The sequence below is a fragment of the Aptenodytes patagonicus genome, chromosome 5, assembly GCF_965638725.1.
Source record: "Aptenodytes patagonicus chromosome 5, bAptPat1.pri.cur, whole genome shotgun sequence".
In the NCBI taxonomy this organism is placed as follows: Eukaryota; Metazoa; Chordata; class Aves; order Sphenisciformes; family Spheniscidae; genus Aptenodytes; species Aptenodytes patagonicus.
This window is the reverse complement of record NC_134953.1, coordinates 59,828,996-60,062,937: the sequence shown is the minus strand read 5'-3', so window position 1 is coordinate 60,062,937 and position 233,942 is coordinate 59,828,996. Positions and strand designations below refer to the sequence as shown.

At 42.7% G+C, this 233,942-nt stretch overlaps 5 protein-coding genes across 21 annotated transcripts; 3 read left to right on the top strand and 2 right to left on the bottom strand.

The window, feature by feature from the left end:
* Positions 1-8,653: 8,653 nt before the first annotated feature.
* KANK4 (KN motif and ankyrin repeat domains 4) lies at positions 8,654-32,989 on the bottom strand. 2 transcript variants are annotated; one of them, XM_076340038.1, is made up of 10 exons: positions 32,941-32,989; positions 21,480-21,562; positions 18,093-20,045; positions 17,021-17,132; positions 15,391-15,621; positions 14,712-14,799; positions 14,086-14,305; positions 12,374-12,516; positions 11,241-11,441; positions 8,654-10,362 (listed from the first exon to the last, which is right to left on the bottom strand). In XM_076340038.1, the coding sequence occupies exons 2-10, from the start codon at positions 21,493-21,495 to the stop codon at positions 10,261-10,263; spliced, it is 3,066 nt and encodes a 1,021-aa protein (XP_076196153.1). In that variant the 5' UTR covers positions 21,496-21,562; positions 32,941-32,989; the 3' UTR covers positions 8,654-10,260. The 2 variants fall into 2 exon arrangements, with proteins under 2 accessions (XP_076196153.1, XP_076196154.1); XM_076340039.1 differs by lacking the exon at positions 32,941-32,989 and adding an exon at positions 24,289-24,349.
* Positions 32,990-46,598: 13,609 nt separating this feature from the next.
* On the top strand, positions 46,599-60,143 carry USP1 (ubiquitin specific peptidase 1). 2 transcript variants are annotated; one of them, XM_076340036.1, is made up of 9 exons: positions 46,599-46,725; positions 47,024-47,262; positions 48,424-48,547; positions 48,907-49,014; positions 49,548-49,708; positions 50,189-50,907; positions 52,032-52,202; positions 53,336-53,537; positions 58,547-60,143. In XM_076340036.1, exons 2-9 carry the CDS (start codon positions 47,093-47,095, stop codon positions 59,277-59,279), a joined length of 2,388 nt encoding a protein of 795 aa, XP_076196151.1. In that variant the 5' UTR covers positions 46,599-46,725; positions 47,024-47,092; the 3' UTR covers positions 59,280-60,143. The 2 variants fall into 2 exon arrangements, with proteins under 2 accessions (XP_076196151.1, XP_076196152.1); XM_076340037.1 differs by lacking the exon at positions 46,599-46,725 and having other exon boundaries at positions 46,963-47,262.
* A 3,317-nt stretch (positions 60,144-63,460) lies between these two features.
* On the bottom strand, positions 63,461-170,282 carry DOCK7 (dedicator of cytokinesis 7). Of its 12 annotated transcripts, XM_076340023.1 has the most exons (51): positions 170,204-170,282; positions 159,660-159,765; positions 144,816-144,991; positions 144,551-144,619; positions 141,764-141,893; positions 141,445-141,657; positions 140,944-141,029; positions 138,703-138,769; positions 137,333-137,482; positions 135,258-135,338; positions 132,838-133,003; positions 132,028-132,170; positions 131,057-131,150; positions 129,329-129,491; positions 109,358-109,475; positions 108,710-108,780; positions 107,746-107,884; positions 107,446-107,547; positions 107,085-107,171; positions 106,089-106,320; positions 104,605-104,769; positions 103,507-103,676; positions 99,534-99,626; positions 98,215-98,304; positions 97,108-97,203; positions 96,864-97,004; positions 96,598-96,711; positions 95,407-95,577; positions 94,483-94,622; positions 90,709-90,878; positions 89,900-90,054; positions 88,800-88,982; positions 88,182-88,317; positions 86,917-87,013; positions 86,457-86,474; positions 84,462-84,558; positions 83,437-83,571; positions 82,583-82,735; positions 81,228-81,386; positions 80,864-80,964; positions 79,729-79,921; positions 79,021-79,164; positions 77,924-78,055; positions 76,886-76,900; positions 71,350-71,475; positions 69,861-69,950; positions 68,892-69,128; positions 67,768-67,911; positions 66,777-66,883; positions 65,562-65,729; positions 63,461-63,962 (listed from the first exon to the last, which is right to left on the bottom strand). In XM_076340023.1, the coding sequence occupies exons 1-51, from the start codon at positions 170,239-170,241 to the stop codon at positions 63,920-63,922; spliced, it is 6,414 nt and encodes a 2,137-aa protein (XP_076196138.1). In that variant the 5' UTR covers positions 170,242-170,282; the 3' UTR covers positions 63,461-63,919. The 12 variants fall into 12 exon arrangements, with proteins under 12 accessions (XP_076196138.1, XP_076196139.1, XP_076196141.1 ...); XM_076340024.1 differs by lacking the exon at positions 76,886-76,900 and having other exon boundaries at positions 71,350-71,484; XM_076340026.1 differs by lacking the exon at positions 86,457-86,474.
* ANGPTL3 (angiopoietin like 3) lies at positions 118,305-128,568 on the top strand. Its single transcript, XM_076338215.1, has 7 exons — positions 118,305-118,817; positions 119,871-119,981; positions 120,833-120,950; positions 121,725-121,838; positions 123,378-123,473; positions 125,355-125,627; positions 126,986-128,568. Exons 1-7 carry the CDS (start codon positions 118,320-118,322, stop codon positions 127,165-127,167), a joined length of 1,392 nt encoding a protein of 463 aa, XP_076194330.1. The 5' UTR covers positions 118,305-118,319; the 3' UTR covers positions 127,168-128,568.
* A 10,468-nt stretch (positions 170,283-180,750) lies between the features above and the next one.
* ATG4C (autophagy related 4C cysteine peptidase) lies at positions 180,751-208,560 on the top strand. 4 transcript variants are annotated; one of them, XM_076340021.1, is made up of 12 exons: positions 180,906-181,054; positions 183,067-183,262; positions 184,658-184,788; positions 186,097-186,180; positions 186,854-187,087; positions 190,399-190,729; positions 192,727-192,797; positions 194,283-194,419; positions 198,073-198,151; positions 198,814-198,890; positions 203,210-203,329; positions 207,290-208,560. In XM_076340021.1, exons 3-12 carry the CDS (start codon positions 184,713-184,715, stop codon positions 207,458-207,460), a joined length of 1,380 nt encoding a protein of 459 aa, XP_076196136.1. In that variant the 5' UTR covers positions 180,906-181,054; positions 183,067-183,262; positions 184,658-184,712; the 3' UTR covers positions 207,461-208,560. The 4 variants fall into 4 exon arrangements, with proteins under 4 accessions (XP_076196137.1, XP_076196134.1, XP_076196136.1 ...); XM_076340022.1 differs by lacking the exons at positions 180,906-181,054; positions 183,067-183,262; positions 207,290-208,560 and adding exons at positions 180,751-180,885; positions 203,467-204,673; XM_076340019.1 differs by lacking the exons at positions 180,906-181,054; positions 183,067-183,262 and adding an exon at positions 180,755-180,885.
* Positions 208,561-233,942: the final 25,382 nt, after the last annotated feature.

The window sequence follows — 233,942 nt, the reverse complement described above, 5'->3', positions numbered from 1 at the left end:
AGCGCTACAGGCTTGGGGAAGAGTGGCTGGAAAGCTGCCTGGCAGAAAAGGACCTGGGGGTGTTGGTCGACAGCCGGCTGAACATGAGCCAGCAGTGTGCCCAGGTGGCCAAGAAGGCCAATGGCATCCTGGCCTGTATCAGAAATAGCGTGACCAGCAGGAGTAGGGAAGTGATCGTCCCCCTGTACTCAGCACTGGTGAGGCCGCACCTCGAATACTGTGTTCAGTTTTGGGCCCCTCACCACAAGAAGGACATTGAGGTGCTGGAGCGCGTCCAGAGAAGGGCAACGAAGCTGGTGAGGGGTCTGGAGAACAAGTCTTATGAGGAGCGGCTGAGGGAACTGGGGTTGTTTAGCCTGGAGAAAAGGAGGCTCGGGGGAGACCTTATCGCTCTCTACAACTACCTGAAAGGAGGTTGTAGCAAGGTGGGTGTCAGTCTCTTTTCCCAAGTAACAAGCGATAGGACGAGAGGAAATGGCCTCAAGTTGCGCCAGGGGAGGTTTAGATTGGACATGAGGAAAAATTTCTTTACTGGAAGAGTGGTTAAACATTGGAACAGGCTGCCCAGGGAAGTGGTTGAGTCCCCATCCCTGGAGGTATTTAAAAGACGTGTAGATGAGGCGCTTAGGGACATGGTTTAGTGGGCATGGTGGTGTTGGGTTGACAGTTGGACTTGATGATCTTAGAGGTCTTTTCCAACCTTAATGATTCTATGATTCTATGATTCTAAGTAGGACTCATGATTGCCCTTCTCAGGGAGCAGAAGCGGCGGTCGCTGTAGGAGTGATGGAAGGCTGAGGAAAGGAAAGGAAAGCTGTGATGATGACAGCCGGCTGAGGCTCTGCGCCCAGGTAGCGGGATTGCTCCCGAGTGAGACTGTCACAGGGAGCCATCCCATGCACACCTGCCCTCCATCAGAAAGCTGTAGCTGCCAACCTAGGTGGCTTTAGCCTGGTAAGTAGATTTTAATCAGGGGAACGCCAACAAAAATGGCTCGGTTGAGAAACCAAGGATCTGGTGCGCAGACAGCAAAACCGGGGGAGAGAAAAAAGGGGATGAAGGCGAAGGCACCAAGTGACCGCTATTGTTGTACCAGGAGTAATCAAAGTCAACACGAAGCGTGCTTGCAGGAGGAGCATCTATGCCATAGGCATCTCACAACCCTTCAGAGGTGCCACTCACCACTGTTGCAACTCATATGTACCAGTGGGAAGGGTTCTCCTGCCTTGGTTTGAGGACTCAGCTGTCAGAGCTTTTTTTTTTTTTTGAAGGGCCATGTGCTGTTCACAGTCTCTCCATCAGCTTCCTCACCTGGAGAAACCTGGAATAACCTGCAGTTTGCAGTGACGCTGTCAAGGACATCCTTAACATCACCAGCAGCTCTTTGCATTTCTTGGCTAACTCTGCCAAGAAAAGGGCCAGTTATGCCAATGTTTACACTTCTTCCAAAGGCTGGGATTGAGGTGCTGTAAGTTGTTGTGTTGTCCCTGCCGTGTGAGCTTGCCAGGGAACAAAGTCTGTCCAGGCATGATCCCCGCTGCCAAGCACTGAGCTTCAGAAGCGCTTGCTGGGTGCAGCCTGAAATGGTGCTTGGGCAGTGACATGAACTGTGGCGGCGGAGGGTGGGCCAGTGCGGACAGCAGGCCACCCTGGAGGGATAAGGGGACTCTTGTCACATTGCACTGCTGCATCAGGAGTCACTGTAATGCCTCTAAATTCCCCGTAATTAATCAAATGGCGATTACCACCCTGGAAGTATGACATATATAGAGCCTGTTGAGGTAATATGATTATGCCGAGATGGAGCAGTTAATGTACCTTCGCCTGAAAGAACTGGAATGAATTAATTTAACGTTACACATGTTTAAAACATTAGTTTTTACAGTTGTGCTGAGCATTGATATATAATTCCATTATCATTGTTCTCCACGGCTTCACACTTCTACGTCCATAATTTAGCTGTATTTACATTCTGGTTAAACACTGTCACGGTCATTGTTTTTTCCTCTTAGCAGCAATGGACATTTTGTTCTCTAACACACGCAATCCTGTGATAGCTGGACCTTTTAGGATGGCAACAAATCAGAGATCCATGTTCTGCAGCATCCCAAATGGAAAAAGAACAAGGATCACCTTGACTTTGCCTCCAGCCTTGTCCAGGCAGGCTCCAAGGTCTCTGCCGCTTTCGCAAGTCTGGTGGGGTCGAAGCAGAGTTTATTCCTGATTCCTGCACAAAAGGGAAAATATGCAGTGGCAGCATAAAAACTCTTCATTCCTGATAGCACAGCCCCTGCTGTAGGTGTTACGCCTCTGTAACTGCTTGGTTAAAATTTAAAATCACATCCTAATCAAAGTAATTGTACCAATTAAAACCGCATTGACATGGGGTTACTCTGCTGTGCTTCCCATCTGGGATGCCCTGGGCAGGATGCAGACCTGCTGAGCTCTGCTTTTACTTTCCATCACGCCCTAGGAAACAGGTTTTCTCTCCAGAAATGGCACAACGCTGCAGTTGCTTTTACAAACTCACCAGCGAGCCACAAGGAGGAGGTAAACCAAAAAAGAAGAGGTCCTCGAAGGTCTCATTTTTCCTGAAGAAAATGTACTTTTCAGGAGGGTTTCTTGTTTGCATTTTGAATGGGAACAGTCTCTTCTGTCTCATAAAGCCCTTTCTTGGCTTTTTTTTTCTTTTTTTTCTTTTTTAACACTTTGATGTGCAGGTATGATGGGACATCTGTTGAAAAGAAACTTAAGTGTAGAAGATGGGTTTCTCCTTTCTCACTCCGGGAACTTGTTTGCTGCAGGTTCTGGTTTATTTGTGTGCAGCAGAAAAGGAGCTGCAAATAAATTCCCTTAAAAAGCAACACACTATCCTTCCCTCCTTTCCCCTCTGCCAGGTGGGCTTTTTTACAGACTTGTTTCCATTCAAGGAGAAAGAAGACTCTGGACGCTTGTGTGCAACGGTGCTCCTAAAGTGCAAACTCAGCACAAATCTCACTGTGGACGGGAGATAGCGAGAGCATCACGCCACACCTGGGGACTCCCATGAGACAACTGCAAGGACCGACAGCCTGATGCGCTTGCTGAAAACTGTATGCAGAACCCCGGAGCCGAGCTGGGCCCCAGCGGTATCCCCCTGTCCTCCCATCGCAGCTCACAGGGCTGAACCCTGCGCAAGAGCTCGATGCCTCTTTGTGTGGCTTGTCACAGAGTTTGGGGGGCTCATGCATCCCCCAGCAGTGATGCTGCTCTGCAGAGCCCTTCGGTAGTGCTCACCTTATGAGATGGGGAGGATTTGTGCACTGCAGATGGTGTTTTGCAGCACGATTGTGCGAAAAATCACTTCTCACAGGGATGTTGTTTGCTCCAAGCTGCATTCAGGCTTGAAGAAGCCCCCATTACAGGTGACCGCCTTGCTGGTGTTGCCAGCAGTCCCTGCCCCAGTTTCTCTGCAGGATTTCTACTTAAGGATATACTGGAGTCCTGGTTTTGGCTGGGATAGAGTTAATCTTCTTCCTAGTACCTGGCATAGTGCTGTGTTTTGGATTTAGCATGAGAATAACGTGATGATAACACACTGATCTTTTAGTTGTTGCTAAGCAGTGTCTATACGAAGTCAGGGACTTTTCATCTTCCCATGCTCTACCGACTGAGAAGGCTGGAGGTGCACAAGAAGCCGGGAGGGGGCACAGCCAGGACAGCTGACCCAAACTGGCCAAAGGGACATTCCATACCATGTGACGTCATGCTCAGTACATAAACTGGGGAAAGCTGGCTGGGGGGGCCGCTGCTCGGGGACTGGCTGGGCATCGGTCGGCAGGTGGTGAGCAATTGCATTGTGCATCACTTGCTTTGTATATTCTTCTATTATTATTGTTGTTGTTTTTATTATTATTACTATTTTATTTCAGTTATTAAATTATTATCATCTCAACCCATGAGTTTTCTCACTTTTACTCTTCTGATTCTCTCCCCCATCCCACCGGGGAGGGAGTGAACGAGTGGCTGTGGGGTGCTCAGTTGCTGGCTGAGGTTAAACCACGACAACTGGCCTGGTGTCTGCAGCTGCTCGCTAGAAAGCAACTTTAGCCAGTGAAAAGTACATGTGGGACTGTGCCTGTCAGAGACAGGTTTATTTCTTAGTTGGGTGTTTTACTGCTCCTGCCAGAGAAGCAGGAGTCAGTGTGCAACCCCTGATGCTCACAAAAACCTGTTAACTTGCTGCATTGAGGGGGAGCAGATAAAACTGGATGAATTATTATTATGCAGGCAAACCTTTTAAAATATTGCTGTTTTTTAAATTGGGGAGTGGGGTAGCAAATGTGGGCAGTTGCTGTCTATGTTGGTGTTACCCTGTGCAGGGTAAAGCGTGAGCTGTTGCTGGCCGCGTGTTGTTTAATCCCCCCCACCTCAGATTTTCCCCTCACAGATCGCACGTGCTGGAGGTACGTGGTCCCTGGTCTTTGAGTGACGCCTAGGTTTTGGTGGCGTGTCGGCTGCTGGTCCTCATTTCCTCGACGGCTTGAGCCCACCCTACCAGAGTTTTGAAATCTGCTCTTACCTTGCAGACCCAGGGCCAAGAGCCTTTGCTTTATTTATCATATTTCTCTCATCTTTCTCAAAATGGGACTACAAACTCTTACAGGAAATTATCTGCCCTTGAAAACATAATATTCCCTATGAGCATTTTCAAATATTAAGAAATCACTTAGTACTTTTTTTACCCTTCTTTTCATCCCACCTAGCAGCGTACGCGGGAGGCTCAGCATGTTCCTGAGCCCCTTGTGCACGGCTGCCATCAGCTGATGGACATCACCAGCGCTGGACCAGGGCAGGGACCTGGCGCATCCTCACCGAACGGCTACAGCCACCAGCCGGGGAAAGCTGCGCAGGCCCCAGCTGCCGCGGCTGCACTGGCTCCTGGTGTTGCACTCCCGTATCTTTTTCTGCTGAAACGGCACTAGATGGAGCAATTGACAAAATATTGTATTTCTGCTGCCTTCAGCACGGGCCTGGTAGCCCTGGCGGAGGGGCTGCCCTGAGGATGCTCTGTCCTCGCAGTCCAGACCAGGAGAGACAAATTCCCAAATCTCTGAGCTGGCTTTTTCCCCTGCAAATAGGTATGTGCTGCAAAAAGGAGGAGGCACCTAGGTACCATGATGAGAGATTTCTAGGAAATGAAATCACGGCCCATCTCACCCCTGCTGATAACTGCCCATCTCCCTGGCAAAAGCAGGGCTGGGTGGCCCCTCCACACCAGGCCGTGTGGACGGGATGGGGCGCCGTGAGGCAGCTTGGCCCCACAGACCCCAAAGCAGAGGTGCTGTCCGACATGCTGCCCCTGTGGCAGCTCATTCTTCTGCAGCAAATAAATCTGCCTTTGCCACCAAGATGTTAGTCTCTTAGAAGAGTATTAAATTCTGCTGATAGTCACTGAGCTGACACCATCTAAGCTGCTGATGGGGCAGTTTCTGGGCAATAAACCAAGAGGTGCTGATTTTCTCTGCCACCCGCATGGGTGAGACTGGGGGAGGAAAGGGAAAGAATTTATTGTATTTTGTACCCCGTACTTTGACTCAGACCCGAGAAAGCTGCCGGTCATCGGTTTTGCCTCTTCCCCAGTGTTAAGCCTCAAGAGGCTCGTCCCAGCACCCAGTCCTCACCCCACTTCGGGAGGCAGCAGGCAGGAGCTGCCCGCAGATGTCAAAGGAGCGGAGCCAAGGCACGTCCCCACCGCCTGGGAACAGCCTGCTAATTTAATTAACTGCGGAGGTTGTGTTCACCAGTTGCATGGGGCTCTGTGTGCACATTGGGCTCGAGGTGGTCTGCTCTCTCCTTGTGCTTTGAATGTGGCCACGGCCCCGTTTCGGAGGCCGAGGGACATTTCTTGTCCTGCTCTCCCTGTGCCTGTGTCCCCCTGGGGCTCCCAGCCCCACTCCTGCCCTGCCAGAGGGAGCAGGGTCCTCCTCTGTGCCACGGGCTGAGGATACCTGATACTTACAGCACAAGAAATGAGTTAACCTTTAGAAAAGCTAGCTGCAACATTTGAAGTAGCCTGGACAATGTTAGCAAATTACTGCAATTATTTCATCCCCTTTTCTGCTTTATATGGTCTCAAGCTGGTGCCAAGGAACTGTCTGCATCCCTGCAGCAGGGATGGCGCCCGCTTTGCCGTTTCTTTTCCCAGCCGGAGGCCCGCCACCCCTCACACAAGACCCGTGATGTTTTTACCACCCCACAGACGCAGGCGCTGAGCAAAAGGCAGCCTTTTGTCCGGATCACAGGGACCGCACAGTTCGCCACGGACCCGATGTTTTCATTCCTCGCATATCTTGCAGCTGATGTCAGGACGGCGCAGGGGCGGCTGCGGGGGCTGTCATGCTCTGGGGGGGCACAGCTTGGCCACGTCTCCATGTGCCCCCCACTAAAATTTCTGGATATTGTCTTCCAACCCTGGTGCCCCCAGGGAGGCATCACTCCCCCGCCTTGGCAACTCGCAAGCGGTGGGAGGAACAATTTGAGATCATCTGGTTTTTGGCAAGGAGGGGCGAGGCCGCCAGCTGTTTCTTTTGTGTGTTGTATCTGGCGTGGGTATCGACTCCAAACCATGCACAGAAGGTGGCTGGCTGGGGTGAGAGGGTCTCACGTGGCTTTGGCCTGGTCCAGCGCCAGTGAGGTCGGCTGGGGCACAGAGGAGAGCTGGGGGCAAAGCAGGGACAGACACAGCCCCGGGGGGGCCAGGGGCTCCGCTGCCCCAGGGGTCCGCACCCCAGTGCAGCCCCTGCACGGTCACGCGCCACGTGGTTGTATGGTTGCTTCAAAACCAGCATTTGCCGTGGAGCTGGAGCCTGCCAGCCATGGATGAGGTCTCCAGGCACGGGGCATAGAATCGTAGAATGGTTTGGGTTGGAAGGGGCCTTTAAAGGTCATCTGCTCCAACCCCCTTGCAATGAGCAGGGACACCTTCAATTAGATCAGGTTGCTCAGAGCCCCGTCCAACCTGACCTTGAACGTTTCCAGGCATCCAGGGTCCCCTTCTCCCCAGGATGGACCTTGGGTGGAGCTGGCTGTTGTTACTCTGGCATATCCCCTTTAGCACCACCATTCCATCTTCCCATCCCCGTTCTGCCACTAAAGCACTCGGTGTCCAGCATCCCGCTCAGGCAATCCCAGCATCCCTGGGGACACCCGATGGGCTCACATGCACGTGGGTCGGGCGACAACGTCTGGGTGGCAGAGAGCTTTCTCTAAAAGTTATCAGTAAACTAGAGGGAAAAACAGAGAATTGCTGGAAGTCATCCCGTTTTCAGTCCCAGTATGGATGCTAAGGGCTACACAGAGTGACATGGTTCTCCTTGACCATGGAGGTGCTTTGGATGAGACTGTCAAGTCCCTGCTCCCCTCCTTGCAGCAAAAGAAAGGTGCACACAAGAAATGGCCATAAGGAGAGTGGAAAAATCATGTTCAGCTGAGTTTTCTTGTCGTTCTTCCCCTTCATAGCTAATCAGCTCCTAGATGGTGAGCCCGTAACAATTGTTAGATTAATTTCTTTCCTTGCTGCGACTTAATTGTCTCCATTTGTATTGTACAGTGCTTGCACTGGGGATGTATTTTTGCTTGCCTATATTTAGTTTGATCTCTACCATGATATCAAAATGTATAAATTAAGCTCTTGGGTGCTTTGTGGCACTGAGATCCTGCAGATGATTTTCTATCGGTTTTGTGCCATCCGGTACTTCAACAGAGTGATGCTGGGCACTGGGAGATGCCGAAGGCAGCGTCGACAGGGTCCGTGTGAGCAGAGGAGCTGCTCCAGGGGGTCACCCTGTGGGAGCTGCTCCTCCCGAGGAGACGGTTTGAGGGGAAAAGAGGAAATATGAGGCAAAGGAAAGAAAATAAATATTCTGGGGTTGTATGCGTTAACCAGTCTGGGCTGCAGGGACGGGATCGTGAGGGAAAGGGGGACCCAGAGGGAGGCAGGGTGAAGGCAGCAAAGTCCATGCTTCCTTGCTGCAGAGCTGCAGCATGCCCTCAAAATAACATGTCCTGTCCCTGAATCACATGATGGTGAGCTCGATATCCCAAGGGATCCCGCAGGCAGGAGGAGGCAGGCGCTTCCCAAAGCAACCCTGATCCTTAGCAGAAAATCTCCCACATTTATTATGTTGAAGCCAGAATGTTCCCCTCCCTCTGGGAAGCAGCAAGAGTCAGAGTGAAACTCCTCTCCGCAAGCATGACTCCAGAGCTGGCGGGGAAAAAAACCTCAGTGAAAATTGTCACAAAATGGTATTATGGCTCTTTTTATTTGCAGCTGGGGCCTGGCGGCAACGCAATGGGTGCTCATGCTGGCGCTGGGTGCTCAGCATCCAGGAATGCAAGTCGGGGTGATTCCTGCAAAAAAAAATCCACCTTGCCATGTCTGTGTGGTGACCTGGGGCCTGGGACCTCCCGGGAGGAGTCATTGATCTGAAGAAACACCTCAAAAATGACTGATTTAATGACATGCATGTATGTACAGTCACCACAGGCCAAGGGCTTTCCTTCCCCGCTCCTTTGCTTTTAGGGGTCGGCCTGTCTGTCAGAGCAACCCTGCTGCCTCACGCCAGGAGAGCACCACAGCGATGGGGACAGGCACGGGAGCAAATGCAGGTAAAGGTTTAACTCGAGTTTATTTATACATAAAGGAGGTAACTGCATTTTGAGTTAAAAAAAAAGGCAGATACATAGACATTCGAGATGATGAATGCTTCTGACTGAAACCATGAAGAAAGGAAAGAAACGAAGCAGACGGCAAATTTCAATGGAAAACAGAGGGCAGGGTCTGTCCTCCCCTCCCCGCAAGGCAGTGGGAGCATTACCGGCACGAGGACAGGGACTCGGCAATGGCTTTGCTGCGTATTGCACATACGAGGGAAGGGAAAAGGCAGCTCAAGAGAGACTTCATCATGATGTGAATTGACTTACAAGCAACCAAAGTAGTCTAGGATTAACTTCTGCTTATTAACAAAAAAAGAAAAGTAATTAGCTAACTAGGGAGATTTGCTTTTAGTGGTGACAAGTAGCTCTGGGTTTACGGTGGTGTACTACGCACCAGCTCAACTGGTGATGGCATCCAGGTCCACCAAAGCCTACAGAGATACAGCACAGCCTCATGAAATGGCAGTTCCCAGTACACAGCGACTTAATGACAGTGTAAAGATGTTTGGAAAAGTAGGGTCTGAGCCCTGCCTCTCTCTTTGTCAGCGGCAGAGGGATTTAAGAAAAAAACCCTGCCCTATGTATGATTTGAGGTGATGCTGGACTGACCCTGTGGGTATCCATGGTGGGGGAGGCCCTGGCACCAGCTGACTCCAGCAGCTAAATCACAGCATGGCTTTACATGGAGTGGTTTGGGCATCTGAACATTGAGCACGAGGGAAAGCAGAAAGTAGACTTTTGCCCAAAAGGCATCTGTCAGCAGAGTCCCTCCATGAAACTCTTGGACAACATTAACGCATCCTGGGACGGGAATCTGTTGTGATCTTCTCATGCCGTGCTCAGGATAACCTGATCCGCCCTGCTGTGCCTGAGCATCGCACGTGCTGATGCACGGTGCATGTCAATGGGCTACGCTTCCCTGTTAGCTCAAACTTAATTAGGAAAAAAAAGAGCCATATGGTAATTCCGAATACAGGCAAAACAATGTCTGTGTGTTTGGGTCTAGTATACTCAAATATTTTCCTAGAGTGTTAATTTTTAATTCTTACATCAGACCCACATAAGCAAACATAAATAGGATTTTATACTTTACATAATCCATCCAGCTTGTGTTTGTTGTTACATATACTGAATAATCACTGCCTGCCACTACGTACAGAAGCGCTAATAATAAATATTAGGACACAAACTTACAAGTTAAATGAGATACAGTTAAGTAGTCGATTAAAAGGACAACCATAATGTAAGGTTACAAAAGACTAAGTATTGCTTTTCTAATGTGCTTTTCTCCTTCATTTCAGTCGCTGCCAAATCTATAACGGGAGGAGTGTATAGGAGAACTTGGAGTCATGTGTGGCAATGTGCATAGATTAGGGGGGTGTAAGCAGGCTTAATGAGGAGAATTAGACACAGGGAACGTTTGTAGATAACTGACAGGGTTCATCCCCCTGTACGTATGGAAACCTGCGATATTGGCCCTAGCCGCCAAGGCAGGCAGTGGGGCCGTTACAAGAAGGAGCTGTTTGCTCCCTGCTCCGCGTCCCGGTTTCTTCTTCCACTCGGTCACGCAGAGAGGGACGGGCTCTGCTCAGCGTGGGCTCGCAGGAGCGCTGCGATGTCCCCACGGGCAGCGTGCTGGGCCAGCGACAGGGCCGAGTTACCGCCCTGTGGGGAGGGAGCAGGCAAAGACATTACTGCCCGAATCCCTGCATCTCGCCCCGGCCACCCCCATAATCCACTCCACTCCACCCTCAACAGCCCCCACTTCTTGGCCCCATCACTGCTAAGGGAGGCTGTTTGCAGTCTGCTGATGAGTGTTTCTCAGCTCTCCAGCGAGTGGTTGGCCAGGGCAGCTTCGCACCCAGCCATCTACCCCCAAAACCTTCCCTACGGTTCCTCCCTCGTTTAAAATGAGTCACCGTCCTGCAAACCTCCCCGTGGTGTTTTGGGGTTAACCTCAACCGCATAACACGCATCCTGGCCGTACCATCTCCTGGTCCCTGTGCCGACCCGCATGTCTTAGACAAAATTGTTGTTTATTTAGAAAATAGTGCATAACTATAAATGCAGCCATGTGGCCCGTTGCCGTGAACCTGTGCAGGAGGAGGATTTCCACCGGCCAGCCATGCTGCTCCCAGCCCAGCCCCATCCCACGTGTCCCCCCAGAGAGGCATCCATTCTCAGGGGAGAGTTAATTGCTGCTAATTTCTTGGAGCTGAAGCTCTTCTAATTCCACATGTTGAGGATTTCATCTTCTTTTTTAGGTTTATACCAGGTTGGGCTCTTCCCCCCAGTGCTCTTGCCCAGGCTACGGCTGGGATGCAGAATGCTGCACAGCCACCCCATCCACTGCACAACAAGCATCAAAATCGGGGTACTCTCCTAAGAGGTCCCCTGATTAGAAAGTGGACCGAAATTGTACTTCTTCACTTAAAAACCACCACTCGGGGATTGCTGCCTGTAAAGCATGATCCCATGTGAGCTTTCCCTGCCTGGTGGATGTGAGGCTGTGTACAGGATCGAGTGCGGCACCAGCGCCTCACCTTGTCCGTCAGTGCAACCTGGCAGCCGGGCTGGGCCAAGAGGAGCCTGACAATGTCAGCGTTGCCCTGCCGGCAGGCCACCATCAGGGCTGTCGTCCCCTCCTCATCCTGCAGGTTGACATCGGCCTGGCAGGAGAGGAGGGCTCGCACCATGTCGTCCCGCTCGTGGCTGACCCCCAGCATCAGGGCGGTCTGGCCTCCCTGCAACCACAGAGTGAAAGGCTGAACACCCTTTAACCAACTATAGTCCTGCCCATTCAGACTGTTAGATATTATAATAATAATGAATGTCATTATTGCATATATATCATAAGATTGCATATTATTATTGCACATTACTGCATATTATTGCATAGTACTGCATATTATTAAGTAAACTGGGGCTCTTCAGCAGGTATTGCAAGAGATATCTGCTCACTTGCACCACGGCCACGCGGAGGGTCTTTGCATGGCCAAACCGCCCGGCCCCCAGTTGCCCCCAAAGCCAGGTCCCCCTAACCCTCCTGGGCAGTTTAACTTAGGCCTAGACTAACTTTTACAGCTGTTCGGAAGAAGAGCTGCATGAGGGCACTGCCACCTCTGAGACTGAAATGTGTGACTGATGAAACGACTGCTCACCAGCAAACCTGGGGATCCTGTACCCTGGGGCCACCCCGCACCACTCCTCCCTGGTATCACTTTTAACTTTTTAGCTCAGAAAAATTGTTTTGCAAAATTTTCAGCCTTCCTTTTGCCTCTTCATTTTACCCAGCTCTCGCGTCCCTTCACAGGGAGCTGTTGGGTGGCCATGCTGCAATTTGGCTGAGGTTGCTTTTCTAACTTTTGGGAAACAGCAACTCCAATCCGACGTCTACGGCTGAGTCTCAGCCTGGCACTGCACATGCAGTGTAAGGAACTTGAATTATATCCGCCCCCCCAACCCGAGACCTCTATGGGGACATGATGATGCCACAGCCTGAATTGACATCACACAGCGAAGGCCGTAAATAGGAGGCTACGAGCTCAGCAGGAGTCACTTTGCAGATGCCTTTGCCAAATAAATGGGCTGGCCACCCTCTGCCCGCAGCCACGGCATGATCCCGTGCAGGGCCACACTCAGTTTTCAAAGAAACAGCAGAACTACGGGGACGCACCTGGGCAGCTCGCAGGTTGACGTCCCCCTCCTTCAGGAGCTTCATCACCACGTCCATGTCCTCACCCGTCTCGGCAGCTGCCAGCGGGGTGAGCATCACTGCCGTGTAGCCGGCGTGGTTCTGCAGGTCCAGGCGGCACACGCCTGGCGGGCGACGCAGGGAAGGATTCAGCCCCACAATGAATCAGATGGAGAGAGATGAGCAAACGGGAAGCAAAGAGGGAATTATAAAACATGCAGCATCTAATATTCCCAGAAACAGGAGGTTCCATAATTATACAGGATTGAGATTTATCCGTGTTAAATATCTAGTCTTGTGAGCACAGCATTAAAGGATATTTGGTGCTATGCATTGCTACAGTTAATTACAATTGCTGAGGTCAACTCAATTAACCAAAGTTAAAGTCAACTCAATTAACCAAAGACCATAACCAAAAAAAAAAGGGGGGGGGGGGATAATTAATGCCTTGGGCACACGCCAGTTGTGGAGCTGTGGCCTGTTTGCTTCGACTCCTGCAGCAAGGGCACAGCAGAAAGACGACCGTCACCCAACAGGCAGTGTAAATCCATCCTGGCCCCGTTTCACTCACTTTTCACCTCAAAGAGCCTATTTCCAACTCCACCACAAGGAACGAGCCATGTCTGACAGGCTCGGGCATGGGTCCAGCCTTGCCCTGGGGACCCGGCCGCCTCGGGCACTCAGCGGCAGGAGGGGACAAACCGTCATGGCTCCCTGTGCATCTGTGGCAACAATCGGGTTATAGATGTGTATGATAATCTGCCATTTCCCTAACATTTAACAGATTGTCTGGCCCATGAGAAAAGGCCAAAGTGCCTTTATTCTTGCTGAGCATGCGTGCATTTTTCCCCCGTACAAGCTCAGCTGAGATTTTTCTTTCTTTGCAACGTGAGCTGAAAGTTCAGTAGTTTAAAATGGAGTTTTTCTGCAGCACTGTGAGGTTTGTTATGCTCTCAGGGATCTGATCCTCCAGCTCTGAGCCATGATGTGGCATTTGCTGCTACAAGAAGCTGGGGGAGCCACCCCATCCCACCTGGACTGGGGCCATGAGAGATACCCCTTGGCCACGGGGACCCTGAGCCCTCTACAAAGTCAGATTGCAAAGCCCTCAAGATATGTCACGCCCTGAGGGCACTAATGAGCCTTAATGTCCCTGAGGAGCCTCAGCTGGGACTCCTGCCCACACCCACGGGACCAGGGCCAAGCCATGGGCGAGGATGCTGGTCTTCAGATCAACCATGTCTCCTGGGTGGACCTTGGCCCTACACTTGTCTCTTGGATGGACCTTGGCCCCATGCTTTTATCTGGGATAGACCTTGGCCCCATGCTTGTATCTTGGGTGGACCTTGACACTACAATTGTCCCTTGGATGGACCTTGGCCCCACATTTGTCTCTTGGATGGACCTTGGCCCCATGCTTGTCTACTAGATGGCTCCCTCGCATGTAGGTTGTAGTTGGTCCCCAGCCCCATCTCTGTCCCATCTCCTTTTGCTCCTGACTGAACTCCCTAGGACAACCCTGGTCCTCATTCACTGTTTGCCATGTCTGAGACTGTTGACGGATCCCTGTTACCTGGCTCTGCTGGCCATGGTCATCCCCTATGGGATCATGCCCCATTGACAAGAGCGACATAAAGTAACTTCCACACCCATACCCAACAAAAGCCATGGCTGAGCAGAGTGGCTGTTCCTACCTGTGTCTAGCAGGAGCTTTGCAATTGGGAAGTTGGAGTGGGAAACACTGTAGTGAAGAGCCGTGTTGCCATTCCTGTCGGCCAGGTTCACCACCATTGCTAGGAGCTGGGGCTGGATGGCCCCCAATGCCTTGAGATATGCTGTGACTGCCTCCGGGCTGGAAGACTTGTGGCTCGACACCCGGAACCACTCCTGGCAGACGGTGCTCAGGACATGCCGCTGAAAACACCAAGGTCTCACCATTACTCCTGGGGTAGTCATCCTGCAAACTGGTCGCTGCCCCAGCTCCTCGCCCCACGCCACTTTGTCCTGTGCTCTGGCATCGCCCAGCCGGTATTTAGCTTGTGGTTTTGGGATTACTGCTATAACTTAAGGGGGAAAGGAATTTCCTGTGGTAACTTGAATGAATAAGCACAGAAAGCCTTAATCTTCTTTTTTTTCCCCTTTTCCTTTCTTTTTGGCTATTCTAAAACTGACTCAGAGGTCATCTTGTCCCCCTCTCCTCACAAAGCTATCCATGGCATGGTAGGGCACAGCCTGCAACACGTCATCAGGATAATGTTATCCATTAAACGTAACAGAGAGCGGGAACCGCGTCTGAAATGGGATTGAAAATTATCTGTACCAGATGCTTGTCGCTTGTGGTCCTGATTTCTGAGAGGTGCTTGCTGAGTAGCTGGCAGTCATCAAGGAAACCTTCAGACGGTTTGTACCTAAAGGGAAAATACTTCTGTAAATCCACCATGAGACAGAACCTGCAGGAGGTATTGAAGCAGGAAGGAGAACCTGCAGTTTAGGTCAGAATACATTCAACACTTACTCAAGTGCTTAACTTTATGGACGCAAGTTGTCCCATTGACTTGACACAGGTTTTAGGTACAAAGTTAAGCACTTAAATAGCTGTTTAAGTCCAGAGTTCCAGATCTGTATGGTCAACTTCATCTGTTACAAGAAGCCTTAAAGTGTGTGTGGGAATCTTATTCCTGAATCTGCAAAGAACTTTACTTAGAAACTCTACTTGCGAGGCGAGAAATGAGCTAATTCTAACCAGATATGACTCACTCTGTGTTTTCCACAGTCAAGCATAGGATCTGAATCAATCCCCATTAGATTCTGTAGTAACTCAAAAAATATTTAGCTCTTTAAAGCCTTCTCCCATGGCTACAGAGGTCAGTGGCTGTATTTCCACCGAGCAGATGAAGCACCGACCCCAGCCCTGTAGGAGCGACTGAATGCAGTGCCATGTGTCCTGTGGCTGCAGAAACGTGATGGAAAGCGTGATCACTGTCTGGTTTTCTGGTTACCTGTCAGCCTTGTGCTGAGTGCAAGGCACTGCTTCTGCCGATGGCTCCTGCAGGTCCTCGTCCTCACGTCTCCCCTGCAAGGAGGTCCCCGACAAAGACCCCTCGCTTTCATGTCCAGCTTTTGCCTGCATGGGCTCCAAATCATCAGCTCTTCTCTCTGTCTCGCTCTCCGCATCCCCGTCCGATGGGCTATCTTCGCAACTTGTGTCTTCGCTTGAAGTCGTTTCATAGCTATTTGAGGACACCACATGTTATTCACTCCTTCCCCAACTGCAACCACAGGGGCTGACCAAGACTTATTGAAGACACCCACTGACTCCAATGGGCCTTGGATGAAGCCCGGAGTGATACACAAGTTAAAAGGTTAGAGCCACAGCCAAATTTGGGGTTAGTCTTTTTTTTTGGCTTATTAAGCCAGCAGGAGTGTGATAGAAGCAGTTAATTAGCAGCAGCCAAGGTTACTTCAGGGACTACTTGGTTGGTTTGGAGGGAGGTCCATCACACAAGCCCCAGTGTGGCCAGGCAAGCGCTGCATGCCACCTCCCTGCTGGGAGCTGCTGGCACACTGATGGGAAGCCGTGAGAAACACGGACCCTGTGGCAAGATGGGACAGGTGGCATGTCGGCAACCTTGAGGACCGCTAGACAAAAACTGTGTTTGCAGCTCCAGCACAGGCCTGAGTCCACCATTTGAGCAGCCCTGCTAGAGAGACCTCTCTGGTTGTCCAAAAGTATTAATAACAATAACATCTTCCATGAGACAGAACATTTCACTCTGAGGCATCCCAAAACTTTTCTCAAACTAGTCGAGATTCCTCTACTTGCTACAAGTTGTACTCATTTGAGCGACTGTTGGTAGAAGCAGCTCTACACAACAAGAGTAAGTAACACCTGATGAACCCAACAGCAGTAGCCATCGAGCTGGGAAGTCAGAAGTGTATGTCAGCAGAAACCAGCATCCAAACTTGCACACATAGCTGTTTGCACAGCGAAGGGACAGTGAAATGCATCCTGCCCTCTTCATGCCAGCACACGTACTCCTCAGTAGAAGATGTGCCAGTGCTGCTCTTAGAGATGCATCTACAGCAGACGTTGTATCTAGTTAGCTCAAAAGCCAAAGAGTGTTAGATATTGGATACACAGGGAACTGGGTGTTGGAGCACAACCTAAAATACGGGTCTCCTTCACCCCAAGGTAATTTCTTATTTATTGAAATAGTCTTTTCTCAGTCCCTGAACCAACTTTTGTTGGCTGTCGCTGGAGTGGAGGCAGGTTAGTGGCAGCGTGCCCACCCAGGCAATGCTGACCTCCTCCAAAACCCACCAAAGTTAGTGGGAATCTTCCCATGGACCCAGCTGGGTTTTGGATGAAGCCCCAAAAGATCGGTGTGCAGAGAGTGTCAGTCCCCAGGGTGTCCCTCGCTGCACTGAAAACACCAACATTTTCTACAAGGTTACTTACAGGTTATCAGTGCTGGATTAAAGAAGGGAGAAAAGAGGCTCCATTTCAAATGGCCTTTTAATCAAGAGGTTTGGAGGGGAAAAGAGGGAAAAAAAAAAGAATGACTTCTTCAGCGATACAGAGGACAACACATGTCAAAAGGCAGTTTTCTCTTCTGAACGGATGCTTACCCACCATTTACCCCAACAAACTGAAGATTCTTTTTGGTCCCATTGCCTCCTGCATGGAAACCATAACCCTTCTTTTTCATGATAGATTTAAGACTTGTGGTTGGAGAGATTTCTAGCAAAATACAAAATAATAGATTAATTAAGCAGATGTGCCATAATTATCAATGATTATTCCCAACCTCTAGCAACAAACTACAAATCATAACCATAAGCATCTTAGTTTATCTTAGGAGATGCTTTTTATGTCTTGCAAAACTACTGATGCACCTGGCCACAATCTGAACCTGCCCTGCCACCTTTAAAATACGGGTCTCAAACATCTCCAAGTGACTGGGGATATAAAGGAAGTGACTGGGAATTATATACATGTCCTATGAATATAAGTAGGTTTTACTTTTGTAATAATGTTTTCTTTTTTATTTTTTTCAATACTAATGTATTGGAAATCTCCTGTGTAAATCTCCCGTAATACTACATGGATGAGTCTTTCCATCGGAGTTTGAATAGTCTCACGTGTATTGCTTACAAGTAATAGGTCACTTATCTATTTGCAAGCCCCCCCAACAGTGCACAGGCAGCCTTCGGTTTTGGATTCTTATCTTCATATAAGCTAAAATTATTTTAGATGAACAGCTGTGAGTGGGGACAGGTCTTTTCCCAGCATAGTTGCTCAGTTAGGTTGAATTGGTTTTGGTTCTGGTGAACTTCATGCTGATTTACCCCAGGTGAGCATGAGTCCCATATCCTTGCAAATTGAGGTGTCCAATGCAATTAAGAAAAATGGTTATTTGATGGAATAGCCACAAATGCAGCCACTTTTGGAAGCTGATCCTGCATATAACTGAGGCACAGCTTTATCAGGTCCTACATGGTTTTGTCTGCTTTTTTTATTTAAGATCACATAGCTTACGATATGCAGAGATTTGCCTTTCTCATACATGTTTAGGAGGGCTATTTCTGACTGACTGATACGAATACCACCAAGCTCCACTGCATCACCCCTGCTCAACACTTGAATAAATGGGAAGAGATTTGGCCCGGACACGTTGAAACCTATGCCAATATTATTTACCCAACTGTTGATAGTGTGTGTTCGAATTCTCCTTATCCACGGGCCCTTGGTTAGAGTAGGCAGACAGCAATGAGTTTAAGGAATTAACTAATTGGTTCTGAATGGAGCTGAGCTTGGAGGCCGGCTGTTTAATAGCGCTCGCTAACTCGGGGTAGCCGTGCTCCAAACACAGCCACTGCTCCTGCAAAAGCTCCTGGATTTTTTTTACGTATTGGCCGATGGGGTCAACAGCAGGGAGATCCTCATGGTCTGGGGGACCTTCCTCTTCCAGCTCATCTCGAGGTTTATCTTCGCCAAAGCCTGCCTTGTTTCCTCCTGTGTTTGAGCCAATTCTTGTTCCTTGATAGCTTCCTGCCGTCACCACGTGAGCAGTGAGACTCCGGGTACCGTAGTTATTCCTGTGATTTTGATTGTCATCGCTGAGGTGCTCATCAATCTTCACATGGGTGAAGCACGGTGCATGAAGGTCAGCCTCGATGTCAGCTTCACCAAAATGTCGGGGTCCCTCTCCACCGACACCAGTGCAAGAGTCTGCCAGTCCCTGATCTCTCTGAGCACCCAGCTCCATCACCTGCACGTTCATGTTGTCTGCTCTGTGGACGCTGCATCCTATGGATTTGGTGGACACTGGGATATTTACATTGATGCCTTTATCATGGGCTTGCTTGGCCCCGGTTACCTGTGAGAGGTCAGTGTTCACTGCAGCATCGTAGCACTGCAAAGCCCCGCTGCTCTGCCTGGACGGCAGCTTGGCCTCTTTGGTGTTTTCCCGGCACAGCTTCTCTTCCAGCTGAGCTTTGGAGCTGGCCAGTAACTTAATGCTTTTCTCCTTCTCCTTGATCTCATGATCTTGCTGCTCCAGCACTGCCCTGATCTGCTCAAGCTCTTCCTTCTTCTTGCTCAGCTGCTCCTCCAGAGCAGCAATCTGCTGCTTCAGCACGGCAACCCGCCCGGGCTCTCCTGCATCACGAGACTGAGGACCACAGCTCTCCTTGTTCTCTCCAGCCCGGACACTCCCCTCCTCAGCTTTCTTCAGCACGTTTGGAGTGATTGCACTTACACTTAACTCCCTTTCCCCAGGGTTCTCCTCTGCGAGCTGGAGGGCACCCAGTGAGGCTGGTATACCCCCGGCCGAGGCAGAGCAACTGCTGGTGTCAGCGGCATTGCCCTCCTCGCCTCTGCTCTCCATCACCACCTGCAGCTGCGGCGCCGCGGGATGCTGGCTCTGCCACGGGGCCTGCATCTGCACCAGCCCTGGGCTGCCTCCACCCGGATGCTCCTTCTGCCCCAAGGAGACATCTTGCCCCAAGCTCATCTCTCGGGGGAGATTTAACACGATACCGTCGGAGCCAGGCGAACGCGGCACGGGGCAAAATGTGCTTTCGGAGCCGCTCTGGTCATGGCAGGGCTGGGGAGGTGGCTGGAGGGGCAAGGGCACCCTCCCATCCCCCAGCGGGGGATGGCCAGGCGGCAGCGCATCGGGCAGGCTGGAGGCTCGCAGCAGCTGTGGCCGCCCCCTGAGCTCGCCTTCCTGCCGCCCCAGCTCCGCCTGCCGCCACGTCTCCGCCAAAAGGGCTTTTCTCCGGTAACTCGGCTCGTCGGCCACGGGAAGGGGTGCCTCGTTGTGCAGGAGGGGACCAGGGGTCTCCTCAGCCCCCAGCGATGCCTTTCGCTGGGGGAAAGAGCAGGTTGCCGTCCAGCTCTTGCTGGGAGCAGACGTGCATCCACAGGAGCTGTTCTCGGGCAGACTGAAGTTTCGGGGCAGGGTGCTGAATTTCGGCTGCTTGGCTTTCCGGTGGATGTGAACCCTTCTGATGGTGTTCCCTTTCTCGATGTCATCCACGTACTTCAGGAAGTCCAGGTCCAAGTGAAAGCCATATGGTGTCTCCACGGAGTAGGGGAGGCTGCGGGGCTGCTCCCTCTCCCCATCGGGTTTGGGTGGCTGGCCATTTGCTGAAACAACCCAAAGAAAAGAGATGACTGAATTTTGAAGACAACAAAAAAATTAACAAAAAATATGTTTAGAGCAGGGGAAAAATGTTACTGCTTTTTTCATCTCAGTTTCAGGCAGGCAGGGGGCTGCAGTTCGTCATTGCAGAGGCTCGTGGTAAAACTGCGCAGAGATGCAGCAACACGTGCAAAGGTCCGATCCAGTTTTCCGGAGGTGGATCAGGTAATTGTTGCACTGAGGAAGCCAAAAATTTGCTGAAATCACGGCTCTAATTGGCAATTAAGCAAACAGCCGGTTTTGCAGGCAGAGCTACGTGTCTGTATAGGTATAAAAAGCTGCCTGATGTATAATAAATCCAGCTCAAAAAACAAAGGTGGAACCAATCTGTGACAATTACATTTTTCAAGGCTTTTGGTTTGGTTTTAACTTTTCAGTGGCATAAGTAGTGCTGTGCACGCCAAGCAGGAAAATCATTGCATCATTTCATCAGCAAACACCAGGTCACAAATTATTCCTTGAAAATGATGAATACAGCACCGGGCAGAGGCCGGACCCAGACAGTGCCAGCTGGGGCTGCTTTACACAGCCGCATCCATGCAAAACACGTGCCGCCCAAGGTGACCGGCTGCACAGCACCAAGCATGGCTTTTAATTGAGGAAAATTGTCACGGAATGTGTGACAGTGCTTGCCCACCCAGCCGTCGCAGGCAAACGGCACGGCTCCAGCAGCGCAGGCTGAGGCTCCTGGTTTAATACAACTTAATACAGTCAGATCCAGCCTGCAAAAATTCACAGCCCCCAAATTTCAGCCTTGAGGGTCTAAATAGTTAAACCCCTGCATCATTGCTTGTTTTTCTTTATGCGGCAAGTCCCTGAAATCACCGTGGTTTGGGCTGCTTTGCATCTCTGAGCAAACAAGCCGTGCTCTATAAGGATGAGGAGGAGCAGCTCGACCAGGAGAAACCAGGTTTCATGGCTGCTCCCTCTGTCTCCATCCTGGTGCAGCAGCTGTGTGGGGACCAGCAGAATTTGGCACAGCTTTCGGTGCTGCTCGTCACAGAGCACCACCGAGATGCAGCCGCCTTTCTGATGGGAAGCAGCACGTGAAAGTCAGAGGAACGATAGAGGGAAAACGTCATGCAGCGTAATATGGCACAAGAGCAAAGCCCGGCTGGTGGGAGCAGAGGAGATCTGTCCTGTCTGCAAAGGACAGGAGGACAAATACGTGCTGAACTGAGAGCTGTGACCATGTTTTTGCTGTGGTTTAGGAAGTCTGCATAATACATGAATGATGCATTTTTCACCTCCTGGCCCTAGCCGTATCTATAGAAAACAGGTTATTTACAGTATTTCTGGTAAGGCAATTACTTCAGGGCTTGGTTGGGTTTTTTTTTCAAGAAACAAATGAGCAAACAAACATCCCGTAGCCTCCATACCATCTGTCTTCTCCATGGTGTGGTCTAATCGGGCTGTCAGTTAAACATCCTCTGACAAGCTAGGGCAGATGAGTCGTTTCACCCTTGAAAAAAAGAAACAGATACTTCTAATTTTAAAAAAAGCTCAATCATCTGAACTTAATCTCTCCTTACAGCCTTACACCTCTTCACAGGCCACCCCCCTCTTATTTCCCATGTTCTGCAGCCCGACTGTGTCTGCTGAGCACTTTCAAGCTGCTTAAATCAATAGCTCCTTTTCCAGTGGCCACAGCTCATGCTTCATAGACACATCCCAGTTAGCTGGTTCTTATAAAATATCCCCTGCATTACAGATGGTTTTGACTGCAAACAAGGAAAGACAGACATTTAGGATAATTTCTACTGGGCTTGAGATAGATCACACAAGGACTCTTCATTGACTCCTGTAAACTGGATATATGCAACATAATATAACATCTCTGCAAACAGCAACGGATATAAACTATACACAGAAATGACTGGTTTGTCACTTTTTTTTTTAATGCATAACAACCAAGATTCAAAATTTATGTTAAATCTTGTTCAAATGAAACCCATTATTTCAGAGCATGTCCACACTGTTATAAAAAACCTTTACCAAATTGCACTAAAATACAGAAAAATCGCTTTCATATCAGGAAAGATCTTCAGGTGGAGATCTACCACAGTCTACATCGTGAACCTCATATCCAGCCTGGTCTATATTGCCCTCCAGCTCTCTCCCATCATGTGGACATGGGTGAGATCCTCCTGGAGCGTGAGAGGAGATTAAGGCTGGGAACAACCAAGAAAAGCCCTGAGTGAAGCTTCTCTCCTCTATGCCCTTTAGAAAGACACAGGGAGGAGGCTGGCAAGGGCAAAAGAGGTTGAGGCAGTTGGACATCACTGTAGGAGGCTTCCTGACTTGCATGAGAAGGGCAACATTGCTCAGAGTGAGAAGGTCTGTCTTTTAATTCCTGCTACGGGGGAAATGAGGGGGTTTCTTGGAGAGTAGGTTGCTTGTTTAGGATTTTCCTTCAAGCATCTAATTTCATTCCTGGCCAGAGATGGTCCCACAGCACCTTATCTGGCACGATAACTGGATATGCAGTACAGATTAGGATATATAAAGTATAGAGGTACTGCTGTTACTCTCTTCTAGAAGCACTGACATGACATGGTTTAACTACAACAAAGACCAGCAGGAAAACGAAGCCAAATCCTGCTGTATTGTTATCATGGGATGGATACTTTGAAAGATCCAAACCATTTAAAGAAACAATTAGTTCTGTCATTCAAGTAGACACGTTTACTGTCAATGTATAGCCCTGATGGAAAGTTGGGAGGGTCCCAACCCAAAGAGAACATGAAAACTCTCAAAAGCTCCTCCAGGGTTGGAACCTCCTCAATGCTCATGCGGCCAGACGGCAACGCTGACGCCTGCCCAATGCTATGCGAGCTTCTGAAACACCTTGACCAGCGGCCTCCTGACATGCTCTCCAATTAACTGCACTTATTCTATAAAGGGCAATTTCTTCTCTCCTCCTACCAATAAACAGCACGTGCCAAAACGAATGCTAATGTCTTTCTCAAATTTTTTTTTAATTTTCCAATTACAGTCAATTATGGAGCACTTACAGATCCCAGCTACAGTCCAACCAGCTACATTGCGCTCTTCTAGGTCGTTTATTTAGAGGGGTGAGGGGGAAAGCCAGTGAATAGGATACTTTTTAATATCTAGATAATTACATCTAATCAGTTCATTTATGAGCTGACTGGGTCCCAACTCTGCAGCCCAAATCGATACTATGACTTTTCTCTTTTGACCAATCTACGTCAAAATAGCCTCGTAAAAGGATGTTGAATGTACCCTACCAGCTTGCTGATGTTCTCCCATCCCCCCTGGGGCAGCTCAGGCATGGGGCAGATGGCTTTGAGCCAAAACCACAGCTCCTTGGACCCCATGGGTGCTCTCCAATGCCTGTCCTTAATAAAAATGAGACAAAAAAATGAAGTAATTTGCTGGAAGAAGCGTACCCGTACACCCAGGGTCCGGCCCACAGTTCGGGGCAGGGCAGTGCTTTTAGGTGGGTCTCCGTCCTGCTAATACCTGTTACGCTGACCCTCTGTCGGGTTTTGTATTTGTTGAGTTTTCCCCTATTGCATAAAACTGAAGAATACTTATTTTCCTCTCCAGGCAGGCAACATCACCACATGCACAGCATTGCTGATTTTCACCTTGAATGAAATTACATTGCTTTTCTCAAGGCAGGAATAAATATATACAGAAATGGAAATCAAGAAGGCAAATATATGAGAAGGCAACAGCACAGAGTGAACTGGTTTTATTCCCTGGGGCAGCCCATTTGCAGGGACTGTCTTTTTAAATAGCCCTGTCTCAAACACTGGCTCTTTATAGTCACATTTAACCCCTCTTTTACTCTGTCCCACTTGCCAGGCAATGTAAGCACCCGCCCGCTCCCCCATCCACACCAGCCAGCAGAAAGGAGAGCAGCATTACACCCCAGAAGATTTAAAGAACAAATTAACTGAACCACAAAGACAAATACATACGAATTTCATTCTCCAAGAGCATCTTGCTAGTAATTTTAAATTGGAAACATTTAACCCTGTACCTATAAATAAGAAGATAATTCATCCCTGCTGAGCAGCACGTTAGCACAGTCTTATTAGCTATAACACAACATTTTTTCGAGCTCTGCCTGTCGTGTTCTCCTGCACTGCAGCAATGGCTTTAACACTTCACGGTGAAAGGAAAAACTATCATTAGAAAAGCATCTTGTCGTGTTACCTTCTCATGCTCCCACCTACAAACCCATTGGGGAGCAGAAGCGCTTGCCGCCCTCTGAGGCATCTTTTCCCGTGCCGAGAGCCGGCAGTGAAGGGTTCGGAGCAGCAAACATGCCTTTTCCAGTTGTTAAAAAGTTGTTCAGCTGAGCAGTGACCTTGCTCGGAAAGCAAATACAAGTTTAAAACTAGAAGCACAAAAGAGGGATTAATTTTCTAATAAAGTAGCCCACTGATCTCATATGACCTTTCTGAGGACAGCTGAAGCCCACTGTATAAAATGATTTACTTCCCATAGCATAGATAACTTTTCCATAAAACACGAAACGCTAAGCGCTGCTTAGGCTGTCACCCGGGCTGCCTCCCTTATCAGGAAAGATTATTGAAAAGACAGTCAATTATTAACAATACGGTTCTTATTATACCTGATGCTGCAGGCTGCAGCCGGAGCTCGCTCTCTGCATGCTGCACCCTCCCAGGCTGAATGCATTAGTTATTCTGCTGAGCACCTCTCCCAAGGAAACGCAAGCGGCTGCCGCGATTAAAAGGCGGCATCTTTAGTAGAAGCCGCAGAAGGTCTCAACATCCATAATTAATCCTGCTGAAACCCCATTCCCATATGTGGAGCAGAAACGGCCCCTTGGCCCTTTACCCTTCTCCCCGCAGCTCCGGTCCCTCATGTCACCTCCATCCATCCACTGTCCCCAGGAGATGCTGAACAGGACGGGGTGACAGCAGGAACGCAGCCGCGTGTAACCGCGGCGAAGGCTGAGGATGCCTGACCCACCGTGCTGTGCCATGCCCCGGCCGCTGCGAGAAGGGACAGGCAGCCCCCGGGCTCCTGTGGGTGCCGGTGGGACTCTCCAAATAAAATGCTCCAGCCTTTTGCAGCAGGGTTATCAATGCAAACTTCAAACTGCAGGCAGGCGAGCCAGGGGGCAGCTCGCAGAGCAGGCATGGTGTAATTTTGGGCAAGGTATTCGTGGCATGTGGCTCGGTGATGGGCAGAGCGCCTGTGCTGGCGTTCCTGTTGGGCATCCTGGATTGCTGCACCCCCAGGCTGGCAACAGGGGAAAAAACCCTCAGTCTCTGCACTGAACTTGCAACAACTTCACGCTTGCAAATGCAGAGGGGTTCAGACACTGCCCGGCTCCCCGCAGCCCTGCAGCCGGGCTGTGAACCTCTTCCAGGGCCAGGAAAGAAAATCCTGAAAAGCGGAGGCATCCCACCAGGACCTGGGGGCTCTGTCGGGGGCTTTCACCAAGGAACTCGCATCACGGAGCGGCGCCAGCACCTTTCCCATCGCTTAACAAGCAGCGCAACCAAAACGCTCATGTTAGCAAGGAAAAACACATTTTGTCACTGTCTGCAGAACAGAGCTGCTGGCACTCCTGCAGGCTCACTGCGCTCGTACGACCACTAAATGTAACTTTAACACGTTAAGTTTGAAAAAAAACAGAAAAGTTTTGGCTTCGCAGGAAGGGAAATAACCTGGACATGTAGAGAAACAGCAGCAGTTTGTCCTCGCTAGTGCTCCCCAAGGCACGGATGGGTTAACTTCTTACCCAAGGAATGAAAAATAACCCCCCCATTTCAGCAGCCAGTTAAATGCCGCCTTTCCCACACAGCTCCAGCATCGCACACAACGCGGGGCCGTGACTCCATGTTGACAGCTTTCTGCTTTCACAGGCAATTACTGTGCTCAGGGTTCAAAACGAACTTAAGAGCATGTTGGCTTATTTTCTGTCCAATTCTTTTGGTTTAGTTACGCTTGTGCATCTTTTCTGAGTGTATTCTGTTCCTTATGTTCTCTAGACAAAGCAGCACGATGAAAAAATATACTTATTTCTATATGGCGCTGATTTTAAAGTAAACCTAAAAGAATTGTTTCATTTTCCCACAGAAAGACCTAGCAGGAAGCTTTTATTTGGAGCATTTCCTTATTGCAATTATACACATAAGACCTACAGTTTTTCCCAGATGTAATCCCTGTGGGCCTGAAGAAGGTCTTCAAGTCTGTGTCCCCCTAAATAAACTTTTAATCAGGAACTATGAATGGATGGAGTCAAAGCATGCAAACTAATTAAATATGGGCTGGTGCTTGATGGAGCTACGACTGGCTTCTGATAGATTCGCCCAACGGGGCTGGCACAGGGTAGGAAATGGGGAAGGGTTTCACCTGGGCACGGCCCGAGATCATCCCGCAAGCGTGAGGACTGAGGTCATGGCCTAAAATTGCTGCTGCTTTACATTACGCACTACAGCTGTCAGGGGGGGATTTTGCTTTGCAGGCTGCTCCCATGGATGATAGGAAACAGACGGCCACGAAATGGCTCAAAAGCCATCCCGTCGGTCCCTGCCTGTCCCCACCATGGCCACCGCTGCCTTCTTGGATGCTCGCAGGGCTGATGGGCAAAGCGGCTGCCTTCCTTCCTCTCCCCAAGCAGAAATGCTGCAGGAGGGCAGGTTTGGGCTTCACCTGCTGTCCCCCGCTCCCCTCCACCGCACGGACCCGAGGACAGAGCTCACCCTCAGTACCCAAAGGGTTACACCCAAACCTGCTCCATCCAGGCAGTCTGCTTGATTGCAAAACAACCAGCTGAGCTATTACTGCAAGTGGACATACCAGGAATAAATATAGCCTCTCGGGGAATATTTGTTGTACGGATTTTTCAATTCTGCTTTCACTGCAAAGGAAGAAAAATAACTCATTTCCAGTCTGCTGGGGACATCCACACGGGTGGGATCTCCATTGTGTGGTGGTGGGCTGTGATCGGCTGCCGGCTGGCACAGGCACAGGAAGGAGTTTCCTTCCAGGAGGAAAAAAGAAGTTTCAAAACTTTGTGGGATTAAATAAATAAATAAATACGTAAATAAAAGCAGTTTAAAGTCCTGGTTTGCATTGCAAGAGGTTGTCATGAGGTTCTCCAAAGTGGGAGCAAACAGGGTTTCTGCTGTAAGAGATCTGCATCCCGGGAGCCCATCAGCCACCTTCCTGGGTGCATTCGGCATCGTGCAACCATCGCTGCCAGCGGCCCCGTGCCCCACGGCATCCCTTGGAAATGGCAGCTGGGACCGGAGTGGGTGTGGGCACACACTGGGCTGGCTGCCTGTAGGGGGGCAGAAGACAGCTGAGCAGACCAAAATTAAAGTGGGGAGACCAGATGATGCCTGAGCCCCAGGAAGCCCACTGCTATAAACCCATCAGCATCCAGAAAGGCGAGCTGGCAAGCTGGATCTGTCCCAGCCCGGCGTGCACCCTGCAGCCACGAACGGCTCGGCGCTGCGCTTGCTGGGCAGGCTTCCCTCTGTGCTGGTGTTACCTGACTGCACATGCCAAAGTGGAGCAGGACTAGATTTGGGGATGCAAAACCAGTCGCTGTATGGGAAGAGTGGAGGTGGCGGAGGCAGCAGGTAAAAAGGTATGACAAGAAAAGGGATGTAAATCTTTAAACCCCTCTGAAAGCGAAACGCCGCATAGTCCAGATGCCTGCTTAAAATTCACCCTCCGTCCTGGGGCCAGGAGACAGCTTCAGCACGTGGCTTATAGCAACGGGTACCCTGCCACGCTGGCCCCAGCATTTTATCGCACCCCAGGCTGAAGCTCCCTCGGCTGCTGCCTGCCCAGGGCTTCTCGAGAGGAGAGCTGGGAGCTGGAAGCAGTTTGTGAGTGCTCGAGAGGGACGAGCTCCCTCTGCAACCCATCAGCTCGTGGTTGCACCGATGGAGGGGTTCAGGCTGGCCCCCCACCCTCCAACAGCTATCACCCTCTCCGCAAAATTATGTACACGAGGCAGCGGAGGGGGTTGGATGGGGCTGGAGCCGGGGGCTGCTTGCATGGAAAACATCCTGGAGGCGTGCGGAGCCTCACTGGTGTTTGAGAGAGTGGCGGGCTTGCAAGAAATCTGAATAATTAACCCAGCGCCACTTAATAAAGAAGACGATCGCTTTCAGAATAAAGACAACGATCGCTTTCAGTGTAAGTGTGCAACCCTCGGCGGCTGGCGGTACTTAAACAGCCATTTCAGGCATCTTTTGAAATGGCAGTAATAAAGTTGTGCAGATACTGATTTTATTAAAGCTGCTTATTGCTGTTTAATAAATGTCGTGAGCTTCCTGCCAGCATTTCCATTAGAGACGGGTCAGGATGAGACCTGGAGGTATCAGATATCCAAACTCTCCCCTCTTTTATGGCTCACCGGGAGGGGAAAACGATCACATTCATCCCTTCTTCTGATAACCTCTTTTCCAACTGACCTTCAGCTCGTTCCAGCCACAGTCTTACAAAAGCCTTCATCGATTCTCATGATTTTATCCCGTGCCTTGAAAACTGTGGCCTTTTCTCCTTTCCCAGAGCCAGGCGATCAGAAAAACCACCTGAAGCCATGAATCGAAAGCGCACCACTGTCAGAAGGCAGACAAAAATCTGAAGTGCCTCATTTCTAATGGTTACTCTTTTTGCCTCAACCCCACAAGTTTGCGGGGGGAAACCAATGAAGCCCTCCTTTGGCTTCTGATCTCTTCCAAGCTGCTGTTTTCCATCTCCTTGACCTTGGGACAGGTCAAGCTTTGCTGCCATGATACTGAATAACTTCCATGTGGTCAAAGAAGCTGGTAGCAACTTTATGACAACAGGGCTGTCCTTGGCTTGGCCAGGGCTTGGTGCATCCTTGGGGCTCCTGTGCTCATCCCACTCAAGAGCCTGAGCTTTGGCCCAAGCTGGGCTGGAAATGTCTCTGTTTCCTAAGGAAAAACAGGATCCTTTGGGTGTTTTTGGAAGCTGGGTGTGGAAGGGAACCATCAAACCAAGGTGCTTCTGCTTGCTGGGAAAGGCTTTTCCACCTTGTTCTTGCTCGGCTGCTTGCTGAGACATGAGATGGATGGGGCAGCGCAGGGAAAGAAGAGTGTTGCGCCGTGTCCGATCGAACCCCTTGGTGCTTACTGAGAGATGAAACACCGGAGTTTGTGGAACTGGAAAAACCCACCCCGACACACAAACAGGGCTTCTTAAACCCACCAGCCTGAGAAATCTCCAAAAAGTGCATCTGTGGTTGTGAAAGCTGACTAGCGATCCGGTGATTGTCCTGTCTCACCCCGGTAAAGATCCCGTCATCAACACAGGTCCTCTCCCACTGAAAGCGGGACTTTCAGGTGTTTTTAGGAAAGCCCTATTCTCTGCATGCCTATTTTTCTCCTCTTCCCTGGGCAACCACTGCAGTCCCCCATGGAGACATGGGGCCATTTTATATCAATTTCTGGCCTGAGCCAACAAGACTCAAATTGATCACACTCATGACAGGTTTAAAAACCTCTTCAAACAGGAATATTTATTTTTCAGGCCACCTGAAACCACTCTCCATGTTTACTGGGACCACAGAGGGGATGGACGTGCCGCCTTCCTCCTCTGACGGTGATTTCCACGTGGATGCCAGGAGCGCTGCAGCCAGCAGCCGCATTTCCCACCCGCGCACCTGGGTTATGGGGAGGGTTTAGGAAATGGTGGCTTTCCTCCAGTTTTTTGCCCAAGCTCAGGCTGCACATTGCTGGTGTATTTTCGGCTTTCTCGCTTGCGCCAAGACTCGCATTCATCCCTGATGGACAGAGGAACTGGCTGCAATGATGAATTGAAGATAATCACGTTTGGAAGGTGGGAGCCACTCTGTGTGTGGGGGGGTTTCACCATATTTCACGTTTCTCACTCCACCAAATTGTCCACTTTGGAAGTATATTATCATAATAATGACAATAACTGCTTTTTCATGTGCTGTTTAAGCCCTGGGATGTGCAGGACTTGAGGCTTCCCAAGGCACAGTGCCGGAAACGTGAATTCCACCGAGGTCTAAAATAAACAAGGCTGAAGAAGGAGCTCTCTGCAGCCTGTTCCTCCCCACTGCTCTCCCCTAGCGCCGGCAGCATGTGAATGTGCGCAGCTGGGGATTTCTGCCCTGAGCCACGGGCTCCTTTGCACCCCTGAGCTGGGGTCAGGGCTTTATTGACTGAAATCTGCATCTCGCTGCTCCTGAGCAAAGCAGAGTCGCATAACCCCCATCATACAGGCCACCGAATGGAAAATACATTCGTATTTACTTTTTTCTCTAACATGGGGGGCCACGTTCATCCCTGGTGCTGCTCCCAAAGCTTCCTCAAAAAGACCCAAGATTTGATGCGTAACACTTGGTGATAAAAATGCGACTTTCAAAATATTTGGCGGCTGTAAAACCGCAGACGGAGGGACCCAAATCGGCAACAAGCTTGTGAATGAGCTTGTATTCCTCTAACACCGGCCATCTCACAGAATCTCAAAACTGCTCCTGATGTGAAGGATGTTTTGAGACCAAACCTCTCCCTCCCAAAATGCACCACGCCAAGGGACGCAGAGGCTGTTTGACGGGAAGCAACGTTGCACTCCTGCTGGGCGGCAAATAAATATGTGGGGGGTTATTTCAGTTAGCTGAGGACCAAGGGAGACTGTGACACCGAATTCGATGGCTCCTGCGGGAACGGGACAGCCCCAGCACTGCACGAGGGGGATGATTTCTGCACCTGGGAGACAAACCTTCTCCATAACCGGACTTTCTGGAAAGGAGCCGAACATGGTCCTGGTTTTCCTACTCACAAGTGGTTTGGAAACTGCACCGAGAGAATGACAGCGCCCACAGCAGCAACAGGCTCCCCCCTCTTATCTTTCAGTTTCAGTATTCTTTTAACGAATCAACGAATCCATTAACTGATCCCTCCTCAACCACAGATTCCCTGGCCAGGTCGCTGTTCATCAGGCTGGCTGTCATTTCAGCAGATATATTATTTTCTACATATTACAGTCAAAGCGACAAATAATTAATCATAAACCTGAGGTTATGGGCTCCTTCCTCTCATTTACCATTTCAGGAATCATTTAAGAGATCAGCTTTTTCCATTTAGTCCATCCCAAATCAAATGCAAAACACCGGGAAGACTGCAAAACAGGTATGAAGGCAAATGCTGATGTGTTTTACCCTTCTCTCTGCCCTTCGCTGTGGCCACTATCCTCACCCTGCACATGCCATGTTTTCAGGTGCTCGCTGCCTTCATTTGGGCCACGCAGCTAAAATAATTAATTTCTGGTTTAGCCTCTGGACAAAGGAAACCCTTCTCGGCAGTGTCACATCCCATAGCTGTGAGGAAAATGAGATAACCCTGTATAGTACAGTCCCGCTTCCATCTCTGGGTGGTGAACATCATACCCAGAGCACCCAGACCACGACTGCCTCCATCCTGAACTTACTTGGACTTGCATTTGAGATTATTTAACCCACTTTCTGCCATCACCGATATTCTCATGGACTATCCAGCCTCTTCTACACATATCTCAGGTGATGGTCTACCCTGGTGCAGCAGCTCCCTGTTCACATTCACTCTGATTTCTCCCAGAGCAGAGTCAGAGCCCGGCACGTCTTTGCCTTAGGCCCGTGAGAAATCACAAGCCGAACACCGGGAGCTGACGAAAGTGCTTGCACGGGGCACGCCTGGTCCCAGCAGAGTTAGGCTGCTCAGAAACGCCCTGGCAGTGGCCACTGCTGAGGAAAGGCGATGCTGCTTACGAGAGAGAGGCACTGCCTGTCCCTCCGCTTGCTGCCAAACGCACTGCTGGAGTGGGTCCGCTCTTGGCCCCCCTGAGGATGCAGAAACCCGGAGCTCAGCCTGGCCCGGCTCTGCAGCCAGACCAGACCTGTGGCCGAGCCCCACGGGACACACGGCTCAGGGAACCGGAGCATGAACCTCGCTAGAGACAGAAATAAGTTACAGCGCCAAGAATTTCTGTGTCCGGATGGCTGGAAAGCCGGCAAGGAAACAGGGAGACGCTGGCGGTTGGCGCCGGCGACCGTGCTCGGCTGTGGAGGCTGGGCTCGGGCTTGTCTGAACCACATCTTCACGGCTGGGGAGGGTTTTACGGTTGGGCTTTGAGGCTAAATGCAACTCTGGCTGCTCTGGGGTCCTGGTGACTTCCACCACATTGCCCGGGGCCTGGGGGCCCTTCTCAGCCCTCACACGGTGACATCTGGGGGTCCTGTCAGGGCTCAGAGCCTTCCTGCCCTCTCCCCGCTGCCCAGCCACGTTCTGTGCCTCCGTCCCACACCCAGAGGTGCACTGGAAACGCTCCCGTCCTGGGTGAGTCAGGGCTGCTGCTGCCCCCAGGCAGCAACTCGGGGGGACAGGCACTCCTGAGCACCCCCAGAGCACCCCCAGAGCACACTATGGAGCACCCCCAGGAGCACCCTTCAGAGTGCTCCCAGGTATCCCCTGAGCATCCCCGGAGCACACTCTGGAGCATCCCTGAGCACTTTTAAAGCATCCCCCTGAGCATCCTCCAGCACAACCCCGGAGCACCCTTTCAGACACCCCCAGAGCATCCTCCAGCGCACTCCCGGAGCACCCGCAAGCACCTCCGAGCACTTCTGAAGCACCCCCAAGCATCCACTGGCGCACCCCCCAAGTATTCCCGGCGCATCCCGCGAGCATCTCCTTGGAGCGCCCCTCCGGAGCAACCCCCGACGGGGGGGCGGTGGTCCACCGCCCCCCCCGCTTGCTGGGATCCGCTGCCCCCTCCGCGGGCCGGCCCCCTCCCCGGCTCCCCCTTCCCCGGCCCCGGCGCCCCCCCCCCGCAGCGCGGCCGTACCTGGGAGCGGCGGAGCGCGGCGGGCGCAGCGCGGCGCTGCCGGCGGCCCCGCTGCCTCCTGCGGGCGGCGCCCGGGGACGCGCCGCGGCGGGGCGGGGCGGGGCGGGGCGGGGCACGGCGCCCTCCCCGGGCAGCGGGGCCGGGCGGGGGCCGGGGAAGCGGGGATGGGCTGCGGGAGCGGGAGCGGGAGCCAAAAGGAGCGGCTGCCGTGGGAGGCCAGAAATCCACTTTTTTGGGTGTTTTTTTCTTTTCTTATGACTGCGGTATTGTGCCCGGGTCCTTCTTTTCAGTGCTTTATTTATACTTTTCTAGCTCATCCTGTTTGCACAGATGCAGATCAAGAGCGGCGGGAAGGGGAAATCTGTGGGGACGGGCCGTGGCTGCCGAACTTCCACTGCATTTGCGCCAGCTGTTCTCCAGCTCAGCCATTCAACACGGTCCGGTTTACATCGGTCCCTCGTACCTTAATGTGATCGCGTGGAAAACGTAAAGAAAATGCAATCTGAGTTTTAGGTTTTGAGCCTCCTCGTGTGCCTTACCCCATGTGATTTACATGCTCGTCACCTACCCAGTTGCAGCAAGTGGCTGTAATGACAGTTCTTTCCCAGGCTCTGGGGCCAGGCAGAAATCAGTAGTTTAGTGACCTGCAATAATACCTTCAGCTTCAGGTGAAGCTTTTGATTTCGCTTGTCTTGAGACATAGAGGCAAACCCCAGCTCTGCCCCCAGCTGTTCTGGAGCATGGGAGGGCAGTGGCTCCAGCAACGCTGGGGGTGCCTCCGTCTGGGCTATGAACTCGGCATCCACCGGGGACGAATGAGGCCTGCTGTGATTCCCCCTTCCTTTGAGAGGAGCCCAAATACCTTTCAGCTCTGAGTGGGAAATGCTGTAAATCAGAGCAGAGCCTTCAGGTCCCACCGACACTGCAGTTTGCACCTCTTGGGTTTTCTTCTCCAGGCTGAAAAACGTGGGGGGCTGTGAGTGGAGCAGCACGGTTGCCAGAGCCCGGCTTAGACGGGTCTGTGGGTGGCCGGGGCGAGGGGGCTCCAACTGTGGGAATGTGCAGGTCTGGAGCGGGCGCCCCGAGGCACGGCTTGGTGCGGGATCACGCCTGGGCTCAGCCCCGGAGGATCCCACATTGTTGGAGGGTACCTGAGGGTTGGGGTCCGGCCGCTGGGCGATACCAGAGCCCTGCTCGCAGTGTCCAGGCTCCTGGTAAAACAGGGAGGGGTAAAATCTCCTTTACCCAGCTCAGGAGTGACTGGGGCTCTGCACAGACCCAGCTCGGTCTGCCCTCACTCCCATGTGAGGGTCTCGGGTGCTGAACGAGAGGAAGACATTTCCTGACAATTCTAACAGCGCATCAGAGTCAAGGGAAAAGTGTGAGCTTAGGGGAGCCTTCGGGCTTCGCGCCATGAGGACAACCCCTGCCCCTGCTGCTCAGGTTATTTTTTGGCAGGGCCCAAAAGAGAGGAACCATTATATCAGAAAGATTTTTTTTTTTCTGGCATTGCTGGCTGGTGGAGGTGGGAGATGACTCCTACATTATTTTCTTCTCCCGTTTCTGAACAGCAAACCTACTTTGATGTGCAGTTGTGGCCTTCAAGGCACAGCACCTCTCCTGCTGCTCCTGGGATGGTGCAGCTAAACAATTACCCGTCCCTTAGGCTCATCCCCAAAGCCATGACAATCCCCGAGCCTTCATGACAACGACAAAGCTTTTGCAACAGAAATTCAGGCACTTACAGGAAGCTCTTGTGGTTGCAGACATTCAGCTGAACTTGTGTTTTGTTCTGTTTTCCTTGGGGTTAGATTAAAGCACTAAAACGTGTGTGTGCGGGGGTAAGAAGTAAAGCGCTAGCAGCTCACAGCACACACTTCTGCAAGCACGCCCCAGAAAAGCAAGCAACAACTACCAAAAAAACCACTTTTGAGCAAACAGAATAAAAATCAGTTCTCCTTTTCAGTCACTGAGGTTTTAATTGCCCGATAACTTGAAGACAAAGAATCTCTCTTCTGTGAAATGTTAGGCATTCAGAAGTGTAACATGTATATGCATAAAACTTCTGTGACCCTTCTTTAATCCAAGAGAAGAACAGGGCTTTCAAACAAACAGGATAAACGAGGAGTACTTTGCTGTGCATATAAATGAAACATGATAAATTGTTTAAAAACAGATTAGGTGAATTTGTGGAGGAGAGTTCTGAGGCAGCTATTGCACACCATGGTTGAAGAAGCCTCCAAGATGCAGCTTGCCAGGAGCCGGGAGGGGACGGCAGGAATGCAGCCACGGTGCAGGCACAGCCTCTCCCTCCCCTTCTCCCACTGCGTCCTTCAGCTCCACGCTCGGGCAGTGTCAGAGGCCATATTCTCCACTATGTATTTCAGTCTTACAAAATTCAGCTATTCTTAGGCGAGGTTGTGGGTCGTTAAGCGCTTTCAGAATATTTATTTGTCAAGCCACAGGCACTTAAATTTACTTCTGAAGCCAGACAACCCACTCAGAGGATTTCTTTCTGCCGCAGAAATCATTAGGTGAAATTCCACAGCAAGAGGTCAGCCCTGCCACCTGAAACGCTTCGAGTCGGATCCTGCCCAAGGGCTGCCACCAGTTTGGGTTTCATTTTCAACGGTCAATATAAAAGGGGAAAAGAACAACAAGAAAAATGTGGTTTCCTACAGTCTTTCACCACCTGATTTAGCTTTTCTATGTGTGTTTTTTAAGACAGGGACTGGACCTTCCTAGTTGGCTGTAACCCCTCTGGGGGTGTATGGCGGTTTGGATGGTGAAGGGACTCCCTGGGGAAGCAGGTTTCCCTCCGGTGGTGGGATTAATTCCTTCCCGAGATACTGCCCTCGCCTGCTCTGCAGTGGGGTTTCTCCCTGCAGCTCCGGAGAACAGACACACAGGAGCGGGGTGAGGCTCCTGCCCCGTGCTGGGAGGAAGACAAAGTTGATGTAGTGTTCAGAGCCTGTAGTGACGGGGCCAGGGGCTGATGTGATCGAGTCCTTTTGGAAACGCAGTACAAAATCACTATTGTTCTATACGATGTTACGCTTGTGCCAACAGCCATTTTTGTAGACTCTCTGCAAACTGCTCCCCCTTTGCTGTGCTCACAGGAGCTGCCTTGTATGGTCTACGAATGCTAAAATCCTGCCCCATCCACCCACACATGGCCGGCATGGCTATGGCCTCCCACGGTCACTTTGTGGTTGGTAGCGTGAATGGGGCAAAATGCTTCTGCAAGTATCTGGGTGCTGCAGGAATACAAATATCAACCTAATGAAGTAGCTCAATTTGGGAAGATTTTATGGACCATGCCATGATTATCATAGTATTTAAAAACACCTGAGATGTTTCCCTAACTGCGCACCCCCTTTCACACGCCAAACCAAGCATTTGTGCTTCCCTACGCAGCCCAGCCAGCTGGATGCAGGTGGGAAAAAATGTGGAGGGTAGATGTGACCTCTGTGTCCGGGAGGAGAAGATACAGCCTCCAGGAACCAACCTTGTGCTCATTCAAAAGCCGCCAGCCCTGTGCTGTTCTGGGCTGTGCACATCCAGTGATCCCCAAATAGGTATGGAAAATGCTTCATTTGCTTATGACACATGGATCACTCTTGCAATGTTCACATCAAACCATGTGAGCTTGTCTGTCAAATCAATTTGCTACAGTTGTGTTGTCTAAAAGAAATTGCTGTGTCTGCAGGCATAAACAAGAAACGCCGTTGCTTATAGTGCAGTCAGCACTGGTGCAGCCATAGCTGGAATTCAGACATTTGTTTGTAGACCCCAAATCCACTTAGAGAAAGGGAAATTCTTATCTCAGTTAAACATGTATCTTTGTGAAGTACAATTATCATTTTTCCATAAATCTACGTTCACTGCTGTATTTTCTGTTCCTGTTTTCTATCAGTCATCCCAGACTCCGACTACTGCTTATCTGTTAGGGTGTGATTGCATTTCATATGTTTCTGCACTAAAAAGAGGGTAGAAGAAATATACTACGCAGAACATGGATTTAGCTAGCACAGGGCTTGTGCAGGAACTGTGTCACGACAAAGGGTATGTCTGCAGGGCAGTTTGGTGAGAGACAGAGCAAAGTGGCCTGCACAGAGCTCCATGCCCATGTACCAACAGGTCGCCCAAACGAGAGGGTTACTGAGAGAGGACGAGAGCTCCGTTCGGCACAGCACTGCAACACGCACGGGGCATATATCCCTCCGTGCTGTATGTATTGCCGACTGGCTGCTCTTTAGGTGTCTCTTAAAGAGCAGCTGTTTTCTTGCTATACTTACTGAAAGCAACCCAAGGTCACAATAAAGATGAGTGACTTTGTTCAGCACCTTGGCTCTGTGTCTAGGGCGCTGGCTTTTACTGCATGCCAGGAACATGGAGTATTTTGATTTTAGAGGAAAGCAATAAAGGACTGAAGGGTGATGAGCTGCAGCTCTGATTTCTGGGCAAAGGAAGCGGCGGGCGCTCCGGTGGGCTTCGGCACTGCGGCACAGGCCAGACCCGCTCTGCCTGCACATCCTCACCCAGCCTGGCGGCAGCACAGGCTGATGTGCCCGTGCCAGTGACGGCAGCTGAGTGCAACAGCTACCCAGGGAGTGGGCATGTGTGTGTTCATGACCCTGGGCTTACTGCGATGAAGCTCTTCATAGGAGAAAGAAAACATACACAAGTAACAGAGAGATGCTCAGCTGTTCTCTGCCTTAGCTTTGGTTTTCTGGATCTTTAGTCACATGGGATTTGTCACTCTGGTCCAAGCGATGGTCTGCCTAATTCACACTGATCCACCATGCTACAAGTGTCTGTGCTTTAATAGTGGTTCAGTGCCTGATGGCTCAGGGGACAACTTATCTGTAATACTCCTGATGAGCTGCACCTAGAGAAGACCATTTCCCCAGACTCCTGCGGTTCCATCCTCCAGGCTGAAGGGTGAAATGTGACCCGTCAGCTTCACAGGGCTCCCATGGACAAAGATGGTACTTATAAAACTGCCAACCCTCTTTAAAAGCCAAGCAAGGGCATTTAATGTTGTGTCTTCTTGGAGCTGTGAACTCAGAAGACTGACTGCAGCCTGCATGAGGAGGCATTTGTTTTCTTTGACACCACCCTCCTGTGACCCACTTACAGCCCCTTCTTGTACTAAGGGATGGGGCAGAAAGGAGGAACCGATCTATTCCCACACACCTTCACACCACAAACGCTTTAATAAAGTTTCGCTTTTAGTGGAGTGATTCATTCACTTCACTCACATTATGATGTCTTTGACAGTAACAAAGCGCTGTGTTTAGTTTTAATATATATTAAGCCTCTGGGATGGGCAAGGAACCTGACAGGCATCACTGGATCCCATTCTTCAGCTGAGAGTTTCCAGGAGGGAGTTCAGCAGTTTTGGAGGGAATGGCTCTGTGACGGGGACAAGACCCGGCCCAGCGCCGCTACGGGGCTGGCACAGACCCGTTCGCACCAAAGGCTTTGCCCCGAGGGCGATGAGACACTTGACCACAACCATCTGCAGGCAGCAGGCTATGGAGCCGGAGAGGCTAGACCTCTTCTTCGGGTGCTCTGGCTCCTGCTGACTGCAACAGCAGCTGGTGGAGGCTGGTGTGTCCTGCCCTGCAGGGACACAAAAGGCTCTGCAGTTCCCTTCTTGATGTGGCTATGCTGAGGTCATGGAGGCCTTGCTATGTAATTCCTTAAAAACCTTGCAGAAATGGCTCTGCTACGGAAACCTGACTGTGGTTTGATTTAAAAAAAAAAATCCTCACCTGAATCTTGAATCTTTATAATGGTGGTCTCATGTCTCTAAATGTGGACGTATCCATCCAGGTTTGAGAGGAATTATAAAATCTGTTCTAGGTGTGTCTGTCGATAGAGATGCTACCAGCAGATGGTGCAAGAATGTGCAGGTTGTGTTTCCTCCTGTCTCTGCTTCCAGAAGTGAGTTACAGCTTTGTGAGATGTTATTCCGACCGAAGAACAGAGATGGGGAGAGATTTTATTTTTATTTTATTTTAATTGTGGCTTGCAATATAGCACCTGGCTTCTCATTTGAGTTCCAGCCCATAATGCAAAACTGCACTGCCTCTGCTACCGGCGAAGCTGTGGATCCATATGTTATATTAAACTGAGCAGCAGGCTGTGAGTTGTGAAAGAAAATATGCATAGACAGACAAAATATGCGGAAAACACCCCTAAACAGTGCAATGAGACCACTTACACAACATCACTTTTTTCTGCACAGAACTTAGCTTTCAAAGAGATTTGAGGAGAAATGTTCTGTTTCAGACCTGGTCACAGAACCATCTTGCCTTTGGCAGAATTTCAGTGTACAGAACCACACTTTTATATTGTTACGAACTAATCTGCTTTATCTCTACATTATGGGTGTAATTATTGTTATTTTCTTAGGTATAATAGAGGCATGTGTAGCTCTAGAAGTTCACAGATCACAGTCAACTGTGTTTTCTCCTAACTTAAGAGATAAATGAGAGCTAAGGCTGCATACTGCCTGCAGTGTCAGGAGCTATACAGCTCGATCTCAAAACCAATAAACTCTCCAGCATGGAGGAGCACATCATGGTTTGTGCATTGACAAGCTCATGGTTTGTGGCTCAGACCTCCAAGCTGACGTTTGCCTTTTGGAAGCTGAAACGAAAAGGAGCTCATCGCAGGCTTTACCATGGAGTTTACAGAACCGTAGTAATTTCCAACTTATTATTTCCTGCTTTTCCTAAAGTCTGCATCTTTAAGGATGCCTAATCTAAAGCTTTTTAGACAAAACCCGGCCACACAGGCCAAGCCTTTGGGCTACGTTTTACATGGGAGAGACTGGAGCTGGAGTAACTCCCCGACTCCCTCCCGGGCACCCTTCTCCTCGGGGTTGTTCCATGAAGTTGCTCTGCTATCCATGTTAGCATGATCCCATGAAGAAGATCCCACCCCTGATATGAGACAGTAGCTCTGCTGCTGTCCCCCTCGGTCTGACGTCAAATCGTACAAACTTGTCCTCTTGAGTTGCTAGAAACCAGGCAAAGCCCTGGAGAGGTACCTCTCTCAAAGGGACTGTGTTTCTACAGTGGCCAAACTGTTCCCATGTGCACCAACGTAACAGTATTGAAGTTAAATAATGGGTTATGAAATGATTTGAGATCCTCTGAAAGCAGATGTAGCTCGTCAAGTAGGAATCGTTTAGGGTTCGTGAAGGTCCCAGGCTGTTTGCTGTGGGAAGAGTCAGATTCCCTTTCCAGTGTAGTAAAGTGAGTCAGACAATTTGTTCCTGTGTTTCTGGTTGTGAAAGGGGGCAGAGCTTGCACAAACTGTGGATCACCAAGCAGTAAGAGCCCTAAATACTCATTTCTATTCCTTCTACCTGAAGCCAGTCCTGTCTTGACATTTTATAATCAGTATTCTCATTTTTGTGAATGGTTTCTTACCTTTCCTGCTGTAGGGCGTTTGACCGAGAATTGTATTCTTCAAGAACGAAATAGGTTTTGCTGATGTGAACCATGGAGTGCCCAGCGTAGGGTACAGACCTTCCCTGGGTGATCCCTGCGACTGGGGTGGGAAGGCTGCTGAAAAAGCACATTGTCTGCGTACAATTTGCACAATGTTCACAAAATTTACAGAGTAATTCTGACAATATGGGAACCCCGACAGATTTATAGGCCTATCCCTGATATGGCTGCAGGGTTTGGAAGTTGCTATAATTTATGTAATTCAGCAACAGCTAGAGATCGTGGAGGTTTTTTCCCGCAGGGGATAGTGCTCTGTACTGGAGACTTCCTCCAAGAGTGCAGAAGCCCCACCTCTAGGGAATCTGCTCTTTCCAGGCATTTCATATGGTTATTTTTAGCTATGTCTGTGGAGATTTCTAGTTTCCCAGTGCAGCTATTTTCATAACATATGGCTGCGAAGTCTGTAGTATTAGACATAATTTAATCTTGCATGTTTGAGTGTCTCAGGACCGTACGCATGCAATTACTGCCTCTTGCACCTGCTCCCTCTTTGGCCTGTATTTGAAACACTCCTTTACTGTAAGAAGTCGAAGCTTCGGAGGCTTCTAGACAACAGTTCCTTTATTGAGTGTGCTAAGCTGCCATAAATATTTGATTAGGTGTTGCTCTATTTTTGGAGAGATACAGAAAAAAAAAAATCCCCATTTCCTTACATTTAAACAGAACATTTTCCTGCTGGAAAAATTTGCCTGCATTAACTAGTGACAGGGAGCCGTATTTTAAGAGGGTGCATAAAAATTTGAGAGGGTGAAAGGCTGGTAAAGAGGAGATTTCACTAAGCTGAGGTTCTCTCCTGTAGTTCTAGGTGGGAAGGGAGGCTGTCGGATGGCTGGTTTTGAGACGGAGCTGTGCGGGTGCCTTTCAGACAGCACGGCACCATGTCAGGCTGGTGGGCGCAGCCACTTCCCAATGAGGGGAGCTTCTGCTTCTCCTGTGTTTGCTGTCTAAAAATAAATCATGGCTTCACTGGTATTTTTTAATGCTGAGTCATAAATCGGCTAACCAAGCTGCCCCGGGTATGCCGTGTGGTGACATTGCCTGGAGAGCTTCGTGTGCTGTAAACCTTCAGATACAATGATTACCTGGACTGTAATTGCAGTTGATGTATGCATGTATATCTATGTAAGAAAGCGAAGGCAGGGGTGTGATTGTACTGCCAAATTTAAAAAAACAACCAGTTGATGGAATTGCAGCTAAGATTTCACCCCACCCATTAACAAAACAGGTCCCCTAGGAAGGTTTGTTAAAATTAGCTAACTACAAGGCCTCATTTCATGCTCCAAACATTACCTCGTGTCATTTGACTTGAAATCACCTCCAGGAATGCACAGTAAATACCGAGAATGAATCCTGACTTCTACTGTAGTTCTTACACTCCAAAGGCAGTTCGAGTCTTGCTGCCACCTGTATTAGAAAACCAGTCTGATTACTTGGTGTGGGCAGCCCATCTCTGCCGTGTCCTCCATTTCTTGTCCTGTGGCTTCACACCCAAACAACATCTCCTTGACCTCACCTCTCTTCATCTTGCTGATTTCTACTCAAGAACCATCTGAAAATTCCCCCGTCCTTTTCAATGGTTAAAAAATAATTCGGACAAGATTAAAGGACCAAATTCTAAAATGCTGTAACTGCACTGATCTCAAAATCACCATTGGATGGCACAGAATTAAGTACACTAAAATGAACAGCAACTAATGCTTTAATGAATATAAAATTTAGTTAAAACAATACCGTGTTCTGTATATTGCGAACAGTTTTCCATACAGATGACAGAGGGCAAACTTAAAGATCACTCAACCAGAATGTCTCTTATAATTATATTGACTTTGTCTTTAGAAGCCAGAGAGAACTAACTTACAAGTAAAGATAAAAAATGAAGTATGTATGCTTTGGTCAGAATAACGATGATGGGGAATTAGGAAGCAATTTGTCAGTACGTTAAGGGAGAGAAATTATTTAGAGCAGGATAAGGGTTATACATAATCAGATGAAATTACCAGTAGAAAAAGTAAAACACATCCAGGAAGAAGACCCGACACCGAGATCTACTGGGCTGCACAACAAACTCATCACAGGATGACACAGAAGCCTCTGTGAAGGGAAGCATTTGGAAACAGACCCCACACTGCGGAAAAAAGGGCAGGTAAAGTTTGTTCCAAACGTGTGCTGACTAAGTATTCTGAGAGGTACTTTACTGTTTTGTACTTACTTGATGTATTGCTTGTGTGGCAGATGCATTTGTTGATTAAAATAATCATTATAGCTATTAAAATTGAGTTGACTACTTCATTAGCCAAATAAAATGCAATACACACAACAAAGTCCCGTAACTACTAAGTGAAAAGCTGCATATGCTTCCAGACTCTGCAAAAATACTCTCTGCTAACGTCTTCCTTCCCTCTTTCATTCAGTTACTGCACCTGAAAGTTAAACCATGAGCCTGTAAATGTTCACAAGCCTAACTTTAAATCCAAAGCTAGGCCTTCCGAAGTCACTGATGGTGTTCCTAGGCACAGGAATACCTGAAGCTTACCTGACACTTGTACATGTGGAACTAGATTTTCAGACTGTAAAATCCTTGGACATAAATAGCCTTTTATCACGTTTGTTAAAGCAGATTGCAAACCACGCATGTGACAGGGTAGACTTTTATTGAAATACAATACCAATAAGTAATAAACGGCCTTAGTCATGCCATTTGACTTGAGATCTGTCAGGATGCGCTGCCACATCGAACACAAGCCTACCTGGAGCAACTGGACTCCTGCCCTTGGAGTTTATTCCAGTCTGTTATTGATTCAAGGTCCAAACACTTAGGGATTTCATCCTCCTCATTACAACACTCTGTTGCTACCATGGTCTTGATTGCTCAGCACCTTCCAGCTCTCGGTGAAGCGACTCCTCAGCTGGCCACTCAAACTGGCAGCATAAAGTAGGTTTAATGAAACACATGCAGTTACATGACCTCTGAGCAGCACCCACCTGGATAAGACTTCCTTACACACGCCTGTTGTGTCACACAAAAGAACCTCTGTAGTCCTGTCTATTAACGGCAGTGATCTTAAGGCAACGTTCGCAAAGTGGAGCTAAATGTCATACTGCAGAACTCAGGTCAGGAAATCCAGCGACTTTCAATGGGAGCTCAGTATCTAGCCAACTTCGGAGCTCTGTAAATCCCACTAGCCAAGTAAATAAATCTTTAGGTCAATATATACCTTGAGAATCTGAACCTTGGCTCCCTGGGTGATGGGCCTGTCTGTGTGCAGGCATACAAGGATATTTTACCCTGTAAGAGAAAGCAAAATATGTGTAGTAAGCATGTATATGACTGCCAGAGTATATATAATTTCTGCCATAATTCAAATTTATATTTTGGGATATTGATCTACAGTAATAACTAATTCATGTAGCAATCTAAAAAAACATCCAAAAAGATTGCAAAGAACTTTTCAAAATAAAATTGCTTTAAAAACGCTGTTTAAACTAAGCGCTAGGCTTCTGACTTTGTTCTAGCACTAACATATTTTACTCAGCAAACTGCAAAGTTATACATTGCTGTACAGGAAATAAATACGAAAAAAAAGCGTACATGAGTCATGAGTGCCTGGAGGGAGGGGAGTAAAATACCCACAAACGTGGAGAGGACACTATCAGTGCTAATACCTTTTGAAAAATGGTGTGGATCTGTGCGATGATTTGGTGGCCATCTGTTTGCCTTAGTATTTAGCAGACAGCACAGTGCCACGCTCAGGGGAGGCAGCAGGAGTTTGTCCTCGGGTCCTTCAGCTCTGGACTGAGTGCTCAAATTTGGGGTAACTCCACCCAAGGTGAAGGAATGCTAAGGCCTAGGTCTGGGCATGGCTTAAAGTCGGTTATGAAACTAATCCTATAAAATATCTTACTGAGTAACTTAGAAAACTTTTACAAAAGTTTTCCAGTGGAGTCACGGATGTAATTGCAATAAACAACTGTGTTTTGGCCTAACGGGCTTTTCTTTTAATATAACTGTTAACATCAGTGCCTAAAAATTGTGACTGCCACAGAGTTCCTTAGTTCTCAAGATAAAAGATGAATCTTTAAAAGATTTCTGACATTTTGGGGCAATATTAAATTACATAGCATCACAGTATATAGACGTAATGTAGCTGATCCATGTTTCATAAGAAATGTTTACTACAGCAACGCCTCCATCATATTTCTCCCATCTCACACTGTCCAAGTCCTGCCAGAGGAGAGCTGTGAAAAATATAAGACCTTATATGGAGTAAATAAAGAGCAATTTTCAGAGCCAGATGAATTTGTGAAATATGGAAGCCATCGTATATGTAAAGACAAGACCTCGTAATTCACAGCAAGTGAAGCCACAAACGAATTATTGAGGCCTTTCATCATAAACAGAATGAGTCTGTGTTCCGCAGATGTTCGCTTTGTTGCAAGACTGACATTAGATTTAAAATATTTAATTCTTTTTATTAAAAACTGAAAGTGCGCTCCTCTTTAGGTTAAGCAGGACTGTTTCTGTTCAGAGAGCATCTACTTATGGAGTCACAGGGGGCTAAAATTTACTTTGCTACATTTCCAGAGGTAAGAAGATGTATTTTACAATCTCTCATTAGTTTGTCAAAGATTTTAAGACAAAAACGTATCATTAGCCTGGGGGGAAAAAAGAAGTCTTAGCTTTTCTGGAGAAAGGGGCCTTTGTAAACAGCGTGATGAATCTATAGCTGCCACATACACATGACAGACAATAAACGTATTTACTCCCAACCATTGTCAGACTTAGTCACTCACACATTGTTTATACATAAAGGTTTCTGCAGACCTTCTGGTACAGCCACGTCAGCAAACCATCTCTGCGGGGGCCAGTTTAAAGAGTAGAACGGAAGAACCTACATTTTTTTCCCAAATACCATCTTCCGCGAGTATACTGATCGCTGTAGCAGGATTTTTTGCAGCCTTGACAGCCTCAATGAAAACCACGATTTATTGCATTCTTCATAGCCTGATGATCTTTTAGCACAGATCTCACAGGAGTTACTGAGTGGGGGAGGAAAAAAAGGCAGAGAGCTCGCGATACAGCTACGTTACGTATTTAGAGAACGGGGCTGAATCCTGAAACGTATCATCCCCAGTGCATCTTGATGCAACACCGTGTCGGCTGGGCAAGCTCCGGACGGCCCCGTAGCCGCCTGCCCGCGGTCTCTGCGCACACCCAGAGGCGGAGGGAAGCTCTGAAGGCCGGAACGGCAGGCCTTCCCCGCTTCCCCTCCCACCTCGGGCGAGCGATGTCCCTTCCGCAGCGACACACACCGCCAGGCGGGGTCACGAGCGCCAAAACCAAGCGGGCTTTCGAGGGACAGCCAGAAACACACTCGCACGCCCCGCCCACGGGCCTCGGTCGCGAACGGGCGGCGCCGAAACTGGCGAGGGCCGCGGGGCGGGAGAAGGGGCTGCGGCCTGAGGGACGGCGCGGCTCCGCCTCCGGCCCCGCAGCGCGCACCAGCCCCCTTTGCCGCTCGCTTTCCGCCGTCAGGCGCCGGGCTCTGGTTGGCTCTGGTTGGCTGTGTCGGGCCGCCGAGGCCCGCCGGCCCGGGGCGGCGCTGCGGAGCGGAGGGACCGGGCGGCGCCGGCGGGAAGGGACGGGGGGGGGCGAGGGGGGGGGCCGAGACCCCGCCCCGGCCGTTACTTCAGACCCGCTCGAACGGCGCCGCCGTGGGCCGCGTGCTTCTCGCTGTGATTGGCGGAGGCGGGGAGGGGCGGGGCCAGAGCGGGACCAATCCACCGTCGCTGGAGGGGGGCGTCTCGGCGGAATGGTTCAGCCCAGCCGCCTCCCCTCCCCCCTCGCGAGCCCGAGCCCTTTGGCCGGGCCGTTACCAGCGCCCGCGCGCGCCCAGGCAGGACCCCGCGGGCTGCCCGCCGCACTGCCTGACGGCGGCGGCGGCGGAGGCGCAGCGCCGGCGCTGCCGGCGGGCCGGGCGGAGGTGTCGCTCGGCCGCCGCCAGCCGGCGGGAGACAGACCGCCGGCGGTGACCATGGTCCTTCGGTCTTGGCGGGCGCCGGCGGCGGCTTCCGCTCCGGCGTTTGAGCGGGGCGGCCGCGAGCGCCTGGGCGCGAGGAGGGGTGAGGGCGCGGGTCCTGGCGGCGCGGAAAACGCGCCAAGTTTCCCGTGGTGGGGAGAGCGGCGCCGGGGCGCCCCGCGGTCTCCATAGCAACCGGCGGGCGACGGCGGCGGCCCGCGCCGCGCCAACATGTAGCGGTGAGGAGAGGCGGCTCCGCCGCGGCCCCGATCCGCTCCCTCGGGCCCCGGGCCCGCTCCCGCGCCGTCTCCGCCGGCGGGCGAGCGGCCTCCCGGGCGGGCGGGACCGCGAGGGCGGGCGGCGCGGGGCAGCGTCCCGCGGGTGCGGCGGGAGGCGCGGGCGGTGCCGCCGAGGCGGCGGCTGTCGGAGCCCGGGGCGGGGGGCTCCGGGGCCGCGCTCTGTTCCAGCGCCCGTCGCTGCTTCCCGCTCTGAAAGTAAATGGCGACGCGTGTCTGTGTGTGTCTGTGTGCGCCCCAGGTGTGAGCGCCGAGCGCAGCTTCCCGGCCGGGCTGGCCGCCTCCCCCGCTCACCTGTCCGCCAGGAAAGATGCCCGGGGTCTTGCCGAGTGACAGCACCGGGCCTGCGAGAGGGAGCCCCTCGAAGAAGAACAGGCTTTCGCTGAAGCTTTTCCAAAAAAAGGAAGCGAAAAGAGCACTGGATTTTACAGAGTCCCAGGAAAATGAACAAAAGAGTTCAGAATTCAGAGGCTCTGAGATGTATGTAAGAGTTTCGCTCTGAATAAGCGTTTCTGGTTATATTGTGAAAGTAGTCCAGTCGCTGAACAAGACTTATGTCTGATGTAATGGATAAGCAACGCTGCTCCATCCGCTCATTTAAGTTGTATATTCTTGCATAAGTATGCGCTTCAACGTGTACTAAATAAAGCCTTAAGCCAAGTTAATCAAACTGAACTATTCGCTGTAATGAATTTCTAGAACTATTTACTTTTAAGAAAACAAATTTGCCATACTATGGATCTTTAGCTGGCTGGCATAAACTGTTCAATAACTTGAAGAAGTTAGCTTATTTGAAGTTAATATAAGGTAGTTATTCTGATGCTGAATTCATTAACGTATATTAAAATGTAGGGTTTTGCAAAATGAGTTTTAATAAAAAAATACTGGTTTTTAAAGGTTATTTCTGCTGCAAGTAAAAGAATCGATTGCGCTGCTTACTTGTCGTTCATTAGGGTGTTTCAAGCCCTGAGCAAATCTGTCGGCTCGTTTCATTGCAGCTAGTGAGGAAATTTAAATGGGAAAAATTGCTTAATCATGGTCAATTACAAATGTGTTGGAGACTTTAAAATTTGGTTCTGTTGTGTCAGTATGGTGCATTATCACTGCATATAACGTGCCAGGTTCATTAGTTCTTTTTTTTTTTTTTTTTTTTTTTCTTCCCTGTTCTTATCCTTTTGGTTTGCATCCAGAAATGAAGTGATGTGAATTTGGAGCAGGGGATAGTAATAGAAAATATGTGCTGGACACGTTTTCCTTAGCACTGCCTTAGGAATGAGCAAAGACCATATAAAAGTATTTTAAAGAAAACTTTTTTGATTCCTTAAATCGGTCTCTTGATATTTTTTGAAAAATACGTATTGGAACTAACGGCATATTTGCCTGCTTCTTGTAAACCTGTCTGGTTTTGTGTAGGTTGCTGAAAAGAAGTGTTACAGTTGAGCAGTCTGTGTTTGAGTGCCCAGAGTAGCCATACGGACACTCTCAGAAACACTTTGACGTGATTTTGATCTGTATATATTAGTTGTTAATTCTGTAAGCGAGCTCTGAGATGGTGGATGGCCACGAGAGAGATGTGTATGCATACCAGAAGGAGTAATTTTCAAAAATTTTCTCTTACGCACTGTTTTCTCTATTCAATAGTGATCAAGTTGTTCCTGCAGCACAGCCTCCCTCGCTTGTTAGCTGTGAGAAAAAAGACAACATGTTGCCTTTTGTGGGCTTGAACAACCTGGGTAACACTTGTTACCTTAACAGCGTACTTCAGGTAAGATCATGTTCAGGGGCCTCAGAAAGATGATTTTGTTTTGGTTAAGCACAAGTGGATGAGATTCGCAGTTTGATACTACACAGAAGGTGTCTGGATGTAGTATGAAGGGAATCTAATTACAGTGGGGAAAAAAAGATGATACTGCAGGAAATGTGTGCACTGTAGGTTGCCTTGATCGGGTAATTTTTCAGTTCACATACTCTGGGCACCTCTCTGCTATGAATAATCCTGCATCTTTGCGTGCTGTGCAGCAACCTTGGGAGATGCAAAGCTAGTTTGATCGTAAACGTGGATATGTACGTTGAGTTACTTCTTCCTTTACCAATTAATCTCTCATTTTAAACTGTTGATTTCAGGTATTATATTTTTGTCCTGGTTTTAAAACTGGAGTAAAACATTTATATAATATAATTTCAAAGAAGAAAGAATCTTTGAAGGATGAAGGAGAGCAAAAAGCAGAAAAGGTAACGTATCTCACTACACGTTCTTGTAATTTTGCAAGTGAGGCTGCATGCCAGGAGTATAATGAGAATTTAACTGTGATTTCTTCTGTTCATAAGAGGTTTTGCAGTATTGTTTTCTACAGTGCTATTTCAGGTAAAGATACATTTGAGTTGTTTTGAACTTGTGTTCAAACTTGAGTGTTCAGAGTGTCTGTAAACTTGCGAGCACCAGTCTTAAGTTTAACAGAAGAAATTCGAGAAGATATCTCACCATGTTTCTGACGTTAAGATAATTATGATACAGTACTTTGAGTGGATGGAAACTGGAGTTTGGGCAAAGATAGTTTGGGTTTTTAAAATAATGGATAGTCTGGTTTTATATTTGTTTTCTACTGGCAAAAGAGCAATATATTGTTTCCCATAGCAGACAAAAAATCTGTCAAATCTGTCAAATGTCTGTTAGAAAACTAAGCAAGGGTAGGAGAGAAAAAGTTTAACTTGTTGTTACAGACAAAACTGCAAGTATTTTTATTCTTTTTGTATTGTTATTGCAGGGAAATTGTAAAGAAGATCCACTGGCAAGTTATGAACTGATCTGCAGTTTGCACTCATTGATTCTTTCAGTTGAGCAGCTTCAAGCCAGCTTTCTCTTAAATCCAGAAAAATACACAGATGAACTTGCTACTCAGCCACGAAGGCTGCTAAATACCCTTAGGTACAAATTGTCTTAAACATATTGTCAGAATTTTCACCTGAAGTTTTGATGTCATTGTACAGTACAGCATTAAAGACTTGTGGGAGGTAGATAGTCTTAAATTTGGGGCATCATTACAGGAAGTTTTTTGTGCTTATTGTTACCCCTATGATATCATAAATTTGAAAGTAAATTTTCATTTTGTAAGAATATAATTTAAATCCAGCAGCAGATTTAAAACAGTACTTAGCCTTAAGTATGTAAGTATTCCCATTGACCCGAGAAGGACCACTACTGGGTTGCAAATGAATGTGTATTTAAATGCATAAGGCTGTAGCTGCCTTCCCATGGCTATCTGTGACAGAGGGGGCTTCTCTCTAGGCCCGGAGAGGATCCTTCCCTGCTTTTATATCTAAACTCCCTAATTGACATCTCAAATCATGTTAGCTAGTCAGTAAAGAATAACTAGTCTTCATTGCCTTGCTCATTTGCTTTTAATAGAGAGCTCAACCCTATGTATGAAGGCTACTTGCAGCATGATGCCCAGGAAGTTCTGCAGTGTATCCTGGGTAACATTCAAGAAACATGTCAGCTACTGAAGAAGGAAGAATTGAACAAACTGCCCTTGGAAGAGCCTACAGCTAAACTGGAGGAAAAACTTCATCAAAATACTGAGAGCAATGGAACTGGCAACCCTGCTGAGGAGGAGGATAACGTACCAAGTAGCCACGTTGGAGAGGTAGCTGAAGACAAGCTACTCAAAGGAAATGGGAAAAGAAAAAGTGATGCTGAGGGTGGCAACGCAAAGAAAAAATCCAAAGTATCGAAAGAGCAAATTGCAGCAGAAGAAAATCAAAGACAAACCAGGTCAAAGAGGAAAGCAACAGGAGAAAAGCTAGAAAATCAAACTGATGCCATTGCCAAGTGTTCCAGTGAAAATGAGAGTGCAAAGCCAACACAGAAGAAGTCACGGCTTAGATTAAACTGGTTAAAATCTTCATGCAAACAGCCTAGTATTCTGTCTAAATTTTATAGTCTAGGAAAGTTAACTACAAACTTGGGATCTAAAGACCCAGGGAAAGAATATGATGACTGTGAGCTTGAAGAGTCATCTGTAAAGTGCGAAAATGGCAACAATATTAAAGAAGAGTATTGTGAACCAGCATCTCCTGTGGAAAGCCATAATGAAAAAGGAACTGAAAAAGAACCAAAAAAGGAAGGTTGGTGAACAAGTGTATGGGCTTATAATTAGTATGATTAAGAAATTACTATGTGTGGGAAGTCAGCCTTCAGACTGTGTAGCCAGCAGAGCTCTCTAAATACAAAATTACGTTTTCAGGAATCGAAAAAGATTTTTATGAAAGAGAATTTATTTTTATATAGGTTTCTTGATTTTTTTTTTTTAATAACTTGACCTGTTTTGCTTAGATCTTAAGAGGTATTTCTCTAACATTATGTAATCATTGTACAATATAAAAAAAAAAAGAATATTACCAGGTTTATATTATCACTAATTTTTGTCATCTATAGAAATAGCAAGTGGATTCAAGATGTAAAGGAAGATTACTGTCAGGAGCAAACAGAATCAAACCCCATTGGCTATGGCTTTGTGTCCCAAGTCTTTACAAATAATATCCTCTCCTTCCCTCCTTATTCTTCAGTCCTTCCATATTTTCAACCTTCCCAAGAACTAGGAAAGACACCGGATGTATTATATATGCTAATTGGCTGGCAGATATGGATTTTGTTCGTGTCAATGAGACAAGATACCTCTGAGGGAAGGGCCTTGATATGAACTCAGTAGTTAGTAATTTGGAACTTTCTTTCTGATCCAACCACCAATTTTAATAAAAATTTGAAGGAATGCAGAATCTTTCAAGATCTCCATTTCTTCAGCAGATTTGACTAAAATTGGCCAACAAGTTGAAAAGGTATTGGAGGAGAGGACTGAGAATAAATGGAGACCAGGCAAAAATACAAGTGTGATGTTCCCTGAGAAGACTGAAGGTCCATAGTAAGAAGGCAGTGCATTGATGACAAACACAAATTTTCCAGAATGTGACACCATCACACTTCAAGTATAAAACAAGAACCTAATCTTAAAACAGAAATTGAAGTTTGAGGGCCAAGAGAAAGGGGCTTCCTATTCAGTAACAAGTAGATGATACTGTGAAAATTGCATGTGAGAAGCAGCTGCTGCTTTTTTTTTTTTTTAATTCCTATCTGGAATCCCTAAAAGGCCATGTCTGTAACACAGTGATTTTAGAAAAAGAATAGTCAGGTTCTGAAGTGTCTTTTGAATAAAATGCACCTTGATAAGCGATCTGGCATATACTTTCTCTAGGTACGGAGCTGGCTGTTTTTGAACTAGTGGAGAAACTGTTCCAGGGCCAGTTAGTACTGAGAACAAGATGCTTGGAGTGCGAGTGCTTTACTGAAAGAAGAGAAGATTTTCAGGACATCAGTGTTCCAGTGCAAGAAGATGAACTTTCTAAAACTGAAGAGAGTTCTGAAAGTAAGTAATTACTGAGAAGGTTTGTGGATGTATGTTTCTGCTTCAGCCAGCCATTGAGGAAGGATAGTGCCATAGTTATCGAGGAACACTGCTCCTGTTTGTGCTGGTTAAAATTAGAGGCTGTTCTGTTATCTCTTGTCCTGATTAACTTTAGACTTTGGAAACACAACACTGATAATGTAGACATATCCGGACAGTACTAAATTGTTTCAGGTCATAACACAGACTGCTTATAATCCTTCACTTATGTACATGTTTTCCTGCTTATAAGTAGGTATTTTCTTTGATTTGGGTCTTCCCTTTCTTCCCAGATAAGAAATTCTGCTTTTTCTTCATTTTATAAGAAATATCTGCATTTCCCCTCAAAAGTAAAATAAATGAGAAACCAGCTTTTTGTTAATTTATTGTTTAAAAAAAAAAAAAAAAAATCAGTATTTTAGACTGTCATTACCTTAATAGCATTTGTTTTATATTGGTAAATGTTAGTCCTCTGGTATCTTTCGAAAATTTTAGTGATCTATACTGAGTTTTTAGCTATTTTCAAAAGTAAGCATGGCAACAATACATTTTGAAATTCAGAATTTTAAAGAAACTAATTTTAGTTCTCATGGACTTAATTTGGAGCAGCTTTTACTATTTTTGACCTCCCCATTTTGCTGAAGGACTTCAGAGTTAAGTGTGTGTGTGGTGGTGTTTGTATGTAAAATGCTACTGACAGTGTAGGCGATCTTGTCATCAGCAGCATGAAGCTGTCAGGGGAGGCAAAATGTAAAAAGTGAAAGGGGATTCTCTGGTTATTTTGGAAGTTTGCCTTCATGAGCGAAATGCTGGTCTCAAGTACATGCACCCAATTTCTAGACATGGCAACAGAATTAGTACGTGCGATCTGAAGACAAGCTTTGGGAAAACCGTAGATTTTAACATCCATTAAGTGATATTTTCATCACTTCCTGAAATGATTCTAAGATTTGAATACATTTTCTATCTCATACATATTGAGTGTTCTTTACAGTGTTGATAGTAGGTTTTGAACATGTCTTAACTTGACATATTTTGGTTTGTTGTTATTCTGGTGGGATGCATTGGAAATGTGAATAATAGCGTATCTGTGAAGTAATGATTCTCTTTTGTAGTTTCTCCAGAGCCAAAAACAGAAATGAAGACTCTTAAATGGGCAATTTCACAGTTTGCGTCAGTGGAAAGGATTGTGGGAGAGGATAAATATTTCTGCGAAAACTGCCATCATTACACAGAAGCAGAACGCAGCCTTTTATTTGATAAAATGCCTGAAGTTGTAACAATTCATTTGAAGTGCTTTGCTGCTAGTGGCTTAGAGTGAGTATGCAGATTGACTATATTATGAAACAGTGTGCTGTTGGAAGGAAAATCTTATCAGAAGAGATGAAAATGTTTTGTAACTTTTCCAAAAGCAAAAGCAGATTTCTAGATTGAAATTAACTTAAGTCAGTGGGAGACAGCCCCTAATTTCATAAAGGCTTTCTATTGTTACAAGCAATGGCAGAAATTACCTCCAGGAAAATATACTTTCAGAAGACTTCTTAACTGTGCTTTATCTGTATTCTTACAACAGCCTGATATCCTGATGTTTCTTAAAACTTTGTTTACTTTTAATATCACCTGTCTGTATGAGTTTAGAGGCAGGTTTAAGTACTTTAGCAGAACAAGTAATGAGAACAAAACTGAGTTTTATGGTTGCAGCTAGTAGTACACTTTCGTCTCTAACTGAACGTGAGTACTAAAATTTGGAAAAAAAAAATCAGGAGATGTTTTAAAGAGCTAACACAGTACAGAAAAATTGATCAAATCCTTTAAAAATACAGTGATATCAGTGTCATTGATGTTCAACTGCTGAGCAATCAGTTTGATGTTATATACTGTAGAAATCCTTATTTTTTGAAAGAGATTATTCTTACGAGAGTGTTCTTTACCTTTTTTCATACTTAGGAATTTAGGGATTTCTTTTGAGAAGGGAGGGGAGAAAAAAACCCAACCAACTGCTCCCCTTGTCCCTACAATACTGTACACAAATGAAACAATGCCATGACACTTTATGCACAGCATTTTGCAGTAAACTATTTCTTCACTGAGATTCAAATAACAAAAAATAACAGAAGGCTTCATCAAGAAAGACTTCTTAAAACTGTAAAATATTCCCCCAGATCCTTTAGAAAATTCTTACAACGTTAATTGCGTTTTTGAGAGTGACTATACAATTTTAGTAACATTTGCAGACCTGGCCTGTATTTTCAACTTTTCCTGGTATTCACTAAAACATAACTTTTGCTATCTGCATCAGTGTTGCCAGATGCAGCAGCAGAAGACAAACTTGTGTTGGTTTCTGCATCCCCCTAGTTGGCATCTGTTCTGGAGAGCCAAGCGCACTTCTCTGCTGCAGCCTGTGTTTTATAACCTGATGGCTAGGCGTAGTTCTGAGACTTAATGCTGAGCTGCTTTGTGATGTACAGTAAGTTATTTAGGGACAAATTAGTTTGGTCTTTTATCCACCCGGTTCCCTGTGGTTTGCATTTCCCTGTTGTTTGGCTTTAGACCTTCAGAGCCACCTTGCCAGCAGGAAGTCTAATGCATGAAGTCTTCCACGGAATTTAGTTTATAATATTTGTGTTGCCAATGTTTTAGAACTTGAAGTGTACAGGACCTTTGGCACTATACAGATACAAAATAGAAGTTGACAGATGATTTGTCAGAAGACATTCTATAAGCAAGTGCTGATAACTGGTCAATATAAGTAAGATTTGTAAAATAACTATTGTCAAGGATTCTATTACGATAGTTTTGCAGGTAGCTTGCTAAGATTGTTAAAACTAGAATTTTCACTCTGCCTGTTTTTAGGAGTATCTAGGTTTCTGACAAAGTAGAAAGGAAACTTCCTCTGTCTCTGTAATGTCTGCTAAGATCTCTTCATACAAGTGTAGGATCGTAACATACAAAATTGTCTTTTCATTGTTCTACGTAATATTTGACTGTCACAACAAGGCAGAGAACAGTAATGCTATTATTGAGTAGCCCTTGATGTGAGATGGTATCCTGGTAGGATTATAGGCTATTAAAAAAAAAATACAACCCGAGATGTCCACCTGAAAGGAAACCTGAATATTATCTTCAGTTTGTTCCTACGTTTGCTACTTTTTTGTTTCTATGAGGAAGTACTTGCAGGTTAACCAGGCATCTCCTGAATCACTTACCTCTTCCTCTGTCCTGGCAATCTTCGGGTCCTTCCTCCAAAATACTCAGACCTATATCTGGGTCAGACTGAATCCAATCTCTTGTGGTGTTCCTCATGTGTCCTTTGAATCATGTCATACATTTTCTGCCACGTGCTAGCAGCCAGAGATTAAGGAAGTAAAGAGTGGAAAAATCAGATGTAGAACTAGAGTCAGTGATGAAGCTGAAACTGTTTATAAGATTGTTTCCCCGTTTTTGGCTTGGACGTTTTATCTTGGACAAAACCATGTCATTTCTAAACATCTTGACTTGGAGTAATAAAGCACAGATGCAAATCAAGTGGGGAAGAGCCAAGACTAGTAAACCAAAGCACTGGCTTACTCCATAGTATCCAGAGTCACTCTTACGGTGTTTTTTGAACAATGAGCTTTGATGAAGCTTCCCCCAATTGACTTATGTAAACTTGTAATATTTATTGTAAAACTACTACTCTCTTCATAGATGAGATGGCAATGGTTTGCCCTAGAAGTAATAACAGACTGTTTTGCTGGCCTTAAACTAAGATTTTTAAACTAAGAATCTTCATACAACTTCTCTGAGCTCCCATAAAAATTTTGAAATCTTGTCTGTTTCTCAGTTGTGCTCTACTGAGTTTTCTGATGACTGAGTTTTAAATAAATGAAGAGAAATGAAGCAGAGGGGAATGGTAATGTACATATTTGCAGTTAGTAGGGATTTGCTTCATCTTCTAGATGCTGGCTTGCAAAGTGTTTGGTTTTTTTAAATAAAGTAGCCAGGGTGAAAATCTACTTGCCTGGGGATGAGTAATTCTCTTTAGCAAGTGTGTGTGTAGGGAAAAAAAAAATGCTAGGCCATGTGTGGCTCAGACTGGGAAGCTATTAAGAAGAAATGTGTAACTGGTAACATCTAATTAAGCATTTCCACTATATAAATTTAACAATTGGTGAGTGTTAATTAACAATTAACAAATTAACAATTGCTCAGTTGCCCACTGAGGTTAAACCACGACAGTGAGAAAAACAGATTTTTGTCTTGTGAAATGGTATCAGCTAAGAGCAGGTGTTTTGTTTGGTTTTTTTTTTTTTAAAGGCTTACTTTAGGTTTTGTTACAGTCACATTTCCTAATTAGTGACAGCAGTGCTTATGCCACTGGCAATCTTTATTTGGAGTATTTCACATCCTTATGTGTTAACAGCATTGCAGTAAAACAGCTTAAGTCTTTAAGGGTCTACAATAACTTGAGGTATTAATTCAGTATAGTGGGTAAAGTTCCACTAATTTATGGCCTCAAAAGATGTAGTTGCAGAAATCAAGTTTTGTTGTGTATGAACTACTGTGCATCAGTCAGAGGAGGCAGAGTACTTGGCATGCAATTTTTCTGTCTTCAGATTCTTATCATTAAGAAGAACAAAAAGCTAATAGGAAAAGATTTCCTCTCTTATTTCCTCCTCTCCAAATCTTTCTGATGCTGGATCTCATTCAGAAGAAAGGTAGAGCCTGTTTTTTAATGTTTTATGTTAATATGATTGTCATAGTGTGCTTGAGTGGAACTGGATTTCTGATCTAGAGTATCAGCAAGCAGTTTCTCTGTTTCTTGACGCTCTTCTGAATATCTCTATTCCTGGCTACTAATAATAGGGATTTTCAGAAGATTTATTATTTCTGATTATGTGCTTTTTTGTGTTTCTTTTGGTGTAGTCAAATGTTTATGGTAAGCCTAGGTCTAAAATGAGATTTCAGTTAATTAGCCTTGAGTGACTGAGGACATCTGTGTGTGTGTAAATGTATTTGTTTGTAAGGGTTTATGGCTGTGAACATTAGCGAAATGTTTAGAAGCACAGCAGAATCAAAACTAAACCCAGTAAAAAAAAAAAAGTAGTATTCTGTTACTGCAATTATGCTTATACTGTTATGCCATATCTACAATTCCCTTGGATTAAAGATAGTTATTCTTTCTTACGATAAAATGCAATTTGAACAATAGTAGTTAGCTCTTTGGAACCTAAGTTTTACAGGGTTTGTCTATATTCCCCTATATTTTTCCGTACAACACCCTAACAGTTGAGCAAGACTGAGTCATCACTGAAATCTATTAGGACATCATAACATATCGTTAAATAAAGGGGTTAATTAAGTTGGGCTGATGCAATATGTAAATCATGTAAGATCAGAATCATTCAAGGAGGCTAATACACAATGTAAAAGTCCCAACGCTTATTTTCTTTTCAAACTCTAGAAGATCCTTACTGCAATGAAAGGACTTAAACTTTTCTCATTTTAAATTTGTGCACTATAAAGAAAGTGCTAAATATTTCTGGAATACTAGATGCTTTTTCTGGAATACTAGATGCTTTTTCAAAGTAAATCGGCTAGATAATTGTTTAAAAAAACCTCAATAACATAGGACAGTTAATGAAGAATCCCTAGTAATAAGAAAGTGATAATAACTTTTTCATCCTTAGATAATCATTGCATTACCATTGGCAGTATACTACAGTGCACTAAGATGATCTGAGAAAAACTACTTACTCAGTTTTTCTGAGTGACATTAAACCTACTTGAAAGTAAAATATATTTATATTCCTTTATTTAGTAAATGACTCTTTCAAAGGTTTGGGGTGGGGGAACCAACAACCTTGCTTACTTCAACGTTGGATGTTGAAGAGTGTTTTGGTTGTGGGGTTTTTTGTTGTGTTTTTTTTTTTTTTTTAATCTGGAAAGCAGGATGATGTCTGGGAAGTGGAAGTATTCGTGCATAGAAGCACGAATGGTAACTAAACAATTAGGTGAACTCCTTTTATCGTCACTATTTAAAAATTAACTTTAGTTGATACTTCAGAAAAAGGGAATCTCTTAAATAGTTAAAATACATAGTTACTAGGCTGTAAGATTTAACATTATACATACGTGTAAAAATGTCTTTACTGAACAGGGGTGCCTGGGACAGATGCTCATGATAAGCAAGTTGAAAAGTGAGCAGTTTCTCACATTCAGATCACCCATGTCTTTTTAATAGAAGGAAAAGAATATAGATACAATATATGGGCCACTTAAAGCAGTATTTATTGTTTAGAAGCACAGCAGAGGCGGGAGGTCTTAACTTTGTCTTTCTTCTAAAGGTTTGATTGCTATGGTGGACTATCCAAGATAAACACTCCCTTATTGACACCTCTCAAACTGTCACTAGAAGAATGGAGCACAAAGCCGACCAATGACACCTACGGATTATTTGCAGTGGTAATGCACAGCGGCATTACAATTAGCAGTGGACACTACACAGCTTCTGTCAAAATTACAGATCTTAATAGCCTAGAGTTAGATAAGGGAAATTTCATCACTGACCAAATGTATGAAATGATTAAACCAGAACCACTGAATGAGGAGGAGGCAAGAACTGTTGCTGAAGACTACGACGATGGTGAAGTCTCTTTTAGAGTCAATGGAAACGCACAGCCGGGTAAAGTTCTGAACAAAAAGAATATGGAAGCTATCGGACTTCTTGGGGGGCAGAAGAGCAAGTCTGACTGTGACCTGTACAACAACAAACCAGCTAACCCTGAGAAGTTTCTTAACGTAGTTACTGAAAACAGAAACCCCGAGTCTAGCAGTAGTAATGGAAGTGCGGAGTGCAGCACAGAACACAGTGAGCAAAATGGTGTTGTTTCCAGTGGACTAGAAAACAAAGCTCTGTATGTACTGCAGAGCCTGAAAGAGTATGAAGGAAAGTGGTTGCTTTTTGATGACTCTGAAGTGAAGGTTACAGAAGAAAAGGACTTTCTGAATTCTCTTTCTCCGACATCGTCATCTACATCAACTCCTTACCTACTGTTTTATAAGAAAATTGTAGAGTGATACTGTATTTTGACTGTAAATATTAGGGATTTGCATACACCTGTTGGTCTGATTTGCATCAAAACTACCTGGAAGAAACAGCTGTTTGTTTTTGAAGCTACTGGATCATAATGTTTCTGGTCTTTTTGTTCGGTGTAAGTGGCTCAACTTGAATTAACAAACCATGACATAGAACTTAACTCACATAATAACTTTTATGCTGGAGAGTAGTGATATTACCTTTTAGAAATACCAATTTGTATAGTTCCTAAATGATGCCTACAGTACACAGTAGTGGTTTTAACACAGCTCTAGGTCTCAGACATGCCTATTGTATTATTAGCTTTTTTTTTTAATAAAAGTTATTTGTATTCATATTCTGGAGTAAATGTATATTAACTAGCCAATTTCATCAGAAGTTGTGTATTTTTGTAACTTGGGAAGTAATACTTCATATTTAGTTTTTGGGTAATCGACGTGGTTTATTCTCCTTATCCAGTTCTATACTGCTCGGTGCAACTCGAAGCCCAAGAAAAGGGTCTTGTAACCTTGTATAGTGTATGGGAGGGAACTGAACTTAATAGAAATGTTTGAATGGTCTAATTTGCATCTTGTTGCATAGGTGTTAAATGGGCAAAGTGTAAATAGGTGTGATTAATACTTCAAAACAGGGGGAGCGTGTAGTGTAATTGAAATAACTTTGTACTTCTAAGAGTAAATCCCTCTAATATGCATATCTGTTTGGGTGGATTTGGAACTTAGTGGTGATCTTATAACAGTTAATTTGTACTTGGAGCTCACTGAAATGTGGGAAAACGAAAGCAATTTGGCTTTGATGCTTTAAGAATGTATATATGAAATAAAAAATTTATGATATGCATCTGAGATGACTAGATCAGACTTTTGTGTTTGCAGAGCGAAAAGCAGAAAGTGAAAGTGGTTGGGCACTGTTACAAAAAGGTTGAGAAGCTATCTATCTTAGAGAAATGGAAGGTTTAAAGTGCTTTAAAAAATAACATTCTCTGGTTTTTAACTGATTCTTGTACAGCGTATCCTAATTTGAGGGTATTTCATGACTAGAGGTAAGGTTCAGAGGCAAGGGGAAAGGCAAACAGATTATTGTAAAAACAAGTGAAGTGTTTGGCGCTAAATACTAGAGATTAAAATCCCAAATCATCTATTAGATGCTAAAATGTTAAGGTGAATCCTATAAACTGCAGACAATTAAAATCTTAAAAATATGAGACAAAATAGGATGAGTGTTTACTTCTGCTCTCATAAGATGGATGGAATGACATGAAGTGCTGCTGCAGAGAGAGACAAGGAAAGATACACAAGATGTGAGTATGTGCCCTAGTTTTCTGGATATATTTAAACTTTTTCAAATACAAATTAATTTATTTACAGGAAAAGCCCTAGAAACCTCTACCTAGTTTATTCTGCAATACTTAGTTTTTTTACAGTCTTCTATTATTATGTAAACACAGAGGTAACTCATGAAAAATATCTTTAGTGTATTTTCCATGTTATGGTGGACCTCTGATTTTTGCAGTATATCCTAGATGATGATGTATTACTAAAATATGTTTCAGTCTAGAAAGCTTGTACTGTCAGTAGAAAACAGTGTAAGAAAGGCTGGATTAAATTTAGAGTTGCTTGTAAGCTCATGCTGAATACATAGTCTGTAGTAATTATCTTCTGCAGAGGAGAAAAATCTGGAATTACAAAGACACTAAGATCTCTTTCCCTTTTCCAAAGCATTGTCACCATAATAAATAATGTCATAGTCTAAACCAAGAAATAGCTACGTTAAAAAAAACCCAACAAACTGTAATCTTACCTTGCAAGGGTAGCCAAATCACATTACAGAATGCTATTTTTTTACTGCCTGCAGTGTGGGGTTTGCTGAATTTCAGCCTGCAAATGAAAGTTTATTTTTCCATACTTGACCCAAGACTTATCTTTTTCATTCAACTGCAGGAACAGGCAATGTTCCAAGGAAACAAAATACTGTTATATTCAACAAAATATTGGCTACAGTGTAATTGAAGGAAGACCCAGCTGTTTTCCATTATACTACACAGCTTGAGAGAAACATTCTTTGTAGGCAGCTGAACAGAAAACACAATCAGCTGGAATATGCTGAATGAAAAAATACTCCTCTGGCATATGGATAGGTAGTACGGGGTGGTTTTTTTGAGACTTACTCAAATAAAGCACTTGCCACCCTTCCTGAACTAGTCACTTGCCACAGTAACAAATGTCCTGTATTGCACATGGCCTGTAGTTAGCTGTAATGGAAAACAAAACGTGGCTGCCCAATCTTAGCTTACCATGATACTACACTTGAGTTCTACACGATTGTCTAGCTATATCTACTGATAAGCCAGTCAGATTTATGCTGACATGGGGCCATCCAGTAAAATCAAAGGATATTTATATAAGATTTCGATTAAAATAGATGCTTTCCTAGCTGAAGAAACAATATACAAGGACTACTGTAAATTAAGGTTTCATTCTTTCATGGCTATTGGGATTTGTTTCCCCTTTTTCACTTTGTAAATATTTTGCATGCCTCTTCATATAAATCTCTTGCAAAGCTGCCCCCTCCTTCCTTAATATTTTCCATTATGAGAGTCCCCGACTTCCATACAGCTTCCAAAGCCTTGTCAACATCCCTGGGCTTTGCAATATGCCTTTGAAATGTCTCGGGGGGGGGGGGGGGGAAGGCTTAGGTTAGAGGAGTAGTTTTTCTTTATGCAAGAAACTCCATGCAGGCTTTTCTGTGTTACAACCCGTAACACAGAACTAGTTCAGGATAACCTGTGTTCAAGGGAAACAGTCAGAGACTGGCAGACTGAGAAGAGCACCGCGCTTACGCTACCAAAAAAGCACCACCACTATGAAGCTGCAGGAACAAAAAGGCACAGGAGAAGGGGCAAAAATTGGCAGTACTGCTGTCCCTTCCCCAGCACATCCCTTGGCCGCAGCCAGCGTGCCCTGCAGCGCCTTGCCCTGCGCCATCCTGCTGGGTACTATCCTGCTGGGTACCATCCTGCTGGGGCAGGCCATGCACCTACAGCCCATGGTAGCTCTAAGACACGGTGCCTTTCCAGCCCTGCTCAGCAGGAAGAGTACAATCATCCTGCTATGAGCACACTGACAGGCAGCCACTAATAACTTGAAATAAGTATCAAGAATAAAAAACCCCTCACCACCCTAAAGCCTCCCTGCTCATGCAGAAGGGTGGGCACTCGCTGCAGCTACAGGTGCTAAAGCAGAAGGGGGTGAACCCCAAACATCCCCAGCACCTTCTAACATACCAGAACATGTATGTTAGAAGTGAAGGTAAAAACTATTTAGGTTTCAAAAATCAAATGCTCACAAATTGGAAGTGATGATGTACAGTTGTTTGCTATCTTAAAAGCTCATGTATAAAACCCATTTTTTTCCTTATATTTTTATATATATAAAAAAAGCACATTTATCAAATTTGGGGTTTTTTTTATATATATGTATACGCGTGCATATTTAGGTATTTATAGAGAGAGAGTGAGCTTCTGTTTAATCACATACCACCTCTTCCAAGGGACCCTGTTCAATACAGAGAGGAAAAATATAAAGGACTAGATTTAGGAGTTGTGTACTCGGCTCCAGTTCTGATGTTTCCTCCAAGTGCTGTGTTAGCCGCCAAAAAAACTGCGGTAAAACAGATGTTTTTCTTCACATAAATAACAATGCAAAGAATATTTTCTATGTAAACTTTTAACTTAAACTGTGATATCATTTTTTGTTCTTCTTCCCCATGAAATTAGTTTTTAAATTGAAAAAGGGACACAAAAAAGCAGTCTAGTTGCATGTACACTGCTAAGCTGAATTGTACATTTAAAGTCATGATGAGATTACTGTGCTGTTTGGACTTTCTAGCTGGTGGAAATGACCATGTACACACAGCAGTCATTCTGAAACTCCCCTTCACTGGTACTGAAGGAGGTAAAGTAGTAACAAGATGTGCCTCGATTCTTCTGATGGCTACTTATTTTTCTTTGCAGCAATTCGTATTCAGAGTTACAAAGGAAAAAGGATAGGGATAGTAAAAAATTCACCACTTGGTTAAGAAGTGTTACTGTAAGACTTACCTTACTCTGAACCTTTTTCCCAAGGATGGCGAGCTCTGAAGTCCAATGCACAGGGAATGAAAGTGTAAACATTCACATATTTAATAGTACCATCAAAATAACCATCATCACTACATTAAAAACTTCAAAAATGCATCTGCGTATGGTCCTAATATAAATTAAATATATGAACTAAAAGTAAATAAATTTAACATTAGGTAATGCTATAAATAAAGGTAAATGCGTTTAGTGTACCTTTGAGTCATAAAAATGCCTTAAAAAACAGGTAAGTTTACAGCTTATCACCAATACTCTGGATACCACTGTCATTTTTTTCAAACATTGATAAGTCTACATTTGACAATTCAGAATGATTTTTGGCCACTGAACACTTTGATGGAGGAGGAGGTGTGTGGGATGTCCAGGATGAAGTCCAAGTTTTATTTCACAATAAAACTTCTTTGATTCCCAGCGCTGATAACAAGGCTCTTTCTTTTCAAAACCTTAATTTTAAGTGCTTTTTTATTTTGGTTTTTAACTCGTTTAGATATCCATTTTGCGAAGGCTCATCCTGCTGAAGGAGTCTCTGAGGGAGAGAAAATACAATGATGAGCTCATATTTTCCACGATGGAATAAGAAGCCTTGTCAGATGAATGATTCTGTACTTGATTTCCAGTATTTTCTACAGCTGGCTACTACAAAAATTACGTCCACTGACATTAAGTCATTGCTTTTCAAATGAATTGGTTTTGGGTCTGTATCTGGGATCATTTAACTGCCCAAGGTTTACCGACATGAAAGCTGACAGGAAGTTTAATTCATGCGTACATAGAGAAGTAGCACAAACCACCTGCACTACTGAAATCTTATTTAAGTCTTCCAAATAAATCTCTAAGTGGAATTTGCCTGGAATACTTGTTTTAGACTCCCTGCACAGGCTGAATTTCACAAGATTAGAAAATAATTACCATGACAAAAGTGCTTGTGAGGTTCCTACCTGGGTGGGGAGGGAAGCACTGTTTCTTCCACCCATCCCCAGCCAGTGAAAACTGACCCCAGCAGAGAACAGCTAGGACATGGTATGTGATCTGGGGAGAGCTTAAGAAGTCATGAACCTGAGTAATGAGAAAGGCCACCTTTCTGCAGTACTCAGCAGACAGAAAAATACATCAAATTCAGCTACAGAAACATTGTTAAGCACTGCCGTGTGAGCTAGGAACACTCATTTCCTCCTTCATCCAGCACTAAGTCTTGCTCTTTTTATAATGTAATTTTGCCAAGTTTCTCTTTTCACAACATTTTTTAATGTTCCCCATTGCTCTTTACCTCTGAACAACACTTACATGAGGAGAGGTTCAAAACCAGCGCTGTATTCTCCTAAACCAACAGCATGGACATGAGCTGAAGTCCACATTCACACAAATCTCCCAAAGGGTCTGTCATTAAAAGCACCGTCACTGTCCTGCTCAGTGCTAACAATGCTCCTTCCAAAAAATAACCCCCACCCCACTCACTGGTGTGAGACCACGATGCCAGGGCAGCCTTGCTGGATTGCGTTAGCCTACCTTGCTGACAGGGGACACAACAGGGGTTGTCAAGCCAAAGATTACGTGAAGGGTACCTGCTGGGAAACACTTCTGCCCCTATTCTGGGAGCCAGGGTCTTGTTAGAAACTTTATGCACCCAAACTCCTGCTCAGTCACAGCTGGTGCCAGCAGATTACAGTGCTACAGGCTCTGACCTGCTTCATTCCCAGTGGGGCTTTTATGTTCAGTTTTATTGCACGAACAAAAAGCCCAGACTCCAGCTGACCGGCCTTCCAGCATGGAAGACACCAACTGCTTTTCCACCCTGCCTGCCCCTGGAGCTCCTCATCCCAGTTCCACTGGGAACAAACAAGTGTCAAAGTCCTGCCACACTGACGGTGGTTTTGAATCTAAAAAGAATGGGATGCAGGATGAAAAAAAAATTGTCAGGAACAAAAGGGACCATTGCAAACTCTACCTACCATAACTGCTGGGAAGGGGATGTGCTCTGAAGTCAGGACAGAAGGGGAAAGGGATGGACTCAGCCAAAAGAGCCACAATTGAAAACAAATAGATGTCACAGGTTCACCAGGAAGATCAGACACCCCAGTATTACACCCTCCTTATCTCTGCTGAAAGCATAAAATCAAATATCCACCTGTGGCAAGTGACCGGCAGCACTGCCTTATACAACTGTGGGATCTTTCTATTTATCAAAGGTTGGAGAGCTTCCTTTAACCGGTGATAATTCCTTTCAAGTTCTCGCTGATACTCCTTTTGGTCTGGACCAATCAGGCTCTTGTTCTTGCGCAGAGCATCTTCGCATCTAGAAAACAAAAGCCTGTGAAACTTGGGCACATAAAAATGGACCTGCTTGCTAGAGACTTGTTAATCTAATAGTACAAAAAAAAATCATTCTGTTCCTCTGGGATGACACATAATATCCTTCTCTATCTTGTCTTTTGGGTAGTAAAGACTCAGCTAAACCACTCGGTGTCCATAGGGAAAGGAGGGTGTCATATTTCCAATTTCCATTTCACTTCCAGAGTGACAACTCCTTTTTTATTTTAATTTACTCTCCAGTTACATTTATCCTCTCTGAAGAGAGATGAAAAGCTGATCTCCACATAGCCAATTCCAGTCCAAGAGGATTTAAAGATGTATAGATCTACTGCTCTCCCAGGAAAGATTAATAAATAGCAGACTATGAGATGTTCATCAGGAACTCTTGTACTTGCAAAGATATAATTTAAACAAAGGGTATGAAAAGAACTGTATCATCAATGCCATTTATTACATATGGGAAAACTACATTGCCACTGGATCTATTTGCTTGGAACATTTTTATTTCAATTACACTTTCTTTTTAATTCCTTGGTGCTTGCAGAAGATGAGACTGCAGTCTGCATTACTCAAGAGGAAAGCAGAGCAGCCAGCACATTTCTTGAGAGAATTCTGCCAGCATGCTTCCACTCCGTTTGGAGACATTCACTTCAGAAAGAAATTAAGTCTCCTGGCCAATTCAGCAGTTTCTCCTAACCCTGCCAAGCTGTGAGTTCATTTGTGCCAGTGTGGCTAGTTGTGTTTTCTGAAACAGGAACACTTGTTCACAACTGAACTGTGATCACTAATTCATTCCTGATAAACAGCAAAGCAAAACAACTACAGCCCCTTAAGTCACTGACCAGCAGCACCGGAGAAACAGGGAACCAACTGGGCAGCTGAGGAATACAGCTGCATATGGAAACTGGACAGATGGAGTTACAACATGAATACTCCTCTCTCCCGATACGCCCTGTGTTATTGTACATTCCTGTGTGGTGTGGTAGTAATAACTGCATCTGTCAGGCAGTTTGAAGACAATACTCCATACCTTTTCGTGAAGTCTTTGAAACAGAGCCGTAGTTTGTTATGATGTCTGAAGAGCTTTGGATCATTGGGTATTTCAGACAAGAAAACTTGTGCAACTTCTAATGGTCCCTTTAGAAGCAGAAGAGGAAAAGTAAGTTTCTTGGAACCATCTGTCATATCCAATCACTGGAGAAACTTCTTGCACATAGAAACATTTGTAAAATGCAACATTTCCTTACAGAATGCATCTTGAAGAATAGCAGCTGGTAAATCTGGCATAAATCACCAAACATCATGACAACTGAATCTCTTACAGGCTTTTTTTTTTAAATAAAACTCTGCTTTTAGAAAACAGTGTGAGAAAATGCACAGATTCTACATTTGTTTTCTCTTATAAGGACTCTTGACAAAGTTTGCTCAACTCACAACTGAGACAAAGTTTAAACAATGCAGATGGAACCAGGGAAGTGTTTGCCAGCACTGCAAACTCAACCCAGAACTTAAAATTCCAGCTGATTTTTTTCCGGCTTGTGCATTAGTAGAGGTTTACTCCTATTCCCTCAATTTTTCCTCAATTTTTCTCCATTCACTAGTTTTGCTTTCCATTTTGTTCAAAAACCACAGCAGGACACAATCCTACTTCCACCCACCAGCGCCTGGCTAAGCAAAGGGAAAGTAATACAACTGTTTTGTTTTTTTTTTTAAGGGAGAAGGAGAAGCAGGCAGAAACAACTGTGAATGCCAGGAAGGAGCAGATAACTGAGGGAGGAGGGCTGTCTCTACTCAGCCACTTTCCAGATCTAACCACATTTTCAGGACTCAAATTGCAGAGACAATTCTCAGAGACACTGAGAGCAGCTGGTCTAGACCCAACAGTGACCTTAACCACAGCCAACAGACTGAACGGGGAAAAAAAACCAAGATAATTTAGAAATAAGGCCCAAAGCAGAGCATCCACTGCACTGAGTGATAGGCTCTACCCCAGTGTCTCCAGTTCAGACAGCGATCCTCACCTGATTTACTGTGGTACCTACTGATCCTTGCAGCACCATCTGCAGCATCTTTGGGTCCGCAGGGTCTTGGTGGGTTGCAAAAGCTAATTCCTGTGTTTTCTTCTGCATGTCCTCTATGGCAACTTCAATGGGCGTCAAAATGATCTAAGCAAGTAGCCAGAATACAGGTTGCTTGTTATGGCTGAGATTGACAACCAGACACAGACTTTCAGAAACACCAAGGTCACTTTGGGGTGGCACACTGAAGTGGTGGAGGACACCAATAGGAGTGACAGTCTGGACAATAGCACTTTAGAAATGCATCCTCTCAGTCTTGGTTTAGGAACATCAAGAAAAAGTTTGAATTTTAGATGTGTTTCTACATCGGGATACTCAAGAGCTTTCTGAGACTGCTTCTGAGCGGGCAGGCTCGTGCCCCTTTGTGGTCACTGCAACCAACAGGGTTACAGCACTATGTCAGTGCCTAAGCATTTTTCATTGTGTCCCAGGGATCACATCAGTTTCTACCTACTCTTGAAAAATTGACATAGCTATGGGATAAATCTCTCTATAAAGCCTCAGGACCCCACTGGCCTAGGGCCGTTAAGGCCATGCAAGAGAGCTGCAACACAGAGCAAAGGACACGCTGTTCAAGGAGAATGGAAGGGAGCAACCTGCATTACTACAAAGCTCACCAAGGGCCCCCTGCGTATACCAGCTGCTGTGATCTGGATACACTGGTGAAAGAGGTGGCAGGACATACTGCATTACTAGATTGGTCTGGTTTTACTTTAGGTTGAATAGGAACAGGGGAAAGTTCAATAGAAATGAGGCATTCTTAAAATCAAAATGAAGGAGCCTCATGCACAGTCCCTGCAGTGAACAGCCAGAGCAGCTCACGATGGTGCTGTTTGCTCTTGCTCTCTGCCAAATTGCTGCATCTTTAACAGAGAGGGGAAAGGTAGACTAGTGACAGCCAGGAGGGTGCATCTGTGTTAACGTGACAGCGTGAAGGGACACGGCCATGGTATTAAACTACATGTACAATAGTACATTATGCATGAGTTTCAGCAACATCCACTTCCCTTAGTCTTGTATAATAGTTTCCTTCAAACACAGGAAGCCCCTGAGAGCACAGGCCTCACCTCCTCTTTGTGAATGACATTTATCCTGGTTTTAATGTAAGGGAAAGCGTGAGACGTCGTCAGGATTGTTTTGCGCTTGAACTGCTCATGCAGCTCCCCGTGAGCTCGGCCGTCCAGCGTGAAGGGTGTGCAGTACATGAATCGCCGCAAGTTGTAGTTTTTGTCGAAGTAAGTTATCCTGTCCTTCATCTCATACGTGTCAAAGTACGGCTCCACGTAGGTTATCTGAATGTAGGCCTGCAGGAAGGAACCCAGGTGTGCACGGTGAGGTACAGTGCCAGAGGAGAAGAGCTGACTCCTACCCCTGCTTTTTAGCAGTGCAATAACCCAGCTTGCTTTCCTTCCTCTTGAAGCCACCTCTGGAAGAACTAGGATTGTTTTTTGCCTTTACTCAGAAAAATCACGCTCACATTGACAGGGACTAGGGGTGCTGGTAGCTGCTCAGCAGTTTTGGGACTGGATAAAAAACAGCTCACTGCCCCTCTCCTCTCATGCTATTCATGTGAAGTGTTTCCATCCTTTCCTTGCAGATGATGCCCTGCCCTAAGCTACAGTCTTGTTTCCTCGGCATGCTCCTGTTATTTCTGCTATGCTTAAAGGACATGGCACAAGAATGACAAAATGCTGCAGCTGCAAAAATGCCAGAGGCCAGAGAATGGCAAACTCCCTTCCTCGCACTCAGCGGAGACTACAGAGAAAGGCAAATGCAGCCTGGGCCTCTGCTGTCCTTTCGACTTCTCCCTTCCCACCAACCACTACAATGGCAGGGCCTGGGGCAGGGAACAAAATGGCTGATTCTGCATTCCTTTGCTGGGATGATTTTCTCCAACTCTCATCCCAAGCAGTCACAAGATGCTCTGTATGTGGATTTCATTGCCTACTTGGTGAAATTCAGGTCAGGATTTGTTCCATTGCGTTTGCATACATTCAGGACCATTTCTACTTCTAAACCTGTACTTGTGTTCTTACCTTGTTAGGATCTAGTTTACATTTGTCCACAGGGTTTGAGTCCTTAATCACTTCAAGCACATCTTCACCAAACCGTTCTCCGTAAAATCCCTACAATCAAGAGCAAATGCATTGAAAGAAACCATCAAATGCAGCCCTGAGAGATGGGGGTTGGAGAGACAAAGGCATATTCAGGGGAGGTAAAGCTCCAAATGCCTTCAACAGTAGCTGTGCCGGGGCTGAATGTGATCTGCTGAACCTAGGAGAATTAAATCAGTCGCATTCCAGGGGCAACAGGAAAAAACAAGCCTAACACCCTGGAAGGCAGGAGAACTCGGGAGCCTTCCAACCGCACGCACACACGCTGTGTGGTTCTGAACAAGCCATTTGAGCTTGCTGTGTGTCTGTGAGCTCAACTGAAAACTGGGGTCAATACAGGATCTGCCTGGAAATCAGATGCTGCATCAGAGCGCAGCTTTGCTGGGCTGGGTGAATGGGTGAACTCAGTTTCATGCGCTTAAACCTCAAACAACGCTGCTGCTTTCAGCGCAATGTGACAGCAGCTGAATTGTTGTGAGCAACAACGTGACATCAGATCTATTCTAGCAAATAAAATAGGGCCAGGTCTGGCCTCTGGCCCTACGAACAAGTAGCATGGCACGGCCCAGAGCCATGCTGCTAAATGCTCTTCCTCTCCCACTGGGGATGGCCTCATCTGTCCACAGCGCTTACTGGGAACAGTCTCTGATCCATGCTGTCCCACAAACTGTGCTAAGACATTATCTAGACGCAGGTTAGTTGGCACAAAACCAGGCCAGACTAACCATTACATGGTACAGATGATCACTGGGTGGTACCTGGAGCTGCACCCAAGCCCCGGTTTGATTAATCAGAGCTGCCTTTGCTTGTTCACGGCTGAAACAAACTTCAGACCTGTGATGTCTCACTTCAGGGGCTCTGAAATTCAGGCTCCTTAGAGGGTTCAATCTCTAGGAGTAGAGGAACATGACGTGAAGGCAACAAAATGACAGCAAAATGCAATACTTTCTGAAAGTCAGATCCTGAAAGGCATTTCAGGCTTTTTTCAAGCCCAGGTCATCCCATTTACATCAGGTGGCAGAACAGAAATGCAAACACAGTATGATATGCCACAAACTCTTGAATAATCATAGCAGGTCTGCAGCTCTCACTGCAAGATCAGGGAAAACCTGTGGGACTCCTCTCCCTGCATTCTCCCCGCCTCCTGCAGAGGTGGCACCAGGAAGAGGACAAGAGACACCAGGCCCAGCTCTGGGTCACTGCACAGGGCTCTGCAAACTGTTTTGCCAAGTGACTGTTTCTCTGAGATCAGCCTTGCATCAGGATCCAAGAGGCACAGCTCTGGTTTTGCCCAACGATTTTCATTTCCGCCACTTCCTGTAATTTGGCAATGCAGGTCTTAAATAACTGATGCAGAATAGTTAAACTGCAACTCACAGACAGAATTTGAGGTTAGCCACAATCATCTCACCTCGAGCCTATGGGAAATTTCAGCTAACTTTGTTATCGCAGGTTCCTTGTAAACAAACTCTTGCTCATCAAGGTCTCCAAATTTAGTTCCATAAAAACCAACCCGGAAGTAGGTGCCAAACATCCTCTTTCCATCCTAGGTTTGGAGAAACAAAAGGTTATTTCAGTGTGGAGACATGCACACCCCCAAGCATGACTGCAGGCCGGCTCCTGAATTTATGCAAAATAAAAAAGAAATTAAAATACAAGGAAAAAATAGAAAGAAGGGAAAGAAAAACACACCTGGAACTCAGCATGAATGCATTTAGCAGCAAACACCGCAATGAAATTATAAACTAACATGAAATTATATGGATCAGTTATGACCATTAGCCCAACCCTGCAATGACTTTCCCCACCCCAGGAGGAGTCTGGGGGTGTTGGATGTCTCTGAGGAACAGTCAAAGGCAAGTCCCTTTGTTTGGGTAATTATTTCAGGCTCTCCAAATCCTATGCAGACACCCCTTAGCCTGGTCCGTAGCCTGCAGGCACAGGCACAGGGAACTCCAGTTGCTGACAGTCTGCAGCACGCAGGGAGGATATTGCACACAGACACCCCTGAAAATTACCCACACCAGCGCCCCCATAATCCACTCTCAAGTAATTGCAGGATTGGGCCAAAGTCAACGTCCAGTTCACTCACACACACACGCAAGTGCTTTTTAAATAGCATGTCAACTGGAAGGTGTTATGTTCTCTTCTAGTAACTAATGTCTAGTACAGAGGGCCAAAGTCACTCCTGGTGAAAGCAGATGCAATCCACTGTATCATGTACCTGCTTCCATTTGAGCCAGTAGTGAATTTGGCCCAGAAATGCAACAAAAGTAGAGAAACAAGGAAGATTTTTGCTGGAAAAGTAACAAAGAAAATCTGATTAAGAGAGAGAGAAGAAAAACGCTTTAAAAATAAATCACACCTTTGGTTTTGTTAAAAAAACTCAGGCTGCATGCACAAACCAGAAATGCCTTTCAGCAAGAAACTCTAAAATGTTCACCTTTACTCTCGTGAGAAAGTGTGATGTAGTACATAACACTCAATGTTTCTGAATCTGGGCTAGTGTTTGGTTTCAAACAGCACTTACAGATGTCCTGGCTGCCATGTATGATTTTTTTTTAGTATTTTGCTATGGCAAAACTGATCTCTTGTGGTGATGGTGAACATGATCTATGGAAGGCAAAGAGGATAAATAAGCCAAACTAAAATAAAAAAAACCCTCAGGCAAACTCCAGAGACTGAAAAAAGCACTGTCACAGCAAGCCACTGCCTGCTCCTGGCCTGGAGGAAACTGGGGCGTCATGCCGGAGCTGCCCAGGCATGGCTCAGCTCTTCTTGCCCGAGGCACAGCCAGGAGGATGCAGCATTGACTTTTTGGGGCGAGGGTTGCTGCCCACCCCAAGCGCCTTCGGGAGGGTAAAGCTCACTGATGCCCAGCTCAGAAGTGAAAGTGAAGCCTGAAATGACCAGGGCCAGCGGCAGCTTTGCTTAATACATGCAGGCCACATCTTGGCTTTACTATGGGACATCGACAGATACAAATTCATCAGCTCTGCTCTGGCAAGAGTATAGACACATGCTCCAATTTAAGAAAACAAGGACTCGCACTGAAAGTTGCTCATATGCTTAATGTGGTGTGGGCGGCTCCTTGGACACCTGCTCCAGCCCATCCCTCTGAGCATCGCTCCTCCAGAGAGGGGCTTTTATCCAGCTCCACCTGCCAGCGTAGACTACAGGGTTTTGTCACACCACAGCCATCCCCTGAAGCACCTCCCAGGGTGTGACCCCCAGCTGCAAAGCTATTGCTGTTTTATTGGAAGTACCATCTGGCAACATCTGGGAGCTATTTCCCTGGGCTCCCTGTCTCTCCAATGCCTGTCCCTCTGGACCCATACAGGAATGAGCAGCCTACTGAACCCTTAATTTACTCATCACTACCTTTTCAAAGCCACAGTTTTGGACAATATTACCCATGCTAAAATCCCTCAACATCCAGCATTTCCAGCTTCCTGTGCTATTTTTTTTCAATTCAATCTCGATGTTACAGGCACAAGACTGTGATTCCTGGGCTCCTTTCTCAAAGCACTTCCCAAGGTAGCACCATGTCTGCCCAAGGGGAACTGCCACATGAAACATCTCCCCAAACCTTACACAGGGCCTGGGCATGCTCCTCATGGAAGTTGGTGGGATTCTGCCCCAACCCATGGGCACAAGGCAGGCCCCAGCGATGGAGGACACACTGCTGCTCTTCTAGTTCATGTGCTTTTTTCCCACCTATGTGGTGAGTGACTTTCAGGGTATGAAGCATTTGCAGAACCTGCTCCCTATAAGGTATCATCTGCTGCGTGGACATCTGCCCAGACAGCTATTTGTGGCAGGCAGTGTACATTTATGTTGCTGTAAAAATAACAGTGAGTGAGGAAGAAAATGCTGTCTGTTGGTCAGCATCAGTTAATAAGGAGTTCCGGTGGCATTTACTAAATGCATAAAATAAGAGTAATGGGGCACTGATAAGTCCCAGGAGTGGTAGCAGCAGGGAAGCCCAGTGAGATTCAGTGCCCCCGTGTGAAGGCAGCTCTCAACTTATGTACTCCTTTCATTGTCATGAAGATCAGCTGCACTGGCTTTTCCTGATAAATCTAGTTGCTGAAACTCAGTTATGATAAGGATCCCAGGGAGAAAAGGCAGCAGTGAGGAGCACTGGTTAGCCCCTGATGCGACAGAAGCATCTCCCCACAAAGCCCTGGATCCATCAGCCACGAAATGCATGTGACATGTTGGGGGATCTGTACCTGGAAGCAAGGGGCTGGAAACACACTCCTCCAGGAGAGCAAACACCTACGGGCTATTCCTTACCTCACATAGACATTCAGTAGCTGCCAGCCCCCTGAGATTAGGAGAGCTCAATTTCTTGCCTGGCATGAAGAATAGAGGATGGCTCTGTACTAGGATCTTTTAATTGAAATTTAGCCAATACCAAAGTCTATCTAATCACAGTACTGAAAACAAAACACAAAACTTAAAAATACTCCATGGTCTTGTTTCTGAAAAGAGCTAAAAATGCAGATATGAGGGAGAAATTATTAAAAGCATTTTATCTCCTATTATTTTTTGAAAAATAATAGGTCTTTGGGAGGAGAAGAGAATGAAGGTGAACACTGAATAGCCATTACAGAACTGGCAGAGCAGATCACAGCCACCATGATTTATGAAGGTTCATGATTTGTTATTATGCATGGTAAATACCTTTCAAAATTGCTGGAAATAAAGTTTTAGAGTTATCTCTTGCACGCACACAAAAAGCTTTGCCAACAAGATTTGAAAAATCAGATGCAAGAGTGACCATCTGCTTTCTTCACCAAGACCAACACAGCAGCAGCTGCCTGAAGGCAGAGTCAGCTCGAAGTATGTAGGAATAAAAGTAACTCCTTCATACACACTGTGCGGAATGCAAAATCCAACCTTCTTTACCAAACTGAGCATTGTTATTTTCTTGCTCAATTTTAACCCAAGGTCCTTTGCAGTGTTGCCAACTATTACAAGTCTTCCAACATTGATTTTTTGAAAGTACTAGCTCCTGGAGTCCTGCTATTTGAGGGCAACCTCACCCTGCATACTTTAAAAAGCATTTTTGAATTCTCATGGCATAGCATGAAAAGATTTTTCCTAACAACTTTCCTAACTGGAAAGTAAACAAAAAGAATTAATTCAACATTTATTCAATGAACAAACACACAAGCAGAAAAACCCACCACTTGGTATGTTTAAGCAGGTCTCAGAAATGCATTGGTGCCAGACTCAGGATACTTCAGTGCTTGTAGTTGGCAATACTACTTTCCTTGTGACATGAGGGGAGGTCCTGCTGTTGGCATAGCTCTTTGGTAAAATGAAACTGGGGTTTCCACAGTGTAAAACAAAAAACAAAAAGGGGGGAAAAAAGAGAAAGGAGGGAGGGGAAAAATTCCACAAGTAGGAACTTACCACAACAGACAATAGTAAGAGTGGGGAGGAGGGTCAGCAACCAGGGCGATAGAGGAGAAAACAGAAAGTATTTAATTAGGGAAATTCCAAAAAACAAACAAGCAGCAAATTGGCAGCAAATAAACTTTAAAATAAAAAAGGGTGAGCATCAATTAAAGTATTTAAAATAAGGAAAAAGGGCAAAACATGCAACAAATCTGAAAGCTACAAAGCACAAAGATCAGAAAAAGTGTGGCAATGAAGGAGCACAATGACAGACGAGAACAGAAACCATGGGTGTCTTTTACCATGCAGTAAACATGACTGAGTGATGTTAGAATCATAACCAATGACAGGATTTTCTTCAGGGGTCGATTTAGGGGCAGACTAATCAAATTAGATGCTCACAGGCCTTCATGTTTGTTGGCTATTGAACACAGATCATTTACACTCCTACAACATGTACTCTGGATTGCTGTGCTGCCTTGTCTGCTGGGACTTTTCACAGGAACAAGCAAATGATTTACAGGGCCAGCCCTTAAGTGTCAGGGGTTACTTTTAAGCTACTGAATTTCATTTCTTGCTAGGCCGGAATTAAACTGGCATTCAGACATCATCAGCCCAAATAATTTGTGTCACACAATGCAAAAGAACTTCATTCTTGGCCCCAGTTTGGGAAGTGTGGGCTTAAATGCTCTCCTGTGGTGGAACCATAGAGTGAGATGGCTCATACTGAGTTGCCTGATTCACAGAAAAGCAGAGATTAACTGGACAGCTGAAGACTAAGCAAATAATGTAACATCATATTCACAAAACATTTCAAATGTCTTCTGAGACTTCTCGACGCTCATGTACCCACTGTGTTGACTGGACTAGGGCCTGAGTTACCAAACTCACTGTGCTGTGTGTGACTGTGGATTAAGCTGACTGCTTTGTCTATTTTTAATCCAAATGGGTGGTTCTCATGGTGTATGTTGTAGAAATGCGAGCAAACAGCCTCTACAAAAATGAAAGCAGCAAAATTGACTCCAGTTAACACAACTGAGCTATTTTATTGCCAGATAAACAGCTACATAACAAACTGATTGTTCTTAAATGAACAGAATAAAGCAGCCTATTCTCTGAGATATGGTCTGTATATGCAGTAAACCAGTTTTGTGTTTCAGTACCTCTGAGCATTATTGCTTAAATCGACCCCTGTGGGTGGGGTGAAAATATGGTATGAAGGGATGATATTCTGTGTCAATGCTGATGAAAAGAAATATAAACGAATTATAAAAACAAACTAGTGATGATACAGTGGCTCATTCACCAAAGAACCTCATTAGTGGAACACATCAGCATCCATGCACTACCTACAGCTTCTTATGAAGAATTTCCTACTACAACCACAATTGGTTTATTGGTATTTCTTTGGTTAATGAATTGTTTTAACAGCAGACAGCAACAGAAATACCCACAACTAGCACATGTGGGCAAGCGTTGGCGTGAGTCATCTGAAAAATCTATTAGTGTTCTTTACTAACTAAAATGGAGTTACCTACCTCCCAGCCAGTACTCTGTGTAATAAAAAGTAAAAAGCGCATGTCACAGAAACCAAAAAAAAGTTTCAAAGGCCAAAACATGACCATCAATGTAAGGTATCATAAACTTGAAATGGTTTCAATGATTATAAGTCATCATGCATCCAAAACGGCCTTCTCTGGCCCAGGACACTCAAATGATTGTCCTCTATCGGTTCATTTAACCTCAGGAATCTGGCAACACCAGAACACGGAGGAAACCACCAGACCCTCAGCTGGATCCTATGAAATCAATGCACTGATTGACATCTACAGAGGAGCTGATGTTAGCGTAAGGGTAACTACACCAACAGACAAATGATGTACCCACCATCCCACAACCAGAAAGCTGGTTGGGGTGCGGGGCTCGGAGTAGCACTGGCACGTACTGGAGGAGGGTCTGCTGAGTGCTTGCCTGCCCTGACAGAAAGGCATGCACCTAACGGGCCTCTCCTAAAAGATAACATGTGCTTCTTGAGAGTTGCCAAGTGCTCTCGTGTCCTGCTTAGCTGAGGTCTCTTGAGCTTTGTGAGGGTTGATAACTTCTGATGTCTCTCATCAAATGCTCAGCACCTAAGCTGGTGGGTTTCGCACCAACTAAGTTTAGAAAGGTTCCTTCAATTATTTACCCACCATATGAGTAGACAAATAAAACCCCAACATTTCTGAACGTTACCTACCAAGCTAAATGCAAGATACAGTGGTTTTTCCCAGCATGCAAAACACAGTTTAAAATAACATCTGAAAGGATAAACTGACAGATGATTGGAATTTTTAACTCTTGGATATTTCTGAAGATACAGTGAAACTTGGTATGTGATGTTCTCTTATGTTTCTCATGTTAAATGTCCAGAGAGAAAAAATCCTGTTGGCGATCTTTGCATTTACTGTGGATCACCATTTGACAATTCTCGTGTAATCTGATTAAAATGTTTTTTCCTTAACAGGTAGTTTTTATTTGCACTGAGCATTTGAAGTTTCCTCACAGTTCACTCTGCAGCTGAAAATTCAAATCATTACCTGGTGAACAATCTTGCTGAATGCTTCTTGGAGTTTACCATGAATAGTAGATAGCTTCTTGGCATCTCTATTAGCTTCATGAATAGGAATAAGGACTTTGTAAACCTCATTAACTGCTTCATACATGCCAGCCTACAAAAATAAGGTCCATCAGATTGCTCCATCAATTCAACAGCAAGAATGATACATACTACCAGCATTTAAATTATAAAACTGCAAAATGAAAAGGTGGCACTGTGATGTGATCAGCACCTTTTCCTAAAATATACCCATACATGAATGGAATAAAATCCCCAGTTACCTTTGGAATCAAGAGCCTACTGCATTACACGTTGCTACTAATAAATGAGATTATTAACAGAATCAAAACTGGGATATTTTGGATGGATATACGCACAAGAGCACAAAAAGCTAAATAGGATCCTAACCAAATCTATGGGAATGAAATACGGAAGCTTAAGGGCACAGTACAGCTCGTTCTATTTAGTGCATCTTCAACCTAAGTGACTTCTACATCCAACTTTTGGCACTCCATGAGATGGGCTTTGTGAAGTTTCCTTAGGATGTCTCTAATGGAGGGGATCCAGCCCATCGCGGGCAGAGACACTGCATCACATGGCTTAGCCAGCCCACAGCAGGGGTTCTAGGTCTTTGCTCTGGAGTTACTGCTGTTTGTACTTAAACCCACTGAATGATGTTTCTTACTGCGTTGTGGGAAATCATTCACTTGCTTTCCTTGGTTTCTGATGGATACACTACTACCAGCTCATTAACACTGCTCACATAAAGCTCTCAGCCCACTCTTTTTGAAGAGGAGGAAAAACATACAGCCTTTCTTTACTGTTGTGAACTCCCAGATGTGCAGTGTTGAAGTGAAAGATACTGGGAACTCACAAAGGCCTCTTGGTCCCAGATCCCATTCTTTGCACAGTTTACTCCAGAGGGCAAATGGAGCTGTCTTGAACAACTAAAACTCCCAGTGCTCCATGCAAATTAAGTGGTTACAATAGTTACACAGAGAGAAAACATTTTCCTTCATATTGCCCAGCAGTATAAGATTGCTGAAGAAGATAGGTAAAGAAATTAAAGTCTTCTACCATGGAGAAAGATGCTGCAGCCTGTTCCAGCAATCCCACCAGACCAGCTTCTGTAAAATACTTTCCAGAACAGATACCTTCTTCATCTGGTGATACAACATCATCAGAAACTGCTGACTCTTCCAAAACGTTAGAAGATATGTTCTAAGGAGATGTAAAGTAGATAAAATATTTTTACTCAATTTAAACAACATTCAAAACTCTCAATACTTTGAAAGCCAGCTGATTTTCAATCAAATCCTAAAATTTTTAAAGAGGTAGCTTTCACATGCATTTTGTTTATTTTCCTTCTGAACCAGCACAGTACTTCAGCACATGCTTAAACTAACTGGACTGGACCACCTACACATTCAAAGCTAAGTATGTGCTTGTTTGCCTGGCTCAGTATTGCCCTGCTTATCATTACTAGTCACAGGAACCACTTTCATCAACGGCACCCACTACAAAATGGTTAGATCAAAGAGGGTAAAAATCCATGACTTAAAACAGAGAAATAAAAAGAACTGGATTCACTCAGACTTTGGGGAACCAAGACAGTCTTCAAGCATAATAAAGATTTTCAGAAGTTGCTGCAATGCATTCTTCCCAAAACAGAGTTAGTGCAGTATGAGTACGTAGGCACAGTAATACCTGGCACATGGAGATACTTGGTATCTCAGCAGCAGATGACAAAACCCAGAAAAAAACATTACGGAGGATAATTCCTACCTGAAATGTAACACACCCTACAGGGAGGTATTTTCGGTCTTCCAGCATGCTTAGATATTCAGCCACCAAGGCTGCAGAGTGGACCAGGCACTGGGCTGATTCGGCATGATTGCTCCTCTCAGAGTGCTTTCCAGCCATGTTCTGCAGCCACGTCAGGCGCAGGTCAGGGGAATTCTGATAGCCCTTTGCAATCCTAATTGAAAAGAAAACTTCTGTGATTAGTATTTAGTTACTTCTGCTTAAATAACAACCACCCTCAGTGCTAGGCTATCTAGAAATACATGAGATAAGAAGCTATATAGATGGAAAGTTACCCTAAATTACTTTATAGATTTCTGAGCCAGTTAGTGGCGGGCAAGCAACTGCAGCTACCCCCTGATGGCAGAATGCTTTTATGGGTGACTGCTGAAGCTCTTGACCGAAGCTCGTATTTCACTTGGAGACTGGTAGTAAGCCAAAGATGTGGGACAATCAGAGCAGACCTGCCTGGTTGCTTATGACAAAATCTCTGCCGCCTTCTAAGAAGCCTTCAGGACCATTTGTGCAGACAACATCATGCAATTTCGTAGCTGGGATCTTAACATGGCTCTGGAATAACTTTTGCATATGTGCCACCACCAAGAAGCCTTTTGTGCAAGCAGGCCCTGGAAGATCCTTAAGTTTTCCCTGATGCAAGCAGGGACAGTTGTCTTTAGTCAGGTGGAGGATGAGATTGTCAGAGACTGCTGGGGAATGGTAACTGCTTTTATCCAAGATAAGCTACATATATGCCAAACAAAACCTATCAACACCACATTCAAACACAACAGACAGGTACATGTTGGTCCATGAGCACTAAGACCTGGAACTGCTCCAAAAACAAGCTCTATAAGGGCTCAAATGTGCAACATCTGAGTCCAAAACGAAACAGCAAGTAGCTGTGTTGGTTTCAGGTGAAATGTGAATCATGGCAAGCAGTGTAAAACAGGTTTAAGTTTAAAGTAATTGCTAATAAAAAACAAGTAATCAAAGTTCACCGGAATACAATACCTCATGCTCTAAATACAGGAAGTGCAGTAGGTACAAAGCTTTGTTCAAACACCATGTGGAGTACTGACATCTACTGTCCCTACAGTGCAATGGTTATAAACTCTACCTGTACATCAGGTCAATCAGCATTTCTGGATCTTCCTGGTGTTCCTTCATTTTAACTGTGTCAGAGAGGATCATATGGAGGTTGAATACTAGATCCTGGACCTGTAAAAAATATACTGCTGTAATGAACTGGCAATGGGATTTGAGCTACATACTGCTATGTTTGGACCACAGTCACTCTGAACCTTTGTGTGTTTGCACCTTGGTGTCAGAATTAATCAAGAACCTGAGTTTTATGTACTTAGGTGATAAAAAAAAAAATGTACCTCCTTCAGGGAATACATGCAAATTCCAGCTACAGATGGAGGTTTAAGAACAGCCTGTTAATGAACTACACATTACTTCTCTTGTGGTATTTCTTTTACCTGATCAGGAAATGTTGTCTCCCTAAGTTCCAGATCTTCTTCAGCATATGTCAAAATAGTCTTCAGGGAACGTCGCAAAAATTCCTCATTGAAGTTCTGGGATGTCCCCACCAGGGATGAGAGAGACATGGTCACCTGCATTTTCACTCTGGCAAAGTTCTGCAACAGAGAAATTGTTATTGTATTTCAACAACCTAGAGATACTGCAACAGTCTGCTGCAACATCAGTGCTCTGGTCATTGCACCCTCCTCCTGACAGACAACTGATACAAAAAAGAAAACAGAAGTTTTGTGAAAAGGACTGTCACAGAGCAGTGGTTAAAATAAACCTCTGGTGCTGCTGACTTCATAATCTGATGACAGCATATTTAGTTCCAGGTGAAGGTTATCCTGCAAAAGTTTTAGTTTTCTCTCCTTCTCCCTGCTCTCCTCTCAAGCACCCTGAACAAGACGATGCTCAACTCCCTCTCAGGAATACAGCCTTCATTCTAGACATTTGCTTCTGGTTTGGTCTAGCCTAAAGACTGGAGTCACTAATAACTCGCTGCTATCAATCCACTAACAGTCCCTGGGCCCAGAACCAGTGGGTCCCTCCAGTTCTGCTACTCACCGTGGAGGACTGTAACAAACGCAGTGTAAACAAAGATGTCTGGGGGAGCACTTTGTGATACATAGCTACATGGGTGCCTGCAAAATATCAACTGGAAGAGTTAAGGCTGGGAATTTTCTTGACAATTTAAAGCACACATGGGTGCATCAAGCTAAGATGTAATTAGACATAAGTAAGACCTGAATGGAAACAAAATCCCAGCATTGCTAACTCACTTGCACTAACACAGTCCTTTCAGAAAGGAAATACATACTAGCTGTGCCACAGGAAGGGCTGTGTTTCTGTTTCTGCTCTCACCTAGAAGTGTGTTAAGGCAAGGCAGAGGGGAGTTCCTCCAAACAGCCCCTCGAGTGCAAACTGCCCAATCTGAAGAGTATGCGAACCTTCCAAACTGACAGGTTTGGAAACTCTTGCAGTGGGTGTTCCAGGCAGGGCTCTGCATCTCTCTATAAACTGACACGAGAGGCAGCTTGCCTGCAAAGAGATTCTGGGCATACAGCTCAGACTCTGACACTGGAGACTGGACACTCCTGCTATGCACTGACCAGCACTGTGACGTACTGCAAGACCAGGAACTGAGAAAAGTCATGTAACTGCTGCATGCCTCTCTTCCCTTTGCACGTCATGCTTGTTTTGATGGTAAGCCCTCTGACAGCCTTTCTTTCACAGGAATACACAGAGCTCCATCCAGCAGTCCCCACCAGTTTACATGTAATAACCTAGTGAAGTGCAGCAGGATACTCACATTCCCAATCTCAAAGTTTTGCCTCATCAGAAGGTAAAGAGAGGCACTCGCATGCGACCGTATTGTGCTGATACTGCTGCTACAGTGTCTCAGGAGCCTCAGGCATAGATCTGCACACTGCTCAGTCTCTTCTTCAAACAGCAGCTCAGGGAACTGGAAAAACAGCACATGAGAAAATTAGTGCTTGGACAGACAGGAACAAGCACTCGGACAAAAAGGCCAGGACAATCCTCAGCAATGAGCATACACTGGCATTAGAGGATCTAAATCCCCTCTGTTTTGAAGGGAATGATGCTAATTTTAATCAGTTCACTTTTACAGTACAGCAAAAGCAGACTGGCAGCACCGGAAGGCAACTCATTTTACTTACCCGCACAACTTGTTCCTACATCTACACCCTTAGACTGATTTACATCAGTTACAAAAAACCAAGCTTAAAACTTCAAGCTATTCCCAGCACACCTACAGAAACTGGGAAATTGTTTAAATTATGGGCCCAGTAAAACAAATCCACTTTAAGTGAGATTCATATAGCTTAAATTCCACCTGTGCTTTGTGCTCCCTACCATCTAGGTGCCTCTGGCTGCTTACCACTGGCTAGCAGACCCCACAGCACACTCGGGCTGTGTGAACTGTACCTTTGCATGCAGCCATCAAACCCAAAATGCATAAATACAGGTACCAATCATAAAAACCAGTCAGGATTTATTAACCCTCAGACCACACTTCCTGAAAATCAATATTGCACAAAATAATAAATGCTTGGTGAAGTGATCCTAATGCAAAGGAAGAAAACAGCTCCATCCTCCATCAGTGCTGCTCAGGATATATTATAGCATCTGCAGAGAATTCACCTTTGAAACCAAAGCCCTCTGTGTGGCGAAGCAGTGTTGGAGATAAAGTGCACTTTGGTTGCAGGCCATGCTGTGCAGAAGCACTTTCAGCACCCCGCCGAGGATACTCTCTTTGGACTCCGTCACAGAAACAGTCTGCAGTCAAAAGTAAACCAAGAGTTGCATGAGCAAAAATGAACCTCCCATGTGCGTAGGGGGGGGGAGAATAACTCTGCTGAAAAGCCCTGTGGCATGGAGAAATTATCCACTTAGCTGGGCCTGCATAACAGTCACATTTCTGAATCAACCCCCAGGTAATGAAAACCTGACCCATGTGCTAACGCCAGTGGAATGATGGTGCTTTCCACCCGACGAGGCTCTGACCTTTTGGGACCTTGTTCTACTAGAGGGAAAAAGTCTGTAGCTGGCCTCTAGGTGGATTATTAAGGTGCAAGGTGCAACCCTTGGGATTCCTGGGTCTCCCTGCAGCTCAGAGGCAGATCCGGTAAGCCTGCTACTGCCTGCTTCCAGCCCGTGCCCAGGTTTCATTCGTACAGAAAGCAGGGGACAAAACTGCCATGTGTCCACGCTCACCTGCAGAGAGTGAGGAAATAGCTGGGCTATGCACACAGACCAAGGAGTCTGGAAGCTTTCCTGCACTGTGCAAATTAAGCATGGATACAGGAGTCTGACCTGGAACCCAATGACTCAAGGCAGATTTGGGAAGGAACTAGAGGAATCAGTTAGTATAAGGCAGAATTTGGCAATTTTTACAGTTCATTATTGAGTTTTATGAACAACTGCTTCTTATCCTACAATAGTGAACAACTTTCAAAAAGACTGAAGGAAGGTATTGACATTTTAAACCAGATTGTTATGGGCTGAGGATTAGGAGAGGCATTACCACCCTTCCCATTGCAGCAGGAGTTGAACAGTTCTGATAGCATTCAGGCAGTTAAGAGCAGCAGGAAGATTTTGTTTAACAAACTGCTGCCTGGCCAGGTGATCGTAATGCTATTACATCTCTATTTTCTTATCATCCTTACCTGTACAACTATCTCTAGTGTATCCAAAATAATGAGATTCGCTTCCGTTGCAAGATTTCCATCGATAAGTGCCTCATGTTCTATCTCTGCCCTTGATCTAATCAGAGAAAAGAAAGCAATAAAATTACTTTCTGTTTAAGAAGTAGACCTACATATTTTCCAGTCAAAAATATTTTCACATTAGCAGAAAACCCCTGGTCACAATGCGTATATTTATTACTAGACAACACTACAAGAATATTTCAATGCATCCATTAAGAGGACAGGAAGAAAGACTTGGGTTTTTTACATATACAAACTTACACAGGATTTACGTTCATCATGCTCAGGAGAGATTACACTACTTTCTGACACTTCGTTACTCTCCCAGGAACACAACAACAGTTTAGAATCAAAGTCCAACTCAAAACTGGTTTAGTAGCATCGTTAAGCATGCAACAGCACAACCAGGAACAGCACATACGGTTTTATGTTATAGGCTATGGACACAAGGTGGTGCTACACAAGGTTGTGTATCTGCACTGTTGATCCTGGCAGCTAGACTGGTTGTAGTGCAGACTGCATACTGTGAGGGTGCAATCTTTGTTCATTTAAGCTACATTATATTACAGTTATTGAAGAATATCTTCCTTTCCAAGAAAAACTACACAATTTTGCTGTTATATGGCAGGCACTCACTTTCCGGGAAAGGTTTACGATGTTCATATACCCACTCACACTGGTGGCCCCTGGAATTCAGCAGCAACCACCTAATTTCAGTGGCACAAGCTGCATTTGGCAAAGATCCAGTAGTATATTTAAAGAGCCCAGCTATGGCCTGCCCTACCACAGGTGCCATCTCCAACAGACTCATGCCAGGCCAAATCACAGCAGGAGTGTCACCCATGGGAACTGACAAAATCCAACACACCAAAGGGGACGGCAGCTGACTCGGCTCTGGGACCTGTACTGCAGCAACCCTCCCCTGCCACACTCAGCTTCCTCTGGGACCTGGGTCATACACTCATTATCTACTCTTCAGGCTCCAGAATACGAAGGCTTGGGGCCTGGCGCTATATAAAATAATACCGTCTGCATAAAATAATACCACCTGCAATTAGCTGTGCACAATTCTCGGTGTGAAAAGTCTTGCTTATTAGGTTTCAAAGGGCCAGACTACCTACGCATGCAGGACACACTTGTAGTGCCATAGGAGTGGAGTGTGATGGACCCAGGTCACAGCGAGCAAGTATGGGTTAAAAAGCACATTTGTAGAGTTATCTGAGCAGATTATTTTGTGGGATGAGATACCATCATTTGACCATCGAGGTATTCCACAGCTGTTTAACATGTAAGTGAGATCCTCCTGGGAAGAGGAGAGGGCTCAGACCCAGTCTGGTGTAACTTTGTCCACACCTCTGGAATTGTGCCAAGGTGAAATTTATACCTACATCACTTTATTAGCAGGTTGAAACACAATGGTTATTTGGCTTTCCCAATGCCTCCACAGGACTGGAGTCTTGGACAAAAAGCCACTACTTGACATAACAAGAGATGACATTCTTGTGTTGGACAAAGCAATTAGAAGCTGTGAAGATGTACTTTCAACTCCAGGAAGCGTCAATGTCTTCAAGGGTAAAATTTGGCCTGCCCTCCATCCGGGCTCTGAGAACCCCATTCCCCAGTTTCTTCAGAGCTTCACTTGGACTAAGATTACTTTCCTAGGATTAGGAACAATTCTTTTGCTGGGAGGATGGAGACTGCAGGTTGCGATTTGATGAAACAGAAAACGTGCACAGTGAACCTCAAACACAACTCTTTAGCCCTCCAGATTAAACCACACCAAGAGAGGGAATTTTAAAGGAATGGGTGTAATAAGCAAAAAGAGCTCATTCCAATCAGTTGCACACACACACTGAAAACTTCTGCCAAGCATCACAAACAATGCTATGATGATTGAGTCTGCAGATGTACAAAATGGCAATTTATAAGAACTGCACACCAATGCTACAGTACCTGGCTGGTTTGTGGCTTCTAAAAGCACAGCACATGTGGAAAAACAATCAAAGTGATGGATTAGGACAGGAAAGGAAAGCGAGCTTTGACAACTCCAGAATGCTCTTATGGAATAAAGGAAATATGACATGAGATATATATGCTATCTGTGAATACTGTTAATGGATCTTCTCTCTAAATTACAGCTTACTACAGGGTTTTAAGAAGGTAATGGATTGCATCAGTCACTTTAAATCTCATTTTAAAAATCTAGGAAAGCAAGGGACAGTGGAAAAGCAAAGAGTTAGGGCAGTGTTGGACTAAAAGCTACGTGCACACTGCCGGCCCTGTTCCAGCTGAGGGCCCAAACCTGCTCACACGAGAGCTAAGTGGACTGCTGCCATTGACCTATGGGGAGAGAGACCCTGCGTTCTCACAGGCACTGTCACATTGTTAATGTAGAAGGATAAGGCAGAGTTACTTGTCAAGCTTTTCTGTGTTTTGACGCCAGTGAGTCATATCCTTTCTCCATCTCAAATTCTCTTGACTTCCAAATGCGCTCCCAGAAGGACTTCTCTCTGCAGGATAATATTAAAACAATAGCAGTCATCTAATGCTGATTTTTTGCACGGGTAGCAACTCTAGATTTGTTCACAAGCGACAGATGACAGCAAACTATGACTTCTTAGAGCCCAAGGCTGTGGCACTCACCCAAGATGTTTACATGGCCCCTATTTCTGTCACTGCTGAGTGGCATGAGAGGCAACTTCACTTGCAGCGGTTTTGTATGCAAGAGAGCAATGAGCAACGCAGACCACTTTGTGTGCTGCCACACGCCAGCTCACTATAGAGCTAACAGAGAGAGGCAGCTGAGATAGATACTCAAATCAGGGAGGTAGCTACTAGGGCTGCTAAGAGAAGCACCTTTCTTGGACTGCATAAGGAGCCTGGGTGTGGCAATCCTCAGCAGTCTGATATTGCTGTCCTCAACTGGCACACAGTAACATTCTCAGGATGGTGCTGAGACCCCCTTTCCCACCTCACAGTCTTTTATGTCTTTATTCTCACTGCTGGGAGGGCATGGGAATTTTAAGTAATAAAGGCAATCAGGCCAGGTTAAGAAAAAAAAATACAAAGGTCTCCATGTCTCTGAAATAATTAATTAATTATGCCTCTAAAATATTTGTTCAACTTAGCACACCATAACTGGCTCACATGTACCAGGATGCCTGTGGCAGAGTAGAAGACAAAACTACAGTTCTGATTCTTGTCCTAATCCCTGGGCCATCCTTCCTCCCAAACAACATAAACAGCAAAAATCATCAGAAGATGCTTGTTACACAAACTACTGGCTATTTCAAGCCTCATTACGTTAGAGAAATATCCAGGCATTTTCAGAGGTATCAACGCAAGATCAGGCAGTTTGTTTTCTGCTCTGATCCTTTGCACAGGACATACTAGAAGGTGGCTCTGAAAGATGCTACGCTGGAAGAAGTTCAGGCAAGAACATCCCATAAATGAGACATGATCACGTGTACACAAAAGCAATCAAGTAACAGATAAACTGCCTGTAGATGGAACTTAGGAAAAGTGTAGAGATTTTGCAGACCCAGTGAAGCATGCTGCAAACCGCAAACAGCTTTTTCTAGGGGCCTCTTTGTATGAAGATCTTGATGGGTAGTATCCTACACCACAGAGTAGCAGTTTTTGGAAAAAGGGGACAGCACAGAAGATATCTTTACTTACCTAGCTGTCCTCTGCTTCTTCGGACCATTTCCTGCCTTGCCCCTATGCTTCCCAAAATAGCTTCTTCAAGTTTGGCTCTCATATCTTTTGACTTCTTGAATGTCAGACTGTTCATTCTTTCAAATACCTTCTTGCCCTGCAAGTTTGAAATGAGACCATGAGGGAAGATTCTTGCAATCTGGGATATTTTCTAAGCATTAACAACTCAAAATATCTTTCCTGTCTAAAGACATACAGCAAGAAAGGAATAGAGGTTTAGTTGCTAGCTAGACAATCTACCCAGACTCCAGCACCGCTACAGAAAACTCTCTTCTTGTTGATAGTAAGCAAAATGGCCAAGAGCTATCCCCTTTCCCTACAGCAGTTCCCAGATGAGTGGCAAGCAGAACAAACTACGTAAGAAGTGAAACAAGGCACAGACACTTGCATGGCTGAACAGTAAACATGGAAAAAGCTAGAGGTTGCACAGAGAAGTGCTTAGCCTTGGGATTTGGAATACAGGAAACACTTAGGAGAGAGCAGGAAATGCCTTTCTGGAGTCGTGTAAGGGATGGGAGGGTACAGTTCCTCAGCAAGCCCTAGAAGGAACTTCAGGAGGTTTAAACAATATAGCAGTACCTTGTATTCAAAGCAGGATACACAAAGATAAAGCAAATCCAGCAGGCGATTGAGCTGCAACACTGACAGGTCTGTGAACCATTTCTGCAAGACACTTTCATCCGCATTCTTGAGCACCCATAAGAGACAGATCAGAAGGCTGCGGCTGGACTCTGTTGAGAAGGTGGAGTGCTGCCTGCCACTCTAAAATAGACAGGTCAAGACATTTGCCACACTGTATTTCACATCCAAACACTTCAGTCATCACTAAAAGGATCTGCACCAGCTACCACCCCAGCCTAAATAATTACCAAATAGGAACAGAATGTGAATAGACATTTTTTACTAACAACCAGGAGATATACACATTTCTCTTTCTCAACCCAACAGCTCAGTGGAGCCCACAGATAGTCAAGCCACAAGAGTGAAGCAGCAGTTTGAACCAAAATAATCACATTATATGAATGAGTTTCTGTTCAGGCAGTAAATACCCACTTCCCTCAAGATGCCTTTAATAACCTCCAGCAGGTTAACAGTTAAGCAGAGGGGCTCTATTCATTATCTCACGTATGTATCAGTGTCTCACTTTGAGTGCAGGTAAAATCCAGCAAAATGGGGTCCTGATGCAGGAGTAATGGGAGAAGGAGGGAGAAATGGAAGGGCCTGCCTGCTACTGGAATCAGGAGGATTCCCTCTCTCTGCAGAGAACAGGGGAAATGGCCATTTAAGTCTTCGGCTAGGTGGGATTTAGATGTGGTAGGAATTTTTACTTAGGGCTTAGAGCTCATAATGACCATTGCACTTCACAGAGCTTTTATCAGATTGTTTCAGAAAAAGAGAATCTTTATCAAAAAAGATAATTCTTCCATTTTCTGAGGTTTGTTGATTTTTATCCCTGCTTGGCATTTTATTATACCCTCTCTGAGAAAGGCACAACATGCAAACGTGATTTGTTCCCCCTTGTCTTTCACCCTCTGCCTCCCTGTGCAACAGCCAGCTGCAAGCTGATAAGAGTCCCTACCACTCACTGATCAGCCCCACAGGACCTGCATGCATAAATATTTGCCTGTTGACACAGATCAAGGAATAGGGTCAAGGAATAGGGAGAGATGGCTTTGTACCGATGAGGCGAGTAGAAAACTGCTGGGCCGGGTGAGCTGAGGGACCGATGTTCCTGCGATGGCCATGGCAACTGTCTGGCTTATCATGCTTCCACCCTCGCTTTCATAATCATCAACAGCAATGCAGCTCGGCCTCCCTCGCTGATTGTGGCTCTCTGCCGAGAAACACGTGCATCTTGTTAATCCCCAAATTCAAAGTTTCTTTCCCCAGCCTTCCTCCGCAGTGCTGGTTTCATTGAACTGTCTGGGAACGCAAACTGAAAATCATCATGCTCATGGGGTCCTGCAAGTAAACAGGACTATTATTTGAGGCCATGCAAAGCAAAGCAAACAACAATTTTCAAACACAATCTACACAACCTCAGTATCTAGAACCCTTCTGAAAACAGACCAGGTCCCTTTGGATACTTCACTCCAAATCCTTACTTGCAGCTTTATTGTGTCATTAAAGTCAAAGGATGTAGAAGACTACTCCAAATTCCAAACTATTCCAGATCGGACTCCTTGCCCTAATCTGAAATAACCCACCTCTGCTGCTCTTCAGGACACTGTGCAAAGCACACCTAAAACGAACTGACAGCACATACTAAAAGGAAGAAGAGGAACTCTGCTTATCCTTTGGAATTGTTATGAGAATTGTACAGTACGTGGGGTGTCTTTTTAAGCAGGTCAGAGACATACAGGGAGGCTGGCTATGCATATACAGTCACCAGCCAGATGTAAAGGGTTTTGTTGTTTGATTTTAGAACAAAACCACTCAAATCTTGTGAGCAGATGAACATATACTCAAAGCACAGAATATAAAATACCTGTAAAGTCATAAAGCTGAGGCACGGTTTCCATGATCACGCCAATCAGAGGTAGATACAGCATTGCCACCCGGGCCTTTACCTGTGGGTCAGCGTACCGCGGATCCGAGTCGTGACTGGACAGTAAATTGTGTACCATATTGATGACCTTCTTATGCAATCCAAATAAACTGTTAAAAGAGAGTTGGGTCATGCAGATTAGTTAATATCTTCAAAGCAAACTATACTTTGTAACTAAGTGGCTTAAAAAAAAAATCCTGGTTTTTATTTTTAACTTCACATAAACTGCCATTACATGTATTTTTTGATCTCCCACAGATTTTACAAATGGCTGGCTTTTCATTATGCCAAATAAAATGTACAAAAATATCTTGCGGAGGTGCACACCCAATATAATGTGAACACTCTCATATTTTCCATACAAAAACAAAGCCCCAGCTACTGCTATTCTAAAGTATCAAGTCTACTAAAGACCGTTAGGAAAATTTGGGGAATATGGAAAACAGGGAGAGAAACTTGAGAGGACAGTGGGTTTAGTGAAACTATTTGTTGTGTTCTTTTTTGTTTCCATTTAATACCATTTACAGAGAGAAAAGCCCTCCTAAGACAGAACATTTCTGTTATCAAATGATCGGGAAGTTTCTGCTTCAGTTCCGACCCCCCATGCAATTATTCAACCAAAACAGTAGACTACAGATCCGTAATTCTGAATAAAAAGTGTCAAAGAAATGGAGGGGTAGAAGGAAAAACAACAAAAAAAGGCCTTCCTCATTATTAAGATGCAAACGATGGCAAGGTCCCAGCACCATCCCCTTTTGCAGGGCACCCTGCGTGAGCCTAGTCGGTGCTCGTGCCCTGAAATCACAAACTCCCCTGAATCTCTCAAGAACTCACTCTGCTCCTTTCAATTCCCTCAGCCACCACACAGAGGCAAAACTCCTCAGAGCAAATAGCAGGTATCTCTGTAGCTATTTGCTTCTGTAGGCAAACCAGGCCAAGATGACAACTCTACCCCATGCATGAAGCAGCCAAGGAAGCTCATACATTATGCATTAGCAAAACATAAGCTTCAATGTTCAGACCTGAGGTATTAAAACAAGTGCTGAATTTCAGGCAGTATCCACCTTACCTGAAAAGCAGAGTTGAGTTCTGGTTAAAAAAGATGAGAGGCTTTGACTGGATTGTTGGGGATTTAAAATGATGTAAAAGACACCAGTACAGGTTAGGAGGACATTAGCTAGTTGTAGCTACACTTCTTTCCTGTGTTTTTTAATCAAGCCATAATGAGATCCTACAATTGCTTGTTTGTGTAATTAGTGAGACCCTTAACAACAAGGAAGGAAATGCTTATGTAACTGACTGGTTCCTTCAGATTAAGGTTAAAGAAAAGTCTTTGTATTACTTTGAAGGAGTGGCACCTAAGTTGTGTTTCTAACAGTTCAAGGGAAACTATCCTGCAGGCCATAGAACTGCATATAGGGAAAACACATCCAAACAAAGCAGCATAATTCAAACCTCGGGCTACATGGACTTCCTTTTCACTTTTCTGGAACAGAGCAGGTACCGTGCTGGATCGATCCATAGCGAAGAGGAGGAAATACGGCCCACTGGCTGATAATGCAATGAATTGATCTTGCCGCCCTCCAACCGTCCCCTCTGTTGTCTCAGCCCTGGTCTGAATTTGTGTCAACACTGCACACTTTTGGAAAACTGACTTTTGTCACTGAATACTGAGGGCCAAATACCGATTTTCTCACTTCTGTCCTGTAACATCAGTCAATATGGGCAACATGGGTACTATGAAATGAGCAACAATAATTATTTTGAGTTAATAACCAGCATGCTGTTAATCACAGCATTGTTTGCAGAGACAATCTGTTCAGGGTCTAGCTGCTTGGACTCCCTCTCTGTTCTCCACTTCTGCAACTGTCACATTCAGCTGGCTTGTTTCATCCACATGTTGTCTTGTCTTTTAGACTGCAAGTGCTCTGGAGGAGGACTGTAATGTACCGTGTTACTGTACAGCACCTAGCACAGAGGGATCTATCTAATGCACCACCTTCAGGCACCAGGGTACTGCAGTCTTTTCTGTCCAACTCAATCCAAAGAGCTCTTATAAAATGCGTGAGCTAAAATTCAATATATTTTTCTAATGGAGCAAAAAGAGCAAGGGCAGAACACATTTAAGGCTCTGTATCACCTATCAAGACCTAAGGCAAAGCTCTAACACAGTAAGAAAGTACATGGACCTTCCTCTCCACCCCCGCTGCAGCATAATGCAACTGGGAACAATTCTGAGCTTTTTCCAATGGTGACCAAAACATTTTAATGGCAGGCATGTCTGAACCCTCTACTAATAACCTGCTGATGATACTATATGATTCTTAAAAGTCTCCACAGGCAAGGGAAGAGCAGATCTGAACAGACTGGTTTACTTTATACAGTGGATCTACCAGGGCAAATGCTGAAGGTTGAAGCCTGAGAACAGCTAATAAGCTGCAAACTACAAGTCATTCTGGAAAACAACAAAAACCAAATGCATTACTGGTATACATCTTCACCAAAATTCAGGAGCTTTCATCAAAATGCATCTTCAGAGCTGAATGGGTATCAGGGGGCTTTTTCTGTCTAGACAAGGTTTGAGAGAGGAGCTGTCTCCCCAGTGGACGCCAGCAACATCATGCTGATAGCTCCTTTGTGCAGCTGGGCAGAGATTACCATCCTGGTCCAAGCTTAAGAGCTGAGAATAGCAACGTGAGAGAGCTCAAAAAGCAGGTAGGTGAGAACAGAAAGTTTGTGAAGAACAAGGGCAAATATGGTCAGAGACAGGCCCTGATTTCTAACCAGTGAGCAGGATCTTCCTATGCTACAAAAAGGATTTCTGCAGACAGTGTATATGGGTAAAGATTTGCTGCTTTTTCCATTTCAGGCCAAACAAATGGGACTGCAGTGTGTTATGTATATATACAAGAAAATATTCTAATTTATGGCATCACTTTCTTCTCCAACAGGAAACAGAATGAATGTTTAACTCCTGAGACCTCTTGGTAAAGGGGCAGAATTAACCATGAATCATCAGCATTTGTTGACTCGGCTGATATTTCTGAGTCCACCTTGAGAAAAATGCCTGCAAGAGAACTTAGGACTGTGGAAGCAATCAATAATTTCCATTGAAAACCATTTTAAAGAGGCAAGGCAGAATACAGCCCTAAATAACACAAGGGATGTCAGGACTACAGGCTACACTCCTACTTCAGAAAATTATTTGCTGCACAAGCCAGGCAAGTCACCAACAAACTCTGCATGCTTGACTCTATTTGTCTATTTATGTAACCCGCAGGGGCCTCATCAGTGCATAATTTATGTTTAAAAAGAGCTGGGAGGACCACAGGTGAAATACATTGTAACGTTTAAAACCACCAGCAACAAAGACTTCCTAAATGTTGAAAATTATTTTCTTGTTACAATTGAGAAAAGCTATTTTCGTCTTAGAGCTCCAGCAGTGCCCCTGTGGCAGCTGGGGGCTCCAGCAGGAACCTCCTTCCCTTCTTCTCAGCTGGAAAAATGTGATTGAAATAATGTTTACAGAGTCAGGGCTAAGGAATTAAGAAGTACGAGGGGCAGGGAGAAAGAAGAGGATTCTCAAAGAACTGTTTTCTTATCTTCTCAGTTCACAAATTTAAATCAATTCTGGCCGTGCCAGAACTTGCTTTGCATCCACCATTTGCTTGGAATTACAGAAAACTCTTGGGAAAAAAAATTGTAAAGATTTACCCTTCTGCATCAGGATCTAAAATGACAGCCAGTTCTGTTAACACAAGCCCGGCCAAGTAATGCTGCTGGCGGAAAGGCACAGACAATTCAAACATATTTGCAATCTTCTGGTCTTGGACATTTGTGGAGAACCCAGAACTCTGTGAAAAAATCAAGTTTCAGAAGTTGCATAATGAGGCCCCTTGGAACACAGAGTCAAAGCTTATGAAATACATTAGAAGCAGTTTTCAGAATTAAAGACAATCTCACATGAACTACCTTTTCCCTTTTTTGTTTGGATCTAGGCACATCTACTTACATTACATGCAAGCTCACTAACTCTACTATTAATTCTGTTTGTTGTTATTGCCTTCCCACCTACAGGGCAGGCCTTAGGGAAGTTAAGCCAAATAACCTTTAAAAGTGGATTAGCTAAACTTTTAACTCGGGTATGGATGCTCTTATTCAGGCTTAAGAAGGCTTTAATTTGATTTAGTCTACGTAATTTTGCAACTAATTAATCCACTTGAATGACACACTTGCTAATTCAAATTACTTTTTCTGAGCAGGCTAGGACTAAGCTACAGTGCACTAGAAAGACCCTTGTTTTGTAAGAAAAGGGTAACAGTGAACCAAGCGTTTCTTTAACGGCTCATTTATGTTCATGCATTTGTCCAGTATAGGAGGGGACTAGGTCCCTAAGGGCAGAAATATATGTGGTCACTATGAGGATAGGGATATGGGCATTCTTTTCTTCAATAATAAAAGATCAAAAGAAGTCAAAACCTATGTACAGGCAGGAAAAATTAATTTCTAAATAAACACTTCCAAAAATTATTAGCAAGGAGAGACTGAAAATACAGGTGATACAACTGCCTCACATGATTTCAGCCTCAGAACAAAGCTCAGCTTGCATTTCCACAAACGATCCTTGTCACAGCATACCTGAGAAGTTGCTGAAGACACAGATGGTGACGGAGATGCAGGCGGTGTAAGCAAGCTGCAGGGTAAATTCAAGGTGACGTAGTGTTCATGGCTGCAAATGATGCGAAGGAAGTCCAGCCTCAAAGATGCCAGGTTACTTGGATTTGTTAAGGAATACAGCTTTGAAGACACCTGGCAAGTTTAGCCCGTAAGATTGCAGTTAGCGCCAAAAGAGAGTATAAATGCAGCACCAGCCCCCCTGTCCCACCACTGTTCCCCCAAAACACTTCCAAAGCAAGAACTGAAGAGCTTGATATCATTAAATGGTCACATCCACATCACTTTGTGCTACAGATTAAACTTCTGATGTGCAGGAGCCATACACATCCCAGCCAATGGCACATATATCAATACAAGATGTATATAACAGCCATATTTATATAAGCAAATGAATAACTATGTGCTTCACATATGATAGCCACATCCAATTGATTTCAGCAGGGAGTTGTGAGAAGCAGGACCGCACAGTGTGATGCATTAACAGGTCAAAGATGCAGGTTGCCTAATATACAGTAGGCAACAAAGCTCAAATGCTACTGCTGTTCTTGCCCCTTATATAAAATGTTTTAGACTCTGCAGCAAAAATTAGTCTAAGCCTAAGCTCCTGATACCTCATCATCTCCTTTGTACACAGTGTCAGCACAGATGTTTGTAGTCAAATGAAACTTCGTAGTTTGAGGTGATTTCCCTGTCACAACATTGCAAATAAGCTTCCCAATGAGTAACGTAGGAACCCTCCTTATGGGAAGGAGACCTTGCACCCTCAGAAGGATGGAAGGTGAGCTTGGTGATCAATATGATCATACAGGGTCAATGTGTCCTTGAGAGACCCGCTGACACGCCATGATAGTTTGAGCTCCCTCACAAAACCTCCTACTAATTTTTGGTTCAATTACTCTGAACATGGTGAGCAGAGGGAGTAATTCTTCCTTCCTGCTGCATGTCCACTCAAGGGAATTACTCCCAATTCACATTTAAGAGTGTAATCAGAAGGGTGTAAACTCTAAACCACCACTGAGAATGGCTTGCTTGCTCTAAGAAGACCTGAATAGCAGAATTCTGTGTCCACAGTTTACTGTCTGTCCAAAGAAAATTAGAGTAATAGGCTATGCTATGGTTCACAGTTAAGTCATAATATTTATCTGCATTTACCTGTTTGTAGCAAGTCTTAATAAGAGCAAAAACAAATCCTCTGTCCATGATAGACAACAGGTCATTGAGGAAAAATGCAAGACTGGTGTTGAGCCTTTCAACCATTTCTGTATCCTAGAGAGAAGGAAGAGAAAAAGGGTAAAGAAAATGAAGAAGAGCACACTGTATGTTTTCAAACAACAATTCCTGGTCTAGGCACCAGCAAACATGCAGGAGGTCTGGTGCCTGAGCTCTGACCGGGGTTCAGTTTAATTGTTTGCCATTACCTTCTGAAACCGAGAGACTATATCACCGGCAATTGTGCTGACCAAAGCAGTTACATCATCCATGAAACGCTCAGGAAAACGATTCTTTCTTGGCGCATCCAGTTTGTCAGCAAAATACAAATGATGCACCATGCTCTTCACCTATAGGAATATAAATTACAACAAAGCCACTTGCAGTTGTTGCCGTTCGTGTTTTAAACTATGAACTGTAAGACAATAAGCAAGGTGTTTCCAGTTTGCTCACCATCAGCTCGAAGAAGAACCAGGCCTGCTGCAGGGCTGCCTCCCGCACACTCCCACTGCACACAACCCACTGTAAGGCCAGTTCTTCATGAAAAAGCTACACAGATTCAAATCCAGAGTTAGTTCGAGCCTCAAGATCAGCTCACAAAACAGTCCGCATGAGAAATGGTAGCACGGTCCACGGAAAGTATGGCAAACAATGAGGTTAAGCAAAATAAATAACTGGGAACATAACAGCAGTGGTGGCATCCCTTAAAGAAAACCCCAACTAACAATGAAGGATGATGTTATGATATGCGATGTGAGAAACATTTCACAGCATCTTGCTCCAAAATTGAATTTCAAGTGTCAAAAGAATTTTCCACCCACCCAAAAAAAAAAGTTTGGTGCTCAAATAAGTTTAGTTTAAAAGTCTACCTTTCTGCCTGGTCTGATTTTTGCAGGAAAAAGGAGTAAAAAGTGGACATATAAAGCGATTTGTACAAAGATATATATTTACTGTGAGAAAGGACTTAAAACAGTAAGAAAGAAACGTGGGGCTAAGAAACAGCTTTTTGATGTCTTTTCTCGGGAGGACCAACCCACAGACTGGATGTTGTCAGTGATCACATTTTCATTACACAAAAAGTCAGGCATTTTGCCTTTCTGACATTGTTTAGTAGGATCTCGTCTCTTCTATGGGAGCGTACTTCGAAAGTAACTCCCATTCACTTTCTGGAGTCACTTTGGACTAACACCTATATAACAGTCCAGCACACATCCGTAATGCTAGCCAGCTAACACATTGTAATTTTGCACACAAGAATGTATCATTTACATGTCTAGACAATGCTATTCATATTTTTTGAAAGCCAGTAATAAACTGGCTCCAAACAGTATGGACATTAAATCAGATAAGCTACTCCTGATCATTTTATTGTTCCCAATTCAACTCTGTCAGAATACTTCATATTCACTACAGCCTGGATATTCAGAGGTGTTAAGCAACAGCAGTTCCTAATGACCTCGGAAAAAATCAGGCTATAAATAAAAGAATAGATTGCATCATGTTTTCAGAACGACTTGGCCTCCCTGCCCCACAATACCAATTGTCTTCACTGAAATCTACCTTTTTAGTTGGTAATCGTCCTGTTAATGTTTGTAAGAAACTTGACGTCTCAGTGTGCGAAGACATACGATTACAACTTCGATCCGTAGCCTACGGAGTGGAGATGAATGAATGATGACAGGACATTAAAGTTTGCTGTGGATGGGTTTTGCAGCTCAAGGACAATGTACGTTTACAAAAATACTGTTCCAACTGTAGGCTTTTACTGTCTTTACACCTTTTTATGCATTCTCAAACTCTTACTCATTTACAGATTTGGTTTAAACAAAATGACAGTACTTTTTATTGTTTTAAGACATATAGGCTATTTCAATAACTGCATGTTCTTATGCACAAAAACACTTAATGCTGCAAAGCATGAAACTTTTTCATCATTGTATTTTATCAACATGCACATGTCAAGGAAGTAATACTTGTAATTTCAGTCCATACCTCTCAATCTACCAGAGACCAAGCACGTGGGGATGTACCCCACAGCGACGCTGCTGCTGGCACAGTGAATGAGAAAATTACTGAAGTTCTGTTTCTGATGGAAATAATTTGCCATGAGTGCAAGTGAACTCAGACTAAGTATTTCTGGAAGACCGATAAACCTGAAAGGAGGTACAGTTGAGAGGTACGTTCAAGGCAATCATGCAGTGGAAAGCAGCAGGCAATGGGGGGTAAATAAGTCTTTCTGACTGAAACTGCTATAAAGTTTTCATACTTTGCAACACAGAACAGATACAATTGGCCCTAGCAAGTCACTGGTTCCAGTACTCAAATTTACATGTTTTAAGAGAGAATTTTACATGTGGTAATCAATTTTGGTTCAACAATATTCCACTCAGTCATGAAGGATTACTTGACGATGAATACTAAATGCTTGATGAAAATGGCAAAATGGTTCACAACGTCAAAAGAAATGGCAAACATGGACAAAACTATGAAGCTGTGATTAATGTTCCCACTTAGAAATGTGCTCCACCTGAAGCTGAAACTAGTGTTAGAGAAAGAAAAAGAGAGAAAAGAAAAGAAAAGAAAAGAAAAGAAAAGAAAAGAAAAGAAAAGCAGTCACAGCATTTACGTGTCACAGACCAGCAACCACTGAAATGAAAGAAGGGGACACGTTCACTGATTTTGAGGTTTTTCATGCAGTGTGGTGAGGTGGTAAGGGAGAAGATGCTAATTTAGAAAATAAAACCCACAAAGTTTTCAAGGAATAAATAAACAATAAAAAACCCAAACCACCAAAATTGGAGTATACACTGAAAGGAAGATATTCTACAGGGAAACATCAGGGAAAACAAAGCCAGAAAAATCTCTACCGAAGACACCACCTGTGTTGACTCTGCACTTGGGCTGGGGTTGGATCCCCATGGGGCTGCTTTTGGACCACCAGTGTTTACCCAGGAATTGGAGCGGTCTAAACCCTGGGCATGTAATAGAAAGCAGTTGGGAAAGGAAAGAAATATTACATGTTGCATGCCATACAGTAGTCAAAGTTTAGTCCTTAAAAGCAATCAAACCAGGTATACTGCAAACACATCACCAGTTAGCACTGTTAAAGCAGCCTGAATTCTCAGGTGTCTGTTGAGACATTTTAGTCCAGAGGATTATTTTATATCTCATCACAAACATACACCACATTAATACTGTCGACAGCTCTGGTCCAACCTGTCCTATCTGTAATACCTGACATTCAAAAACTATCCTCCTCCTGAAAAATTCCACTCTTACTTTATCAGTTTAAACCCATTCACTTCAGTAGATGGAGCCAGCCCAGATTTACAGTGTGACAGAGGAAAATTGATGCACAGATGTGAAAACCACAAAGGATGCTCTCTGAGGTTTCCTGCACTTTTAGGGTAGACTGCTTGTTAGCCCACAGTTTATAAGCTCTGCAACTCTTACGGAAATGCTGAAAAACTTTGAAAAGACTGACTGTCAGCTCTCATAGGGTTTCCTACTCATGGAATAAAAAACCAGCACCACTGGTAGAGTAACCCTGTGAACAGGATTTCACATGGACATTTGGGTATTTTCTCTGGGCAGTGTGGCAAAGAGAGGAAAGAGCACATACCTTTTCTGGAACCAACCTGCTTTGCCAAGCAAAATACTTGAAAAATCATCCTGCTTTTTAAAAGCTCAATCTAGTTTGTACTCCAAATTCTACTCCTGCAATGGATCATATGGGCAAAATTACTGTGGATCCCTCCTCTCTCTCTGCTCCCTTCTCCTCTCAAGACACTCAGAAAGAAGAAAAGGAAAAATTTAAACTTGTGTTTGTCACTCAGGCTGCTCCCAACTCAGGAATATTCAGTGGGATGCAGTGGACTTTCCTGGGCCCCAGGAACCAGCTCTAGTGGAGGCAGTTTTGCAATGCCACAACCAAATAGCAGTTCCTCATAAATTCCACACATCGGTTTCGACCCTCACCTAAGCGAGAACTTTCATCCTAGTTTCTGTGCCAGCTTAGGGCTTTTTCCCAATACATGAAGCAAAGGTGCAGCCCATTTCATCACAGCGATTATCATCAGCTGCAAAGTCCACCAAGCCTAACAATCTATTTCTCTCAGCAAAGAAAAATCCACCTCAAGGTTGAACCCAGTGTGAGAGCTGTAACCTGGGATTTGAACCATAATCCACTGAGCTATCCTCTATGCAGAGTACAGCAATGCTGTAATTTTGCTTAAGATGTCCAATAAAAAAATACTGAACACACATAAGGAGAGTGTTTTAATCTCAATTACTTCTTGGAAGAAATAAAGCTCTCTGCCCTGCTCAGACCCATAAACATGCTTTATTTTGCTCACAGTGAATTAAAGTTGAAAGGACTTTGCAGAATGCCGAACTAAGCTCATGTTTTGTAAAATCAGGTCTAATTTTGAAAATGCCTTTATCACACTCACATTTCTGCTCACAAGCTTTCTAATCATGTCACTCTGGTTCTGAGGATGAAGTTAAACACATACTGTGTTTGCAGAAGCAGAAGTCATTTTGCAAAAATCTGAAAAGAGAAAGATTCTTCCCTTTTTGGAAAATAAAAGAGTATAAGAGCTTCTTATTGCTTGGCAGAGTCACTCAAAAGTTCACAAAACTGCTATTAAATTCTGTTCTGTCTCTGGAGTTCAATCTACAGCTGGATCTGTGCAGGAACATAGCACACATTTGTGAAAATCCACTGTCAGAGCAATGAAACTCCACAATCTTTTCTGTTTTTTCCCCAGCACATCTCCAACATTTCAGGAACACTTAAAGTGTAAAATGTCATCACAGGTCTTTTTAAACACTTGATAAATTTGCTTTAGTAGGGAATAAAATTTACATGGCCTCAATTCACAAATGAAGGCAAAATAAGTGACAGACCTAAAACCTCCTCTCTTATGCAAATACACAGAAATCTTACAAATCCTGTAAAGGAGATGACTATTTGAATTTTCAGAATTGAGTAAGAAGCTGATACAGGGGAGACTTAAAGCATATTTACCAAACCTATCAAATATCTTACATTACAATAAAAAACAATACAAGACTGGACTCCAAAGACTTCCCATCAAACAACAAAACACAATTTGTTTTTTTTAAAGCAGAAAGCCTTCCATAACAGATTCTAATTTGAAGTGCAGGTTCCCTATTTGGGTATATGTGCTTAAGGCATTACATGGAGAAACAGAATAGGAATTTTTGCACCCTTTTACCCATTTCAGCATCTCAAGAAGTGTCTTATTTTTGTCTGTTGTTATTAACAAGCAGAAATAATTATATTCAACCAAAATTCTGTATAGTCAGACTGACCTTAATTTCTGATGCTCAGACTACCCTAAAGGAAACTTTTCCCTTAACAATTATTCACAGAATAGGTTTTTCTTTAAAGCCTGGAGTACAGCTCTAGAAGAAAATCTCTCTTCATTTTGTATTGTGACATTATTCACTAAGCCAGCACGTGTTAAAATTCTGATAGCCTGTGTAAATTCCATATGCACATTAGTGCCTATGGCATTTCACAAAAGGTCAGGGTTGTTTAATTAGCAAGATACTGAAGTGGTCTTTAAAATATTTTAAGACTTCTAAGTCCAAATTTGATGTAAGAAATAATGATTTGGCTGCCCACATTTCTTCAGCCTCTTAGTTGGTCAGCAAATCATGTTATTCATTTTAAATTGGTAACCTCTTTCTGAAACTATGTTTTTCTTGCTCTTGTAAAACCCAGGACCAACCAGTGTCAAGCCTGTCTGGTCAGGCTGATGGCTTTATTAAAAAACTTGCTCACTGATCTTCCAAAGGATCGAACATAACAGCTCTCTGAAAGGGCTCAGGAATTCATCTGTGCTGGAAGAATGAAGGGTCACAGGTGGGAAAGCATCTCATCTTGGTGTAAGTTATCACAGTTTGAAGATTAAAAAAGACAACCCCAAACAAGCTAAGGCACCCCTCTCAGGGAAGGGAATTACCAACACAGCAGATTTGCCCTGGCTCATCCCACCTATTTTAGGCACAAAAATGAAGTGCTCAAATTGGGACTGCAGCAGTCCTATGTACTTGGAAGTCACCAGAGAGAGACGGGCCCTTCTGCAAGAGATGCATATACTGAGCCCTTAAGAGCCAAAGTAAGACCATGCCAGATGCTCTGCACTAATGTGCCCACACTGGAAAGTCACTTTTAGGCGTGGGGGGTCGGTGTGGGTGCAGAGTTAGCACACCATAAATTCACACTGCAGCTCAGCTGGCCGGACTATGGCTCACTCATTAACCATCCAAAATCCTCTCTGGCCCATGCAGGGACTAGGAATATTCCTGCTGTGTGCAAGATACCTGCTCTGGACATAAGTAGTAGGGAAAGCATCTGAGCAGCCGTTAGTGCTGAATGCAGAGGAGAAGAGAGAGTTTTGGTTTGGGAGGTAAGAGTGTGATCACAGGGTGGCAAGGTAGGGGATGCAAGGTTTGGGGAGACATAACAGAGCCAATCAGAGAATACAGCTGCTGGCCATGTGAAAAGTGAAGTAGTAAAACCATTCTTGTCCTACTGGTCTTGGGGAGACAAGTCCAGAAGGACTCTTATCCCTAGCCACCACACTTGTGGAAGTAACACTGCCAGGATGGTCTCCAAAAAGTCAGAGAGATGAGCAACTATTTTCAAGGAGTGGAATTTCAGTAGTGTTATCAGCAACTGCCAGAAAAAGTCTGAGAAGGGGCCATTAGTAAGGACATCTTTTCACAGGAAAAAAATCACAAGAACTTCCCTGTTATTTCTTTAAAGATTAAATAAAAGATGCTGAAGTTCCTGTAAGACCCTCAGCAGTGCATACGTACCTTACTGCCAATGATCGAGCGAACTTCATCGTCCGGCGAGGTGGGGGTCCCAGATATATCTGGGTTGCTGTTGCTGAGGCTCCGTGAGCGGTTCAAGTTAAGGCTTGCCGGTCGGACAGCAGATCGAGCCATGGTGGCATAATGCACTGATCCCCCTAAGCCACCGGGACCTACGGTGGTGTATGAAAGAACATCCTGTCAGGCCATCAATCAGAGCCTTGATCTCATGCTGCTTTACACCAGCCTGATGCAGCAAATCCTCTGTATAACCAGTAGGTCTGGCCCGTAATGAAATCTTCCCTGTGCCTTCCCCTGCCTGGTTCTCCAAGGCAAGCAGCAGAGAGAAAGGGATGGGATTAAAAAGCTATTTTATCCACTGATCTGTGGGAAGCAGGAAGCTCCCTGTGGATTTAGGCAGCCAATGTGAGGTATGTCTTTAGCTAAAGAGAGACTTTCCAGACCTCAGACTCGAAAACCACTGAAGAACTGGGCACAGTTTTAAGTACAGAACCTTCCCAACCCCTCTCAGAGGTTTTCCACTCCACACAAAAAGCAAATGCTGCACACAACAGTCCTTCCAAAGCCTAGCTGTCTGTGGCTCTCATTCACACCGATGCCCCCCCCGTGCAGGTACATCCCTTGTTCTCAGCAGGGGTGGAATTAATTTGTTTCCCTCCTGTACCCAGACATGTGTTTTCAAGTATTTCACACTCCTTTTCCAGTGTTTCAACTTTTGCTGGAACTGGATAAAAGTACAAAAGTACTAGTGAAGGATACTGGGAAACATGACAGGCCAAGACATTTGTCTAACTTGCTACAGAAAACAAAACTAAAAAAACCAGTATTTTGCCATAATTTAGCCTCATGGTCTTTCAGCGGTGACACTGTTATTAAGATCATCAAATAGTTAAATCTCTGACATGGCTAACTGTAATTAAACACATCTTGTAAATGGCTACACTGGATCATAGAGAAAGTTAATAATAGGGCTTGGCAGGGAACCAGCCATGCAGTTGGAGCTCAAGAGCACCTGCCAGCAAGCAATTTTTGCTTGCTTTTAACAAACCGTGACTTGAAATAAAATTAAAAAAGAGCTACCTGGTGATGGTGAGTTGGGATAGGTATTTGGTAGGCGAAAAACATAATAAATATAGGAAGCAAGAAGGCTGTTTCTGCCATGCTGGTCCTGGTTTCCATCCAAGTTCTTGTGAAGTCTGTTTATGATTGATGCCATCGCTTCAAAAGATGCTTGGCCCAGGTTAACTGAAAGTAGTAAGTGAGGAGTTTGTTTTAGACTGCAGAAGTGCCCCTGAGCAAATCCTAAATGTGCATTTCATCCACCTTCTAAAGGATAAATGGTGAAGCTTGTTAAGAGTATAGCAAGCATTTCTCATGAAAAACTGAACCTGGTATTTGAACTAGGTCTAATAAACAGCTTGACAGGAAGACAGGTGTTGCAGTGATAAGCTTCCACTTTTATTAATAACACATTTAATGAATTTAGGCCTGATTTCTGGAGTCAGACCAACTTTGGTCATCAACTGCAATGGTAACAAGATCAAGTCCTTGTTTAATTGATGGATAATATCCTTTGGATATTTATCATACTTTTCTCAGTTAATTATTTTCTCCATTTAAGCCTTAGCCAAAATATAAACTGTATCAAAAAGAACAATTCCATTCTGTTTTGGAAAAAAAATCTATTCTAAAAATGAGCACAGAAATATACACATGGACTGAGGCAGATATTCTAAACAATTTAGGGATGAAGCAGACAGCAGCTGGAGACTGTAAATCTTTGTTTTTTAAAAACTAGACACTAATGTCCTCAATGCTCCATACAGACAAACTAAACTAATACAGAACACTTGAAGAGTGAAAGAGCTTTAAAATATAAAATAAAAATTCAAGCAAAATTCTTCCCCAGAAAGATAACCTTTCTAAAATAAATGACTGCTATTTTTAAAGCAGTCTTAGATACCTATATTCCATCATGTCCAAATTCAAGTTTCCTACAAAAAATCCCAACTACAAAAAAATCCAACTGCTATTTTAAATACTAAGGAGCTAATCCTGACTTCCACTTGAGATTTTTTGTACTGCCAGACCTTAGCCCATAACAGGGAGCAAAAGGAACGATTATTCATGCTGACAGTATCAGATCCACAATAGCCATAATACATAGCATCTGTATGTTCTTATCTTACCTACTTCAAGATTTTCCAAGGTGACTAGTAAGGTTGAAATTCTTAGTTCTGAATGTCAGTATGGAGACACCTTAACAGGCTCCAGTGCTAAGAAAATGCTGAGCATCCAACTCAAGAAACTCAGGCCCCTTTCTGGTGTCTCAACTTGGACACCAAATTACTAGTCATTCTTGAAAACCTTTGTGTTAAATATTGCTCCTGTGTATATCACCACTGATCTGGATGCCAGCATGTTTTAATTTGAAGATACATGGTATATTAGTGGCACTAAAATGAAACATAAAAATGGACCTTTTTATTTCTACATAAATATGATAAAATTGGAAGTGTCAAACTTTCAGCTATGTAATTCTCTATAAAACTTAAATAGAATACCTATTTGGCCTGCAATGACAGGAGGTCTTACTACCAGAAGAATCAGTTTGTCAAGCAGGAGATGAAGAAATCGCACTACCGGCTCCAGTTGAGAGGAATTTAAAGCTGAAATGCTGCTCTTCAGTTCATTTTCCAAGTTGTTTTCTATAATTCTCATGTCTCCTATTCGCACAGGGAACATGTGCTCATCCAGAGCATGGACAAGTGCAAAGAACTTGTCAAGGTAAGGGTCCTACACACAAGCAAAAAAACCAATAATCAGCAAGAAGCTCCAAAAGTAACTCCACTTTCTATGGATTTGTACCTCATGGATGGATTTTCTCCCTCATTCTTCTATCTGACCATTTAATCTCACAAAATTAACAGAAACTCAACATCTTTGACAGCTCTGCCCGTATGTCTAATTCAACTGACATCAGCCAATGTTCAGAAGTTGTCAGGGCAAAACTAGAAGACTCGCAGACTGTGTATTCTTAGAAAAACAAACAAAAATGCACTGAAATCATGTTATTATTTACAACACAAATAAAGTACACAAAAAACATCAAATGACATACTGGGAATTAACAGAACTAAAGTTGAAATGATTAGTCAAAATGATTGTCATCTTTCTTTTCAGATAAAAGAAAGCCAGATGAAAAATACATGGAGAAACAAAAGAGGCAGAGGGGAAAAGGAAAAACAAGAAAACATCATATGCCTGGACTATATGTTAGACCTGTTGTATTAAACACAACAGTCTGAGGTCTGAAAACACTGTTGGCCATTCACCTCCTGTGAATAAAGGCCAAACTGCTCACATTTTTAAGCAGAACTTCTCAAATATACTCATAGCAGAATGTAGAATAACAGGTCTGCTGGCTCAGAACTGAAAATGAGGTTGCAATTTCACTACAAGTAATTATTATACTCTTCACAGTATGAACTTTGACAGTGTGTCAACTGTCAAAAGACTATCAAACTCCTTTTATTACAATGACTGCTCTTAACATTCACCTGAGTGTGGAGGGATGAGACAGCAACAACTTCTACGTTGAAAACCCCTTTGTGGTTATCCACCCACTTCATTCCAGGGAGTGGAACCTGCAGGTTAACAGAAAGATGAGTGAGGATGTGTCAAGAAAGCAGAGCTAAGGCGCTTCTAATTACAATTGCCATTTCTTTTCATTTTATTGTCAGATCACACACACGTGCCCACACACAAACACACAAACCTGTCTAAACGGTATTTAAGAAATAAATAACCTATGAGTTAAAAATACACATGCGCACACACACGTATATATGTACACATACATTCTTTCACTTTTTAACAGAAGTATTCTCCTGCTGATTTTCAGCATGAAGAACAACTCACCTCTGGAGAAAGCACTGAATAAGCCTGTGGTGGTTTTTCCAATGAAACAGGTAGGCAGAACTGACCAGTCTTTAACCGTCCATTTTGAAGCATTGGTATCCACTTTGAGGAGAAGGAATTAACAAAAGAAAAAACAAAAACACACACTTCTTAAAGCTTTCTTGAACTTTGCAGGCTTGACTGTCAAATTCTCAAATTCTACAATGGCGTATGAGTTGACAGTGATGTTAATCAAACTGCAAACAAATGCATTATGAATATATCCTGTGCTGAAAAACATAAAGACTGAAAGACACTCACGGTGTATCCGACTGGAGTCTCCAGGGGAGTGTTTTGCTTTTGTTGGCAACTGACATGGTAGAAAGTAAAAAGCAGGTGGTGGTGATCAGTTAAAGTGGCTGGAAGCTTAATCTTGATTTCCTCATGAAAATCAGGCGATCTGTGCAGAGACCAGACCCTCAACTGAGTCATCAATACAAACAGTGTGGTTTACTATCTTATGTTCAAGACCGAACCCTTTGAGTTAAAGTATCTGGAGGGAAGGAAGTATATGGACTATTCCAAGGGATTAAAGCTTCACTTTCTGATCACCAAGGACTGGAAAAATTTCATGTATGCATTTACAGTCCACAAAAAATGAAAGTGGCAGCCCCCTCCTCACACAGGCACTCTGAACTGCGCTGCTCCCCATGAGCAATAAACTCTTGTTTCACGGCGGAGACTGCCACAACCCCCAACCTACAGAACAGGATTCTCTCCCCGGTACATCTCTCCCCAGTACAGCTACAAAGACAATCAACATGTTAAGGCCAGATTCTGCACTCCTTACCCCAGCTGCAATGAAATTATTTTTCAAGACCAAGTACTTCCAATTTGTAACTAAAGTCTAAAAGGCTCCAGGAAAATCACAAAGCGCATGCTAACATGAGTTTATAACGTAAATCTTCATGCCTACTAACTTGAAGCTTGTACTTACAGCATCTGCTGAGCTAGGCTACGTGCTCAGGATCACAGCCCCTGACACAATGCTCTTGATTTGTACCAGAGTAAACAAAGACTCTGGCTCCTAGTCATCGCAAAACTCTAACGACAGTATCAACTGACACTGCAGTTGTTGTGAGTGCTATGCAGATAGTCATTGTTAAATAATTAACACTGAGACAGAGTCACTGGTGAGTTACTCCACTTTCACACTGGTAAGACCTCCTTTGGGTGGAATCATACTATGGGGCCATGTCCTTTCACAAGCTGTCATGTGTTTTACCTGTTGTGATATACTACAGCTGTGTATGCTTCTTTGGAAAATTCAGGACAGCTAGATTTGCCAAAGATGACCTGCAAAAAAGAAAAAAACCAAAGAAATCCCGCTATAAAACCGTGCCAAGAATTTGTTCCATAAGCCCACAGAGACATTTACAGCTCCATTCACGAGTCTGTGCAGCTGTGTACAGTTACATCTGCTTGTTACATGCCCCTTCACTTATATGCAATGTTGTACTTAGTCGCTGAAGAGTTCACAGTTTTAACAATCCAAGTTACACATGCACACAGATAAGGCTGAAGAACTGATGAATGTAACCACCCCTACGCAGATCTTCACCAAGTGCTGATCACTTCTGGCCCCGAACACAAGTTTAACTATTTGGCATGGAAGCAAAGATGCTATTCCAAACACACGGGTGTCCACTGCAAACATCTCAGGTTAAAATACTAGCTACTACATTGTTACTTTGCAAACTCTATACAAATGTACTCTTTGTTCTGAAAACTGTAATTTTATATTCCCCTGAACTTGTTATTTTGAAATGTATTTCAGCGAGGTTTTCTTTAAGTCAGGAATTTTATGACTGCAACGTGTGCTCTGCCTTATCGGCATGCAGCATTCACCCAGAGCAAAAAGTACTTCCCTCACCGGCATAGCATTGCTTGGGTCCTCTCCATACATGAACTGGACTTTTACAGTGATATTCCTGGCAGATCCTTGGCGGTTGGCAAAGTTAAGGCTCTGAGGATAGACATAAAGAAGATTCCTGCAAGAGACAAAGGCAACAAGTGAGCATCTCCGTGTGAGAATGAGAAGGTTCACACCTTTATTAATGCTATTATTTAAACCTCTATGGAAACACTCAGAGAGTCAAAGTGAAGGGTTTGACATTTTCCATTAGCCAGATGGTCTTCTCTTCAACATAAGTGCACACCCATACAAGCGATTTGATAATGACTCCTTATTTTAGACATCAAAAGTCACAATTTTTTAAATTGCCATCATACTTTGAAATAGTTCCTGTTTATAAGGGTGCTTGAAAAATACATCTAAAAATTTACCAGTGATTCTATAATCTAAGAAGCTCAAGTGGAAAGAAAACATATGAATAGAGAAGCACTGAGAAGTGTTTTATTTGTTCAACACAGAGGCGCTGGTTCCTGTTAAATACCTTCCTTGTTGTGACTTGTCCTGCCTTTTTTTCTTTCTTTTTTTTAAATAATTTCTTTAAATCCTTACATCATGATGACTTCAGGCTACACCTCTCCTCTGAAAACGGATTAAACTAAATGGATATCTGCAGCTTCAGCAGATACACAATCTTTGCAATGACTCAGATGGAATGGTGTCTCCAATTCCACACCTAACTACCATGCTTTGGGAAGGATGGGGATCAACTAAAACTCACAGCTGAGAAGCAAAAATAGTTAGGAGCTCTGGAAAACAGCAGGGATGGCCAGACTGAACCAGGAGTGTTTAGTTTAGAGGGAATGGCTGGGGCCACAGGTAATGACAACACTCCCAGGTATCTGAAGAACTGCTGCAAAGACTGAAGTAATAAAGTGATCATCACATCCACAGGGAATATGACAGGACGTAATGGGCTGAAATTGCAGCACAGGAGATTTAGGTTAGATGCGAGGGAAAATGTTCTGACTGTAAGGCTAGTTAAGCAGTAGCACAAATTGCCTGGAGAGGGTGTGAAATCTCCGTTTTCCAGTAGCTTTTGAGGACAGGTGAGGCAGACACCTGTCCAGATCGGTTTATAGACAACCTCAACCTTCACTGGGGGGGGGGGGGCACATTTTGGAGGCCTCTTCCAGGTCCATTTCTCCAAGTCTATGATTACTTTAAACACAACAGTGACGAGATACAAAATTCTGCAATATTTTCCATCCTCTTAGCCCTGCTGAGTCCCTGCCAACAAAGTGCAAGTTGAATTCACACAACGTCAGCAAAACTGTCCACTACAAGCCCCCGCCTGCCCTATGAGCAAGTAGTTTATACCACAGAAAGTCCCTTGCATGTTCCTATAAAGACAAAAAAGACAAAAGCCCCGGAACCATTGCACTCAACATACTCAATTATTCAAAGGAAATATACCTTCTTTTGCCCCCAAACAAGTAAAAGTGTATTAATTATTATACGTCTTTAAAAAGTCAGCCTGGAAATCCCCTGTCCATCACGTCCAGCCCTGCGCACCAGACCAGCGTCATTCCCCCTCGGACACCCTTGTTCCTACAGCTCCAACAAGAGGGACCGAGAGGGATGCTCACCACAGGCTACTTGGCAGTCTGATGCTTAGGTGAGAGGTTCATGTCGCTGCCTTGCATCTGCTAGGGAAAAAAGACTGGTGTGTTGCATTTTGCCCAAACACTGAAGCAACCAATTCTGTAACAAGCCCTGGCTTGTAAGGCAGGAGGTAAAAGAGGTTCCCTTCCCCTCTGGCCCCCTCTGGGAGCTATTCAGGGAATCTGAACACAATTTGTAAGTAGTTTCCAACTGTTCCTTGTCCCAGAGAGACAAGAGACAACAGATGGGCACAGAAAACTGCAGTGAGGAGCACAGCAGGACAACATTTTAAGCGTAATAAAGCAGCCACTGCAGAGCGCTGGAAATAGATTGAAAACAAAAAGACCCTTTTTTGATTGTCAGGAGGGCAGTGATTTGGTTGCTCAGTGAAGGCACCTGGTGACTTTTTAGATGCCATGGGTAGCCTAAACACCTGCACTGGGCTGGCAGTGGGTCACTCTCCTGGAGGAGCACCTGGAAAGGTGGGCTGCCCTAGGCTGTCTGAAATTGCACTAGATGTCAACATTTCGGCGAATGAATCCCACCCAAGGACTTGGTTCTGACGGCAACTCCATTTGCTCCCCAATACCCATTGGTACTCCCATCTGTACAGACACGGGCTAATGCCAGTGCTAAGGAATTCTCTAAGAGCCTCTGAAGAAAAAGGTACCTCCTCCAAGTCAGCACCTATATAGAGCAGTCCAGCAGTATAGCTCCAGAAGGCTACATGGGGCAGCATTATGAAGCCAGGCTCTTTTCCACCCCTCCAGGCCGAGGAATATGCTTAGCTGGCACAGGGGAATTTCTTCCCTTTCAAGTCCTTCATGGTGAATTAAGTTTTTGAATCCCATCCCCATTGGTCACTTTGCCTAATCAATGCTCTCTTACTATTTCAGAGGGGGCCTGTGCCATTTTTGTGACTCTACTACTTTGTTCTGGCATGAATACATTTGCTCCTTGATGTTCTGTTTAAAAATGAAAATGGATATGAAAATTTACTCTAAAATGTACATTGCTCATAAAACTTTTATTAAGTATTATTAGTGCTTAAGAGAAGGACTTAATGTATTTGTGAAGCCAGGCTACAGGATCCCTATATCAAAGGCATATGCTTATGCCTTATGCTTAGGACTGATTTATGCTGAATAGCAGAGATGAGCCTAAACCAAGCTTGCAGTTCTACCACCTCTTCTGCTAGGGCTTGGCCTGCTGGGAGCAAAGGAGACATTTCACCAATTTGATGCCACCCTAGAAAGAGGGTGCTAGAGACCTACAAGCAGACATTACACCTGACATTACATGTCAGGCAGGGCTTTAGCTGCATTCATAACAACAAGCACTGGAGGAAATGTACAGGTTGCTCCCCTCTTCATTGCCTTTCAAGCCCTTGTCATGTGAAAGGCTCAGAGGGCAATTATCCTGCATTTCATTAGGAAGAAGCTCATGTTGCTCAGGGGAGTTCAGATGCACAGATCCCACTGTAAGACGGGAGAGTTGGATGCTTGCTCCTGTTCAGGCAGCTTCTCTCCAGAGGGTTTCCTGTTACAGGCATCATCCTTTTGTTGAGAATTTACATATAGAGACAGGAAAAAAACTCCCCCGCTCACAACATCACAATGTGACCGCAAATGAAAAATCCTATTTTACCTCACCCTACACAGGTAAAAGCCACAGATCTTCCTGTCTGCCATAAACACAGTTACAGGAGCTATGGAAAGAGACTCACGGCTGAAAAACTGACAGGAACATTATAAATCTCTTGAGGGAACCAATGCCCCTGTCTAACAGCCATCCTGGCAGGCTAACTTCTCAGTTTCTCCTCTGTTACCCTCTTTCCTTTCATTCATTACATCTCAAGTTCTCGTCTTATTATTTGCGTGCACAAATACCTGGGCTCACCAGACTTCGTAGGACACCAGAGGTGTAGCCACTATCCTCTGAAAAAAGTGAAGTAAGACTTCTGTGCAAAGTGATGGTAGAAGCTGCCTCACTGCACGGGTGAGATGATAGGCATCGAAGTTGCTGGGCTTTTAAAGGCAAAGTAAGTGGCATGGCACTTAATGTAGTCTTCAGAAATCAAGAGACGACAGCCCCAGCCCTGTATTATACACAAGTGGTGGGAAGCAAGAGGAGAGAGCAACTTTCTGGTGGGCCAGACATTGTAGGGAGGTCTCATATCATAGTGTTCAATTCTCTATAGAAGGGATAAAGGGAGGAGAAGGGATTGACCATGAAAATAACACTGCAACACCGACAACCATGCTAAGCATACACTGATTAAACAAAAGGACCGCTAGTCCTTAAGCTTCCAGGTAACAGCTACTTCTTGATGATACTATTCGCAGATTTCTATCAATAAAAGTTTCAGCCAGAAGCTTTAAACTCAAGGACTTGTGTCTGGAGCTTTTATATAAATGCTATGCAAAATGTATGCAAAGCTTATACTATTATCTCAAACAGATCTCAGAAGTACTTTTACCTCCATAAAATGAACTGCTAAAGTGCAAAGGCTTTCCAAGCCATGGAAATAATGGCACCAGGCACTCCTCTAAATATTTATATAATGTGATTGCAGCCATTTTGCAAAATCCTTCATAAAGGTATTAAAACATTAAGAGCTGATCCTAACTCTTAGAGGGAATGTCTAACTATTATGAAAATTTCCCTTTTCAGTAAAACCCAGAGACCTTTTTCTTTGCTTTATTCCTACTATAAAAATCATTTAAAGCCCATTTAATAAGGGTCACCCAGGTGCATGAAAGATCTTCAGGATCATGTTTGTTATATACATCTTTTCTTGACTGGGCTAACAGCTCTCAGAGGGAGGATTCCCCTTAGAGTTTCTACAGCCCCTGAATCTTACGGTTTATTCATACCAGAAGGTTTTCTACCCTCTGCTTTCCAGTGTCCTGCTTTTCTTATGGACTCTGTGATTGTTGTGATATCTAAGGGTGGTATTTTGTAGTGAGCTTATCACTGCTTGACTTTATTGGCACCGGCGTTAATATGGAAATGTGCTTGGCAGCCACTCGTGCTTTTTTAATATTTGACCTCAGAGCATTTTGACTGTCTTTTCCATTTGAAAAACAAACCTTTCTAAAGGGTAGTGTCACGTCTGAGCAGCGCCCTGGCACAAGCAAGCTCCTGTAGCTTGCTGAATTACCATGCGTCAGCTGAGGCGCGACAACTGCGGCACAGGAACAGGCAGCGCATGGCGACATGCAGGAACTTCTCAAGCTGCAGAAATCTGGTAAAATGTCTGATCTCCAGGTTATTGCTACTTCTTGAGAAACTCCCTATGTTCTTCTGAAGACTAAGCCAAGAATAAACATTTTTGGGGGTGATAGGGTTAGGAAGAATTCAAAACTATTTAAAACAAAACTGAGAAAGACTTCTTGTAAGAAATAGCTAAAACAACAGAAAATTATTCCTTTGAAACCCCGTAAAACCAAAGCCACTCAAGTACTTTGAAGTGGATTGCCGAAAGTCTATACCTTTTTTTTTTTTCTTTTCAATTTCGCAACCAGTTCTTCAAGTTTTGCAGCCCAAAATCTCTGTGTCAGATGCCAGAGGCTGGACTTTTTTCCCTATTACAGAGCAGTGTCAGGCCCAGATAAAAACCATACCTAAACTTCATCTACACAAGTGATGATCCAATGAGTTTCCCTAAAGAAAATACAAATCCTTCAAAAGCACACGCTTATTTTGCTTTTTTAAACATTGGAAGTGTTTAATAGGGTTATCAGGTACGATGTATCTTGGTCTACCATTCAAAGCAAAAACTATCAAATCTTTCAGAGTTAAAGTGTTAAGAACCCTAACAACTTCCTACAAAGGTACAACATAAGTGCCCTAAGTGCCATCCAGATCCTGCATGTGCTTTTTTTTCCCCACTCATTTAAACAGCTCTTCATACATTTCCATTGATATTACCAAATGAGAAAACGCTGCAGGAATGATGACTCAATCCAAACCCTCCAGGCTGACAACTGTCCCATGAATAACCCTAATTGCTCTAACACTTTTTCTCACAGATTTTTAGTAGGGTTGAGTAAATACTGATTTGATGAGTTTCTTTAGAAACTAATCTTAAAAAACTGCAGATTTTAATAAGGCATGATAGCCTTCCACCGAACAGCTTCTCATATACTAGAACCTCATGGACATCCCTTGTGAAAGCAATCAACTTTGTCAAAGCTAGATCTCTGGAATAAAGCCCTATGCCATGCAGATCAGAGAATTAATCATGATAAACACTCATTATCACAATAAAATTAAGAATGAATGTAATGATTACCATTTGAGCCCTACTTACTAGACTTTTACATGTGGAGTTAAAATAAAGCGCCAATAAAAAGGCAGAAGCAGAAAGATTAAATTATGTTTCATTTTAGCAAAAGTCCCTGTTCAGTTCTGTGTCTCTGTGTAGACTGAGCTTCCCAGCTGCATCACTAGAATATTTTTACTTTGCCCTGCCTGGTGATACACCTACCCAGCCCAAGTGCAATAAAGCCGAGAAGCACCTGATTTAGGAATACAGCAGACTCCCCACTGGCCAAAGCCAACGTAATACTTATCCATTGAATAAGCAGCACCAACCTAATAATAAACCTGACTCTAAACTCCCAACACACAATAACACATCTTTCAACCTGTGAGATGCTCCAGTGGAATCACTGTTGGTCTTGGGTTGTGGAGTGCTGTATCTCTAAGCATCAGAGAAGAAACAAATGCACAGTCCTAACTCCCTCTCATTTCTCTGCACAAAACAACTTTGCTCCCACTGCTTACGTGGAGATCTGACAGTGGCATGAGCTCTATGACACAGCAAGAAGTCTTAGCACTTTGCTCACTCTTGGCTGCTTGTTTACATCCTGAATGTGTTCAACCAGTCAGTCTCCAACGAGTGACCTGTGTTACTTTAGAAAAGAATGGGCCATCATGTTTTCATCAATGCACCAAATATTCAGTGCAAAATAAATGATTGGCAAGTGAATGGACGTACAGGAGCAATAACAAACAGCCCATAACCAAATTCCTCACTTGCCTATAGCCTTCCAGGCTCAAATGAGTAATTAAGCAAATAAAATAACTCTTCTCCACCACGTTACATGTACCAACAGTGAGCAGATACAGCCCAGTCTCAGCTGGCCTGGCTCAGTTAACTGTGGCTTTAAAAGAGTCGTCAACAGACAACCAGACAGGCATTTAGTTGGTAAGAGCCATTCTTTCTGCATCTTACACAAGTGCATTTCTGACCTGATTTAATGCAAGCTGCACAGAACTGAACAGAACTAGGCGAGCATTGTGGTATCTGCATGAGCCTGCATGTATCTCGGGCCTCTTCATAGCTCTTCTGTCTGTCCTGAAAGGCAAAAGGACTGTCCAGTTAAAGTATCTGAAGAGACAGTTAACAACAAACTGCAATTCAAATGAAGCAAAGGCTGCTCTGATCCTTGGCAGCACTACACGCCAGGGCACAGAGCTGTCCTTGCCCAGCCATTCCCTGACTCTTTGCACGGTGCAGCCAGAGCTGAGACGTCAGGCCAGAATCCTCAAAACTCTCAGTGTTCAGGGATTTTTAAATCATTACTTTTCTGCTTTGCTCAAGTGTTTTAAAATTATGCTTGAGAGACAATTCCTGATTGGTCACAGCCTTTATGATGCTGTGAATTCACAAATATCTGAAATAGAGCAGAAAAAGGAAACTCTTACTTATCCCTTTGCCTTCACAGGTTTGTTCCCTACGAGACAATTCTCGGTATTCGGCCTCAGCAGTGTACAAGGATGAGGACCTTCAAGACTGTCTGCTGCAGTGGGACACCTTGCAAGACGAGAAGTTACTGGGTTGCTTTTTTATGGGACAGAACTGCACCTTTAGGTTGTGAGAATGCAGTGCTGCTTCCTGGTATAGAATAGTGATTATTGTTTGTATTTAAAGATAATTCCTACATTTGCTTCCACTCTATGCCAGCAGATTCTCTTTGAATGAATCCCCATTCTTCCCAGTGCTGGGCCTGATGATCCACATGCTCCTGCTGTTTTTCTATACTTTGTGCAGATACTCCAGTAAGTCTGATCCAAATCATACTGGTACAAAATACTCTCCACCAATTAATTTGAGATCTAAAATACTTTCACGTTATTTAATTATGGGTGGGGAGGTTACCTGCATATTATCAACCCTTCATCACACAGGAAGTTCAACGTATGAGATAACAACTTCATTTTAAAAATAATTTTTCTATTGATGCTTCATACCATACGTGCATATGTACATGAAGCACAACAACAAAAAGTCCAGGGGAAGAATTACTAAACATACAAAAATCTAGCAAAAACCTGAAAACTTTCCAAAGTCAGACTACATTATGCATGGACTGATTTTGATTTCTTGGATTGCTATGAGTAATTCCAGAAAGAAAAATACCTTTCATTCATACTGCAATACTACTCAAAAAACATACATGCTTCCGTGCAGAGACCCACTGCAGAACAGGACATTTATTTCAGAGCACTTGTAGACTTGCTTTATGTAGTGTGAATCTTAAACAGTAAGAAGGATGGTAAGGTGAGAAATGTAAGTGAGGTATTATTTATCTCACCCACCTCTGGAAAGCAGCTCTTAAAAAATAAGTTTTATATGGTGTAAATTACTGCACAAACCTTAACATAGTAGAATAACATCCAGGCAATCTCTGGACCTAATTCCCTCTTTCTCACTTAATCTGAACTAGATGACAAGTAAATCCACTGCAGCACAATGAGTTACATCAGAAAATGCTACAAGATGAGAATTAAGTTGTGTGAATCATCTGGGAATATTTTGCCCTTCCATAGCTTATCAAGGAGCTGCACAACCTGAAATACAGCATCCAGTGCTCTTAAGTATGGTAAACCCTTTTATACTCCTGAGGCAATAAAAGGAATCATACAACACAAACAAGAAGCAATTTAGGCCCTTATCAAGATTATGACCCAAAATTAATCTATTAAAAAGCATTGTGTGAAGAACATTATGTCATCAATAACATTTTATAACAGAAGGTCTGGCAGGTGGAAAAGTTCAGAACCAGTTTAATCAGCAACATGCCCATCTCTCAGTTTTATCTTCCCAGATATCAACCTACATTCGAGAGGGGTTACAGTCGTTCAAATACACACAGTTTAATGATCAACTCGTTGGTCTGCCTCTTCTATAATGAAGACGAGTATAAATAGATCAAATTCTTCAACTCAGAACAGTCACACAGCAAAAACTGTCAGTAGGAAAAGTCTCTGCATCCTGAACAACCAAAGAGTATCAGGAGCAGAAAACATGAAAATCATTCTAGTCTTTCTATTCATTGCCCCACTTGCTCTTTCAGCTAGAGCTGAGAAGGATCATTCCTCCTTCGATTCTGCTGCATCTCCTGAGACAAAGTCAAGATTTGCCATGTTAGATGATGTACGAATCTTAGCCAATGGACTCCTCCAGCTTGGGCACGGTCTTAAAGACTTTGTTCATAAGACGAAGGGGCAGATGAATGACATCTTTCAAAAACTTTACATTTTTGATAGGTCCTTTTATGAGCTCTCACTGCAAACTAGTGAAATCAAAGAAGAAGAAGAACAGCTCAGACAAACTACGGCCAGACTGCAAATCAACAATGAAGAGATAAAGAATCTCTCACAGGAGATGAATTCAAAGATTGAAGACCTCATACAAAACAAAATCCAGCTGCAAGAGAAAGTATGGGGACTGGAAGACAAAGTCACTAAACTGGCCATTATCCAGCCTTCAATACAAGAGACAAAAGAAATTTCTTCACTCAAAGTAAGTAGACTTGTGAAAGCCCCTGACACACAAAGCCAAAGTCAATTGTAATATTATTGGTAGTTATGCAACAGAAGCTCATGTCTTCCCTTCATCTTCACTGTAGTACTACTGTGTATTTTGAGAAATAAATCACTATGATAATCTTAAAAGAATCAATGTCTTAATCTGACATATTGTTTATTTTGCAGTAAAATTCCCTAGTGAAATCAGTGAGAAAATCGTGAAATTATAAGGCTCTGTATCTTTTTCAGTATTTTTTTGCAAATCAGTTTTAAGAAATTCTGTAATAATAATGATAAAAAAATTTGCAGTCAGGAAAGTGATGTGATTACCAAGCCCATAGGTTTGTATGTCATCAGCTCATTACAAATCAATGCACTAGGAACTGCCTGCTCAGTATAAAACCAGGAAGTTTAAAACTTAAAGAGGGACATCTGTAGGACCAAAGAACCTTGCAAGTGTTAATAGACTTCATGTCAATGCATGCAAGCATTTGGGTGGTTATAAGGTTTCCTATGGAAAAGGAAGTATTAACTGTATTTTGCAGAAGCATAAAAAGGCTAAGCAACTTGTGTGAGAAAATACTGGATATTCGTGTCAAAGCAGAAAGATGAATCCAGACCTCCCAAATCCCAAGCTAACACCCTAAATGCTGGGAACAGTTCCCTTTTTTGATCAGTGGCATATATCTAGTTCGAATCAAGGGCCAACTTCACAGAACATAATTGTTCTGGACGTGAAAATGGAAGGAAAATAACAACAACAACAAAGGTCTACAAAGCTGCCAGTAGTTTGTCTCAAAAAAAAAACGGGTGTTCACTTCAGAAATGGGTGTTCATTTCAGAAAAAATGGGTGTTCACTTTCTTTCTTTCCAGAAAGAAATTCAACCTTTCAGAGGCAAAGCAGGCAACCCTTTGGAAAAGGAAAGGCAATGTTAAAAAGTTCATGCCTCTCAAAACTGGCCCCGAGACAAGAGTTATGGAGGCAGTGACACTGTGAAGGTCTGCTGCTTCTAACCACGACCTTCCTCCCTCCCTTCTTGTCCTCAGGCTTTTGTGGAACAGCAGGACAACCACATCAAGCAACTTCTCAAAATTGTAGAGGACCAGCATGTGCAACTTGACAGACAGCACAATCAAATAATGGAGCTGGAGGACAAGGTACAGGAACCATCTCTATTTCTCTTTTCAGAATTTGTCATCCCTCATAACACTGAAGGAGTCAATGGCCCAACCGTTCATTTGGGTCAGCCATCCCTCTTGTTCACAGTTTGGGGGTGCAGAGGAGGGTATAAACAATTTTGACCGCAAACAGGTACCTTTATGGGTGAGAGACTGCTGTGCTGCCAGGCAGGGGGCTATGGCCAGGGCACACAATGACCAAGAACACAGCTTTGAACTATTGTCTATCAATACCAGGCTGCTGTATTTTCTGACTGCTAAGTTCCTTTTTTTTCTCTTATTATCTATCATATTATTGTTCTTCCATTGGTCTTCTAAGTATCATTACTTTCTATCTCTTTCTTCTTTTCCAATATTCAGTCCAATAGGGAGCCATGTTCTGCAGTTCAACATGTGTCACCGTAACGCCGGGTATAACTGACATGCTCAGATTTAATTTATTCCTAAGAGGAGGCTATAAAAGGAAAACACATTTCAGCCTAAGGAACTGTGGGTTCTATGCTCTTTAGATGTTGATATTATTTGTCTAAGTGATGTCACCTGAGGAAATAAGTTAAATCTGTTTGCCCATTAAGGTGCATCTTGTGAGAATGGGTCATTTACTTGCCTCATGAATCCTACCTTGTTTGAGCAATGGCACAGCTGACATTCATGCAACTGAAATCCACCAGTGCAGTTCTGAAGTTATTTTTATGTTGTAAACTGGGTATTCTAAAGGATTACATTCACAAGAAAAATTATTCTCTGCATGACATTGTTCAGCTTGATACATGAATCTCATCATTTCAGAGCCTTGGGAAATTAACAGTCTGTAATTACGGTTCTTTTAGCTAAACCACATAGAGCTCCAGGAACTCGCAGAGAACTCCTTCACGGAGGAGCAAACAGAACCAGAGGCCATCCCCTTTCCTGTGCACAACGCCACAGCTGTAATATACAAATCTGATGGTGAGACTTTATCTCTTAGACGTGACTACACAATACCTTGCATTTGCAGTATTCTCTGTGAAAGTTTTGCATTGGTTTTTAATAGTCAAAGACTAAAAGCAAAAGACTCTTATGTTATATACAGTGCTGTGGGAAGGAGCTGGATTTCTTGCTTTGGAAAATGTCATCATCTATTTAGCCCCACTATACATGCACTTATTTCTAGGGTGACATACAGAAACAACGTCCAATAACGCAGTAATCCTGTCCTCAACCTTCAGCCTCCATTCACCCCATGTAAACACATGCTGTGACCGTCCTTTTACTGACACTTCTGATGTTGCTGATACCTGTCTTGAAGAGTATCAACAGAGAACTAATTTACGTCACACTGGCTAATTCTAAGATTTGGAAGAGCTTTCTTTAAAGCTGAGAGGCATTTTCGAGCTGCGGCTATGGGAACAGTTTTTATTGGGAACTTTACAAGGGGTAGGAAAGTCCATTTGCCAGACTCTAGTCTTAAGCCTTACAAACTTTCCAAAATTATCTAAATTGAAACCTTGCCTAACTTAAAAAATACAGGTGGTCCAACCTACATACAACTTGGCAGCTGTACTACCAAGCCCAAAGCAGTTTGTCCATTTCATGACATTTATTGTAAAATAAAATTACCAAAAAGATTGTTCTAGTTTTTGTTTTGGCTCTATCCCATATAGAAATTCAAGTTACAAAGCTGGATTAAAACTTACTACATCCAAAACAGGATTTGTAATTGTCTGCTGTTTGCTTTCCTAGGTGCCGCTCCTGACTGCACTGCTCTTTCTAACAGCGGCATTCGGTCCAGTGGTGTTTACACTATTAAGCCCAATGGCTCAGAAGCTTTCGATGTCTACTGTGAAATGAAATTTGGTAAGACAGCTGTGCTAGCAACAGTCTAATTTTCACATAAGTAGTTTCCTATAAGCCAAAAAAACTGTGTCTCATCCCAAAGTACACAAAAACTTACCATGGTTTATGTATCCTCTTGACTTCTCTTACTGTTCTGTCTGTGCTCTGAACTCAGGTTTCCTATATCCTAAAGTCTCCTTAACACTGCTTTCATTCTTTACTCACCTCTTGTTTATACCAAGGAAAGGACTTTCAATCATGTGACATAAATTAAGTATATTAAAAAACCAAGCCCCTTTAGCTATAGAGAATGAAAATGGCAATTATATATGCCACTATAACTTTTCCAAATGAAAGCAAATAGTAAATACCTTAGTAAAATTTTGTTTCATTAACAAGGGTTATTGCTTGAGACTTAGATATACCAAACTAACCCGAAGGGGTGAGTCCTGGAGACAGGATTCCCCATATCATGTTTGGGTGAGTCAGTAGCTATGTATCATATAGGTCCAGAAATGTCACGGACCAGAATGCACAGCATCTACCCAAGCTCTATCTTTGTAAGAAACCCATTTGTCTGTTCCTTTTGCCACTACCCAGAGATCACATATTGTTTAGCCAGTTCACTGTTCCCTGTTTTTTTCACCCTGCAATGCATCATCCTGCAGTGCTGTTCTGTGCGTGTCCTGCCCAGCTTCCCTGCATGGTCCCTTTGCCACAGCTACCCGGAGAGCCTGGGAACACGCTGATGCAAGCGTGGCAGGGCTGTGTGATTTGTTTGGATGTGTAAACAGAGCGGCATGGGGTTGCCCTGTGCAAAAAGCTCCTTTGCTTACACTTGTTGAAACTAGTTAAATGAGGGTGTCATGACCTGGTCAGGACAAAGACCCCACTGCAGCCCTAGCATGGACACAGCCTCCAACACTTCATACCTTCTGTGAAGTTGCATTCCCAGCAGTCAAGCACTATCAGTAGAGGGAGTCTGACAAGCTGATCAAATGTCTGGAACATTTCTTATCTCTTTTTTATCATTTTCTCTATGTTTGTGTTTCTCAGCCCTCATAAACAAAAGAAACCCAGTTAAGGCAGCTTAACAAAATAAGTCCAGTGAGCTGAGTCACCGCAAGTGTGGCAGAGGACACTCAAACAGCCCCGTGTTCCGTTCAGCTGTGCTCACTTAAATTTCTTTCATGAAGATTTAGGCTAACTCATTCTACCTCAAAATTGGAGCACCCAAGAGCACACTCATGGACAATTAATAAGGCCAAGGCCAAGATGAATTGAGCATCTGGTCTCTGTACAGCCAAGAGGCTTTATAGCTCAGTACACGTGCACTCAGGTCTGTTGCAAAATGAAGAGTAAGTGGGATTCATACGGAGCCACCTTCAGTGCAAACCTATTTTCTTCTTCACTGCAGTGGAGAGCAAGCTCGCATAAGGGCAGCCACAGCAGTGCAGTCTGTAGGTCAGTGGCTGACGGTCTCACTTACTTTCTATCTTCTCTCTAGTGTTTTAAACACTTAAGCCAGGCTTGTGACTTATTTCCTTTTCACATTCACAGGCAGCTCCTGGACTGTAATCCAGAACAGAGTGGATGGATCACTAGATTTCAACCAAACCTGGGATGCCTATGCAAACGGTTTTGGTGAACTCAATGGTAAAAATGCTTTTTTTGTGTCTTTTCTTTGTATCAGTTGATTTGAGAAGCTGAATCTTCTTAATTAAAGGTGTTCACATGAGAGCAGACAAAACCTGCAATCAAATCTGAACAGCTTACCTAATTAGTGGAACACCAGAAAGTGCTTACCAGAAAATGTAACTCAGTAAAGTTCTCAAAGACACACCTTCAAATGTGTGTTTAGAAACTTTTGCTGAATCAAGGCCAGAACGCTTTAAATGCTATTTTAATTATTGAGATTTTACTACTCATAAAAGCACCCCCCAAAAGCCTTTAAAGTATATACATAAATGCAAAACCTCACCAGGTTGCTCTCACTACCTGCTCTCAAACTTTCTGCAATGATGTTTCCCTTAAAACTGCCACACCAACTTTGCCAACCTCAAGACAGCCCGAGGCTGCATGTGCTCCCCTGCACAAACACCTCCGGCTTCCCCGTGCAGTGGCCAATCCCCTCCATGGCTGGATAGGGTGAGGAAACACCCACGTTCCCCTGTTAATCATCAACTCCAAAGAATTTGTAGCACCAAGTGCTGCACAACAGCCTCCCCATCCAGAAGATTTTCCCCATTTTTCTCATACAATGAGATGACTCTACTTTTGTTTAGAAAATATTTTGACTTTCTAGGCACAGCACAGATCAAAACCTCACCAATGTGGGCAGCAATATTGACTTACTTCCACCTCTTCTACAATGAAGAGCTGCTATATCTCAACCATTCCCACATTTTGGGACAGTAGCTCACAACTGAGGTAGACTTTTACCTGTATAGTTTGATCATATTGAATACTACAGTTGCTCCTCGATTAGTCTCCAATTCCCATATACTAAACCAACATGAAGCCACATCTTTTCAGTGTCAGAAAGATTTTGCAGAGGATCGCATCACTCTCAGCTATGTCCTACTCAGTTCTGTGCTGCATATTCTAAGGTGATAAAATATCACAGGCTACTGCTCCTTACCTGTAAATTTTGGGAGTATTTTACTCAACCATCTTGTCTTCTATTGCTTAAAATGCCACCTCCATGTATGGCACTCACATTCAGCTACACTATTTCTACGCGTGGCAGTTACCTATTGTGTACTGATACCAGCGGCACTGATAATAAGCTACTTAATGAATATAATTTATGAAACTAATTAAACTAATTATCAAGAATTCTAGCAAAAGAAAAACGCTCAAGTTAAATTCACTTCGTACACAAGGGTATCAAAACTTCAGTTTAGTTCTACAGCTCCTTCCTTAAAAAATACAACAATTGCAATTAGGTTTTATGTATGTCACTTGCTTCATTTGTCACACAGTTCCAATTATGCATGTTTTAAATGTCTTGAGCTCCCTCTCAGAGTTTCACAAGAGGTGGGAAAGTTAAGAGAGAAGCTCCAGTTCATTTATATCTCTTGCTTTTATTGATCATTGGTGTGCAATTAAGAAGAGGTAAACGAAAAGAATGTAGCAGGAGACCTCTGAAAAGATCAACAGTCCCCAAGACTCATATTATTGATTTAATTAAAGCAATGAATAAATCCTTTTAAATACTATATTTTCACACATACAACTCGCAGGTTATCTGTAAAAACAAATTCAATAGCAGTGTGAGCAATACAGGGTTTTAGGGAAAGTTTATCACATAACTCCCTCCCCACTAACTCTCTGCCCGGTGACTTCTGTCCCCTAATCCTCACCTCTGACATCTCTTGATTCTGACATTGCTCAGCTTATTTGAACACATATTTTCAAATACTGATATTTTAAAGGTGAATGAGCTATCTGAGGTATGGGTCAGAGATCTGAAAAACACGGTAGGTGTTTTCATGCCTAGTTCCATATCAACAGCATCTATTTACAATTTTGCAGAGGAATTCTGGCTAGGCCTGAATAAGACCTACTCCATTACTAAACAAGGGGACTACATCTTACGGATTGAGCTGCAGGACTGGAAAGATAATAAACGTTACATCGAGTATGCGTTCAGCTTGGGAGGCCCTGAAACAGACTACACTCTCCAGCTTTCACGAATCTCTGGAAGCATCCCCAATGCACTGCCGGAGCAGACAGAACTGCGGTTCTCAACTGCAGACCGTGACGTGGACATAATAAATGACTTCAACTGTCCAGAAAACTACCTAGGTATCAGTACGCTGGGATTATTACCATGGCAGTTTCTTTGTTACATGAAGGATGGTAGTATGCTTTAGTGGGTAGTTACTGATATTAGCCTGGCTTTAGCTACAGAAAAGAGAGGGTAGCAGCATCTTTCTGCTTGCAGGAAAGGGCAGAAGATGTTTTTTGTTGGCAGATAGCAGGGCCATACAATGAGGCATCACCTTTTTATTTTATAGACAGGTAAAACTAAAGCATAGTGAGGCTGTGCAAACGACCGACATCAGAAACAGAACTAGCAGCACAGGTTGAAATAAAACCCCAGGATGAGATTCTGAGCTATGAAGTAAAGGGCAGTTCTTTCTCTGATGCCTGCTCTGGTGTGGCAGCCCTAGGTCGGATTGTTTAATCCTTCCTTGCGAAAAAAGAGAAGACAAACTGACTCTTAGCTCCATTTTGACTACAAACCAAAAGTTAAGAATGACGGTGAGTTTCCATTCAAAGGGAGATTTTAGCTGTTTGTCAAGTATACATGCTATAATCACTCTCTAAAGGGTGAGAGATGCAAGGCTGAAGACATATTTCTCCTTGAAGATAATTTGGTTAAAGGATTCCTAATTCTTTGATTTTATGAAGCTTTTATGTTTTGCCAGTTTATAGCAAAAAGCAAACAATTGAAAAAGCAATTAATGATTAAACCATAGGATACAGAATTGCCCTCCAGACACCTGCTTCATGCAACAAACATTTTGTACGTCATTCTAGGCTTGAAAATTGTTAATGTCTGAAACAATGCTGAGAGTGTTACTCAGCTCTAGTGACCATAAAGCAGATGGCCAATGACTTCTGAAGTGCTAAACTTTCATTTTTAGCACAGAGTCATTGCCAGTCCTTTGACAGCAGAACTGGGCTTACAATTTAAGCTCATGGTTAAGGACACCAGCCAATAAAAAAGAGAATTTGTTTACTAAAGGCTCTTCAGCCTCCTGTAGATGCAGAGATTTAACTATTTGTACCTGAGAAAAACATCAGCAAATCAGAAAGTCAGTTGTAGAGGGTCATGGGAAACATGAAAGTGTGGTGCTAACTTTGTAAGTGTCCCAATTCAGTGGCAGCATTTGTGTGTGCAGTTTTCTACGCACCACTTCTTTTATGTGAAGCAGACAATAATGGGGAGCACAACTTCTTTGTATTGGCCCTCAACTTGCAAGTGTAAGTGGGTATATGTACAAGCACCATTTCATTTGGGTATACTAGGTAATTGTCACTTTTGCTGGAACTGGTCTAAAGATTTATGTTGCAAACAGGAGCTGTCTCTTCAGAAACTGAGCACAGTATGTTTGGGTACAACTGACAGTAACTGACATTACAATATTTTTCCCTAGGAGGCTGGTGGCACAGTGAATGTGAGGAAACCAATCTTAACGGGAAATACGTCACACCAAGGTCAAGAGGAAGACTAGACAGAAGAAAAGGCTTATACTGGAAGCCTAAGAAAGGAAGATACTACTTGCTCAAGTCAACCAAAATAATGATACACCCAACAGATTTAAAAAGTTTTGACTGAATGCTCAACCTGATGCATTTTAATTCAGAACATATACACTGAACATTACTACATCAAAGTTCATGTTATGTTTAATAACAGATGCATGTCTAAATCCATACACTGTATGGTGTATTCTCCAATATATAAACTCTGAGGCATTTGCGATGGTCTTACAGTATGTTTGGTGAGTATTCTCATTCACCCTAGCCCCAGTGTCAATGTGCTGTAACTTATGTGGAGCTTTTACCTCCCCAGGATGAAACTCTAATGCCTAGGAATCAGCGGCCTATTCATGTGTTAGATAGTATTGCTTGGGGGAATGGGTTTTCAGGCTGTTGCATTTGTTTCTGGGTTGTGTAGTAGGGAACGCAAAAAGTGTTTCAGTAAACAAAGGACTGGCAAAATGCTACGGAAGATATTTAGGTATTAATCTATAGGGAAAAAAGAAATTTTGTTTCATAAAGTAACTAATTTGATGTTTTGTTCATGTTATTGTTGTGGAATGTTTCTATGAGCAAATGAAAGATGGATAATTCCCCATTTTAGGGTTCTGTGTATTTTCAGACAAATTTTCAGCAGTGCAGCTCAGGCCAATCTTCGCTGACACACTGTACTCATGCAGCTCTAGATGTGTACACACACATCAAGTAAGCCACAGTACAGATAATCTTTTAGATACCACACTTTGAAGAGTAACTTAAGAACTACACTTTCTCACTGAAAGTTAAGAGCTAAGCTTCAAAGCTTACTGAAATAAATAAGAGATCTTTTCTTCTCATTTGAAATGGATTCAGCACCCTCCCTTTGCGACCTTTTAGTACACCTAAGAAATTAAATGAAAGACCAAGTGAGCACATAACAAAACACCTTTCAAATAGAGAACAGTTGCCTGTGGGGGGCAACTCCAATGGAGTCAATGGTACCAACCAACAAACCCTGTAGGCACAACCTGCGTGACAGTGTTGGTCCTGCTCCTGAGAACACATTCACATTTGTTTAACTTCGGCTGCAGAATACTATAAGGCAGAAGGACTACTGACATGCTTGTGGATGGCCAGCTGTGGAAGTGTTGACTGACAAGTACCCCAATTCTGCAGCTACATTGAGTCATATTGACTTGTATATGTTACCTAACCCTTGTACAGTACGGATTTTTTATCTCAACATTTGCAACCATACAGAAAATGGTTTTAAATTGTAATTTGTCAGAGTGAAGCAACTGTGAACAGAATGTGCTAATTACAGAGAAACTGCAAAAATACTTTTACTCCTCAGGGATTTATTACAAAGAAGAGATCACACAGTGCTGCTTATTTGTATTGGTGTATTGTAATGTTTAATTACCTGTCCAACCTCTAAAAATAAATAAATAAATAAATAAATAAATAAATAAATAAATAAATAAATAAATCTTTTGAAAAGACATGAGATATGGAACTTGACTGAACTCCTTCTTGTAAGCTTTGGTTTATAAAAATCTGGTTTGTATTTATCTAACTTTTACAAGAAGTAACTGATTTGGTGAGTAAGTTGGTGAAATTACTCAACAGAATTCCACTCAGAGGTGTAATGTCTTCAAAGATACTGTGAAAAAGCTTTAAGTGGATAGTAGTACATAATGAAAATAAATCTGCTGCCTGCCTGGGCTTATTTATAGAAAGGTTATTGTTTTCCAAGATACTTTAGAAAAATTTCTTATCTTCCAGATCTTCAGAAGATTTTTTTCAAGCATTGTAAACAAAGAAATTGCTTTTAAATCAAAATGGAAATATGAATTAAGAGTTTACACATTTTCTTCACTTTTATCCCCCACTTTAAAGAAAAAAAGTAAGTCACTGAAAGTGTCAGAAAGTAATAGAAACAGTAAGAGAACTTTAGCACACAGACAAAGAAAAAAACCTACATAAAACTGAAAAGAATTCAACTAAATTTCACTGTGAATTTTGGGAAATGGAGAAACTTCTCTGATGTTCCTGTTCACATCCAAGTTTTATGCAAATATGTTTGTCCCTTCACATCTGTGTATTTTCTGCTGTGTCAGTCTGGACCCTTTTCGTGCCTCTGGCACAGCAGATCTACTGATACAGCAAGTTTTGCAACGAACCAGATGATAAGGTAGGAATTTCTAAATTTGCCAGTCTCGGGTCTTGAAATGTGAAATGTATTTCAAAACTCTAACCTGTATGTGGTATTTGGAACATAGACATCCCTGGCAGGAAACTCCAGGATTTCTCTTGTAGGTCTAACTCTGCTGTCTGGGTAAAGTTTGACTTGCAGCAACTCTGGAGTTAGACAATAATGGGGATTCTCTGGAGCTGGAGATATGTCTATCTTTAATTGAGCTGTAAGAAGAAAATGGTTTTATTACAATAAATAGAAGTTAAATATAAATAAAAAAGCATGTTCATGCTTTGTTTCTTCAGGTTAATATCCTATATATTAATTTCATAAATACAGAAATTATAAATTACAGCCAATGTGGAATTGTTAAAAACAAGTAACAGTGAATCAAACTGATATCTAGGGCAACTGGGGTACCAGATAATAAGAACCAACAGAAAAGATGTATCTCAGCAAGTCCCAAATGCTGTTCTCATAGGCAAGTCGGGGAAATACCATAATAATGCTACTGTGAGGCCCAACTACTGTTAAAAACAATATTCAATGTCTCATCAGGAATCTTGCCTATCAAACCAGAAGGATACATCAGGAGTTGCTGAAAGCTAATCTGCACCAAGATTATTGAATATTTTCCTTAGCAAGTCAGCTGACAGTACTGACAGCACACTTCTTGTTGGTGGATGGCACTGAGGCTGGAATGGTTGTAAAAATTTGGAAGAGAGGAGAGTTGCAGAAATGGCATCAAATGACTAAGGTGAAACATAAGAAAGAGCAAAGGACCTGCATTAAGAAGGAGAAGCCAAACATACAAACATTAAAAAAAAATAATTGGCATGGATCAATTCTGTAGAAAGGGGCTGGGTGACAGCAGTGACAATAAGCCAATGTCCAGAAGAAAGCTACAACCATTCTAAGATGTGCAGTGCATGTGTAAGACACTAGAGACAAATTCATCTGCTTTGCTTGGCATGAGGTCTTAGAAGGAGCAGCATACCCAGTTTAGAGCACCGTGCTTGCAGAAAAGCATGGAAACTCTAGCAGAGAGTTACAGGCAATTTTAAAATCACAACCTTTGAGGAAGGGTTGAAAAAAACCAGAGATTGGTTAGGCTACAAAATGGAGGCGAATAAGAGTGAACTAATAACAGTATTCAAGTACTTGAAAGGTTGTGATAACTGCCCTGAGGGCATGACAGACCATAATCAGATTAATTTGCAGCAAGATAATTTTGCAAAGTTTCCTTAATACCTAACCTCACTACAAGGACAGCTGAGTGCTGGGAGAGATGATCTAAGGAAGCGGTAGGATTGCTGTTGCTGGAGATTTTTAAGAACAGGTTAAGTAAATATTGTCAGGAATAGCACAGGTCAGGGACCAATGATGTTTCACTGCTGGTGTGCCAGCGTTTTTATTTCCCTTTCTCAAACAGAGGTGGAGTCTGTTCCTATTAACCAAGTGGGAGCCAGGAGAGAGATCTCCTCTCAGCTAGAGAGAGGTGTTTTACTCAGGAAAACAGAGGTTCCTCAGCCCCTGCTGGGTTTAGGGCTTTGGGGTTTGCATCCTCTTCTCACAGATGCTACTCTCAGTGTGACAGGAGCTGCATGTGCACACATGCCAGTGAAAAACCTGCCAAAATGCCATCTTTAGTGCTTGTGGTCTACCAGGGAATGCTGTGAATGACTTCTTAGGGTTTTTTCATCTGCTTACTTATTAGAACTGGGTGACAATTGGGAAGGACTAACAACATACCTTAACACATGTGAGCCAAAAAGATCTCGTTCAATACCTGTGATAGGTCTCAATCTCCGTAACACTGATGATGGCCGTCTCATGTCAGCAAGGAACTTGTACAAATCTTCATCGCTCAGGCGATCACCCTCCTGTTGGATGTTGGGAAGAAAATGGTTATCTACACAACCCTTCAGGATTGCGAGAAAATGAATAAACCATCTAATACTACAGTCTCTTTCCTCTGATACCAAAATGTACCTTCCCAGAACAAGATGTTAAGATTAACATGCTAAATTACAATTCATTTCTCCATCCTTTTTCCTTCCTTTTTTCCTTATTAATCATCATGACAGCTGCAGGAATTTCCCATTGAAAACCTTTTCTCTCCCCATCAATATTATCTTTTTCAAAACTGAGAATGGCTGTTACAAGATTTCCCCAAAATATCAAATTTTTAGCAAGTATAATAGTTTGAAAAAGTATCCGTCATTCAGGTAGTGATCCTCATTCCTTCTCCCCTGCCTCTTCTTTGGTATGAGTCTAAAAGAGCCTTACTTTTCAGGAGAAGTGTTAAGAACAGTGGGAAGTGGAAGGAGTCTGTCGTCAGTCTTCCTTGTGCCACATTCTAGTAGCTCAGAATTTCATTTATTTTGGAAATATTATAGAAAATGTGACTCTGCCACCCCTTTAACACCCTTTTAGTTACAGTAGGTAAGTCACTATGCCATAATGACACTTTATCATTCAAGTCAAAACCAGCTAATAATTTCAAATTCCATAACATAATTATTCACAGTAAATTTATTGAAAGAATCCACCAATCGACTGTGGACCCACTGCTGGCCAAATTAAGCACATGATATAATAAACCCACTGCACGCTGTTCAAAGATATCCTGTGATCAGGAACAGACATTATATGCATTGAAAGCATCACAAATTAATCATTCAGGTCTAAACTGACTTCACATGATCAAATCACTCTGTCCAAGGAGCAACTCCTTAATTAGATAGTTTCATACAATACCTGTTTAAAGAAGTTTGTCACTGTCAGAGTAGCTGGTCTGAAACTGGTCAAATTGCAAGCCTCGTCCCCACTTGTGGTTCTCTCTAGTGAACGTCTCCCGACAATACTGGAATTCCGCCTCTCCGACCACGATCCTTTACGTTCTTTGAAAAATAAAAAATAAAAAGGGGGAGGAATTAAAAAAAAGAAGAAAAACAATTGTCCAAGAGCCTACTTTTGTTCCAACCAGGATTTTCTACACAAGAAGATAGCTGCTGCTTTTGGAAATTATGCAATAAGTGTGATAGAAGAGGTGGTTATGCTAAGACAATCACACTCCTGGGGCATCAGGAGGCTATGAAGCACAGCTGACTACTTCTGCTTCTCTCACAGCAACCTCACCCCAGTGCCTTACTGCTATTATAAAAGTCTTTATCGTGTGGAGATTTATGTATTTCTCTTGCTCTGAAAGATGATGAAGTTGGCAGTTTTGGGGATGCTGAAGAGCAGTTTCAGATGAGCTGTGTGGTTCACAAAGATTAATCCACTCCTTTGGAAAATGTTCATCAGCCTGTAATGCTCTCTTAGTCTTAGAAGCCTGATTTTAAATAATATAACAGATGGTTTGCTTGTAAAATCCTTGAAAGATAAATCCATTTGTTATCATGGACTTTCCTGTTTTATTTCAACCATGACCCAACACTATCAGAAGGCCTAGGGTAGAGGGAGGAAAGCAATAAAAGGAGCAATGGCAGATACAGGGCATGAATCAAGACTTCAGTAAACTCTGGATTTGTCCACATTCCCTCATGCAGATGCCAGATACTGTACCTCCTGTGCCAACTTCTACTTCTGTGGAATCTCTTTCCAAACTTCCAGCACTGCTCACAATGTTCATTAAATGAATGGCTGTCCAGGCAAAAGGCATTCGATACTTGCCTAGTCTTTGGCAAAACTGTTCTGCCTGGCATTTCAGTTTTTCCAACTTTTCCTTATTCTGTGAAGAAAATATTCAATCCAAGAGATTAAAAGGAGAGGAATAGGAACAAAGGTTCTTTTAGCAAAATCAGTAAGTAACAAAGGTATCTTTTCTAATTTGCAATGATTTTGTGCTTCAATAGCACCTTCTAGAGGTGGATCACTAAGTGCTAGGCAACCAGACTTCTGCTTCACAAAACTGCCATCAGGCCAACAGTACCAGATACAGGACAGTCTGATAGTCAGAGCAGCTGGCTTCATGCTCTTAAGCCTCCTGAATAGCCTGTCAAATCTCAGTGAGCTCATCTGCCCTTTCAAGAAAATCTGAATTTTACTCTAAGAAGTCTGAAATGGCCTTCCTTAATGTGATTTTATGCAGCAGGTGCTCAGATCATCTGGAGTTGCATGGGAAACTGAAAACATTCCTCAAATAAGCAGTATCATACTCATTTTCTTGAGGAAAAAAGGAGTAAAAGAGGACTTTTCCACAATTCTGCATATTAAAGAGCAATTTTTTGCTTTACAAAGGTTGTTATCTACAGGCCTTTAAGACGTCCCCAGACAGAGGGCTGGGTAACAACAGAGAGCGCTCTGTTGCTCACATTCTTCTAGTTCAGTACATGCTTATGCACCTTGCTGGGAAGGAGACCTTGAAAAACCACTTTTTCACCTACATTCCCAAGCATCCTGCAAATACAATTCCAAAATTTCACTCAGGCACATGTCAACTTATTGATCACAGGAAATGTAGGTTTTTTTACTTTTGTTATCTATATACCTCAGGTGAAAGATATTCATTTTTCATATTGTGGTGCAGTGATATAAAGACAAGAGATAGACAAAAAATGTGAACTTCTTCAGCTAAAAATATATTAGAACTTTAGGAAGGCAAAACTTTGTTAGAGTTTGATCAAAACTAACAAATGAACATCCCGGCTCCTTTGAAAAAATCATAATGGAAAGCCTTTTAATCACAGGGAGGGCTGGCTTCTCTTGGGTTTTTTCCTTCATTCAGTCCTCATTATTACCATTTAATGTTCACTTGGCTCAACCCAATTGTACATTAAATTAGGAACCATTTCTGAGGCTCAAAAGCACTGTTTCACATTCTACGTACACAAGGTTTCCTTTTCAAGCTCTCTTGTACATCTTACAAACTGGAGTTGTAAAATAACATACTTAGCTCAAGTAACAATAAAATCAGTGATTTGCTGTTCTATAGCCATGTTGTGTTGGAGAAAAAGAAATAGCAGCTTGTGGGGGAAAAGACTGAAGAAAGGTCATAGTCCAGGTGCCACTAAATTCTGCAGGTGCTACCAGCATTCCTGTTTGTTCCTCAACCTACCAAACCTGCAGTTCCCACCCAGACTCTGATACACTTCAATGAGCAACCAGCTGCCAACTGCAGGAAATAAGATGGCATTCTTTCCTGTGGGGAAACCTCTGCTTTTAGTCCAGAGCAAAGGGCTTCTACAGCAAGGAGACAGGCTGCATTTAAACATGTGTGGGAAAGACAAAGAATCAGTCAAACTGGGGCAGGTCCAAGCCATCCACTGCACTTTAGAGGACAATGCCCAAAATGCTAAAGGCAGGAATTAAAGGGACATTGTTAATAGAAAACCCAAATACTAAAGTATAGAATTTTAAGTCTACCCTTACTGTATGTAAAAAGGACAGCTTTATCCTGCTGTTGAGTGTGGCCCTTCTTTACAATATTAGGAAAAAGAAAAATCAGCAGAAAATAGCCGAAAAAAAGAACAAGAAACGCACTGCAATTCAAAACCAGGCCTGATGGAGAATCTCCTGTTAACATATTTCATCCACTTTATAACCCTTCTAGAGGAAGGCAGAGGTACTGTGATGGGGTTAAACTGCAGAAGCAATGGAAAGGCTGAAATTTTACTGCAAATTCACATCAAAGGCTGCCTTCGCTTGACCCAGCTATAAGCACACAGCTGATCCTTTGGGACAGGGAATCACAGATGACTGAGCTTGAAGGTAACCACACGTCTCCCCTGTCAGCTACAAAAACTGATGACCTTTAACTACTCAACCCTGATAAGGCATCAAGATTCAAGGGTCTTTGACTCTTCTTTGGCCTTTAGAATTTGACTAGATTCTTAATTAAAAATGGATGCTTTTAACAACAGGAACAGTATCAATGGCTGTTAAGTCCAAGGTAAAAGAAAATAATGTATGTTTAATTTGTTAATAACAAAATGCCTTAAAGCGCTTGTAGCCAAATTTAATCAAAACATCAAAAAAATTCTTACCTTTGCTGCATCAGATTCTTTAAAAATCATATAAGGCTCTGCACACTCCCCGATATCTCCCTGCTGTAATACTTTTTCCAGCTGAGAAGGGAAAATGAACCATTATAAGGACATGTATCTAGCAAGGATTGTTAAATTAAACAAACACTAGGAAGCAAAAACATTCTTTCAAAAGAGTTAAAGCTTGATTTCCCTTTGTGAGTCAGGGAACAAGCACTGCACGCAAGTTGTTAGAGCCATTAAGTTCCCAGATCTCCAGCTATAACTGAATCACATATGTAAAATATAGGTTCAAAGGGAACATATACCACTTCACTTTGGTTTGATCTGTTCTAGAGCCACTTTCAGCTCATTTTTACGGTCTTAAAGACATCTCACACTGTCTTCAGCATCACCATTTTCAGAATTCTGTTCTTATTTCTGTTCTCCATATTAAGGACCTATTGCAGCAGCACAAAAAGGTGACTCAGATGCACTCGGCTAAAACAAGCACTATTTTGCATCAGTGTGTTTTCAAATCAAATAATGAAATAATCAAATAATTAAAGTTAGCCAAAGAGGAGATGTTTGCTTCTGAAGTCTCCAAGTAAGTCAATGCCTCTTGAACACAAAACTGCTTAACACTCAGTTTCTAATAGAAATATCTTCCCTATCACATGCATGAAGACTGTTTCTTTCAGAAGCATCCTGGCCCTCCCTCCCACGCCCGCTACTGTGCACATGCTGTTAGTAGGTTAGAATATCTTTAAACTTCTCCCATGCTTATAAAGTGCCATTCATACTTGTCTATTAGTAGAACATCAAGAGGCTACCACAATATAAAGAACAAAACTAATTTCCATCAAATCTTGCACTCCCTGGTGAGTTTATGCTAGCAATACCAGCTGCCTGAAAAGTGGTTTCCCAGTGAGTAAGACCCATGTGAAAATTCACCCGATAAGGCACGCTATGCATCTGTCTTATTTATCCCTGACTATATCCTTTTCATCATCAAATCAAAAAATCACCTAAGCCACCAGCTCCTCTTGGATCACTGGTTTTACAAGCACTAATGTGCAGTCACAAGTTCTTTCAGACAGAACCCCATCTCATAAATATGGCGTTCTCTCTTCCTCATATCTTGTAAAAATCAGAAGAGTGAATATGTCTGCACAGTCAGAACATGACTTTTAGAAGGAATTCAGAGAATCATACCAAAAATTGGAGATCAGAATATGCTCCAACACTACTGAAAGCCTTATTCTCACCTGGCACTGTTTTGTCATGCCACAAAGCTTTAATTCATTTTCAAAAGCTTATTCCTCACGTAAGAAGCAGTTCATGAAGAACTTGCACAAACCTCAGTCAACAGAGTTCTCAAAACACAGCACTTGGCTAGCAGGCAATGTAACCACTGGCTGTGAACTGAAAGCATGTATTGAACTCCCCTTTTTACAATAGGATGATTTTTATGCAGAGACCAGCCAAAAAAACCTGATTCAAATGCCAATCTGAACTAGTAACATTTGTGCACTCATTGAATCAAATGAAAGAAGAGAAAATATTTCTCTTTTATTTTATCTTTGTATAATTTATTCCAGGAGTGACCAATGTGGTATTTTATTTCAGTTATGGATCTCACTTTCTTAGCAATTTCAATTCTTAAAGACATTTGAAAATCTGGCCTAAGAGCATGTATCATTTTTAAAATGAGATTCAGATCAATATATATTTTTTAAATCACTCACTTATCTATCGTCTTAAGGAGTCAGCACATTGTTTCATATGAAAACCAAGGTCAAGACCCAGAAAGCTGCTCTATATCAAGCAAACCTTTGTGCTCTTTTCAGTTTTTCAATAATACAATAATGCGTATCTCCACTGAACTGTTTCTGTTACAAAGGAACTTAACGTACTAAGTGAGAATATCTGAAATGAAACACAATTCTGTGGTGCCGGTGTTTACACTTTTGAGAACAGAATTCTGCTCTCCAAATGTAAATAAGAAGTCAACTAGTCAGCCAGACTTGTTTATATTTTATTTTAAATAGAAAACAGGAGATAATAATAATCTAAATTTCTCTGGCATTTCTTACCTTTATTACCAGAAAGACATCTTGAGAGGGATAAGTGATAGAAAAGATGGCAGATCTGGCCAGCGTGGATATAGCAGCAGGGGGGACATGTGGACGAAGCATTCCCTTCATTTGTTCAGAGTTTAAATCAAAGTAGAAATTTTCTGAAATCTAAGGAAGAAGTTGGGTAGCTTCAAGCATTAGTTACATTTTTTATTTTTGGTAAACTCTTCATAAACACAACAGACAATTTCAAAACACAAGTAAAAAAACTACCAACAGTGCCTCCTTTCAAACCATGTATAAAAAGAAAAACAAAAAGGCCTTTTCATTAAGAAATCAAGGCAGGGCAGTGGGAAAGGAGAAAGGAAATGGAGCAAACAATACACACTACCTATAAAATTTCCTCCAGCTCTTCTAAGGTATGTAGTTCCATCACAGGACTAGGAATTACAATTGCTATCCGAATTGAAAATATCAAAGTATCAAAATAGAAAATGATCTTTAAGATCATTCACAGAAAAAGAAAAAACAACACATCTTGAAAGACACACAGTGATCTTTCTAGGCTGAAACACCAACTCCTCAACTGTATCAAGGCTTCAAAGCCAAAATGAACGTGAGCTGGTTATCAACACCAGAGGTCACTAAAGAACTTACTACATTAGAGAAAAAAAAATGGAGTAATGAGATGATAAAATTGGCTTATGAAATGTGATTTAAATATTAAACAAAGTTCACATAATATTCCACATACTCTCATCTACATAACTTAAAACTCAATGCATTAAATTCAAGTCTTAAAGAGATAAATGTCAAAATGCAGATTTCTAACATTTTTCTCTCTACCATTGCTAATATCTTGAATTAGAAAAACTAAGAGGCTCTTCAAATATTAAATACAGAACATAAATAGGGGAATAAATATTTTGCATTTCCTATAACTTAGATCTTGAAAAGACTCCTCAGTTTTGTTTTGATTTTAGCCATTTTAGCTTGTATGCCTTTCTTGTGAAAGTACATGCTGAATCACGAAAAAAAGATTTAAGAAAATCATAAAAACTTAATCTAAATAAAAGGTTTCAGTTACTTAAGTTCACTCTGGGGAAGAGACTTTTGAAAGCCAGGATTGGACAATATATATATTCTGATTTCAGGCGCTCACATATTAGATAATATTTTTAGAAAAGTGGATATACTTCAACTGTTTTACTAAGCAGAAGAAGAACACACAAGATGGTTCGTGAAATGCCTTCATCATTCTTTCAACCACTAGTCTGTCACTGTCTTCATAAAGGTTTGTTTCCAGAATTAATTCCTCCCTTTTTTTTTAAATACAGGTTTGTAATGCTTCGGTGGAAATGTCATCACTCAAGTAATTAAAAACCTACCTTTTTCTTTTCTTTAACATCATACAAAGCCAAGCTTGCAAAAATGGGCTCAATTTCTATTTCAAATCTTGAAAGAAAGAAACACATAAAATCAATTGACTTGCATTTTGTAAGAAAGACTAACCTACCCTCTCCCCAAATCCTTCCTGGGTAAGGTGACGGCTGACCACCGCTAAGCCGAGATGTCAGGAACAGCTGAGCCAACCTATGGGCTTGCTCCTGCTGAAAAAGGAGGTCTCGCTCCCCAATTTCCCCCCCACTCCTCTCCTGTCCTGCTTCCTCTGCATCACCCCTGCTCCCTTCCACCAGGACACACACTGGTGCTCCCTGGACCTTCTAAAAGCCATTTCAACTCATTGACCCAACAGAAAGGTTGGGACTAGGGTCACAGGACATAAAGTATACTTCTATAAATGCTTTTATCTTCTTCAAGTGTTGTTTGAAAGCTAAGCAAAGCAACCTAATAGCTTCCTTAAAGGGAGAGGAATTATTAATTGGGATAGCTGGACCACTTAGCCCCTCTGAGTACCTTGAGAAGCTGTCCTATGTGCTAATTTACTATGCTGGCCTGTTGATATGGCTAAATGGCCAACCGCTCCTCTCAGCATTACTGACCAGAAAGCTCCTTCCTCTGGAGTCGGGGACAACTATTTTGGCAATTCTCAACATTTAACTTTTGTCAGAAAATACCAAGATCTCAAAAACTCTCTCAGAAAGGTGTCAGCTTTTCAGAGTAACTGTTATCAAGTATTTATGCTAACTGAAACACTTCCAACGAAAACACTAACCTACCAAATAGAGCTAAACTTATTGTTAAATCACCTGGGAAGTTAAAGAAATGAAAAAACATTCAAAACCTGTCCCTACACCAAAGTGAGCAGGGGCTGAAATGCCATTCTCCTGTCTGCACAGCCTCCCCATGCAATTAGTGCCCAATCCACAGTGGGATACCCCCACGCACCTGGTCCTTGCACAGAGCTCTCAGCTTTTCAGCCTGGAACTCTTTCAGCCAACAGGTAGAACATACAGGACTGCATCATCAAACAGGTATTTTCTCTAGTTTTGCAGCAAAGGTGAGATTAACCTGAAAATGACCCTGCTTAGGTCATCTTAGCCTTCTCCCTGGGGAAGAGACTACATACTTATTTGTGCCACTAAGATAGCACGATCTTGGATGCTTGCTATTACAACTGTTAAGTGCAGTTTCAGAGATTACTTTGGTACACAAACAAGCATGTCCTTGGGCAGATTTGCTATAAATTTACAGTCAGCAAGAGATGCTTAAATAGCAGAAATCATTAATTTCCAGCATCTAACTTATTTATGCTAAAGACACCATCCTTTGGAGGAAGCTGCTCTGCTACTGCATATTATGTTGTTCCAGTTCATAAAAGGCTGCAAAATCAGTTCATCTCTATGGCTGTATTAGGTCCTGGAGTACTCTATGAGCAGGAGATATGTCCCACACATATATCTCAGTTATGAGCTGCAATGTAGTCTAACTGGAGCTCTCTAATAAGAAGGGTTGACCTAACTGAGGACACAGAAGATGAATACAGCAGTGTGGAAAATCAGTTTTGTACTTTATTTCTCCAAGGGAATAACAGTAAAATTTTACCTTGTGTTATTAGAGAAGAGTTATAGGCAATGAACCAGCTGCAGGTAACCCTATATTCAGGAGCTCCACTTCATTAAACTTGTTTAACAGGTTTCTATTCCTCCAGTTAATGCTTGCTAAGTATATAAAGTCTTCACTCTTAAAGGGACACAGTCAAGGTTGTTGAGCCTAAACTTCAGCAAATCTTTGGTTGTCTTATATTTTAAGGCTCAAGCATTTTTAATCTTTCCTTCCTGCCGCTCCACTTAAACATCCTTGTTACAGAGCTGAACACCAATGACTGGCCAACTTCAGACCCCTGAACGAGTGCAGTGAAGCATGCATGCTAGTAATATGGAACAGGTATAGCTACAGACTGGCTGAAAAGCAACACAGAGAAAAGCCAAGAAGGTGAATACTTTCTGTATCACACCATTAAAGAAAGTCTTGAAGATAAAACTGACGCACAGTACCATGTAACTTATTGTTTACAGAACTAACCTTTAAGCCTATGACCAACCAATGTTACATCCCTTCAAGGGTAATAAACAAGGCAGCAGAGTTATTCCAGACGCACGTGGATACAACAGCAGATTTAAATTCTCAATTTCTGTAATGCAGCTGTCTGTTGGAATGATACTTACTTAAGGGACAAACACTTCACCAGGAGTCTTTGGCCAAAGTGTTCTTTGGGTACTTCAGGGACACTAAGTCGTTCTATAGGCTCCTCCTAAAATTCATCACAGGAACAGCAATTTAGAGACACGACACTTGTACAAACCACTAATACCATTATGAAGCAAACATATGTATCACTTTTTTTTTCTAAGACACTAGCACCAATTTAATCCAAGGCTTACCAGTGTGTTGCATTCATGAGCAGCTATAAATATACTAAATTAAATCCCTTTAATGTTTCTACATTATAGGGGATTGCATAACCATAAAGGAAAACCAATTTTCAGAAAGTAGTATCTATGGCAAGACAATATGCTAAAAAACATGCAACCCGCAAAATAGCTAAGGTTGTCAGGGATATTAAACATAGGTGATCTAAACGCCTTTAAATCTGTGGCAGACTGACAATTTTCACATTCCCTGTATCCTTCACTTTTTTAGTCTCACCCACATGTATATAAAAATACCTCATCTGGTGCTGGATGTAGTGCAAAAAGCTCCTTATGCCTACTGGACTTCCTCTGATCTTCATTGTGGTGGTCAATCTCTTCATTTGGGGTACGGTCCAGTAGGTTTGGGAGAAGGGCATCTGGAAGGGAGTTCTTCAGATCAAAAATACTGCATGCCCAGCTGCCCCGGGGAGTATCATCAATCGACATTGAACGTCGTTTAAGGTCATCCTGAGATTCAACAAATTAAAAGCAACTTATAATGGGAAAGGGACTGCACTTTTAAAATGCGACTATAAATTAGGTTTTATGTAGCAAGGTTTTAAAGGTACATTACTTGTTCATCCTGGTAACTGTTGCCATCTGGAGCTTCGTCAGACTCAAAGATCTGTTTGGGGAGCCCCTTTTGCCTCTCCTTCTGTTTGTCTAACGTGTTGGGATTAAATCCAGTTCCCAGCTTGTGATATCTGAAAACAAAGTATTTCAAATGCATTCTTAGCGTCCTTTTTGACCTCAAACCCAGAAGCAGAATTACAGAACAAACCCAGTATTATCAGTGTGGATCCTCTCAAAGCATAAACTGCTCTCTGCAAACAGTATTTCCAGTCACCCTCCACTGTAGCTGGGTAATAATCCAACAACCAGTATTCCAGTACTACAATGTGACTCTGTTCAACTATAAAGCAACCCTGGGTGATGTCAAAAGAAGTATTATCAATGGCCAATTAAGGTCATCATAAAATGTGCGATGGTGATGCCAAGCTTAAAACAGGCCAAGAACATGAGGATGGAAGGCCAGCGGTTCTGCTAGAGCAAGAACTGTCTTGGAGCAGACAATATTAATACCTTTAAAACCAAAACACTAACTCCAGGTAGGACTGCATGAAGTGCAGAAGTCCTGAGCACCTCTGGAAAACATATGACTTTCCGACCCCAACTAAAATGAGCATCTTCCCATAGCATCTTTATAAGCAGAATCAGGTCCTTAGGAGCTTTCCAGGGTATAAGAGCACTTGCTAGTAAACAGTCTGTCTACTGTTGCTGACAAGATCATATCTCTTTGACTAACAAATTTTTGGACACCAAATGGCGCTATGTCTACACTTACACACACATATGGCCAGAGCCACAGTCTCCTTAGAATACGCACTCCAAGTCAGTTCCCGAAGTAGTGCTGGGGTCACATCTAGAATTAATTGTTCTTATCCTGCCCTGTTACTAAAGTTACCATAGAAGGATGTACAGACACATGAAAACCATGGATGTGCTAGCAGTGAATAATGAAAGGCAGGAGAAAAAGGAGGAAAGCATTTTCCTCGCTAGGTTATAATTCCTGAGAGCTGAACTATCTGTATAATCCTCACCTGGATGTCTGCATTTCAATCGCAGCCCCACCAACAAGCATAAATTCATTCTAAATCAGACCAGACTTCACTGGGTCTGTGATCATTGCCACCATCAGTCTAGCATACAGAAATTACACCATAAGGTTGAAATAAGAATATGCTATTGATTTTTTAGGTCAGTGAAGAAAACTTATTAACCTCTTCCAATACCATTAAAGTAATCACTGAATGGATGGATTTGTCTGCCCCAAAAAACATTTTGGTTACAAAGAACTGTAGACAGAGATTGAAATAAAGATTATTTCCCCTGGGATGGGGGAGAGAGAAGGATGGCACATCAGAAGTCAAGTTCTTCTAAAGCTAGAAGAGCTGGATTTTCTGCGCCCAGAGCCAGCCAAAGCACTTGTAACCATCCAATAGGATGGATTAAGAGAAACTTGTTACCATCCTTACTTGAAAAACAATTCAAACCTTCCCAGCCAGGCTTACAGGTTCTTCCCCTCCTCCAGCAGTAACCCTTCTGTTTCTACCCAGTCCACCACCATGATTTTATCCAAGTAAAAACTGCTATGAGTGTTTATGGTAATGCCCCTCCTCCTCTGAAAGGCAAGAAAACCTTTGACTGTAGTTCAACAATCATTCAGAACACCTTCAACCCACTCAGGCAACTTCGATGTCTTCAGCTTCATGCCTTCCCAGACACAGAACGCAACCTGCAGCTGATCTGCACAGGACAGAAAGCTCTACCGTCTCCAACTAAACCTCCTCAGTGCAGGAATCACAGCCATGTATTCCATATACCAGTGAAAGTCACTGAGAAACCAAGAGATGTGCTGGATGGGTGGGTCACACTGCACCTTCTAGACTGCCCACAAAGGCTGGGAGTTAATAAAGCATGTATCTCTCTCTCGGGTTTCTTTCTGGGCTTTTTTTTGGTATGAGATTACAAACCACATTTTTATTAGGTCATCTTAGCACTGCAAAGCATATCTTCAGCATCCCCTGAAGTGGTTCTCAGGACAACATTAAACCAGTGAATCGTAGCAACTGCCACAAGGGCAGAGCTGGAGCTGTAGTCAAGTCATTTGTAGGTGATGCACATCACATGGATCACTTACTCCTTGACAGCAGCTCTTGAAGTCGTCAGACTTTCAGTCATCCGAGAGAGTGTATTTTCCAAGTAAAGCTACTCAGAAACCTTCCTGCTAATTTGCATAAATTAATCAATGCATGCACATTCTCTAAACTGTTAGCTCATTAGAGAAAAGTTGTGATAGTTCAAATATTAACAATTATTTGTTTAAATTACGTCCTTTCTCAAAGTCTCTTTAGGAATAAATGAATGCTGCAGAGGGAACATTATCTATTAGGTGGTTGGGCCTGCACATAAACCTTACATTGTTACAAAATTAATGCAACTTCTCTCTAAAAAGAGCTAAAAACATACGGAACAAAGAAAGAAACAAATGCTGAAAGTAATTTTACTTGTTCACATTCCCTAATTTCTCTACCATTCTAAAGGAGCAACTGTTGACTAAAATGTCCTAGATTTTCAAAAATGCCCCCAAGGGGTTTTGACGTCTGAGATCTAATTTTCAAAACACAAAGCATCATTTCAGCAAATACAAAGCATCAGTTCAGCTGAGCTGGGCAACTAAAAGCCAGGGCACATGGAATCAGTAGCCAGGATAATAATTTTGAGCCTCTTCATACCAGCTAGCCATCCTGCAAAAATTTAAATATGAAATCAAGCTGACAAATACCACAGGGGAACTTACTTTCTGTTCACAATTGCCCAGTCTTCCGTGTAACTTCTTACACAGTCCCTCACATGAGGGTCCATCTCACTGTTAAAACAATAAAAACAAACACCTTTAAAATCACAGATGTGATAATGACTTCTTAAACATCCATACTTTCACTTAGGTTTGTATTTACTCTTTCAGGCATTTACAGACAAAAATTCCAGGCTTCAGCCTTGCAGATACTCAAATCCAGAACAATTAATTTCCTTGAGTGAGGTGTCACCCTGTCACCTCCTACCTCTCTTCAGGCACAGCCGACACAAGCGTTCGACATTCTCGGGGGGTGTACACAACCTCGATGTCATCAGGAGGAAACTCAAGCAAGTCTCTCAGGGGTCCAGACTCCACTGCAATTGGGTGTGTAATAAGGTAGTCCTCCAACTCAACTGGGTCCACTGCTTCTGTAAGCGGTACCTGGGAAAAGACAAGCAATGGAAGGGTCTTAAAATGGAGAGAAAGAAAAAAAAAAAAATCACATGCACATATTCTACTTTGGTTTTTAAACCAGCTCTTCTGCCTTGTTGAGGAAACTTGATCTAACACCAGATGAGAATTAACCCTAGTGGTGTTAGCCTTAGCTAACACACATCATAAAGCAATTTTTCATGTCTTATCTTTTTTCTGGTACTTCTCTGGATATTTCTATGATGCATATCAAGAACATCTTAAAAAAAAAAAAAGGCATTTGCATCTATTTTCAAGAAATTAATCCATTTGCATCAAAAGAAAATATTACATTTTATTTCCCATGTGTATGACTGGATTTCTTTTTACCATGCTGCTGCTCTGATCACAAAGGGAACCTTCACCCTCATGCAAGATGCAAAGAACCCTTTCACCCTCAGGCATGGCCCCCAGACAGGAATCCAGAGCACGCACTGATTTACCAGGAACTCACAAAGCCATAGAACTCTATAAAGACTTAAATTATTTCAAATTAAATCACTTCTCTGGCAAACACAAAACACAATTTTCGTCCACTACAGGTACAAGTTTAACCACCTCTTCTGCCTGATATTAGAACCTTCAGTGCCACGATGACTCTGCCCATGCCAGGAAGGGACAGTACTCTAAATAAAATGGATGCTTAAAAAGCATCTTTACTGGACACAAAGCTTGCACCTGCAGCACAAGGAATGACTGAACAAACACACGTGCAGGAAAACAGTGGCTTTCACTGGCAGTACTGATCTCACCATACAAAACAAAAGTGAGCTTTTTTTAGATACAGGAAAAAAAAATTGCATAAACTGGATACATATTCACATTGCATAACTGTGTATTTTTACATATGTATATCCTATAAATACATATATATATTCTGATATGAGATCATTATCCTATAAGGCTGTACATAAACATAGACATTAAGAAAATGAAACACTAAAAACAAGTTTTGAGGAACCCATTTCTACAGCAATTGACAGTTTTCATAGAATTCCCTGGCACATTCCAGTGAGGCTGAGTGGTTTAATATGAGTCACAAAAACACATCAAAATTCAGCAATTTTTCTCTACTACTTCCTCTTTTCTGTCATCCAGACAATTTCTGTGGGACAGGGAAGTATCCTGTAGCCTGCCTTCTGTTGGAGATGACTTTAAAAAGAACACTTAGAACTTATGTTTTAAATGTGCTTCTCAAAAAAATTGCTATACCAATCTCAAATTCCAGTTTTTAAACTTCTATTGCCAAAAAGTTCTGAAATGAATCAATTTTTTATTCAAGGAAAAAGACTTGGCTAACAGAGAGGGTATTGAAAGAATCTCTCCTACCACAGCAAACTTCAATGGATACTGCAATTTTCTTAAAATACAGAAGGCAAATCATTCAGCAGAAAAATGGCATGACTCCAGTGAAGCCAGGTGAGTTCGACCAGATGACTTTGTGCCAGATAAGAATCTGGTCCACAAAAAAATATGATTTCTAGAAACTCAGTACTAAGTTCTGCACTTTAGGTAAAAGAGACATTAATTTCTGTGTAAAGACATGCACCATCTTCACCATCTATTTATCTCTGACCTCACAACCTTTTTTCCCCTTCTAATCCTGAACTCTGGAAATGAACTTAAAGTATGAGATTTCGAGAAATTCGGAAAATACAAACCAGATACTTTTAACTGTTTTCCTCACTGCAAAACTCACAATGAGCAGAACTTGTCATTGCTCCTTCCCACATTACAGTTAACATGTCATCACCTCACACTATCTGTTTTTTACATACAGATAGACCAGCTCCATTTGGCACTAGATAACTGACAAAACATACAGCAGTGAAGTGTGACAGTTTATTATTGAAGAATTGCTAAAAGTGCATGTTTTTTCAGAAGAGCTGCTGCATAATACTACTGCTACTTTGCGTGCATATAATCCTTTCCACTGATAAACCTCAAACGCAAAGAAGAGTAACAACCCAGAAATGGAGACTCCTTGCAAATGAAAATAAAAATAACAAAATCACTGGGCAAAAGCCACAGAGGCACTGGGTAGCAGAGGTGCTGGGAAAAGGCCCTCCCTCAGGTCCTCTCATTGCCAGTCCAGAGCCCCATCCACGCAGCAATGCAGCTCTGTGCCGGACACTGAAAGCACTCTCACTGGAAGAAGGCCAGAGGGTTAAGGTAGCCTCGGAGGGTGACTTAAAGCTGCTTAACTGACCCTATTTTTAAGCCCTAACTTTTTACGACCTACTTTTACTCCTCCTGCTGACCTCGCTTCCACACTGACAGCTTCAAAGCTGAGGCACTTTCCAGGGTACTTGCTCAGCAAAACAGAGCTGACCATGCAAGTGTTGTGTTTTGATCTGCACAAACTCATTTACCTGTGCATCTCCCCAGGCTAACAAAGAGGAACTTTTTCCTCATTCCCTCCCATCTTTCTAATCCACTCATCCTGATAAACAGAAGAAAATTACAAACAGACAAGGAAAAAACTCTGTATTAATGCAGAGTTGATGGGGACATGCAGGACCAAGCAGACACAGGGCAGAGACTGCCACTGCCCCAAACGTACCATGTATCCCCATTCCTGGCATTTTACATCTCAAATTTCACTTGTCCAACAAAAGCATTGTAATATATTGGACAAAAGATTAATGAACTGGCTACGCTAGTTAAAAAACACCTAATCCAGAAAGGTGGGCAGTGCTTAGGGGGCTAGGGTCCCGGGTCTGCGCTCCGGGGGTTTCCAAGCTCTTCATACGTCTCAGGATTAGGCTCAAGGTTGCACTTTACAATTTTCCAGTTCGTCTCTTCAGATAACTATTGTACCATGAAGATGTAAACAAACATAAAAGTCAAACCCAGAAGCCTGTATTAGACTCACCATCTGTGCAGCCAGAAATACTGTCTAGCACCTGAGTAAACAGGCCAAACATAAATTCATGGTTATGAAGAGGAACTACTTTGTGTCAGACTATTGGCAGATAAAAGGCGAGCACATTATTTTAAGCTTTAGATATCTGTGGGGGAAGAAGTGATGAAAGAGGAGGAGGAAATAAGGATGAACAAACGCACCAAAAGGAAAATGAACCCAAATGGTGTCCCAGTGTCTGAACTGGACCACAACAGCTCCTCTCATGGCTCTCACTGCTGATGCCTTAACCTTTCCTGTCCTGCATCCCTCTGAAGTTGTGGATGAGACCAAGAACAGACACGGTATACAAGGGGCTATTCCCGTGTTATCTGCAACCTGGGCAAAGTCACCTGAAATCCTCATACGAACCCATCAGATCGAACACGCACACTGAAAGAGTCGGACAAGTTCAGATAAAGACCAAGTTATCCAACCTCATCATCCCAGCCTCACCGTTGACTGAGGAACAGAACCTGCTCTATCATCTCACCTCCGAGTCTCCAGGCCCAGCTTACCTCCTTGTGGCACCAGGAAAAATAACGGGGCACCCAACAGCCGACTCCCCTGGCCTATTAGGATTGTGGTACTTTCTTAGTTTACCAAAGTTTCACCCTTATCTTTGTGCACCACTCTGACATACAGCTGATCTCCAGATTATCACAAGAATAGCAAGTCCCACTTTCAGCTGCATATTAAAAGGTTTTGAAATTTCCTGCATTGTGGGAAATGTGGGAACAGCTGAGGAGCTATAAAGCTGTCCTCTCCCACAGCCCTGCTTGCTAGCAGGCTGCAGACAGCAATCTTCAATGCAGTCTTCATCCCACTTCCAGGAAAAGCCTTTTCGGTTCCTCCCAACAGCTCCCAGGAAGCAACAGTAGGTGCCTCCTTCACAAAATGTAGCCGGTTTTTCTTCATCAGACTTCCAAAGGCAGAGACACAATTTCAGTCAAGTATGTGCAAACGTGCAGTCCACCTACCAACTAACTAATAAACCTAACGGAGGAATACTGGAGCATTACTGTAAGAAATCATTGACAGGGTGTCCATTTCTTCCAAGAAGAGTTTAGTAAGGCCCTCCAGAAACTGAAGCTGTACAGGAACTCTGACCATCTTCCCAACCAGGACTATGGGATAGTGTAAATTAATGGCAAATACACGCTAAAAATATGCAAAGGAAAGCCTGCTCCCAGAATCACGATTGCTGCTCTTTTAAAAAATACTCTTGGATTTTGTGCAAGCTGTACTTACAGATCAAATTTTGGACAACCTTTCAGACAATTCCTCAACACAGTTTTCACTCAGTCTTCATCCCAGGATCAGACACTGCCACCTCACGCAGGGCAAGCGCTGTTCTGGTGCTATTAAAATGAATAGGACTACACAGGGAGAAAAGGGCTGCTCAGTATGAGTAAGAGGGGCATAACCTGCTCCCTGCCAACGTAAACACCAAATACAACGTACTGATAAACTGAAAGTACCGAAGAAATCAAACGGGACTCTCTCTTTTTCAGACTTACACAGCCCAATTACCCCGAATCAAACACATTGCTTGCAAATAACGATTCTGCATATATATGTCCTTAACCTGACCATAGACACACGCTCTGTCAGCTTAACTAAGACACCAGCCTGATTGATTTGCTTATATAAACTATTTAATACACACGTTCCATAGGTGCATCTGTGTTGTTGCAGTTATGGCTCTCAGCAGTTGCATTACGAAACCCTATTTCAAAGGTTTACAACTCTCCCGCAACAAGGACAGTCAAGCTTTCTTCTTTAAGGCTGTGTTATTCTTCACTGTTATATCCCCTTAAAAGCTTGAAAATAAAATTTCGTTTCCTATCGACTTTGTCCTTCTCTAGACAGCAAACATTGTATTTTGCTGTAGTTTTAGTGCACTGCTAGCCGAAACATGTCTCTCTCCTATTTATTTCCTTCTTTTGAGCACCTACCTGTACCATCATCATCAGTTACAGAAGAAGCATCTGCACAAATCTGGCAACAGGGGCAGAAGCCTCTGCTAGGGGACATGGCATAACTCCATGGAGGGTAACACAAACCCCCATTTACTTTAGCCAAGCATCTCACCCAACGACTAAAGGGCTAACATGGAGGGAAAGCTACACCTGGAGCACCACGCTGTGAAGCTCGTGGCTTATTCCACTCCACCAAGGAAGCAAAAAATAAAATGCAAAGGGCAGATTTGTGTTAGACCTGCTCTGTTGTGGCATTCCTGAGAACAGACAACTGCAACCAGCTCCCTTGTGCACAGAGCAGACCCCTCTGACAAGCAGGACCTCCCACATGCCCCAGTGACTGGGGGTTTGCCAAGCAGCGGTGTTGGCTGTGTACAACTGACAGGGAAGGCAGCAGCAGCCGTGCTCAGAGGGAGCTCAGCAAGCAGAAGTGTGCAGGGCAAGGCAATTCAGAAGGCAGCAGGGATGCCTCACTAACAAAGGCAATGGGAGTATTTGCCATAGATGCACTTTTCCACCATGCTCACGAAATGACCAAAGGATAAGTATTTAAATAGCATGCCATTTAATCAGCCATCATTACATGCCCTTGCCTGAACAGCCTACCCCTCCAGTTTGCTGCCTTACTGAACCAATCACACCTACACTAGTACCTGAAGACTAAAGGTCTGCTCTCCTGGGCACTGTACAGAAGGTCTAAGGGATCACAGTAGCAGCTAGGGCAGAAAAAGGGACAATTATTATCTCCATCTCACAGATATTGATTGAAGCACAGAAGAAGTCCTGTGTAGATCATCGCTCTGTGCTCTGATGTCCACAGGCATTCAGATTTTTGCCTGAAGGACTTTAACCTATCCTTTCCCTACACAAACAGCTGGGCACAGGGGATATTTCTAGATCCTATTCCAGAATTTTGTTGCCTAACTCACACGTGTTGTACTGAGCATCACAAGTAGTCTTGTGGGACGTGCTCTAAGCAACACACTGATCCCAGCTATGATTTTGCAGACTCTTCCAGCTAGCGTATGTCAGCACAGCCATGAAAAGCACCGTGTCCCTCGCATTTCCTTCTCCCTCCCTCACCTCTGGCCTCCCAAGATGCTTATTCTCATGGGGGGCAGGGGTGACACACAACAGCATTTTAAATGGTAATGACATGATGGTTTGGCAGGATGCATCTGGCAGACCAGGGATTTGAACCCAAGTTGCTCGTGGCCCAACCTAAGACCAATTTTCCTTTTATCTAAAATGACATGCATAATTCCCAAGGGCAGAGACCCAGTCTCTGCGAGGATCACAGTACAATTTGGGGCCCTGTAAAAATTACAGTGGCAAAGACTGGAAGGCTATACCTCCTGCCTCCTGTGTGGGAGTAAAATTCCCTGCGAGGATATGATAACGGACCTTGAAAAATTAACCTTGCAGAGCTCCTCATCACAGGGAGGATTCTGACTACTGTTTTTACTTGGCAGCTAGGCACTTCTTCAGAATCAGGGTGGTATTTCTTGCCAATTTTGCAAGTAGGACAAAGTTCCATCTTAACTTCAGTACCTCCTTAAATATTAAACAATTTATAATGTGCTAAAACTGTAGCAGATTGCACCAAAGCTTCAAATTCTAAATTAATACCAACTTCCCACCCACTGCCTCCCTGGGCAAAATCTTAGAAGGACAGAAGAAGCAGATTAACATTTCAAAGCTGAGCCCCAGCCTTTTCTTAGCTATCGCTAGGTCTCCAGGGCAAACAGTCACTTCCCTTGTTGAGCATTCAGGAATGCAGATGGCCTGTTCTTGTGGCAAAATCCCGTCACCCTTAAAGGGATACTGGTATCTCAGGGAACAGCAACAGGACTCAAATCTGATGCACGGTAGGAAGGACTCAGTGTAAATCTGAGAATACAGGAAATGTAATACACTAAAAAAAAAAAAAAAAATTTGCAGCCAAGTTAAAGAAGGTAACGCTTTAAAGAAATATATTTGCTAAACAGAGGCATCAGATTTATTTTTAGGTGTGAACTGCAGGCCATAGTCACTCTAAGAGGTTTTGAAACATGAGCAGTGCAATATTAACCACTGACAAGGCTCAAGTTTTAAAAAATATGTTTTACTTGCATTTTCTTTCACTTAAACACTTACTCCAAAAATGATCATCACTGGATCCAAATTCTAAGAATCACATATTTGTCTACTACCATTACTGCATTTCAGAAAACCCATACCCCTAATTTCATATGCCTAATGACTGGTGAGCACAGAGAACTCCTGCATTTAATTTTCTGGCTGCATTTATAATACATGGAAATATTCAAATGAACCAAGGAGATTCCTAGGCAATCTCTGCTTTTCATCAACCACAGACAGCTACCAACCCTCAACAAGTATGACACCTCCCCAGCCATAAAGTGCAGTCATTATCTCCACATACATGCGTAGTGCCTCTGGAAAGTAGTTCCATATCTCCTGCTTTGCTCTAGCTCTTATTATTTCTTTTGCAGGGTGTTTTGAAAGATGTAATTACTATAGAGAATAGCTGATAAAAGTCCTTCACTTCAAATTGTAAATGTACCTCAAAAATTTCTGTAAGCATTCTCTGTTAAGACAAAAAATGTTTTAGGAATAGTCTGAAGCCTCCATTTTTTAGATCTGACAATATTTAGTATTAAGTTTTGGATTCTTTTTACAGACAAGCCCAATGATCTGTAATGTATGTCAAATTCATGTAATATCACAATGCTTGAAATGGAAAAAGCCTCTAATGAAAGGCAATATTTGTAAATATATTTACCTAAAGACAGATCCTACATATAACAAGTAACAGCCAGTCACAAAACCAGTGAGATGTTTTATGTACAAATATTGCTAGGTTATTTGCTGTTATAACTGGTTGCTAATGTAAGAAGCCATTTGGGTATAGAAATATTAAAATTAATCAGAGATTAATTAGTTATCTGGGAATACTAAAGCAATTTCTTACCAAACCCAGAAAGACACGAGTTATGCCTCCAAGGATGGGTAAGAAGAATGACAGTATCTTCTTTGATGACTAAGAATCATGTAATTTCACTAAGAGAGTATTTCAAGAACACAAAGCCTTTGATATAGAAAACGCAAGCGCTGAGACCGATCTGAAAGAGCTACCCTCTGATAAACTGTGCCAAAACTGAGAGCGCAGAGACTGAGACAAAGAAAACATCAAAGCTCCATTATTAAAGAAATGAAAAAGCTAAACAGTTTGACCAGAGACTCTAGAAAAATCACAGACTTCCCACTTTTGGCAGAAATACTACATCAGATCAGCGGAGATAGATCCTTCTGGACCCTCAGGGTTCACACAGGCAAACCATGGTGGCTCTGAACTGTGCAAGCTGAACCGTGGTAACCACGAACGTTCATGCTCTTCTGAGTGGAAAATACTTGGCACAGTCACATCTTAATTATCAGTGGGCAATTTATCCAGGGTATGGATTAACCAGGAGACACACGAAGATGCCAGAGCTGGCGTCGCGTGGAGCTGCCTGGGCTATTAGCTCAGGAGCAGCACTAGAGGACAGCTGAAGTGGTTTATGTACATGCCCAGGTGAAGAAATTACTGCATCTGCCACATTCATGGGGCGCAAAACTTCACCTAACAAACCACTCAAGTCCAAGCCAGCTTCGGGCACAGACAGTCCCAATGTCTCAGCTCTGTGCACCTGAGCAGCCCTGCCTGGAGATGCCAGCAATGAGCCCCAGCACCCAGATAACCCCTGCAGTGGCACAGCCATCACGGAGTAAGGCTCAGCCCGTCCACCAAAGCTCTGGGGACCACAGTGGACCTCCAGCCTCGAGTCTCCTTGCCTGCTGTTCAGAACTGGCTCTGCAGAGCCACCTGAGTGCCCCTGCACAGTGACAGCATTGGCCAGGCCCGTGCAAAACCTGGGTGCATCCACCCAGATAATAGAGATGTGGGTCTCATTCAAATTAGCTTGGCACTAAAAAGGCTAACAATGCATTTAAGCTGCCTTATGACTGCAAAAGACTGCAAGTGCATATATACAAAGGAACTGTTGCAGCTGCGCATCTACACCTTATATGCTCACCTGTCCTCTGACATAGACTTGCTCCTTCATGCACTCTCACAGCCAGTACTAAAGCACACTCCGCCTGCTCTCCTGAGCCTTCACAGGCAAGCGGCAGCAAGACAGCCAAGAAGGAAAAAGCAGCTGTAATTTAGCATCGTGAAGCATTGGTCTTCCAATCCACTGCTGCTTGCTGGGACCATGGCAGCATTAGCATGAAAGACTGCAAGCAGACCAACAGGGACTTAGACTGAAAATTTTTACATTGCGATTTGAATCCAATATTAAGAATTTTTTGCAGTTTAGGGTATTAGCAGCATTTCCACTAAACATCAGTTTGTTTATGCATTTGATTCCTGAAGAAGATGTGTCACAACTAACTTTAATAAACAAAGAGTAGGATTTAATGGCATTTTTAGATTCTGAGTATTTATTAACAGGCCTGTCATGAATGCTTTGTTTAAGTAACTGAATTTACTTGGTATAATAACATTTAGTTAAGATTAGTTATCTCTGCTAACGTATAAGCTGTTTAAGTTATTGCAGATAAATGAGACTCAGCAACCTTTCAATGGATACCAGACTCACCAACTTAACATATGAAATGCTCGTGACCTCTGCAACACGACTCACTACTGATTTTAGAAATAGTATGTAGCGGGTTTAGTTTACTAAAGAAAGTGCCTGCACCAGAGCAAAGTTAACTTGTGAGTAATCCCTAATGGGAGGAGGCAGGGAAGAGGATGTGGATGCCTCTCCCATCCTCCTCTGTCTGATGAGGATAGACCATTCAGCAAGGCAGGACAAAACCTCCAGGAAATATATATAATGGGAGTCACTATTAAGCCTTAATCAGCTTTGAGAGAGCATTAAGACTTGGCTCATTTTCCTTTTCATTTTAGTGATTTTGGTGATAAAATTACTTGGCTCTGAACACTTCAAAACGCCCTTTTCTATGCCACATAGGATACTGTCATGTTTTCCCTTGCAGTGTTTTCCATTCATTTGCACAAATTATCTTTTCTTCTTCTTTTAAATGATGCTAAAATAAACAATGAAAATATACAAAGGAACCTATAGTCTCTTACTGAATAATTAGATATCATCTATGAATACACAACCAAAGGCTGACATCCAACAAATCCAAGACAAAGCTTCAATTAGCACAGATAATGCCCATAAACCCAGCAGTGCTTTACAAAGATATGTAAATGTCAGCACCTTTATTTTACATGGAGAAAATGGAGCGCTGAGAGCAGACATGGTCAGATCACATCACGTCCAAGAATCCAGACCCCTTTCTTCCCAGACTAATTAGCATCTCTTATAACAGTGTTCCTCCTCATACTAACATTCAACTATGCTGTAACATACACCAACAGACAGGAAATATTACCCCTAATCCTTTGGAAACAACTGTGATTTTTCTGTAAAACAACTGAGCATACATTTATTCTGCTTATTTGCAAGTTCTGTGAAATGCTGCTCTTCTAATTAAAATATACCTCTAAAGATTTAAAAAAAAAAAAAAATTTAAGAAAATTTTCTTAGTTAAAAAAATCAAGTTTTGGACAACAACCAAAAACATTTCAACAGCTATCTTTGGCTCTCAAAAGTGAAGTATTCAGAAATCCAAGATTTTGTAAGTCTTTATCTAATTTGAAAAATATAAATATCTTTAAGCAACAAAAGTTGCTGAATGTAGAACAACACACAGAAACAGCTGGCTACAACTGAAGAGAGGTCCAGATACCCAGTGATTCTTTTCTGTCCTTTGATAATATCATCTGCCCTCATAAAAGGACAGCACACACGGAAAAAAACAGACTACAAGTCCATTTGCAGATACAAACCAAAACTCTGCTCTTCCTACACTAAAGCAGCATAACAAGCAGCCACTGAACAGCAAACCGAGGCATGCACACCAAGATTCAGAGAAAGTTTTGGGTCGCTTCAACAGTAACTCATGCTAATCTCTGAGAATCCACAATCCAGCTTCATCCAGGTGAAACTACTGCAGAAATCTGGAGAGAGGGTTCAGGCCTCTGCCACACTGCAGCATGCAGCAATGAGCAGAAATGACCAATGCAATGGAGGGTGAGCAGACAGAGTTAACAGCACCAACAAGGAGTTGCTCAACAGAAAAAATAAACTTGGGAAGAAAAGAAAGTGGTTAGTCACGAGGTATTGTAATAGCCCATAGTAAACAGTCCAGTTCATCAAATAAACAAAGCAAATACCCCATCCCGCAAGATGCTGGGGAATTCTTTGAAAGGAAGTGCAAGCTCTCTGCTTTCAGTGCATTCAAACAGTGACTGTGGTGGTGAGAAGCCCCAGCTCCCACGAGGGAATATTGAACCTCCTGATGCACCAAAGATGAGCACAGCACGTGGCTTACAACCCAGAATGCAAACAGCAAGGTGCAAACGCACACTCAATTTATCAGTGGATTTAGAAAGAATTGCAAAAGTAACTTCAAAAAATAAAATCTCCAACTCTAAGACCTTACCAGCTCCTATTTCTCAGTAACAAACTGTCAGTGCCTTCTGTTCTGGATTTCAAAAATAAAAGCTCAGTGCTGCAAGGACTGCATCCTGCGAGGAGTCCCAATTCAGCAGTTAGGTTATACAGGAAAAGCCTCTGAAGGCTTTGGACCTGTATCTGTGGTTTGACGAATGTGCAATTAAAATCAGCTGCTCCTAAAGTGGCAGAAGGGTGGAGGCTGACAATAATAAACCGCAAGCTCCTGTACAGTCATTTGAAAGCAGTGTCCTCTCCCCAGCTCTACCAGATACTAAATTAGAAGCAGTTCTGGCAGCATTTCTTCTGCTGCTCATGAAGCAAAAGGGAAGAGACTTACTAAAATTCAGCTGACACGTTTTTGCATTTATCCTAGGTTCAACCACATGCAAGTCTGTTGAGTGTGAAAAGTCCCTGCACCGGCTTCAGTCAACAAGAAACAAAAGGCCCAACCAAGCACAGTGCTGAGGGCCTTTCATTCACAAAAGCATACATTTCTCCATAAAAATGTCTCCACTGGACTACGTGTGATAAGACTCTCAGACGAATTACCATAAGCAGCTACTAGTTGGCAACTGTCAACAGAGAATCAGTGCTGACCTTATCTGGATCATAACTATCTATGGAAGTGTTCAACACGATGAGCAAGATGCACTGGATAGGAGAGACCACATCTGCATTATCATTAAAAGTCCTCCAGTTCCATGCAGCACACTTGACAGTGCAACTTGCTGCCATTGTGGAGATACTCACATGAAACTCAATCACACAGCATTATTAAAATATCCATACATTTTAGCATAAATTTCCCATTTAAACCCACACTATGCGCCCTACTCCAGGCTTTCAAACCAGTACGGCTACACAAAACTGCCATGCAAATTCAGGGCCTTCTATTTCTTCTCTTTAAAAGTGTAATGACACACAAACTTCTGAACTTTTCCAGAACGAATAGCTATTTAAGCTTCACAGCAGTAATGCTTTCTCTCTGCATAATGTTTGTTATCAAACCAGGACAGGCAAGCACAGCAGATTCTGACAGATGCCTAAGGGAGAGAAATTAACACCAAATTCAGTACAAGAGAACCTCTGTCATATTATGCAGCCTCAGGATATAGACTCATGACTTAACTAAATACACTTTTCCTACAAACTATCTCCTACAAACTATCGCTCCATGTTAATCATGCTTCTGAAGAGCATCTCTGCTCAGCACAGAATTTAGTATGACAAACTAGGAGCTTATCACATCAACCATCACGCAATGCCGTTTGATAGGAAAGGCTCAGAGCCTGCTTCCAGTTAGCATGACCTTTTCTAGGATTTTTGTAGATTCTTGCATATATTTACTAGTAAACACAACAGCAACAGGATAATGAGAGATACCAGAACTGAAGACAGGGCCGACAATACTGTGACCAACAAATCTGATCCTTCATTAAGAATTACATGAGAAGATCAACAGGACTGAAGCTTTGAGCATGCACACTTTGATGATGACAGAATGGAAAAACCTTAGAAATAAGAAGAAAAAGTGGAAGAGACAATTCAGAGTGAAAGGAGGTGATACAAGGAAAAACAGTTATCAAAAATATGGCTGGCTGAGGAACAGCTTCGAGAGGTACACAGAAGAGATCTCGTGTTATGAAAGCAATGGGGAGTAGAAAGGCAATTCAGTCAACTTGTTCCAAGATGAAACCACATATGAGACAAGTGAGGCACAGAAACTTGTGGGATGGACATCCAATGGGTCCTTCAAAAGTAGGCATCTATTCCTCAGCTATCCATTGCTGCAGGGAAGTGGATTCAATGACCCTGAGTGCTCCATACAGTGTACATCGCTAATAGCAGGGGTCCCTCCCTATTGCCTAATATTGGATTATGCAAAAGACCATACAGAACTGCCAAGTCAGGGCTTTGCATTATCATTCCACACCCCTACAGAGACTGCTGTGATAAAGCATTAGCCCTGGACACACCGCTCTCATTAACCCCTCCTCCTTCATGCTCACTCACCATTAAGGCTGGGCACACAGCTGACAAAGCCAGCCTTCCGGTCTCCTTGTACTGACACAGCTGATGCAGAGGGAAATGACAGGAATTCCAGCCCTCTTCAATCCCCAGTGACTCTGGCACAGCCAGATCTCCTTAAAGATGAACTTTCAGCCTGCAGCAAAGTCACTCTTCTAAGCTAGGGGTCAACTTAGTCTTGGAGATCCCTTTTGAGAAGATACTAGCTCCAAGGACACATTTGTGCTCTGAGAAAGCTTTAACGCATTACGTTGGACACGGAGCAGTACATGAACTTAGGAAACTCTACAGTACCCTACTCCAAAACAAGAGAAGAACTCTTGTAAACTCAGAACACTTATACAGACTATCAAATTCAGGGCATGTTTCCAGTACTGCCTGACCTAATCAACCCTCTTTGAAGAAAACAAGATGCTATAATATTTGTTTTCTAAGTTGACTGCTGCAAAAGAAACTGCTATGACCTGAAGCAACAACCCAAATCAAAGGAACACTTCCAAAAATACAGTTCCAGCCTGAAAAAGTTTGCTGAACTCTTGAAATCTTTACCACCACGCTGAATAAATTTTGAAGGTTACTGGTAGGCCGTGCAAGAAAATCTGACTTCAGAAAGGGTGATTCTGACAACGTGGCCTACATTTCAGCCGCTCTTGGAAGTGGACTGTAAACATGTAAATAAATACACATTCCTGAGGAATAACCACATTCAACTTTTACAATAACATTTAAAATACCTCTGAAGAGTAGATGAGCCACTGTGGTCCCACTCTCAAGAGTGACAAGAAACACAAGGAAACAGCTACCTGAAGTGCATGAGCTTGCAAAGAGCTCTTCATGGAGAGACCCACACATGCACGTGGAATTTAATGCCCAGTCCAGGTTGTTCTGAGATAAAACAACTAACATCTGGTCAAGGGAGCCCCTTGTCCTACAAAGATTCTGCAGAAACACAAATTCCCAGCCACACCAACTGATTTGCAAGATAAAGACCTCCAAAATTAGTGGGTTTTACATGGAATTATTTTCCTCAGTGTTATCAGGACTGCTTAGGTGAACAACCTGTCAGCACTGCAATTTCTTTCCAAATGGTAATCAAATAACTGTGCAGACCTTCTTCAGTCTTCCATGTTCCAAGCATTACTTACAGTTGTATGATGAGAGACGCTGCCTCCAATATTGAGGTTTTTGAGAAGCTGGGGAGACCCTCCATACTGCCCTGAGATCTGCTTCCTGACTTCAGCAGCTACAGTTCTGAAATGAGACAGGGACAACATTATTTCTGTAAAAGAACTACAATGAAGATGATATATCAAATACACTTTATACTGCTGTTGGAATGAAACCAAATACTTAGTGTGCTGGTTGGAATAAGAGTGTCACCGGCCAGTGAGAAATTAAATTCCCAGAGAATCACAAAATTCTCACAAGGCTGCATATATATGTTCTTAACAGCAATTACTTTTTTTTTTCCCCTTTTGTGAACTGCTCTTTTGTGCACATCTGTGGCAATAAAATGCACATGACACTGAGCACAAATAAACTTGTTCCTGGCAGGCTCTTTCCAGTTCCTACCAAGGAAAGCTCTCCTCCAGCACTCTCCGCACCCCTCAGCGGTTCCAAGCCTGGTCACACATCTGCTCCTGTGCTCTGCTCTCTCATTTTCATCCCTTGCCTGTTTGTGGTTTTTGCAGTCACAGAGATGAGGACCGGCAGACTTTCCACCCAATAGCCAACCCCTTCAACACCCAGCTCAGGGGCAGAAAAGCAGTCCCACGCAGGGTGGGCTGAAATGTCTGGGGAACGACACACGGGAAACAACCAACCAAGACAGAACAAAAAAGTGTCTCCCCTTTCATGTAGGAAAGGTAGCTGTGGGACTGCGATGACTAGCAGAGGGGACACACAACGTACTAGCTAGCAGGGCACAATGCCTTATAGTCTCTGCCAGAGAGAAATCCCACCACTGGGCAACTTTTCTCACCAGGAAGGAAAAACACAGATCAATCCTTCCATGCCTGGAGGGTAAAATACACACTGTGCCCCTCTGGGTTTTTCTGTTTTCCCCAATAAGCCATGTTGTCATTAGTAAGCCTGAAAACACAACAGTTGGTAAACCCACTACGGGAACATCTCAGCAAAGGAAGAGCACATCAGAGAGGGAAATGTCAATAGTCAAAGACTGTCTTAACAAACAGCCATGGGTCAAGCCCCAAAACAACCATCCACAGTGCTCCACCTTGTAACCCGGCAGTAAGCTGCAGCTCACCTTGGCAGCAGAGCTGGGATAGCCAAGTTTTCAAATATGGTGGAAATGTTTTTGTTTCAAAAGCAAACCCAAAGCGCAGATTCTTCCTACAAAAAAAGCTTCTGCTGAAAAGCTGCTGACTAGCCCTGGTCTACAGGACCTCACCAACACGAGAGTGCTCTTCTCCATGAGTCAATGACCGATTTATTAGGGACAAATCTGCTCCTAACTGTCATTCACCACACCGCGGCATGCAGTCCGCTCTGTCTCCCAGAACATAGTCCCAGCTCCAAAGAGATGCTAACCAGTGCATAAGACAGATGAAGAGGCTGCAAGGACACAGGTGATTTTTTTCTGCTGTATCAGACACCTTTGCGGGAACAGTGTCATGGCTAACAGACTCACTCCTGATCTCACTCACATGCTGTGTATCAGCATGGTGCACGGGCTGCTAAAACACTGTCAAGTAAAGATGGTTAAACCTCCCCTGAGCAAAACCTTGACATCAGGGTGTGCTCCTAGCTTCAGGACTGCTGTGGCAGTGAACACTGGTGAGTAGGAATGGGGGCAGGTGGAGGCAACTGATGTCAATGGAAGAGAAGGGAACTCTAAAAGGGAACTAGCTGGGACAACCAAGCCTACCATGGAGAGCAGATGTTTCCTCAGGCCTGAGGATGAGAGTAAGATTAGCTAGAGGAAGCATTATTTTGTCTTTTAAAAAAGTGGACTGCAGAAGGAAAAAAAAAGTTTTATGTATTCTGGCTGCGAGAAGTCATTTGCTTCATGTTTGCCTTTATCCACAGGAGACTATGTTTTCACTTCTGGAGGGTGGCTTCTGAAAGCAGACCAAACAGCTCCTGCTGGGGATGGACAACACTCAGGCTGTCTGATCGCCCTCAGAAGAACCATCTCCCCTGCCCTACCATGTGCATGCATATACTCACAGACACACACACACACAAAAACAAACCATGTGTGCTGCTAGCATTTATAGGAAAATTTGGAATGTATTAAAATGGCTGCTTGGCATGGAAAACACTACACATCTGTGGCTGACAAGATTTAAAAGCTTGCCCCCAGGTTGCAGATGATCTCTGCTTTAAACCCGATCTCTTACTTGGTGTGTGTTTTGTGTAATCCCTGACAATACGCCGAAGAGAGCCCTTCTGTTTCCTTTCCTTTTCCACCCTCTCCATGGCTGGCAGGAAAAATCAAAACCCACATTTCGCCATGCAGCACAACACAGGAAAAACTAAAAATCTTTGCCATTTTCAAGAGACGTACATTGTTTCCAGGCGGAAAGCATAGCCAGAGGAAGAAACCCATCCTCAGCTGTGAAACTACAGCCAATGCCTAGCCATGTTACTCAGCGCTGTTCCTCCTGTGTGCAGTGGCTCCTTATGAACCTGAGACATGCTTTGTGATAGACTCCAGAGGGGTTCTCAGTCCTTTCTTCTTCTGTGTGTTGGCCTCAGCTGGGCGGCTCTGCAGCGGCTGGGAGCTGTGCTTAACTCCAGCTACGATTGTGCTTTACCCCAACTTGAAGCAGAAGCAAGCTCGGCTGCAATTATAGCGTTGCTTAGGGGCACTATGAGTTTGCATGGATGCTATCACACTGCCTGACATCATTCCCATTGAAAAGGTCATCTGACGCAATAGGGGAAGAAACATGGTAAAACAAAAGGGTGGCACTGATCAGCACAGCTTCTGACCATGTGCTGTACATCAATGGCTGCTCCATGTTGCTGCCCCAGTAATAACCTCACTGGATATTAAAAATTCCCCTGAAGCATGATCACAGAAAGTCAGAACTGAACAACTTCCAATTGGTTTGACCAAGACACCATCACTACTTTCAAGTCTTAAGTGGTCCTACCTCTCCAGCTTTCACAATTACCAATCAAACCTCTCCCCACATGAAGTAACTGGCTACTGTCTAGACCTCAAAATCCCTGAGTGGAGTCTGCAGTACTTACTACTACTAAGCATCATGCTTCAGACATTTAGAAACCATATTCTAATGTAATCTGATCACCAAGTGTATTTATAAGTAATCTATACCCATTTGGTTTTGTGCCAACATCATCAGTTAGGTTCAATAGCTCTCCTCCCATTCCTTCCTACTTGCAAGGTATTCACCAAAATTAGTCGTATTCCCTCCTAGCCTTCCTTCTGCAAGGCTAAGCAAGGTCAGATCTTGCAACAGGCTTTCTGCTCCCTTGATCACCCTGATGGCTCCAGATGAGGTCTGACCAGGGCTTTGTAGAACCAAATCAGTATTTTCCTATTGAGAAAACACCTTAGCTGACTACTTTTAGGTCTGCTTTCTCACTGCTTCATCACAGAGGTTCAGCTTCCCTAAAGCTGATAATGCACTTGCCTTCTCCTCCTCCATTTCCAAAAGCTGTTTGTCCATGACAAATGCCGTCTATTCATGACTAGTAAGTTCATGTTACATTATAACCCTGAACGCTATTTCTAACAAGAAGCTATGCTTCCTAAACCAATTTAGGTTAAAAAGTGTATTACACCAAATCCAACCAGAAAAGTGAAATAAATCTCAAAATAGTCTCCAAATGAAAAAAAATCCATTTGGCAGAACAGAAGTGCCATTAAAGCTCTTGATAATTAAAAGGACAAATAAAAAACTGCCTCTTTAATAACTATCTTATATTCAACATGTAACCTGGGATCCATAGACAAACATTCCAGTTAATTACAGCCTACAGCCTCATGAATGTCTGTTTAAAGTACATCTTCCCTAGTCACTTCCTTTCTGACCTTCTTCACTGGTTAATTATTGTGTGTGCATGTGGTTTACACAGAAAAAAAAAAAAAAGACAAAGGAGAGGAAAAAAAATCCCCTTGGAACTCGCTTCTAAAGCAAAACAAGACCAGTCATTCTCAAAGTACTCTGAGCTGTAAATAACAAAATGAAACCATTTGTTTGCACTTCCATGTTTCTTTACTACACAGAAATCATTTCTGTTTCTATAAGGCCTAGCTGGTCAAAACCAAAAACTGTTCCTTTTTTTTTTTTTTAGCTTAAGCAGCATACTGGAAATATCAGTTCTTCTTTTTGCCTTCCCAAGAAAAGGCTCACCAAGACCTGTCCAGTTATGCCAAGCAAGGTTATGGACTCTTCCCTTTCACAGAAAAGGTGGGTCAGGATACAGTCATCTAGATCATCTGCTGCAGTGATTTGAGGAAGTATCTCTTTTCCATAGCCCTCCTCATTTTGAAAGAGCAATGCAAATCGTTTGTTTTTCCCCATCCCGCTTATTACAAAACAGTTACTCCTGCCTGTTCTTCATCTTGTGTGTCACATGCAGTGACTCTACCTACATTCAGCGAGCCTTTGCCTCTTGAGAAAGACAGCCTGGTACAGTGAGGCATCTGCGCTGATCCATAGTAAAGCTGCTTGTTCTCTCACTGCAGCAGAGAAAATTGTATTTACATAGTTTACTTTTTAAAGTGAAAGCATCCTTCTTCATTCAGCTGGCTCACTTGCATACAACTCTGCACATGGCTGGAGGCATCTATCCTACTTTAGTCACTATGCTTGGGTTTGAACTCCCAAAGCCGAATGGCACTGGCCGGTTGCATCCATCTTGCTGCTGCAGTTGAGATGACCTGTCCCTCTGTCCCTACGTGCTACACCTGGGCTCTCCTGCCTGAGGAACAGATGGCTCCATCCAGGCTTGAACCAGTGTGAGTCACCAGGTATGCATCGGTGGATGAGGGAACCTGCTGGAGGGGGAGCTCTGGCCTTGAGTTACCCTGCCAGTTCAGCCGTGCCCTGGATGCAGCCTTCCTCCTACACCCAAGGTCCTGTTTCCTTTGGAGTGAACTCCTTCCCCTTTGAGTGAAATGGGTTTGATTTTGTCCTGGTTTTGGCTGGGATAGAGTTAATTTTCTTCCTAGTAGCTGGTACAGTGCTGTGGTTTGGATTTAGTAAGAGAATAATGTTGATAACACACCGATGTTTTAGTTGTTGCTAAGTAGTGCTTACACTAGTCAAGGACTTTTCAGCTTCGCATGCTCTACCGACTGAGAAGGCTGGAGGTGCACAAGAAGCTGGGAGGGGGCACAGTCAGGACAGCTGACCCAAACTGGCCAAAGGGATATTCCATACCCATCCATGACATCATGCTCAGTACATAAACTGGGGGAAAGCCGGCTGGGGGGGTCGCTGCTCGGGGACTGGCTGGGCATCGGTCGGCAGGTGGTGAGCAATTGCACTGTGCATCAATTGCTTTGTATATTATTATTATTATTACTATTATTATTATTACTATTTTATTTCATTTCAATTATTAAACTGTTTTTATCTCAACCCACAAGTCTTCTCACTTTCACTCTTCCGATTCTGTCCCCCATCCCACCGGGGGTGGAGGGGGAGTGAGCAAGCGGCTGTGTGGTGCTCAGTTGCCGACTGAGGTTAAACCACGACAGATTTACAACCCGAAGCTGAGGAAATACCCAGCCTGATCCTGACTGCTGCGGGGTAAGTGTGGGTTCTGAAATTAACACAGAAGATGAGCAACAACATGTTCTCTTTTTCCTTACCATTGATTAAAACAGAAAACACCATACAACGCTACCTGTGGTGCTCTTCTGATAATATTTGATTATTAAGGCTGAAAGCGTCACCCCTAGGCTGCAGCGAAGGGAATGAGCTCCCAGGATACCTTACTGTGAAAATCACCACAGGACTGGATTCTTCAGGAGAGATCAAAGTCCATCTCATGTTGAAAAAACCCAACCAAACAAGGAAGCCTTGTACAAAGAAGCAGCTTTGTAGTGGAGCCCTAGAGATGAACTGTTCTCCCTGCCTTCTTGCTTGCTTTAAGCAGTCAAGAGATTTTCTTAGGCTGCCCAGAGCACTGCCAACTCCCGGATGAGACATCCACAACGGCTGAAGAGGGGCAGACAATGTGACTTTTGGAGAACAGAAAAAAACTGCTCTGAAGCTTCTGTTAAAAATACTTTCAATTATCCCTGATAGTGTTTTGACAATGCAAATGGCATCTGGATGTGGAAAGAGAATAAACTGCGATGAATACCCTACTGCCACCACAACATTTCTGGCCTGATTCGGTGCTCGTGGAAGCCAGTGACAGCTTTGCTATCAGTTTCAGCGGGTGCAGGTTTCACACCATCCCTGTTTACCCTGAGGCAGAGCAAAGGTGGCTGTCAGTCTCCCTGACACATCATTCAGGCAATGTAAAAGGGCTCTAAATGAACACAAATGTGAATTTAGTCTTCCCAAGTCACCTTTTACAGTACCCCATCAGTGTAAAGGGAGCTTCAGCAGAAATAAGATGCTAGCTCTGAATGTAGTGAACAGAAGTGTTTTCCCCTCGATTCAAAACCATAAAGACAACAAGCTGTGATTAAGCCAGAAAGCTGTCCATATACAATGTAAGAGCCCCGGATGATGGGGAATTTCCAAATCACTGAATGTCTGAGAGCAGGGTCACCCCCTTTCAGCCAGGGCTCTGCTGAAGACCCCTCCAGCCCCAGACAGCAGTGCCTCTTGGCAGCGTGAGGTTCCCATTCACACGGAAGCACCTCGGAAGAAGGGGCTGGACCCACGAGGGTGAAAACAATTTTCCCCAGACTCCATCAAGAGCTGGGGACAGGAAAACTGAAAATTCTCAGCACAAGAGTAAAGACCAGTGGTAAAAATCACACTCTGGCCTTTGTGTGAGGCTGAAATGCATAGCAAAATGGAGGGTAAGGCAGGTATGTTATTCCAAGTCAGAAGGATCCTCTTTAACTGTGGGAGCAGTAAAGGAAGACTTTTCCAAGGAAAGACCCTTTCAAAATGGTGATGGTCTGACCAAAGAAGCAGTTCTGGATTCCCTAGATAACCCGATCTCAGGATGGTCCAAGAGCAATGACAAGGCACTGAGACAGGGGCTCACATGAAAGGCTACATGAGTTTGCCTGAACTGTGTATGTTGCATGATGTTTAAAGGGTGATTTTTTCTTTTTCTGTATTTGAACTCTAAAAAACCTGCACACTTTTTCCTCTGCCTGCCCCTGGATAGACTGGAGTGCTAGGATACAACACGCTTCAATTACTGGGACATTCAGGAACTCAGAACTGACCTTTTTGGTGGGGGGGGCTTCCACATCCCATTTCTCTGCCAAGCTGCCCTATACCCAGAAAATGTACTGGGATAATGCAACTGGGAATCTGACGCGCACACAGATGCAGGGGTGAGTGCTCAGTGGGGACAGCGCAGCACAACCCCAGAGGGGCCAGACACGGCACTCAGCTTGGTCAGTACTAAACACCCATCCCCTGCTGAGAGTGAACAGGCAGCTTTAGCTGGTTCCTCCAGAATAACGTATTGACTGTTTTTTATTGAGACATCTTAATGCCTGAACTTTATCTCTGCCGGTGTGGATCCTGCCTTCTGCTAACTCTCCTCTAGTCCCCCAAACACCATATGAGCTGAACAGGGGTACTAAATAGAAGTTTGTCTGTTCTTACACTGAGATGGAAACAACAGTGTACAAGCAGCTACAGAAGTATTATGATGCTGTGGAAGGACATGTTCCAATACAGTTTAATAAAAAATTTATTACCAATATATTTCCAATTAAAAATTAACAATTTCAGGCAAGATTTCAGGTATTATTAACCCACTATAGTAAGTTTAACTCAGGAGTTTCTTCTGATGGAGTCAAGAAGAATTAGTAAGCACATGTGATGGCCAAAGTTCAGGCTAAAAATCTGTTCTAGTTTGAAGCCTTCCAACAAAAATGCAGCACGACCTAGTCAGAAAGATACCTTGTAACAGACAGTCTTAAAAAGATATTTTGAAACTGCTGTAGCAGTCACTGATAGCTGCTATCCCCAATATTTAAAGATTCCAGTAGTAATAAACAGACACCACATGGCACTGGAGTTCCGTATGTACCCTTGAGGTGCATCGCACTGGTTGAAGAAAGCACAGGCAGTAAATCAGGGCTGTGAAGACCACATCTGTGGTCTTTCTAAGAAACAGAACAGACAATCTCACGTTTCTTTTTCTACCACTACTGTAATAGCCAGCTTAGAAGCTTGCATCTGTTTGGTAGGTAGGCCCTAGAGTAATTTTCCTTCGTCGATCTGAATTACATCCCATTTGAATTACACGCTATCAGGCAAACCAAGAGCAGCGTGGCTATTTCCTGTGAATAAGACAAATGCTACGTCTACCTCGATGAGTAAGCCAAACTGGAGGGCAGAGTGTGAAAATGTGACGGATCTATTCTTCTTTAAACAATGGAACCGGGGAGGGCTTCCAGCAGCCACCAACACAGCTCTTGGGACTTCCGTACGCTGCTTGCTTGAATCTCTCATCCTCTGAAAGAGTAACATTCACAGTAGCATATTCTGTGTCAGCACGAGAAGGGCTACAGCTCAGTCTGGGCACCTCTGGGTACATCATCTCTTCTGCCCACAAGTTTTTGCCTTCACATGCACTGGATGTGCAGCCCATGAACCAGGAACTTTAGATTTCTCAGAAGACAACACTACAATATGGGAAATCCCAGAGAGAAATACAGCAGTCTTCTAAATAAGCGTAAAAGAAAGAGTTGGAGATGCAACAGTCCTGCTCCAGGAGGAGCTGGCCTCATTGCAGACCACCTGGGTCCTTCTGCAGGCACAGCCTGCATGAACAGTAAACTCCACAAATGAATCTGACATGTTGAAAAGACCACCGCTGCCTGCACACACACACTGCTGCTGTTTGGTTGGTTTGAAAACACATCAAGCGGATTAGATCAAAAGGTACACAAAGGTGGCACATCTGTGCTACTGCCTGATGAACTTACTGCACTGAGCTAGTGCCTGACACAGGCAGAAACATGAGCACCTACAATGGTCACCCCAGGGCCATTTTATTTAACTTCCTGCCAGGGCTGCAGAACTCTTATGCTCTTACTTCTAGTACTTGTCTCGCATGTGACTATTTCTATGACTACAATCAAGAACCAGGAAAAATGGTCTGGCAGTAAATCCAGCTCTCTCCATTCCTGAGACCTTGATCTGTCACATTAACCCCTGGCTGGTACACATCAAAGTCTGCAAAGAACCGTAAGAGAGGAGCAATGTTTTCACCCCTGTCTTCAGATCCTGAGTGGGGTGGGATTAATGCTACTCCTCTACCTCCTACCTAGCCTTTTTATTTTACCTTTTTCTTTGTCTGTGACCCTTCTCCATCACAGCTTCTGTAACTGCAACTATTTGTACCTACAGTTTTCTCATTCAATGGCATGAAAATGATACTCCTTTCACTACTGTCCACAGCCTCCTGAATAGCAGCAGCGAAACTGATGGTCCCACTTTCACTCTGCTGTTAGTTACAGCTAGGAGAGGTACCACGGACACCAAAGGCTATCTGGTCGGACCCACAAACAAAAAAACTGTGGTTCCCACCTGGAACTGCATGCCTATCTTGCAATATAGATCTGCAGAAACTTAGTATTAGCACATAATTTCCTATAAATATTCCTCTTTTTAAAAAAAAAAAAGAACAACTTTGTAAAATACAGGGATGTTTAACACTTCACAATTATCAAATAGCTTTGCATGTCCAAGGAGCTGAGCTAACATTAACCAGCTGCTTATCACACACAAAAAGAAGGGAACTATTTTCTTCATTTTGCAGGCAGCAAGGAAGCGAGCAGGCAGGTTTGCTGCTCCCAGGTACGGGGTGCAGCGCCCGGACAGGGCTCTGCCCGCCCGTCCCCGCCGCTCCCCGCCGCAGGCTGAGGAGGGATGGTGAACTCGGCGCACAGCAGCCCGGGCCGCCGCGGGCAGCGCGTGCCGGGGCAGGGGGCAGGGGCCGGGGGCAGGCTCCGGCACCCCCGCACCGGCAAGAAAACACTCGCCGCGCTGCCGGGAGCGCTGGGCCGCCCCTTGTGCGGCGAGAGGGGACTGCACAATGCGCCCGGCCGGCCTTTGTTCACAGGGAGCTGAATTAAACAGCTCTTTTCCTCCTTTTTTTTCCCTCCCCCTCTTTCCCGGGGAAGCCGCACCGCGCGAGGCGGACACCGCGCACACACACGGCCGCATCCCCCACCCCTTTGTTGCGGACGGGGGGAACCGCAGCCCCGCGGCGCCGGCCTGGGCGGACCCTGCCCGGCGGCCCGGCCGGGAGCGGCTCACGGCAGGCCCTGCGCGACGGCCCGGCCCCGGCTCGGCTCGGCCCGGCCCGGCCCGCCGCCGCGCGGGCGCCCTGTCAGCAGCCCGAAGGCCGGGAGGGCGGCGGGCGCCCGCGGGCCGCGCCGGGCCCGTTCGCCCTCCAGGGGCGCGGCGGCGGCCTCCCCACTCCCCGCCGGCCGGGCCCGGCAGCCCGCCCTTCCCCACGCCCGGCGCCGGGGGCCGGGACCGGGCGCGTCCCCCCCCCCCCGCGCCGCTACGCTCCGCGGCCGCGCTACCTGCTGATCTTCTGGGCGAAGGCGCGGCGCTCGGCCATGGCCGCGCTGCGGGGCTCCGCGCGGCCGCTCCTCAGCGCTGGCAGAGCCGGGGAGCCGGGAATGGGAGCCGTAATGCTCCGCGGAGGCGCGCACCCGCGCGGCGCAGCCGGCCCAGCTCCCACCCTCGGCGCTCGCCGCACCCGCCCGCCTCCTCCCCCTTCCCGGTCAGGGGCCGCTCCTCGCAGACATACGGCGGGGCGGGCGGGCGCGGCGCGGCGAGGCGAGGAGTGACCGTCCCCGTTCCCCTGCCCATCTCCGGTGCCGGGCCCTCGGCCCTTGGGGCGGGCTGGGGCAGCCGATCCGGGACTCGTACCAGCAGCCGGCAGCGATCCGGCCTCCATCCCCCAGGGCTCGGACAGACTTCATCGACCGCGTCCTCTCAGTGCCGTGGTGCAGACTGAACGCGCCTTCGGTTCAGCTCGCCCTCACTGCCGCGGTGCCACTTAATTCCCATTTAAAAACGGAGTGGGTTGGGGTTATTACTTGCAGTAATGAAGGTCCACTCGTGGTTAGGGAAAATGGCTCCTCACTCGGCTTACACCACCCAGCATCTCACCCCGGTGTCGAGCGAGACCTGCAGAGCTCAACTGGAGGGTGTGGGCGGCGGAGGCCTCAGCTCTGAACTGCTGCTGGGGTCTCGTCCATGCTAACCCTTGGAAGCACCTCGCTGGGGCTGCTCCACAGCTCCAGGCTGTCACGGGTCTGCATGGCACGGCTGGGTCCCTTGGCCACCCGCATCCCCACCCAGCATGGCACTGAGGGACGCCATTGATTACCGTGCTCCCGTACACTGTGTGTGCCTGCAGGGACGAGACTGGGCCCTCGGCCTATCATACCCTGTGTGGTACCAACCTTTCCTTCAGAAAGGCTAAAAATCCACCCTAACGGTGATTTAGAAGATGGCTGGAATAGTGTAACAACATGTTTCCATCCAAACAGGTGATTACTACCAGTCTCTCCATAAATGTGTTGTATTTGAGGTCATCCTAACGGAAAGAGGAGGTAGAGGGTGGGGAGTTAAAAAAAACCTATTTTGGGACTTCAAAAAAAGATTGAGCCTAGGACACATTCTAGCAGATAATTCAAAGTCAATGTTACACGACATATGCTGTGCATTAATCTAAACCAGAGAACTATTAATAGTAATCCAGGAAGTGTCCAAAAGTAGCAAGTGCTAATTCATCTGATTCCATCTGTTTGCATTGTGTGAATGTTTCTAGCACATTGCAACTGCAATCTGAGTATACCAATTTTTCCACTAGCAGAAGCCACTGATTTCCAGCTGCATATAATTATTCTGCTCTTCTGTTTGTATGTGTTTACACAGGGAATGTCAGGCCCCGAAATCTGCAAATATATACGTATGTGAGTAATCCCACTGGAGTTAATCAGACTCTGTGCATATATAAAGCGAATCCCATGTGGGTAAGATTGTGGCCCGCTACAGAAATGTGCTGTCATGCGTTACACAGATGCACACACACACGTGCACACAGATGGAGATACTGCAAAGCAAAGACCTATTGTATGCCACTGAGAAAGGGCTGCTCTTCTCCAAGGGGGAGGGGAGAAAATATCCCACAAACGTCTGCCAAGACAAAGACTTTTGCTCTTGAATTACTGCCTGCATGTAGAATTGCACACAGGGTAAGTCCATCACACAGAGTGGACAGGATAAGCCAATGAGCTATTTACCTTCTTACATCCCCATGAGTTGTGGATGCCCCATCCCTGGAAGTGTTCAAGGCCAGGTTGGATGGGGTTTTGAGCAACCTGGTCTAGTGGCAGGTGTCCCTGCCCATGGCAGGGGGGTTGGAACTAGATGATCTTTAAGGTCCCTTCCAACCCAAACCATTCTATGATTCTATGATCCGAATAAATTCTCGTACATTGTGTGTGTATGTACACATGCTTACAAGAACAGAACTAAGCATGAAGGACCACCAGAAATGTTTTCTCTTTCCCATCCACCATCCTGTATGGAATTTCCTTTCCAAAATGGCATCAGTTTGAGATGCAGGAGGGCTATTTTAGTCCTGCCTTAAGGGAAAACATCACTGCCTAACTCTTTTATACTGAAACTGGGAATCCTGCATTTCTGAAAAGGGAAATTCTTACCGCTGCCAGAAGGTGCAAAGAGCAGTCCGGCCCCAGAAGCCCTGATACACAGAGCACAGAGTATCTAAGGTCAACTAAGAGACCTCTTGGATTTTAGGTTTCATTTTCCCCTCCTGTCAGTTACTATAACTGACAGAAGAACTTGATTAACTTGTGGGACACGTAAAGTCGGCTCAGTATAATCCCCAAAAGCTACGTATAGCTTATTTAAAAGCCTTCTACAACTGGTTTGTTAGCGTGGGCTGTTTAAAGACCAAGGGTACACTTCAAAATGCAGCAATGACACGGGCGACTTTAGGTGTCTGTCTGAGGAGCAGGAATGGCTTAGCTTGAAACAGCCACCCACCACCCATACTGCCTGCCTTGCTCTGCACAGGCGTGCGAGCTGTATGTCAGCTGCTTCCTACATCTCCAAGCACAAGGGCTTGAGGTAACTAGTTGCTAAGTTTTGATATCACCTTTGCTCATCTGTCAGTGCCCTGCTCTTCACTAACTTTTTCTGCAGCTTCGAGCTTGGCCAGATAGGCTCTGGCATACTTGATTCCAGCTGTCCACCCACCTCTGTGCTGGAGACAACCGACAGAAGGGCAGTCGGATGAGACGGGCCTGCACCTCAGCCGCGCCTGACAGATGTGCTCTGACATCTGAAACTACGAGGAAGGAAAGTCTGTGTGTGGATATCAGAGTTTGAAACTGCTAGCTGAGGTGGAGACACACATCCTGCTCTGCCACTCTCGCCAGAGAGGCCACAGCCTGGCTGGAAGAGCAGGACAATAACTGGGAGCAATCAAGCTCTAAACTAATGCAGTAGTCTCTCCTTGACAGTGAAGGGTCTTTGCACTAATTGCAGATCATCACTGCAGTAGGCTACAAAGCTAAAATGGAGCAGGGGACAGGAGCCCACCTCTTTATGAATGATTTGTTATTCATCTTGTTGAAGCATATAAATGTACAGAAGTATCAACAGAGATGAAAAAAAACCCTAACTCCACCCTATCTAATGTGGAACATCTATGTACAAAAAGAAAAAATATATGTATTTCCAATTCAAAGATACAAAATGGATATAAAATAGATCTCTCTCAAATACAGTATATTATGTGCTCTCAATGGGAGGGTATTGCTTTGCAGAAAAATAGGTTTTCTCCATATAGTTGGTCTAAATATGAACAAAATCCTTCAATTCATTTAAGAGTCAACATCAACAAGTGAATTTCAGAAAAATAACAAAGATTCCTCATTACTTTTCAGGTAGTAACAGCCCAGCAAAAGTCTACAAAGGGTGCCGATGACTTTAACTAGTAAGAGATCACTGAAGGTGGTAGAAATGTACATGTGACCTTGTGAAGAGAACCAAGAACTTCTGTAGATTGACTAAATTTTGCAGTGCATGAAGCATTAACCAAAAGAAGTCAAGGAAAAAGTGAAGAAATGTGAGGGAAAAAAAGCAGTCTTTTACCATTATGAGTCCCATAACACCAAACACTAAAATTCATGGTATCAACAAATCCTGCCTCCGTATCGCTGGCAAGTCAGTATGACTGATGTTGTGACATCGCTGTATTATGTCGAGTACTAAGGTGAGTGCTGCCGCTGACAGGCACTGTGAGTCACATAACCTTTCTGCCTCTTGTTTTCTCATCTTAAAAGTGAAGAGAATTAATTGAAGGAAATGTTTTGTTTGAAGAAACAAAGTCATGCTTTGCAAAGAGGAGAATGTGACCAATTGGACAGAGACCTGTTACGTGGAATTTCAGTCCGCAAAAAAAATCTCTCCAGGCATCTCTTTAGGAGCTAGCACCTTCCTCTGATTCAAAAACAACTGTTGTGTGGCAAATTTTACCTGCAGTAGAAAATTGAACTATTTTCTTTTAAATGAGGGTGAAATTGTATGCAATTGATGATATATTTGGAGTGTTAGGCTGCTTATTTTTCATAAAGTTGTTTGCGCATATGTATTGTCCTCAAGGGTGACTGGTATCTCAGAATGAGGGTGAAGACTGACCAAGACTAACTTCAGTGGAGGGACTGTGTACACTGCAATTAGTACCTCCATATACAGCCCAACTTAAATTAATGTTTGGATAGAGGTTACATATTTCTAGTAACCAATTTAAAACCTGGAACTTTATCAGCATTATGAGGATACTGAATAGTTACTCTGCCTTAACACATTGTAATTCCTCATCATGTTTTAGAAAGCAAAGAAGGAACCTATGTTGTTGTGCACTGGATTCCAACGGTAGAATTCATCAGCCTTTGAAAGACATCACTACCTCCAAAAAGGAATTAGCCCATGTATGCAGCCATCATCAATAAGCATCTGCTGCTCCGGGTAAGTGGTCTCCAAGAAGCTGGGGGGGGGATCCTCACTTGTCCTGGATGCATTAGTACTCCACCAGGACAAAGACTGAGCATATACTAGATTGGGAGTTGAGGGACACTGTGAAAGGTGATGGGTCTCCACCGTAGCTGTTGCATTTCCCTTCTAGTTATCTTGCTGATTTGGGGGCTGAGGGAAAAGCCCAGCAATTTATCAAAACATGGACTGTCATGTTGAAAGTCGCCTTTTAGTCTTCTCTGATAAACCGTGTAACAAAAAGGTGAGGAATGAACAGTTAAGCCTACATCTGCAAGCTGTATTTGGGCTAAGCACCTATCCAAAGTTCATGGCCTAGACACAGAGCTCTATTAACACACATGTATGCATGAAACAACATCTCTCACACTGAAGGGGTGTGAATGAAGAAGCATTTCAATCAATTCACTAGGGTACCTGTCCATAAACCACATGCATCCTTTAGAATACATGACTAAAATGCTTTTTTATTGAGATGAATTTTACTCGGTTATAATCAAATTTGTTAAATGCAGCCTGTGAACACAGATGTAACTCGTTGAGCCTGCAAATTATAAGCTTAGGTCCTGCACAAAAAAAATTTTTTGGATTGTAGCCATAAAACATTTTGCAAAAAGTGAACCAATCCTGTGTCTTGTTTGTTAGCAGTCTATTTACTCAGTCCATTGCTTCCTTGTTTTTCTTACATAAACTTCCTCAAAGCAAATACACTGAAAACATTTTCCACTGAAAATGTGTCCAACATAATTCAATAAACAATGTAGTAAATAAGGGACTGCAAATTCAGAGAGCCATCTGCTGGCAGCTAAGTGAAACGAATTAAATTCATTAAGGGCCAAATCTTCTCTGCCTCTCTTTGCAAATAATTTAAAGATAAGGAACTACACATGGGTAATGTAAACTGTACAAGCACAATTCTCTTCTCAAGACATATATGGCAAGAGTGAAGATGCTGGTGTTCTCAGAGTGAGAAGGAGCAGCCTCGTTTGCCCAGTGCCCAGATTCTGCAGGGTGAATGAGAAACTAGGAGAGTAAAGGAGCGAGGACTCTCCAAGTGCCTACAGCCTTCACTACATCCCTCACATCCATGTTATTTCTTTTATAGGTGGCTCAAGCCAGGCATAGCAGAAGCTAATGACAGCTGAGCTGGAAGGAGAGCCAAGGTGTCCCAAGTACAGCGTTTCAAAGACCATTTTTATAGGGAATGGTGTTCTTCATCCCAGACATCAGAAGATCACAAGGGATCCTCACAGCAAGGAAGGGAGATACTTTGTAGTTCCGGATCCCAAATCAAATCATATCAACTACTGCATGAAGCAAAGCTGCTGTGTGTAAAACATTCTGCCAAGAGCAAAATTTCCCATCATGTCAGCCTGACCCACAGGAGGATCATGCTTCCTCTCCCAGGGAGAAGCACAGCAGTTCCAGGCACCACTGCTATTTGATAATGGGGGAAGCAGCAGTGATGTCTGCTTCCTCCCTTTCTCTTGGACTGACCTCCACTATTTTAGGTGGAGCAGCTGGGTAGATGTCGTGGTTTAACTTCAGTCGGCAACTAAGCACCACGCAGCCGCTCGCTCACTCCCCCCCACCCGGTGGGATGGGGGAGAGAATTGGAAGAGCACAAGTTAGAAAAACTCGTGGGTTGAGATAAAAACAGTTTAATAATTTAAATAAAATGATAATAATAATAATATGATAATAATAATAATAATACACAAAGCAAGTGATGCACAGTACAATTGCTCACCACCCGCCGACCGATGCCCAGCCAGTCCCCGAGCAGCGGCCCCCCCGGCCAGCTTTCCCCAGTTTATGTACTGAGCATGACGTCACATGGTATGGAATGTCCCTTTGGCCAGTTTGGCTGTGCCCCCTCCCAGCTTCTTGTGCACCTTCAGCCTTCTCAGTCGGTAGAACATGGGAAGCTGAAAAGTCCTTGGCTAGTGTAAGCATTACCTAGCAACAACTAAAACATCGGTGCGTTATCAACTTTGTTCTCATCCTAAATCCAAAACACTGTACCAGCTACTAGAAAAGAAATTAACTCTATCCCTGCCGAAACCAGGACAGTAGACCAGCAGACACTGCAGCAGGAATGGTGGCCAGACTCATACTTCTACAGCAGGAAAAGTTCCTTTTGAAGGAGAAATGGAAATTTGAATCCTCAACTGCACTAGCCTTTCTGCAGCCTTCTTCATATGGCAGTATTTGATGTTTGCTTCATTTTTGCCTTTATTCTTTGTCTCCTGGCATTATTACTTTCAGATTTCTTCATTTTAATAGATGGGTTCATGAACTTCAATCTCCTCAGATAAGGACTTGCAAGTCTTCCCAACTGAGCTTCCATTAATTTCTGCTTGTGTTTATAATTTTCAGGTAGTTTATGTTTCTACCCTGAACACAGCTTTCAATCTCTCCCAGTTTAATACTCTGTAAATGCCACTAATGTGCTCTTTATTTTCTCTTCCAGGTATTTAACTAAGATCTTAAATTAAGGGTAGCCTTGGCACAGATTCGTACAGGTATCCTACTGGAGCCTCCTCTTCCCTAGCCTAATCCTGGGATAAAGAAAATCTGGTTTTGGATGGAGTGAGTGGTACGAGCAGAAGCATGCTGGCTAAATCAGTGGAGATAAACACCTCAAAAGCAATCAGCAATCTAATGAGGGGGTATGCTCACACTGTCCCTTTCATCCTGTATTACTGCTTCAAAGGATGGTGCACAGATTACTGCCACAGTTGCTTCCACAGGCAGATTGACATACCAGGCACATGTGAGCAGATTCACACTTGGGTAGATAGGTGAGTCTGAGTCTAGACTGGAGAAGGACCTTGGGGCCACCCTCAGCAGACAGCGTAGTCAACACCTCAAGAAGCAACTTGGGAGAATCCTCTGTTCCCTGAAAGGATCCCTCAAGTGTACATGCTTCTTTGTTGCTTTACAGTGTGCATGCATTGACTATCAACCTTGAAGATCCCAACTTCTTTGCAAAACCCATGACGTTCTGGAGTAATGGGTTTGCTTCAGAGGCAAAATAGTTGTCATAGCTTTTAGTTTTTAATCAATAATGCTTCTCATCTTTATAAAGCTCTGTATCATTTATCTAACCATTCTATTTGCAGTAGTGTTGCTAAGTGCAAACAACCCTTCCACAAGCACGCCTGAGGTTTTCTGTTCTTAAATGGGTGGGAGCAACTGTGTTGTAACCTATTTTAACAAGTAGTTCTGTGAGCAGCAGAATTAACACAGCCTGGACTTCAGTGTTCTCCCTTTATCCTATTCCAGGGTCTCTTTTTACCTAAGCAGCTATATCCACAAAAACTGGAGGTATTTAGTATCTTTGAGGCTTTGCAAACATGATTAAATTGCAGAGTGGTTTCAAAACTTCCCAGAGGGAAACAGATCACAGATGGCTTCCTTCCCTAGGAAATGAAACTAAAAATAAATGAGGAAAAATTCCCTTCTCTATAGCTCCTTGACCCAAGGTCTGCCCTGTTTAGACAACAGACAAGCGGGTGTTTTGGAAAGCACATACTGTCGGCCAAATGTTTAATGGGCTTTTCTAAATATATTGCAGATTATTGATGAATGCTTAGATGACTTCCCAGAGGCGATCTAGTAGGCTAGTGGCAGATACGGGAGTAGAAGCTTCATTCCCCTGACTGCCCAGCAATTTGGTGTTATCTTACCATTCTGCAGTATTTGCTGGGTGAATGTTGTGTAACCATGGTATCTCTAAGATCCATAAAGCAGAGAGAATATTCTCTAATTTTTAGTCATCTTGGTGTTGCCTCTTGGTGTTACCCGCTTGGTTTACCTATTAAAAGAAGCAAAGACAAAATATATTTTCCATGAATACAGATTTTAAATATTTCCTTACTAGTACTGTATTAATTTAGCACAAATAGAGCTCAAAGATGGTTTGCATAGCCTTTATGCCATTAAAATGTTGAAAGTGTAAACTCTGTGACATTTATTAGAAGTTTGTTGAATGCAATATGTTCTCTCCCACTCCCTCTGCAAATCTTTCCTACAAAAATACAAATTAGTGAATGTGAAGAAAACTCTCTCTTTACAGATAGTTATTTATGGTTGCCTGAGTAATTATTTTGCAATCAAAGCTTTGTTTTGCATGATCTGACTGATGCAAAAAGCAGAAAATAAATATCTTCATTCTCATAACCTGATTGCCTGAGGGATTTACAATGTATATCCAGATGGCATATTGTGTGGCCTATCAAATCAGGGCACGGTTATTAAATTTCAGAGCAGGAAGGTGCAGGCAACTAATTTCAGGCAAGGGAATAGTCATTTCATTTGATCAATTGAATAATTTTTTGTTCAACATTTAGCCAAATCCAAACCACATTAGCTACTCAGCATTCAAGACCATACACAAACAGACAAGCACATTCATCTTTGTCTTTGAGAATAAAAGCAAAGATGAAACTTTAAAGAACTATTATTTCTAAAACAGGTCATAAAATCCTGAAGGCAGGAGGCCTGTTTCCTTCTGCACTGACAGATTACCCACTATTGTGGGGCCACAGTCATTCATGAGTTTAGTACAAACAGCAACGTGGTTTTTATTTTTAAATCTTTATCTTTGCTTGGAGTATAAAGACATACATGCTGTGCGTGCCACTTTCTGTGTATTACCTCTCCTTCCCAGTTTTGAAAAGGAACAGTAACTACATGTGACCATTCTTCAGGATTTTTTAAACTTTATTATAGTAGTGTTACTACTATAACTCTGCTATATAGAGATGCTTGCTGCTGGAGTCTGGATTCCTAAAAGATATGAGGATTGTGATCACTAATTTATAGGAACACAGAAATGAAGTGCTGTTAGCAAGGGCAAGCAGTGAGCTGAAAGGCAGGGGAAGGAACAGAAAGGTGATCTCCTACATCCCCACTTCAAGCCGATAGCTAGACCTTTGAAACAAGACGTCGTCTGCTTTGCACCTTAATACCCAAGATCCTCTTTACTGATCGACCCTACTACATGAAATATATTATATCCATGAGATTACATAACAAAAACCAACATGAAATACCAACAATAGATGATTCATGTATTTGTACTAAGCTTAATTTTAGATCATGTGCTATAATCATGTGATTATAAAAAATTAAACTCAGTCTGATCATCTTTGACCAGCAGAAGGCAGTAAAATCACAAAATGGAAAAAACCACCCAATTTTCTTCATGAGCCCAAACTTGTGCTGTTGAGTCCCGAGTACATGGAGAATGCAGGGATATTGTCTTTCTATAGGATGTTAAGCAGTAATGCCAGTTCCAGACATTCAACAAATTCAAGTCACATTCTTCCCAAATCCTGCATTTTTTTTTTTTTTTTTTTTTTAAAACCCTTGGCTCCTGATACAGCCAATGATTATTTTTAAGCAGCTTAAGACAAACAGATTAATGAAGAACCTACTTTACAAGACTAAAAAAACCCAAAAAACCCTCAGCATGTCTAGCCTAGGAGAGTGAGAGGAGATGCAGTTACTCTGATGTATTTTTAGAAAAGAAATAAAGCAACAAGTTGAACTGGAAAACACTGTTGGCATATGAACAAACACATATGTTTAGGCTGGAGACTTATATATTACCAGTCCCCAAAGGAATTTTGAGATTTTGGAACCATTTTGCTGTAGTGGAATCAAAAGACAGAAATTTAAAAAAAAAAACCGAAACACCTTGAAACGGCAGCTGGAGACCCCGTGGGGGCAGCGCACTGCGGCCGCCGCTGATGGCGGGGCCGAGCCGGAGCCGGGGCCTAACGGCGGGGCTGGCCTTCCCGCGCAAAGCCTCCGGCCTCCCGCCCTGCGTCTACCTTTCCGGGGGCTCGTCTCCAGCCGCAGCCCGTGCCCCCCGGGAGAGCCGCCCCGCCTCGGCCCGGCCTCCCCTCCTCCTCCTCAGCCCGCCCCACGACCTCCCGCTGCGCTCCTTCCTCCCTCCTCCACAGGCGGCGGCTGAAACCCAACCGCCCTCCCGCCGGACTACAGCTCCCAGCATGCCCCGCGCAGACCCGCCGCCGGGCCTCGCTCGCTCCTGCAGCAGCGCCCGCCGGGAGCTGTAGTCCCGCGCAGTTCCCCCACGGCTGAAGCCCCGGGAGGCCGCTCCCCGGCCGGCTGCGCCACGGAGCTCACCGGACGGGTAAGCCGCGGTCTCAGCGCCTTCCGGCTGCGAGCGGCGGGCTCGCAGCGGGTCGCCGTGCGAGCGGCTTCTCGCCCCCTTTACGGCTGCCGCGGAGGGCCGCGGCTATGGCGCGAGCGGGGAAGCGTTAACCGCCCGCCGCCCCGCACCAGCGGCGGCTCCGTGAGGGGTGAGCGGCTAGCCCCGGTCGCGGCCGGCGGAGGGACGCGGGGCGGGGGCAGCGCTGTCCGGGAGCGCGGCCCACGGCGCCGGGCGAGTGGCCGGGCGGTTTGAAACGCCTCAATGGTGGCGGCGAAGAGGGAGCCGCTGCCGGGCGTATCCGCAGGCGGTGTCCCGGGCCCGGGGCTGCCCTCCCGGCCAGCCCGTTTGTCTATGTCTTGTAGCGTCAGGAGCGCACTCGGGACTCTCCCGCTTCCCCCAAGCGCCTTCTGGGGGGGGGGTTGGGCGGGCGGGCGCCCGCCGTCCTCGTACCGCCGGCGGGCGGCTGCGGTCACCGCGCTGCGGCCGACGGCTCGGTGGCGGGTTAGGAAATAACCGGGGCCGCCAGGCAGCTGGGGCCACTTTCGCTCCCGCGTGCGTTGCTTCCCGCCGGGAGGCGGTTCGGGATCCCCCCGCCGCCGGCCGCCTGCTGACAAAGCCCGCAGGAGTCCTTGTGAGGATACCGAGACAGGCAGAGCACAAAGGCCTGCCTCCTCCGGCGGTGGAGAGCCAGCGTAGTAACCAGCGAGTAGAGAGGCGGCTTCTCTGCAAACAGCTCTTGCTTGGCTTTAAATCGCGGATGGGTAAAATGTTCGGTCTTTGCTGCCGGATTAAAAAAAAAAAAGCTGTTTTTCTTCACCTGTCCTTTATAAAGTTTCATTTCTAACTGTCTTAATATGTGTTTACAGCTAGAAAGGGGTAACTCCTTAAATATTACCTCTTGGCATTATTCTCTGTCAGGGACTTCTTTGTGGATTTTGCTGTCATTGCTGCTAGTTGAGTTTCTTTCCAGGTAGGAAGAAAGTGAAGGGGATCTTCATTCTTAAATTAATTAATAAAGGTAGTCACATTTAGACTTCGTTCATCCCTTTTGCTGCAGTTGCATTGGCAGGTTAGGTTGCTTCTCTGTTGTTAATGAAAACAAATTCTGTTGTTAATAGTGATTAAAAAAAAAAAACCCCTAACAAACAGCCACCTCACTGCAATCATCCCCCCTCAAAGGCTGGGTAATAATGGCTCTTAGAGGACAGGACTTCATTTTTCATTCGGAGGTGTGTCCTGCTGCTCTGTGAAGTAACATCATCCTGGTAATGTACGTTCTAGATAACTTCCTAAATGAGACAACTTCAGTATAAAACCTTTAGCTTTAGATTTAATAACGAGTGTTGCATTGTGCCCATTGGGCTTGAATCTGTATTCCCTGCAACCTTCTCCTGATGCTTTTCCATTAATTTCAGTGGAACTATTACTGATGCCTTCTTACATGGATGGGAAGAGCCCACATTTTTCCGGTGGAATAAATGTGCCTTGTTTTGCGTTAGCATTCTTCCTAGAAGTCCTTTTCACATCTTCAGCATAATGCTAGGGAAGAAATGTAACGGGATGAAAGAAAAATGTGCTGCTATGACCATTGTCATTTAAAGGAAAATGAGCTTCTTTCTCATTTCATAATTTTTCCTTCAGGCCCTTTCAGAACAGTAGAGTTTGTTTCATTCCTAATTTTAGCCAGAGGAAGCTTTTATAGGTATTGGCTTTTAAAGCAATCAGTGGCCTCTGCATTAAATGGCTGTCGCTGATTGATCATGTGAGGACAGACTGGACCAAACAAACCTCCTGAAGAAGTTAATCTTACCAGCTTTGCCAGCTATAGTCAGTGATACAGTTAGTCTTTCCTTTTTTTTCCTAAAGAAAAAATAGGGAAAAAAAGGCAGGAAATTAAAACCCAACCTTAAATTGTCTTTCTCCTCCTTCCCCTAAAAACCCCAGCTTAATACAAGGCTAATCAAAGTAGGGTTGTAGCCATTTGTTATTTTCACTAGCAAAAAAAAAGTCAGTCTTCCCCATGTTTGTGAGCTTGCATTGCCTCTTGTTCTGTCAAAAAGTTGTTGGCAGACTTTTATGAAATAATATAATGGAATAGCGGAAAAACATGCTAGAGAAGGCTCGGGCAGTAGACTGCTGTTTTCTTTGCCCTACCTACAGATCCCAGAAACAGTGCATCTGTGTGAGTACCTTCAGGCTCAGAAGACATTGGCATCCCAACATCTTCACACTCTCTTCAATTACACTGTCAGTGGTTAGGTTTTACTTAAAATATGCTCCCAGTGGAGAGAAGTAACGTCGTTTAGTCTTCATGCTGCTTTTGATCCCAATTCAATGGAGACTAACACATGGAAAAGTAAATACAGTTCTAGATTCTCCTTTTAAAGTAAGGAGTTTATGTATAGCATCAGTGATGGTGTATGCTCCTGGTCCAAGTTTATTAATAAAATGAGATAGTTCACTTTTGTTCACATCATCATCTGATGTTATCAGAACTTAGCTAAAAATCTGGTGAAGGTTGCAGTGATGAACCACTGTTGATCAACTTCATACAAGAACTTCTGTTGAAGCAGGAGCTCTTAATTTTTCAGCTCTCTATGCAAGGGTTTGGGCTACCAAATATCAAGAAAACCTCCTTAGGTATCAACTATTTTAAAGTGAACCATTGACAGAATACATGCAGTGAAGGAAGCTCTATTAATTAATAGCAAACTTCCTGTTACAAATGGCGCAGGTGGACTACAAAGGGGGTTCTGTCCCATTTGCTCAGATTTCTTAGGAACAGGGATAAAGGTAGTATATATTCTTTCTGTCTTATTACCAGTTTAGGTTGCTTTTAAGGTGAAGTCCATCTTGTCTTGCAGTTCAGAAGGAGTAAAAGTGCGTTCCCTCCCACCCCCCCCTTGGAAAATTTATAAGCAGTTTTTACAAAATTAGCCTGCACTGAAGTGGTTTTTACCACCATTTTAGCACTCTCATTCTTGTGATACAGGCAGACTACTGTAGATAACACGATCAAATCAAATAGAGCCTTTTTTGCACCGCCCGTGATAATTAGAAGAGATGTAAACACTGATTTTATGACAGTATTGTACTCATCTTTTTATGTTACCCATCTAGCAAGTTAATTCTGTACAAAATTATGTCACTGTTACTACACACATTTTCAGTACTACACATTTTCTGCCTTGCACACGTGCAGCAAAACATCTTGCACTTTGTCTTTCAATTCCTCCAATGCCTGTAAACTTTGGCTTAGAAAATTCTTGATTAGAAATCTGAAACTAATGCTGGTTTTAAAATCAAGATCTGTTCATTGGTGCTCAGAACCCCTGATGTGGGGGAAAAAAGTGCTGATTGTATTCTATTCAGCAGAAAAGAATAGCATCTATTCTATTTAGTGAAATGCATCGTAGCTCTTTATTTCACTGCCAATTAGAATGAGTGTACTCGTATGCCAGCACAGGTTATATGCTCTAGATCAGTTTGTTGGGCAATAGAGAGCTGTTGGAGAACATTATATTTTATTTGGCTTTGTATAGTAATTTTATTGGTGTATATTTGGAATTAAATGTTTTTATTACTTATTCATGGCACATGTGATTGCTTCTCAGGCCCTGGTAGTGGAGGATTCTGCAAGTTTATTACTGTTTCTGGTCATGTTAGTCTTAAGTACTGAAGTGGGCTGGTGGTGATACTATACCCTGTGTTCTCAGTGCCCATGGATATGTTTATATTTTTGTTTTTACAGTAGCAGAATTGACTGTCTTACAAGACAGCGATGGCTTTTTCTCTAGAATTTGAATATGGAGGCCACAGGGACAGATGAAGTAGAAAAGATAAAATCAAAATTTATGTCTGCGTGGCACAACATGAAATACAGTAAGTGAAACAGTCTATGGTAAAATCCTGTCTCCATTGAAATGAATGGAATGTTTCTTGTTGACACGAATGGAATCATGATTCAGAAACTTAACTAATATTAATAATAAAAATGCAATATGGCCCTTGAAACCATTTTTACTTTGATGCTATAAACAGCCCCAGTAAAGAAACTTGTTTAGCTTTTCCTTTTTCAAATAAATTTGCATAATTTCTTTTTAAATTACTTATTTTGAACACAGTAGATACATCATGTAAATGACACTAGATTTGCATAGACTTTTAAACAGGGATAATATGGAATCATCTGTGCAAAGATTTTTTTTTTTTTAATATGTACTTTTCTGGAAAAAATAGGACGGTGTGTGAAATAAACTCCACTGAAGAATCTACTTCACACATTTGAGTAACATAGTTTTCACAGTTGAACATCGGTAATTTGTTTATAAGCAAACAAATTTTCAAGTGTGCCCTTTACTAATCTGTCCTTAACCTTAATTTTTCTACTTTCCCTCTAGGACTGAGGTTGCTCAGATTTACCACCGGGTTTCTGATAAATTTTGTTAATTCTCATAACTGAGCCTTGGAGATGTCTGGCAAGATGAAAAGATACTTTCTTCTACTTTCTTTAAGGCTACCATATGGCTGAAGGGGAATAGTAGTCATTATACCCTATATGTGATAGGAAAAGTTCAAGAAACTCTATGGACTTAGGATATAAAACACCACAGGATTTAGACTTAAATGAAAAAGCTACTGTCTGGGGATATTGTCAAAACCTAAAAACTGAATTCTGTCCCTTTGAATTTGTACAGTATATTATACTACCCTTTTTGTGTCTGAAATCTGCAATTTAATTTTGTGGTAAGGTATATTTAATCCTATGGGAAAAGCAGTACTCTTCATGCATTTTCACTGGACGTATGAGGCTGATTGTATGTTATTATAGGAGTTGGAAACTTCACAGAATCATAACTATGCAGTAATGAATTCACAATAGAGACAAAGCAACTTAAGCTCAGCTTTAGCATTTCTGTATCCTAACAATTTCTGCGCAGTAGTACCATTGTATTAACATTCAAACATTCATATATGGGTAACATCATTACTTTTAAACCAGAACTCTAGTCTGTGTTTTGTAGAACTATTAAGCATTTTGTTATTTATGAAAGCAAAACCCAATTTCAGTACATTTTCTCTATATTCACCTTTCAAGGGTTACCTTTGGCTTAACCAGATGCTATTACCAATTGCTTTTTGGAATACTTTAGTCACAAATTTGGGGGGGGTTTTTTGTGTCTGTTTTAGGTTGGGTGTTGAAAACAAAAACTTACTTCAGCAGAAACTCTCCAGTCTTTCTGCTGGGAAAATGTTACCACTTCAAAACTGATGGTATGTACATAGCACTTAACTCATTCCAGTCTTATTTGGCAGGAGCTCTGTGGATATATTTTTAATCTTCTAGAAAGACCCTCATTAACAATTACCAAATTCAAAATGTAAATATGAAAAGCTTTGAAAGTACTAATTTAAATGTCCAACACCACCACTAATGCAACCCATCCTAACCCGCTTTATTCATATTTTACAGTGAAGTCTTGTTCTTTCTGTAAATATTAGTGCTGTAATTTGCACTTTCGTTCATTTACCTGTCAAGTTGAGATTTTCCTTCTAAAAACTCCTGAATGAAATAGTGACAATACCTGTACAAAGAGTCACTACACCAACACCTTCGTTATCATTTTCCAGTATGCAGTTTTCTAAGAATCTCTCTTTTCGACCATTTACATTTAGGTGAATTAAGCAGTTAGTTACTTGCAAGTCAATGATTCCATTGGCACAGTAATGTTGGCTGCATTGCTCTCCCCCCCCCCCCCCCCCCCCCCCAGCTGGCACATTTCTATTGTTTTTGCCTTCCAATTTTCCTTTCTTGTATTTGAAGCGATTGTTACTTTTTGCAAGTTTGCCTTGTCTTTCTAATAGAATAGTTGCATGTTTTTACTTTCCTTCTAATAACAGAAGTGCCATACCAAGTTATAACTTAAATTTGTGCTTTGCCTTACAGAATCTGGTGAACTCTCTACAGATGGGTCCAATTTTGATAAAATCAACACAGAGATTTCAGGAAATGTTGAGGAGTTTCGTAAAGATTTTATTTCTAGAATATGGCTGACTTACAGAGAGGAATTTCCTCAGATAAAGGGGTCTGCATTAACAACAGACTGTGGTTGGGGTTGCACACTGAGAACTGGTCAAATGCTGCTGGCTCAAGGTCTTATGCTTCATTTTCTCGGTAGAGGTAAGTTATGAGAGAAGATCTCTATATTTGGCATGATAAGCATGGGTGTTCTGTAGAGAGTGTGATAGTCTTTATGTAGCCCAAATCTGAAGTGCAAGCCAGTTTTCATTCTGGACTCCTCATTAATACTGGAATTGTTAACATTGCATCAGAGCAGTGATCTAGCTGTCCTACTCGTCCATTTCCGAAAAAGGGAATACCAAAGTGTGTCAAAGGAAGATACTGGAAACTCCACAGAAGCTAACTGTGAAGTAAAATACCACAAAAATTTGTGATCCCATACCTGGGTATTATTATTATCCATGCAAGTGTCCAATTCTCTTGAATCTTGCTCATTTCTTGAACTCAAGGTGTGGAAATGAGTTCTGCAGCCCATAGCTGTGGGCTATGGCAAAAGTGATGTCCTTTTATCAGTTTTAAAGTTGTACGCTATTCAGTTCTTCTGGTATTTAATATATTGAGTTAATAGAAGGATGCTAATCTATCTTCAATACATCATTCTTTGTGTTGAAATTTGCACTATTTAATTTCCTCCCTTCCCCCCTGTGTACTTACAGAGGAACTTCCATTTTTTTCTTACCATTGTCTATCTCAAAATACTCTCTGTCACAGCTGTTTCAAAGAAGTAGCTTTAGGAGACTTGGAACACTTTCCGCTTTCAAAGGCTAAGCGTGCATGTCCTCCCCGTTCTTCCAAGCTGAGCCATGTCCTATGTAGAGGTATTTTTGGTTCTCATCATAGAATCATAGAATCATTGAGGTTGGAAAAGACCTCTAAGATCATCGAGTCCAACCGTCAACCCAACACCACCATGCCCACTAAACCATGTCCCTAAGTGCCTCATCTACTCGTCTTTTAAATACCTCCAGGGATGGGGACTCCACGTTAACGTTAACATGGGGACTCATCGTTAACCACCTTTTCTTTTCACCCTCTTCTCAATCCCTTTCATAATCTATCACGTTGCCCCTTTCAGTCAGTCAGTCATGTCCTCTGTCACCACTGCTTGTTGTCAAAATGATCCAAGACATGGGCCTGAAGTCACCCAGGCATGTTAGTTAGAGAGAATACAGTGTCTTGTTTACTCAGCCATTTGTTGGATCCCAGGAATACTTTCGTAGAAGATAGTTCTGAAAGCCTGTTTTGATAATACTTTGTACTTACTGTGCAAATATGATGTAAGCTGTGAACATAGTCCCAAACCAGCTGCATCACAAAGTCTTCTTTCTTGGCAGTGTCATGACCGAACTGTCAGATTGGCTTACTGAATGTTCCTTTTGCTGTAGATATTTAAGTCATAAAACATTCATTATCCCTTTCAACTGACTGCAAATATCAAAACGTATGAAAATACTTCTGCTGAGAACACAAATCCCTTAAATATAACTTCTGTTATACATACATTTAAAAAACCCTAAAAATCTGATCAGAAGACTACCTGTGAGTGGGAATGCATAACGGCTCATTCTTAAGTAACCCCAAACAAAAAAGCCCCAGGTTTATATCTTTAGAATCCATGGTTACAAAGAATTCCTTGCACTGTCCCCCATGCATCCTAATTTGGAAAGTGATTTGGTGATTACAGAGTGCTAGTGTTTCTGTGGCAATCCAAATGCATAGAAAAATGGAATATGTGTGGTCTTTCTGGACTACTTTTCTCATCACCTAGTCTTCTGACAGCTGGTGAATTATCTTTTGAAAAGCTTTTTATGAGGTCTGGGCAGCTTTTGAAACATATTTAAGTGTTTACATGAAGTTTTTCATCGCTGTTTACTCTTTTCCCAGAGATGTTTTCATTATAGTTTAATGGTATTGTTTCTGTTACAAAGCAAAACTTGACTGCAGTTACTAGCTGGCATACTTACACTACCACTGCTCCATGCAGTGGAACATTGTTCCTGATATTGCTGAATGATGTTGTAAATGAGTTTTTATTTTAAATATTAAGGTACTGGTAAGTTTTACTTTGAAATACCTGTGCTTAAGACACTGACTTGAATTTGAAGCTCACAGTACAGGAATAGCAAGGCCTGTGATGTTGTTACATTGAGCTTATGCATGCATCTGCCTGGGTCTGCGATGAAAAATTGACATGAGGTTTCACAGAGGGACGCCACTTGTGGTAAGACACAGGATGGTTGTCACACTGTAATAAGAGTGGGTGACATGGATTATGACCATTACCAGCAATACTTGTGACATTACTGGAGCCCTAAGTTAGATTTTAGAATTAAAATATAGTTGCGTCTGTGCTTCCTCTTCATTTCTCAAAGACTTTTACATGGATACTTAAGTAAGAATTGTGAGGAGGGCTGCAGTTCTTGCTCTCTGTCAGTATTAGTTTGAAAAGGTTCCTCTCGCTGCTGTAATGGCAGCTTTCTGAACCTCCAGGAGCTTACCCAAATCTGGTTCATGGAGCAAAAGCACCCCATCCTTACGGTTTGTAGGGTTTGTTCCTTGCTTGCACGTGGCAGCCTTCTGCTTGCCTTCTGGGATGTTCTTTGTAGACCTTCAGGATATGTTCTGATCTAACAGTATGTTCACTGTGTTTCGGAGGTTTCCTCACATGCTCTGTGTTGCAAGTAGTTGTTCGAACTTGTGGGAGAGACTTTCAGTCATCTGACAAGGGAAGCATTACTGTTCTCTATATATGCTGAACCACCATTATGCTCCAAGAGGAACGCTGTGTGTAGGATGCATTGTTAGAGAAACCTTTAGCTAGAAATGCAGACTGTAGATACTGTGCTGAATAATATTCAGACAAGTTTGTCTTGTAATCTAGGTAAAGAATTCACAAATTTAGTGAATAAAGAAATCTTGTCTATTTTTCTGCTGATCTTCTTTGACAGTTTGCCAGGAAGAAGTGTTTGTTTTTACATGAATAATTCCTCAGGTTTGCCTATTTTTTAATAGCTGACAAACCAGAAGAATTAAAAACAGCTTTTGAAACTTCTTGTTTGACATGGATAAAACTTTTTAGATGGTACTGAATAGCTAACTTTTATATTTTTAATATGTAAGATAATTCTAACCTTCGACCTACTGTCTGACCTACTATCTCAGATAGCATAAACTGCTAACAAATGTACAGTTAGTAGTATTTCATTTCACCTATCATTCAGCAGAAAATAAAAACAAATCATATTCCACTTGAATTCTTTGTTTACATTTTAACACTGACATTTGCATCTTGGTATGTAAAGTACATATTATTGGTTTGAGGAACATGGGGGAGAAAGGGATGTGCTTTGCTAATTATACCAAAAAGTTAATATTAAGCCTAATATGCATCTTAAAATTTCTTGCTGCAGCCTGGGTCTGGCCAGATGCATTGGACATTGACAATTCAGATTCTGAATCATGGACAGCCCATACAGTGAAAAAGCTGACAGCATCATTTGAAGCATCGCTTACAGCAGAAAGAGAACCCAAGATCCTGTCAAATCATCATCAGGGAACATTAAAGAGAAACTGTGATGACAATGAAATGCAAAATGAAGTTTATCATAGAAAAATAATTTCTTGGTTTGGCGACTCTCCACTGGCAGCTTTTGGCTTACATCAGCTAATAGAATATGGAAAGAAGTCTGGAAAACTTGCTGGAGATTGGTATGGGCCTGCAGTTGTTGCACACATTTTAAGGTAAAATACCTTTATTCTTTGTTGTTACCATGCCTTACACATTACAAGAGAAGCATTTCAAAACAATATGAGATTACTTCAGCTTAATTGAGCATCTAACTGTTCATTATTGGCTTTGTAAAATGTCCGTGTTAGTAGCAATTCTAGAGGTTTTTCAGAGGCAGGAAGGGAGATAGCAGTAGGTGCAGCAACTGAACTCTGAGCCTTTGTTCAAGCTTATTTCAGAAAAAACTCGACATTCCTGTTTTCCTGTACTTTGGGCAGTAGAAGTCCCAAGTATCTCTCCCAGACCTGGTCTTTTAAATAGAGCTGCATTTAATGAAATGTTCTAAAAACTAACCACTCTTTCAACCTTGGAACATGCATAACATTATAGATTTTTTTTTTTTTTTTTAATACTGTAACCTGGGGGCTGTAATGTACTGATAGTGTAATGAAATGTCAGAGCTAAAATTGATGTTTTCAGCATTTCTTTGCACACATCAAATTCTTGTGAAACTGTAAATGTATGGGACTATTAATATTATAATTATATCACAGTAAAAGTAAAGGGTCTGTGACATTCAGTGTGGTTAAAAAAAAAGTCGAAAGTCAAATTTCTCCATACTATGTGCCTTTATATGCCATTTCTTTGAATATTACTGATTTTTTTTTGTTTTGTTTTTTTTTTATAGCCTTATATGCTTATGTTCTTGGTGGATTCCAGTTTACCTGTAAACTGAATCACTAATAAGTAATTTAAGCAGCAGAAGCCAAAGTTCATACGTTTATCTATAAATATGTGAATAGAAGAATTATATATTTTATAAAAGTATATTAATCTTAAATGAACCTGTACTGAAATAATCAGGTGTATATGTGTGCATACATGCAAATGCATACAGTGATGTGAGAGGTTAGCATTATTTATGTGTTTCTTCTATTTTTTTTCTGATGATAGAAATTGTCAGAATTCTTTTTGTGTGTTTTAAACTGCAGTAGCCTGTTCACCTAATGGGAGCAGGGAGGCAGGGGGATTTGGTCCAGAATTGCATTCAACACAAACTCACTAGTGATTTCCAACACTGCAAAGGTTTCATTTCCTAGGAGATGTACTCCTTTGAAGTCTTACAGCAGTACTAACAATGTATAGCTCTCTCATAACTTGAGAATGACTGTATTAAATGATTCCTCAAAATATATTGTGAAATAAAGGGATAGTGACCATCTAATGCAAGTGTGTATTGAAGTCAAAGGCTAATCTTCTATTTTGAAGTTTAATTTCTTTACAAATGTTGTCCTTGATTGATGATCATGCTTCAGACTATTGACATACATGTTCTTTTTAGTTTTTATGTCCATTATTCTTACTCTTTTGAGGATAGCCTAATATTGCAATTACCTTTTTGAAAGTTTTGGTGAAACCTTACAGCTTTTCATGTGCTAGCCTTTATTTCCATAGACACGAGGTGCTAATTTGTGGCTAGTTATATGAACTGAGGTCAACTAAAGAGATGTATAGAGTTGAAAATAATATTTTTGTCAACAAATTTAGCCTTTATTATCCCAATATACTGGCAGAAAATTGTTATAAACAGAAAGAAATTAGGTAGTGAATGTGAATGTCATTTTAAGTTAATGTGTTTCTTTGGGCTGTTTTTTTGTGGTTTTCATTGTTTCTTCTAAATAGCCAGACATTGTCACCTTTTGCTTGGGAAAAACATGTTGCCATATACACTGGATTTTGGTATCCTGTGTTTAAAAACAACCAGCCAACATCCCCACCCCACCCCCATCTGTATTTATCAGGAATGGAAGGTGTCTTGAATAAAAAAAAAAACCACAATCCCCCCCACCCCAAAAAAAACCCCAACCAAAAAAAAACCCAACAACCAAATCCAAACCAACAACAAACAATTAAAACCAACCTGTTTCTAAAAATCAAATAATTTATGTTTATTTACTGTTAATTTCTTTAAAATCAGAGATGAGTTAAATAGTTTTGTGTTTGTACTTAGAAAAGCTGTTGAAGAAGCAAGAGACCCTGAGCTACAAGGAGTAACAGTCTATGTTGCTCAGGATTGTACAGGTAAATGTTGTGATTATGTAGATTTTTGCAAACACTTGAGATGCTTTTTATACCTTTCAGTAAGCACTTAACAATAGAGCTCTAAAGGAGAAAAATAAACTCAAAATGGATCCACAAAATTGAGATTACGTAGACAAAGGGGTTCTTGATATATGCAGATGTTTGTTCTCTTTGAGAATCGGACATCACAACTGGAAAGCTTCATACATTGCTTGTTTGGTATCTTATAGGGGAAGGTAGTGGAATTCCAAATCCAGCAAGATACCTTTTCCTTACAATCTGCCTGCTGTAACTTATTATTTTGGATTTAAATCAATTAATAATATGTTTTGTACTCGCTTCAATGTTGTTTTAGCAATAAGCTAGTAAGAACTTCCATATTTTATTAAAAATAACCCCCCAAAAAACAACCAAACAACTAAAAAATACTTCAGTTCAGTTAGATTTGTTAGTTACATTTTATTTGTCTTTTGCATCACAGGATTCTCTTACCCATTTTTCTAGTGGAAAAAAACCACTGCACCAGTCTCTTAGAATAGTAAGAAGTCATTTTCGCTTGGAGTTCAAAGATGTGAGCAGGATAGTGAACCTGAGTGAGTGGTAACCTTTCTTCTGCTCCAACGTGGCATTTTAAATAACCAATAATGGGCAGAGGAGCTTAGAGCTCTGGATGTTCAGGAGCAGAAAATGATGACAAGATAAACTAAATGTGCGGTGAAACTTTACACTAATGACTATAGTCTTTCAAATCTAAGCATAATGTATTACTTCAGTAGCCATGTTTAGCTGCCAGAAATTTTAGTTATGTCATAACTGATCTTGGGATAGGACAGACGAGACCGACATCCCTGGGTGATCAATCAGACTGGTTTTAAAGAGACACTGTTTAATCATACACTACAAACCAGTTTCACCTGGCTTACAATGACAGTGAAAACTTTTAAAATTCTATTAATTTTTCACTTCTTTGTTCTGGTGATGATTTTCCGCATCTCTTAGTTTGGAGGAAATAAGCAATAATACTACATTAAGTTTTTTCACTCATTTTCAGTGACTGTTGTGTTAACTTTAGACAGCGAACTTGAGTATTTATTAAAATCAATTATTGTCTTTTTTTCCTTCAATATGTAGATGTTTCTGTTAGTTGTAGGCTTTCAAGTTTTAAACTACTCTTTTTAGAAGAAATTTGTATCAAGTGAATAAATATTTATCGGCTTTCTCCTAACCTACCCCTTCTGCATTTTCCTGGCAATGTATCTTATCTCAGCAGCAGCAGATTACCATTCTACAAAATATTGCTGAAAATGAGGTATAACACTGTGTTTCATCAGAGTCACTCATGAGTTATGTTTCAGGAGGACAGTAATATTTTGAAGGACTGCAGTTTCAGTTTGTCAAACTAAGTGATGGCATTTGGTAGCTGTGTCTTTGTAAAAGCTAGCGGATACATTTTAAGTATGACTATTTCCGTGTGTCTCCTTTCAGTCTACAGTTCAGATGTTATTGACAGACAGTGTTCTTTTATGGATTCTGGAAAAGCAGACACAAAAGCTGTAATTATATTAGTTCCTGTGAGACTCGGTGGAGAGAGAACAAACATGGACTACTTAGAGTTTGTAAAGGTATGAAATGAGAGTTCAATCATTTTTCAAATAGTAGCACTAGATGATATGAAAAGCGACTTCATGACGGTAATCTTCTACCCATTAAATGTGTGGTGGTGATTTTACAGTTGAAGGTTGTAAAGTTTGACTTTACAGATTTTAAATTTCCCTATTACAAGATCAGACGTAATTGCAGAGCACATGATGTCCCTTGGTAAAGCAGTGATAACTATCCTACTCCTGAAGTAGCTACCTGAAAAGACATTAATGCAGTGGCTCAAATTACAAATGGTAATTTAGTTACATATGCTATTAGAGTTGTGCTATATTAAGTATCAGTCAGCATTTTAAAATATAAATACACCAAATTCATTATTCTGTTTCTTATTTTCTTAAATGTCAAATGGTTTAAGGTTGTTGCTTGTCTGTTCTTCCCGTTTTCTTTTGTCTTTTTCTTCCCCTTAAGAGAGAATTTTTTCATATCTTTAGTCACTACTTAAAGTGTTTTCTCACTATCTGGACATTAGGATGAATGTTTCTAAGGACAGTGATGCAGGAGTAGCAAGCAGTTACTACAAATAAAAACGAACTGGAAAAAACTAAAGTTCAAGGAGAAAGCAGAGGGGAGGAAAGTCTATGCTGTCCTCTTTTTTTCAGCCGAGGTTCTGCTTATGGTGCTAACACCCGAAGATGTACTGCAATCCTACCTCTTGAGCACAAGAATACTTCTCTTAGGGAAGAGATTGTTCTCTTAGCCTTGCTGCTTTATTGTTTTCCATGCTGCTGTTTATCTGTCTTTAAATTCTTGTTTTAATTTTTAGAATACCACAATTTAGTAGCATGTACAAAATCTGAAAGTCTGTGACATCAGGTTTTTTCTGACTCTGTCTTTGTAAAATTTTAAGAAACATGTTTGGTTTTTAATGGCGTGGGGAGATGGAGTGATGAAGCCTTTTATTTAAGTGATGAACTAATAAATTGTTTTTCTTTCCTGATTCTTTTCCTTGTATTTTCAGGCAGTTGGTTTTGGAAGGTTTTAGTTCTTTTCTGATTAATTCTGACACAGCTAAGATAAGCCTGTGGTCGCAGGCATGATCTACAGCAATCTTACTTTACTTTCAATGTTAACTGCAAAAAAGCCTTTGAATCACTCGTGTCCAGGAAAACAGACGGTGCCTTCGTTTGTAAGCCAACAAACAGTTGCTTCTGCAACTTTCATAAGGCTTTCTCAGCGAAAGAAAAGTGACTCCAGTTCTTTAATACTGGCTTTTATTATTGACGGATATCTATGGCTGGTTTTACCCTGCAGAGGCTTTCTCAATTTAGCTCTCAAAAACACTCTTTTGCCAGAGTAAAATATGTTTGCGTGGCACTGGGTTTCATAGCACAGTCACGTTATCTAAGCTTGCCTTGTACAACTGGCTTTACCAGGGTGATTTCTGCTGCTCATTTACCAAGCCTGGTACTGCCTTTTGCAGTCTGTTATAATAAAGAGACTGTGATAAGAGTGCGTTCAATTGCATATATTAGTCACTCCAATCTCTGCCTTGACTGTTCACAAGAAACGACTACATTTCTTGGGGTCTGGATTTAAGTTAAAAATGCAGATTTTAGAATGTAGTACAAGAGGTAATTTTTACAAAGGATTTTATATTTATGGATGAAAATTGATAAATTTTTTATAATTCTCTTTTACAAGAAAATTCCCATAGATTAAACAGTTATTCATTACTCTAAGTAGCTTTGCTCCCTTTCTGTTTCACTGGCAGAGGATGTGTCCTCCTTAGCTATTTCAGCCTTTGCCTCTGATCTGCCTAAATGTTCTGTAATGCTCAGCCATCGAGGAGCATTTTCTAAAAAAGCCTTCTCATTCATATTTTAAATAAGCAGCACTTTCTCTTAACCCGTATAAACCATGCTGAAGTTGACTTTGTTAGCATCCCAGGTGAGGAGTACAACAGCTTTTGTTATGTTACATTACCTTATCGTTGTCTAAGCAGAGAAAATGTTATCTTGAGAAGCTTTGGTCTTATTAGTACATGAAATATCAATCATTCTATTGAGAGAAATTTTCCCTACTTATACAATGATAATGTAATGGTTATACTTTTACTGGTTGATCTCTTAGAGGAGAGGATATAGGTATGACTGCCAGCTAATGGAGATTCCACTTTAGCTCAACTCATAGCCTTCTGGATTGCTGTCCCAGTTTGGGCCAGCGTCCAAGTTTTTGGACCCAACACTTGTCTAGTGCCACAAGAAAACCACTGTGATTTATGGACATTTAAAGGCTGTTCAGTTTTCAGAGTATTTAATGGTCTTGGGCTTCAATTACATTAGAACAGTTGGGCTCAGCTTTCTGAAGTGCTCGATGTTGGCAAAATTCAGCTCCCACTGGAGTTGGTGGGATAACTAATGGAGAACTGTGTTAAGCCAAGACTGAATATTCACAAAAATCCTAATGAGCCCTGGTAAGAAACAGAACCTCATGAAAGCAAGAAGAGTAGAAATATGTTGAAGGGAGAGGGAGGAAAAGTCCTCCGTGCCTTTTTCCATTCCTTTGCTAGGTACTTCTTTTAACAGAGAAATGATCAAGCGTGGTTTTTTGGTGTCCATTGTCTATGACTGCATCCAGAGCTTGTGGGTGATAGAGGAATTTCAGGGAGTTAAACTACTGCAATGTTCTTAACTTGACAAAACTGTGTGTATACAGGTGAATCCTTCTCCCCAGCACTAGAAGGTATATCCATAAAATCAACATTTTATTATGTAATGCTAAGTCTGCTAGGTTTGTGTGCTAGCGCAGACAACGTGGATTACAGAACCCAACTCTTTTCAGCCTGAATGAACATAAATACGCTGGCAGCACTGGTGTGACTGTAGCCCACGGCTGATATCCCAACTCTCTCTGCCCTTAGTGGCTCCTAGCCTTGCTGTGGGTGGAGGAGTATATTTCTTTCTTTACACCTCCAGACTGAAATGATTCCTGTATTTCACCCCATGTCCATCTTTAAATCCCATTAGGTGTATTTGTAATGTCTCTTTCTCAGAGTTGCTACATACTGATGGTTCTCTACCCACACAGTCAGATTTACAGAATCTTACCCTCCAGTAACATTTATGGGGCTTGTCTGTTGTGTGTCTGTCTCTCCTCCCAGTATTTTGGGCTGCTGTTTTTAGAGCTGTATCTTGTAATTACTCGTTTCAGCTGGCATTTCTCCCTATGATGTAAAAGTTCATACTCTAGACAGACTTCTACATTTGAACACAAAAAGAAGAGAGCCCCCAGGGCCACAGAATGTAAATGTATATGAACCCTGTAAATCTGAATACTTTGATACCTTTTGACTTAAGCAACCTGTGCTCAACTTGCATGACATTATGTTTTGTCTCCTCCCTGAAAATGATACTGCCAATTCTCTCAATGTATGGGCATCTCATGAAAAGGGAGGACTTTCTCTGGAATATCTGGTGCTATGTTTTCACTTTGGTCAACTGTAAGCTTCTAAAAATTGAGTCAAGCCCCAGAAAGTCATGAAGCCCGTCTTTAAAAAAAAAAAAAAAAAAAAAAGCTATTTGCCTAAAAACAGTAAAGAAAGAGCAAAGATTTTAATTCAGTTTATACTTACTCTGTTTAACACTGTCCTAATTATTTAATGTTCTTGTTGTAGGGAATTTTAAGCCTTGAGTATTGTGTTGGTATTATTGGTGGCAAACCCAAGCAGTCGTATTACTTTGCTGGATTTCAAGGTTGGTGTTTTAATATATTATGTCTCTTCAATATTTTTCTTTAAGAGTTAGGAAGTTAATATCGAACCAGTGGAAAATAGCATGATTAAAATAGCAAAATGAGTACCTTATTAATTCATCATATCTACCCAAGTCCAGTCATTTGTCATTTACTCCATATAGTAATTGGATTCTGTAAAATGTACATTTAATTTCCATTGTTGCATAAACAAGGCATAATTTATCTGTTTCACCAAACTTCAGGAGCGTTTGCTGTTACTACCTGGCAGTTCTTATTTACGTATTTACTTTTTACTTGTTTAAGTGGTGTTAGTTGATGCTTAAATGACAAGCAATATATTCTTCCTGTCAGGATGAAGTAGCACAATACATTTTTCATATGCAAACTCCAGAATATAATTGTGTGTTTGTAAAAGTAATTTTATCACCAAAAATTAAATGACAGTCTCATCACTTTATAAAAATTCTGCTTATACAAGCATATTTGATTATGCAAAAGTTAATCTGTCCTGCAAAAACCTATGCTTCAGTCAATGAATATCAGCCTGGCAAGCAGTTACTTGCTGGCTTTTTTTTCAGCTGTTCTGCATAGAAATTGGATTGTAAGCAGTGTAATAATAAGGTGTTTTTTGAATTACTTGTCTTCTATTTTGTCCTTGTAGATGACAGTTTGATTTACATGGATCCTCATTACTGCCAATCTTTTGTAGATGTCAGCATAAAGGATTTCCCTCTTGAGGTAGTATGGATATAGACCTGGCACTGTTTTCTTCCCATATGAATCAAACACTAATTATTTAGAGATGTTCTAGCTAGCTACATCTTTATGGGTTTACAGTTACATGTTATTTATCAAAGTTCTGCCCTTCTTTATAGGCCTATAATCAACAAAAATGACCAGAGGTTAAAAACTCAATATGGGGTTTTAATTTTTACTTCATTAATCTTCATCTGCTTCTTCTTCATGATCAGAAAACCTCAAAAATAGATGATCACTTCATTTAAGTAATTTTCCATCAAAGAAAATAGACAATATTTGGAGTACTTAAATCTGAATTATTTGGATTTGTTTTTGTTAGTTTGTCTTTTTGGTCAATTTTATTTTATTTTATTTTAAATTCAAGTTGCAGTCAACATCATGGAGAGAATTACTGTAGTATTCAATAGTAGGAGCCTGTTGTCAGGTTGGAACCAGAGTTCCTGTAGGTTTACCTGCTGCTGCTTTATCTAGGAATTTCTAATATTTCTATACTGGAGTAGGTGGTTATTTTAAATGTAAGTTTTGCTCCTAACAACTTTGTAGGTCACTTTTTTAGCTTTGTACAAGTGGAAATTTTTGAAGCTTATCAGTGAGGTTTGTGTTTGACTAGATGAATTTTACTCAAGTCTCCTGAACTGTTTCTTTTAAGGAGTTTTATTTTTAATCAAGCTATTTTTATGGAATAGTAGTTTCCAAGAAGCTGACAGGTCTGAAAGTGTAAGTGCTGCGTTTGTTCGTTCCTTCCCCCCCAACACCTTTCTAGGCCACGACTTTCTGGGTGCATCTAGATGTAGTGAATGCATCTTTTCAGGCTATGCCTAGGTCTTAAAAATCATGCCTGGTTGTTTTGGTTTGGTTTGGTTTTTTTTACAATAGTGTTTTCCCTTTTCTTTAACCTCTGGCCAAATAACTTGCATTGAAAATAGATAGAGCTAAAGGAGGTTATTAAAGAATTCAATTTACAAGTACCATGGGAAAACATTATCAGTTGCAGAAGTAAGTGTTTAATAGCCACAGTACTCACAGTAGAAGTACTTGGCGCCATCCATACAAACTCTCCTTGATCTTGTGTCCAACTTCCACGTGAACTTCCAGCCTCCTCCTTGGAACTCTTCATTCAGTGTAGAAACACACTCTGGGTGCATCCACTGCTTAGGACAGCATCAACTGCTCTAGGACAGAGTTGGGTATTACTAGTGGTTCCTCATGCCACTGTGTTCTGTGAAGTTAAGTATTCGTAAATGTGGAAACACAGCTTCAGAAACAACATACTGCATTTAAATAAGGAAGAGGAATATGTATTTATCTCCACCACCTCTAAGATACTAGCTACTTAATGTAGACTTCTTAAAGGTTTGCAGTAAAGTCCTGTGAACAGTGGAAGTGAGTCATACGCAACTCTTAAACTCACACCTGAGGAACTGAGTAGGTGATCTTCAATTGACTGTTTACACTTAGAATGTAAGTCAAATGGTGTGTAATAAAGTTATATATCTTCATGGCTTCTGTTTTGTATAGCAGCCAAGAGTTAACCTAAACTGAGAACAGTGGAGTAAACTGCAATGGTCCTGTCTATTGTTATCATGGAAAGAAAGATCTGTTAACATATGTTGAAGTTGATCACGATACCGTAATCAAAATACCATCAAATAGTATTTAGGAAAAGTACTTATATATATCAAAGGACTTACACAGGGCTAACGTCAAATCCTAGGGCCGACTTAAAGCAAACACTACATATTTTTTGGTATTTATCCTTAACAAGATGCTTTAATTAGCATGACATATAATACAGAAGTATAAGATTCTCTAGAAAATGAGAAGGTTCTGAATTAAAAAAAAGAACATGGCAGCAAAATGTATCAGGAAATATCCTAGACAGAAACTTTCATTATTTTTAGAGATGCCTTTAGATTTACCCCGTTGAGGTATTTGGAAGAAGAGCTGGTGAGTCCCAGCTCTACCTATTTGTACTGTAGCAGCAGCCAGAGATTATAACCAAGATCCTTGCCCCTTTATGCTTATAACTGTAGTAAAATAACAGTGCCTTCTCTGAAGATTTTACAGTTTAATTGGGTAAGCCAGACAAAAGATGGGAAGAGCACAAAGAAGCAGAGCTGAAGTGACTTCCTTAAGGTCACACCATAGCTCAGTGGCCAAGCTACAAAAAATACACATCTCTCTTGGTTTCTGTTCCCATGACTAATCCTCCAGATTGTGCTGCCAACTGGCATTAATATGAATTTCCAAATAATAATAAGGTTTTAAAGTGTATTTTGAAGGTACACGAGCTGCCAGCTTGGCTTGATCGCATCCTAATGCTTTTCTGCAGACGGAAAATATATTGCAATTTAATGCTTAGTGCATTTAATAGTATTATATCTTTGTCCAGAAATGTCAAAAGTAAACAGAAATTGCTTTCTTAGTGTGGATAGTTGCTTGTTAGATTCATCTGTAGGGAGTATTTTCAAAATTGACAAATTGTCCAGAATAAGTTCGAAATCAATCCACTCTGTATTGGCTTCCAGAATCCATTTGTTTGGAGGAGTGGGGGAAAAAAAAAAGCCTACCCACTTCTCTTTCTTGTACAGTGATTTGTGTAGCATTAAGACTACTGCCCTGAACAGTACAGCACAACTGTAGTTACAATGTCATTGCTGAAATGCGATATGTAAGGCGGAGTTCGACTTATGTATTTGATGACTCAGGAATGAATATTCAGAATACAATTTCTGCATATAAAATTTGAACAGAATTAGGAGAAGAAACAGTGACTAAAATCAATCTTGCAGAAATAGTACTTCTCATCTTTGCTTATATTTTTAGCAGAGGTTTAATAGAAGTACCTCTCTTAGGTTTGTAATCACAAGTAAAGAACAGTATACTTCAGTATGTAAAACTATTACACTGACAGATACACTCAGATTAGGTGACTAGCGCCGTCGTCTTCTGTAGATTGACTTCTCTGACTGGCAAAAAAAAAAGATAAAATGGGTTTCTAGTATACAGACTGCTTGATGTTAGCTGTCAGGGGTTGCTGTTGCTATAGTCAAATTAGATCGTAACAGTTGTTAGTTACCCTTTATAGAGGAAACACAGTGGTGTTGGTAAGAAATCTCCTGCATTGCTCTGTCCTGGTGTGTGTTGTGTTAGTAAGCTGTCCCGCTCCTGTGCTGACCAGCGCTGTGACAGAAGAGCCGTGAGCTGTGCACAGCTGACATGTAAATACGAAAGGAAATAGCACAGACTCTTCACTGGAGAATATTGATCACTGGGGGAAGTTCATGAAAAATAAAATCTGCATTTTAGTACAGTGGTATCTCCGTTGCAGGGTGGTGCAGACGTGGTGTGTTAGCATTTGTTACTGAGCAGCTGTAGCAGGTTTGCCAGTGATTTAATAGAGGTAGGATGACTGGGTAGTCCTGCATGTTAGAAGCAGAATAAAGAGGACTGCCTTTGAGAGACAGTCAGTGGTGACCAAATAATCTCAGTTATTAGATGAGCTTCATCAAAGCTACAGTTCCTGTAGTAAACAAACACGTAATCAGGGTAGATAGCATATACTTATCTTTTCTTTCATAAACTGTGAATGAGGAGTGTGGGGAAGGGTTTTGTATATTTGTTTGTTTTTTCTTATAGCATGGCTGCTGATGGTGTCAGTTCACAGCACTGTCAGAGCATCATCTGTCATGAAAAGAGATTTCACATTAGGAAAAAAAAATTTATGAAGCAGGGCATGTTCGTTTTTTTCTGACTTGTGGATTATTGTAATATGGTTTTGCTTTTGTGGGTTTTGTGGGGTTTTTAACCAATTTCATTTACTAAAGGAAAATGCATGAGGTTGGTTTATTCCATTATGTGTCTTTTATAGAGGTTGGGGGAGGGAAAGGGGCAATGGGTGGTGGTAGTAAAGCAGTAATTGTAAGATAGTGCAAAAGCTGTTACAAATTCAATTTGCAGAAGAGCATTCACCTCCTCTGCCTTGGGAATATTCATAAAGTACTGCTCGGAGCGGCAGACCTTTGACAGATTTCAAACTAACATGGTGTTGTGCGCAAGTTTGGTGAACACAGCGTGAACAGCAGGAGGTTTTATACATGTGGAGAAGAGGGGAATTACTTGAATGGTGGGGGGGGTGGAGTGGAAGAAATTACTTCAAAAGTGCGTGCTGGGTTTTAATTCAAGTGATACAGGGGATTGTATGTTAAAGCTGTTGGTGGAAAAAAGTAAATGCATTGGTCTATACCATTCTAAACCTTAACCATGTATTTCATGTTTTTTAATCTTGAAACTTGCAGTCATTCCACTGTCCTTCTCCCAAAAAGATGTCATTCAAAAAAATGGATCCGAGCTGCACAATAGGATTTTACTGTAGAACTGTGCAGGACTTTGAGAAGGCTTCTGAAGAAATAACGAAGGTAGGTGTCGAAGTTACCACATCGACGACTCAGCCAGAGTGGCGTGTGTGTACTGTGTATGGATAAGGGGAGAGAATCAGCTTCGCTCTTCTAAATAGACATCATTCTTTTCTTGGTATTTATTGCTGCTTTTATAGTCATGAGAAATCTAGATCTTTTTCGTTTCATCCGATTTTACCAACACGTGAAGCCTGGGGAGAACCTGAGTTGCCTTGCGAGAGACGGTCTCTGTCGGAGCAGGCTGATGGAACCGCGGCGGGGCGGGCGCCGGCGGCCGAGCTGGCACAGGCGGGCCCACGAGGTGGCACTCTTGAAATGGGGATGTTTCTGCAGCCAGCCCTGCCGAGCCGCCCGGATTGCCCCCTACCCGAGGAGGAATTTTGAAAAGGCAATCAATCCCTCGGGAGGGATTTCTTCTTAAATGGAAGTATTTGATCAAGCCAAAATTGTCTATTATTTCTTGTTAGCGTAAGTGCTCTTTCTGACGGCGTTTAAATGTACAGCAGTGTGTTTATGATTTGATAACAATGCTTTGAAGTCTACAAAGCAGGTATCGCTCGGCAAATCTGTCTGGTCATGTCCTTCCACTTGAAAAACGCTGGTATAGGTTCATTTAGGTCCAAATGTAATTGACTTTTTTCCCTTAATTATTACAGTATGTGAGCGTATGAAATACATTATTAATATGTTGTATTAGCTGTGGTGTAGCAAATAACTGTGTTTGTGATTTTAAAAAATAGTCTGTGAAAGGATGCAGCGGCAGCAGCAGATGGTCACAATATCAATATTCTAACCACAGTAGTTACCACAACAGCACAAAGAATTAGTGTTTGTACAGCATTTTGAATGTCCTGTTAAGTGGTATTAGTATTATAGCCAAAAAAGCATTTTTAAACTTAATACTGCATGTAATCTTTAGTAGATACTGATTGATGCTGAAGTTGCTTCTTTGATTTTTACACGGAGAGGTAGAAAGTAGATTTAAAGAAGTAGAAGTTCCGAAGCAACGGATATATGGAGAGTTTAAATAGTGAAGTTTCTATTCTTCCGTGTTTTCCTGTTCTATCATGTATAAGAAAGCATGTGATAACATAGTAAAAAAAAAATCTAATTACAAAATCGGTTGCACTGGAAGTTCTTTCTCTTTTTCCCTTCTTTCTTTTCTTCCAAGTTTGGGATTAAGTACATTTCTTTTCCTGAACATACATTGTGAAAATACTCACAGCTGATCTAAGTCTGGGAGCTATTATCCTTGTATTTTAGATAGAAGTTCTTCAATATTGGTGACATTATTTTACATAAATATATTTCAGGCACAGTAAGTTTGGAAATAAAGTTTGGATGCAAATACAATGTGAGAAACACTCTATGATCTTTCAGTCCTTCCTTCACATCCTTTGTTTTTTCCTGCTCTTCCATTATTTTTCCCTTTGTTTGCAATTTGAGTGCGATAACTCTTGAACTATAAAGCACAGTATATTCCCAGTGTGCCCTAGGTAGGCTAGACTCAAAAATTCAAGTTCTTACTGCTTTTGTGGGCAATAAAAGGTCGGAGAAAAGATTTAGCTTTTATTACTTGAGGATAAACCTTATGAGCCATACATTCAGTGATAGAGAAATTAGGGCATTGAAATCAAGGGCCCAAATGGAGTGATTGGTGAAACTCCATCCAAATCACATTCAGGTTACCCTTTGTTTCTGTACTCGCCAGTTGGCAGCTATTGTTAAGTAGTTGAGTAATACCTGGAATTAAATAGCTGATAGAATAAGGAGACCTGGAAACGCCTCCAGACTTGAGAAGGATGGATTTACCGACTGGCTGTAGTCTTACTTCTGTCTTGCACTTCCAGCATAAATACCGAGCAGGCACAGCAGTTTCTGTCTGGCTTCTCAACACTATGTGGTAGATCCAAGAGGTCAGCAAGAAGCTCTTGTTCTGCGCAGCACCTGGGATGGCTCTGCCTTTTCCTGGCCACAGCCTCTGTGCTACTTCACATTGTTACTTAACTGGTACCAGGCTTGTCTTTTTGCTAATGCAGTGAATTGTTTCCCTATCAAAACCCATGACAGCAAATAAATAATCCACTTGGGCTACAACTGCATTTGCTTGTTTGTAGCCCAGGTTCTTAGCAGAAATGAAAAGTTCTCTGAAGAACTGGACTGATTGAGTGTTGAACTTGGATGCAGTTCAGCATAAGGAATTAATTGTTGTAGTGACAACAGCGGCAGTCCGAGTCTAACACTGAAATACTAAAAATATTGATGTTTATTGATAAACTTCTCTGTAGAAATCATCACAGTGGTATCTAAAGAACTTGTAGGTTCTTTAGAGTTTCAAATTATCTGTGATCACTGAGTGAGATGTAGTTTGATAATAATTGCAGTAATCTTAACCAAGTTCCACTCGACTCTTGTTTAGGCATTTGCCTGTCTGTCCGGTTTATGTTCTGTATTCAGTATTTCATCACCTCCCTTAGTACATAGAGAGAGGTGTTACTCGTACCTGTAGAGAAGGACGTTTCAGGGAAAGTTGAAAACAGACGACGGCAGTGGAACTGCAGGTGTATTTCTGTCCTGATTTGGAGGGACCATCTATAAAGGTGCGATGGTTGTTTGGTCACCATGCATTCCCTGAGATGCAGTATTCGGATGAGTTTTCTGTTGCAAACTTCCAATTAGGAGCTGGCCTAAGTCCACCCGTCCGCTTCACAGACCAGCAAACAGCCTTCATGTGGCTATCAATTTCTGTTCCTGCTAAGCCAGCTTGTATTCAACCCCTAGAGATGAAAGGGTTTGCATCCAATTATCTAGTCTTCTCAAGAAACAAAGCATTTGTATGTCTTACAAACTTTTTTTATTTCTAATGCTCATTTGTTAATCTTCTTTTGCTTTTGCTTATTACTGTGTGTCTCTCCTATATCTCCTTGCTCCTTTACCCAGGTTTCACATTACAATAGCCAAATGCAATTAAAATAGACAATACTAAAGTGGAAAATTTCAGACCACAATAAAAATCAAGGATTTTACTGTGAGTGTGATTTTTTTTTTTAAACACCCCCATCAGCCCCTGACTGTCTTTTTTTAAATAGTTCTTACTGTTTAAAGATCTATGTAGGTTTTTCTACTGTTTTAGATTAATTGTTCTCATGAAATTATGTTTAGTGATTTTAGTTCCATACAGTGTATACCTCTAGGGTAGTGTAGTTCTGCGTGTCACTGCATCACTGTGCTGGTTTTTTTCAAAGCAGGTAAGAAATTTAAAAAAAAAAAAAATCAGTGAACAATTAAGTGTCCAAAACAGCCTGAAAGGCTGAAATGCCTTTCAGTATTTGGAGGATCTTTATCTGCTATTAAAGGTATTTTGCTGATCTGTTTTAGCATTTATCATTCCCCACCGCCTGCTTTCTACATGCTCGGTTTTCTATACATGTAGATTTTTGGCACCCTAGTTACCACAGCCTGTTACTGTTGTCAGTCTGGTTTTAGCCATGTGCTCTCGGTTGGCTTATTTACATAGGTGTATGTGTTTAAACTTTTAATAAAAACATTGACTATTGTACATGCCGATTCTACAATAAAAATATCTCCCCGAGATGCTTAGCTGCTGCAGAATTCATACGTGTGCTTGAGGAGAGCGTTATGGCCATTAACTATTTTGTGGAGTTTTTTATCTTCCTACAAGAGCTCCAGCTGCACTGAAATAAACAGCATGTAGAGGTGATCTGTATGGAACAAGATGCAGGGTTAGGCATAAAATTAGCAGCTATCTGAAGAAGAAACGGAAGTAAATGTTTGTTTAACGGGAGGAGGGGATGTTTAGAATGTGCAATGCTTTTGGTTTAATATTAAAAACAAAAAATGCATTTTTTACTTTGCAGTCATCATCAGATAAATATCACTACTAACTGTATTTCTTCATTTCCAATTAACGTTTTATCTGGTATGTGTTTTACATTGTAGATGCTGAAATCTTCATCTAAGGAGAAATATCCCTTGTTTACTTTTGTAAAGGGTCATTCTAGAGACTATGACTTTGCTTCCAGTCCACTCCATGAAGAAAATGACCTTTTCTCTGAAGATGAAAAGAAAAGATTAAAAAGATTTAGTACAGAGGAGTTTGTCTTGCTTTAAGGACATTTTACACAAGATTATTGGCAGCTGTCCAGGAGAACACTTGCCTTTTAAAAAATAAAAAATGTACGTGTCCTCCTCCCCCAAAAAGGCAAGCTTGTGCTGAAATTGGTCTATTTTCATAAAAATGATAATGTTTTATATGTTAATTGTCTTTAAAATGTCATTTATAAATGTACTTACTAATTATTTTTGTTCATTACTAGTTGGATGAGTTTAATGTCATGTTGTACTAGTGAAGATAGAAGGCATTGTTCAGAGCCAGGTATGCTGAAATGTGCCTACGTCCTGGTCTTGCCCTCTTAAAAAGCTTGGCCAGTCCCTAAAGCCTAACCTGTGACCCTAATGTCGTGTCAGTCCAGGATGAATCCTGAGCAGAGGCTGCCAGATACGTCTGGGGTTTATGTCATGGTTTTGAGACCATCTTATTTCTGTTTGTAAGCAAAATTTGAGCTCTGTATTCATGTGGTAAGGGTAGAACTCTAATCTGTCTCACTACGTAAGCCCAAATAATAGTTAATGCTGTAATCGTGACACGCATCCTGAGCAGCACTGTGTAAGAAAGGTAAGTTTGATATATCAGTAGTAATTGTCAGTTGCAATACTGATATAATTATATAGGCTGAATTGTGAGTTAAGATACTATTTAGCAGTATGATTTTATAATGGTTTCTCATTAAGCTTGCTTTGGAGCCTTAATATGAGGAGTGAAGATAAAGTATTACCTTTCCCCACAATTTTTAAAGGTTATACTATTAATATTAACTGCAACCAATCAAAGCAGCTAAAGACAATTATTAGAAGAGAGCGGTGTTTGTTTCCTGTTTCAACTACTATAATGTTGAGGCTTCTCTCCTATTAGTGCAGCTTTTAAATCAAAGCAAATGGGGGAGTGGATGTTAAAAATTCTGGGCTGTGATTTTTTTTTTTTTTTTTTTTGGATACATGTTATTACTGTACAAACGATTACTTGATGGTGTGTGTTCTCAGATTGCAAACAAATGTACATAAATAGTTTCATGTTTTAACAAAGTAAATGCAGTTATTTAAAATACGTATTAACACTGCTTGGCAAATAAAAAAGGTGTGAAAACATTAAATGCATGTGCCTTTTATATTAATATTAGATCCTCTAAGAGTGAATATAATCCTGCATCTAAAACAATATTGTAAGGTGTGAATACTCTGTTTATTTGCAATAAAGGCAAATTTTATTGTTGTGTTGTAAACCAAATGTTAACCTATTCTAAGTGCCGTTCAGGCACAGAAGGCACAAATGTTGCCAATCCAAATAATAAGCACCACGTGTATTCATTAAAGCACCTTTTTTCCTTTTACGAGGAAGAAGTGACTAATAGATAGATTTCAGGCAGAACTAGATCAAGTATGTGTATGCGTCAGGGCTGGAGTGTGCGTTTGCACGTGTTAATTGAGTTAATATTCCAAAAAGCCAAAATGAGATTGTGTTCGCTTGTTTTCAGGAGAAAAAAACCCCACACATCATTTGTCTAAATTAGTAACCTCTGCACTGTTGAATCCTACTAATAATTGGCATAATATTACTTTTAGATGCTGCACGTATGCGAGGATGTTTGGCTTGATCTCAGTTAATATTTTTCATTAATAGCCCAGAAGAGGGAGTAAACAACGTATTTGTGGAATTTAGATGTCAAAATAAGGAGAATTGCAAATGTCAGTGAGAGCTAGAAAATAGAAGATTCCTGTTTAGGGAAGTTAATGTAGCTTTAGCAAAAATAATGCAAAACCGTTGAGTGGTTCCTTTGGGTAACAGTGGACAGGAAATTAGACATGAAGTTGTACTTTGCTTTCACATTTTAAAAAAAAAAAAAAAGCAATCCTAGGCTGCATCATTAAAAGCTGCTGTCACAGAGCAGGGGATATAATCGGTATAATCTGGTTTCACTGATGCTCTCCTTTCTGCTTACCTTTCCACAAGGAAGGCATTAACTAATTAAAGTGCACGGAAGAACGGGAAAAATGATCAGGAGCCTGCAGGGATGGATTTAAGGAAGATTAACTTGCAGCTATGTGGCTTTGTTACTCTATAGCTGAAGAGTGAGGTTAGGGAGAAAGGGAAGCGCTAGGGTTTACAAATATGTAGTGTCTGCGCGCTGGTGAGGGGGAAAGGAGTTAGAGGGAAGGGTAAAAAGGACAGGCATCCCTGGGAAAGGGGAAGATGCTCAAGGAGAAGCTTCCCGCAGGGGAATACAAGGCTGTGTAATATTCTCACCCAGAAGTGTTGAAAGTCTTGCCGTGTAAGGCTGTTAAAAACCAGACTGGCCCGAAGGCTAACAAATGCAGGGTAAAGAACAATCTGCATTCAGCAGATTAGTTGAATCAATAACGTCTTTTCTGTTTACAGCTTCTGTTGTTGTAGTAATAATAATAAAATGTAATAAGCTTCAGAGGCTTTAATGCACAGGAGTCTGCAATATTTGTAATGAAGTTGAAAGTGGTGCTGAGGTATGTGAAACGAACAAAAGTATATAGCTGTACAGTGGACTTTTTTCCTGATTATGTGGTATTTTTGGTTTTTTAAATGACAGTTACTGTACAACGTTGATATATGTCTCAAGTCATATAGACAAAGACCCACATCTCTTTCGAAAGACTATCCATCCTACCCCACTGCACGCTTCAGCCTTCATAACATTACTGGGAACAAGCCTGGCAATCGGGAAGACGTCAAAGGAACGGCTCTTCCCATACTGGTCACCATGTACACTTACATTTTGAAACAGGCAGGGTGAAAACAGACAGATGTTCTGGAAAGGCACATGACAAAAACAGTAATGACACTACTTGGTGACTGCATTTTGTCATCAGACTAAAACAAAACTGCTCAGGCCTGATAATTCTGTAAGTTTTCTATGTCTAGGCCTTTGTACCTCGTGGTCTGCTGCACACTTACAAGTACATCATGGGCCACTCCGTCCCGCTGCAGTACAGGTAGCTTCATCTGAGATGGGAACTGAAGGATGACTTTTCTTTCTTCCTGAACTCCACTGGCTGAAGTTCAGGTACCTTAGAAAATCTCATCTGCACGTACCCACCTAAGCTAGCTGTGTCTCCAGAAATGAGCTGCGATTCAAAAGACCTTTGGTTTGGTGTTCTTGTAATAGAAATGGTCTAATGGAAATACAAGAGCTGTAGTACGTAAGTGTTAAAAAGAAAAATGTAGTTCTGCCATCCCAACAGCAAACTTCTCTGGAAGGGCAAAATAGTTTCATTTGTCTCAGTCTTTTTGCAACTTGTTGATAAAGAAAGATAATGGTTGAAACACCTTTGCTGAGTTTATTTAAACAGTGGATTCCCCCCCCCCCCCCCCCCCCCTTTTTGACTAAAGGCAAGAAAGACTTCAGTGCCAGAACAGCAGCTGGTTTTTGGTCCTTTAATCTATTAGCAAATCCTTTCATTTACCACAGCGGTGTTTTATTTGAAGCCTGCTACAAATAGTTGTTTAATGGCGATTTTTCAGATTTTTTTTCATGTTTCCCGTACAAGGCTTAAGCGTAGACAAGCCCGTACGTTGCCCTGGTGCGCTTGTGTACAGTGGTGACACAAGTTAAATTACCAAGTTACTAGAAATTAATGTTTTTCAGTAACTACAGGGGACTTTAATTGGAAACTATGTTAATCGCATAGTAATTTCTTTACCTCGTCTGCATTATCTCCTGAAAACCGTGCAATTAATTTGTGTCATGACTGTTGCTGCTGCTGCCTTCAAACACAAACCAAATGAGCATTAGTTACTCACACACCCAGCAGTGGCCTATTTTCTTAAAGGACTTCCACAAATCACTGGCTGATTACTCGCTTGCCTGACGGAACCAGGCTGCACGTACCACAGGTGGCAAATAGTAGCTCTTTTCAAAATCTGAGCTTTTAATCGCCTAATAACCTTTACTTCTTTTCTGCCATTTCCTTTTTCCTTAGAAGGAACACTTCTTTGTGTGTTTATAATATCTAATACTAGCTTGACACAACCTCAGGCCTCTAAATGATTAGCTGGGACTCTGCCTTCCCCTTCTAGCAAAGATATCGGCCTAATTTTTCAAACTAATGTGAGACCTCAGGGTCTTCTTTGACTTGCCTCTACCTGACCAGTGTCAGAACTGATGGCCAAGGTGTTGGCGTTCGTCCCTCCCCAGGCAGCGCTGTAGCTGGGACTGGGAGCTCAGGTTAGCCCTTGTTGTGTAAGGCAAAGGACCTCTCCGTGTGACCTGGCTGTGCAGTTCCTCCATGGGAAAAACCTACCAGCCACCACATCCCTTTCCCATTGGCTCTGTGGCCGCTGGCATCTCAAGCCAAACTCACGACCTTCAAAAATGCCTTTGGTCAGCACCCACCTTCCCTGCAGGCAACCACGAAAGGCAGTGGCTGATTTCTGACAACTTTCCAGCCTGAAGTCTTAGGCTGGGCTGCAGACTGGTTGAGAAACCCAGTGCACTGGTTTAACTCCACGGGGAACATGCCAGCAGACACTCTGGGATGGCTCTCAGGAAAGACGAGGCTGGAAGGCTGGTTTTGCCCCGTAATGACTCATGAAATGGAAATTTCTAAAGTGGCCATTTAGGAGAGGGGGTTATTTACTAATGTTGGTAGAGACAACTGATCTCAGAGAGAAACAGAGCCTGGAGAATTGTAGACCAACTTCCAGAAGGCCTAGAAATGGAAAGATATTCAAGACCATTACTAAGTTAGTGCCTATCTGTGGCTACCAGCAGAATTGCTTGTTTGTGATGCCTTTCTTTAAAGACTTGTTTTCCCTCTTGCCAGTCCCCCGTGCTTCAGCAGAGCTGTAAAACTGAGGCCGCCCTAATTTGCTACTGAAGGTCTCCAAGCACCTCCACTCCTGTGAGAACAGCTAGGTGGGAGTCTCCCAAGCACGTCTCCCTTGGCAGTTACATTTTTCCCACAGTATTAATGAGAAACCCCTAAACAACAACATGAGTAGGAAACTGTAAGAACTACGTAAAAGCAGCCGCTGTATTCCCTTACAGGTGCGGCAGCAACTGGTGTTGAGGTGACACCACACATCCCCTTGCCTGATTTTCAAAGCCAACACTGGCTTCATGTTCTGAACAAAACCTGCTCTTCCCTGGTTCCTGTACAAGGCAAGACCGTGTGAGTCCGGATCTCTTTGTGGTGAGTTCACTGGCTCCCAGAGGAGTCTACATGACCCTGCACTTTTAAAACGATGTGGTAAATACACGTGATTGACATTTAGCATGGTGACATGCTCCTTAGTTAAAGCAGTAACAGCAAACAAGTGGTTGCTCTACGTACATTAACTGGCACTTAAACATCAGGTCCATTTATCTGCAATCGGCATGAAAATGCAGTTGGGAAATAGGGAGCGTGGATGTGAAAGAAGGAATCCCCCTCCTCCCCTGAGCGCTGCCTGGCTGTGCAGTGGCCCCAGGCAGAGTCTGCCACTGCTCGGCTGTGCTAATGAGGCAATAACAGGCCCCAATCTTGGCTTTTGCCCTTGCCCTTGCCTTACAAATTTTTTACTGTAAGGAAAAGTCTTTTGTGGGTTTTTTTTTTTCTTTAAATTATCCCTTCAAACCCAGATGCGTTGGTAAGGAGAAGCAGGCGAGCAGTTCAGTTATGCACAGTGCAGCCAGAAGGACACAACAGGGTATTTCGGGAGGCAGGGAAGGGATCTTCTGTTTGCCATTAAATGACAGTAAGAAAATGGACTCACTCTGGAGACCTGATTTATTTCCAGAGTTATTGACAATCTCTTAACTGGAATGATGGAATGAAAAGCAACCGTCAGTGCGTTATGAAAGGTCAATAATGCCACAAATGAATACAAACAGCATATTTGAAATCCAGCCCGCCCCACGTTCTGTTTATGCAACCATTTCATCCAAGGTGATAAGGCTTTTCGGGGAGGCTGGAGCACCAGCTCTTCTTGTGCTACCAGGAGCCACCAAGAGGGCAGAACATGCCAGGTTACTTTACAGTCCTTTACCACCCTGCAGTTGATTACTATGGGAGTATGGATGCATTTCTTCCTCGCAGTGCGTGCAGCGCATTTCCCTAGCCCTGCGCGGAAGGCTGTGGAGCACAGTCAGGTATAACACTCAGCAGTATTTCAGCCTAACGCTCCTTATGCGATCCCTATGGCTGGAGCCTCTGTTAGCCTAGAGCTGCTTTCCGGCAGCACAAAGGAGTGACAGCCTCCCACCGCCTTGGTTAGGCCGTGCCAACATTATGTAAAAAGGGGTCTTAAAATGCTGGTAACTTATTTGCATTGACAAAAAGATGTAGAGAGGCGTTCAAGGGAGTCAGGATTGAGCCCTGAGTAATCATCGTTTGACCCTATGACCGGGTATCTTCATGAGATGGTTTCTGTTGCTTAATTGGATGAACTGAGCTTTATAAACAGTTCCCTTTCCTGTTTGTAAGCAGTTCATGGGCAGCTGTAATTGTTTGAATCCACGGTGTGAATAGTAAAAAGAGCTTTACTTAATGACTGCAGAAGCCCTTCTCGTGTGAGAGCTCTCTGGTATTTATTCACACCAGAATTCACAATGCTTTTGTTTTCTGTGAACGCTCCTGCAAATAAAAACTTGCTCACTCTAATGTTTATGAATAAATGTGGTCGTAAATGCCATCAAAGCAAATCAGCAGGGTTTTATTTATGCAAGAAGATGCGCAAATAAATGTTTGCTGTTTTCGCCTAGCTCTAGTGGGTGTGTAGGCACGTGTTAAAACCAAGGCTTTGTGGGCTCTCCGCTCAGCATTCACACATTATTCTTATTTTCCATCTCCTCCTTTCCTATACTCTGATCCTGCCAGTGAATCCCTGTGCCCCAAGGGAACATTATTAAAGTCAATGTTTTAGTTATTTATCCCCACCTAGCAGTTTGCTGGATCAGTGAATAAGGTCATGCAGGGTAGTAGGATCACTTGTAAGATGCCCAGGACTGGGGCCCTGTACTTAGGTGGACAAGAGGCAAGGGGGATTGTAATTGCAGCCTCGTGCTGTTTTCTGCATGGCACACAGCAGATACCCACAACTGCTTTATTGGCATGTGCTGGCCCGTGGAGCAAGGTGGCGTGGGTTTTGTCTTACGCAGAAGTGTGGGAGGTTATTGCCATCCTGTCTCAATCAGTACCCTAATTAAATAGAGGAGAGGATTTTCTTTTTGAAATGTAAATGTCAAGCCTTGTTAAAGAAAATTAAAATGCACTGAAATTAATGTGGTAGGAACTGTGGAGGTGCTTAAGCTAGAGTATCTACATTTATTAGAAAGGGAACTAAAAGGGGAAGTATTTTCTGATCAGAGTTCAATCTTTAAACTGGGCCATTTGCAAGTTACTTACAGAATATAAGGATGTTAGGCAAGTTTACAAATTTCCCTTCAAAATCTGCAGTTAGAGACTGGTTCCAGGGGTGAATTCTATGTCCCAGCCTCTAAAAACTATAAAGGAATATAATCTGAGACTCACCTCTTTCCAGGATTTATCTGTAAATCCCCCTTCTCTTACCAAGATCATTTGGGATTTTGTGCTGGCCACACTTTCAGGGGGTTGGACTTGAAGACTCAGGTCGTTCCCTTCCATTCCCTTGTTCCCTTGAGTTCAGCAGAGCACAATAGTACAGAATTTTAAAAATCTACATTCAGCAGTATGATAATCCCCATTTACAAGTAACACTATATAAAGGCATCTGACTACTTCAACCCACCGAGAGCCTGAATCAGAAGTGTAAATCAGAACTTGCAACAGTCAAAACCAAAGTCCTAGAAATGAATGCATTAGGATGGGGAGTTCAAACAGAAAACTGATTTTTTTCAAAGGCTTATAGAGAAGAGCTTCAGCTGATAACAGAGAGATGCTTCAGCTCTGAACCGTGATCTCAACGTGACCAAGGTCAAAACTTCAGTTCAGACGTGTTTGTGCCTCCCCTGGAGCAGGTGAGAAGACATGCCGTTTTATGGCAGTGCAGAAACACAAAATACAGTATTTGTTAAATACAACAAGCTCATGTCTTTGCACATATGTGAAGTTCTTTGGCCTTCACAGTTCAACCAGTGGTTTGTTGTTTTCATGCTAATACAAATTCTTGTATTAATAGGAGCATGGCCTTGGGTTTCTCCATCCGTATGGGAAAAAGTTACTTGTCTGATGGTAAACAAAGAACAGAAGAATTGATTCACTGTCTTCACTTTTTAAAAGATGGTATGAAGCAATAGTGAAGCAATTTTAATTGTGACTGTGTAACACTTGCGATCAGTAAGATCATTTGTGTTCTGTTTTTAGGAATTGGGGTACTAAAGAGTACATACAGCATTAGAAATGCAAAACATGACCGCATGTTCTCAGGATTTTGTCAGCGTTACATGAAAGAGCACTTGTGCTGGGATGCTCAACTCTGAGGGTATTCTCTGTTCAGTGTGTATTTACAGAGATGTATGAATATTTGATTAATGAGTCATGGTCTCTGGAGAAATTTAATAACTGTACTGCTGTACAAAGCCAGCTCCTTAACTGTTAACACAGCTGCCAATAGTGTCACTGACACTGAAGCCCTTTCTGCATCTAATATATTCTGTGGAGTAAATTCCTTCGTTACAAGAGAATCCATGGGACACATTATTCAGTTATCTGTTTTGAACTGTTGCAGGCTCAATTTACAGACCCTGATTTGTAAAGATTTTTCCAATGGAAACAAGCAGTGACACATGAGCCATAAAGCAGCAGTTTCATGAGGCTATGTTGTTACAAAAGTTAGTTGGAAGGTCAGTTCTAAAGAAGAGTTGCTTTAAAAATTCTTGTGTGATTCATAATAAAATAGATGTTACTATTGTCCAAATTGCTATTTTCATCAAATATTTTTATAATATACTGTAACAGCATATTCAATATGCAGGTGAAATAAAAACTGTCAAAGCTGTTGGTTGTGCATGTTCCTTATATTTGTATAATCCAGTTTATAAAATGTAAAATGAACATGGATGAAAATATTGATGTATAGCAGACTGATCCGGCAAATTCTTACCGCCTTAAAAACTGTATTCAGTGGGACTACTCAAGCGAGGGAAGGTTGTTCAGGTGTATATGATTTGCAGGATGGGGCAGAAGTTTTCTCCCCCCCATGACGCCAGACCAGAAGTGTTCTTCATTTTTGCTGAGCAGTTTCCCAAGAATAATTCACTGTTAATTTTATAATTTCTGCATTGTCATTCCTAATACCTGTGAAGAGATCAATTTTCACTTATGAAGTTAGGTGTATATTTTAGTGGTGTTACTCCAGTTCAACCGCTTTAAATAATAGGGGGGAAAATGTCAAAAAAAGATAAATTTAGTGCAGAGGCTTTCACTAGAAGCTTTAACTGCAGGTTAGAATTATACATGCTATGCAGAATTTCCTGCAACACTTCTCCTTTGGGCCACAATGCATTACAGCAGACATATAATGAAGCTGCTATAAAATCCTTGGTAATTAAGGGGGATTTGACAGTAATTGCAACAGTGAATCAACTTAATTATTACCTGCTTCAAAGAGAGCTAACCTGATGTTATAATCTAACCTTTCCTACTGCTAAAATGAGAGATTAAACAAGTATATGTAGCATTTAAGAATTAAATCTGTTGAGATAGAATTATATTAATATACTTTTCATATACATGTTATATATATGTGTGTGTGTATAGGTACAAAGCAGCTAAACGAACAGCACCATAAGCTGACAAACTGCAGATACTTTGACTGTATGCATTCATAAAATAAACAGAACCTAGTCTGCATCTGAGGCGAGCCAGCTTCTCTGTTATTTGCTGAAAGCATGGGGACCTATAGAAAGACCGTTGCTATAAAACACTATGACACTCACAAGCCTAGTTCCTTGAACAGCCTTGTAAAGGGGATGTGATGAATGTATTGTCTTTCTCTGCTTGATTTTAAGCAAACTATTCTGAAATACATTTAAGGTAGGCTGTAAAGCCGCAAAAGCGAGAAGTTGCTTGAGGACTTCACAGCCCTGCTGCACACCGCCCTGGTGTGGCTACCGTCGTGACTCCGTAACGACGAATATGCAGTACTGGAGGTTCCAGTGTTACACAGCATAGAGGAGATTCTCCTTTGTCCAAAACCAGTTTGCTGTTTTTCAGTGGCATGTGACTTGCCCTTGAACTAAAAAGAAGCTTCTTACAATGTCTTCCAATTGCTTTGAAACTGGGACCTGGGCTAGAGAGCTCCATGGATTACAGAGCAGCGATGTCCAAACCTCCAGGTGCTTTCTTACCCTGCCTTCGGACAGTCATCGTAAACACCAGGGAGAAAGTAGCCTAACGTAACATTGATCTAATCAATTCCAGCACGATCAATCCAGCTCTTTCACCTACTGCATCAGGTATACTGAACCCCGTGCCACTCACTCAGGGTCTATTGGCTGAGCCCATAAATACAAGCATCCCTTTTGCCTATGTTTTCAGAGCTTTCGAGATGTGTTACCTGAGAGCAGGGGGTTGTCAGAGGGTCGCTGATCCAAACCCTTCTCAAAACTCTTCCCCAGTGCTGTACCTGGCTGGTACATGCAGTGCCACGTCTATAGCAGGTGCATTTCAGCAGTAGTATTCTGGAAGATAAGAGGTGCAATAATAAAGCATTAGCGTCAAAAAAAGAGAGAAGTGGGCATTATCATCACCATCATCATGAAAACTTGCGACAGCAACTTTCACATGAAGTTCATCTGCAAAATTGACAAAATTAGCTTCAACTCTGCTCTGAGGAGGGGTTTGACCATCCAAGAGAGGCACTGAGAGACTGACTCATGCATGCCCTTAAAGACAAATTTGCCAATGTTTACTTCTTCTTGTTATGTTGTGAAACAATAAATTGGAAAGACTTCTTGTTTGGTTTTTTGTGTTCTGGCCCATAACGTGCTACTATTAATAACTAATTTTCATTACTATAGGCCTCAGTTTTCAGGAAGTTATCAAGTTGGCAATGTTGAATAGACAAATAGGTTAAAGATGTCACCTGCCGTGGACATGTAATTTAGCTGTATGGCAAGAACAAAATCTGAAATTGCATTAAGCCAAAACCATCTCATCTTTAGGACACACACTCTTAGAAGATTACAGCTGTTGAATCTGCCTTAAAGTAAACTTGAAAGTCCACCAGGCTTTGAATAGTGTTGTACGGTAAAAATGGTAGAAAAAGCCAATTCAGCTTGGCAGTAATAAAAAAAAATCTCATTCTATTGCTGGCCTTGTGATTGTAAATTAAGAATAAACATCTAACTTGCAGGGGAAAGCAGGCTGTGATTTCTCTTTTAGTATAGACAACATAATCTCTCCATCAGTAATTACACTGGTGAACTGTGGAAGCCTCAAGGTACCTAGCAATTCATCCCAGGACATGTGCCCTAAGTGCATCACACCTGTATCTGGTACTGAGGCTTGTACTTAAGATGCCCCTTCCTGAAGCCATAGAGAGATCCTCTTCTACATCGATTATTCAGTAAAGGATAAGACACTTCAGGCTTAACTTCTTTCATAGGATACACAAGCCAAACACTTCTGACCTGCCCTCCGCCATACGTGCATTTCTCTTATTCTTAGTGAGCAGGCCCTTTGCAAAGCCAGAACAATATACTTGTGGGAGGAGAATGCCTATGAACCTGCTGCTTATGATCATTAACTGCCTTCAGCTGCCATAGACAATTGGCATTTAAATATCCAGCTAAAGAATTGAACCTTCCCTTCAGAGCAATCCCTGAACAAGGGGATCCTGCTGAGAACAGCCTGCTGTGGCGACTCGGGAAGCTTTCTCCAGGGAATTGACACCAGCATTGTTCCAGTCTCTGTTAAGTGGCTGTGGAGGAAACCATGATCCCTCCTGCAGTGAAGTCCCACATTGAGAAAAGACTGAGATACCTGAGAGCTCTCAACAAACAGCTCTTCTCTGGACAGTTGCATCCTGACGCTCTGTAACTCTCACAACACTCACTCCCATTTGGTATGTGCCTAATGTGGGGGAGGCTACAGTAAACCCAGGGCTGTGCATGCACCCAGTGTGGTGTGATGTGCTCGTGGCCCTGTGCGTGTGCATCCCCCTTCCTGGAAGCTGCTTGAGTGCAATGAGAGCCAAGCACATGTTATGAGGTACCAGGGGCTGTCTTTCTGGTGGCAACAGTGGCTCTCTGCTCATATGTAAGTAGTGGAAATGGCAGACTTTAAATAACAAATTTTTGCTGATGCCTTTTGCTATTTTTACAACGCATTTTAAAATAAATGAGAGATTAACACAGAAAAAAGTACTTAAGGTGCATGCTCAGTAACTATTTTTTCATAACGTTTTAATGGATTCAGGGTTGAGCTCCACTAAAATCTGGATTTATTAGAAACGCTCCATGCATTTCAATGGAGTTTTTCTCATGAATCTAGATATTTTACATTATTTCAATAGAGCTGACCCTCTGATTCATTAGAAATGCTCCAATATAACCAATGGAGCATTTCTAATGATTCTGGTTTTACAGCATATCCAAGGGTCAGCTGTACTGAAAACAATAGTGCTAACCTCTAGGTTTATTAGAAAAATGCTTTGTGTCTCAATGGAGCATTTCTAATAAATCAGCTAAATAGAGAATCTTCCACGAAAATGCTCTACTGGTGAAACAGACAAATGGATTTGTTGTTATTGAGATCTTTTAAAAACAAAGATTGTTTAATAGACTTTTGTTGCTCATTCTAGTGTAATCCCCTCCTATCTAGGGTTTAGTTCTTCACTATTAAAAACTTAGTAAATATTCCTCATAATGCCATCAGGCTGAGAAACAAGCACTGCTGTCTCAAACTGTCAAGCATTTTTCACTTCACTGAAGAAGACACTACGGCATGGCCGACTTGCATGATGTAGGAGCTGTAGTTGCCAGGTCGGGGTTCAGGGGTTTGGTGCTGTGCCGCTGGCTGGGATGGGTCCTTTCACACTCTGCTCACTGCCACTGCTTCTGCTACAGAAATGGGGAGAAAGGGTCGGTGTTAAAACAGCTCAGCAGTGGATATCGCCATTGATCCACTATGGGTGCACATGAAATTTAACTGCAGCAGATGGCACTGAGATTTTTTTCTAGATCTTTAAGCTAGCTTTTTTTCCAAAGTTCTCCTAATTTTACCAGAAAAAATTGTCATGAAATGCATGGGCCATTGTGCCAGGCCACAAAAAAGGTAAAAAAGTAACTCAAACATACCATCTTGACAGGCCTCTCTCCACTCACCAGTGTCATGTCATGCAGAAGCTACAACTTCTGGGCTGAAGCTGCGGAGACCCATCACCATCTCTCTTTGGATCATCCTCCACTGGAACTGCTTTTCTCCTTATGTGTGTGCCTGCATTCAAATGAGTGTTTGTATGTACATATGCATGGGCTCTTTGGAGAGTGTTGGGAGCGTAGCTATGTCAGGAGAGCCTGTCTGTGTGCAGGCAGGCTGGGTGGCACATCGCAGGAGCCGCAGTGAGAGCCTGGCCATGAGACCTCCTCTGTAGCAGCGCTCCTTCTCGACAGGACGAGATTCTGCATCGCGGTGCCGGCAGGAATAGGAATCGCAGGCATGCACTGATGAACTCATGTGTTGATCTAGTCCAGGAGGAGTAAATGCCTATGCTGTGAAATGCAAAAAAAGCCTTGGTAAGCTGAGACAAAGCCTTCTGTTTAAAAGGAAAGGCCAATGAGATAATTTCAATGACTCAAGATTTGGTTAGAATGTTCCGTATTTATTGAGGATATTATGTACTGTCCAGATATTTCCCTGTGGTTCAAATACCATACATAAACCACAGTTACTGCATTTGGATTCCTTGTTCTCTCTGTGTGAATTGCAAATCCTCGGCTAAAAGCCAGTTAGTCTCAGTTTGAACAGTATTCCAGTCCTCTTCCCTGCACTCCTCAACAACTTAAAGAAAACTGCTGACCAGTTTATCTGAAAACCTGAAAATAAAACATGCTGCAGTGGTGACAAATCCACAAAACCAGAAACTCCACTTTAAAAATGATTGGTGTGTCTGAGTGCGTCTCTTTTTTTTTTTTCCTCTTTTTTTTTTTTTCCTTATCAAGTTAGATGATTTTACCTAGCAGTGAAAACTGAGAAATTCACAAAGGAGTCAAACAAAAGGAATTTTACCTATGGGATGCTGGATGTCTGCCCATCTGCCTGGTGCTTGAATATAGGATTGTTTTGTTGCCTGCGTATGGGAAGATACTGAACCTGTCTGCTCAAGTTACTGAGAGTCCTTCATAAGGATTAGATGTGTGTGACCACCACTGATTTCCCTGTTCTGTGGTTTCTCCCGTACACAAGTTCACGCTGCCAGCACAGTTGTCCTCTAAATGATAAGCAAGTTCTTTAGCAAAAATTGCAGGTCAGGGTGAGAGCCTGCTTGGTCAGGGGGATTATAGCAAAACCAGCAATAGGACTTCAAGGCTTTTCCTACCCCAGAGGCACTGGCAATATCACCACCAGGCAACCTCCTCCCCCTACCCACTCAAATGAGATACAGCAGTTTATCATGTCAAGCCTTGCTGCCGAGTGCTGTGTCTAGGGCCTCTGGCTGTCAGAGGCAGGATTTCATCTTGGGGTCCCTAAGGCCATATAGAAAGCCTAAAATGTTCATTTATGTTTCTTATTGTCTGGCCAAATCTGTGTGTGCTTAAAAAATATCAGGAAGTTTAAAGGCTAATCCCTGATTATTGTGGTTTAGAAATTTACTTGGTATTTTAAAAAGTTAAATACATTTATTATTACAAACAGCAATGCCTTTGTCAACTCTTAGTTGTTGTACATAAACTGTTTATGAGTTTCCTTCTGTGATGTTACTTCCTGAGATCAACCTCTCACTACATTTTTGCAAAGCAGCTCCATTAAAGATAAATATCACTATACAGGTCTAGTTCATAGAGATATCTGTAAAGATGTGTGTGTAGTGCACGAGTACTTATGCATATGGGAATTTGTACCTTGGTTTATCAGAATTTACATATGTTTGTGCACATATATGCCGTAGACAGTATCCCTATAATAATCAGTGTGGGCATATGTGTTTATAACGTGTAGATTTATTTGCTTTATATATATGCAATGTATCTGTGTAGCCATAACTTAATCTGCTGTTCAGAATTTATTTCAGCTTTCCACATGAGCTCTTTTAAACAATGTTAATTGTTTCAGAACCAAAATCATTGATGATAACTCTTTTAGGAATTGTCATGTTGTCTATAAATATTTAGCGACTGGATTATATTTGCCAATGTATTCCTGTATTACAGATGAAAAGGTAGCATCTGCTGAAATTAAAAGTGGCCACATTTTTGCTGTAGCTTAATTAAATGCCAAAATTTATCTACATTAACAACAAAGTGGTGAAATTTATTGATCAATTCGCATGATATAAGTTGACAAATGGCCCGAGCAATTTCCATAATTTTCTACACGTGTTAAAATTTGTAATGAAAAAAGAATACTATATTAACATTAAATGTGAAATGAAAGGGAGATTTTGTAATGGGAGGGGGTGCCCTGGGGCAGTAAGCTGTGTTTTCCATGCCCTGTCCAGGCGGAGGCTGTTTGAGCTGTGTACAGATGGGCCTTTGACAGTCCTACAGCTGTTCTCCTAATTGTCCATTAAGTGTTCTATTGATTCTCTGATTCAAAGTACATGTCTTTCAGCTCAAGCTATCGTGTGAAGTGGCAGACACATTCCTCCTAGAATGACAGAGCTGCTTGAAACCTAAAAATGTGGGCTGCCAGGTTCAATTGAGGATCCTGCTTTCAAAGGAGAAGGCTTGGTTAAAGGAGCTTTGTAATAGCTGGTTAGATTTGAGTTTCTAAACTTTTAGCATCAATCAATTATAGCAGCAGCAGCATGAAAAGTTTTAATTCCTTGTTAAGCATTACGGATTGCATCTGGCTGATAAAGTGCTGCCTGAGGATACCGGGTCGCGATAATAAGGATTAGATCTTGTTTAGCTGTATGCAGATTTTTTTCTCAGACCCCCTGACATATGTAATGATATTCTCATTTGACTTGCAAGTTCACTTTTAGCATTTTTTTAAGGGAAGATCATCTGCAATTCCAGATTATGCCAGTCAGAAGTCTGTTTAAAATCATCTTCCTTTAATCTGAAGAGTGAAAGATAAGATGCATATCTGTTGCAAGGACCATAAATCTTCAAAGAAACAAATAGCCATAGATAAAACTGTAAAAGTTATTTAGTTCTCTTCTGAAAAAGGTTTATTAATCTAAAATTTCCAGTCCATTGTGTCATGATTTGGTTATTGCACTGTATCTCATTTCTTGCAATTGTATAAGCCTTGTGTATCAAGCAAAGAGATGAGAGCCTCATAGCTTAAACTTGATCAGTTGTATTCAGATATATCACTAGAGCTAGGAATAAAAAAAAAAATAATAAATTGAAACATAAAAAATAGCCAGCTGAGCAGAGATTTGGACTGTGCATGAATTTTTATTCAGAATGTTTCCCCTTATTTTACTGAGATGTGTATGAAGTGATTTTATTATTAAATTTAAACTGAATTTTAAATTCTTGTTTGTCTTTTTAAAGCATAATTCCTGGTAGAAAGAGCACAAACAAACTGTTTATAGACTTACTACTTGGGAACCATCCACAGTAGTTGTGCACAAAATGAGCTTTTCCCATATACCATCAGTTCTATCTGCCTTCATATTTTTCTTTTTAAAAATCCCCATCATTTAAATGAGACATGAAACTGTTTCCGATAAAGCTTAAAATAAGGAGAATTATTTCTCTTCAAGAAGATTTTTATCCTTTATAGTTAATGAAAAACCACTCTGCTGCGAACGTTTAAGATCTGCTTATTCTTTAATCATCCCTCCTTATATTATTGCCCATGTTAGTTTTTGCACCACAGCTACCTTTGTATGGTTGTATTTCTGATAACCCTTACCTCCAGATCCCTATTGGTGGTGGTTCAGTAGTCAGATTTACCAACATGGAGGTTAACAGATGACTTGGGCCCATCAATCAAATTAGTTACAGCCTTTTAATTTAAACAAGAATCTTGCTGATTTGAACAGAATTAGATTTTTTTTTTTTAACCTTAACCTATTTGTCTTTGGGACATCAAATTTACAAGCATCAGCAATGTTTAATCCTAAGAAGTAAATGCACTAATTAGATGGGGATTCCAAGAATACAAACAAAATTTCTACTCATGCATCAAAAGTAAACAAAGAAAAGAAGGGGGGGAAAAAAAGGAAAGGGAAAAAAAGAAAAGAGATAGTATGTAAGGGGAGGCATTTGACATTTTAGAACCAGAGTTTCTCTCCCTATTTCATAAAAAAGAATATGTGTCAACTTAATGAATTAGTGTAGGAAGCTGTAGAACATGTTACGAGGCACCTTTTCTCATTTTAGGAATGTAAGTTTTGGGTTCGAGGCATGGGGCCAAACACTAAAAGCCCATTGCATCAAGGAGACGGTAAACCACCCATTTGTTTTCCCCATCAAAAAAGGAAACTGAAGAGTCTCTTTAATATAATAAACCACATATTGATACCCGCAAAACATTTTGTAAATCTACTTTGATTCCAGTGCTTTCAATTACACTGTTAGCCAGTTTTTAAAAAAGATTTTTAAAAGCCTTCAACTGTAGACTTTTGTCTTGTTGAATGAACTTCAGCTACACTAAATTTTAAGTAAATTTGTGATGACTGAGCAATATACATTGGCTGAGCTAGAATCCAATAACCCACAGGACAAATTAATTTTCAACAAAAAGGGCAGAAACCTCAAGTGCCATGAGTATATGGAATCTCAGTCTATCTCTCTGGAGCCATTTTTGCAAATCACTACAGCTATTCATAATCTAAATCAGTCTCCTTTAGCAGCAGAAAGATCTTTTTTCATGACAAAACAGAAGATGACATTCATTAGTGCCTAACTTGCATAAGCTACCTTAAATTTATTGGTGCTCTTATACTTATCTGGGTAAGAATTCCTTTGTCTACAGCTATAGGAAAATTCCGGATGTACTACTTAAAAATATAAATTGTCACTTTTATCAGAACTTTTGGCAGTTTACTTTATTTTAGAAGTAAAACTGGTGGTTAAGGTTTTAAGACTTCCAATGGGCGTTGTTTCAATCATGGTTAATATGCACCCAGGATAGCAATACCGACATAAGTGTGCAGTTGTACAAAAATCTAGAGAACTGTCGCTGCCTAGAGCACCGGGTGCTAACTTTTTGCTGTATTTAAGTACAACTTATGGCATTACAGAAGAATCCTATAATCTATGTGCGGGTTCAGGATGGAAAGCCAAACCCTTGGCTGGTGCAGTTGGTGGATCACTACAGAGTTGTCTGGACAGTGTCTCCCTCTTCTCATCTGATGGACCATTTCTTACATGGAAGGTCTACCAGACCATACCAATCCACCTGCAAATATCACATACTCTACAGAAACTGCAGAGTCTGATTATTGTAAAAATGCACATTCAAGTCAGTATATAGGAAATAAAATATAAATGGATTTACTTTAATGTGATGCAAGTGAATACTGGTCTTCATCCACCTGTTTTATAAACTCCATTTCCTATCTTGGGTACAGGCTGTTAATTCTTAAATGCCTTCAGCTTGATGTCTCCTACTTGGGATACAACTGCAGGAAGTATTGTGACCTAAAGATTGACATACATGTCATTTGTACAAGTGCTCTTTATTTCTTCATGCAGAAAAAAAGTGGAATAAGCATCTGTGGCAGCATTTGTTAAAGCCTGGATAAAGCTAAATGATCACAGAGTCACTCTAGCCTCAAAAGATATGAACGGACGCTTGCTTTCAATTACAATTTCTTTTATAGGGTGAAAGTGGACAGGGAAGTTTGAATGACAAATGAGAGAGATAAAATAATGAGAATGTTAGTGGCTATGCCTGCACTTTCTTTCTGGGTGGAATGACTTCTTGTGGTAGGTCCCACACTGTCAGCAGAAGACGGTAAATCTACCTGAATGCAAGCAGCAGGTATCTAGGCTTCAGAAAGTGAAGACATGATCTCGGTCACAACTGCTGTTACGGAGCTCTAATGAATAAGTTTCAAATGGCCAAAGATCTGCTGCGTTGCTCAAAATGTTTTCTGGATTCTGTTTCCAGTTCTCAATTTCCATTGCTGAGAACATCCCTGAAAAGTAACTACAGAACTACTTCCAGCCCAGGACAACAGAAGAAACAGTTCCCACAGCATTGCAGAGACTGCTCTGATTCTTATTTCTACCAAGGAGTTTTGATCCTAGCAGCTGGTTGGAAGCAAATATAGCTGTATCTTTATAGCTTCTAGGGGATGGGTCAACACTGTTTGGGTCCCAAAAGGACTTGCAACATAATACATTTCAAAAGTCCTTCTCTTCATTTATCCTCAGTTGTAGTCATGATCCTTTGCGATTGACTTCTTTTTCTTTAACTAGGAAATCCCTAGGAATATTGTAGATTCGTAATTTTGGATCTATTGCAGGCTGTTGTAATAGGTAAATGAGACTAATACTTAGCTACAGAAAACATATCAGAATTAATATTATCTTCATGTATCCATCCATATGTTTAGGAAATCAGGCTAAAAGAAAAAAATACAATTACTCATCAAAGACTCCTACCAGGAGCATAATATCTGCTGTATTCATTCATCAAACACAGACCCTGTCTCAGATGGAGTGAGAGCACTCAGATTTAGGGCTGGAAAATGTAACAGAGATTTCGTGGTGCAGATGGGAAAATTCTTATTAATTGGTTTTCACATTTTTTCCCCCAAATTTGAGTAAAAGTTCAGGTGAACTCTTATTTTGGGCCATCCTTCTTTGGAGAAAAGGCAGCTGTGTAATTCTTGTTTTATCGCTTACATGCTATTCCTGGCTCTGCCTCAGTGGATGACCTTGGCTAGTCATTTCCTTTCTATAAAGTGGCAATTGGGCTATTTACTCCCTTCCCTTAGGTGCTAGGAAGCTTAATTAATATCTGCTTTGAGATCCTCAAAAGGTGCTAAAGTGTTACTATATACTAAAAACAATCTTTGTAGCTCTAAACATAGAAGAGAAAAGGGACTATTAAATAGCTGTCAGTTTGGAAGGTGCTGTATGAAGCGTACAGGGTGAGTGTATAATGTACTGCCTCTATTCCTGAAAGCAGAGACCTTTCTGCAATGACCCTCTGTATGACTTGTATCTCTGTAGAACAGTTGTCCCATCCAAGCTCCAAACACTACCAAATGACTCTCCTCCAGCCTATTTTCTTCAGAAAACAGGGGAGCACACTTGCAATGGAAGATGAACATCACTGTATGGGAAGGAGCACAACTTGCATCATGAGATCTGAACATGGAACAGAAATCCTGTTGCAGGAGCTTCCCTGGTGCTCCTGTACACCTTGAATGTGCAATCTGCAGCTTTTTATCAAACCATATGATTTATGAAATATGGGTGGCTACGCACTGATGCCTCAGCGCAGCTTGGCTATGCTCTGTGGTTCTCTCACCTGAAGAATGTGGATGACACTCATGGTTAGTCAAGAGAAGCTGCCAAGCATCCTCTGATATATAGTACAGAGATTGCAGCGCACAGAACTTGTAAGAAGAACAAAATCAAGTTCTTGGCTTCCAGGCATTACCATGTATCTCAAACCAACCTTCAAAGAAAGTTATTACACTGGAGTGAGAGCAGATCAAATCAGACTGTAATGTTTGCTTATTATTGTCAGTTTTCAAACTGCAACCTATGCTAACTCTGAGCAATTTGTCCTTCTATTTGAAGCTGATTGAGAGCAAAACAAAATGGCTCAATTATAAAGTTACCATAGCTGGATCTTTTTAAAAGTGAGCCTAACTTAATTTCAGATCTGCCTCATTCTGAGGAAATCTCTGCTGTAATTTGGCAATCTTCTCAGGATGGTCCTGAGGGGGTAGCATAAAATAAGAAGGCAATTCACTTCCATCAGGCTTCTGGGTTTGCAGCTTAAGCTGATGGTATTGAAATGAAGATGAGATTTGCTTAAACCTCTTCTGGAGTGAAACAGCCATTTCCAGCCTCTGCCGTATCTCAGCGTGGAGTGGCAGTAGGGAGGGTGGATGGAGTGTAGGTGCAGGTGGGATGACATGATCCATACAAAAATTCAGCATGTTCTCCTGGAGAATGGTGAGGTTCTTGAAAACTGAAATTAAAGTGATTCAAACTGTCCTCTTCGGAGCATATAAAAATCATATGCTTTAAAAACAAAGAGAAAAAAAAAGCTCTAAGAATGGAAGTGAGACTCTGCAAACTCTGTTGTGCCCACAAAGCCACTGAGACTGCTAAGCACAGCCCCAGCTAGACGGTTCAAGATCGTTGCCCCTTTCCTGAAGATAATAGGAAGGGAGCTGCCACTGACTACTGGTCCTTTGGGCGCTCAGCAGTGTTGCTTCTAGTAGCCAAGATGCCCAGTGAGATTCCTGCTAACAGACGTACAGCTTACAGAGGTGCAAGTAGGAAGCATGTAATTGTTAGAGAGCAACTACTGCAATGAATGCCTAAGAAGCCTGGATGTTAGTCACTACATGTGCTTGCCATATAATTGTTACAGCCTTTAGACAACTGAGGTAGCTCACACTGCCCACTCACTCTCTTTTTCCAGAAGATTTGGGGAAGTGACCCAAAACATTAGTTAAAATTTAATAAAAGCATTAAAAAGATTAATCAAAGCATTAATAACAGACAGTTGTTTCATCTCCAACATTTATGTTAACCTACAACAGAGCTCAAGTATTTCCCAAATATGAAATACTTCAAATACTGCAGTAGGAAGAGAAGGATTTAGCTTAGGAGGGTGCTTGGTAGATAGATAGACATAGTCTAGGAAAGCACTGAGGTAACTCCGTCCTGGGTGTTACCAACTCAAGACTACCAAGCTTGGAGACTGAGTGGCTCTTTTCACCACCAAAGTAGTCCCTTTTGGTTAAAGATGACGCTTGTGAGGTGCAAAAGCTGGTGCTGGGCTGCCTAGCTAATATAATGACGCGCTGTGGGCTGCATGTGCTGCTGCAGGAGGGGGGATACAGACTTTGGGGTCTGTGGTGCCAGTCAACCTTTCCAAGGGAAGCAATTATTTCCCTTTGAATCATCATGGTTTTAGGGGTTACCTTGCTTCCACAACGCTTTGAAGTGGTTATTCTGTTGTCTCCTGGCACAATGGCAGTATCAGAGTGAAATGATTGCTCTGCCACGCTGCTCTGTAGTCTGCCGGCAGCGTGCTGCTGGGTTGTCTATGGGAGTGTTGCTGGCCTTCTGTCCTCTCTGCACTGTGAGGGTCTTTCCCTACCAGAGGTTTCTCTCTCTCTCTCCGCTACAGGTGCTCACGTTCTCTCCCACTTTTTCCTAAGACTTGTCAAAGCCTTTAGAATCAGGGGACTGAGTATTATGAACAAATTAAAAAAAAAACAAAATCAAACCACCAAACAAACCACCACACACACCAAAATCAAGCAATGAAAATTCAGTGCCTAGGTTCCTGCATCTCACCAGAATTACACACAAGCAACTGCAGCTTAGTTCTGGGCTTGGCTGAATCTTGCCAGCTTAAAATAAAAATAAAGCCATTATAATAACAAATTTCCACTGGGTCATTTTCCTAAGTAACATGGAGAGAAAAATACAAAGCCTGGAGTAAACACCAAAAAAAATCAGACAATACCGACCTACATATACAGAGAAAGATTTTGGGAAGAATTATTATGTGTGACCCAGTCTGTGTGTTACCTATGCATGCGTTTACTGTATTTTTTTTACACTGCCATGTCAGAGCATCTAGAACTTGACATTAGACATAAAACAAACCTTTGCAGAGAGGTCAGCTTTTGCAAACAGATAAATAATCCTTTTAACTTGTGACCATGGTTAATGTGCACATTTCCTTACACTTCACAAGTGGCGAATGAGAGGTCTGATTAAACATGATACAAAAAGAGCTTGCAAGTAGCACTGTTTACTAACATTTCAATTTCTATGCCTCATTTATTAGACTTAGAATAAAAAGGTTAGAGGGGTGTTTGGGATTGTCTTTAACCTTGATGATATTTCCACTGAAGCAGCATAATGGCTCTTAATTGCTTAAGTGAAGAGAACATGTTGACATGTCCTTCTTTGTGCTTAAAGCTCTGTGCCTAAACCATTATGCTAATTCAAGCATTATATACACCAAAGTATTTATGGGACTGACACAAGTGATGTTGCAGGTAAAGGGCTGTGAAATGGTCTGTAAACAGAGAGAATTGATTCCAGGCCCAAAGCAATGCTGTTAAAGTCACAGACATTGAACAGCCAGCCCTACAATTTCTATCCAGATTGTCAAACTGGGTCAGACAGTGTCAGCAGGGCTGCCATTATAGATCAGATGGGTGGCTTTAATAATATGTAAACCAACCACATAAACGCAAATTAACATGGAAGCAATACGGACTTGACTGTGCCTTTTTTTTCCTGTGCGCAGCAGTTTTGGTCACAGAATACTCAGTTGTAACATTTGCTAAAACATTTAGGTGTTTAAAAAAAAAAGAAAGAGAAGAATATCAGCAGTACGACTTGTTACTGCATTTTTCCTAGTCGAGAGAAGAGCACTGCAATTTGAAGGGATCACAAAGAATGTCTACATCATGTGAATCTCTGTACAAAAATAAATAGTCCCGTTAGGGGGTTTCATTTGCTTATCCAACATATGAAGCTGGGTAGATTATTTGTATTTTCCTCCTTGGGTCTAATGCTAACAGTGCGGTTTTACGTTATGCTGAAATAATTTATTTTCTTGCTTGTTTTATTACTAATAACCCATAGTTTTTGGCACTGAATAGAATTTTGAAAATACAGTTTCCTTTAAACCCTGCATCTAATTTATTGTTTGCATTTCACTAATTTTAGACAGCTAAATGAGACTGATCAGCTCTGCCTTTATTTCTGCTTATTTTTATTTTTGCCTCTGGAGTACTAGGACTGACACTTTTCTGTTTAGTTTTAAAACAATGCAGAGTAATGTCTCAGTCTCTGTATCTTTCTTATACACTCAGGGAAGACATTTCACTGATTTTGATTTTTTTAAATATCATGAGAACAGTATCATTCAATCTAGACCTCATGTGCAAAATGTAAACCTCAGCAGGAAGTCCTATATTCACAGTAGTCTGTAAAGCATTATTATACTTTGATCATTATTTAAATGACAAAATAATTTAAATAAATACAAAATAACTGATTTCATAACAACTTTTTATAAAAAGAAAAATATAAATGTTTACCTTGAATTCACTTGAGTGTCCTTTGAAGCTGATCCTTCAAGAAAAAAGAAATTTGAAATTCAACAGACCTGATTATAGATAAAAATCTAGAAAAATACGGAATAGTTGTACCTATTTCTTCATAGCAGAAAAGCTATGTATTTTCCAGCAAAGCACACCTTGGTCACGCATAAGCATTTTCTCTTTTTTCCACCCTTGGATATTTTTGATTTAATGTCATTTTATAGATTGCTGCATCGCTAAAAGAGTTACACTGCAAAAACATTACCTGACCATGCTACTCAAAAATATTTTGGAATTATGCATCTGAGATGGGCATGCCCATTGAGATTACCAGTATATTCACTGAATTCTGACATTTCTTGGATCAAATGTATAATATCATAACAAAATATTTGATGAGTGTGAAGAGATGTATTTTTTAGGACATTCCCTTCAGTTGTGAAGCGATTAATTTTGCAATATTCTGAAGGGAAGGGTAGTTACATTAAGAGGCTGAAATAGGATGCAGGACCCAAAGTGGTATCAAAGATTGTCTTTGTGAATTTGAGCAAGACACTTAATCTAAATCTCACTTTTCAGTCTGTAAAATGGGACTGACAGTATTTCCTCTCCTATTGAGATAGCTGGACAGACAGGGATCGTCCTAGCTCCTCGTCCAGTGGGTCGTCCCTCCTATAACTACCATTCAAATACACATGGCTGCTAGATACTTCTCACAAATATATATGTATCACCTGAAACAGCCTGTTTGGAAAATGGGTTTCCAAAATATGACGGAAGATATTTTTGTCTGTGTTTATACTAAATGGCAGTATGTTCATTCCTTTTAAAATGCTGTTAGGCTATTTAAGATTTATACATTTACTGAGTGGTCACTATCAGGTTGAAAAATGATATGTATTATCTTCAAAAGCAAATTTTCTTGCCCAATATGATCAACAGCCCTTGAACTGTAAGAATTCTACCAGGCTAAAATATGTTGCAACATTTCTTTAAGTTACTTACTTTCTGTTTTTCTCTCACCTTGGAAAATGAAAACAGAATAGTCTGCCTCACATTCACTTCTCAACATTTTGAATTTCAAGGGGTTTCAGCTTTTCTTGCCAGTGTAAGATGCCAAATGGGAAAAGGAAGACTCCTATAAAACAAAACAATGTAAAGTGAAGCGGAATCTTTAAAAAGAATTAGTTCAGATCAGTTGGTTTTTTTAAACAATAACATAATTGTCTGATTTTGTATTCATAATTACATGACATGTACTATGGTGACATGTAGTGTAACAAATCAGTAAGGTCTTCAGTTTCCATTTTTAATTGTACGTTGAAGGTAGTAGTTCTGTGGCAATGCAAAATTCCCAGGTGCTGAGAATGATATTCTGTGGGCTTTGGGAGGCTTAGAGGTCCATCCACTGTCCCAGTGGATTTTATTTCCTGAAAGAATCACTTTGAGGGAAACGCTTTGGTCCAGGAGATGAATGAAACACAGTTGATGAATGAAGGGAGAACTGAATGTTTGCAAAAACCCCTCCAAACTGATCTGTGGATTCACCTCCTAGAAGGAGAACTCAGAAGAAAACGGTTCTGGGAAGACCATGAGCATTACCTCCAGCTTCCCCTGGTACTGCCTTTGATAGGGAGATGTCTGCATTTCAATCAAGTGGCATAAGCATGCAGACAAAACCAGGTATTCCCACACCACACAGGCTCCTTCCAGAAGCTGGACATCTGCACGGCCCCACGGCACTGACCTCAGAGGGCTGGGTCTCCTCAGGGCCCCCAGACTCCAGCACCTCACCCCATTAACTCAGCTTCTCCATAAACTGCTTTCTCCAACCCTGGAGAGCTACGTGCCCCACCGTCAATCAGTTGGCAAAACCAGAGAGAATTTATGGCTGGTGTTGATAGCAGGCACCAAGGCAGTCCTTCATAACCCCTCCGACCTGGGGAGAAGCCAACACCGCCTCTCTCAGCCCCACCTCTTCGCGAGTTTTTAGATCTGCACATGTGTTGATGTGTCTTTGGTTCCTCTGTCCCTGAGAGGTGAGGATGCAGTCTGATGGCTCAGGCGTTCAGGGAATACAGAGCTTGTGATCTTTTTAAATTTTTTTTTTTGTTAAAATCGTTTGTGATGAGACTATTTAAAAAATCCAGA

Coding starts and splice junctions, on each gene's coding strand:
- DOCK7 (XM_076340023.1), bottom strand. CDS start 170,241: ATGGCCGAGCGCCGCGCCTTCGCCCAGAAGATCAGCAG. Junction 90,055..90,708: donor TCAGCTTTATGACTTTACAG/GTATTTTATATT, acceptor GTTTCTCGGCAG/AGAGCCACAATCAGCGAGGG. Junction 83,572..84,461: donor CACTAGAGATAGTTGTACAG/GTAAGGATGATA, acceptor TTTTGACTGCAG/ACTGTTTCTGTGACGGAGTC.
- ATG4C (XM_076340019.1), top strand. CDS start 184,713: ATGGAGGCCACAGGGACAGATGAAGTAGAAAAGATAAAATCAAAATTT. Junction 192,798..194,282: donor TGTTGCTCAGGATTGTACAG/GTAAATGTTGTG, acceptor GTCTCCTTTCAG/TCTACAGTTCAGATGTTATT. Junction 198,152..198,813: donor TTACTTTGCTGGATTTCAAG/GTTGGTGTTTTA, acceptor TTGTCCTTGTAG/ATGACAGTTTGATTTACATG.
- KANK4 (XM_076340038.1), bottom strand. Junction 17,133..18,092: donor CACACACTATCAACAGTTGG/GTAAATAATATT, acceptor GTATTTTGCTAG/AAATCTCTCCAACCACAAGT. Junction 10,363..11,240: donor AGGTTGCACTGACGGACAAG/GTGAGGCGCTGG, acceptor CCCTCCCCACAG/GGCGGTAACTCGGCCCTGTC.
- USP1 (XM_076340036.1), top strand. CDS start 47,093: ATGCCCGGGGTCTTGCCGAGTGACAGCACCGGGCCTGCGAGAGGGAGC. Junction 49,709..50,188: donor AGGCTGCTAAATACCCTTAG/GTACAAATTGTC, acceptor TGCTTTTAATAG/AGAGCTCAACCCTATGTATG. Junction 52,203..53,335: donor AACTGAAGAGAGTTCTGAAA/GTAAGTAATTAC, acceptor TCTCTTTTGTAG/TTTCTCCAGAGCCAAAAACA.
- ANGPTL3 (XM_076338215.1), top strand. CDS start 118,320: ATGAAAATCATTCTAGTCTTTCTATTCATTGCCCCACTTGCTCTTTCA. Junction 118,818..119,870: donor AAGAAATTTCTTCACTCAAA/GTAAGTAGACTT, acceptor TCTTGTCCTCAG/GCTTTTGTGGAACAGCAGGA. Junction 123,474..125,354: donor CGGTTTTGGTGAACTCAATG/GTAAAAATGCTT, acceptor ACAATTTTGCAG/AGGAATTCTGGCTAGGCCTG.